This window comes from Halichoerus grypus, chromosome 10 (assembly GCF_964656455.1).
Source record: "Halichoerus grypus chromosome 10, mHalGry1.hap1.1, whole genome shotgun sequence".
NCBI classification, from domain to species: domain Eukaryota; kingdom Metazoa; phylum Chordata; class Mammalia; order Carnivora; family Phocidae; genus Halichoerus; species Halichoerus grypus.
Genome location: NC_135721.1, coordinates 123,717,648 through 124,002,781, shown reverse-complemented (window position 1 = coordinate 124,002,781; position 285,134 = coordinate 123,717,648). Strand labels below are relative to the sequence as shown.

General features: G+C 45.4%; 9 protein-coding genes and 3 long non-coding RNA genes across 27 annotated transcripts; 6 read left to right on the top strand and 6 right to left on the bottom strand.

Moving 5' to 3' along the window:
- Positions 1 to 21,364: 21,364 nt before the first annotated feature.
- Positions 21,365 to 23,693, top strand: LOC118549959 (antileukoproteinase). Its single transcript, XM_036114549.2, has 4 exons — positions 21,365 to 21,451; positions 22,126 to 22,287; positions 22,744 to 22,893; positions 23,477 to 23,693. Exons 1-3 carry the CDS (start codon positions 21,370 to 21,372, stop codon positions 22,890 to 22,892), a joined length of 393 nt encoding a protein of 130 aa, XP_035970442.1. The 5' UTR covers positions 21,365 to 21,369; the 3' UTR covers position 22,893; positions 23,477 to 23,693.
- A 20,723-nt stretch (positions 23,694 to 44,416) lies between these two features.
- LOC118549970 (antileukoproteinase-like) lies at positions 44,417 to 47,100 on the bottom strand. Its single transcript, XM_036114570.2, has 4 exons — positions 46,994 to 47,100; positions 45,962 to 46,123; positions 45,415 to 45,564; positions 44,417 to 44,662 (listed from the first exon to the last, which is right to left on the bottom strand). The coding sequence occupies exons 1-4, from the start codon at positions 47,076 to 47,078 to the stop codon at positions 44,634 to 44,636; spliced, it is 426 nt and encodes a 141-aa protein (XP_035970463.1). The 5' UTR covers positions 47,079 to 47,100; the 3' UTR covers positions 44,417 to 44,633.
- Positions 47,101 to 67,435: 20,335 nt separating this feature from the next.
- LOC118549977 (uncharacterized) lies at positions 67,436 to 68,621 on the bottom strand. The gene is made up of 4 exons (XR_004924328.2): positions 68,482 to 68,621; positions 68,207 to 68,365; positions 67,817 to 67,860; positions 67,436 to 67,612 (listed from the first exon to the last, which is right to left on the bottom strand). It is a non-coding gene; the product is annotated as an uncharacterized LOC118549977 (long non-coding RNA).
- Positions 68,622 to 85,737: 17,116 nt separating this feature from the next.
- Positions 85,738 to 87,540, bottom strand: PI3 (peptidase inhibitor 3). 2 transcript variants are annotated; one of them, XM_036114580.2, is made up of 3 exons: positions 87,431 to 87,540; positions 86,141 to 86,434; positions 85,738 to 85,908 (listed from the first exon to the last, which is right to left on the bottom strand). In XM_036114580.2, exons 1-2 carry the CDS (start codon positions 87,507 to 87,509, stop codon positions 86,142 to 86,144), a joined length of 372 nt encoding a protein of 123 aa, XP_035970473.1. In that variant the 5' UTR covers positions 87,510 to 87,540; the 3' UTR covers positions 85,738 to 85,908; position 86,141. The 2 variants fall into 2 exon arrangements, with proteins under 2 accessions (XP_035970473.1, XP_035970474.1); XM_036114581.2 differs by having other exon boundaries at positions 85,738 to 85,904.
- A 6,849-nt stretch (positions 87,541 to 94,389) lies between these two features.
- Positions 94,390 to 99,038, top strand: WFDC5 (WAP four-disulfide core domain 5). Its single transcript, XM_036114579.2, has 4 exons — positions 94,390 to 94,536; positions 97,792 to 97,932; positions 98,015 to 98,155; positions 98,533 to 99,038. The coding sequence occupies exons 1-4, from the start codon at positions 94,452 to 94,454 to the stop codon at positions 98,535 to 98,537; spliced, it is 372 nt and encodes a 123-aa protein (XP_035970472.1). The 5' UTR covers positions 94,390 to 94,451; the 3' UTR covers positions 98,538 to 99,038.
- A 2,954-nt stretch (positions 99,039 to 101,992) lies between these two features.
- On the top strand, positions 101,993 to 105,194 carry LOC144379171 (uncharacterized). Its single transcript, XR_013441531.1, has 3 exons — positions 101,993 to 102,371; positions 103,618 to 103,727; positions 103,954 to 105,194. It is a non-coding gene; the product is annotated as an uncharacterized LOC144379171 (long non-coding RNA).
- Positions 105,195 to 105,845: 651 nt separating this feature from the next.
- Positions 105,846 to 114,330, top strand: KCNS1 (potassium voltage-gated channel modifier subfamily S member 1). 3 transcript variants are annotated; one of them, XM_078057244.1, is made up of 4 exons: positions 105,846 to 106,136; positions 107,455 to 107,560; positions 108,812 to 109,840; positions 112,349 to 114,330. In XM_078057244.1, exons 3-4 carry the CDS (start codon positions 108,815 to 108,817, stop codon positions 112,817 to 112,819), a joined length of 1,497 nt encoding a protein of 498 aa, XP_077913370.1. In that variant the 5' UTR covers positions 105,846 to 106,136; positions 107,455 to 107,560; positions 108,812 to 108,814; the 3' UTR covers positions 112,820 to 114,330. The 3 variants fall into 3 exon arrangements, with proteins under 3 accessions (XP_077913370.1, XP_035970466.2, XP_035970469.2); XM_036114573.2 differs by lacking the exon at positions 105,846 to 106,136 and adding an exon at positions 106,295 to 106,566; XM_036114576.2 differs by lacking the exon at positions 105,846 to 106,136 and adding an exon at positions 106,295 to 106,566 and having other exon boundaries at positions 108,722 to 109,840.
- A 5,411-nt stretch (positions 114,331 to 119,741) lies between these two features.
- Positions 119,742 to 215,234, bottom strand: STK4 (serine/threonine kinase 4). 3 transcript variants are annotated; one of them, XR_013442067.1, is made up of 14 exons: positions 215,124 to 215,234; positions 209,295 to 209,375; positions 203,110 to 203,238; positions 199,974 to 200,088; positions 194,729 to 194,893; positions 190,757 to 190,924; positions 189,103 to 189,240; positions 186,323 to 186,451; positions 185,140 to 185,326; positions 163,365 to 163,522; positions 129,235 to 129,551; positions 125,147 to 125,280; positions 121,680 to 122,590; positions 119,742 to 121,224 (listed from the first exon to the last, which is right to left on the bottom strand). XR_013442067.1 is itself a non-coding variant. In XM_078057245.1 (11 exons), the coding sequence occupies exons 1-11, from the start codon at positions 215,156 to 215,158 to the stop codon at positions 129,393 to 129,395; spliced, it is 1,464 nt and encodes a 487-aa protein (XP_077913371.1). In that variant the 5' UTR covers positions 215,159 to 215,234; the 3' UTR covers positions 125,498 to 129,392. The 3 variants fall into 3 exon arrangements, 1 of the variants encoding a protein (XP_077913371.1); XR_013442068.1 differs by lacking the exons at positions 119,742 to 121,224; positions 121,680 to 122,590; positions 125,147 to 125,280 and adding an exon at positions 125,312 to 125,332; XM_078057245.1 differs by lacking the exons at positions 119,742 to 121,224; positions 121,680 to 122,590; positions 125,147 to 125,280 and having other exon boundaries at positions 125,498 to 129,551.
- LOC118549979 (uncharacterized) lies at positions 175,505 to 176,569 on the top strand. 2 transcript variants are annotated; one of them, XR_004924330.2, is made up of 3 exons: positions 175,505 to 175,653; positions 175,871 to 176,135; positions 176,350 to 176,569. It is a non-coding gene; the product is annotated as an uncharacterized LOC118549979 (long non-coding RNA). The 2 variants fall into 2 exon arrangements; XR_013442069.1 differs by having other exon boundaries at positions 175,871 to 176,173.
- Positions 215,235 to 224,030: 8,796 nt separating the features above from the next.
- On the top strand, positions 224,031 to 239,828 carry TOMM34 (translocase of outer mitochondrial membrane 34). 2 transcript variants are annotated; one of them, XM_078057243.1, is made up of 8 exons: positions 224,158 to 224,291; positions 224,957 to 225,238; positions 227,839 to 227,938; positions 229,039 to 229,191; positions 232,085 to 232,254; positions 234,953 to 235,100; positions 238,623 to 238,749; positions 238,935 to 239,828. In XM_078057243.1, the coding sequence occupies exons 2-8, from the start codon at positions 225,151 to 225,153 to the stop codon at positions 239,037 to 239,039; spliced, it is 891 nt and encodes a 296-aa protein (XP_077913369.1). In that variant the 5' UTR covers positions 224,158 to 224,291; positions 224,957 to 225,150; the 3' UTR covers positions 239,040 to 239,828. The 2 variants fall into 2 exon arrangements, with proteins under 2 accessions (XP_035927949.1, XP_077913369.1); XM_036072056.2 differs by lacking the exon at positions 224,957 to 225,238 and having other exon boundaries at positions 224,031 to 224,291.
- Positions 233,928 to 262,093, bottom strand: PABPC1L (poly(A) binding protein cytoplasmic 1 like). Of its 8 annotated transcripts, XM_036072050.2 has the most exons (15): positions 260,422 to 262,093; positions 258,507 to 258,700; positions 256,938 to 257,053; positions 255,631 to 255,770; positions 255,315 to 255,409; positions 251,557 to 251,694; positions 251,160 to 251,255; positions 246,720 to 246,986; positions 245,850 to 245,934; positions 245,114 to 245,242; positions 244,538 to 244,641; positions 243,629 to 243,722; positions 242,279 to 242,409; positions 241,769 to 241,843; positions 241,191 to 241,382 (listed from the first exon to the last, which is right to left on the bottom strand). In XM_036072050.2, exons 1-14 carry the CDS (start codon positions 260,612 to 260,614, stop codon positions 241,775 to 241,777), a joined length of 1,851 nt encoding a protein of 616 aa, XP_035927943.2. In that variant the 5' UTR covers positions 260,615 to 262,093; the 3' UTR covers positions 241,191 to 241,382; positions 241,769 to 241,774. The 8 variants fall into 8 exon arrangements, 6 of the variants coding, with proteins under 6 accessions (XP_035927945.1, XP_035927942.2, XP_035927944.2 ...); XM_036072049.2 differs by lacking the exon at positions 242,279 to 242,409 and having other exon boundaries at positions 239,871 to 241,382; XM_036072052.2 differs by lacking the exons at positions 241,191 to 241,382; positions 241,769 to 241,843; positions 242,279 to 242,409 and adding an exon at positions 233,928 to 235,459.
- Positions 262,094 to 262,212: 119 nt separating this feature from the next.
- On the bottom strand, positions 262,213 to 284,497 carry YWHAB (tyrosine 3-monooxygenase/tryptophan 5-monooxygenase activation protein beta). Of its 2 annotated transcripts, none has more exons than XM_036072058.2 (6): positions 283,360 to 284,497; positions 269,221 to 269,523; positions 266,931 to 267,054; positions 265,485 to 265,648; positions 264,456 to 264,551; positions 262,213 to 264,146 (listed from the first exon to the last, which is right to left on the bottom strand). In XM_036072058.2, exons 2-6 carry the CDS (start codon positions 269,512 to 269,514, stop codon positions 264,090 to 264,092), a joined length of 735 nt encoding a protein of 244 aa, XP_035927951.1. In that variant the 5' UTR covers positions 269,515 to 269,523; positions 283,360 to 284,497; the 3' UTR covers positions 262,213 to 264,089. The 2 variants fall into 2 exon arrangements, with proteins under 2 accessions (XP_035927951.1, XP_035927950.1); XM_036072057.2 differs by lacking the exon at positions 283,360 to 284,497 and adding an exon at positions 281,110 to 281,133.
- Positions 284,498 to 285,134: the final 637 nt, after the last annotated feature.

Genomic DNA, 285,134 nt, shown 5'->3' with positions numbered 1-285,134 from the left:
TACTAACAATAATGATAGAAATTAAGTGAAAGGGAAGTGAAATTTATAGTAAAATGATATGTGTTCCAATATTTAAATGCCCCACCAGGGCTACTCAGAGATGTGATGATGTTGTCAAGATCTTATGTTATATTGGGATATGATGTCCACAAATGCAGATGGTTATAGTTACAACTCAAAGATTATGGAAGTGTCTCTCTTGCGGATATCATGTTGTAAGTGGTCAACAGCTCTTGATAAAGTTCTGAACAAAAGATAAACTTCCCTGAACTTAGATGGTGGTTGCGTTCCTGAAAAAAAAAAAGTGGTTATTAAAACTGGACAAAGAGTATTTTGTGCTTGTACATAATGTGAGTTTAGCACCAGGCTCATATAAACAGATGTTTCACCTTCAAAATATTTGCAAGACATTAAAAAAAACTTTTATAATGAAAGTAAAATTCATATAAGATAAATTTACTGTTGACCATCCTCAAGTGCACAATTCAGTGACATTTCGGCAGTCACAGTGTTGTGCAACCATCACCTCTGTTTTGTCTGGAGACACCACCCCAAAAGGAAACCTGTCCCCCCATTAACCAGTTGCTACCCATTCCCCTCTCCCCCAAGCCCCTGGGAATGACTGGTCTGCTTTATGTCTCTATAGATTTACTTATTCTGGAAGTTCCATACAATAGATTCATAAAAGTGGGTGATCTTTTGTGTCTGGCTTTTCACTTAGTGTTTTCAAGGTTCGTCCACATTCTAGCATGGATCAAGACCTCATTCCTTTTTATGGCTTAATAATATTCCATTGTATGGATGTACCAACACTGTGGAAATCAGTTCAGTCCTTCCCCAAATAGGTAAACATAGAATTACCATATGACCTAGCAATATTGCCCTAGGTGTGTATATACCCAAAATAATTGAAAACAGTATTTAAACAAATACTTATACATGAATGTTCTAGCAGCATGACTCACAGCTATGGGACATTTTGAAAGTTATGCAAGATGTTGACACTTGCTAGGTGTGAAAGATTTTCTGTGCAACATATGATGTCTGCCATCTTCAGCCTTCATCCACTAGAGGTGAGTACGTCTCCACAATCATTTTGAAACCCAAAAACACCTTTACAGGTTTTCCAAAGTCCTCTGGAGCTTTGCCACTGCCACTGAGATCATGGATGGGATCTCAGTGTCCTGTGAATAGAGAGGCTGAGGCCCAGAGAAGGCTATTTGTTCACACAGGGGGTCAGGTGAAGCCAGGTTAGAACTTGCCTCTCTCCAACCCAAGCTAATGGTTTTTCTGTGCTGAGCTTCCATCCATCCCATTGAACCCTAAGTTTGGGAAGAAAACACAGCAGGTCCCCAGTGCTGAAGCATGGGCCTGATTGCATCCCCCAAACCTGATTCCCACCACCAGCGGGAGAGAGTGGAAGCTACTCTCAGTAGAACATAATCTCCTCATTTTCTACAAGGTTCAAGAGGACAGGGACTTAGAGTTTTCATTACTTCTGAATTCCCCACGCCTAGTAAAGTGCCTGGCACATAGTTGGTTTTAACATGTATTTGTTGAATGAATGAATGGATGTACAGTGTGCTGTCCTGTGGTCCAAAGACTCTCTTTCTCCTCCCTGGATGGAAAAGCAGAGGATTTGTCCCTAGTGTGAGCACATCCTTCAAGAATAACTTTGGACTCCATTCATCTGCATGCCCTGAGCACTCAACTTAGGGCCAGGTACGTAGTGGGTAATGCACACAGTGAATCAGTACATGCCTTCTGCACGTTCAGTTTCTGTCTGGGACAGAAGTCTGGCCAGGACATGTGGGATGATGGAAGGAGAGGGAAAGGTGGGAGAGGTAATGGGATTTGTGTTCTTCCTCTCTCAGCATGAGAAGTGGCAAGAACAGAGGGCTCTGAGTCAGACAGATCATAGCTTGAATCATAGTCGTGCATTATTAGCACTCACGTGCTGAGCCCATGACTTCACCTGTCTGAGCCTCCATTTCCAGGTATGTAAAATGGTCAATAATACTTGCTTTCTTCTATGGTGGTGGGCATTAAAGATGTTATGTTTCTGAGATGAGTACACAGTGATAGTAGACAATAATGGTACATATTTATTTTCCTTTAGGATGAGCTCCAGTTTCTCTACACCAGTGCACACCCCACCTCCGATTGAAAGTGTTACTAATTGCTATTGACGGTCAGGTTTAGGACATTCTATTGGGCTTTATTCAGAAATTAAGGTAGCATACACAGGGGTGTGATGCTCCTTGATTTCATTTTTCAGGAGTTGTAACAAGGGTCTGCACTGAACTGTTCTAGTGGGGACCAGATATGACCAGTCTTCCTCCCTCTTTGTCCTTTCTGGGTTCAGGAAGAAATTCAAAACCTGACTAAAGCCATAATCATTAAAGAATTTGAAGTGGTAATTAAATTTCTCCCTTCGTAAAATGAAATAGGTTAAAATATTTCAATTTGGTGATTAAATTTCTCTCTTCAAATATGGAAATGATAGGTGGCAGATTAATTTTTTACCAAACTTATAAGAAAGAGACAATTTCTATCCCAAGCTATTTCAGAGACTAGAACAAAGAAAGCATGGATAGAAACTTTGTGGCTTTTATTTTTTATATCATGTGTTTGATATTATAGTTAGAGTTTGAGAAGAAAATTATAGACTCGTTTTTTTCTTTTTTTTTTTAAAGATTTTATTTATTTATTTGACAGAGAGACAGCGAGAAAGGGAACACAAGCAGGGGGAGTGGGAGAGGGAGAAGCAGGCTTCCCGCGGAGCAGGGAGCCCGATGTGGGGCTCGATCCCAGGACCCTGGGATCATGACCCAAGCTGAAAGCAGATGTTTAACGACTGAGCCACCCAGGTGCTCCCTAGACTTGTTTTTTTCTTATGAAGATATGATGGGAAAACCCTAATTAAAATGTCAGGAAATTGTTGATGTTGAGTTCTCTCAAGTCAATGACTGCCCTAAGGTTATGTAGAAGAATGCCCTTATTCATGGAGAATACATCCTGAAGTACTCATGAATAAATCTGATTTATACAACTTACTCTCAAGGGACAATACAGAACATTATGTTCTCTCGCTCACACATGGAGGAAAGAGAATAATAAAACAAATGCGGCAAAACGTTAACATTTAGTGGATTTGTGTGAAAGGAATATGACAGTTCTTTGTTCTGTTCTTCCAGTTTTCTCTATGCATTTGAAATTATTTCAAAGTGACAAGTATAGTAAGTGTTAGGATATTGAGTGTGTTAAAAAGAAATCCCTCATAAATAAGTAGGGTACATCCCAGGAATGCAAGGGTAGTTCAAGAACAGAAAATCTCTCAGTGTGATCAAGCAAATTAAAAGTTTGAAAAAGAGAAGTCAAATGAGTCTTTACATCGATTTATAAAAATCATTCTATATTGTTCTATGTTCATTCATGATAAGAATACACACTATGCTAGAAACAAAAGCGAACATTTTTAACGTGGTAAAGCGTATTTACCAAATACCTACAGCAAATATTATACTCAGTGGTGAAACTAGAGAAGCAGCATCCTTAAAGACAGTACAAGGCCAAGATGCCCTCGATGGCCACTCTCATTCAAAATCATATTCGTGATCTTAGACCAATGCAATTAAACAAGACATAAAAATGAAGAGGCATATCTATGTGGTTGCCGGGGGAGGGGGGATGGGCAAGATGGGTGAAGAGGAGTGGAAAGTACAGGTTTCCAGTGATGGAAACGAGAAACCATTAAAGCTCGTGAGAAAATACACCGAGTGTGTAATGACACGTCAGTATACAAAAAAATTAATTGCACACTTACACACCAGAAACAACTAAATATGTGAAAAGAGGAAAAAATCCTATGTTCACAGTAATCTTAAAATTGGTAACTACCTAAAAATAAACCAAGGCAAAGTTTGCAAAAATTATATGAAGATAATAAAACGTTTTTTTTTTTTCAGATGATAAACTTTATCGAATGACTTGAAGAGGCCTTGAATAGACTGATGCTCATTGTTTTTTCATTTGGGAAGACTTACTGTGGTAAATATTTTGGCTGCCCCCAGTCATTTAGAGCTTTGATGTAACTATAATGAAAATCTCAACAGATTTTTTTAAGGACCTTGAAATATTGATTCTAGAGTTTATGTGGTAGAGTAAAAGCGCCAAGAGAGGCCAAAACAATTCTGAATAAGTGAAACAGGAAAAAAGTATGCCGCAAAGCACCAAGATATATAAAACATATGTGTTAATTAAAGGAGGACCAGGGCACCTGGGTGGCTCAATTGGTTAAGCAACTGCCCTCGGCTCAGGTCATGATCCTGGGGTCCCGGGATCGAGTCCCGCCGCATCGGGCTCCCTGCTCAGTGGGGAGTCCGCTTCTCCCTCTGACCTCTCCCCTCTCATGCTCCCTCTCACTCTCTCTCTCTCTCAAATAAATAAAATCTTTAAAAAAAATAAATAAAAAAATAAAAGAGGACTGGGGTGCCTGGGTGGCTCAGTCTGTTAAGTGGCTGCCTTCGGCTCAGGTCATGATCCTGGGGTCCTGGGATAGAGCCCCACGTCCGGCTCCCTGCTCGGCGGAGAGCCTGTTTCTCCCTCTCCCTCTGCCTGCCACTCTGCCTACTTGTGCTCTCTCTCTATCTCTCTGTCAAATAAATAAATAAAATCTTTAAAAAATAAAAAAAAAAAAATTAAAATAAAAGAGGACCAAAGAAGACTGGTTTGAGTGTGGACAGACTGAGAACACCTAACAGAGTGCAGAAACAGTCTGTCTATAAATGAAAACTTGGCACAAAACAGATGTGGTTTTATAAATTAACAGGAGATCAATGAGATGGGGAGGGGGGGACAACCGGCATTCCATACTGGAAGAAATTGAAACAAGATCCCTAGTTCAAACCTTTCACAAAAAATAAATTCCAGATAGATTCATGATGAAATGTGGAAAACAAAACTTTTAAAAAGGTTTAAAGAAAATATAGGGGATTGTTCTCAGGTGAGGATGGTCTGCTTAAAATTGCCATAAAAAGTACAATCCATAAAAGAAAGGGAGGATGAAATTGGCCACATCAAAATAAAAAAAATATATCCTTTTTAAAAGATGACACAAAGGACAAATTTATGCTACTCGATGCTTCTCTCTGGAGCTCATTCACCATTTGTACACGGGGCCCAGCATCAGCTGCACAAACTACAGAGGTGACCCTCCCAGGCATTCTCTCCTCTGACCCCCAGCTTTGGATGGGTAGCATCAGCCTGTAGGCAGCCCTCTGTCAACCTCATCCAGAGTGTTCCCTTCTCCCCTCACGTTACATGGGAGGCCAACTCTGAGCCTTATTTTTGCTGTTTGTAAAATCAGATGACTGTAGCACCTACTCAATACAATGTCATGAGGTTTGAAAGTGATCAGTCAGGCAAAGAACTCGATGCCGGGCCTGGCAGGTAACAGGTGCTCAGTAACTATTAGCTGTAACTATCTAAAGGAGCATATTTATTAAGGGGGGGGGTGTCAAGATTTAAAAGCAGGTCAGTCTAACTCCAAAGTCTGTGATCTTTTAACGGAAGTTCCTGGAATCAAGCAGGAGGAGTTGGAAGTTGGTCGTTTGGGGGATGTTTCCCTGGAGCCTGGGGTCCGCATCTCCTTGCTCTGGAGTTTCACGGCTCCTTTTCGCTCTAGTGTAGCTGACAATCGCCTCGTCTCCAATGCTTGCTTTTCTCCCCAGCATCTTACATTGTAAAATAAACACGCATTCGGAAAAACACACAAAATAAGAGGACAACGTAAGGGGTAATTACAAGGCAAACATAAGCGTCACCACCACCACCGCCAAGACCATATCGTTTTCAATCTGGTTTCTCAAGCCCCCAAACCACTTCTTTATGGACGGGTCACAAAGCTTCTTTTCTGCCAGTCACAGAGTAAACAGATGCCTTCCTTTTGGGAGATAGCCAGGCCCTGTGGGAGAAGTGGTAGAAACTCCTGGTCTGAAATCTGACATTGTCACAAATCATTTCTAGCGTGGTGAGGTCTCAGATGCTCTGGCCATGGACGCTCCCCGGCTTCTACTTCCGATTCAGACATTGCCTGCCCCTGCCCCCAGCCCCCCTCATTGTCCTCCCCCTTGGGGTCTCTAGCCCTCCTTTGTACTGATTTATTTTCTGAGGGGAACAACCCTCCTCAATCTCCCCAGCACTGCAGGGAAGGATCCAACCTGGATAAAGAGCAAAAACTCAAGACAAGGGAAAGCATTGAAGACCCAGCTTGCTCTGGATGCCTGGACATGGTGACTCTGCCATGTTCTCATCCCTCCTCAGCCTCTCTCTGTCCCACGTCTGCATGTTTTTTATTTTTCTTTCTGAACCTCCCACTCCCATACCTGCATCTAGCCAGTCCCCTGGGGCTTCCGGCCTTAGGGTTCTTCACTTCAGGGGGGAAAAGGAAAACTAGGGAGGACTGGAGATGAACGGATGGCCGCCGGTGGCCTCTTCCTGGGTTCGTTCACTCAGTCATTCATTTACTCAGTGGTTCATTCATTCATTCAGTTGTCCTTACATGTCAGGCTTTGGGCTAAGCGGTGGGTATACAACAAAGAACCATATAGACAGTTTGTAAACTCATGGAATTTACTACCTACATTTATTGAGACCTACTGACTATCAGTACTAATAAAAAGCAAAATGGACACAAGTTTTTTTCCCTCCAGGAGATCGTAGCCTCCAGGAGATCATAGTGGAGACATACAAATCAATAGGCAAAGAGGTAGATAAAATGAGGCACAGAGAGGGGCATCTAACACAGAAAGGGAGAGTCAGAGAACCCCTAGTACCCCAACACCAATGGATGGCAAGGCAGATGGTATCTGTGAGTGAAAGAGAGAAAGTTCATCAGACAGAGGCATGGGCTTGAGTCTCAGGGCCAAGAGGAACCAGAGATGAGGTACCACCACCTCCCTGAAGAAGAAACAGCCACAATCTTCTCCTGCATTCTGTTCCCACCCTAAACCTTAGGAGACCAGCCTGTGAACAGAGCCAAGAAGGCTCTTGAGAACAGGACAGGCCATTAGCAGTGGGGTGGGGCATCCGCAGCCTGTGTTGGGGGTCTTGAGCGACATAAGTTCTAGATGAGATTTTCATCTTCTCCTAGTTCAATTTTCTCACAAATATGTGGAGAAATTGAGGCTCCCAGAGCCACCATGTCCTGACCAAGGTCACACAGTGGGTCAGTGACAAAAGCTCTAGAATCTGGAAGTAAATTAGGTTGACAGTTAACTGGACTGAGTAAGATCTTCCAATATATAATAATCTCAGTTGGTGGAAGACCTGATATCTTTCTGTGAGCTCCAGTGTGTGTGTGTGTGTGTATGCGTGTGTGTGTGTGTGTGTGTGTGGTGCCAAGATTTGAATCCAGATTGGGTTAACTCTGATGTTCATGCATTTATCCACTACACTCTACTGCCTCTATGTTTCCTATAAATTATGCCCCAGGGCCTGGCATAGTGCCTTGCTCATAGTAGACACCCAACACATTTTTTTGAGTGAGTGGATGAATAAGTGTCCTTAAGACTCAATAATCTTACAGGATACAGGATATAGGAGGAGATGACAGGGGATGGATGGAGAAGTAAGAATCTGGACTCCGGATCAGGCCAGGAAGGGTGTGGCCAAATAGAACAGGCTCTGATGACTAAATTCAGAGAAACCACATCTCACATGTGTAACTAATTTACCTGTGACTATGGATGGGTCACCTCCCTATGGGATTCTGTTTTCTCCTCTATAGAGCAGATTGGCCTCAATCTATTCTGAAATACATTTCAGTGCAAACAGTCTATGATTTTAAGATCAGAACCAGTTGTAATCAGCTTACAGATGACAGATATCTGGTTTTGTCCCATCCTCTGTGCTCACTGATCACTAATCAAGCACAATGCTGTCTTATGAGTTCTTCTCAAAGTTCAAGAGCCATTACCAACCGCTCAGTGACAGACTCTTTTAAGTTTGTGTGCATCAACAGAGCTACTATTTAGAAGAAAATATTAGACAATTCCAAACTCCAAACCTCATGAAGGTGTGTGCATGAATTTATTAGAGGACAGGGAGAGGGAAAGGGTTGCAGGTCAGCAGGAAGAGTTAGTGCCTCTGACCCTCTCCTTCTGGGTGGTTATGGTGAGAACTAGAAATCAAGCCAAGGTCATGGCTACCCCAACAACCTATAAAAAATGGCAGAAACCAGAATAGAGATATCAATCTGCATTTCCTGTGTGAAAACTGTAAGGTACACACTAGGTTAGTAAATCATGCTGATCTCCTTCCTTTTCTACCTCCACCAATATATAACCCGTGTGTCTTCTTTTTGCAAGGAATGACTCTTTTTTTTTTTTAAAGATTTTATTTATTTATTTGAGAGAGAGAATGAGATAGAGAGAGCATGAGAGGGTTAGAGGGAGAAGCAGACTCCCTGCCGAGCAGGGAGCCCGATGTGGGACTCGATCCCGGGACTCCAGGATCATGACCTGAGCCGAAGGCAGTCGCTTAACCAACTGAGCCACCCAGGTGCCCGCAAGGAATGACTCTTGCTTAGCTGTCTGATTGGAGAGGATCCTAAAATTAAATTCACATGGAAGCACCACTGATCGATAATTGATTCTCATTCACAGGAGGAAAAATAATACCAAATAAGACAGTTATTGTTAGGTACCTGTTGACTGAAACTAGTTCTCTTTTGACTTCATTTAAAATAAACAATGATGCTGAATGTTCAGGACATGAATATACCTAATAATTGCTCAAAATGTTGTTCTGCTTAATTTACTAACAGGGTAGCAGAAAAATGCACATCATTTAGATTTCCCAGATGGAGATAGATCTCTCTCTCTCTTTCTCTCTGTGTTTATATACATATATAATACATATATACTTATTATTATATACATTCCAAATAGTAATTCTGGAAATAAAAAATGAATGGAGAATAAAAATAGAAGGTCTGACAATTAGCCGATGGAAGCTCCAGAAGGAGAATGAAGAAGATGGCAGAGAAGCAACATTCAAATAGATAAATGGAAGAAAAGTCTCAGAATTAAATAAAGACGTGCATCTTTAGATTAAAAGTGCACATTTAGGACTGAGCAGAACACATAAAAGGCAAACATGACTTGGTAAGACTTCTGACTATGGCTACTAACTTGTGCTCTTATTGAAGCAAATGGACCAGGAGTCAACTAAATAAACACAAACCTCACCAGCAACGGTCACTGATGGCTCATGCCAAAATGGATATCCTACTGTGCCCTTATTTTTTAAAAAATTTTATTTAAATTCAATTTAATTAACATATAGTGTAGTATTAGTTTCAGAGGTAGAGTTTAGTGATTCATCAGTTGCATATAACACCCAGTGCTCATTCCACCACGTGCCCTCCTTAATGCCCATCACCCACTTACCCCTTCCTCCCCACCCACACCCACCTCCCCTCCAGCAACCCGCAGTTTTTTCCCCTAGAGTTAAGAGTCTCTTATGGTTTGCCTTCCTCTCTGTTTTTGTCTTATTTTATCCTTCCCTTCCCCGCTGTTCATCTGCTTTGTTTCTTAAGTTCCACATAGGAGTGAAATCATCTGATATTTGTCTTTCTCTGACTATTTCTATTGCACCCTTATGAAGTGAATTCCTCAAAAAAGGTGCAGACCCTCCTCCCCCAAAATGGCACCCTCTGCAATGCTTCCCTTAGTTATGGCCATGGGAGGCATTGGGCAAGGGAGAGGCTCCCAGATTGCAGAGCTGGATCAGCCAGATTCACTGAACAAGAAAGTCACTCTGCCACCAGGTAGGAACTCCTAACACCTCTGTCTTCTGGGATACACAACATGCACTACGGGCCAGTGACCACCTGTATGTTGCTTCCTATTTGCTTTTGCAAATAGGAGTTTTCAGGACAGTTATTCTGTTCTCATCCTACCTTTTTATGTTGGGTACATTCAAAGTGGTTACACTTATTTAAAATTATTATATTTACTTCATCGGTAAAGCCTATGGAGAGCCTTCCCTGGACTTCACTGAGAGAACTGCTTTCATCCAGATTCCGGAGTTGGAGATGAATGGGGTGCTAGAAGAGACATTTTGTTGTCGTTCTTGGGAGAGAGATTGAGTGCACTTTATGTGAGTGTTGGTGATTTGGGGAGGGTTTGGATGTGAATTTACGATGACGTTGATTTCAGTAGCCATAAAGGATAGACCTTAGAGATCACTGTTGTCTTTACCACTGGGCACCCTTTCACCCTTCTGGTATCTATGCCCTAATTTCCCCTGAAGAATCACTCCCTCTCCCACTTCTGAAAATCGAATTGCATTCGGGGCTTCACCCAGTGAGGAGCACAGTGACTTTGGCATAAATCAATCTCTACATCCATGTCCCTGGCCCCAATCATTGGTTCAAGGGTTTGGTTCTAGTCAATTCTAGTCGGTTGGGTTACCCAGAAGAAGAGTTCAGGCTTTCTTCCTGGACCTGGATTTGAGAAGATGGAAGGAGTGCGACAGTCATCTGACAAATACCAGGAGGGAGCCTCCCAGTGAAGGGCAGTGGAGTGGAGAGAATCTTCTGGGAACTATCATTTGACCCCTTGATCACACTGCACCTGAAAATAACACCTGTTCTTGGTTTACTCAGTTTTTCCTGAGCCAGTAAATCCTACTTTTTCCTATGCCTGTGTGAATTAGATTTTCCTCTCAAGCGCAATGAGTTCTGACACAGTCTTCCATCACACTCAGAACTTGGCCATGCAAGCTGGCGGTCTCCTCATTCCAGCGAGATCCCCCATTCAAATGTTTTCCATTTCTCCCCCACCCCTTCCTGTTCTTTGAGGCCTCAGGGTCCTCCCTGGAGCAGATAAGCCATTATCATTGCTCTGAGCCAGAACTGTGGGTGTCTGGCTGAGCTTCCCAACTATGTAGCATCAGCTCAGAAAAGCCTAGCCAGTTCTGGAAGGGGAAGGAAGGAAAGCAGATGTCACAAGGCTGGGAATGGGCCATCACAACCACTGCATCTGCCCCCACTATGAAACCCTTTGTGGTGATTCCCAACCTTGAAATCCCGGTGCCCGAGGCTGTGGAAGTTGCCAATAATGGTTGCAAAGTCATGGAAGAGGCTCTGGCTAGAGGCAGGTGGCTCATTCTCCGTGCCCCACAGCCCCTGCAGGTTCAGCGGACTGCCTGCTTCTGCTGGTGGTGTTTCTGAGCATCCAGAAGTTTTCGTCTCCCACTCTGTGGCTCTTCTTCTCTGCCTATGTCTAACTGCTTTTAAATCCGTGTTTCTCTCTCTCTTGTTATCGCTTCACCCTGTCCCGATTCCAGATCTGTCCCCTTCCTTCTCAGTCTGGATCATTCACTGGTTTGCTCTGTCTTTTTCTTTCATGATCTTTGTCTGACTTATTGTCTTTGCCGCTAACTCTCGGTCTGTGTTATTCTGTTCTTGCACCAAAATGCTGTTCTCTGACTTTCTCCCATCTCTGGTACTCTCTGCTGCTCTCTGTTTCTCCAGCTCTGTGAGTCTCTGACCTTCCCTGGGTTGAACCCCTGGCTTTGAGCTCTGTACTTGTTCTCAGGCACTGTTTCTCCTTTAGCCAGATAACTGGCTGATTTCACTCCTCCTTCCCCAGAGTCCTGAGTGTCCCCTTGACTTTGAGGCTGGCCGTCATCTCCCTCTCATTCTGGGAAGTATGTCCTAATGTTCCGGGTTAAGAACAGTGATTTAGCCTCAATGATCCCCCGAATCTTTGATCTGCCTTTTCAGAATCTGGCTTCTTCTTCCCCAAATGCCACGCCCTCAACTACCAGAGTGACTAGAATTGCTGGAGAGACAGGAATATCAACATCATACTTGTGACTGCAAATATGAGGATCCCCTGACATTCTAGGCTTAGGTGATTCGATTCTGATTGAGCAAAGAGGGACTGGGAAGGCCCAAGGCTGAGGTCATAGAATCTCAGAGCACGGAAGGTGGACTGGGCGGTACGGAAGAAACTGCCCTTTCTCTCCTGGCTTTGCAAACCTCAGTCTGTCATCCCATGGTCAGCTGGTCAGTCAGCAAACCCACCACCCCGCTACCCAGTCCCTCAGTGTCCCAGGCAGCCTGCCAGCCAGATGTGCTCTAGTACTCACTGGTGGCCCATTCAGCTTCCAGGAGTGCATAGAGCCGGCCCTGAGACTAAGGTGGGTGGCAGGGATGATGTCCACCACCCCAGGCAGGAATTGGAGTAGCTTGGAGGGTGTTAGGACTTCTGGTTTCTAGCCTGTGGCTTTGTTCTTTCCAGATGAGGTGAAGCCTGGAGAGTTTTCAGTGGTGCCTTTCCAGGAAGGGAGCTCATCATCCCAAACTTCGAAGAAAGGGTGGTCAGGGCCAAGGATATTCAGGTGCCACAAGGAACATGCAGGAAAGCAATGTACTCCTCCCCTACGTCAGGAGGAATGCTGCAAGGAGGAGGTCTGGTTTAGGTCATCTAACTTCTTCTAATCGATGCCCCCGGTGGTCTCAGGGTCCTGGTACCCCAGGCCCACGGGCAGGGGGCTGCCCAACACCTCACCCCTCAGCAGGGCTTCTGCCTATTCTCTCTGCCTTTCTGCATCACTCTTGCTTGCCATTTTAGAGCCTCAAGGATCCTCTGGGCAGTGCTTCTATCTCGGGCATCTCCAGACTGGGGCTGGGAGTGAAGGCACCGGAATGAGGCAGCACGTCGCTGAATTCTGAAGACCCACTGTGCTGCTGACTTGCTACGGTATTATCTTAGGCAAGTGGGCTTACTTCTCTGAGGTTCCCTTTTCTTCTAAGATGGGCTGTGACAGTACTTGGTTCCCTGTGAGACTCTGTATGCATCGTGTCTATTTCTAGAATTCTTCTCCAGGAAGGTTGGTCTCTCTGGCTCCTGAGTGTGGTGCGGGTGGGGGTGGGGTGCTTCTAAGGCCAAATCCTGGCCGAAGTTCTAGATCTGCCGCCTCTAGAGATCATCTGTTCCAATGCTCTGATCTTACAAATGTGGAAATTTGAGGCCCAGGGCAAGCAGAGGTCCTGCATTGAGTGAAGGATTCCAGCTGCATCTCCTGAGGACCACAGGGCCTTGGGGGCCAGAAGTGATGCTGTCCAGTGGGGGTCCTCCATCATCTTCAGGCCCGCTGCTCTGTTTGGGCCACCGAGATGCTCTCTACGGACCTCAGGCCTGGACATGCAGAAGCCTCCAGCTGCAGTTCCCCCAATATCCTGCGTGGCAGGCTGCAGGGAGAACTTCCCGGAGACTCATCTGTAAAACAGGACGGCATTGGTACCTACTCAGTACCACGGGAAAATTAAATGTGATAAAGTATGCAAAGCACTTAACCCTGTGACTCCCTCCATAAATGCTTCCCAGTAAATGTTTGGGATGGTGACTGCAACTGCCTGAAGTAATATAGCTCTTAAGTGGGGAAGCCAGGATCAGTCCCCGTTGTGACTGATTTCGGAGTCTGTAACGTTTGCAGGAGACCATACTATACTCCATGTGCAGAGCTGGAGTCTAGTGATGCGGGGAAATGCTTTCCCAGGCTGCTTCTAGCTCTGCTCCAGAATTTAAAAATTCGGTTTTTCTTTCCCTCCATGCCTTCCACAGGTAGTCTTGCTCACGGTGACTTCATGTCCAACACCTGTTTCCTTTTTTGTCTTCCCAGGCCCATAAGCATTTCCTCATGGCAAACCACAACCTCTGATTCATCGGCCTCACAGAAAACGGTGTCTTCTCCTAGGGAGACATTCAGCCTTTGAAGGAATAAATTGTAGAGCCCTGACTTATACAGCAACCACCTCTTCAATGGGTAGGTAGGAAGACACACGAGATCTACCCTTGTTGGTTATTTCCATCCATCTTGGATGGATGGCTATTTTTCACGTTTGCCTGGATTCTGCTTAACTTGGGAGGTCCCCACCCATTCACATCTGAGCCTAAAAGAACGGTTCATTTCCCCCAGTTGTGTCAGGAATCCAACGAGTGGCTGGGGAAGGAAATTCAAACATTGTAAAACTTAAATGTTCTTGGGTGGAAGTGGCCAGGCCATCTTTTCTCTCTGAGGTGTGGGGAGATCTGGCTGCCACCTCTGTCACCTGTGGATCTCCTAAGGTGACCGAAATGACCCGCCCTGCCCTTGTTCTAATTCCTTCTCAGTCTGCTCCTTCTGTCCCAGCTCGGTGGTATTCTTCCCCGATATGCTCACCACCCCATCGGGCTGTTTCTCCAGCCCTCCTGGTTTCTGCCTCTCCATTCCCCTTCAGTCATTATTGCATATGGTGTGTGTTCTGTTCGAGGGAGTATTTCAAGTTAAGTTATAAAGACAACTGCAAAAGTCAGAACATGGGCTGAGACTCCTGGGGTGTGTTTATGACCTGGAAGGAAGCAGGGTGACATTGCTACTTACAGAGTCACAGTATCAGCTTGGGACAGATGGAGGAACTGAGTCACAGAGAGAGCCAGTGGCTGCCTTATCCATACAGGAATGAGCCACGAGAAACGGGTCTTCTGACTTCTGGATTCTGAAAGTGTTTTGGTTTTGGTTTTTGGTTTTGAGACTGAGAAAGATAATGAATTTTAGCGAAAGGCGAAGATGCTGTTTGGATCAGTATGGGGAGCTCGGGGTAGGGTTTTTGTTGTTTTTACCTCTGGTTGACCGGTGCTCTCCCGGGTCACACTTGAGCCATGCTGGGTGAGGAACAGACATTTCCTGTGCAAAAGGACTGCGCCTCTCACTTCCCCCATGAGCCCCTGCAGGGTTGGCTACCTAAGTTGTAGGGCCCAGGGCAACGTGAGCATGTGGGCCCTTTTTCAAAAGCAGGGAAAATGTGCCATTAAAGGCATTGAAATACCCCTAACGGACCAAAAACCCCACTTTCCCCTTTCTTCTGTGATTGGTCTTGGTAGTTTTTGTTTGTCATGTCATATTGTTGCCCCTCAGGGATTTGCATAGGAAGAGGGCAGAACCTCACAGGCGCCCTGGGTCCCTGCTGCACTAGCATGTCGGTGGGCAGGACCCACCAGCCACAAGGCCCCCTGCCCACTGGCTCCCCCGGTGCTAACAACAAAGAGCAAACTTCCAAGCACCAGTTGGAAGCCAGTAGCGAGGGGTGGCATATGGGATGATGTGATCTCAGGGCAGTGGTGCAACTGGAGTTGAAGAAATGATGTTGGGAATGCAGAGGGAAGGGGCTTGGATTGGCCAGGGTTCTGTGGAGAGACAGAAGCAATATAATATATGCATATATTAACATGTATAATATTGCATACTATACACATAATATACATGATACTATTATATGATAGATAGATGATAGATAGATAGATAGAGGGGGGAAGAGAGAAAGAGAGAGAGAGAAGGAGACATTTCATTTCAAGGAATTGGCTTATGTAATCCTGAGGCCTGGCAAGTATGAAACCCCCAAGGCAGGCTAGAAATTCAAGAGCTCAGGTTGCAGTCCCCTGAACTCTGCAGAGCAGCAGGCTGGAGAGTCAGGCAAGCTTTCTAGGTTTCAGTCTTAGGGAATACTTTCTTCGGGAAACCTGTTTTTGCTCTTAAGGCCTTCAACTGATTGGATGGGGCCCACCCACTCTATGGAGAGGAATCTGCTGCACTCAAAGACTACTGATTTAAAGGTTTAATCACATCTAAAAAACGCCTTCAGAGCGATACCTAGACTGGTGTTTGACCAAACAACAGGGCAAATTAATCACAATAAAGGTCTACATTGTTTTAATACAAACGTTATAAAGCCTTGGCGCTCCGAGTCACAACATGGCTGCCATCTTTCCTTCCCCTGGGAGATCTGAAACTAGTCACATCGGACCATAAGGAACATGAAGGGCTGGTTTCTGGACCCGTGGAGGAAGAAATGATGCCTGGACACAGAGGAAACTTCATGTGCTCTCACTGGACAACAAGCCAATACACCGGCACCCCCTCTCACTATTCCAAATTTTCCTGGATAAATCACTGTGCCTGTCATGGGCGTAGTGAATTTTGTAATATATATATTAATTATAATTATATATAACAAAATATAATTAAATATATAACTAAAATTAAAATTTAATTTATTATTAATTATATTAAAGTATAATTAAAATATATATTACAAATATATATTACAAATATATCTACTTAATTACTATTACACATTATAGATAATTAATTAATATTACAAATATATATATATATTTAAGTTTTTTTTTTAATTTTTAAGTAATCTCTACACCCAACGTGGGGCTTGAACTCATAACCCCGAGATCAAGAGTTGCATGCTCCACCGACTGAGCCAGCCAGGCTCCCCTATAATATATTTTTTAATCACATTGTTTATATAGATAGAGGGCCCTCAAGAAATATTTGCCCGGGCCCCCAGGTGTCCTAGAAGCAGCTCTGTCCTGAAGGCTCAGTCGGGCATTTAATGGGGCAGAGCAGGCAAGGTCCAGGCCCAAGGTCAGGGGCTGTCGTTCAAGCCCACCAGCATCCTGTGTGCCCAGTGTACTGACTACGATGAGAACCATGTCTGCCCTTCTGAGTGGACTAGACCTGTGCTGAGTTCTTGCCAAAACCCCCCCACAGCAGCCATGTGATGTAGGAGAAACCAATACTACCCTGAGGAAACAGGCTCAGAGAGGTTCAGCGACTTTCTTCCAGCCCAGGGAACTCTGACCCAACATGTTTAGGTTCTTAATGACAGTGGTATTGACTCCATGTGTCTTCTTCACTGCAGCCTCAGGGCCCAGCACAGCACCTGGCAGGAAGTAAGAATTCATGAACGGAATGAATGAATTCGTAGTATTTAGGAGACGCAACAGAGGTTGTGTGACGCAGGCTCCGTGAATCAGTCTCAGGTTGAGATCCGGGGTTAGGAGGGGAAGTGTTCGCCACCAAACAGGTTCTGAGGATCAGCATGGGAGTAACTGGCTTTCGTAAAATCGCGGTCTGGCGCTGTGTAACTAAGTCCTTATGCAACTCTGGGCTTGTACCTGCTCCTGAGGGCCTCAATCCCTTGCTGCAAGCTGGACGTTTGGTCTAGATCAGGAGTCAGCAAACGTTTTCAGGACCAGAGAGTAAATATTTTAGGCTTTGCGGTAAGTTTAAGTCTCTGCTGTAACTACTCTGCCATTTGTAGTGGGGAAGTAGCCGCAGAAATACATACATGAATGAATGTATGGCTGTGTTCCAATAAAACTTTATTTAGAAAAACAGGCAGCTGCCTGGATTTGCTCAGGGGGCTGTAGTTGGCTGACCCCTGGTCTAGATGACCTCTGAGATCCCTTTTAATTGTAACAGTCTGTGATTTAAAGACTTAGAACCTATGGTACAAAGGACAGAAATGATCACACAATGTCATTATCCTCCTATGGCGCCCATGGCAGACATTGCTAATTGATCACAGGACTCCTTTCTGAGCGGAAAGGAGTTGGCTTTTATAATCAATCACAGATGGAGAATTCCAGCTGGAGCATTCCCCCTTTCACCCTTTAAGACGCAAACATTTATAAGACTCCAGACACTCTCTTGAGTGTGGCATTGAGGAAGATAGGAAGCAGCAGAGAGTGAGAAATGTGACAGATTCTCCCACTCTCATATCCCCATGTGAAAGGAATCAAATTCACCCCGGGGGCGGAAGTGAAAGCCCAAATCCAGTGTGTCTGAGCTGATGATGCTATTACCCATGGGTGGAAGTCAGACCCTCCATCTCTCTCTTACTTGCCCTACTGAGCTCGAGCTAGGAGCGGACACCTGGCGCTTACTAGTTACCCAGTGCGCACTAATTTTCTTCCTTTTCTTTTCCCACCAGAATGTAAACGTTGAGGGACTTCTGCACAGCGGGATCTGCTGACAGTTGACTGTTGGAGAATACTTTATGAATTAGTTCCCGTGGAGCCGTTGTTGCATGATAATGCCCGGATCGTTCGCGTCTATTTGAATTTCCACAAACCTTCACCTTGAGGAATGAATGGGGAAGTCCCAAGCATCTAGAAGTCACACGATGTAAGGGCTTGGGCTGAGCAGTTAGACAAGTTTGGGTTGAATTTTAGACACGATGATCACTGTCTTGATAATTAGAAGCAATCTCCGCAGATGGGGTAACACATGGAGTAAGTTTAATATATGGCAGCCATATATATATTCTTATCTTGGGAGCTCTGTAGGGGATTTTGGGGTAGGAAGCATCCCTCTGGCATCTCCAATTACACACTAATAGCTACATGTTGATTCTGGCGGCCTGGAAGCCCTTTGCTCCTTTGTCTCAGATTCATTTCAATGTTCTTCAGTTGTAAGGGATAGAATTCATTTGTTCTTTGTCCAGCTCTTCCAGACCCTCAATCTCACAACTCTCTGAGAGGGGCTGATTTGTTAGTATCCCCCCATTGCACAGTTGGGAAAACTGAGCTCCAAAGAAAGCTCCAAATTTGCTGTGGGCAGAGTTCTTCTTCTGCACCTTTTAATTTGATAACTGTTTTTAAAATTTAATTTAATTTTTAATTTTTTTAAAGTAACCTCTACACCTACTGTGGGGCTTGAACTCACGACCCCAAGATCAGGAATTGCATGCTCCACTGACTGAGCCGGCCAGGCACCTCTATTTGACAATTGTTTAGTGAGCACTTTCCATGTATCAGGTATGGACTAGGCACTGGAGATAGAATGGTGTCAATATTTCAGGGAAATAAATATCTGTTAGTTGACTGATATGTCATCTGAACTTTTGAGAAGGAAATTGCATTGAGCAATCAGTAGAGAGTTTCACAGTTCCCGAGAGTCCAGGAATGTGAGAATTAGGGGGGCCTTGCACAAGGTCTTAGCTGAGAGTTCACGTTTGTGGTTTTAGCTCCACATCTACATAGCTTCTTTGCAGCTGGCCTCTTCTTTTCTTTTTTTTTTTAATTTTTTATTGTTATGTTAATCCCCATACATCACATCATTAGTTTTAGGTATAGTGTTCCATGATTCATTGTTTGTGCATAACACCCAGTGCTCCATGCAGAACGTGCCCTCCTCAATACCCATCACCAGGCTAACCCGTCCTCCCACCCCCCTCCCCTCTAGAACCCTCAGTTTGTTTTTCAGAGTCCATCGTCTCTCATGGTTCTTCTCCCCCTCCGATTTCCCCCTCTTCATTCTTCCCCTCCTGCTACATTCTTCTTCTTCTTTTTTTCTTTCTTAACATATATTGCATTATTTGTTTCAGAGGTACAGATCTGAGATTCAACAGTCTTGCACAATTCACAGTGCTTACCAGAACACATACCCTCACCAGTGTATCACCCAGTCACCCCATCCCTCCCACCCCACCCCCCACTCCAGCAACCCTCAGTTTGTTTCCTGAGATTAAGAATTCCTCATATCAGTGAGGTCATATGATACATGTCTTTCTCTGTTTGACTTATTTCGCTCAGCATAATACCCTCCAGTTCCATCCACGTCGTTGCAAACGGCAAGATCTCATTCCTTTTGATGGCTGCATAATATTCCATTGTATATATATACCACATCTTCTTTATCCATTCATCTGTTGATGGACATCTTGGCTCTTTCCACAGTTTGGCTATTGTGGACATTGCTGCTATAAACATCGGGGTGCACGTACCCTTTCGGGTCCCTACTTTTGTATCTTTGGGGTAAATACCCAGGAGTGCAATTGCTGGATCATATGGTAGCTCTATTTTCAACTTTTTGAGGAACTTCCATACTGTTTTCCAGAGTGGCTGCAGCAGCTGGCCTCTTCTTGCCCTCTCCTTACACCAAGCTAATGGGCTTGGGGCCTCCACGACATTCACGGTTCACATGGACACATGAGATAGCCTCCTTTTTTTTTTAATTTAAATTCAATTTAATTAACATATGCTGTATTAATAGTTCCAGAGGTAGAATTTAGTGGTTCATCTTTTGCCTATAACACCCAGTGCTCATTACATCAAGTGCCCTCCTTAATGCTCATCACCCAGTTACCCCATCTCGCCACCCACCTCTCCTCCAGCAAACCTCAGTTTGTTTCCTAGAGTTAAGAATCTTTTATGGTTTGTCTCCTTCTCTGTTTTCATCTTATTTTATTTTTACTTCCCTTCCCCTATGTTCATCTGTTTTGTTTCTTAAATTCCACATATGAGTGAGATCATCTGATATTTGTCTTTCTCTGACTGACTTATTTCACTTAGCATAATACCCTCTAGTTCCAGCCATGGTTGCAAAAGGCAAGATTTCATTCTTTTTGATGGCTGAGTAATATTCCATTATATATATAGATATAGATATAGAAATAGATAAAGAAGATGTGGTATGTGTGTACATATATGTATATGTATATACAAACACACGCACCCACACACCACATCTTCTTTATCTATTCATCTGTCGATGGACATCTGGACTCTTTCCATGGTTTGGCTATTGTGGACATTGCTTCTATAAACATTGGGGTGCATGTGCCCCTTCAAATCACTATGTATCCTTTGAATAAATACCTAGTAATACAATTGCTGGGTCGTAGGGTAATTCTATTTTTAACTTTTTAAGGAACTTCCATACTGTCCTCCACAGTGCCTGCACCAGCTTGCATTACCCCCAACAGTATAAAAGTGTTCCCCTTTCTCCGCATCCTCACCAACATCTGTTGTTTCCTGACTTGTTATTTTTAGCCATTCTGACTGGCGTGAGGTGGTATCTCATTGTGGTTTTGATTTGTATTTCCCTGATGCCTAGTGTATTGAGCATTTTTTCATGTGTCTATTGGCCATTTGTATGTCTTCTTTGGAGAAATGTCTGTTCATGTCTTCTGCCCATCTCTTGACTGGATTTTTTTGTTTTTTTGGGGTGCTAAGTTTGATAAATTCTTATTTATTTATTTATTTGACAGAGAGAGAGATAGTGAGAGCAGGAACACAAGCAGGGGGAGTGGGGGAGGGAGAAGCAGGCTTCCCACCGAGCAGGGAGCCCGATGCGGGGCTTGATCCCAGGACCCTGGGATCATGACCTGAGCCAAAGGCAGATTATGGCTGAGCCACCCAGGCACCCCTGATAAGTTCTTTATAGATTTTTGGATACTAGCCCTTTATTGAGATGACCTCCTTATCAGCCTGTGACATCTTCCAGGCCAGCCTCTTCCATTTCTTCCCTGGCGGTTACTGTTGGCTTCACAGTCTTGCCTGAGACAGGAAAGAGCTGCTATCTCTCTGGTATCAGCATTGCTGGTCTCACCTAGCTTCCTGTGCGTGCAATCACAGCTGGGAGGGGCCAAGGAAATTCTGTTGGGGCCACACCCATTAGCAAAAGTATAAATACCGAGATTTGCCGTCAACCTTCAGAGCTACACCTCCTATCATCATGCAGTCCAGCAGCCTCTTCCCTCTCATGCTTCTTGTCCTGGGAACCCTGGCACCTTGGACTGCAGAAGGTGTTGGAAATGGTCAGTTGAAGCCACCCTGGCACAATCTTGGCTGCAGAGTGGAGGTGGGGTCTCCTGGTGGAGTGAGGGTGTCTCCTTCTAGAGGCTCTGATCTCTCAGCTTAGTTTCAAGAGAACTCCCTCAGGGGGGGTTCATGTCCATCTGGGCTTCAAGGTCTCTGTGTGGGCTTCTGAGCATTGGGATGTGCCCTTTTACCAGAATCCAGTCAGCCCAGGCCCCACTCCCTCTGGTCTTAACTCTCTCTCTCCACCCTATCTGTGCATCTGCAGTCATCTGTCGCTGGCTCTCTCCTGTTCCCCATCTCTCTGTTTCTATCCTTCAGTCTCTGTGTCTCTGCCTCTGGCTCTAGCTCTCAACCTGTCCTGTTGTCTCTATTTACCTTTGTCTCTCTCCATCTCCCTTACCCCAGACTGCCTCTCTGCCTTTGTGGAGCCTTGTTTTCCCTGGGGTAGGAAACCTTAGCTGGGAGCCCTCTGCCCTTTTCCAGGATCTGCTCACGTGTGTCTTACTCAAGCCTGTCACTCTTGGTGGAGGTCAGATAAGCATTTCTTTCTGCACTTTGTGGACAGTCATCTGGGTGAGGGTCTCTGCTGGAGAGTGGTGCTTTGTCCAAGAGTCAGGATGGCTACTTAACACCCAGCTCCTTTCTTAACTCTTGACATTCTCTTCAACAGCGTTGAAAGCTGGAGCCTGCCCTTCTATACGGTCTTCTCGGTGCTTTTTTGGATATGAGCAACCTGAGTGCCAGAGTGACTGGCAGTGTCCAGAGAGGCAGATCTGTTGCTCTGATGTTTGCGGCATCAGATGCCTGGACCCTGTTAAAGTCTTCAACCGAAGTGAGGAGGTGGAAGGGCTGATGGGGAGGGAGTGAGCCTGAGAATGCAGCACCTAGGGGGACAGCCCTGGGTGCTGGCCCTGCCAGGTCTCCTCCGTTCCAGGAATTGTTGGGTCAAATTTGTCAGCTGGCCAGGGAGTCACACTGCTCCAGACAGGAATTTACTCAGCCAGTCTGTCTTGGGCAGTGGTCACCTGGCCATTCAGGTAAAAGCAGTCAAATGGCAGCCAGCCAGCCAGTCAGTACTGGACAACTGGTCACCTGCGTGGACAGGGAGATATGAGAGGAGACCCAGATCCTGCCTTGAGGGGATACAGAGGCCCTGGGAAGGAAGAGGTGGTCATGGGGATGGAGAAGAAATGATTCTCCCTGCGAGGGCTGAGCTGGGGCTGGGTCCAGGAAGCAAGGGTGGTGCAGAAGGCACAAAGCCTCTGACCTGTGACTCTACTCTCACCAGTTAAAGTGAAGCCTGGCAGGTGTCCCGTGGTCATTGGCCAGTGTCTGATGCTCAACCCCCCCAACTACTGTGAGACCGACAACCAGTGTGTGAGTGACTTCAAGTGCTGTAGGGGCATGTGCGGGAAAGTCTGCGTGGCCCCTGAATAAGGTAAGGAGGGGCCTGGGCCCACCCATCTCCCTCCCACCAGTCCTCTCTATCCCAAGCCCCTGGCAGCCATGGCATATGAGCAGGGGGACTCCTGATCCCTCCCCCAAAACAGCTTCTGCCTAGCCCCCTTGTCCTTCAAGGGCACTGCTCCCCAGGCCCCAGGGCCAGGATTTCTGTAGGATCACTCATGGCTTTGATTCTCTTCCAACCCCTCTGGATGAAGACCCTGGGCATATGGCTCTCTGAGTCTCAGTTTCCTTATCTTTAAAATGGGCATAATGAAATTGAAAGTGCTTTGTAAAACACTGTGTGCACACTAAGTATTTCTTATTAAGATCATCTCTAGCATGTTATCTAGGGTCAAAGCCCAAAGGATCAATGGATTTTGAGGATAATCTAGCTCAATGCTCTGAGTTTAGAGTCCTACAGTAAATTGAGATTTGAACTCAGTCTCCTGATACCAAGACTTTTTCGACAATGCTACCACCTTGCTATTTTCTCTGTCTTGGGGGGTTTCTTGGGGGAAGAATGGGGAGATAATTTGGTTCCTGTATTGAAGCCCTGATCTGATTTTCTCTCATAGCCTGATTCCTGCCATTTGGAAGGGGCTCTGGATTCCTACTCTGTGGTCTGAGAATTCTGCTTTCTGCTCCCGGACTTGGAACAATGAGGCGGCACTCTATGGTCAAGACTTGGTTCTACCACCAATATCTCCATTGGGGAAAAGCTTGACACACAGTAGTCTTTCAGGAAATACTTGTTGATTGGTGAATAAATAAATGAGCAAATTTCTTTCTGTCCATCTGCTTCCATGGTTTGCTGGTGCTGTGAATTGAGTGGGAGGTGATGAGGGAGTATGTGGCTATGAGGCCTCCCTCCTATAGATACAGAGTGGAAGGAAGAGGATTTGGGGCCGTGATGAATCTACGTCATGAGTCTGAAATACTGGCTCTGCAATTTTGGACAAATGACCTTATCTCATACATCTTAATTTCTTGACTTGCAAAGTGGCACCATGTTTGGAGCATTGGGGTGTATAATGTGTATGAAATGAATAGCAATGTTGCTGGGCCACAGCAGGCTCAAAAAATGGTGGGTACTTGCCTTCTCTGGTGATTTTGAGCTTCTTACATTTCTTCTCTCTCCCAAGACACTATTTGTTCTATCTTAAAATAAATGTTGAGCAGAACCACATGCACTGATTATCGGTCCTGAGAGAGGACTCCAAACACGTCTGCCCATGGCATCTTGGTATCCGAGTCTCCAAGGAAAGCACAGTGCGGTGAAGCACTGGGTAAAACAATGCTTTACTTACATAGAAAAGGAACAGCAAGATCAGCTTCCACCTTGGGCCTCCATTTCCCATGGCCCACAAATCTCTCCCAGGAGCTGATGCAGCGCAATTTACCCCCACACACCCTTCTCAAGCCCCAGTAGGAGGTCCCATTCCCTCCTCATGGAGGACAGACACTGCAGTGGGGTTGGTCAGATGCCATATGGCACATACACCTACACAGAACAGAGGGGCATACAGTGAAGCTTGAAACGGGGGAAGGTACTCCCCCACACAGCCACAAACCTGGCACAGGCCTGTGAGCTCTTTATCTCTTGGTAAGTGAGTATTCCAGGTCCAAGGCCGTTCTTATGCGGCTGAGTGGGGGATGCATGCATGAGACTGCCTCTCCCCACAGTGAGAGGGATTGTCAGGGTGGGTCGCATTATGACCTGCTACTGGTCAGTCACCACACGAGGATGATATTGTTCTTTAGTCCATGGAGCAAAAAGAGTAACAAGAGCTGGACTCCCAGAGCTCAGAGCAAGCAGGGAACCGGGCTCCCCATTACTCTGTGTTCTTTGGACTCCAAAGGAAGCCGAGAACTTGAGTGGATAGTGACACAGAAAAAGGACAAAACGCAACTGTAATTCAATCCTTTCCTGGAAAATCTCACTGATCTAAAAAAAACACTCCACACACTACATTCAACCAATGTTCCAGGAGCAGCAACAGGATATATTAAATTAACTGTTTGAGGGAAGGGGGAAAAGAGGGAGCGCCATTTTATTTATTTTGTGAGTGGGGTAGCCGCCCTCTGAGCTGCCTCCCAGTGATCCTCACTTCTTGGGATTCCTGCCCTTGTGTGGCCCCTCTGATGGTTTTGTGTGGTGGGTCTGTGTGACCAATAAACTATTGCAGAGTGAGAGGTAACTATGTCCTGATGAGTCAAGATGAGTAAAGGATGACACCTTCCATCTGGGGAGCATGTGCCCTCTCTCGATCACCTGCTCTGGCAGAACTCAGCTGCCGTGTCAGGAGGACACTCAGCCATCTGTGGAGTGTCCCATCGGGTGAGGAGACAATGGGTCCTGCCAACAGCCTGTGAGGAACTGCGCCCCACCAACAAACACGAGAGGGAACTTGGAGGCAGAGTTTCAGCCCCAGTCTAGGCTTGAAAGGACTGCAGTCCCAGCACACAGCTTGACTTTAATCTCGTGACAGACTGTGACCCAGAACCATCCCGTGAAGCTACTCCTGGCTTCCTGATCCTCGAACTGGGAGATGGTGTTTATGATTTTAAGGTGCTAAGTTTGGGGCCAATTTGTTATGCAGCAATAGACACCTATTACAACGAGGTCAGCAAAAATCTGCTACTGCAACCAAATATGGACAGTACAAGAAAAGATCATTGAAAGGCAAAGTCATTGTCTCTGAACAAAGATGGGAACATCCTAAATGAAATGTTAAAATTAGAATTCATGAAGGTTTAAAAAGCTTTCATAGAAGTTCAACATGATTTTTTTTTTAAGATTTTATTTATTTATTTGAGAGAAAGAGAGAGAGAGATTGAGAGAGAGAGAACACGAGCAGGGGAGGGGCAAAGGGAGAGGGAGAAGCAGGACCCCCGCTGAGCAGGGACCCCGATGTGGGGCTTGATCCCAGAACCCTGGGATCATGACCTGAGCTGAAACCAGATGCTTAACCAACTGAGCCACCCAGGTGCCCCCAACACTAATTCTTTATTAAAATTAAGAATAGAAATGAAAGGATAGAAATTAATTTTTTAAAAAATCAGAAAATCTACCTGAAACTGTAGCAAAACCTACATTAAGTTGAATTTTCAGAGATATCATCACTAAAGTCAGAAACAGAATAAGGATCACTGCTATTTTTCAAGGATATATGAGACAGGGAGATGAGATTAGGGGATAAGGTATGTAAGAGTGGAAAGAAAGATACCAAATTGTCATTATTTGCAGTTAGTATCATTTCCTACATAACAACTGAACACATTCAGTAAAGTTGATGAGGTAACTTTCATCAGAGTTGCTGGGTATACACAATTATACAACATTTCTACACATTATTCATAATGAATCAGAAATAATAGAAGGTAGAGATAATTAATCAAAGAAACAAATCCTACAATACACCCAGGAAGGAACCTAAAAATTATGCCAGACCTTTGTGGATTAAAGAAGAAACTTGTTGAAGGTCTAAAATAAGAACTGAATAAACAGAGAAATAATGTTTATGTTCGGAAAGACTCAGTAAGGTAAAGATTACAGCTCATTAAAAAATCATTTATAAATTCAATGAAACTGTAGTAAAAACCCCAACATGATTTTTTTTAAAACAACTTGACAAAGTGATCCTTTAGTTAATATATTAGTAGAAATGTTGCAAAAAAACCAAGAACATTTTTTTAAAAGTACAATAGGAGTTATCCAGACCAAGTATCAAAGTGTTGATTATATTAATTATTAATTATAATAATTAATGGAATATGATGTTGGTACAAGAATAAACAAATAGTCTAATGGAACAGCACAGAATGTCTGAAAGGAAATCTGTACGTTTGTGGAAATTTGTTATACAACAAGGAGGAGTTTTTTTTTTTAAGATTTTATTTGTTTATTTGAGAGAGAGAGAAAAAGCATGAGCTGGGGAGGGGTAGAGGGAGAGGGAGAAGCAGACTCCCCCGCCAGCAGGAAGCCTGACACAGGTGGGACTCGATCCCAGGACCCTCAGATCATGACCTGAGCCGAAGTCAGACGCTAAACCAACTGAGCCACCCAGGTGCCCCAGTAAGGAGGAATTTTTTATAATTGTTTAGGACAAAACTCAAACCAATAATGAAAGCAATTGGCTTTTTTTTTTTAAAGTTCACACTAACAACTTTTACTGAGTTTAATAGTAATTGTTAACATAAGGTTCTCCTGACATTCTTTTTCTTTCTTCTTTCTTTGTTTCTTTGTTTCTTCTTTCTTTCTCTCATTCATTCCTTTATGATGAGGAACTGGCTTGCGCAGTTATGGAGGCTAAGTCCCATAATCTGCTGTCTGTAAATTGGAGACTCAGAAAAGTCTGTGGCGCAATACAGTTCCCGTCTGAAGGTTTAAGAACCAGGGGAGCTGATGGTGTAAATTCCAATCCAAGGGCAGGAGAAAATGAGGTGAGATGTTCCATCTCAAACAATGAAGCAGGAAAAAGGGTGGGGATTCCTTCTTCCTCCCCTTTTGTTCTATTTAGGTCCCCAGGGCATTGGATGAGGACTACGCACCCTGGGGAGGGTATTCTATTTGACTGAGTCCACAGATTCAAGTGCTAATCTCATCTGGAAACATCCTCACAGACACACCCAGATATAAATGTTTAATCTGGGCATTTTGTGGCCTGTCCAGTTGACACAGAAATTATCCACCACAGGCCCAGCCCATGTTAACTTGGCACTGGTATGCATCTCCTTAAACCATACTTACCCTCCAAAGAAAGACAATAACAAGGTCATAATTCTGCCAAACATGGTAGTTATTCTTCGTACAACCAAAAACACACTAACTCTTCCCAAAAGAGGAGGTAAAGTCCTTGAGTAATGTTTGATCTCCTCCTTGATATCTAGTAACTTAAATACTATAATGTAAAATTAACAAATACTATGATATAAAGTCTACACAGCTTCTGGTGCATGATAAGGCAATAAGAGAGACAGAAGAAAGAACACACACAAATGTATTCAGAGCAACACAAGGAGGAAATGTCATAGCAATTACAGTCCTCATTTCTGTAACTGGTCATGTGGTTGTAGCTGGTTGTTTCTTTCTACCCTCTTCCACTATCCATTCTATATTCTTTTGCCTTCAGCAAGCACCTCAGCTGGTTGTAGTTCTCCATCACCTGATGGTGATGGAGAACTACATCTCCATCACCCAAACCTTCGTTCCTGAAGGGTCTGGGCCATTAGTAGCCTTGCTTGGATTGGGTTGTTGTACTTTTCTTTTTTTCTTTTAAATTATTTTAAAGATTTTTATTTATTTTTTAACACAGAGAGAGGGACAGTGAGAGAGGGAACACAAGCAGGGGGAGTGGGAGAGGGAGAAGCAGGCTTCCCTGCCGAGCAAGGAACCCGATGTGGGGCTCGATCCCAGGACCCTGGGATCATGACCTGAGCCGAAGGCAGACACTAAACGGCTGAGCCACCCAGGCGCTCCTGGTTGTTGTACTTTTCTAATGACCTTAGTTACACAACATGACAGTATTAGGAGGTGCCCTAAGGGAGCTCCTGTATTCCAGACATACTCTTCCTCACTTCCCTTGTGGTAGAGTTCTCCAATTTCCCCTTGGAAATCAAGATCAGTCACCCTGGCCAACACCATAACTCTCTTCTTTGCTGATTTAGAAGCACGAGGAGCCCAAAGTGGCCAGGTGGCAGTCTTAACTTCCAGTTCAATGGAATCATTGTTGTGTCTCCTAGTGGAAATGTTTCTCCCTCTGGAACTAACACCTCTAGGCCAACAGCACACAGAATCATGGGAACAGGAAGCAAAAATTTTGCTAATGGGTGACTAGGGGTGATCGTGAGTAGTACCACCTCCATTTCCACCTCTTGATTCCTGAGCCTCTGAGTCCTGGCTATGGGAGAAGCAGCATTATATATTAGAAACTGATTGAGAGCCTCATACAGCCTTCTGGCGAACCCAGCAAAGTGCTGCCACCTAGCTGGCACTATGGCGGAGTCTTCCAAAATTCCACTGTTCTGTGAAGCCAACAGCTACAGGGTGGGGAACATGGTAAGACCAGTGAATTCCATGAGCCCGTGTCCATTGCAACACTTCTTTGCTATTGCTTCCTTGATCAGAAGCAAGGAATACCTTGATGGTGGAGAAGGCAGTCTGTTAGTATGTGGGTGGTAGTTTGGGCAGAAGCATCACACGCAGGCAAGTCAAATCCATATCCAGAATAAGTGTCTATTCCAGTAAGAATAAAATGCTGCTCTTCCCATGATGAAAGTGGTCCAATGTCATCAACTTGCCACCAGGTAGCGGACTGATCACGCCGGGGAATGGCTCTGTATTAGGGATCAGTGTTGGTCTCTGCTGCCGGCCGACTGGGCGCTCAGCAGTGGCCATAGCCAGGTCAGCCTTGGTGAATGGAGTCCATGCTCCTGAGCCCATGCTTAACCTCCATCCCTGCCCCGCGGCCACTTTGTTCACGAGCCCACAGGGCAATGCCAGGGTAAGTGAGGAAAGAGGCTGATTAGTATCCACAAAGCAGATCATGCTATTCATTTGATTATTAAAATCTTCCTGCTGAGGTCACCCTTTGGTGAGCAGTCACATAGGACACAAATATCTTCACATTTTTTTTGCCCGTTCAGAGAGGTGTATCCATATATCTCTTCTCCAGATTTCTTTGTCACCGATTTTCTAATCATGTTCCTTCCAACTCCAAATTCCCCTTTCATGGTGAATTTTCTGAATTCCAAGTCACCCGTACTCAGAGACTCTAGCAGCTGTCGGCTAAGGTGGCTACCTGATCATCGATGTTTCTGTTCAGCCAGATGACCAGCTCTTTCAGGGCATCGGTAGCCAGAAGACAATGAAGTTCTCCCCTGCTGACCACCCTATGCCTCCATGGGGAACGTCTCCCACCTGGGATAATCCTACACTGGGATGGTGGTGGGAGTTCCATGGTGGATCTGTGGAGTAGTAAGTGAGGCAGACACCAAGAGGCCACATGGTGTGGACCCCAAGCAGGTGTTATCAAATGCCTAAAGGCAGAAGTAAAACAAACAAACAAAAATCCACAGCAAATGGTCAACAAGATGCATGAATCTTCCATCCTCTTACCATCCACTCGGACTGGTGGCAGCTGAATGCCACATGGGTCTGACCTCAGGAGAGGGACTTGTCAGCAAACATTAGAAAGCTACATCCTACCAAGGTTTGGTGAGAACGTGGGGAAATAGGAATGGTTATGCATGACTTGTGGGGACATAGATCATGCAGCCATTTTGGAAACAGTCTGGCTGTCCACAGTCAAACCGTATTTTATACAGTTACATCAGAGAATTTTGAGAATTGAAATCATTTGAAGTATGTTCTCTGATGGAAACACAACTGTGATAGAAATAAATAACAAAAAGACAGCCAAAGGCCCATATGTTTGGAAATTTTAAAAATGTACTCAACACAACCTGTGGGTCAAAGAAGAAATGAAAATGAAATTGAGAAAATATTTTGAACTAAATGATTATGACTAAACTATGTATCATAACTAACAGGATGTACCTAAAGCAGAACTTAAATGGAAATGTATATTTTACATGCAAATATTAGTAAAGAAGAAAAGGTAAAATTCAATAGCAAAGCAGCCATCTCAAGCATTTCCAAAAATAACAACAAAAGAAACCATAAAACATAAGGTAAGAAATGATAAAGAGCAGAAAACCATGAAATAAAAAACAAGGAAGATCCATGGAGAGATCATCTGGGCCAGAAGTTGGTTCTTTTTTTTTTTTTTTTTTAAGATTTTATTTATTTGAGAGAGAAAGAGAGAGAGCATGAGCAGGGGGCACAGGGCGGGGCAGAGAGAGAGGCAGCCGCCCCCATCAAGGGGCTCGCCATGGGGTTCGGAGCAGGGCTTGATCCCAGGACCCTGAGATCGTGACCTGAACCCAAGTCAGAGGCTTAACTGACTGAGCCACCCAGGAACCCCAGAAGTTGCTTCTTTAAAAAGGTTTTCATAATAAATTAACCTCTGGCAACACCGATCGAATAAATAATAGAAAAGGTAAAATAATCATTATCAGAAATAAAAAGTGGACGTTGATGGGGTTTTGGAATACAGGTGAGGTTCGGTGGGGTGAGGTCCGGAGCCGGCGACCAAGAAAGAATTCTTGAGGCGTCTTTGGTGCAAAATGGTTGTTTATTAAAGCGCGGGGACTGGACCCGTGGGCAGAAAGAGCTGCTGCCCTGGGAGCTTGAGGAGTGGTGATTATATAGTCGGGAGTTGGGGCCAGAAGGAAAAGGGAGGTTTCAAAAGAACTTTCATATGTTAAAGAGGACCTATCAGATACCAGAGGTCTTGTCATTGTCAAGTTAAGATTGTTTTCCCCTCTAGCAAGGTATTAACATTAAGATAGCTGGGACATCCCTGGAAGAATGTTACACATGTCCCACCCAGGAGTGGGGGTTGCGGGAAGGTTGTAGGGCGTCCACTTGTGCTTTGTATTCAGCCAGCCTGCTGGTCCCTCATCAAAATGGAAAAATTCCTACTACTTCACACAATCTGCCTGAGAGGAGAAAGAGCAAACTAGTACCCTCAAAAAGGCAGGTTCATTGTGATGAGGGGGCCACGCACCGAGGGACAACACGGCATCTCAACAAAGGAGAAGATGGAGCTATCGTAAGATTTGAGGGAAAGGTAGGGATTGGGCGAAATTCAAGCGAGAAAGGGATTTCTTAACACATTTCACATTTATCTTAATTTTGTAGTTTAAGGAAACAAGAAATCCCTTATCTGAAGCTCTATACCCAGATTGGAAATCAAGGCTGCCTCTCTAATGTCAAAGTAACTTAGATGCCTCGGTAAGAAAGGGATGTTTTATTCTTAAGATAAAATTTCAGGTATAGTTTCTGATAGTCTGTGATTTTAGAAAACATGTTTTCCAGGTGACAAAATGACTTTTGGGGGCACCTGGGTGGCTCAGTCATTAAGCGTCTGCCTTCGGCTCAGGTCATGATCCCAGGGTCCTGGGATCGAGCCCCGCATCGGGCTCCCTGCTCCGTGGGAAGCCTGCTTCTTCCTCTCCCGCTCCCCCTGCTTGTGTTCCCTCTCTCGTTGTGTTTCACTCTGTCAAATAAATAAATAAAATCTTTTTTTTTTAAAAAAAAGAGAAAATGACTTTTGTTCGAAGAGTGGGTCCTTCATGGCACTTGACAGCTACAGCATGTCATAGGGAGAAATAGCCTTTGTTAACTTTGCCGTGAGATTTAGCTCTTGTCCTTCCTCCAGCCTGATGAATGGCTGGGCAGATTTTTACTTCTGAGTTAATTTTACTTTCTCACTAGAAAAATGCAACTTACGCGAACGGACATAACACAAAATAGAAACATGACTATTACTATAGATATTAAAGACATTGAATTTGTGAAAAATTCTAACTCAGCTTTGCTGGCAAGTTTTACCCAAGTATCAAAGGATTTTTTTTGAAATAATGTTAATTCTTAAAAAAACTTCCAGGAGATTCAAAGGAAAAGTTGCTCTTCTCAACTCATTTAATGAGGCTCGCATGACCTTAGTACCCATGTGCAGCAAGAACACTATGAAAAGGAAAGTACAGGCCCACTTTTACTCATGAACATGGGGGAAAAAAAAATCTTAAAATATAAGCAAACAGAATGAAACAATCTACAAAAAGGATAATGATCAAGCTGTGTTTATCCAAGAGATAGAAGGTGGTTTTTGCATTAGAAAAGCAATCACTATAATTTTTCACTTTAACATAATAGAGGAGGAAATCATGTGATCATCTCAATAGTTGCAGAAAATGCACTTAATAAAAATTCAGTGGCCATTCAACTCAAAACTCTTAGCAAACCAGGGGTGCCTGGGTGGCTCAGTCAGTTAAATGTCCCATTCTTGGTTTCCGCTCAGGTCGTGACCTCATGGGTGGTAGGATCGAGTCCCAAATCGGCCTCAGAGCTCAGCGGGGAGTCGGCTTGAAGATTCTCTTTCCTTCTGCCCCTTCCCCCACTCATGCTCTCTCTCCCTCACTCTCTCTTAAAAGTAAATAAATCAATCTAAAAGAAAAAAGCAAAAAACAAAAACAGAACTCTTAGCAAACCAGGAACAGATGGAAACAAGCTGATAAAGGGTATCTGTTAAAAAACCCGACAGCAATCATACTTAAAGGCAAAATGTTGAAGACTTTTTTTTCTTTTGGAAAGCAAAAACACAACAAAGATGCCTGTTATCACCATTTCTTTCAACACTGTATCGGATGTTCAGCCAGTGCATTAAGACAAGTAAACAAAATTAAAGTTATAAGAATTGGAAAGGAAAAAGAAAACTGTCACTATCCAAAAGGATAATGAAAAAAACAAAAATACCTACAGATAAATTATTAAAATTAACCGAGAAGTTTATTAAGGTCTCTGAGTACAAAATCAATATTTAAAAAAATCAAGTATTGAAAAAATTCATTATATGTCTATATTCCAGCAAGAAAAAATTGAAGATGAAACTTCTTACAGTAGCACAAAAAAAATCAAATGAATAGAGAATAAAACTAAGAAAAGATGTGCATGATCTCTATGTAGAAAATGGTGAAACTTTATTGAGAGAAATTAAAGAAGATCTAAGTAAAATGAAAGCTATACCATATTCATAGATTGGAAACTCTAATACTATAAAGATGTACTTTCTCCCCACATTTATTTATAGAGTCAATGCAATCCCAATCAAAATCCCAACAGGTTGTTGTCTTGTTTGCTTATATGTGTATGTATCTTGCAGAAGCTATTTTAAAAATTCATTTGGAAAAGCCAAGGGACAAGAATAGCAAAGACATATCCTTGAAGAATGTAAGAATAAGGCATAAATACTTACTCTACAAGCTATTAAGATTTTTATAAAGTTAGAGTAAGTAAAATATTGTGATACTGGCCAAAGTTAGACTCAGACCAATGGTATATTAGCATCCAGTGAGAAGACAGAAAGAACACAGTGATGTGAACAGGACACATTGAATATGACTACTATTAATGTTTCAGGGAATTAACTAAAAGGGAATAAAAGAGTAGGCTAAAGAAAACCCTAGAGCTAAGGAAGAGTAGTCAAGGAAGGAACAAACTTTCAGAAGAGTGAATCTTCTCCAAGGTTAGGAATCGGACTCGCTGGAGAGGGTGTGGTGGCAGCCTGTTGGTTGGCAGACAGGTTCGCTGGGTTGTCCCAGACCAGAGCTGGTGCACAGCCTCTGGGCAGGGGATTGCTGGGTGCTGGAGAAAGGCTCTGCTGGTGGTGCTGTTAAACTAACTGGGAAGCGGTAACCAGCAAGTCACCGGGAAGCAAGCTCAGGCACCTGCAGGACTGGTGCTTAGGAAGTCGGCCGGTTATTTTAGGAAGTCTTTTAGGAGCTGCCTGTGTAGAGTTCCACTGAATGCACCTGCTGGGTGAGCTCCACCGGAGCACTCCAACCGGTCTGAAGGGTGAACTTGCTTCAAGCTTATGCACCTGCTGCTTCACCTAAGTCCCTTGGTCTGTAACAGAACTGACTCTCCTTGAGATTCACAGACCACTGGCCTTGAGGAGTGAAGGACCAGACTTTCCCAGAAGACAAGGCTGGACCACATTTGAAAGCAGCTGCCTCCAATGCCAGCAAGTCTGTACGGGGTCATGTCGACTTTCGACTAACCGCCAGGGCACCTGCTTTTCCTCCCCTTTCCACGCCTTCCCCTTTACAACCCTCCGGCTTCCCCTGGGCGGGGAAGATGGTCTTTGAGACGTTAGTCCACCATCTTCCCAGGTTGCCAGCAACCTTTCCTTTCTCACCATCACTCGTCTCTCGAGTACTGATTTTTGAGTGTCAGGCAGCCAAACCGGAGTTCGGAATTGGTTCTCTGTCTGGTAGCAGTACACACACTAGGGCAGCTGTGAGGGAGCAAGAAAAAGGAAAGCACATCTGGAGCAGGAGAGAAGCCCCTTCCGTCTCCAATGCCTGTCCCACCACTGATTAACCGTGTACCAGCCGGCAAGGGAGAGACGTTCCCGTATTTCAAGCCAGCAGTGAAGGATGGATTTGCAACTGAGAGTCAGTAAGTTGGAAAGCAACAAAAACAGTCTCTCCCTTGAGCCCCCAAACAGCCCTCTACATATATGCAGGAAGTTGATTTATGTCACAGGTTGTCCTGCAAACCAGTAGGGAAAAGAGAGTCTTTTCAATAAATGCCCCTGGGACAAATATCCATGTCTGTACTTTAATTTTTCAATTTTTATTTTTTTTAAAGTAGGCTCCACACCCAGTGTGGAGCCCAACTCAGGGCTTGAACTCACGACCCTGAGATCAAGACCTGAGCTGAGATCAAGAGTCAGATGCTTAACTGACTGAGCCACCCAGGCGCCCCATATCTGTATTTTTAAAAGAGAAAAGAAAGAGAAACCTGATCAGTACTTCTCATCACATGCAAAATTAATTCCAACTGGTTGTAGACTTAATATAAAAAAAGCAAAACCATAAAAATTTTAGAATGTAATACAGGATAATATTTTCATGACCTCAGTCTACAGATTTATTTTTTTATTTTAAGTTTTTATTTAAATTCTAGGTAGTTAACATATATGGTAAAATTAGTTTCAGGTGTAGAATTTAGTGATTCATCACTCCCAGTGCTCATCATATCAAGTGCCCTCCTCAATACCCATCGCCCATCCAGCCCATCCCCCACTCACCTCCCTACATTAACCCTCAGTTTGTTCTCTATCGTTGAGAGTCTCTTATGGTTTGCTTCCCTCTCTCTCTCTCTCTTTTTCCCCTTTCCCCTATGTTCCTCTGTTTTGTTTCTTAAATTCCACATATGAGTGAAATCATATGGTATTTGTCTTTCTCTGACTTATTTTGCTTAGCATAATACACTCTAGTTCCATCCACATTGTTGCAAATGAAAAGATTTCATTCTTTTTGATGGCTGAGTAACATTCCATTGTATATATACACCACACTTTCTTTATCCAGTCATCAGCTGAAGGACATTTGGGCTCTCTCCATAATTTGGCTACTCTTGATAATGCTGCCATAAACATCAGGGAGCATGTGCCCCTTCGAATCTGTATTTTTGTATCCTTTGGATAAATACCTAGTAGAGCAATTGCTGGGGGGTAGGGTAGTTCTATTTTTAACTTTTTTAGGAACGTCCATACTGTTTTCCAGAGTGGCTGCCTCAGTTTGCATTCCCACCAACAGTGTAAGAGAAAGGTTATTTAAAGAAGACACAAAAATACTAATTATAAAGAAGATTGGTAAGTTTAACTACAATAAAATTTCTATTTAACAATAGATACTGTTAAGAAAATGAAAAGGCAAATCACGGGTGGGGGAAGATATTTGCAAGCAGAATATATAGAAAGAATTCCTATAAATAAATGTCAAGAATAATCGGTCTAGGGACGCCTGGGTGGCTCAGCTGGTGGAGCATCTGCCTTCGGCTCGGGTTGTGATCCCAGGGTCCTGGGATCGAGTCCCACATCAGGCTCCCTGCTCAGTGGGAGGCCTGCTTCTCCCACTGCCCCTCCCCCTGCTTGTGCTCACGTGCGCTCTCTCTCTCTCTGTCTCTGACAAAAAAAAAAAAAAAAAAGGAATAATTGGTCTAGTAGAAAGATCTATCAAATAGACAAATAGCCTCCTCACACACAAAAATGAAATGCACATGTCCAATAAACATCCTAGGAGCGTGCAGCCTCATTACTCCTCAGGGAAATGCACATTAGAACCAAAAATGAGACACTACTATGTATCCACCAAATTGGCCAACACTAAATTGTTTGGCAAGCCTGAGTTGTTTTTTTACAAGGATGAGAAACAACTGGAACCCTCATCCACTGCTGGTAAGAGAGTGAGCTGGGGGCAATTCTTTGGAAAGCAATTGGTTGTGATCTCATAAATTTGAGAAAACACATTGTTTCTGATGCAACAAACCCCAACATAAATGCATTTGCATGTGTACAAGAGACAGGTACAGAAATGTTCGTAGCAGCATCATTCAAAATAGCCCAAATCTGGAAACAACCCAGTTGTCCATCAGCATGCATGAGAATGACAGAGAAAGTGTGGTATATTCATACTATTAGATATAAATGTAAATGGACAATACACAGCTACACTCAACAACTTGGATGAACTTAAAAGCATAATGGCAAGTGAAAGCATACAAATGACTTGAAAATATTTATATAAAGTTCAACGTATAACTAAAAGCAAGGAAATGATTATCCCAGAAATCAGCTTACTGGTTCCCTTTGCCTGAGGAAGGGGGTTACGGCTGGGAACAGGCATATAGGGGCTTCTAAGTCACTAGAAATATTTTTTTTCATCTTGATCTGAGTGGTGTTTACATGGGGCTTGCTTTATAACAATTCATTACATTTGCATGTTTTATGTTTTAGGCATTTTCTCCCTATACTGTATTGTACAACAGGTTAATTAAAATATACCTAAGTGTTATGAGTATATTGGCAAATTATATATCAAGTCTGTACATTGGAAGTATTGGAAATAAGAAGTTACTCAGAAAGTGAAAAAACTGACCAGAAAAATATGGAAAAATCTCAGAAGTAGGCATACACACCCCCTCAAAGAGAACGCAGACTTTCTCTCAAGCACCTGAAGGTATTCTGTCACATGAGAAGTTAAATCAGTGTCATAAAAAAGAGCTGGATCTGGAGCTGGCTTCTTCGTTAGACAGGCTCCCCTTAGGGGAATTCACCGGCTGGGGCTACAAGGTCAACTGAGAGGAGCCACGCAGGTTCCAAAAATGTGGACCAGCGCTTTCTCCTTTAAGGGCCTCAGTTTCCCTATGACTACACGGCGGAGACTGGATTACATGATCCCTGGAATATCAACTGAACGAAACACAAAGGTGCAGAGTGAGTTGGGGGTGGCAGGAAGGAAGTAAATGGGTAAGGGATGCTGATGGGTCTCATCCTGGTGCAGAGGTGGACAGACTGGGGCTCGGAAAAGGGCAAGGTCCTGCCCACAAGGTCACAGGACGTCAAGAGTGGGACAGAACCAGAGCCACAGTGCCAAGTGCCCCTCCTGACCCTGCCAGCCTTACTGACCCAGGGCAGCTGAGGAGCTTGCTGCCGTTTAAGCCATGGTACGGAGGAAGGGAAGGCTGCCAGGTTCTAGGAGGTCGGATCCGACATTTCAGGAGGAATCCAAGCCCCATTCGTGGGAGGAGCACTAACTTCAGGGAGAGAATGTCCTGATTGTCCTGTCCTTCTCTGTCCCACCCCACCCTGGCACTACTGAACACTGGCCATCGTTTTATCTGTTCCCTGCTCTATTGGCAAGGAAGGACCAGCAGGGGTTTCAATGCAGTCCTAACGAGCTCAGCATAGCTTTTCTTGGGTTCTAGGTAGGTGCTAACAGATGGTTTCCATCAAGCGTGGATCCCTGCCCTCGGAAGTCTGACTCCTGTTTCCTAGTGTGTTTCTGAGAAATTGTAAATTTGTGTCCATGTGGGGGTTTTTACTTGTGTCTACATGTGTGTTTCTATGTGCCTGTTGTTCTTTGTGGCATACCTGCTTGCCACCCAAGCGGTGGTCCCCAGGCCAGCAGCATCGGCATACCTGAGAGCTTAAGACATATGGCGGCTCGGGCCCCATCCAAGACCCACTGCCTCCAAATCTGCATTTTATGGTTCTTGTGCATGTTAGTATTTGACAAGTCCATCATGCCTGTTTGTAGAGGCTCAGGAGAACACATACTTTATGTGGGTGAGAAGGTTTGTACCAAGAGGATGGGTGCATTTGTATTACAGATCTGGATGTTTATAGGCACACTTGTGTGTCTCTGTATGTAAGTGTGATGTGTCTCTGTTCAAAGGTGGACAGCATTTCTTGAGGGCTGAGTCTCTGGCAGGCACCCCCCTAAGTTCCTAACACGATCATTTATATCCTCTGCCTCATTTGATTTTCATAAAGGCTTTGCAGGGAGCAGAGAGGGGGAATGATATGCGTTGACAGCCTGAAAAATATACAAACCCTTTGACCCAGTACATTGCACTTCTAGACATCGGTCCTAGCAGAAAAATCTGAAATAAAGAAAAAAATGATTCACGTGCAAAGATTTACATATGCATGTAATCTACAATAGAAACCAAGAACTGGGAACAATGGATTTGTCCTGTGGAGTTATAAAAATGATGACATAGACTTGAAATGAGCAACAGTGTGGCCATTAGCTGAGTTCAGCTAAACCATGCTTTTCCTGTCCATCCAAGTGCGTGCTGCGCAAAGGGTTCATAGAGCAGATCGACATGGCCTCTGCTGTTATGAAGATCAAGATATTTATAAAGTTTGTATAACACTGGGAAATTGTGTTATAATGTAAACCAAAAAAGAAGATCTAAAATTGTATATCAGGGGCAGTTGGGTGGCTCAATCCGTTAAGCATCTGATTCTTGATTTCGGCTCAGGTCATGATCTCAGAGTCATGAGATGGAGCCCCGCATCAGACTCACATGCTGGGTGCGGAGCCTGCTTGAGATTCTCTCTCTCTCTCTCCCCTCTGCCCCTCCCTCCTCTAAAAAAATTAAAGGAATATTTGAAATTGTGTATCAGGTGTAATTGCAATCAAGGAAATGCTTTGTGAAATAACGTGAATACTAACTCCTTTGTGGAGAGCATGGCTTTGCAAGTTATGGGAAAATTTTTAGGAAAATGTTTCTCTTTCTCTGTGTAGATTTAGACTGTGCATTATCTGTGAATTGTTTATGCTTCGGGGCGGGGGTGGTTGTCTTAAGTCTGTCTGTCTGTCATCGGGACTCTTGGAAAATAAAGATCACCTGCAAATTACAGCAGGTGGAGGGCTCAAAAGGACTAATCACGTTATGTCAGTGCTCACTCTGGATCTTTTGGGGAAACTTGGAATGCCAAAGACCTCCTAGACCATCTAGCAGGGGCGGTTCCAGACTGAGGAGCCCAGACGCAGGGAAATACGGTGCCGAGATATGCCCGTGCATCACCTTGTAGGAGGGGGAGGCTGAGCCCCGAAAGGAGAGAAAGTTCTGGGCTGCACACAGAACACGTGTGGTGCTTGGCTCTTCTCCTTGTCTTTCTACTTTTCTTCTCCAATTGTTTGGATAATGATTACTTTAAAAAAAAATGAAACTCTTACCAATGAATTAAAAAATATTGGAAGAGTTCAGAAATTATATTTGATTCCCTGATCCTTTTTTTTTAAAGACATGCTTTTTTGTTTTTATTTATTTTTTTTTTTTAGAGGAGTTTCAGATTCCCAGCAAAATTAAGAGACAGGTACAGAGATTTCCTGTATACTTTCTCCCCCCCCTCCAACATGCACAGCTTCCTTCACTATCACCATTTCCCACCGGAGTGGTACATTTGTTACAATCCATGGACCTGGGCTTGTGACACATCACAATCACCTGGAGTCCAGAGTTTACAGTAGGGCTCACTCTTGGTGTTTGTACATTCCATGGGTTTGGACAAATGTATAATGACATATATCGATCATTATGGTGGAGGGCTCAAAAGGAGGGCTCAAAAATCATTATGGTATTATACATAAAAATCCTCCACTTATTTATTTCCCCCTCCCCAATCCCTGGCAACCTCTGATCTTTTTACTGTCTCCATAGCCTTGCCTTTTCTGGAATGTCACACAGTTGGAATCATACAAGATGTAGCCTTTTCAGATCCGCTTCTTTCACTTGGTAATAAGCATTGAAGTTTCTTCCCTGTCTTTCCATGGCTTGATAGCTCATTTCTTCTGAAAAATACCTCATTGTCTGGATGTGCCACAATTTATTTATTTATTCACCTACTGAAGGGCATCTTGGCTGCTTGCAAATTTGGGCAGTTATGAACACCTCTGCTATAAACATCCTTGTGCAGTTCTTCTGTGTGGACATAAGTTTTCTGCTCTTTTGGGTAAATACCAAGGGGCATGACTGCTTAGTCATATGGTCAAAGTATGTTTAGTTTTGTAAGAAATTGCCAAATTGTCTTCCAAGGCAGCTGTACCATTTTCATTCCCATCAGCAACGTATGAGAGTTCCTATGACTCCACATCCTCCCCAGCATTGCTGTTGCCAGTGTCCCAGATTTCAGCCTCTCTAACAGGTGTCTAAAGCATCTCATTGTTTTTATTTGCATTTCCCTGACGACATAGGACGCGGAGCATCTTTTCTTGTGCTTATTTGCCGTCTGTATATGTTCTTTGGTGAGGTGTCTGTTCAGGTCTTTGGCCTATTTTCTAATTGAGTTGTTTTTTGGTGGTTGATTTTTAAACACTTCTTTGTATATTTTGGGTAAACGTCTTAATCGGATGTGTCTTTTTTATTATCTTCCTTAGGTCAGCTGCTCTGGGAAATGGGTCAGGGGCAGCAATTTATGTGCAAGAGGTTTCCTGGGGAGTATTTGGAGAGCAACAGAGAGGTACAAGAAGCGGACTGTGTAGAAGGACAAGTGGATGTGGGACGCGGTTACAACAAAGGCTCAGCCGATCCCACCGGGAGCTCGGGAGCTGCAGGGGCCCTTCAGAGGTGTCCCTAATCGAACTAGGGAGCTCGACCTCTGTGCCCCAACATCCACCAGTCAGCACAGTTCCCCAGGTTGCCCTGGGAATGGGGTGTACCCTCAGATGTAGCAGCTCACTTTGGCCGGGGAAATTCCCAGGAGGGACTCAGCTGGGAGTGTCAGCAGCCAGTCCTCTCAGGACCTGCAGATCTGGGTGCCCCATTCCTGTGGGAGGATCTGGACAACACACCACAGCAACCACTATATCATCTGGAAAACATAAACTCAAAAATAAAGAAAAAGAATGCAGGGCTTTGAGTCTCACCACTGACTTGCTGTGTGATCTTGGGCACATTGTCTCCTTGGGCCTCAGTTTCCCCATCTGTACCCTAAGAAGGTGCTACTAGACAGACGGTCTCTGACTTTGTAGTTGTGGCTACTGGGACACTCCTGAGTCACAATCAGCAGGCAAGCAGGTGCTCTGGAAGCTGGCCGGAGCCACCAGAGAAGATGAGGCTAAGGCGAGGCCAAGAGATTGAGAGAGTTCATGGAATTCAGGGAGTTCCTAAAACAAGATGAGGTAGCCTATCTTTCCAGGGCTTTCCTTCCAAAGTAATCTGTGAATCATTAGTTTGTAAAACAGCAGAACAAAGTGGGACATTGGAAGTTGGCTGAACCATCCCTTCATTACACAAATGAGAGGTCATGCCCAATGTCAACACTGAGCCAACAGCCGAGCTGGGGACAACCACTGTTCCTGAGACCTGGCCGGGTGATTTCTCAATGTCCCTGCTGCCTGTACCTCGAGAGACTGAGTCAAGGTTTACTGGCTGGAAGAAAGAGATACCCCCTCAAGCTAACTTCCACGAAGGGAGATCTCTTTGAAAAGGGTCAGGATGAGAGAAGATTTTCTCCATCCTCTTCTTAAGAATGGGAAAAACCAAGGGACAGGAAAGAAGTGACTTGAGTACAGAGCTGTCAGTCAGTGTAGGGCAATTTCAAAATGTATCCAGAATGGGGGAGGGCCAGACGCTCTCTTAGCACAATAAGGTCAGAATGAATAGACCCCACGTAATAAGATCAGATTCCTTCATATAAACCTTAGACTTTCAGGGAAAAATTAATCTTGTGGTCCAGATGTTTGAGTTTAGATAAGCTGGTCGAGAGTGAGCTTGAGCCAGGGTGGAAGACTGCCACCTTTTTACCTTACCCACCCCCCAAAAGATTGGTTTCTCCCTCCGCTCTTCCAGACCATCTCCGCTGCACCACACAGAATCAACAGACTCGGAAATTTGAGCCCTGCACTTCCCCACCAAACTTGAGAAAGTTGCTTGCTGTTTAATGGACTCAGGAGTGCGGATAAAGTATTGATACATGGCATTCCTGTAGTGAGGGTTGGCACATTCCAGGAAAAGGGGATGTAGAGGCACAGGGAAAAGAATTGTATAAGAAAGGAATAGGATTTGAAGAGAAGGGGGAGAGCTGGGAAGGAAGGAACATCTGGAGAATCCTCCAGAGTCCTGGGGATGATCCACAGAGATACCCCAAAAGGCCCAGAACCCAGAGCAGGGGGCAGGGACACCACTACAGTCTAAGAGAGCAAGGAGGTGAGCACATTCCTTCCTTTCATCAAGGAAGATGAAAATGCAGAGAAAACCTTGTGTATTTATTTGTTCACTAGCCAACCGTCATTTCCTCTTGTGTGCCAAGCCTCAGGCGGGATGCTGGGCATACACGGATAAAACAGGCCCAACCTTAGCCCCCTGGACGTGTTGGTCACGGAGCCACACCTTCATCAAGACACTTTTGCTCTTCTCTAGCAGCTCTGCCTGGCTGCAGATGGAAAAGCCTGCGTGAGAATGTCTAACCCTGGTCAGGGTCTATGGCGCATAAATTTGCATCAGGAAAGTTCTTCATCTGGCCAGAGAGAGCAAAACTGAGGTTTCAGATTCTTCTCACTTCATTTCCCACCCTCAACCCCTACCCAGAGATGGACTCGAAACATTTTCATAGGGGATCCATGATGAACTGAGGCATCACGAAGAACTCAAAGGCAGGAAATGGAGCAAGGCCATCCAGTGGGCTGACACTGGACTCCAAACAGTGGTCAGGAACTCTACCATTCATGTCCCGCACAAATTCCAAATCTCAGGTCCTTAACCCAGTACACATGTATTTCTTGCTCATGTCATAGTCCCAGGCAAGTGCGGAGGACTCGCTGGACCCACACAGGAATTCAGAACCCCGGGCTCCTTCCTCCAGGTCCTTGATGTCCTCTCTATGGTGTCAGCAGGTGCTGAAAGAGTTTGATGGGCCAGATCCAGAATTGAAACACATCACTCCCACTCCCATTTCACTGACCAGAGCGCACAACTAGCTACACTCAGTTGAAAAGGGAGGTGAACAACTCAGCCTAGCCGTGTGCCCAGGGAAGAGTGGACACCGTGGGTACTGGTGCTCGCTAAGATTAGTTATCTTTAGCGCCCCCTGTCTCCTGCTGCGGGATCTGTCCTCTGGATCAGTTCAGTTTTTCCAGATGAGGATCCCCTCATTCTCTGCCTGATGGCTTTACGCCTGACTGTGGGACCCCTGCAGCTAGGTTGGGAGTGAAGGCGAGGTGCGGGGGGATCTCACCATTCGTGAGCAGCTCTTCATCTCTTCCTGTCATCAGGTGACAGTCACTGGGCTCATCATTTCACACGTTATACCTCTCATCCTCAACTTCATGGAATTGGCACTGCGATTCTCCTCCCCATGGTACAGGTAACAAAACTGAGGCTCAGTGGGACAAAGTCCCATAAATTTGTCCCAAATTAGAGAGCCAGTGATCTACAGATGCAGGATTCAAAACCATACCTGCTTGGCCCTGAAATGTTCTCTTTTTCCACTTCCTAGCTTAGGTGAGAAACCCTACACATGCAGACATGTCATTCTTCACCTCACCCCTCATATCCTAGACCAGATGCAATGAGTCAAGGAAGTTGGAAATGCAGAGAAAACGTTGTGTATTTATTTATTCACTAGCCAACTGTCATTTCCTCTTGTGTGTCAAGCCTCAGGCGGGATGCTGGGCATACACGGATAAAACAGGCCCAACCTTAGCCCCCTGGAGGTGTTGGTCACAGAGCCACACCTTCATCAAGACACTTGCTTTTCTCGGGCTTGGGGAACAAAGGAATCCTCAGACCACATATACCGGGAAGTCCTAATCTCGTTGAACTGGCAAGAATACATCTGTGGAAAGAAAATAAAACAGACCCTCGGCACAGGAACAATCCCAGGGAGCCTTACATTCCTTCCAGTCAGATGGTCCCCCTGTCAGTGGGCCCTACATCCCTTGGGATAAGAAGAGAGAGAACATGGAGCTGGAATAGTCAAAACAGTGCTGGTCTTTGGTCTAGGACTCCAGAACAAATCCAGGTTGTTCTTGAACTGCTCCCATCTTCATTCTGGTAAAATCCAGGCATTGGGCTAGATCATCCTGGAATGGCCTCTCGATCTGGGCATCACCCTGGGGTTTCTTGTGGTTCCGGATAACCTAGCCAATCAAGGCCATCACCTCAGCAACACTCTCTCCATGCACACAGCACTTTGAGGTTTAACAGGAGCTTTTACATGTAGTATCCCAGTGGATATACTTGTGTCCATTTTACAGCTGGCGACACTGAGGCTAAGAAAGATTCAGTCAGTTGCTCATAGTCACACAGTGGGTCAGAGGCAGAGGTGATATGAAAAGATACAATTCTTGCCTCTTGTATCATGGCTTCTTTCTTCTGACTCATTCCAAGAAGCCTTTCCTCCCACGACCCAGCATTATTAGTCACAGGTGACCCTGGGAACTGTTTGCTTAGAAACTGGGGGTGAATGGTATTAAGGGGCAGTGGATCTACTTGTGGGGGGGCGAGTGGTGCATAGGGAGATGCTAAGCACCCTCCTTCTCATGGCAGGGCACCACACCGGGGATGTGGATCTGCGCCAGATCTTACCTTTCACTGGCTTGACACATGAATTCCCACACACCCCCTTGCAGCACTTGAGACGGTTCAGGCAGTGGCCGTCATTCAAGCAGCTGTCTGTGGGGTTGGGCCTCTTGCACTGGCCAGTGACCACTGGACACTTCCCAGGATTGACATTACCTGGTGAGAATGGGGCCACAACTCAGAGGCTTGCCCCCCTAGGCATCACCCCTACTCCTACCCTATCTCTAACCCGTGCGTGTAAATCACTTCCTCTCTACCTTGGCACCCAAACCGAGGCCAGTGCGTGTCCTGATGGAGCCCCCGTTCCACCAAGGGGGCCCCAACCAGTGTTGTAAGTGTCTGAGAGGCGGAGTGACTCATGAGCTGAATGAGCAGCTAACTGACTGACTGGTTTCCCAGCTGTTGGACTGACTCGCCGGGAATAGCAGTCAGTCAGCCGTGGCTCTGCCCCACCCTCCAGCCCAGTTCCGGGGAGCCCCCGCCACTTCTCCGACATGTGTGTCCTCAAGCTAAAGTCCCCCGGGTCCCCTCTTCCCGGGCTATGTTTCCTCACCTGGCTTTGATGGGTCTACAGGATCCACGCATTTGATGCCACAATAGTCGGGACAGCATTTCTGCTCCTTCGGACATTGCCAGTCGCTCTGGCATTGAGGGGGTTCAAATCTAAAGCACATCACCTGAGGCCTGAAGGGGCAGACACCATGCTTGGCTTTTCCTAAGGGTGAGAACAAAGGAGGAGGAGGGAGCTGATTCTGAGTCATGACTATAATCCCAGACAAAGAATCAGCTTCCCAGGAGGGGAGAGAAAACTAACTCAGGCAGCCGACCCCAAAGGAAGAGAGGGAGCTGTGAGGGTTCCAGGTTGAAGGCAGGTGTGGGGCGGTGCCAGGCTCAGCCAGCCACTCAACCAAGAGGGAGTCAATGGCACAGGAAAGAAGGTATAGATGGTGGTGTGCTGGTATTTGCCAATTGCCATGGTGTAAATACTGCTCCCGTGGCTGATTCCAAGCTACCAACGTGATGTCCACTAGCCCACAAAAGTCTTGAAAAGTGTACACCTCGGCTGTTGTGAGCCAGCCCCAGCACACGGCTGGAAAGAGCTCACGGTCAGGTGCTCCTGGCCCGCGGCTGACTGGGAGGGAGGCAGAGAGGGACCGCGGTAGTAGGAGAGGCAAGTCATCAGAGCCTGAAGGAAAGATTGCAGATCAACTGACAAGTCAATTGAGACAGAGTGACCATTCAAAAAGAAACAGTAAGAGAAAAAGAGAACATTTTGGAAAATTAAACAGAGACCCAAATAATGTGACAGAGCCAAAGACCAAATAGAGAACGAGCTGCAGAGAGAGAACAATAAGCAATACAGGGGCTGGGGTCACCAGGTCCATCTGGCAAAAGGTGGGTTTCTGGACGCTCAGAAGCTCTTAGCTGAAGTCCTCAGAGAGATGCTTGAAATTAGGGGCCATGGGCCAGACCACGGGAAAGGTGACTTCAAGGTCAGCCCCTGGACTAAGAGGAGGAGGCTACCGCCATGCTGAGCCATCATGGACCCTGGCACCTGGATATAGCCGGAGAGTCTCCAACTCACCTTTGCTGGCACCTTCCACAGTCCAGGATGTGAGGATTTGGAGGGCAAGGAGCACCGTGAAGGTGATGAGGCTGCCAGGTTTCATAGTGACGGCAGGTGGGGCGGTGGTGGCCAGTGCTGGCCTTTCCCTTTATAACCCTCCCAGGGTGTGGTCCCTGCAGAAGTGCTGGGGGCCCTCCCCGCTGCTCCCTGCTCAGCGGGAAATTCAGGGGAGGACAGTAACTCCGCCCCCCCGAGTATCGATGGCAGGAGCCTGAGGCCTGGGAAGGGACTTGTGGAACTTGGAGGTGTCAGCAGGCTGGTTGGGAGGCCATTCTGGAAGCACCTGCCGTGGGCCTTTGCGGGGGGAGCGGGGGAGGGGCCCGGAAGGGAGCCTACAACGCAGAACCAGAGGTCATTACAAATGAGCCTCTCTACTTGCCTCGACCTTCCCACACTCCTGGACTGGCTACCGATTACCCGGCGTCACTGCCTTTCCCAGATTTCAGGTGACGCCTTCGCCTGCTCACTCTGGACTTGTGTCCACGTAAAACCCACAGTCCTGGGCACTCTGCCAATCCCATGGCGGTTTCCCTAGGAGCCCGTGTGACATGACTGGTGAAGAACGGACAGCAACCCAAACCACTTCGGGCCTCGGCTTCCTGGCTGTGAGGTGGGGGTAGTCCTACCTGCCTGGGTCACTGAGCAGGATCAGAGATAAAGGGGGTGGAAGGGCATTGAACAGAGTGAACACGGGCCCCAGAGCGACGGGGTGGGGGGGCGGGTGGGGGGGGAGCGAAGTGGATGGGAAGCCACATTTGAGCCCCTTTCCCTGAGATGAACTGATAGGACACTTCCCAGCAGTCAGCTGGTCAACCAGGTAAGCAAAGCGCGCCCTTTGTCGTGCTCAAAAAGTTTTCCCACACCCCAAGTTACCCCCACTGTGCTTTCATAATTATAATGAAGGTTCTCATCAACTGAGCGTTGGCTAAGTGGCAAGAAGTTCATGTGGAACATTTCTAAATATCAAAAGGAAGCCTATTAAAGTGTAACCAAGGAAAAAATGCAGGAGATAGAGAAACCAGAATGTAGGGGAGAAAAGAAGGAAGCCTCCACGATGGGGTAACAGAAGGTCCCAGAGTGACAGCAGAGTGCCAGAAACACAGGGTGGCCAGTCCAAACTGGAAAGGGTCACGGGATTCCAAGAAATTCACCTTCTGGAAGGTGAAATTAATAGCACATTTGGTGCATATGAACACGGGGAGGAGGTTTTGGCAACCAATGAAGAGTTTGTGATTGAAAAGTGATATGTAAGTAGAAAACCAAGCAAACATAAAACCTGACAATTTTTCATGTCAAAGAAAAAGTTGTGCCAGAAAGGAAAAGTAGTTTGGTTTATTACCTAGTTCAGCCATGATGAGTGTCCACATAGTCATAGTGAGGTAAACAGCAGTGCTGATCTCATCAAATTGTCACATAACTCTCTCTCTCTCTAAAATAAATACAGCTTCTAAAAAAATGGGGTGCCTGGGTGGCTCAGTAGATTGTGTCCGACTCTTGATTTTGGCTCAGGTCACGGTCTCAGGGTCCTGGAATTGAGCCCTGCATTGGGCTCCAGGCTCAGTGGGGAGTCTGCTTCTCCCTCTCCCTCTGCCCCTCCCCCCCACTCACATTCTCTCTAAAATAAATAAATTAGTTAAAGAAAACCTGTCACATAACTAATGGGAGAGAGGAGATGGAAGGGTGAGTCTGTATACTAGAGGTGTGGGGAGGAAAGCAGTGGACAAAAATCTCATCTTCAGTAATGGGAAGTCAGTAGATTATATCTAAAACTGCAAAGTCAAGTGTAACATAACGTGAATATTACTTAGAGACAGGGAGATAAGTGACAATGTCTTATCTAGACTAAAAGTGGTTTCCTCTGGGGGTGGGTGTTAGTAAGCAAATGCTGTTTGTCACAATAAGCTTTGTGAGATTATATGACTCTTGAGTCTACTGGCATGTATAACTTTGATAAAAATAAAGTTATTTAAAAAGAAAGCCTATTATCTCACTTAGTTTACCATGAAGATGTATAATCATCCAGGTAAAGCACTAAACGTTATTCTTCTTTCAATAGGGTCCCTTTGGACATAAGACTCACTGAGTTGGGAGCCCCTCCTCTGTTCCCCATCTTGCCCTGCACTTAACACCCTCTTAATGATTATCACCGAGGATTGTCAGTGTCAGTTTATGAAGATGCTTCTCCATGAGAAGATAAGGTCCTAAATAGGAAAGACTGTGTGTATGTTGTCTGTAAAAGTCACCCAATTTAGTGTGTGGCTCTGAGTTGTCACAAAGGTGTGCAGCCCCATAACCACCACCCCAACCAAGAGAGAGAACAGCTCCATTCCCCTCTTGAAATTCTCGTCGCACCCTTTGGAGTTGATCCCGTGATCCACCTTCAGCTCCTGGCAACAACTGATGTGTTTTCTGTCCCTATAATTTTGCCTTTTTGAGGGTGTCATATGAGTGGAATTGAACAGGCCATAACCTGTTGAATCTGCCTTCTTATGCTTAGCAGAATGTCTGTATTCCCAGGAGTTTGTTCCTTTCTATGGCTAAGCAATATCGTGTTGGATGGAGATTGTGGTGTCTAAATGGGGTGTCTCGCGATCGGATGGGGCCCCCAAATGTGGGGTGATAATCAGGTGGAAGCCAATGGCATGGGTGGCAAAAGAATTCACCCACAGCTGAACAAAGGAGATAGAAGTTTATTGAATATACCACAAAGGAGCATTGGGTAAGACAAGCAGAGGAGAAGCCGTCTGCCACAGGGTAGTGGGTGGGGGCTGCTTTTAAAGGAGGGGAATATGAGGAGGTATGGCCATGTATGGAATCTTCCTTTATTGGTAACTGTGCCTAGTTGTAAGTAGCCCATTGGTCAGTTAGGGCCTATGGGTATTCTGAGGTGGGTCGCCTGATGGGTCTGTCTGGATTCCATTGCTCAAGCCTGTTTGCCTAAAGGGGCCTCTGCAGAGATGTCCCAGTTTGTTTATGCATTCCCTAGTTGAAGGATTTGGGGGTTGCTCCCAGTTTTTCGTGATTATGAATAAAACAGTTATAAGTATTCACGTACAGGTTTTTTGTGTGCATGTGGTTGACATTTCTCTTGGGTAGTAACACAAAGTAGGATCGATAGGTAGTGTGGTAACATATGTTAATTCTAATAAACTGCCAAATGATGTCCAGAGTGTCTGTACCATTTTGCATTTCCACCAGCAGGGGATTCTCACCAGAGTTCTCATTGCTTTGCATCAGTGATTGCACTTGGTAATGACGTGTGTGTGTGTGGTTTTGTTGTTTGCTTGCTTTTGGTCATCCTAATAGATACATAGTGTATTTCATTGAGCTTTTACCTTATATTTCCTTAAAGACTAATGATGAAATGATTATTTTCCTGTGCTTATTTGCCATCTGTATATATTCTTTGGTGAAGTGTCTGTTCAAATTTTTTGCCCATTTTTATTGGGTTGTTTGTTTTCTTGTTATTGAATTTTGAAGTTCTTTATATATTCTATATACAAATACTTTATCAGATATGCATTTGGCCGATAGTGTTTCCCAATTGGTGGCCTGTCCTTATTTTCTTAACAGTGGTTTTCAAAGAGCAGAAGTTTTTAATTTTGATGAGATCCCACTTATCATTTTTTTAGCATATTTTTGGTGTTGTATCTGAGAAATCTTTGCATAACCCAAAGTCACAAAGATTTTCTTCCTTACGTTTTTTTCTATAGTTCTAATTTTTGCAATTACGTCTGTGAACGATTTTGAGTTAGTTTTTGTAAACGATGTGAAATATGGATCAAGGTTCATATTTTTACGTTTGGATGTTCAACTGTTCTGGTATCATTTGCTGAAAAGACTGTTTTTTTCTCCAGTGAATTCTCTTTGTACTTTTGCCAACAGTCAATTGACTCTATGTGCATGAATCTCTTTTTGCACTCCCCACTGATCTACGTGTCTGTCCTTTGGCCAATACCACAATGCCTTCATTACTGTAGTGCTATGGCCCGAATGTTTGCGTTTCCTCAAAATCCATATGTTGAAGCCCTAATCCCAATTGTGGTGGTATTAGGAAGTGGGGCCTTTGAGAGATGTTTAGGTCAGGAGGGTGAAGCCCTCATGAATGGGATTAGTGCTGTTATAAGAAGAGATATGAAAAAGATGATCTCTCTCTCTTTCTCTCTCTGCCACGTGAGGACACAGTAAGGAGGTGTCCATCTGCAAACCAGGAAGAGGGCTCTCGCTGGATACCAAATCTGCCAGCGCGATGATTTTGGACTTACCAGGCTCCAGAACTGTAAGAAATAAATTTCTGTTGCCTAAGCCACCTGGTCTGTGATGTTTCCTTATAGCAGCCTGAGCAGATTAAAACACGGAGCTTTATAGTAAATCTTGATTCCAGCCCAAATTGTTTTGGCTATGGTTTACCATCAGGTTTTATAGCTGACCCTGGCTGTGCCCTGTCCTTAATCTCAGGGTGCTCACCATCCCAGTACCTGCCAGTGGCATTTAGTATAAGCACCTGGGCTACCCTGTCTGAGGATTTTCTCTCAGCCCAAGTGAGGGGAGCCAAAGACCTCAGGGAGCAGAAAACCCAGCCAGTGACAGATGGGAGCTGGAGGATAAATACCCCATTTTTTCACTCTGGATGGGAAATTCCAAGGCAGGTTCTATACTACCTTCCAGAGTTTTCCAACAGTATTGAGCCTCAATTGCCCATACCAGCAATATTCTCAGTACCGCGCCCTTTTCAATTTCCTTCTGCCCTGTCTCACAGACCTATTCTCTGAATGGTGTTCCTTCATCAACTCCCAAATAGATTACTTGTCCTCAAATTATTGCCCCAGGGTCTTGCTTCCAGGAAAGATATATCCCAGCACCTAGCTCAATGACTGCCACTTGTAGACTGCAACTGTTCTCGCCAGAGCAAAGACAATACAAAGCAAAGACAATATAAATACAAAATACAAAGACAATGTTTAGTTCAGGAACCTAACACGGTACATGTTGAATGAATGAAACAATGAATAATTCACTGAATGAACTAATGAAGGAAGCCAGGAAGAGCCATTAGCCAAGTTTCAATCCCGCCTTCCCAATTCATGGTAGTCCTTGGGGACACGCATTCATGTCCAGATTTGTAGTGTTTCTTTCTTATATTTGGAAAAGGTTCTCTGAAATATGCCAGCAATCTCCAAGGGGAATGGAGGATCCCTCGACCATCAGGCAGGCCATTTGAGATGGTGGGCTGGTGCCGACAAGTTGGTGGTGGACAGAAACCTACTGGATTGGGCCAGAAGATAGAGACTGAGAAATGGGGTAAAAATAAGGGAGGGTTACATCAACCACACCCCTCTCTACCAGTGATCTCATGGATGACAATAGCTGCCAGATCTCGTCCCACTGAAATGAGCTTCACAGTTGATTCCTTCCTCCTGGGGTTTTCCCTATGCGCCTCTTCCTAGATGGATCTTTTGAAACTTACAGAAGGTTTGAATGCCCTCTCAACCATCCCCACAAATCCACTGAGTCTGTGGAAGTAAACTCGCACAATGCTATGCCCTTTAGACTTTGCAGTTGCTTGCTAATGCAGCACTAAGTACATGGATATTAATTATATCATGATTATTTGAGTGCTCGAACATATATTTGGCCTCATAAATAATCATGTGTGCAAACTGAAAGAGAACATCAGTTTTCATACAGCAATTGATAAAAGATTTTAAAGTCTGGCCATATATTACCATTACTTTTTAAGGCAATAGATATTTTTTAAATTTCAATCTGAGATGGATATAGATACAAATATGGATAGAGGTATTTGAAGCCCTTAACAGCCTTTTTCAACCTGGTTCCTCTGTGAGAGAATGAAGCTGTGGTGTCTAATAGTCACGAGGGCTATCGGACAGAGGACTGGTTCTCAACTCAGGTTCGGCTGATCGCCACTTGAAAATTGATACTCGAGAGACAAATGATGGTGGGAAAGCAGAGGCTGCTTTATCTAGGAAGCTGGGAACCTGAGAAGGTGGTGGACTAACATCTCAAAGACCATCTTCCCAGTCCAGGACAGCTGGAGGGTTTTAAAGAGGAAGGCAGGGAAAAAAGGAAGGGGGCTACGTGCAGGAGAAGCAGGTTCCCTGTGCTGTTAGTCGTACGTCACCGTTACCCTGAACAGATTTGCTGGCATCAGCGAGGGCTGTTTTCAAATATAGTCAGGCCTTATCTTCTGGGAAAGTCTGGTCCTTCACTCCTCAAGGCCAGCGGTCTGCAAATCTCAAGGAAAGTAGGTTAGTTCTGCTATAGAGCTACAGAGGGACTTAAAGTCTGACCACATATTAATTGATTAAGTTACAGGCAAGCAGACTCAGATACCACTGGAAGAAGTATAAATTGCCCATTCGGTTGGCAGAGTTACTAGATGTTTTCTGTAAGAACAATCTAGCCTTGCCAAAAGGAAAAACCTAGAAGCAATTTGAATTCTAGGTATACAGCGTAGGGGGAAAACATGCCCAGGGGTATGAGGATTCTTGCTGTGGGAGGGAGTCTCTTTGCTCCCAGAGACTCCCAGCCTCCAGGCCAGACTCTGAATCACAGACACGGGGTATGCAGAGAGAAGCAAGTGCTTTTATTCATTCTCTAATCAAAACTCATTTTCTATGCCCAGCCCTTTTCTGGGTGCCAGGGGTACACGAAGGACCAGGCATGAAGAAGAATCTGTGGTAGAACCCAGGCTTCAGCTTGGAATGCCCAATATTCTGGGCTGGTGTGGGGAACGGACACCCTGGACCCCTCACAGTGGGAATCCTCAGTGTCACCACGCTGGCCACCATCTATCTACAGACAGAACGTTAGGTCTGAGCTTCCACACCATGGTGCAGCCACCTTACTCCCAGATCCTCCACTTCAAGGGGGACCTCTGGCCATCAAGTTCGATGGCTACTTGAGGTAGGAAAGAAAGAGCATGCGGTGGCAATCCTAGCGGCTTACTGACTCAGTATTCCCACTCGGAAGATCAGGACACTGGCTGAGTGATCCTTACAACTTCCCCAAGGTCTTGATGGGCTTTAATCTGGACATCCCCGAGGACCCAGAGGAACACTCTTTATGGATTACAAAGCCCTGTGTAGGATGTTTCCTGATCAAAGTGATTATGTCCACCTTACAGATAAGAAAACTGAGTCCAAAGAGATACAATCATCCTTCTTAGTCATACTGTAAGTCAGAAGCAGGTTTTTTTTTTATTTAAATTCAAGTTAGCTAACATATACTGTATAATTAGTTTCAGGGTAGAGTTTAGTGGTTCATCAGTTGCACGTAACACCCAGTCCTCATTCCATCACATGCCCTCCTTAATGCCCATCACCCAGTTACCCCATCCCCCCACCCACCTCCCCTCCAGCAACCCTCAGTTTGTTTCCCATGATTTTTTTTGTCCTCTATGTTGTAAGTATTTTAGAGAGAAGATGGCAGAAGGGGTTCACTTGCAATTCTGAGATCAGAAACTTATTTTATTTTATTTTATTTTATTTTTTTAAAGATTTATTTATTTGACAGAGAGAGACACAGCAAGAGAGGGAACACAAGCAGGGGGAGTGGGAGAGGGAGAAGCAGGCTTCCCGCAGAGCAGGGAGCCCAATGCGGGGCTCGATCCCAAGACCCTGGGATCATGACCTGAGCTGAAGGCAGACGCTTAACGACTGAGCCACCCAGGCGCCCCCAGAAACTTATTTTAAAAATAACAAACCACTAGAAGCAAAATAAAGGTCTCCTTGGACATGACCACAGTTATTTTCATCTTCCCCTCCTAGAGGCAATCACAAACTACAGAATACCAGCAGGGTTGAGGGATTCAAGAAATTCAAATATCTATAGAGAAGTGATCAATTTTCTATTAGTAACGCCTCCGGGTGAATTCCATAATCAGAGCACCTGCCTGGCTCTGTCTGTAGGGCCTGCAACTCTTGATCTCAGGATCGTGAGTTCAAGCCCCACATTGGGTGTAGAGCTTACTTTAAAAAAAAAAAAAAAAAAGAGGCAAACCAAGAAGAAACAGACTCTTAACTATAGAGAACAAACTGATGGTTTCCAGAGGGGAGGTGGCCGGGGGGATGGGTGAAATAGGGGGTGAGGATTAAGGAGTGCACTTGTGATGAGAACCGAGCAATGTATGGAAGTAGTGAATCACTCTAATGTACACCTAAAACGAATATTACACTGTACATTAACTAACTGGAATTTAAATAAAAACTTAAAAAAAAAGTTTCCATAATTGGCTAGCAGACTTTGGGCAGCTCCTCTGGGCATAAGGCATATACACCAGGTTCAGTCTGGAGAGAAGAAGGAAAACCCAGAAGCTAGTATTATTGAAGATGTCCCTGAGCCAGCTACATAATTTGTGAGGCTAACGCAACATGAAAATACAAGGCCCTTTTCAAAAACCATTAAGGATTTCAAGATAGTGGCAGCAGAACATGATTCCCGTATGACTATATAGGCTCCCACACCCATGAAGCTGACCCATTTCTGCAACCAACCATCTCTGTGATGCTGCAAAATCATTTAGCCTTCTGAGGCATAGTCTCCTCTTGTCTGAAAGGAGGGGTTTAACTTCCTCACTCAGTAGAGTTGTTCTGACATAGAAAGCTGTCAGTAAATAGTGGGTGTTATTTTTATTACCATAGGGGTCCTGCACATGTTACCCCAGCAGGTGTTGCTGGGCTGCACTCTGGGCCTCAGGCCACTGGGTCTGCACTGCAGGTGTTCTGGGCCATTCAGCCCCTACCCTGTCTCGGATCTGTTTCTCTCTGCTCTGACCAGCACATGCCCTCTTTGCCTTAGGTAAAAGTCCCTTCCTCACCCAGGCCCATCAACACTATGTCACCAACTTGTGGCTGTCCCCGGGGCCACCTGACCTTATCCAGGTATTGTCATTTTATATCATGCTATTTAAAAGGGCTATTTTTAAAAGGCATTTATGCCTACTCAGACATAGGACAAGTAGAGAATTCTTCCTTTGGGTCAAGATCTGAGCAGACGTGAAGTTTCCGGGAAAGAAACCTGAGACGATTGCCACAGAGAGATTTGGAAAGAGTGGAAAAAACAGGGGGTCTTATAGGTAAAATTCTTCCCATAACACTTTATGTTAACTACATTGGAATTTAAATTAAATTAAATTAAATTAAATTAAAAATAAATAAGTAAACAAAATTCTTCTCGATCATCGGAGGGAGACAGCTGGGACCCCAGGATCTCCTCCTGTCCTCACAGCCTAATGCCCATCCCCGCAAGGGTTCCTCAGCCATGTTCTTCCTGGGTTGAATGTTAGAGGTTTTGGCAATGCTGAATCCCCTCCTGGCCACTGCCACAATTCTCTGCCGAAATGAGAACTGAAGTCCATCCCCAGGGGAGTGGCCCTGGAATGTGGGGAGGGGAGCAGAAAGCATGAACATCTGGGGAAGAGGTGGGGGAGGACGTGGACCGACAGAGGGGGAGCTCAGCCAGCTCCCCAGCCCTATAACCCTCAGTGCGGATGCTCCGTGAAAGGTGCCAGCAACAACACTGCAGGTTGTTGAACAAACTTCCCAACTGTTTCATTACAAATAGACGTTCAACATTAATATTCTGTTTACCCCAGCTTTTGTCCTGTGTGTTGTTTTACAAAATGGGAACTATACTGTCTAGAGTACCTCAAATTAATTTTTCATTAACATAGCAATACATGTACACAGCTTGAAGATTAAAATAGTACTTTTTTCTTAAAAAAAAAAACAAACCACCAGTGGGGCACCTGGGTGGCTCAGTCGGTTAAGAGTCCAACTCTTGATCTAGCTCAGGTCTTGATCTCAGGGTTGCGAGTTCAAGCCCCATGTTGGGCTCCACACTGGGTGTAGAGCCTACATAAAAACAAAACAAAACAAAACAAAACAAAACAAAACCACCAGCAGGACATTTAGGCCTCCCTCTTGACTGTGCGAACCCCCAACTTCTACCCCACTGCCTTTCTGGTCCCCCACAATTAATGGCTGTCAATTCTTCTATTTTTTGTGACATTTACTTCCATACTTTATAATTGTATGTATATACTGCCAACTTTTACTTCTTCAGATGTAGACCTTATCTGCTTACTTCCTGTTACAGATTTTCACTCTTCTATAGATCTCTATACCCTCCCAAAATAAATACATCACAATTTTGGTAAAATCCATATTCAAGGAAAACACTATTACAACTCAGTGTAATTGTTACTGCTGAGTTGAGTTGAATGCCATGATCACATTTCATTCTTTTTTTTTTTAAAGATTTTATTTATTTATGAGAGAGAGAGAGCGAGTATGAAGAGGGGGAGGCACAGAGGGAGAAGCAGACTCCCTGCTGAGCAAGAAGCCCAATGCGGGGCTCGATCCCAGGACCCCGGGATCATGACCTGAGCCGAAGGCAGACGCTTAACTGACTGAGCCACCCAGGCGCCCCACATTTCATTCTTCATACAATTTTTGTTTTTTCCTGAGGTCAATTGCATTATTATTTCATTCTTTTTCCCCTTAAAGAAAAACAACTCTAGCTAAGTCTGTGACTCTGCAACAGCTCTGTAAAATGCCTCCCACCAAGACAGTGAAGATCTGGGAAGAGCTAAACAACATAATTACTACAGCACTCTTATGGACATACCATTGAATTTTGGATACTGGTAACAGAAACTATGATGTTTCTCAAGTAGTGGAACATTAATAAGTATTCATTATATACCAGATCACAAAGAAACCCCCAATATGTTCTTATAAAGTAGAAACAATACAAACGATATTCTCTAGTAGCCATGCAACGTGGTGAGAGATTAATACTAATTTTTTAAGTGTCTTTCTTCCCAGAAATTTAGAAACTCTCTGTAAAACAACTATTAGTCCAAAGAGGAAATAAAAACTAGAATCGCAGAATTTCTAAAAAATTACTGATAATGAAATGTTACATATGAGACTCTAAATGATTTGAGTTAAGCAGTAATCAGCAGAAAACCCATAGTTTTAAACACAAATAGAAAAAAAAAGTTGAAAGGGTGAAAAAAAATTAAATACACAGCTCAAAAAGCATAAAAGAAACACAAAAGTAAACCAAGGCAAAACAAATTAAAAAAACATTAATAAAAATAAAAGCAGAAAATAACAAGAATCCCAAAAGTAGAGTTGAACTAATAAATAAAATGGTGTCTTCAGAAAAAGATGCATAAAAATAAACAAATGGCTAGCTAATCTAATCAATAAAAGCCAGAAAGCACAAATACACAACATAGGAAGGACAGAGCAAAGGGAAACAGCTCTCCAACAGGGGAAATTTCTAAAATCACGAGACACTTATTTGTACAGAATTATGCAAATAGATATAAAATTTGGGGTGAAATAAGTAATTTCCTAGGAAAGTGCCATGTATCAATTTTTCCCCAATAGAGATAGAAGGTGAAAGTAGACCGATTTCTCAAGAAATAGAGACCATTGCAAAACTACCCCCTCTGTTTCCACAGGAGCTGCTCACAAGCCTTCAAAGACATGACACTTTAAATCCAATGTCACTTAAACTACCATTCCAAAGTATCAAAAAAATAATTTTCCCAGGTCTTTTATGAAGTAAGCATAAAATTGACCCACCCAAGCCTGGCAAAAGTTACATAAAAAGAGAAAGTTACACATCAATTTCACTAATTAATACCAATTCAGAAACCCAAAATAAAATATGAGTAAACAGAATACAATAGCATATTTAAAAAGGAAGGCATCATGAACAAATGAGAGTTTTTTTTTCCCCTGAGGAATCCAAGATGGCTAAACATTAGGAAATCCTTCATATAACGTATATATATTTAAAGAGGAAAAAAATGATAGGATTCATTCTCATAGATGCTGAAAAGACCTTCCAAAAAGTTAACTCACTCTCATTTATTATTTTCTTTTAATGTATTCACATTTGATAAACTAAAAAATTGACCAATACCTTTTTCACAGAGAAACACAAAACCTTTTTTCCATTAAGGTTAAGAAAAATGATATCCTCTAACTTCTCTACTACTTCATATTATATTGGAAGAGGTAGTCAGTGTTATTGTACAGGATTTTAAAAATTAGACACATAAAAATTAGAAATAAATAATTAAAATTATCATTGCAGATAACATGATAGTGTATCTATCAAAGCCAAAAGATTCCATGCTACACCTAACATAGAGAGAATTTTGTATTAATATTCAAAAGTCATTGTTCTTCTTACATGTAAAGAAGTTAGGAGATTTAACATGAGGGAACATTTTATTTACAAAACAACAAAAAAATTTAAACAGTAGAAATACACGCCATAAGGGATTACCAAAATTTAAAAACATTTCTGAAGTACTCAAAAGTATACTTAAATTGGAAGACATCCCTTGTCTTTGGATGGAATGGTTGCAACATAATAAAAATGTCAAATTTCTTCAAGTTTATTTAATATGACCGCAATAAAAGTACCAGTAAGGTTTTTTTCTCCCCCAGGGCTTAGAAGAGTTGATTCTAAACTTCATATGAAAAGCAAACGAGCAAGAATAGCTAGGAAATCCCTGAAAAAGCAAAGCATCCAAAAGGACTAGCCTTACCGTATGTTAAAAGATACTATCGTGCCTCTAGAGTTAAAGCAGTGTGGTACTGGTATATGAATAAGCAAATTAAAGGAACAAAATAGAAAGTTCAGAATAGCATCAGCTACAAATGGAAATATCATGTATGATAAATGTGGCATTTCCAGTCACTGGAGAAATATATACTTTGTAACACACGATATTAAGAAAGCCATAATAATTTTTTAATGCGTGGCAAAAAAAGAAAAGAAATTATAGTCAAAATCAAAAGACAGGAAAAATTGGGGAAAGTATTCTCAGCTAATATCATAGAAAAACAGCTGATCTCCCTCATATATAAAGAGCTTTTTAAAATAAAGAAGAAAACTATCAAAAACCCAAGAGGAATGTGATTGAAATGCAGGAATAGAAAATTCATAGGAAAAAATTAAAATGGCTCCTGAAATAAGGAAAAAATAAATATCAGCCTCTCATTTAAGAAAACTATACATTGGGGGCGCCTGGGTGGCTCAGTTGGTTAAGTGACTGCCTTCAGCTCAGGTCATGATCCTGGAGTCCCGGGATCGAGTCCCCACATCGGGCTCCCTGCTCAGTGGGGAGTCTGCTTCTCCCTCTGACACTCCCTCCTCTGATGTGCTCTCTCTCTCTCTCATTCTCTCTCTCTCAAATAAATAAATAAAAGGTTTAAAAAAAAAAGAAAACTATACATTGAAATTATACTCTGATACCATTTTCTACCAGACTGGCAAAAATCTAGAAGTTTAACAACAAACTCTATTGGCACAGCTGTGAAGAAACAGTCTTTCTCAGACATAGCTGGTAGGAACCCCAAATAGTGCTATCCCTGGGGATGGGAATTTAGCAGTGTTTAACTGAATTATGTGTCTATCCTGTCATCAATCACATTCTAGGAATCTACCCTGAGGACATATGTCAACAATCATGCTAACATAATTTGTGACATTTGTAATAACAAAAGCTTGCTTATTAATGCAAGACAAGGAAATGAGATAAATAAACTTATGACATATCCATACAATATAATATTATAACATCATTTTTTAAAAATCGAGTGAAGGTCACTATGAGCTGAGATGAAGTAATTGTCAGTTACACTGGTATGTATGTAGTAAGCTATCCCTCACATAAGAAACAAATGCAAATAAGAATATATATACATAATGAAAATGTAAGAAGGATAAATCAAAAGTAAATAAAATTGAAAAAAAAAAGAAGAAGATAGCAGGAGGGGAAGACGAACCATGAGAGACGATGGACTCTGAAAAACAAACTGAGGGTTCTAGAGGGGAGGGGGGTGGGAGGATGGGTTAGCCTGGTGATGGGTATTAAGGAGGGCACGTTCTGCATGGAGCACTGGGTATTATACACAAACAATGAATCATGGAACACTACATCAAAAACTAATGATGTAATGTATGGTGATTAACATAACAATAAAATCTAAATAAATAAATAAGTAAATAAAATTGTTACTTATAAGGGTTGGGTGGAAGTAGGATAAAGGGCATAGAGATGGGAAAAAAACTGCTATAACTATAACCTTTTATATAATTTTGATTTTTCACCCCCAGCTTTATTGAGATATGATTGACACGTAACGTTGTGTAAGTTTAAGGTGTACAATGTGATGATTGGACACATGTATATGTTGTTATATGTTTCCCACAATAGTGTTAGTTAACACATCCTTTATTTCAAATAGTTACCATTTTGTTGTCATTGTTATAGTGAGAAAAGTAAAGCTCTACTCTGGTAACAACTTTCACGTATATGATAGTTTTGTGAACTACAGTCACCATGCTATACAGTGATCCCTGGAAGTTAAGTCACCTTTTATCTCCAAACTTAGTTATCTTATGGCTGAAAGTTTGTACTCTTTGGCTAACTCCCATTTCCCCCACCCCTCAGCCCTGGCAACCACCATTCTAATCTCTGTTTCCATGAGTTTGGAGGTTTTCAGATTCCATACATAAGTGAGAGTGGACAGTATTTGTTTTTCTCTCTCTGGCTTATTCCAGTTAGCATGATGCCCTCAAGGTCCATCCATGTTATCACAAAGGGCAAGATTTCCTTCTCTTTTAATGGCTGAATAATATTCCATTGCATATATGTACCACATTTTCTTCATCCGTTCATCTTTCAGTGGACACTTGGGTTGTTTCCCTGTCTTGGCTGCAGTGAATAATGCTGTAGTGAATTTGGGAATGCTGATATCTTTTTGAGATAGTGATCCAATCTCCTTTGGATATATATCCAGACGTGAGATTGCTGGATCATGTTGTAGTTCTATTTTTAATTCTTTTAGGACTCCTCATACTGGGCTCTATAGTGGCTGCACCAATTTACATTCCCACCCACAGAGCACAAGGGATCCCTCTGCTCTGCATCTTGCCAGCATTTGTTATCTCTTGTTTTTTTGACGATAGCCATTCTATCAGGCGTGAGGTGGTTTCTGATTGTGTCTTTGATTTGCATTCCCATGATGATTAGTGATGTTGAGTACCTTTTCATGTACCTGTTGGCCATTTCTTTTCTTTTTTTAAAAATATTTTATTTATTTATTTGACAGAGAGAGAGAGAGAGCACAAGCAGAGGGAGAAGCAGGCAGAGGGAGAGGGAGAAACAGGCTCCCCATGGAGCAGGGAGCCCGATGCGGGGCTCGATCCCAGGACCCCGGGATCATGACCTGAGCCGAAGGCAGATGCTCAACTGACTGAGCCACCCAGGTGCCCCCCTGTTGGCCATTTCCATATCTTCTTTGGAAAAATGTCTATTCAAGTTGTCTGGATTTTTTTTTTCTGCTATTGACTTATAGGAATTCTTTATATATTTTGGATATTAATGCCCTTATCAGATATATGGTTTACAAATATTTTCTCCCATCCTGTAGGTTGCTTTTGTATTTTGTTGATTGTTGATTCTGCTGTGCAGAAGTGTTTTCGTTTGATGTAGTCCCACTTGTTGATTTTTGCTTTCGTGCTGTTGGTGTTGTATTCAAAAAATCATTGCTTGGGGTGACTGGGTGATGGACACTGGGGAGGGTATGTGTTCTGGTAAGCGCTGTGAATTGTGCAAGACTGTTGAATCTCAGATCTGTACCTCTGAAACAAATAATGCAATATATGTTAAGAAAGAAAAAAAGAAGAAGAAGAATGTAGCAGGAGGGGAAGAATGAAGGGGGAGAAATCGGAGGGGGAGAAGAACCATGAGAGACGATGGACTCTGAAAAACAAACTGAAGGTTCTAGAGGGGAGGGGGTTGGGAGGATGGGTTAGCCTGGTGATGGGTATTGAGGAGGGCACGTTCTGCATGGAGCACTGGGTGTTATGCACAAACAATGAATCATGGAACACTATATCTAAAACTAATGATGTAATGTATGGGATTAACATAACAATAAAAAAAATTAAAAAAAAAAATCATTGCTAAGACCAATGTTGAGAAACTTTTTCCCTGTATTTTGTTCCAGTATTTTTAGTTTCAGGTCTTATGTTTAAGGTCCATTGCAAGCTAATTTTTGTGAGTGGTGCAGATCAGGGTCCAATTTCATTCTTTTGCATCTGGATATTCAGTTTTCCCAACACCATTTATTGAAAAGATTACCCTCTCCCCACTGAGTATTCTTGGCTGCCCTGTTAAACATTAGTCAACCATATATGCAAACATCCATTTCTGGGCTGTCATTCCATTGGTTCATGTGTCCACCTTCATGCCAGTAATATGCTCTTTTTTTCTATGCTCAATGTGGGGCTCGAATTCATGGCCTTGAGATAAAGAGTTGCACATTCCACCGACTGAGCCAGCTAGGCGCCCTAGCAATATGCTCTTTTTATCCCTATGGCTTTGTAGAAGAGTCTGAAATCAGGAGGGGTGATGCTCCTAGCTTTGTTCTTTTTCAAGATTCTTTGATACTTTGGGATCTTTTGTGCTCCCATAGGAATCTTAGGATTGTTTGTTCCATCTCTGTGAAAAATGCCATTGGAATTTTGATAGACGTTGCATTGAATCTGTAAATGGCCTTGGGGAGTATGGACATTTTAATAGTATTAACTCTTCCAACCCATGAACGCAGGATATCTTAATATTTATTTGTGTCTTCTTCAATCTCTTCCATCAGTGTCTTGAAGTTTGCAGTGTAGGATCTTTCACCTCCTTGGTCACATTTATTTCAAGCCCTCTGCCCCTTATTCTTTACACTCCATATGCTTGTGCAGAGAGGCCACACATGTAGATGCCTTGTCACTCACTTCCTCCACCCAGCCAGACCAATAAAACTGGACATGAAGAAGAAGCACGTTCACTTATTCATTTTCTAATCAATAGGCATTTCCAGAGTGTCTACTGTATGCAAATCCTATCCTGGCTGCTAGGGATACACAGATCAATCAGGCCAAATCTGAACCCATAGAAGGTCCTGGTGATAAAACCATGCCTTCATCGGGGAGCTTTGGAAGTTTTCGGGCTTAGTGGGGAAAGAGAAGTCAGAGACCACATACACCAGGGCTTAGTCTGTGGAGAGAAAAGCAGGTCAGAGCTATAGCACTAGAACCAGCCAGATGGCCTCCAGGTCCACAGGCACCCCCCAGCCACCAGTCCCCAGCATCACCTTAGGCTAGGCAGAGAGGGAGAATGGTGGCAGCAGAGTCAAATGAGCACTGCTCAGAGGTCAGGACCCCAAGTTCAAATCCTGACTTTTTTACTGCATCAGGGCCTTAGTTTTCCCATCTGTAAAATGTGGCCATTGGACTAATCCAAGTTGTTCTTTGTATTCTGGTGGTCCTATTGGGTTTGACCCTTGGTATCAGGCTAGAATCCATTCAACCTGGGGAATAACTGTAGCAACAGCCCTCCATGTACAAGTGCTTTACAGCAGACCAATTCCCTGGCCTGCACCACTGGTGCCTTGAAGGACACGATTACGCCCATTTGAATAGTGAAGAAAGTGAGTGTCGCCGAGTCTCAAGCGGGTACTGCCACCGCCTGAGGCAATAAGCAAGGCCGAGGCAAAGCTGACATCCAAACTGAGGTCTCCTGAGCCTGGCAGCAGGGCTGCTCCTTGATGCTTCTCCCAGCTTCTCCCTCCCAGGGCGCAGCTCAGAGAGATCAGGCACAGAAGCCCTGGCACGGGAGACTCTAGGCCAAGGAGTGCAGAGGGTCAGTGGATTTAGGCCACAGTGGGGGAGGGGGATGTCCATCCAGGGGGTCCTATATCTGAGCCTTGTTCATCTTACCTTCCTCCGGGACCACGCACCGCTTCCTGCCCTTGCCCTTGTCCTGCTTTAGGCTGTGTCAGCCCAGAGTACCCTTTTTGCAAAAGTTTCGAGGGTTGAGCATCCTACACGTGCTTTTCACCACTGAAGACTTCCCAGGCTTCACCTGAACCGGAGAGAGCAGGTCCAGAGCTCAAGACCCTCCTGCTGTCCAGGACCCCAGCCCCGCCTGGCTGCCCAGTTCCATAGAAGCCCCCCCTCTCCCCTGTCCCCTACTCCCAGAGGCTGAAACGTCTCATAAAGGAAGGCCTGATTCCTTTAAGCCAGTGGGCCCCCTGGTGGACTGACTGGTAGCTGAACCTCAGTCACTAGCCACCAATAAGATTTACAAAGTTGGCAGTGGCAGGGGCCTAGTTAGGCCTGGTCCCCAACTAGATTCAGAGGGAGCCCTGTAGCACCCCAAGACTCTCTGTCCTCTGTCTCAGCCTTTGCCCCTTCCTTGTAGGTAGGACCTTCTCCCCCAGGTTCAGAACATTTGTAGGACTCCTGCGTCTTATTCAATAAGCATTGCTTCTTCACTGAGCATGACTGGTCATCCTGGCACAAACCTGAGGGCTGACCAACCTGGAGCCAGTTGGGGGGTTATAGGGGAGCAGGCTCTAGCTTTCTCTTCCTCTGAAGAGAGACAACATGGACAAGGAAGGAGTGCATGTGACAAATGCACAAAAGAGCATCTTCTCAGGAAGTGAAGGAAGTCCCCAGAAGCCAAAAGGAAGGTGGTGGGGGGTGGGGGGGGCAGTCATGACCCAGACACGGGCGAGGGGAGAGTGCCAGGGACAGCCTGATAGGTGGGCAATGAGAGTCACTGGCTCAGGAGGGTACGCATAGGGTTCACGTTCAGGCGTTCCTGGCCTGGGGAAAGATAGACATGCAGAACAAGGACCGACAGAAACAGAGAGAGGGAGAAAATAAAGACAAACATCTGGAAACATTATGATGAAAACTGAGTGTTAGAGACAGAAGGACAGGCAGACAGACAGACGGACAGACAGAGAGAGTAAGATACAGTAATAAAAAGTAAAATGAGTCAGAACTTCAAATAAATCCAAATAGCTATCGAGAGGGAACGAGGTGAGGAGTAAGGGCGCAAGGAGATGTAGAGCATGAGAGTGAGGTGAAGGACAACAGAGAGACAGAGGGAATATGGCGGACAGAGCTGTTTAGGCAAGGGCTGATTTCAGGTCATCCAGACACGCTCTCAGACGGAGTCCTCACAAAGAACCTGCCCAGTGTTTGTCTGAGTTCTCTTTCCCGCCATGCCCAATGGAAGGACTTGATTGAACTCCTGCCTTAGGAAAGGAAGAGGAGGTCACCCCCAAGCTAGACAGGAGCCCTGCCATCTCTGACTTATTATTCAGAGACACAGGGGACTCCCGTGGTAGGTGATGTTCATTCAGGTGCTACCTGTCAGCATGGCTGACACTTTTTATATTGCCCTGTCTTCTGAGACGTTCTGCATCCTGCCCCCCTCCTCCACAGGCAGCCTGCCTCGTGGCCTGATGGCTCTCCTTGTCTCCCAGACATTTCCCCCAATAAACCCTTGATCTAATCTCGTCTTGACATCTGCTTTTCAGAGGTTCCAAAGAACAGATGCATCTATTTGTTTGGGCTTGAATTATTCAGGCAGCGAAGGAAAAGAAAGTAAGGAGGCAGAAGAAGTTTTGGAAAAGAGAGAATATGTTTTTCTCTGATACATATCATTATCGAATGAAGATGGTAATTATATTCCATGAGAAACATTAAAAAGAGTGAGGTCCCCATTTTGTTTAAATGACTATATTCAGCGTATACCTAAAATTTCAGCCCTTACAGCCATGTAAACTATGATGAAAAATATTCGGTGTCAACTTAAAACCTTCTAGGCAATAGTAGCTTCACAGAAATTTGTTTCAGATGTATGTGTCGAGGAAAAATAAATTTTTTTGAAGACCACTCTCCCAGACCTGAAATCCTGTATGACCCCTATTCAAGACTGAGTCACATAGCAGAAGGTGAGAAAATGCAAGGCTAAATAACACTTCATTATTAGGTAGATCAGGGTCTAAACGCCCAAACTAAGATTCAAGGTAGCTAACCTGGGTCACAGCCTTTCCTTTTCCTGATTGATGATGGGCCTAAATTTTAGACCCTAAAGTAGCTTAGAACTAAGGCATGACCTGCTCCATGTCCAGCCCTAAATTCCAGACCTGGCTCTAGATCTTCTAATCCAACAAGTGGAAAGGCTGCGAGCAGCAGTACCAGAGACGATGTAGCGAAAATGCTTCTTCCTCCATCTCCAGGTAACGTGTGCACCTTTCATAGGATTCACACACACAAGATAGGACTCAAAAATGCCCCTGGAATCTGACCAACAGAAAATCTGAGGGTCAGGAGACATTGAAAGAGAGAAATAAATCAGAATAAGAGAAGTGCAACAACCAACCAAAATTAAATGTGAAACAGTAACCTCAAACTCTAAAGAATCCCCCCAAAAGGCTGAAGACAGAGAAATGGGGGTGGGTGGATATCCAACAATCTTAGATTTTCATGTAGTTTTAAATATATAACTTTATTTCTTTGTGTTGTTTTCATGTTAATAAGCATTAAACTCTTGATAAAAGAAAGTGTGGGCAGTGAGGAGAGAGCACGGAGGAACTGGGGATCAGTTATCCAAGTCTGAGCCTGTCCGATGGGTCTTCTCAGGTCTGGTTAAGAAGGGGTTTCTACCTGGGAAGAGAGGAGGGAATCAGAGATGTGGGAAGGTGCAAATGTGGGAGGGACATACACTGGGTCCCAAGACCCCCGTAGTCTGCATCCTGCTGGGTACTCTCCTCCCGGGAGCACTGAGATGCGCTGCCCAGGAATCAGGGACAGGGGACAGGGAATTCTAGGAAAGCCATCCTAAGGAATTAGAATCGTATCATCCCTTACCTCACAGTTTAAATGTGGAGAGGAAAGTGACTCATTATTACAAGCTGTAAGAAAAAAAACAATGGCAGTTGAAAATCGTCATAATAAAACTTCAGTAACGGTCGAGGGGCTTGCCGATAACCTTGTCGGAAGGGCCCGGTCACTCAGAAGAAAGGAGGGATGCCCATGACAGGAAATGGAACTGTGCCTTTTTGAGGAAGGGGTCTTGGGCCTCCCTCGCTACGGCCCGACCCGCGAACCAAATCTCAAGGCAGACCCCGGTGGTAAAGCTCTGATGTCACAGATTTCTAAGAGCACTGCCAGTTCTGGCCTGCCTCCGGGACACCCTGTTCTTCTGGAACGTTCCCGGGACACAGCCCAGGGCAGCGGAGCGGGGAGAGGGGCTCTCACCTCATTCCAAGCTGAGCCACGGCTCCATACACTGCTGCCTGCAGTTGTAGAAGCAACACTTCTTGTCCCCCTTGCAACCCCTGTCGCGCCAACACAGAGGTAAGAGGACGAAAGGGCAGCCAAGTGCAAACTCTGGGCAATATCCAGGTTTCTTTACAACTGAGGAGAAACGCCACAGGGTGAGCTGGGGGCGCCGGAGCGTCGTGGCCAGCAGGCCCCCGGGACCGCTCCGAGGAAGGTTCCCCCACCCCAGCCACGCGCCCGGGGACACGCACCCGTCCGCTGCCTCTGCCGCCCGGGCTGCGCCGTGTGGAGGCCGAGGAGGAGGCCGAGGAGGATCGCGGTGAGTGCGGAGGGGCCGAGCAGCTTCATGGCGCGGCCGAGCGTGTGCGCAGCGTGCCGGGTGATTCTTGGCTTATATCCCCTCTGGCGGGTGCCCGCCGGCAGGGGGCGCTGTGGTTCCCGGGGGGGGTCCAAGGTCACAGGTGCCTCCCTCGGACCTGGAAATAGCAGCCTTCCCGCCACCCCCCAGGAGAGGCCTGGCAGCAACCCCTCTTTTTCAGGGAGGGTCAGGGCTGGCCTGGCCCTTACTACTCGGTGCTTTACGGCGTGGATTTGGAGGCGGTAGGAGGGAACCGGCTTTCCGGGGCGCTCCTTAGGTCTGACACACTCCGCTCTTCTCACTGTGTCTCCAGAACAGTTTAAAGCAGCGGATTTCAGAAATGAGTACATTTGAAGAGCTTACTTTGAAACAGATACAGGCACAAAGACAAGGCAAGAAAACGAGCTATTAGCAAGATCGTATCTAGACTTAGGGAGAATATCAATGCGTTGGGCACCGGAGACAGAACTCGAAGTTGTATGAATGTTTTCTACCTTAACTCCTGTCTTTATGCCTCCACGACTTTGTGAACACTTCATTTGCTGATCAGGTCTAACTGGAGGTCACTTTGGAACGTGAAACCCAGGCCCCAAGACCCTGCTAGCTCACCCTGTCCCCCCCCCACACACACACAAGGGTGCGTTGTTCCTGCTTGCCTGGTGGCAAAGAACATATCCATCCAAACAGATGTATGGATGCTCACAGGAGAATGGGTACCAGCTGTGGGAGGCAGAGAGCTGCTGAAAAGAGTCAGTTCCTGGAGCAGCAACTCTGTCCTCCTGTTCCTTTCTTTCCAGCGCCGTGTTGTAGCTACCTCCGGGCGTTTTTCCACTGTGCATCTTCCTTTCTAGCTCTAGCTTGGCCTGTTCTCTGTGAAGTTCAGTCCAAATTTAGAAAAAAAAAAAAAAAGATCCTTTCCAATAGGTTTAACAGGGCAGTAACTTCAAGTGTCTGCACTTTTATTCTCAAGATTTTTGTTTGCAGTCCCACACGCCCACTCATGACCTTTCTATTTTCAAAGAACCTTGATATTCACTGCAGTTTTATGCTACTAAAATATGACAAAGATATGACATGCAAGGGAAGCTATATGCCAATCTTCCTATAAACGTAAGGCAAAAATCCTAAGCACAATATTAGCTAGTGAATTTTGTCATATATAAAAATGGTGATGCATCATGAACAAGTGGGGACTTATTTCAACCGTATATGGTTGGTTTAACATTCAAAAGTCAGCCAGTGGATTAGTCCTTACTAAGAAATAAGAGGAAAATCATATGATCATCTCCACATCAGCAGTAGAATATGTAAAAAATTATTTATCCATTAATGATAAAAGAATATAATGGTACAGGATTAGAAGTTCACTTAGTTACTTTGATAGCAAAGCCTCTATAAAATCCCTACTGCAGAAGTAAGCATTTTCAGAATGGTGGAATAAGAGCTGCTCCTCCATAAGCAGAATGTGTTAGAATATGAACAAATGTTGTCAAAATCAACCTTTTCAGAACTTTGCAACTTACCAAAGGCGTGCAACAATCCATGAAGTGTTTATTCAAGAAGAACAACTGCATCTGGGCAAGAAGAGAGAGCTTCGTGGCAATCTGACTTGCCCCACTCGCATCCCTTTCTTCCTGGCTGGGAGGTAGCCTGGAGGCCAGCAGGCTTGCATTGTGGGGGGTGTGAAAACCAGCAGCATGGCACTCATTGAAGTACAGAGTGCATTTGATGCTACTCGAAAGCTCCATCACCAAAAAAAGGGTCCCTATTTGACCTGTTGGGCAACTTCATAAAAAGAGCCTGTTTTATTTCACCCAACTCAGAGCTTGCTCTTTGTGGTCAGTCCTCTCCCTGGGTCAATTTTTTGACAGTATGGCATCTTCAGACAGTGAGACCAATTGGAGCTAGTGAGAGGCTGACCAAAAAAAAATAAAAAGAACAAGTGGGGAAGGCCACACACACATGTGGGGGTGTGTCTAGGCCTAGTGCTATGTACATGCTCTGCGGACAGGCCTGCTGTTCTATTTACATATTGGCCCCATCCTTCATCTTGATTAGGATTTTAGGGCTGATTACAATTGATGTCTTGTACTTGCTGTTTGGGTTGAATATAGTCGCTGTCTTGGGATCTATCTTGGTGTCTGCCTTGTTGTAGGTGAGGGAGTGGTTCTCTCCCTTGCTATTAGCCTGGCATGTCACTGCATATAGGCCACGTCCTTGATCTTGGTTAGGATAGGATGTGTCTGATTATGATCATTGTCATATACTTGCTTTAAAGTTAGGATATTATAACTGCCTTTGGAGCCAGCCTGGTGTCTGCTTTTTTATCCAGAAGAGTGTGGACCTTGTTCTCTGTTTGGAAATCTGTATGATCCATCTGGTGACTGATAATAAGAGTGTTTGGGCTCAATAATCTCCAAAGTTCCCTTCCACCTCTCACCCCTCCCCATCTGCTCCCCACCAACTCATCATGTTCCACAAAGGGCTGTGACTTGGGTTGCAGAAGAATTAGTTCCCATCAGGAAGAAGAATATGTGCCTGAATAGCACCCAGAAAACCCTTAAAAGTCATTCTCCTTGGCAGCTTTTCCCCAAGCCCACCTCCTACACTCACCACTGAGGCCCATCATAGCTACTTGCTTCTCAAAAATGAGGAGCAGAGAAAGGACAAAGATATTGGACTTCATCTTGCCAGGAAATCCGTGGCTAGAGCTGAATTGAGTTTCTCACATATGCCTTCCTTGACTCTGTGTACCAGGGTTGGCTGAAGTCACAAAAGGCACTGTCCTTTCTTAGCTTATCGATAAGGGCCAACTTCCACAGTCCGGCTCAATAGGGACATTGTCAGAGTCCCCAGGAACTGCACAGAGACACAATGTCAGAGGCCTTTGTTTTCCCCTAAAGCTCCAGCAGATCTTTATCAATACTCATAGGTCATCACGCTAAGCCTTCGTTATTTACAGAAGCAATTCAGTACAGAGAGAAGAGACTTACTTCAGGTTATAAAACTAATTCTTCCGTGATGCCATCATTTAAATACTCCATCACAAATATAACTCTGTACTTCTTGTTTCAAAATGGGCTTGAGTTAACATTCTATTTTACCTGAGAAGGAATAGTCATAGAGGTAGAAAGACACTGAAGACAATGCAACTTCGTGGAAGCCAAGTAAAGAAGGTTTCAAGAAGCAAACAGTGTGCACCAATTACAAAACTGGCTGTGAGGTTCATCATGATAAAGACTGACATGTGGGGGCACCTGGGTGGCTCAGCCAGTTAAGTGTCTGCCTTCGGCTCAGGTCATGATCCCAGGATCCTGGGATCAAGCCTTGAGTCAGGCTCCCTAATCAGCAGGGAGCCTGCTTCTCCCTCTCCCTCTGCCTTTCCCCCCACTTCTCTCTCTCTCCCCCTCCCTCTCTCAAATAAATAAATAAAATCTTAAAAAAAAAAAAAGACTGACATGTGCCCAAAGCTTTACTGTCTTCAGCTGCTGCTACTAACTTTAATTACAGAAGATTAATTAATAGTTGCTATGTTCAGTTGTCAGTTGGAGAATAGAGAACAGAAGTAGTGTTTTCAAGAAGTCTGAATTTGCAATGGAGTGGGAGTCTGGGCCATACCTGTGGGCAAGGTGAGCCACACCTATTTTCAAAGGGTGGGAGGAATTTAACATGTTTTCATGGTGATGGGAATGAGTGTTGGATAAAGAAGTAAGAGTGTTGGTTTCCTTATTGGGGTCTTTTCAGTAAATCTACCTAAACAACAAAATTAATTTTTTAACAAAAAATTTCCTGTGTAAATAGTAAACAGCTACAGCCCAATAGTCTGTGAGGAATATTTGCCACCATCAATGAATTTATTAATATATTGACAGAAGATGCAAAGAGAATATTTCCAACTTATCTAGAGAAGTGCAGTTTCCTGCAAATGTGAGAACGTCCTGAATAGTCCAAAGAACATTCCTTTACTTTGACCCATGAAAATTGGCTTGTGGGCAGACCACAGGACCAGTGGAGCATCCCAGTAGTGACCTTATATGCATTCAGAACACCATGGAGGGTGGTTCTGGAGGAAGGATAGCTTGAAAACGGATTTCCAATCACTCTATACTAAAATCCTGATCTACCTGCAGGGAATGCCATATGTAAGAGAAAAGGGAAAGACCAACCAAGTTTTTATGTAAAGAACATAGATTAAAAATTACTAAGTTGTCAGACATAAGGCATGTGAGCTACACGGTTTCACTGAGCCATTCTGAGCTCCTACCAAGGTTATGTGTGTGCCCCAAGCATGGTAATATCAAAAGCTGAGGGGCAATATTTCCCTCGGGCAGAGACCTGAGCAGATTAAGTTGAAATGTTCCTGAACTATAATTGCTTACAGTGCCTACTGTGCCCTGATTACCTATGCACTCTTTCCCACCATTGCCTCAAGAAAATACCAGAAAACACTCTATTCCAAGCTGACTAGTAGAAGAAAAGATCTGACAGTATTAATCCTACTGGTGGATCAAAGAACAAAACCTTTGTCTGATCCTGTGTGCAGAAGGTACACATAAAACTAGGGGGTGAAGATTTGCAAAAACAACCAGACAATTGCAAGCCAAAAATAGCACAAGATAGTGATACTCATATTAGAATAGAATTCAGTGAAATTTGGGGGGAAAAGACATTTCAAAATTAAAAAGGAATGTATTGATAAAAATGGAAGAAGCAATCAGTGCTTTCAAAAGCAGAAAAATGGTATGATTGGTGAATAAATCCTTGGTATGATATCTTGATAGGGGAAGGAAAAGCTCCTCCTGGAAAAATCAAGAAAAGGTTTGGAAAATATTAACATGTATAAAATTTCATATGAGAATGGGAAAATAATATGCTCAAAGACTAAAAGAGGGGAATTTTACAGTGTTTTGCAATTCAAAGCAAAATTACCTGACAACATAGAAAATGTAACAGAATTAATTACCTTGTTGCTTTAAGAATAGAGAGAGAACCCAAACTATACAAATATCATGAAAGAAGTATAGAAAATTGTCTATCTCTCTCTTTTTTAAAAAAGATTCTATTTATTTATTTGACAGAGAGAGCACAAGCAGGGGGAGCGGCAGGCAGAGGGAGAGGGAGAAGCAGGCTCACAGAGCAGGGAGCCTGATGCGGGGCTCGATCCCAGGACCCTGGGATCATGACCTGAGTGGAAGGCAGAAGCTGAATGAGCCAACCGGGCGCCCCTAACTATCTCTTGCCTTAGCTCCACAAAGACTAGGCTCAGATGATTTAATACAGAGCAATAAGATGAGAAAAATCATGGTAGAAATTTCCTACAGAAACTTCCTTAAGACTGTGGAAGAAGAAATGATGGGGAGAAAGTACAAGCTCCACATTAACGCATACAGGAGCAGGATGGGTGACAGGGACATTCACCAGTGTGATAATTTGGATCAGCTAGTACAGCAAAGTCCACTCCTCTCTATCACTTGTATTTGGAGTAGTGTTCATCTCTAAGAGTCCTATACCCAGCAAAACTACCCAGCAAAAGTGAAGGAGAAATTAAGACACTCCCAGAAAAACAAAAACTGAAGGATTTTGTCATTACTAGACATGACCTACAAGAAATGCTAAATGGAGTCCTTGAGGAGAACTGAAAGAACACTACATAGTAATTCCAAACCATAAAAGGAAATAAAGAATAACAGTAAAGGTAAATATTTCATCCACGTTCCTTGTTACAGCTGCATAACACTTCACTGTACACATGTACCACCTTAATCCAATCACTCTCCTTCCCATGTGTGGGCATTTAGGTTTTTTCCAATATTTAGCTCTTACAAACAATGCTGCAATTGATGCATGTACTTTAATTCCACACTTTGGCTTATATTATTCTATTGGTCTGGAATTGCTACCAGAAATGTAGCAATTGCTACTGGAAAGTATAACCTATACTTTCATTCAGAGTCAGGCCAAGCCAGTGTGTCCATAGTCGTTTTTGAAAGACTCCTAAATCCTCTTGCCTTGGTCTACATCCTATGGAAAGAAAAATGACTTTAAATCAGAACAGATAATTCCCATTCTCAGCTCTGCTTCTGACTCCCAAACAGTTTTCCCATCTGTAAGATGGAGGCAGTTTTCTGAGTCTGTCAACAGGGATTTCAACTCCAAACTCAGTGTAAGGTTGTGGCTCAGGGCATTTGTTACAAGCTGCAAAGAACCTGACTCCTGGGGACAGACACACATGGATGGCTAGAACAGAGCTTGCAAGGTCCTGGAAAATGGCTCAAGCATGCCTAAGCTTATAGTGACATTTGTTGCTCTACCCCTGGGGTGTGCGAAGACCCTGGAGAGATGGTATCCAGTTCCTTGTCTCAGCAACAACTAGTGGGTACTGGGGAGCTCTGGGTGTCTGGTGGAGTGTGGTGTCAAACAATGACCTATTTTCTGGTTTCTTTACTCACAAGCCACACTGAACACTATCTCTAACACAGCTCCATAGAAGTAGCTCAGGGATTTTGTCCAGGGTAAGAGGCAGTCTGTAACAACAGAGACCTCTGAAGCTCTCCCCCTAAAAATGGACTTTATTTGGAACAGAGCATGGAAAAGTTCAAGCCTATAGGTGCTCTTTAAAACAATGGAGATTTTGGCGGTAATCAATTAAGAGGAAGCTGGCAGCTCCATGAGAGCAAAAAGCTCAGCTACAAGCCAACTAGTTTACTAATTTACAACTAGTAATTCCCAGAAAGATTCACTGAAAAAGACAACTAAGGAGAACCCTCCTAGGGTGGGAACGAACCTCAAGGACTACTGCAAAGGGGCTCAAATAATTAGATAAAACTGCAAAACAATTTCTGCCACAGGGAATGTTTGGAAAAAAAATAGAACAATCAACTGACAATTTCGTGGAGCCTACAAGCTGGGTGTGATGCTGACAGCCACACAGCTTAACAGACAGCCAGGGAGACTGATGATAATCTTCCTAAAGGAACACTGAGGCTGAGACATGGGAAAGGACTTAGGCTTCTTGGAAATTTCCAGTATTTGAGTGTTTTTAGTATTTGGAGGGATCCAGTGTTCTGTTTTTGCCCTCACCCTGAGGACACTGGGCGTGCCTAGAGACATTTAGTCTGGTAGAGGCCAGGAATGCTGCCAAACATCCTACAATGCATAGGAAAGCCCTGATCCCCACAAAAAAGAATGATCTGACCCAAAATGTTAATAGTGCCAAGACTGAGGAATCCTGGGTTGGGTATGATGGACTAGTACTTGTGTTCATCAAGGACAGTTAAGGAAAGGACATGACTGGGTCTTGGGTCCTCTCTGAAAGCTGCAGCATCAAGCAGATTTTGATCAGCTGTCCTTCTGCATCTTGATCTTCATGAGACATCAGTTCTTCCAGTGGCTCTTCTGATCATAACACCTAAAGGTCTCCTAATCTGTAGATTCCAGATTCTCAGCAGGAGAACTTCAGCTCTTGGTTTTATTTTGAAGGTCAATTTTTTAAAAATTAGGAGTGTGTTTTGATTTTTAGTTTGTTTACTTTTTAGAGCCCATTGAACATGTTCTGTAACATGCTTGAAATCTTGTAATTGGAATTTCCCTTTGCAGTTTATTTTTTGGTAACAAATGCCCTATTTCAAGTAGAAGCCTATTTATGAAGGGACAGGACAAGTCCCATTTTACTTCAGCTGTTAAGTCCGTCCACAAAATTGTTTGAAAGTTTTCAGTCTATTTCTAAAGGCTCTTTATCTTTATTTTATTACACTTTTGATTCTTTGTGTGCAATCCATCCTTGAGAGAAGGCTTCTGAAATGGCCCTAGTGTGTTTCTGGTTTTTCTAGTGCTCTCAAGACCATTTTAAATAATAAATTACTGTATACCATAGATCAAGTAACTTTTATACAATCAATAACCAGTGAGAAAGCATAGTGAAAGAAAAGATTCCATTCACAAAAACAGACACACTATTTCTTATGCTATAAATTTGATGCATTGTGATGAAATAACCAATAGTTGGGGTTTATAAATGATTTAAAATTGTTATAAATATCACCTGATAAAGTAAGCATTTGAGATTTGCCAGGAAAAAACTGATGATAAATTATCATGGGAGAAGGAGTTACCCAATGACACATACACCCCCCCCTTCCTAGGCACTGTCAGGAATTTTTATTTTATTTTATTTTTATTGAGGTATAATTGACATGTAACATTACATTAGCTTCAGGTGCACACTGTGAAATGATGACCACAGTAAGCCCACTGACACATTTTAATGCAACCAAGATTATCATAAATATATCAACATAATTAGGGGGAATGGTGGGGGAATACACACACATATCAATGGAAGAAAAGAGAAACTCAGTGCCTATAGGAATTTACAAATTATAAAGGCAGAATTCCACATCACCAGAGAAATGTCAGAAAACTCAGTACATGATATCGTAACAGATTGTCAGCAATTCAGGGGCGAAATACTGGATTTCTGTCCCATCCATTATCTCAAAATAAGTTTTAGATGATTAAGGATTTAAGCTCTAAAAATACTCAAAGAAAACATAACTGCATTTTAATATAATCCTGATATGGAGATGATCTTCTGAAAGCCACTCGATACAGCTAACCACCTACAAATGAAAAACTTTTGTAAGGCAAAAATCAATCATACGGTAGGAAAAACAATTAGAAATTGGAAAAATGTAAGTAAACACATATGATGGGAATATATATTCTATAATGTGTTGAAAGACTGTTTACAACATAATAAAGAAAACAGATGCCCTAATAGAAAAATGAGCATGGACCATGAATATATGGCCTACAGAAAAAATAATACAAGTGGATAATTCATCTATGAAAATAAATAAAACCTCACTGATAATTAAAGAAGTACAAGTTAAAACAAAACATGATTCCTATTTTATGGGGGCCTATGAGACCGCTTTCCCACCGCTGATTTTGGGCAATTCCATCTGCCACTGGTCTCTGTCTCAGGTACTGTGAAATGAGTGACTTGGTCTCTTAGGACTTTTCTCACTTGCAAAAGACTCCAAGCATCTAAGCAAAGGTCTCTGCCTGGTGAGGAGTAAATTGACAAGAGAAGAGCAGAAAGATCATTGGGAGGACACTAAAATGATACAAAATACCTGGTGATAATGGTTGACTTGGCATTTTGTGGAGTTGACTTCTTCTCTTCTCCCCAAACCAACATTATCTTTGATTCTACACTTTGGCTTGAGTCATCCCATCACCATGGAATGCCTGCTATGAACCCGATTTCTGGTTCAGGTAAAACCAATAGACCAACAAGTCTTTTTTGAAAGGTTACCCGTCTTCCAGGGTTAATGAGCATCCTATGGAAAGAGAAAAAATGTAGTACCAGGATAGGTAGTTCTGGGCCCAGCTGTGCCCTTGACTCCTAGCGTGAACTTTGATGTCTCGGCTAGACTTCAGTTTTCCCATCTGCAGGGTGAGGGTGCTTATCTGGATTATGTCAAAGGGGACTTCCAACTCCACATGCCATGGAAGGTTGTGGCTTAGGGCATCTGTGACAAGCTAAGAAGCACGTGGTGTCTGTGCATGACCCTTGTCATGCTGAACTCCTCCGGGCAGACACACATGGCTGGCTAGAACAGAGTCTCCTCCTCTGAGGAGCTTTCTGGACAAGGAGAGCCTAGGAAGTGGCCAAAGGGTGTGCAAAAATTACCAGGGAACCTGGTTACTCAATCCCCAAAGCTCACACAGAGCCTGCAGATATGACATCAGGATTTGATCTCAGCCCAAACCTCCTCAGCTTCAGAATGCTGTGTCTCGGGGAGAAGCATGGTAGCCATTGAGCTGCTCCCAATTAACCACATGCCTTCTGACTGTGCCCGCCCATCCTGGGCATGTCCGCCAGCCTCTCTGGGTAATTTCACTAATATCACACAGCCTCCCACATTATGCTCGCTCCCTTTCCTCGCCACTACATGCAGAGTTGAAAGTGTCTTTATGGGGCAGTGGTTTGGAGAATGCCAGCCAAGAGGCTTCGGAGGCCCTACTGCTCCAAACCCCTTCTTTCTACATTTGGTTAAACTCCAGGCCGGAAGCTGGGGCCAGAAATGGAACAGAGGGGAGGGTGCTCACAGTGGGAACGGGGGTGGTTTAGACAATGTTCATTTCTTGACAGCTGAGCATACAAACACCATTCCTATAATTAGGGAATCTCCCGTCGGGCTGGTGTTGGCAGTAGGAGGCCGAGCCCGGGTACCCCACAGATGATGGAAAGTCCCCTGCCTGCTCTCTCTGCCTTCTCGGCGGCCACCACGAGTGCACAGGTACTGGCTCAAACAACGCATGCGCGGACTGTCGTGGCTGCGAGGGCGAGCGGTCCTAAGCAGACACCGAGATAGGGAGGAGAGAGGATTTATTCCGGCAGCCCCGCTGCAGCATCTCACCGCCAGGGAGGGAGGGAAGGAGATGGCTGAGTCTTTGGCAGTGTGGGCGGACAAGAGGTGACATCAGCTTGCCTGGAGGCAGCAGGGCTGTGCTTTATTGTGATTCTGCAGTAAAAGACCTTGGGTGTTTTAAAAAGTAAAAGACAGGTGTTATTGAAGAATTCGTGTCCGCATAAAAACACTAGGCTGCAGACTAAGGAGGACCAAGCATCATGTAGGGTGGAAAAGTTGAGAATGTAAACCGGAATTAGAAGAGGGGCAGAAAAGTGATCTGGGTTTATTAAAAGTGAAATAAATTACTGCTGAGGGAGAAACTGGTTAACAGAGCTGTCTGCTGTGGAGCTCAGTATGAGAGGGCACTTTCCCAGGACATTCCCAGGGGGACTAGGGAGTGTGGTCTCTGTTGCAGAGGCTGTAACATTTATCCCAGTGGAGTTTGATGGGGGATTTGGAACCTTATGGAAATCCACAGAGGAGAGGCTACTTAATGCTTGTTCACTGCCCACTATGTGGAATTCTCTTCTCACAGGTTTAGCACCTTCCTTTTTGAGTCTGATGAGAGACAGAGACGGCCTCCCACCATAGAAACTGAACAACCAGGCTCACTTTCATTCACCCCTGACACCTAGGGCTGCTCAGCAAATCCAACATTCCCCCTGGCACTTTCGATCTCCCCGAGTGACTCCGAGCAGCAAGGATGCAAGGGTATTCTTTCCCAGGGCCACACAGTAGCTTTGTCCACAGCAGCACCCAAGTCAGGGCCATTGGTGGCCATGGCGAGTGTGCAGCAGTCCACTGCCCACATCACACAGTTGTAGGGCTGTGCTTCTGGCTGTGGTCACGGTGCCTGGAGGCTCTCTTTCTTACAATACCCCCTGAGCTGGAATTTTCATCATCCCCAGAGCCAGATTTTGCAGATTGGGTTCTTAGGGGAGCAGGAGCTGAGACAGAGTGAGGGGTGCAAGTTCCGTTGCAAAGGGCCACCGGTGAAAGTACTGGAGAGAAGCAGGACTGGGCACGGACAGGGAGCCATCACTATGCAGACCTGACGGCATCTCTGCCAGCCTTGCCGGGAGCTCTGGAGCAAGCATCTTCCATTAGAGGAGTCCTCCCTCCGGCAGAAAGCACCACAGCCTTAGCCTGTCCCTGGCTGGGGGTCCCCAGCTCGAGCACCATGGTAGTGCCTGAGAAGCCCTCAGCTGGGGCTCCTTGAAGGGGGTCTGAGCTGTACCTGTCCCAGTCAGACCCTAGTGCCGCCCTGTGCTGCGGGCTGCGTGTCTCCGCACACATTGGGGGTACAGCTCCTCCGGGGGGTGCTCTTCCTGCTGGAGACCACAGAAGGTGGGGGTAAGTGGGGCAAACTTCGGCACCAGCCCCTGCAGCTGTCGCTCCTCCTCCTCACCCTGCTGGTCACTCCATTCTATAGCCTCCTTGTCCTCGGCTGCCATCAGGGCTATGCTCTGGTGGTGAGACCCAGACCCTCCTTCTGAGGGGTCACCACACCCTGCTTGGGCCCTGAGCAGACAGGGCAGCTGCACCTGTCCATTCACGGCTGCACGGGAAAGATGCCGAGAAACTCTGTGCCTCTCCTCTGGTCATCTTCCCTGCTGTCCCTTGGCTCTGCCAGGCCTGTCCTCGCTGAGATCCTAAGTTTAGGAAAAATCTTCTCGGATTGGTTTTGCAGATCGGGTCCTTAAGAACCTGCCCTGGAATTCTCCTGATGTTTGTCCCCAGGCTGGCTCTGTAAAGCTGAAACATCATTTCCCACCAGCCTTGAAAACAACAACCCTGCCGTGCATCAGTGCATCGGGGAAGAGAGTCGCTGGTCCCCTCTGTCCTCCCGCTAACAACAACCAGGCACACCACACCCAGCAGCGTCCTCCCTCCCTCCCTCCCTCCGCCTCCTCACCCTCAGGACAGCAGCCTGAAGGGGTGAGGAGAGAAGCTGGTCTGAGTGGCCTCAGGATGATTGTCTCTCTCAGTACTTGTTTCCACTGTGGTGCTTCATTTTATTTATTTCTGCTTCCTTTCTTTTTATCTAGGTTAAGAAGGTAGAGGTTTGCCTATTCGGTAAATATTTTTTAAAATAAGATTTTGATTTATTAATTACAGCTACTGTTTTCCCATCCTCAACCTCATAAATTTATTATTTTACCTTTACTATTATTACTTTTTTAGATGTCCCTTGGTTTACTCTATCCTTTTTTTTTCCCTGGCTTTTTTGATGTAAATTTTGATGTACTTATTTTTATTATTTTGTTTTTATTGACGTAAGTATTTCAGGGTACTCTCCTCTGATCTTCTGTATCCTTGTTTTTTGTTGTTCACGTGAACCATCTTACAATGATAGTGTGTTAAATTCTATCGTTGGTGAGCTGCAATCTATGTCTCCTTGCATATCCTGTAGTTACTTTTTTTTTTTAATTGAAGTGAACTAATATGATATTAGTTTCAGGTGCGCAGCATAGTGAATGGACAATTCTGTACATTATGCAATGCTCACCATGATAAGCATAGTCACCACCTGTCATACAGTGTTACTAAAATGTTATTGATGATATTCCCTATGCTATCCTTTTCATCCCCATGATTTATTTATTTCATATCTGGAAGTTTGCACTTCTTAATCTCCTTCCTCTGTTTTGCCCATCCTCCACTCCCCTCCCCTCTGGCAACACCAGTTTGTTCTCTGTATTTATGAGTCTGTTTCCATTTTTTGTTTGTTTGTCCATTTGTTTTGCTGTAGTTACTTCTTTATGAAGGAGAATGTTATATGTGTTATGTGGTGCTTACAACGCACATCTTACGGTGAATTTTGGTTAATAACGTTAAACGTGTCCTTCTGACAACTTGAGCAACAAAATAAAATGCAACCCAAAGTATAAAATGTCTGTAAGTCCACACTGATATAGTTAAATGAAAAAACAAGGAGGATAGACAAATCTCCCATACAGATTAATTCCAAATAATTGAGCTTCCTCCCCCTCAAGGAGTATCTTTTTTAAAATTTATTTATTTTTATTTAAATTCAATTAACATATAATGTATTCTTGGTTTCAGAGGTAGAGGTCAATGATTCACCAGTCTTATATAATACCCTGTGCTCATTACATCACATGCCCCCCTTAATGTCCATCACCCAATTGCCCCATCCCTCCAGCCCCCTCCCCTCCAGCAACCCTCAGTTTGTTTCCTGTGATTAAGAGTCTCTTATGGTTTGTCTCTCTCTTTGATTTTGTCTTGTTTTATTTTTCCTTCCCTTCCCCTATGATCCTCTGTTTTGTTTCTTAAATTCCTCAGCATCAAGGAGTATCTTAAGTGTGGGATATGCACAGTGACTTTCTCCCTGAGAGAATAATATGGAAAGAGGGAGGGAAAAAAGGAACTTTACAGTGTAGAAGCCTGATAAACCCAACAGCCTAATGATCAGGTCAGCATCACCAATGATAAGTCAGCATCACCAATGATAGTACGTACCCTTGACATGATGTGATGAGAAGGACACTCCCCCTTGGTGGTCTTCCTCCAAAAAACCCATAACCCCAGTCTAACCATGAGAAAAAACATCAGACCTACCCAACTGCCTAATCAGTGCGCCTCTAAACTGTCAAAGGTCATCAAAATGGGGAAGGTCAGAGAAACTGTCACAGCCAAGAGGAGCCTAAAGACACCCAACGGCTAAATGTAACCTGGTATCCTGGGTGGGATTCCAAAAAAGAAAAAGAACATAAGGCAATATGAATGAAGTTTGGACTTTAGTTTACACTAATGCATCAATATTGCTTCATTAATCATGACACCTGTACCAGAAGAACGTAGGGTGTTTGTTAATACTGGGAGGAGTGGTGTGCTAATCCACAGACTGCTGTGCTCTACTCAGTCTCCTTTCTGGGATTTTCACACTTAATGGAGACATCCTCTCTGGGAATGATTTTAGGTCAGTTCTAGGCTCTCCACTCATCTCTTCTTGACACAGATATTTCTGGACCTCACTTTGCTCTCTGAAAAAGGTAGAGGCAAGAGTTCAAAAGATACCTCCTTGAAAATCAAGAGTCTTTTCAGTAAAGGTAATTTGAAGTTTTTGCTGTTCCCTGACTTCTGACTATATTGATGTCAGGGGGTTTATGTGGTTTTCTTCTTGTTGTTGTTGAATTCTATAGTTGTGAAAGAATGTACTTGAAGATTTAAATTGATAAGGACACCAGCTACCCTGGAAGTCTGGTGAATTTTTTCTCCAGCTTTAGTGAGATGTGAGCATCCATTGACAGATGAATGGATGAAGAAAACGTGGTGTATTCAACCATATAAAGACAGGAGTTCCTGTATTTTTGACAGCATGGATGGACCTTGAGGGCATTAAGCTAAATGAAATCAGCCAGACAGAGAAAGGCAAATACTGTATGATTTCACTTAGGTGGAATCTAAAAATATCAACTCATAGAAACACAGAGTAAAATGGTGGTAGCCGGGGTGGTAACGGGAGGGTGGAGGAAATGGGCTGGTCAAAGGGCACAAACTCTCAGTTACAAGACCAACACATTCTGGGCATCTAACGTGGAGCGTGGTGAATACAGTCAACAATGTTGTATTGTATCCTTGAAAGTTGCTATCAGAGAAGAGCCTTTATGTTCTCACCATAACAACAAAATGGTAATTATGTGAGGTGAAGGATTTGCTAACTACCCTTATCATGATAAACATTTTACAATATATATGTGAATCACATGATTATATGTACACCTTAAATTACACCGTATGTCAATTTTATCACAATAAAGCTGGGGAAAAAAGTAAATTGAAGAGGTAAATGTTGATATCTTCCCCATGGGGCATTTTCCCTTTCAGAAGCACAGCATTTATTCAATCTTCGTGAACAGTTGTGTAGGTTTCTTTTTTAAAGTTCTGCCTACCTCTTGTTAACGTTTATTTAAAGGAATGGTATGATTTTGTTGATATTATAAGTAGGATTTTATTCTATTTTATTTTATTTTTTATGTAAATTTTAGTTAGTTAACATACAGTGCAATATTGGTTTCTGGAGTAGAATTCAGTGATTCATCACTTACATACAACACCCAGTGCTCATCACAACAAGTGCCCTCCTTAATGCCCATTCCCCATCCAGCCCATCCCCTACCCACTGCCCTCCATCAACCCTCAGTTTGTTCTCTATTGTTAAGAGTCTCTTTACGGTTTGTTTCCCTCTCTCCTTTCTCCCCCCTTCCCATATAGTCATCTGTTTTCTTTCTTAAATTCCACATGTGAGTGAGATCATATGGTATTTGTCTTTCTCTGACTGATATAAGTAGGATTTAAAAATTTTTATTCTGATTATTGCTCGTTCTAATAAAAATGGGATTTATCATGTACTAACTATGTGACTGTGGATGGTTACTGAACCTCTCATGGCTTCAATCTTTTAACAAAATTAAAGATATGAGAGAATACCCATTTGAGAAGGTTCTTACGAGAAATAAATAAGACAGTACATATAACACAGTTAGTATAGGATCTGGAACAGAGAAGTAGTCAATACATAAACTAATCTTACTACCAGTGGTGTATCTTGTACTTGTCGGGCCAGAAGTTTGGGCATGGCTCTTGCCTACTTTCCAGGATGTCCTGCTATCACGGGTCCACTGCAGTGCAACCAGTCCCCTGGAGAATGAGAGGGAGCCCTGGCTTGCATGCCTCTCGAAGGGGCAAAGGACACAGTGGTCCCTGTTCTCTCACCCCGAGGCTCTGCTCCCCACTTCTGCTCACAGCGGGAACCCAACACAAAAAGGAGAGTTGTCTCAGGGCCAGAATGTCACCGCTAGACTGTACTTCCCGAATAATTACATCCAACCCCCTCAAATTGAGTAGACAACTGAGGCTCAGGGAGGGAAAGACGTTCGTCTGAGGTCATCCAGCAAGTGGGGAGGCTCTGCACTAGAACACAGGTCCCCTGACTCCTAAGCCTGTGCAATTTCAACCCCATCCCAAATTCTCTTTCTGGGAGAGCTTCCTTGTTCAAGGGCAGTGAAGCAGGTGGGTCCACAGCAGAGCCCTGAGGTCGTCCGAGTTTGCCTAACACACCCTCCACGGTCTGCACCATCCGAATCTGCCTGCCTGCCCCCACCCTGTGCATCTCCAGAGGACACGATTCACCACCCACACTGAAGGATCAAGGGCTTGGTGTGTCCTGGCTCCTCATTCACATCTTAAAATAGAAAGCCGGGGAAGGGTATGGCTTAACCCAAAGGAATTAATTGTTAATGGAGGCATCTCAGGCAGGAACAGGTGAAATGCTTCAAGAGCGCGGATTTCCCTGCTTCTTTCTGTGGCCTCTTGGGAGGATGTGGAGCCCTGGGGAACATGAAAAGGAAAGGCGAGAGGGAGCTAGAGGGTTAGCCACTAGGGTTGGTTGGTCCCGCCGGCAGGGCTGGCGATAGCCAGGTCAGGTCGCGGGGTTGATGGGAGAGGAAAGAAACAGCCTGCAGTTTGTGTCCTGCTTAGTTTCTTATTTCCCCGGGCTTAGGCCAAAGGCAGAATTCCCTAGTGAAATGCAGACTCCGGGTCTGGGGTCGATTAGTGGATTTCTAGTATTAAGCCCCAGGAATGGGCCCCTTGTTTCGGGCCCTGCTGTCCTTCACACCCACCGGGGAGAGGGAGTCCCAGCCCCCCACCCATCTCCCTGGGGCGCCCGGGAGCACAGGAGTCAGGAGAGCCAGAAGCAAACGAAGCAGAAAGTCGTCTTTTATTACAAAGTCAAGAAGGGAGGCAGCCAAGCCCAGACTTGGGCATCCTGAGCGGGAGGCGGAACGCCCAGGGAGGGAGAGGGCCGTGCGACAGGGGCCGGGACCAGCTGCCCTGGGGACTTCCCAGGTGCATCAAGGACAGGCTCCACCTGGCTGGGAGAGAAGAGAACCGGAGAGGTGACTCAGCCGCTCAAAGCACTCAGGGGCAGTGGGGGGCAGGGTCACATCCAGGTGGCAGCCCTCTCAGGACTCGGTCACGGGCTCTGAGACCCTTGGTCTCTCAGCCACCTCCCCGCAGCCTCTCTCTCACCCAGCCGGGGTCATTCCCCATTGCTCAGCCTTCTCTGTGCCCTCAGGGTCCCCTCTTCCTCCACCTGGTTCTCACCTCACTGGGGATCCAAGCAGGCCAGCCCACAAGGGCCCTTACAGCACTTCTTGGCCCCCGGGCACTCGGTGTCGCTCAGACAGCGGTTCGGGGGGTTCAACATGGCGCACTGGATCAGAATGTGGGGGCAGAAGCCAGGCTTAGTGGACACGGGACCTTTGGCTTTGACTGGATCTTGACCTCTAACCGGATCTTGTCCTTTGACCGGAACACGACCTTTGGCTTTGACTGGATCTTGACCTCTAACCGGATCTTGTCCTTTGACCGGAACACGACCTTTGTCAGTGCCTTGCCCTTTAGGAGGAATTGTTGAAAGAACAAATGTGGCCACATGTAGTCCCTGTGTGCCTGCTTCGCTATCTAGTCCTTCCTCCACGTGCAGCCCCTGCGCACTGCTGTGTTGTCCAAACCGCGGCCTGAGGTGGGGCAGGGTCTTCTGGGCAACTGCTGTCTGTACCACGGGAAGGCTGTGCCCCGGGCTCTGGGGAGAGGATCTACAGAACCACGGTTCCCTTGGGTGTCCATTTATCCCCCCACCCTCCATGCCAAGTCCTTTCAGAAGGAGAGGCCAGACTGGGGTGACTCGCAGAGGTGAGAAGGACACATGGTGCTCTTGGGGGAGGGGTGAGTGCCTGAGACACACACCAGGAGATGCGAGCTCCTTCCCCGCTCTGGAGATTGTCTGGACAGTCTCCTCCCTCATAAAATGGGGGTCTTCAAACTACATGGCTTCTGAGGTCTCGTTGGTGTGTAACCTCCTTTTAGAGGCTGATTACCCAGATGCCTTCAGGGGGCAGACAGGCAGGGGCCAGACCCCATACCCAGGCCCAGATTCCTGGGGCTCCTCGCTTCACTGCACATTCTGCCCAGGTATCCACACCTGAGGCCACGACCACGTAACAACACTCCTTCCAGCAATAGTCCTGATATCTCAGTCCTGATGTGGAAAGCATGTTGATTCTACTGGACAACTTCCTGCTCTCTCTGGATGCAGTGGAAGCAGCCACAGACCATCCATGGGCGCCTGGGTGGCTCAGTTGGTTAGTGTCTGCCTTCGGCTCAGGTCATGACCCCAGAGTCCCAGGATGGAGTCCCGCATCAGGCTCTCCACTCAGCGGGGAGTCTGCGCCTCCCTCTGCCCCTCCCCCATCATGTGCTCACTCGCTCTCTCACTCTCTCAAATAAATAAAAATTTTTAAAAGAAAGTGTGAGATCCAGCCCTGCCCACTGCCCCAGAGTGCTCCTTGGCAGGGCACAAGCCAGCCTCACCCAGGGCACTTGTCTACTCACCCCCAGTGACAACGGCCTGTGCCGCCAGAATCCCCAGGATAAGGAACACCACCAGGACCAAGAAGCTGCTGGGCCTCATGTTGTCTCAGCTGTGTGGCTATGAGCTGAAGCTGATCCATTTTATGCAGCCCAGCGTGGCCTGGAGCCAGGAGGGTGGGTCTGTGGTTTTCCATGAGACAAGACCTACATTTCCTAATTCTGCCAGGAAGGATCCACCCCTATCTTGGAAGGGACCTTGGGGCTTTCCCCAAGGATTTTTCACAGAGATGAATGGCAGACACTGTGTTACATCACCTCTGATAGCCCCGAGAGCTGTCTCACTTTCTGACAGAGAAGCAGGGCTGGCTGTGGGCCCGGTGTTCTGATTTCAAAGCCATTGCTCCCTGTTCCTGCAGGCCCACCCAGACCTACCCTAACCATTCACCCCTCCCAGCACCAAGTTGGGCTTTGCTTTCATGCCCTCCTGGCCCTGCGGAAAACTCTCGAAGGCAAATTTGCCTTGAAAATCTAATGACACATCGCTACACGGGTCATCTCTGAGATGCACCACATAAGTAATCGGGAAGGTGGGATTCTAGATCTCACATAACAATGCTAATAAAAATAATGCTGGGTGAAAAATTCAAGTCTCAAGAGAAAATATTTTGAATTATAGGCTTGTGTATAAGGTTCAAAACTAAGAAACACTAGATTGTCTAGACATACTTATGTATGTGGTACGACTCATTTACGCAGGGGTGGATGAAAATGAGGAAGCTATTCACACAAAATCTAGGATAGTGATTAACTCTGGAAAGGAGGCAAGAAACATTCTGGATGGGTGGGAAGGACTCAGGTTGATTTAAGTTTTTGGTTCTTGGTAACGTTCTAGTACTTGGGTTGATTGGTGATTTCCTTGGTATGTGTGTGTGTGTGTGTGTGTGTGTGTGTGTGTGTATTTCCAAGGCTGTGGGGTAAATCATTTATGGATTACCTTCGCTTTCCATAAACCTGCAGTGCTGCTCTCTTGGGTGGTTTTCAGTCTTTCACTATTACAAACTATACCCCACATGGCTTTTTGCATTAACTTGTAAGCTAGAGTCCCAGAAGTAGGTTTGCTGGTACAAAGATTAAATGCATTTGAAAATTTTTTCCAGTTTATTACAGTATATTGACAAATGGATTATATATATATTTAATGTGTACAATATGACATTTTACTATACATGCACATTATGAAAAGATGGCCACAATCAAGCTAATGAACATATCCATCAACTCATATAGTTACCATCTTTCAGATGCTTTTGAAATTTTTATACTCTTGTCTTATGTCCTTTGATGGGGGTTGTACCATTTTGTACCCATACCAGTAGTAGATGAAATCACCTGTGTGCATCCAGGCTTTGGCACAGACAGTGTGTTTAATTTTTTTTTTTTTTTTTTACCAACCTGATAGGTGAGAAATCATGCCTTGCTGATGTTTTTAGTTAGCATTTCTCTCATTTTTATTTTTGCATATTTCAGAAGCCACTTACATTTCTTTTTCTGAAAGCTTCTTTTCCTTTGCTCACTTTTTAATAGATTCGCCAGCCTTTTTTCTTCTTAATTTTTAAGCACTCTTTATATCTTATGGAGAAAGGTCCTTTGTGGTATGGTTTGCAAATAAAAAAATTTAATGTCATTCTAAGATCTGTTCAGAACAGCTCGGGGTGGTCTCCTTTCCTCATCTTATCTGACGTTACCTCCTAGTGTTTGGCTACAGTGCACAGAGTGAGAGCATGTTTTTAATATGGTTATATTAAACAAATCTGGCTATATTGTATTAAGAAGACTGCACATCATATTAATACAGGTTCACTGAAGAGTTGATGGGGGGATAGAGGTTAAGAAGGTAGAAGGAGAAAAAAAGCAAATAAAAAGAAACAAAAAAGTATTGCTTCACCAAAAAAACTTATCATGTCTGGTGTGATCCTATTATATTTATAAATATATTAGAAAAAGAATGAATGTCGCTAGATCTCTGTGCACTGAATCCTAGAAATACTAATGAAATCTTACCAGCAGGAAAACAAGTTAGGGGATAATATATGTGTTTGATAATACTTCAGTAGAAACACATAAAAGTGCTATAAATGCCTTTATTCATGTACAAAAGAGGAGAAAGATGTGAAGGAATACATACTACGCTGTTAATATTGCTTACATCATGGTGATGAGAATGGGAAAAAAACCAGATGAGTAGGTTTTCCTTCACACGTACTAGTTTCTAATTTTTTTACTTGTCACAACAAAAAGTCACTGTTGTGATCTGAAATATCAAAGAAAATTATAATCGGTAATTAGAAAAAATAACTCAAGGAATCTTGTGAATGAAGAAAACAGCATAATTGACAGTTATATCTAAATAAACAATGAGATACATGTAACCAGTAGTACCAATGTTGAGAAGGTGTGCTTAAAATAGAAGTGTCATAATGTAAAAATGTAATAGTGTGTGTCGGGTATGATTCAGATGCCGTCCAAATAAATCATTCTGGGTAGTTCAAGCAGAAAAAGAATCCAGCTATTGTATGAGTGCGTGTGATTGTAGGAACTTGAATCCCCTCTGCAGTTCTGGATGCGGAAAAGTCTGGGACAGATAGTCACTGGATTGTCAACCGCTGTAGGGAGACATGCTGGGAGCAATTGAAATTCACCTTGATGAAGACACTGCACAGAGCATGCCACCATCCTGCCCCTGTTCACGCCCCTGATCCATCCCCTACTTACGCTTCCAAACATCAGCAAATATTCACCTCCCAGAAGGAAAAGTGCCCACCTTGAGCAGGTCTGAGAACAAGAAAGGTAGAGCACAAGTACTGGAAAGTGTAGAGAGAAAAGAAATAAGAAAATGCACCCAGGAGAAGGAGGAGGCATATTTAGGAGAGAGGTTATCATCTTGCAATGGCTGCAGCAATATCTCTTTGGCCATGGCTGATGGTAGGAGCCCTCCTGTCTCAGACGAGTTACTTAAGACTCAGGAAAAGTCCACGTATTTAGGAACTGCCCATTATTGTAGCAACGGAGGAGGGAGCCCTTGAGCTAAGAAACTAAGAAACCCATTCTAACTTCCCACCCCTCCTACTCAGGTAAGATACTCTTTTCACTAGCTGATCCGTGAAAATCTACTGATTTTAAAATAAGAAAGAAATGTGGAAATCACATAAGCCATACAAAAATACTATTTTTTAAAAGCGGAAATGAGTAGCAAAGCTTAAAAACATTTAAAACAGGATTTTTAAAATCTTCAGTAAAATGTCACCACAAAACTGAAAAAAATGGATATTCCAAAATGAATGTCTAAAATTACTGAAGCAAACTGAAACTATGAAGAACCACCATAAAGCAGAAATATAGAAATTCAAAGAAGAAATAGTAAGGTAACAGGAAGATGTGGAGTGAAATCTGACAGACCTCAGGGGAGAGATTGAAGACAAGGACAAAAACATTGCAGAAATAAAGACCAAGTAAGGACAAAAGGAAAGAAAATAAGAAAAGCAAAGAACCACAAACTAAAAATGAAAAATAGCTTTAAAATGATTTCACAGAAAGTCTTCAGTATAAAAAGTCACTAGAGATGCAACAGACATCTAAATCAAGTTGCACAAAGAAGAAAACCAAAATACACACACACACACACACACACACACACACACACAAGAAGAAAACCAAAACAACAAAATAAAAGAATTATTTAAAACCCTAATCGAGGGGCGCCTGGATGGCTCAGTTGGTAAAGCGTCTGCCTTCGGCTCAACTGAGTGGGGAGCCCGCTTCTCCCTCTCCCTCTGCCTGCGGCTCTGCCTACTTGTGCTCTCTCTCTCTCTCTGTCAAATACATAAATATAATCTTTAAAAAAAATAAAACCCCAATCAAGGAAAATATTTCTGAAATTAAAGCAAGCTCGAGTCTATGTATTGGAAGTTCACACCGTGGTAAACACAAGACGCATGCGAGTAAAACGCTTGGGCTGTAAAGATAGACACAGAAACCTCCAGGAAAGCAACTCCCCTCAAAAAACAAAAACAAAAACAAAATTGGAAAAAAAAATCAGATGGAATGATGGCCAGAAAACAGCAGAGCAAAACTTAAAGGCACTGAAGGAAAGAGTACACACTGAGGATTTTTTTTGCACAACTACAAGAATATATTTCTGGACATGCAAGAACTCAAGGGATCTTGTTTCCAAGAGCTTTCCTGAGCAGTTTCTAAGGGACAAGATACACCCAACCCGGAAGATTTGTGGAAGTTACTAAAATGACAATTGTTGAACACTGGGCATTTTAACTGTGGAACAAAGACTAAGACAAAGTAGTAGCGAATAGTATGTAAATATGCCTTGCTGTGAAAATGTAGAAATAGTAAAATTTCCATCAAATAGAAGGACAATAGGGAAGGAAGTTGGATAAAAGAGTAAGCTCGCTGATTGCTATATATGTAATAGTTTCAAGTCAAAGGATATTTAAAACACAGTAAGCTTCAACAGAATTAACCACTTTTGTGCATCAAAGGACACTACCAGGATAGTGAGAAGACCAGCTGCAGAATGGGAGAAAAGATTTGCAAATCAGATATCTGATAAGGGCCTAGTATCCAGAATATATAAAGGACGTGTACAATTCAACAATAAAAAGATAAAACAGCCCAATTTTAAAATGGGCAAAGCACTTGAATAGACCTTTCTCTAAAGAAGATACACCAAAAAACGGTGAGCACACGAAAAGATACTCAACATCATTAGCCACTAGGAAAATGAAAACCCAAGTCACAAGATACCACTTTACACCCCTTAGTGTGACTATAAAATTTTTTATCTTAATGGAAATGGACAAGCTTTGGCGAGGAAATGGAGAAGTTGGAACCCTTGTACGTTGCTGGTGAGAATGTAAGATGGTGCAGCATGAACAATCCCAGAGGTTTGAGAGATAACCAAGAGCTTGGGCCTGTTGACCAATGGGTTCATCTGCTACGTGAGACCCCCTCCATGAGGACTGGGGGAGGTGGCTGTTTTCTCTAAGGCACAGAAACTAATACAAGGAGCCAGGGAAACTGAAGGCTCCACGCTGGCCTTTGGACATCTAGAAATCCATCTTCCACATCTGCAGGCAGCTCCCCGCTGGGCACACCCACTTTTACCCCAGCCTCCAGCTCTGCCTGTCCTGCAGCCTCACCAGACACATGCCGAGTCCCACTCTGCAGTCCCCTTCCCTCCTTTCTCTAGGGACTCCCAACCCCGGGGGAGCCCCCGAAATAGCTGCACCCGCCACTTGGGAGGTCCCTGTTCTCCCCTGTTAGAGCCTGAGATTCGATCTCCACCGGCACTCCATCCCCCTGATTACACAGGAACCTCTTAGGGTGGTCTCTTTTGAGAAATAAATGATGAGGTGACCCCTGTCTCTGACACCTTAGAGTCATTTAATGGAGTGAGCAGTAACTTGAGGGCAGGACAGACTTGGGGGTGAGGGCAGCCTAAAGCAGGGAAGAGGGTTCCTAGACAGATTTGGATGACCTCATGTCTCCGCTGTCTATGCACCAGTCACATGCCCTGCTCCACGGAAGCTCCAAGGAAGGCCAAAGCCCCAGGAGGAGCCACTTTGAGTGTGGTGGGAAACTATGTTTTAGCATATCAGTCCTACAAAATACCATGTATTCATTAAAAATGATGATATTGGAGAATACTTTAAGACACAGGAAAATGTCTACAGAATCATCTTAATTGAAAAAGCATTTATCAATATACGTGTGTAGTTTGTAATCAGGGAAAAAAAATAGCCCCATAAAATTCTCCTTCTACTCCAAAAGAAACATCAGATCATAGAATATAGGGCCCCTCTTTTCCTGAGAGCTTAGAAGACAGCATGAGGGATTCTAGGTAAACCCAGTGAAGAACTTCCTGGCTGTGAGGGTTGTCCTGGAATGGAATATCCTCTTCCTTTCTTAGGGTCAGACGAAGTAATGCCTTGCTTCCAAGGCCCAGTAACTGATGGGGATCACCGGGAGGCAATGACAGAAATCCCACCTTAGTTAGGAATCAACCGTGGGTCCTTGAGCCAGTTCTCTCCCATCTCCGGCCTACTGTTTCCCCATCTTTCAAGAAGGAGGGTGGTGAGGATGGTCTTGACCTCCCGCAGTTCTGGTCAGGTACTATGGTTCAGTGGAGGTCTCTGTTTGGGGCCCCTTCAGACCCTGAACCCCCAGGGCCTCTTCCACCAAATGCAGGAGCCAAAAGATGTGAAATCTAAGGTGAGTCCTTGGCTGTGATGATTTTTTGCTCAGGATCTCTTAGGGCCAGGGAAGGGGTCCCAGAAGCCTCCTACATCTGCTGTGACCAGTCACCTCAGCCAAACAACCACCCTGACCACTGAGCCAGTCCCAGGCAGAGGGCGGTTCTACCAGAAGTCACTGGAGGTGATTCACCAGAGGCAGGGAGGTCTCTCTCTCTCCTAACCACAGAAGCCCAGGAGGAGAGGCCACAGCCGGCCTCCCTCACCGTGCCTACCTGGGCCCACTTTCTCCAGCAGGGAGCTCTGACCTTAACCCGAATTCCTCCTAGGCATCCAGAACTCTGCCACCCCCTTCTTGCCATTCAAAGCTGACTTCTGTCCCCTGCCGAAGCTGTTGCTGGGGCTGCAAGACCCTAGAGAGCCAGGAGAGGGATCATCTGTCTCAACAACCCTCATTCTTTATACGGATGAGAACAACCAAGGCCCGAAGAGGGAGCAGACTTGCCCAAGATCATAGCCCGAGTCCAGCAGGCAGGACTAGATGCCAGCCCCCAACACCAGCACCTGCTCCCACCCACCCATCTTCAGTTCTTGCACAAGCACACCGGCCCTGAGGCTCGAGGGCAGGGGGCGGGACCGGGACAAGGCAAACAAGACCCACTCCGTCCAGCTCATCTCCTTCCTCCCCTGACTCAGTTGCTCTAGCCTCCCTGGAGCTGCAGGGATCAATTTAGGGGCCCCCGAGCCCTGCCTTAGTAAGTGCTGGTAGCAGAAACATGAGGGCCTGGAGCCTTCTCCTCCTGGTGGCCCTCCTGGCTTTGGGGAGCCAGCTGCCTGCTGTCTCGGCCAGGACGAAGGGAGGTGAGTGTGGATGGCTTCCTCTGCTCCAGGGACCAGGTAGTTCCTACCTCTCTGGGGAGAGTGAGGGTTGGGAGCGCAGGCAATGCAGTGTGACGTCTGCGTGTGTAGCTGCGGATGCCCGCTTCTGGGTGCTTCCAGCAGCTGGGGTTTGGTTTGCACCTCTCTGTGCCTGCCAGCCGGCCTTGTGGGCAGCTGTGGATGTCTTCGTGCCAGGGTCTCGGTGCTCGTCTTCCCGTGCGAGTGTGGGATTGTGTGTGCATGTGCGTACGTGTGCATCTTTGTGCCTGCTTGTCTGTACGAGTCTGTGTCTGCACGTGTGTGTTTAGGTACGGCTGCACGTGTGTGTGTCCGTGGGGTCGTGCCTGTGTGCACACGTGTCTCTGGGGGACGGGGGAGCAAACCTGTATGTACCTGCTCTTCCGTCGATGTCTCCGTGGATTATTAGGATCTGTGGGCCCGCCTGGCAGCGAGATGACCCTCTCTGTCATCTTCTGTTGCTACCAAGGCTGCGCCTGGTCTGGTCCCTGCCCATCTTGTTTCTGTCTTTCTCAGGTCCTTCTTGTGTCCCAGAGACCAACCTGTGCAAGGGACTCCCAAACTGGGTGGGGGGTGTGGTTTCTGGGATCTGTTGGGAAGAAGCTCCACCCCTACCCTCTTCCAAGCTTCCTGGAAAAGGCTGGGGCTGACCTGTCAACAGGCAGGGGAGGATGGGGCTGCTGCGAGGCTAGACAGGTGCCTCCCGACCTGGGCAAGGCCTCCACTTCCTGCCTTTCTGGGGCTGGGACACCGTGACCTACATACACCTGTGCATCCCTGGCCCTGCCTTGTGGGACGGGGACAGTAATGGGGACAGGTTCCCTCCCCTGCAGGTCCTGGGGAGCAGCTCCCTGCCTCCTCTCTGCCCCCTCTAGCCTAACTTATGCCTTCCTCCGAGGTGGGGCTCTCTCTCCCTGGGGCGCGAGCTGGTTTGGGGAAGAGAGTGCTCAGGCCCAGGCTGAGGAGGGAAGGATGCTGGCAAGTTCCAAGGCCAGACCCCTGCTGGCTCTGATTCATGTGGCTCGGCCGCATTCCTCCTCGCTGAGATGCAGAGAGATTGAGACTATTTTCATCCCCATTTTGCAGGTGAGAAAACTGAGCCACTTGAAATGCCAGTTCTGAGTCTCTCTTCCTTTCTGTCTATTCAAGGCTCAGCTCCCGGCCCCTCATCCCAGGAGCTCTCCTGGCTGTGACCACCCCAGCCCACAGGTAGATCCCTGTCAGACTTCAGGCACCTCCTCTCAGCTCAAGCCCTGAAGCCTGAGCACCTCTGGCCAGGGCTACCCGCCTGGACCTCAGAGCCTTCCCAGGGCCCCGCCTACCCCCAGCTGGGGGCAGGAGGGGCTCATCCCGTTAGGGGGCTCCCTCGAAGACTAGCTGCTCTTTCTCCAGCAGGGGGCAGCAATCCAGTTTAAGACAACCCAGTCGAACTAGCGAAGTGGGTTTTGAGCACTTCCTGTGTGAGCAAGGTGCCCCCTACGTGTGTGGCCAGCGTCCAGTTGGGAGCTGGAGGGGAAGGGAGATGCAAGGAACAGTCAGGGCGCTTGCTGCCGGCTGCTGGGGGCTCTTGAACCTTTTCTCAGACGCTAGACTAAAGTGACAGCCTAGGACCAGCCTTCATCCTCCCCAGGACTCAGTGGTGGCCGGAGCAGAGGGGTGGGAGGTCAGAGTCCTAGCTCAGGCCCCTGTGGGTCTGGGCAATCACTACCCTTCCAACCCTTGACTTCCTCCTCTAAATGGAAGAAGATACTGAGTCAAGCCTTCTGCATGGAATCTGGAAATGGCCCAAAATCCTAACAAGAAAAATGGCTAGATCAGCTCTGGGACAGAACATTCTAGAGCTGTCAGAGGACCACCTCAAAGGCGAGTTCATTCAGATCCCGGACACAAGGCCACGTGCAACAGGACACGCACACAGTACAGGCGTGGCTGACTGCGGCCGGCCGTGTGACAGTGCACCAGGCCGGCGACAGCTGACGATGCTGGGTCGCCCTTCAAAATCCTGTCTTTCAAAGAGTGGCTGAGCCGAGCCGCTGGTGGTTTTGCATCAAGGACTGTGCCTAATGGTGAGAGAAGCAGGCAAGGGGTCTATTCTCACAGTCTCCGGCCAAGGGAGAGAAGCAGACAAATAGATGCGGAGTCACAAACTCTGAAGGAACGAGTGTGGGGTGAGTGGGGGAGGCTGACCTAGTTAGTCCGGGCTCAGAGAGGGAGGGTGTCGCCAGGATGCGAGGATGCAGTGTTTCCACTGAGACCTGATGAATGCGGTGGAGGAGAGAGCACCGGGCAAAGCGCCCAGCAAAAGCAAGGCCCCACGAAGAGAAGCAGCTGGGGAGCAGAGCAGGAGCGCCGAATGGAAAAGGTGTTGAGGAAGAACACAGGGAGGTGGGCAGCCCCAGGCCAGGCACGGCCTGTTGGCCCAGGTGCAGATGTGGAACTTCATTTGTTGCCATCCTTCATGTCATCTGAGTCTCAAACCAGCCCCGGAGGGAGTCCAGCTTCCCATTCCACAGAGAGAAAACTGAGGCTTGCAGTTGAAACAAAAACAAAAAACTTGCCAGCCATTTGCAACAATGTGGATGGACCTTGAAGATGTTACACTGAGGGAGATAAATCAGCCAGGCAAAAACAAATACTGTATGATCTCAGGTTAGAATCAAGAAATCAAAACAAAACAAAAAACAAGCTCCTAGATACAGAGAAGAGATTAGTGTTCACCAGGGGTCATGGGTGGGAGGTAGGGGAAATGGGTGAAGGGAGTCAAAGGTACGAACTTCCAATTATAAGAGAAATAAGTCGTGGGGATGTAATGGGCACCATGGTGGCTATAGGTAATAATACTATATTGCATATTTGAAAGTTGCTAAGAGAGAAAATCTTAAAAGTTCTCATCATAAGAAAAAAATTTCTAATTATGCATGGGGACAGATATTAGCTAGACTTGTTGTGGTGATCATTTCATTATACATAAAAATATCAAATCATTTTGTTGTACACCTGAAACTAATATGTTATGTCAATTATACCTCAATAAAAAATTTAAATAAAAACAAATAAAAGCAAGTCCACCCCCCCCAAAAAAAACAAAAACAAAATAACTTGCCAAAGGACAGGCAAGAAATAAGGGGTAGAGAATTCGGATCTTGCAATTCCCAGATCGGTGCTCATTATATGACTTGGAACTGCCTCCAGCTGCAAAATTTGGGGGTTTTCTTACAGAGAAATTTGGGGGCTGCCCACCGGACGATGGGCCCTGCCTCCTCTCGGTGCCGGACCACTGCTTGGATGACAGCCAGTGTCCTGCAAGGATGAAGTGCTGCTACAAAGCTTGCTTCCGCCAGTGTGTCCCTTTGATCTCCGGTGAGTGTCCCTCTCCACCTTGCTGAGCGCCCAAGCCCCGGGGCTGGGCACAGGCAGGGCTCACCAGGCCCCTGTGTTGCAGTAAAGCGGGGCAGCTGCCCTGAGGACCACCTGCACTGCCTCAGCCCCGTGCAGCACCTGTGCAACAGAGACTCAGACTGCAGGGGCTCCAATCGGTGCTGCCTCGGGGCCTGTGGCCGAGACTGTCGCAACCCCATCGAAGGTATGGTTCCTGCGCGCCTGGGGCAGCTTCTTTCCCTCTCTTAGCCCCAGCGTTAGACGTCCTTCCAGGTCAATAAGCCGAACAGGACACCTACCTTCCCAGGAGCCTGGGGCTGCCCACGCCAGAGCTGGGGAAGGGGATGGGGCCGGAGGGCTCCTGTTGGGACCCGTTAGGACCAAGGAGGAACCGGAGATCCTCCATTCTCTTGCTGATCTTGCAACTGCTCTGAGCTTCAGTTGGCCCTTGTGAAGGAGGGTGGGCCATCCTGCCTGAGTGGCCACCAGGGCTGGGCTGATGGGGTGGATGGGGATCAAAGTTTCTAAAGACCCCAGAGTCCTGTGATGGGGGGGTGTAACCCTTTCCTTCTCTCTCCCCAGGCTAATTCTGGTTTCGGATCCTCAGCATGGGGTCCCTAGCAGGAAGGGATGATGATAGGGGGCCTGGGACCCTGCCACCCAGATACCGCTATCTCTGCCAGTGGCAGTTCCAACCTTCTGATGAACACTGAGCTGCTGTCACCTCCCTTGCCTCCCATCCACCCCTGGTTTCTCCTCCTGGGAGTCAAGGTGCATAGATAGACTCCTATCACCCTGCGCCACCTCCCCATCTCTTCCGGTGTTTCCCCACTTAAAATGCCCAACACAGGTAGGCCCCTCTTTGTGGGGTCCAAACCCCTCCCTCAGGCAGCCCAGCCACCTTGAACGTACGTTCTAGTAGAGTTTTCCAGACATTATCTGTTTGCATACCCCTTTCCACATTTGTGCCACACCTGCAAAACAGCATCTCGATAACTTGCATACGGCCTATACTATTTATCTAATGTCTTTCTTTAAATGGACTCCCTTTTGTATATAAATAAATTTATTTCAAAAGAAAACCTTGACATCATCACTATAAATGGAATACGCAGAATCACTTGCCACGAATAAAATGTGATTGTAAAAGCAAATGCAGTGAAAACAGCTAAGGTCCATTAAAGTAAATGTTGTCAGATGAAACAATATTAAACAATAGTATTAAATTCTCCCTAGATGCTGCCACCCGCCAACACTGTGAGCCTGAAGGCTGCTCTCTGTCTCTGGTAATAAAGGAAGATTAGCAAGGGTTAAAGACAAGTTAAAGACACAGATCTCAAAACTGTGACCTCTTTCCTGGAGTAATCAGAAGGACTGAGAAGAGAACTTTCTCAAGAGTCAGTGTTGTAAAATGCTGCACCCAGGTCCACCCTAAGATCATTTCAAATTGCTCCACATTTGGGGAATGTTGCTTGAACAGTTGGGATGTCATTATTTATGGGAGAGTCTGTCTCACATTGGACGATACCTCATTCACCTGGATTTCTCAAGGGTCAGTCAGTCTGCAGTCAGGGCCTAAGAGGGTGGGGAAGGAGGTCAAAGAGGGAACGACAGCCATCCCAAGGGACATTCCTGGACCCAGAGGGCTGGATTCCTGACTGTCCCAGTCACGCAGGACTTGCTTTGGGGAGAGGCAGGAGGCGGCAGACTCCTCCCTGCTTTATCTGCTGGGTTTCCTCTTGTATCCCAGTGGAATCTGGGGCTGGGCAGGTTGAGTTGGGAATCCTGGGTCTTCTTTCCTTGTTTTTTTGACCTGGCAGTGTGGTCACGGGTGAGTCACCACTCAGGGATTTTGTTTGCCCTGTTGGAAGATGAAAAAAAATCCTACTTCCTCACTCATAGTCCTTCTCATGGGGTTCAAGTGCTGAACTCAAAATCAGCAAATGCTAATTATAGGGATACATGCTGAAGCCCAAGAGAGGAGGAGGAGGAGAACAATCTGAGTCACTGACTCCCTGTGAGCTTGGGTATTTCCTTTCCTTCTGGGCCTCAATTTCCCCATCTATAAACTCAAGTGGTCGACACAGATAATAGGGTCCATTGTACTGTTTGCCCAAAGACACACCCCTTCCCTCCCCACCTTTACCATGGCTTCCCTGGGGGAGAGCACACATCCCCCGCCTAGGGATTTAGGGCTTTGCACTGGGACTGATGGGATGTGGCCCCAAGTGACAGTGTGCCAGTTTCAAGGCAAGGCACCTGCCTTCTTGGAGCTTCCTCCCTCTGCCATGAAAAGTGCTTGCCCAGAAGCCACTGGTCTTGGGATGAAGGATAGCTGAGGCAGGCCTGATGCTGAGCTGCCAATCCTTTAACTTGCAAGAGCAAAATAAATGTTTGTGATAGGAAGGCAGTGAGATGGGGGGTGGCATTTGTTATAGATTTATAGCAGTGAGAGCTTGTCGAATTCAGATAATGATTGTTACTCTTGAGTGAATGCCCATTCCATGCCTCACACTCTAAAACATCATTTCATTCTTCCATCCTATAACCCTGAGGGTGGTGGGCATTCTTTTTTTTTTTTTTTTTTTTTTAAAGATTTTATTTATTTATTTGAGAGAGAGAGAATGAGAGAGAGAGAACACCTGAGAGGGGATAGGGTCAGAGGACGAAGCAGACTCCCTGCCGAGCAGGAAGCCCGATGCGGGACTCGATCCAGGGACTCCAGGATCATGACCTGAGCCGAAGGCAGTCGCTTAACCAACTGAGCCACCCAGGCGCCCGGTGGTGGGCATTCTTATTCCCATTTGACAAGAAGAACTTTTGAGATAAGTGACTTGCCCAAGACTCCCAGTTAAGAGGTGAAGTAGCCAGGATTCAGCCATACCATATTCCTCCTTAGGTACTAATAAAATCAGCAACAGCAGAAATGAAAGAAACCACCCTGTGCCGGGTGTCACTTTAATTACTTTACCCATATAATCTCATTATGTCCTCACAGCCTCACTATGTAGGTTTCATCATTTTCCCCCATTGCACATATGAGGAACTGAGGCACAACGAGGTTGATTTGGCCAAGATTGTATAGCCGGTAAGTAGTGGAGCTGGGATTCAACGCCAAGCAGTGGGATGCCAAAGCTGACATCCTTACTGACTCCACTAATTACATCCCATCTTCGAGAATTCCCTCCTGCTCTAAAGACTCAGTTTGCACATCTGAGACATGGGGATCACAAAGAGCCAAGAAGGGTAAGTGACCAGCCTCACTTCCAGGCAGCTGGAACCCAGCACATTGCCCTGGGTTTCTTTCCTGAAAGGTGTCAGGAGGAAAATTAAGGGACCCCAGGACAAAGATCCCAGGTGAGTGGGTTAGAATGCAGCTGCTTCGGGCCCCAGGGCTGAACTGAGGCCCTGAGTCCCGAGCTAGGATCCTGGAGCAGTAGGAGGGGGCAAGTCACAGACCACGGCTTCTCTGGCTACAGGTGGCAGCATCTACACAGTCTCTTCTAGAGTCTCCTGTTCAGCTTCTTGGCTAACTAGCTACCTGCTCCCTCACGTCTGGGCATTGGGCTTGGACGTGCCAACTCTGTCCTCAGCCACCAAAGTCCCGCCCATCCAGCTCCATCTCCACTGCCCTTCTGGAAAGTGTTCTGGGAGGCTGGACACCTGTGTCGAGGAGCCTGGGTCTTCAGCCTCCAATCTTGTTTTCTTCCCTCACTCAAAGTTTGCTGAGCACTTAGTATAGGCTCTAGGCGGTATCATCACAAAGCGCATGCACTAGAGGATAAGACGAAGCCCCGCTACAGAGTCGCGGGACGTGCTTCCTAGGGAGAAAACCAGGAGACTGTGGGATGCCAGGGAGGACCTAGCTCAGCCTGAAGACCAGAGAAGATTTCCTGAAGGAGGTGATATTTGAATATTGAATATTTGATATTGAATTTAAGTCGGAGTTAGCCAAGCATGACACTGCGAGTCATCCATTCTCCCCTTCTTCTTTACCCACAGCAATGTCCCCACTTGGAAACGTCCAGCACCACCCCCCCCCACCCCAGGCTCCTGGGATGCTGGTGGCATTCTATATTTTGACTTGGGCGGCAGTCACGTGGATGCATAAATTTGTAAAAACTTAATTCATTTGTAACTTAAGACTTACTATAAAGCATTATACTCCAATTTTAAAAAGTAAAAATTAAGTTTTTAAAAATTTGTTTCCCTGACAGCTAGAGATGACCATGTGACCCAGGACTGGCCAATCAGAAGCTTGGGGAAGTCTACTGGGAGGGGCTTCCCAGAAAGCCCTTGTTGTCCTACCAGATGAGACAGATCCGTCTTTTGCCCATCATCCATTTGTACCTTGTCCAGAATTCTGGAACATGGATGCTGCAGCTAGAACAGCTATTTGGTGACCTTGAGGATCGTCTTAGGTGGGTTCCCTGGAAGCAAATCTTTAGATGAAGATTCACAGGATGGTGATGGTTTGGAAATGTTCCAGGAAGAATGGGTCTGGGAGTGGAGAGGTATACCAGAAAGGGGGAGAGGCCAGCAGGGATGTGACGACAAGCAAAGTCCCACAGGCGGGGGGTTCTAGAGACAAGAGTAGGTGATTCTTCAGAGTTGTCCCGTGGAGCAAGAGAGCTGGAGATTAATGTCTCTGTACTCCTGTCATCCGCTAATAACTCCGGGATGGAGGACACACATTCCCAGGCACTTCAGGCTCTCCCTGTGTGCAGGCAGAGCAAGCTGCTCGGCCTTCAGGAAGCCCTTTGACAAAGAGATGCAGATGCCAGCTGTCGAAGGGAAAGCGTGCCAGGAGCCTGTGCACACAAGGTGGCAAAGGGATCCGAGGGGATATGGGCAAAGCACCGGCCTCACCTGCTACAGGCATGAGAGCCACAGAAGAAGAGTGGAGGAGGAAAAGTCAAGGAGACTGGGTCTTCAGTGCCCTTCCTGGGCAGCTGCACCTGGACTGCGGAAAAAAGTCACCTCCTCTCCAGAGAGGCCACCGTGGCTCACTTCGTGTTTTTGTAACTACATTGATTCTTAACTGATATGCTGGGTAAAGAAAGGGCAGGAAGAGCTGTTCATGGAGAGTGAACAACATGTGCGCCTCCTTACCACACTCCTGAAAGGTAGGCATTGTTCCCATTTTACAGATGAGGAAGGTAAGAATTCAAGAGGAGACATCACTTGGCTCCTGATCCCACCGCCATTTAGTGGTAAAGGCAGAACGAAAATCCAGTGTATTTGTTATCTATTACTGTATAGCAAATTACCACGCATGTAGCCATGTAGCGGCTTAAAACAACACCCATTTGTTATTTTGTAGTTTCTGTGGGTCAAGAATCCAGGCACAGCTTAGCTGGGTCCTCAGCTTCAGGGACTCACAAAGCTGAAATAAAGGTGTTCAACCAGGGCCGGGGTCTTAACTGAGTCCCAACAGCAGAAGGATCCACTTTCGAGTTCATATGGTTGTTGGCAGAATTCCAGTTCTGTGAGGGCTGTAGGACTGAATTCCTCAGTTTCTAGTTCAGCGTTGGCCAGAGGTTAACCTCAGGTCCTTGCCTTACCAGAATGGCAACCTGCTTCATCAGAACCAGGAAAAGTCAATCTTATGTTACCTAATCCTGGAAGCAACATTCCCTTACCTTTGCTATATTCTGCTCATTACAGGCAAATCAGGAAATCCTGCCCATGCTCAAGGGGGAAGGATTACACAAGGGCATGAATACCAGGAGGCGGAGATCACTGGGACACATTCTAGAAGCTGCCTGCCACACATAGTCTACTTAATTACAAAAATTTCTTTTTTTTTTTTTTTTTTTTAAAGATTTTATTTATTTATTTGGGAGAGAGAATGAGACAGAGAGGGAGAGCATGAAAGGGGGGAGGATCAGAGGGAGAAGCAGACTCCCTGCCGAGCAGGGAGTCCGATGCGGGACTCGATCCTGGGACTCCAGGATCATGACCTGAGCCGAAGGCAGTCGCTTAACCAACTGAGCCACCCAGGCGCCCCAAATTACAAAAATTTCTATACTTTATGCAACATCAAGCTTACTCTTTAGGGTAAACCCTCATGGATTCAGATGGCCAGTTCTGGCTGAGGACTGAAGGAGAATTTGGGGCACAGCCCATTCGCGGCACATAATGGGTATGGATACCCCCCTTTAGCCTCAGAGGTCCGTAATGCCTCTCTTCCCATTCCTATCACTGGTGAATTAATCTAACACTCCATGTACTTCCCACGTGATCTGGGGATGAAACCAGATCCTAGTTTCCATCTCTTCTGCCCTTGGGAAATAGGTTCGTCTTTTCTCTTTTTGAAGCTACTGCTCTAACTCCAAGGCGGAGGTACCCCCTAAGTTTGGGGGGGGCAGTGAAGGCTACAGAGAGAGTATGAGGCCAGGAAATGGGAGATCTGCTTCTCCAAAGATCTGCTTCAGTTTCTTTGTGGCTAAAACGAGGGAGTTAGGCAAGATGATTGCAAACTTCCTGCTCTAGCTTCTTTGAGGGAAGGACTGAAGTGGCACAGCCTAGAGCTGCGTGTCCAACATGGGAGCCACTAGCCACGTGAGGCTACTAAGCATGTGCAATGTGATTAATCCAAATGAGATTCACTGTACGTGGATATAGGCAGAATTCTAAGAGGATTCCCAGGGACCCTCTCCCCCCCCCCCCCGTATCATCTTCTCCTCTTTGAGTGTAAATGGAACGTGTGAAATGTGTTCCATGAGGAAAGAGAGACTGTCCTGGGTGGGCCTGTCCTAAGCAGGTGAGTCCTTTAAGAGCAGAGCATTTTCTCTGGCTGGTTGCAGAAGAGGAACCCAACACTCCAGGTTGCCTGAAAGAAAGCAAACATCCATGTTGTGAACTGCCCGTGGGCCACGTGGCAAGGAACTGCAGGCAGCCTGTAGAAGCTGAGAGTGATCCCCAGCAGAGAGCCAGCAGGAAAAGGTGACCTCAGTCCTGCAACAACAAGGAAATGAATTCCACCAACAATCTGTGAGCTTAGAAGTGAAACTTCAGATGAGAACCCCAGCCCTGGCTGACACCTTGACTTCAACGTGGTGAGACTCTGGGTAGAGAATTCAGCCATGCTGTGCTCAGATTTCTGACCTATAGGAACGGTGAGGTAATAAATCTGTATTGTTTTAAGTTGCTAAGTTTGTGGTCATTTGAATATCCTGGATTTCCAAGACTTAGTACTAGATAAAAATGTAAAATACCTCCTTAGTAATGTCTTTATTGATCCCATGTTGAAATTATATTATTTTGAATATACTGGGTTAAATAAAATATATTATTTAAAAAATTAATTTCATCTGTTTCTTTTTATTTATTTTTGTTAATGTTATTGGAAAAATTTAAATCATATATGTGGCTCAAACTCTATCTAGTGGACAGTTCTGTTCTAGAGGTCTCAGATGTAAGCCATTCGACCTTTGAGTCGCCCTCAAAGCCTTGCATTTCTTATCTTTGAGATTGGAATAATAATAGTGCCTATCCACAGAATATTGGCAGCATGAATGAGATGAGGCCTGTAGGATACTAGGCCCAAGGCAAGGTCTCAATAAATGTTGGTTATTATTATTATTAATAATATCTATGAAGTAGGAATCCTTTCTTGTATCCAGGTCCTAGTCTCCAGCACCTTCTCTCCAGCCTGACACACAGAGGCACTCAATAAATGCTTGTGGATTACATACCTTTTTTTTTTTTTAAAGATTTTATTTTTAAGTAATCTCTACATCCAACATGGGGCTTGAACTCACAACCCTGAGATTGTATGCTTCCCCCCCCCCCATTGAGCCAGCCAGGCCCCCCTAGATTACATAACCTTGACAAAGCTCTTTGGTACAGTTCTCCCTTACCATCCCAACCCACTTGAGGCAGAAATCAGGGACCCATGGCCAGGTGGGGAGACAGAACTTCTAGGGGGCAAAATATCTGCTTCAAGCTGCACAGCCCAGGGGGCTCTGGGGGAATGAGGACACCTCCTCCAACTCCCTGATGCAGATCCCCACCTGCAGACCTGGAAGACACGAGTTCCAATCCCAAGGCCACAACACCAAGCTAAGTGACCTGTGCAGGTGACTGAGCCTCATCTGTCCCTGTCAAGCTTCTGTCAGGAATAACTTGGGTAAGTCACCTGAGCAGAGTACCGGTACATACGAAGGACGCAATTAAGGAAGGTATTATTACTGTCGTTGTTGTTTGTCAGCGATGCTCCGGGCTGAAATCCCTCTCTCGCGGGGGGGGGGGGGGGGGGGCCCTTCCCCTAAATGACCCCTCCTCCCCTGGTCCCTGACTAGGGAGGCTGTCCTGGCTCTTGCGCCCCGTCTTCAGACACCACCCCCACCCAATCGAGTCAGGAATAGAAATCACCGCCTCCAGGAGCCCGCGGTCTCCCTCCCTCCCCCGGCAGCGATCGATGTGGCCTCCGTTGCGGGGGAAAGAGGAAGACAGGGAAGTACGGGGCGGCGGGGCCTCCGGCAGCAGCGAGGCTCCGCGGGGCAGCAGGGGCAGAGACGAGCCCGGCCGGCCCGCGGCTCCCCGGCCTCAGCGGCTTCGACTTTGGGGACAGACGCGCCTGGCGGGTGCGCCCTGGAGGCGGCTTGGCAGGTAAGGAACCTCCCTCGGGGAGGGGCGTGGCCCGGGAAGGGGCGGAGGCTGCAGAGTGGGGAGGGGGGCTGCCGGGGTTCTGGTCCCGCGCCCCCTTCGTGAGACCACCCCTCCCACACCCAGGAGGGAGCACTGTGGGGTGGCCAAGCTCTGGGGTCTGTCCTGTTGGTTCATCCGTAAAATGGGATTAGAAAGCCTCCCCGGCAGGGTTGGTGTAGGCATTAAACCAAGTGAAGTGTATATGCAGCCCCGCGAAGTGACCAGCACATAGTAGGTGCTCAAAATAAGTGTGTGGAGAGAGCCTTGAATGGAAAAGCCTAGTTTCCAAACTTAACTGTGCCGTGGACTAGCTGGGTAATGTTGAGCAAGTCATTTAACCTTTCTTACTGATACTCAGATCCTTGTTGGGGAAGGTTTGCTGAATTAATTATCCCCATTAATAGAGCAGGAGGGTGAGTTCCAGAAAGAGAAAGGGATTTACCCACAGTCATGCAGCTAGTGGGTGATGCAACTGGGTCGGATGCTTCATCTCTTGACACCAAGTGCGGTGGAGGAGGTGGGAGTGGAGCTGCATCCGGCCGGAGTCCCAGGTGTTTACTGTGCACAGATTATGTACCAGAGCCACCATCCTGCCCATAAACATCTTGCCCTAGTTAATCCTCATAACCTCTCAAGGAAAGTGTGATGTCCCCCAGTTTACAGATGGGGAAACAAGCTCAGAATGGATCCCCTCAAGGGTCAACAGTAAGTGGCAGACAGAATTTGAACCCAGGTCTGACCAGAAGAAAGTGCAAAGGATTGACATTTATTGAGCATCTACTGTGTTCTAAGGGCTTTGCACACACACAGTAACCTTCCACCCAAAGTGCTGTTCTCCCTGTCCTATAGATAAAAGAGCCAAAGCCCAGAGTGGGAGGAGACTGGCCTGAGGACACAGAAGTGACAGAGCTAAGGACACGACCCTTATCCTGACCAGCTTAACTCCAAGCCCAGGGTAAGTGAAGGGCACCTCACCTGACTCCCTGCCAGGCACCGGACCAGCCGCTTGATGTACATCCAATCCCCCGTCTACCCTGGGAAGCAGGCATTACTGATGGGATGGTGCAGATGGGATTACCCAGGATCAGGAAGTGAGTCACTAGCCCTCAGCTCCAGCAGAGCTTGGAGACGTGGGCAGTGGAAGGATCTAACATTTTCTGGTATCAAAAAGGCGGAAAACTTTCCACAAGCTACTTTAGTCCTCCAGCCTGCCTTGAGGGTAGGTGCTTTTGTCTGCATTGCGCATTGTGTAGGAAACTAAGACCTGGAGAAAAGCATCTTCCTCAAAGCCCTAGGTGCATCAGGGGTGGAGATAAACCCCAGATTTGGCTGACTTGGGGAGACAGTGAAACAGGTGGATAATTTACTGAACCCCTTCAGGCCACATAAACACAATAATTCATTTAATCTTTTAACCACACTTGGAGGTGGCTATTTTTATCTCCACTTGACAGAAGTTCAGGGTGGTGACATGACTTGCCTTTGGTCACAGAAGAAATTCAGTGTTCCATCTGATTGACTCCGCAGATGCCTTAAAAAGTCTAAGCCAGTGGCTCTCAAACTTGACCATGCCTCAGAGTCACCCTCCACGCTTGTTAAAACACAGACTGCTGAACTCCATCCTGAGTTTCTGATCAAGTCTAGAGCAAGCTGAGAATTTGCATCTTTGACAAATTCCCAGGTGGCATGATGCTGCCAGTGCAGGGGACACACTTAAAGAATTACTGGTCTATACTGATGCTCCCAACACCCCTGGGTGGTCAGCATTACTATCCCCATTTTGCAGAGGAGGAAACTGAGGATCAGAGTGCTGGTGTGTCCAAGATCCCACAGTAGGCCCCTGACATACGAAAATCCAAGTTCGGGAAAGGGAGATACCCTATCTGAGCACCCCACCCCCGCCCGGGGGTGCCAGGATATCCTGCCATTCAGTCACTTTCATAATCCCCCCAAGGCAGATCTCAGCATTTGTTCCGTGCACATGAAATGGGAGTGGGAAGCCTCAGTGATCTGGCCAAAGACCCTCGGTCGGGGAGTGAAAGGCAGTCAAACCCAAGCCTGACTCGTGAGAGCAGAGGGTACTTGACACGTACTGAGCGCCCACTGCACCCCACAGCTGCTGGAGGGGACAGGGGGTTTAAACCCGGCCTTCTGGAAGGCAGGCCCGGGGAGCCCTCGCCCAATACCCCCGTCCCCGTGTCCGCAGGCCATGGTGAGCGAGTCCCCGGGGCCCGGCGGCCGCGCGCCCTGGCGGCGGAGCGACGAGGCGCTGCGCGTGAACGTGGGCGGCGTGCGGCGGCGGCTGAGCGCACGCGCACTGGCGCGCTTCCCGGGCACGCGGCTGGGCCGCCTGCAGGCCGCGGCGTCCGAGGAGCAGGCGCGGCGCTTGTGCGACGACTATGACGCGGCGGCGCGCGAGTTCTACTTCGACCGGCACCCGGGCTTCTTCCTGGGCCTGCTGCACTTCTACCGCACCGGCCGCCTGCACGTGCTCGACGAGCTGTGCGTCTTCGCCTTCGGTCAGGAGGCCGACTACTGGGGCCTGGGCGAGAGCGCGCTGGCCGCCTGCTGCCGCGCGCGCTACCTGGAGCGGCGCGTGGCGCGGCCGCGCGACTGGGACGAGGACAGCGACGCGCCGAGCAGCGTGGACCCGTGCCCCGACGAGATCTCCGACGTGCAGCGCGAGCTGGCGCGCTACGGGGCTGCGCGCTGCGGCCGCCTGCGCCGCCGCCTGTGGCTCACCATGGAGAACCCCGGCTACTCGCTGCCCAGCAAGCTCTTCAGCTGCGTCTCCATCGGCGTGGTGCTGGCCTCCATCGCCGCCATGTGCATCCACAGCCTGCCCGAGTACCAGGCCCGCGAGGCGGCGGCCGCCGTGGCCGCGGTGGCCGCGGGCCGTGGCCCGGACGGCGTGCGCGACGACCCGGTGCTGCGGCACCTCGAGTACTTCTGCATCGCCTGGTTCAGCTTCGAGGTGTCGTCGCGTCTCCTGCTGGCGCCCAGCACGCGCAACTTCTTCTGCCACCCTCTCAACCTCATTGACATCGTGTCGGTGCTGCCCTTCTATCTGACGCTGCTGGCCGGCATGGCGCTCGGCGACCGGGGCGGCGCGAGCGGCGAGGACCTCGGCGACCTGGGCAAGGTGGTGCAGGTGTTCCGCCTCATGCGCATCTTCCGCGTGCTCAAGCTGGCGCGCCACTCCACCGGGCTGCGCTCGCTCGGCGCCACGCTCAAGGTAGGGCCTCTGGGCCCGGAGAGGGGGGCCGCGGGGAGGGGGTGCGGGGGGAGGCGAGGCTGACCAAAGGGCGGGTCAGCAGGTGAACTTAGAGGCACGCGGTGTCCAGGGGCACAGTGAACCCAGGGGACATTCTGTGTGCCGGGCACAGGGCTGGAGACCAGGGGTCCATTTCCCATCCCGTCTGCCCTTCCCAACAGCCCCGGGAGGGCTCTTTCCCGGGGGGGGGGGGGGGGGAACTGAAAGCCAAGGCAGAGCTTTGCTTTTCTGTCTTTAAAAAAACAAAAACACAAGACAGAGGTCGTTTTTGGCCTCTCTGTCAAACATCAGATAATACATAGTGCAGAAATTTGCAAAGCAGGATGCTAACTGGCTTCTCCGCTGAGCCTTTCTTCTGGCATTATGGGGGGGCACAGATATCGGAGGTCACCCGTGACAGACCAAGTCCAGCGGCAGCCCCAGAACTAACACTGAGTGCTAATTCTGTGCCAGTTTTACATCCATTATCGATTTTGTTCTCAGGACAACTTCCTCAGGAAGATGTGATTATTTATTCCCTTCCCGTAGGTGAAGAACCTGAGGTTAGAAAGTTGGCTTTCTAAAGCCTGATTGCAATTTACTGAGTGCCCTTTTTGTGCCAGGCCCTGCCCTGGGGGTGCATCACTGCTCTGGCAAGCTTAACCTTGAAGGGGTGAATTTAGCCTGGTGTGGGGACAGAGGAAATGTGAGCAGCTGGGACAAAGGCCTGGAGAGCAAACAGGGTGAACACTGGGAGGGGACAAGGAAGGAGGGGTGCCAGTGGATGAGGTTGAAGAGGTGAGTGGGATGGGGTACTGAAGGGCCACGGACTCTTGGCCCAGGATTTTAAACTTTATCCCAAGGTAATAGGAGGGGTTCAGGCTGGGGCGAGGATTATTGTCACTACTTTGCAGATGTGGAAACTGAGGCTCCAGGAGGTGACAGGACTTGTCAGAGGTTCCTCAGTAAGTTGCAGAGCCCAGAGAAGAACCCAGCTGTGCATGACTCCAGCACCTCCTGCTCTTTCTCCTAAAGCCTGGGAAGCCCTCCTAAGGATCCCTAGGAGACCCCCTCCCACCCATGGCTTTGTAAAGCCTTTTTCATGCCCTCGTGGCAAGGCAGTCAGGATGCTGGGTACAGGCAGGGGGACGTGAGGAGAATCTTGGGGCAGTGGGCAGGAACAAGGAATTCCATTAACCACATCCCTGAACTCAGTATCTCTCCAGGGAAGATCCTTTCACCCCAGAACTCTGCCTTGCCTCCAGCCATGCAGGGAGCCAGGGCCTGGTGCCACCAGCTTTTTCTGCAAGGAGGGAGAAGAATGTTGATTGTGGCTGCCACGGTCCAAGACTCAGGTGTAAGACTCCTGGTTACTCAAAGCAAGGCCCCTGACCAGCAGCAGCTTTCTCATTACCTGGAAGCTTGCTAGAAATGCAGCATTTCTGGCCCTACCCTAGACCCACCCACTCAGTTGATTCTGCCTTTTAAACAAGATCCCAACATGATTCCTCCACACATTCAGTTTGGGACTAGGAAACTACAGCTCTAGACGAGGGGTCTCAGCCTCAGCACTGCTGACATTTGGGGGGAGATAATTCTTTGTTGTGTGTGTGGAGGCGGGGGTGGCTGTCTCGTGCGTTGTAGGATGTTTAGCAGCATCTCTGGCCTCTACCCAGTAGATGCCGGTAGCACACCTGTCCCGGTCGTGACAACCAAAAGTGTTTAAAGACATTGCCATATGTTGGGGCACCTGGGTGGCCCAGTTGGTTAAGCATCTGCCTTCGACTCAGGTCATGATCCTGGGGTCCTGGGATCAAGCCCCACGTTGGGCTCCCTGCTCCTTCTGCCCCTCCCCTGCACTTGTGCTCTCTTTCTCTCAAATAAATAAATAAAATCTTAAAAAAAAAAAAAAAAAAGGCATTGCCATATGTCCCCTGGAGGGCAGATTGCCCTGTTTGAGAACCACTGCTTGGCTTCAGGGGCAGAGCATATATAAACCCACAGGCAGGTGCTTTCAGTGGGTGGTCTAGGGAACATACACCTTATCAGCTTTCTTGAGAGGCAGACTGTATTTTTGTACTTGTCAGAAAGCAGGTAGACCAGCCAGAAGTACATGAAACCAACCCTTTGCGTTTGTGGAATACAAACTGTGGTTCTCCATTGGTTCTGTGACTGTGGAAAAATCACAAGCTTGTTATTAACTGGCTGGTGCCCCCAGTTCCCCCTGCATGAGAAGAAACCACTGTGGCTTAGCAGGCGTCCTGGGCAACAGAAGTTAGGCCCGTGTTCACGCCCAGGGAGGGGGCTGCCTCTTGTGGTTGAAAGATCTTAGTTTGGAGTCGAGGGACCTGGGTCTTGGCACCAGCTCTACTTTGCTCTATGACTGTGAACCTGCCCCTTCTACTCTCTGTGCCTCAGTTTCCCCATCTGTTCGATACCAGGTCTGTGGGCCCACCCAGCTCTGACTTGGCTTCCCACATTCTCTTCCAGCACAGCTACCGTGAGGTGGGCATCTTACTGCTGTATCTGGCCGTGGGGGTGTCCGTGTTCTCCGGTGTGGCCTACACAGCTGAGAAGGAGGAGGACGTGGGGTTTGACACCATCCCCGCCTGCTGGTGGTGGGGCACGGTGAGCATGACCACCGTGGGCTACGGGGACGTGGTACCCGTGACGGTGGCCGGCAAGCTGGCAGCCTCAGGCTGTATCCTCGGGGGCATCCTGGTGGTGGCGCTCCCCATCACCATCATCTTCAACAAGTTTTCTCACTTCTACCGCCGCCAGAAGGCTCTGGAGGCCGCCGTGCGCAACTGCGACCCCCGGGAGTTTGAGGATTTGCTGAGCAGTGTCGACGGGGTGTCGGAGGTGTCGCTGGAGACGTCCCGTGAGACCTCCCAGGAGGGGAGGTCTACAGACCTGGAGGCCCAGGCCCCCACTGGGCCTCCAGACTCTCAGGCTTACTAAAGCCAAGGCTCGGTGTCCCCCTTCCCACACCCCTAAGGCCAGCTGAAACTGCTTACAACGTTCACGGGGGCATGACTGCTCAGGATCACTCACCCAGGCCTGAGGAATGACACCCAGAGGCCAGGTCCGTTCCTCCCAAAGGTCCAGGCCAGGATAACATTGCCCTAGGTTCTGTGAGCCTTGTGAACACACCAGAGAACTTCATACACGGACCTCCAAGCTCCCCGTGAAGCAGGCATGCGCCAAAGAGAAAGTAGAAAGGTTGCTAACGGTTCCTGAGCACCTCCTGCCTGTCAGCTCTGTCACATTCATGTCGGAGGATGAGAAAACCGAGGCTCAGAGAGGCGCGAGGACTTGCCCAAATGTCACCCAACTGGATGCGGTGGAGCCAAGTTTGGAATCCAGGCTCGCTGGTCTGCCAGGACTGGTGTTCCTTGCATGCCGTCTTTATTCTGCCCTCGCAAAGTTTGCATGTGGTTTTAGGGGGTTCACGAATCTCCAGAGTTGATCCGTTGGGTTCAAACTCACTGTCAGGGCTAGAGAAAGGACCAGACAGGGGATTCAGATGGAGGAGTGCTGCACCTCAGCTGTGGTTCTCTTCCAGGAGCTTCCAACAAGAGTCAGCTCTCAAAGATGAGGTCTGGGAGGAAGGGACAGGAGCTGCCTCCTCAGCTGGCATGTAAGATTCGCCCAGCAATTGTCCTGCAGCTTCCTGCCAGGGCTGGCTTGAGATGCAGACTCTGAGGGGCCCTGGCCTGTCCCATCCTAGGATGTGATGTATGAAGTGCACACGCCCCTGCCCCATCTCCAGATCTCGGCCCATTGTCAGGTGGTCAGTCTGTGCCCCAGAGGGAAATGAAAGCCAAATGTAGCAGGAAGTCACTAATTTAAAGCCAGCTCAACTCTGAAGTGTTGGTGGCAAGGAACTGCTGTGCATGGACACCTGTGACCCCTGGGTCCCCCCAGGCTGACTTTGGCAGTTCACTTCTTCCCGCCACGCAGACCTCCAGCCCTACCTTGAGTTACCATCCAGGCAGATGCTTGAGACCTCCGCCCCTTTCAGCCAGCTCCAGCCCCCTCATCCTTGCTGGGGGCATCTTATGCTCACCCGCTGAATCCTCTCTACTTGCTGAGAAATTTGGGAGGGAAGGGTTCCCATAGCCCTGTTCACATACGGTTCCCAGAACACCCATTACCGTCCTGTCATCTCCTGGCTATGCTTCTGTCTGGCCCACCATGCAGAGCTTCAACATGGAAGACATTATCTGGTTGAGCCCAGGCTTGTGAGGAGAAGGTATTTAGTGAATACCTACTCATGGATCAGCTAATTCATACAGCATACTGTGTGCAGAGCACTGGGGAGGAAGAGGAAATGACCAGACAGAGGTCTTGCCCTTGAGAGAGTGTAGACAAGACTGAACAGAAGATTCTCCCAGTCCCGTCAACCCCTTCCTCCTTACTTTATTCATTCAACAAATATCTTTTGGAAGACTCACAAGCTGGGGCTTCACGTGTGGCCTGCAGACATGTTTTATTTAGCTGAACAGTCTCTCTCTCTCTCTCCATATATATATATATATATAATATATATATATATATTTTAAGATTTTATTTTTAAGTCATCTCTACACCCAACGTGGGTCTTGAACTCGCAACCCTGATATCAAGAGTCACATGCTCTACCGACTGAGCCAGCCAGGTGCCCCTTAGTATGTTTTTTTAATTTGAATGCCTTTGGGTGAGGCACATTCTCTCCAGTTCCCCATAGTGTGCCCCAGAGACACACACACACACACACACCCCGCCACTTCTCAGGTACACTTGACACACCTGGCCTCTGATTCATTGACTGCTCGCTAGGTTCACAAGATATAATGGGGAACAAAATATATATCTCTATGTTCGTGAAGTTTACAGACTAGGGAGGGAGATGGATTTAAATCCAGGGATCACAGAAATACGTAATAGCGAGCTGTACTAAGTACAGGGAGCTAGAAGCACGTCATGTAGCAGGGACCATTAACGGGGGTCGGAGAAGACTCTCTTGAGGGTGACCATTTCAGCTGCTGTCACATGGATGAAGAGTTAATTAGGCAATAGGGGCTCCAGGAAGTGTTTCCAAGCAGAGGGCACAGCATGTGTAGGCCCCCGTGTGCGGATGAATGTGAGTCTCCAGATTGAGCAGAGGCCGGAGCTGAGCTGAGGGGCCGCTCAGGTCTCCCCGCCCACACACCGGCCCTCCCACACGCTCCCCTATAGCGTCCAGGCCCCGCTCGGCCCAGGTCGGGGCACAGAGCCGGGAGGGCTGCCCGCACCACCCTCACAGAACTGCTGAACATACCAAGGAGCCAGATAGCTTCCGGACTTTCTGACCCCACAGACAAGTCCCTAAAGCTGGTGGAGGGAAAGCTCAGGGGAGAATCGTCTGGCCTGCATCCATCACCAGGTTATGTGTTGTCCTGGCAGGAAAGCGACAGTTCACTCCCAGTCCCCAGTGTGAAAGAAAACCGTGATGCAGATAAAGAGGCTGGGCCCAGGGACCTGTTTCTGGCTGTACCAGAGCTGGCCGCCTGGCATGCTTTCTGGGTGAACGGGGAGGGTGGGGGATACGTGGAGCGACGCAGAATCCACTTTCTCTGCTTCCAGTGGCGGGTTTGGCACAGGCTGCAAGTGACAGGAATCCAGCTGGAACTAACTTGGTCAAAAAGAGTAATTCATGACAAGTAACTGGAGTGGTGAACACTTACCATTAAGGTTCTTTGGTTATAAGCAATAGAAACTGACTATCTGGGACCCCTGGGTGGTGCAGCCAGTTGAATGTCCGACTCTTGGTTTCGGCTCAGGTCACGATCTCAGGGTCGTGAGATCGAGCCCCGTGTTGGGCTTCGAGCTCAGTGAGGAGTCTACTGAGGTTTCTCTCCCCCTCCCAGCACTTGCGCTCTCGCTTTCTCTAAGGTAAATAAATAAATCTTTTAAAAAATTTAAAAAAAAACTAACTTATGGAAAAAGAAAGAATTTACTGGAAGTTGTATTAGTTCCTGTGGCTGCCGTAATGAAGTCCCACAAAACTGATGGCTTAAAACAATAGAAGTTTATTCTCTGACAGTTCTGGTGTCAGCAGGGCCACACTCCCTCCGGAGGCTCCAGGGGTGAATCTTCTTGCCTCTTCTAGCTTCTGGTGGCTCCGGTGTTCTTGGTTCTATGGCTGTGTCCCTCCATTCTCTGCCTTGGTCATGATGTCACCTTGTCCTCTGTGTGCACCAGTCTCTCACGGCTTCTCTCTCAGAAGGACCCAAGTGATGGCATTGAGGGCCCACCCAGCTGATCCAAGCTGATCTCATCTCAAGACCCTTAACGTAATCACATCTGCAAAAACACCCTTTTTCTGAATAAGGTAACACTTAAGGTTCCAGAGATTAGGACATGGACATAGCTTTGGGACCACCATTCAGCCTGCCACAAGGGGATCGGTGAAGTTCACCCAGTCGAAGGAAAAGCTGACTGAGCAGGCCTTAGGACGTGTAGGAATGAGGGGAGCTCTGGGGACCTCAGTGGTAGGACTCATGAACCTTCTGTTGAGGACACTTGCCAGCTAAATGCTCAGTGTTCCGTCTCCTTCCTCCCCTGTGTCATTCTGCTCACCATTCCAATCCCAGCTGAGAGGTTGATTTGCCTAGCTTGGGTCACGTGCCTCTCCCTTGGTGGAGATGGGAGGGCAGAGCACCTGGGTTAACATCTACAGCAGACCACATGGGATGGAAGAATGGTAGTTGCCCAAAGAAAAGGTCATGTGACATCACCAAACTAAAGGGGAAGCTTGTTAGGCAAACTAGGAGATGTCCACTGCATTCCCACCCTTGGCTGCCCAGCACACTTTACGCTCACTCCTTCTTCCCAGACACACAGTTTAAAAAAATATTTCTAACATCAGGAACCTATCATATATATAACCCAAAGCATACTCTGTGCTCTCCAGGCCCTATTAATGTGATTTTTTTAAAAAAAATTTTTATTGTTATGTTAATCCCCATACATTACATCATTAGTTTTAGATGTAGTGTTCCATGATTCATTGCTTGTGCATAACACCCAGTGCTCCATGCAGAATGTGCCCTCCTCAATACCCATCACCAGGCTAACCCATCCTCCCACCGCCCTCCCCTCTAGAACCTTCAGTTTGTTTTTCAGAGTCCATCGTCTCTCATGGTTCATCTACCCCTCCGATTTCCCCCACTTCATTCTTCCCCTCCTGCTACCTTCTTTTTTTTTTTTTTCTTAACATATATCGCATTATTTGTTTCAGAGGTACAGATCTGACCCTGTTAATGTGACTTAATCAATGTAGTGGATCAGTCTGTTATCTTGTGGAATAGGACAATCAAAGCCTTTCTGGTGCAGATCTGATGAGCTAAGGTATCCCTCAGTTGACTAGTAAAGGAAAACTGTTATCCCTTCCAACTAAGAGCAGAATGCTTCCAGTGATTTCTGTTTCTTGGAATAGAAAATGAAACCAATAGATGCATATGAGCTCCAAGGACTGTACCGAGGAACGCGTATCTAACCCCGCAGCTGAAATTGGAATTGCCATTTGATTAAATTGTCCACTGCCATTTTCCAAGACCCATCTAATTTTGCACTGGCCAAACAGGGGAAACTAATGGTGTTTTGATGGAAGTCATCACCCTCCGGGGTCTTTGGTTGTCTCTGCAGCCTCCCCAAAGGCTTTGAGTTTTCTATTTCAGAACTGTTGTTCGGTTGGATCTGTTGGCCTTTTATATTATAATGGCCTCCGTGGGTCAGGGAGCCAATGTGGGGATCTTTTCCAACTATCACTCAGAAATTGGAGATCTAGCCCTCCGTGACATGGACAAAGGCCAAAATACTGTTTTTCACATGGTTGGTGGACCCATGGTGGTACTCTTAGGCCCAAGAAATTGGTATTAGCTTAAAGTTCTTCATCCAGTGCTCCCAAAGTTTGGGTGTTTCCCTTTCTTCGGTACCCAGGTACTCCGGTAAATGGCCACAGGCCCTTTTGGAGAAGGCAAGAGAAATGTTCGCATTACACCCGTGTGGTGGTATAGCAGAGACCTTCTCCAAGGGCAAGTAGTGTATCCTGCATTCCAGGGGTTTTAGATCAATAAAGGAACTCAAGCCTAGGTGTTAGGTGATGATCAGTTTTTGTTTCGTGCTTTGCTTTGTTTTGCTTTCTTATGTTTTATTGGTTATATAAATTAAGTTAGACTGGTGGTCAGCTTTACCTTTCCAGGGCCCTCCAGCAGAGATCCTGCCTCATTCAGAACCTGCTGAATATTATGATGAACATTTTCACTTAATTTCTGAGGCATCGGGGCGCCTGAGTGGCTCAGTCGTTAAGCGTCTGCCTTCGGCCTGGGTCATGGTCCCAGGGTCCTGGGATCGAGCCCCACATCGGGCTCTCTGCTTGGTGGGAAGCCTGCTTCTCCTTCTCCCACTCCCCCTGCTTGTGTTCCCTCTCTTGCTCTCTGTCAAATAAATAAATAAAATCTTTAAAAAAAAAAATTTCTGAGCCACCTAAATGCCAACACCTGGCCTCCCACACCTCTGCATTCTTCCTTCCTTCCCTTGGAGATCAGGGAACCCTTCACCAAGCACGCCTGATGTAGACTTTCCTCAAAGCAAAGGGTTCATTCAGTGAGGGCCGTAGAGATATTTATGGGAAGGAGGCACAAAATAAATCCAATCCATCATTCCTGTCTTCAGAAATCTTTGAATCCCTTCCTCTATATGATGCCAGGGTATTTGGGGCCTTTAAATTTCATTTCACATTTGGTCCAAGTTTGCTTTAGCCATCAATGGTTAGAACCCAGCCAGCTCCTGGAGCCAACACAGAGAATGCAGAATCCCTGATCCACACATCCATATCAAGGAGATCAGTCTCACATTTTCCCTTCCTTCATCAAGCACCACAAAATCCATTCCCACAAATACTCCCCGGGTTTGAGCTGGTATCAATGAAGTTTCTGTAGTTCTGTATGAGTCCTGGACTCTTTCCTACTCAGTCTATTTTTCACCCTCCAGGCCAAAACTCATCCCCATCATCCAGCTAAGCAGCCTTGAGGGCTGGCTGGAGCAGGCAGGAACTTGGGAGCCTTCTCCATCAGGAAGGCAGAGACTGCTTCCGGCCGGTGTTGGAGATTGCCTTGGGTTCCTCCCACATCCTCCTGTGTGGCCCTTCCACTGGTCGGAAGCGGCACAGCCATGTAGCAGGCCCGTCAGGTCAGCAGCCTGCATCCTCAGCTGCCAGCTTTGGTTTTTGGAGATCTCAGCCGTGCAGCAAGTCGTGAGGTTCTTTCACCGTGGTCATAGAAATGCTCTACACTTCATTCTGTGTCTCCCCCCAACACACACACACACACACACACACACACACACATACTGATATTTGGGCTTGCTTTGTTGATTTTCCCTTTACATTACTCTGTGCAGTTGAAACAAAACATTCTATCCCACAGCCTGGGCATTCTTTTATTTTTATTTATTTTTATTATTATGTTAATCCCCATACATTACATCATTAGTTTTTGATGTAGTGTTCCATGATTCATTGTTTGCGTATAACACCCAGTGCTCCGTGCAATACATACCCTCCTTAATACCCATCACCAGGCTAACCCATCCCCCCACCCCCCCCAGAACCCTCAGTTTGTTTCTCAGAGTCCATAGTCTCTCATGGTTCGTCTTCCCCTCCGATTTTCCCCCCTTCATTCTTCCCTTCCTGCTATCTTCTTCTCCTTTTTCTTTTCTTTTTTTTTTTAACATATAATGTATTGTTTCAGAGGTACAGGTCTGTGATTCAACAGTCTTACACAATTCACAGTGCTCACCATAGCACATACCCTCCCCAATGTCTATCACCCAGCCATCCCATCCCTCCCACCCCCCACCATTCCAGAGACCCTTGGTTTGTTTCCTGAGATTAAGAATTCCTCATATCAGTGAGATCATATGATACATGTCTTTCTCTGATCGACTTATTTCACTCAGCATAATACCCTCCAGTTCCATCCATGTCATTGCAAATGGCACAATTTCATTCCTTTTGATGGCTGTATAATATTCCATTGTATATATATACCACATCTTCTTTATCCATTCATCTGTCGATGGACATCTTGGCTCTTTCCATAGTTTCAGCCTGGGCATTCTTCATCTCCCCAAAACTGAACTGTGACAGAAACTGCCCTTTCTCTGAGAGCCACATTCTCGGTGGTCCAGATGATACCAAGTAATACAGGAAATAGCCCTCTGCTGCTGCATCCCATGGGCTGCTCTCCAGGGCTGGGGCACGACAGCAACCTCACTGTTTTGCCCCAGGAAAGTCCAATAATTTTTAATACCCCACACTTCCTGGAGGATGTGGAGTAGCACTCAATTCTACTTCCAATTTCTCTAGGAGTTAGGAGTCTTTGGTTACAAACCAGAGAATCCAACTCTGGAAAACTTAAGCAAAAAATGGCTGCATGGGATAGATACTAGATCAGGTCAAAGTCAAATTAAACAACCAGGCTTTGAGAAAGATAGGAATAAGGGCAACATGGGGATGGAGGTACTTAGAGCCCATGAATCACCTTGTTAGGGGTCCTGCAATTAAAACGCCTGAGTGACAACACTCTGCTCTAGCTAAAAATTCCCAGAGACCTGAGTCTAGCTGGACTAGTTTGGGTCATGTGCCCACTCCATTGCTGGGGCAAGGATGGAGGAACTCCTACAGATGGTCTCCCCAGGACACAGATGGTGGAGGCGTAGTTTCCTGAAGAAAAAGTGGGGTGCTTTCATTAAAATAAGGGAAAGGGATTCTGGGTGGGCAAAACCAACAAATATCTATTATAATACCACCAAGTGGGAATGGTAGTTGGTGGCTTGGCTCCGGCAACAACAGAAACTAGGAATGCGACAGATAGACAGACAGACATTGGCTGAATCTGTAGCACATGGCAGACAACATCTAGCTCCGTATCTTGTGGTGCCTCCACCAGAGAACTCCTTCCCAGTTCCAGGTTGAAAAATGCGTCAGGGGAGCTGACTGGCCCAATTCTAGATGAGGTTGCTGGATCACTCCACTGTGGCAAAGGGTGGGGTCTATGAGAACATGGCAGCCACCATGTGAACTCCTGGCTGGTGTGGGAATCGAGCAGTTTCTAGAAGAGGAAGGGGGTGCTGGACAGATCCCATAGTCATCCCCCTTGCTCTCTTGGGCCTCAGTTTCATCTTCTGTAAAATGGAGAGATGATGTCCAGAGGTGTTCAGGAGTAATTGGGGCACTGGGCCTGGAGGGTACATGGGACAGCTCAGGTCATTCACAGCTCTGGGATGTGATGTCTGTGGTGGTTTCTCCTGTTGGCAATGAACTTGGGGTGTGGACTTCCCTGGTAAGTGAGACATAATGTTCCTCAGGGAGGATCCAATTTAAGATCTTCTTCCTCCCCAGCCCCACATTATAGATCAAAAAAATGGAGGTCCAAGGTCATACCTGAGTCTCTATGAAGAGTTTTTAGCTTAAATAAGGGCCAAGTAGAGTGTTCATATTGGAGAATGGGGGTGAAGGGAATCTGGTTGCCTCCTGAGGTACTTCTTGAGGCTCCCAAGAGTGAAGATGACCTATCAACTAATAATAATAACCCCCCTTCACACGCCTGTGGCACTCTATACAGTTTACAGCGTGGTTTCACGCCCATTATCTCATATACTTCTCACAATAGCAACAGTGAAATAGAATTACCATTTTTGGACAGCTGAGGAAACTGTGGCCCACAGTGGGATGATCAGAAAGTGCTGCATCAGGGATTCAAGCTCACACCTCCTAATACGGGGCTGTACTCACCGGGCACTGCGTCCCGCTCTTCCCACTCTGTGGCAAACTGAACTCCCTGGGGGGCCATTGAAGGAAATGGCTTTGAAGTGGGGGGTCCTATTATGAATTTCTCCTCATGCTCTGGACACGGCTCTCAGGTGCTGGATCCATGGGATGGTCCTTGATGACTACCAGACCTCCTATTCCAGGCCAGCCAGGCCCTGAGCCTGAGAGTGGAAAGAATTCTCTAAGAAATTTAGTAAGTTGAGAAGCTAATCTTGTAAGGCAGGAGCTTTTGAGATGAAAGGGACAGTGCTTTCAGAATCTTTTCCGCTAGAAAAGAAGAGGAGGATAAGGGCAGATGTAGACTGGTGATTAACCTGTTCAAAAGGAGTGGGTTCAGAACCTTCAGGAAATTCAGGGGTTCAAGCGTGGGAACTACATGCACCTTGCTCCCGGACTCAGGCCTGGGTTCCGACATTGGCCCTGCCACTTACCAGGTGCCTGACCCTGGATTGGACCTTTGATCTCCAAGAAGCATGTCTCAGGGTCGACCTCCATCCTCCACTCAAGCTGGGATCCAAAGCCCTCCCCAGCCCCCATCTTGTCCTACCTTCTTGGATGGGTAAGAAATCCTTCAGTTACAAGCAACAGAAACCCAACACAGTGGGTCCAGAGGCTCAACTGAGGTCACCAGGTCTCCTGCCCCTGCTGCCCTCTCGGCTCTGCATTCCTGCGTTGCCTTCATTCTCAGGCAGGGAGTTCCTACAGACATTGGCTGAATCTGTAGCACATGGCAGACAACGTCTAGCTCCATATCTCGTGGTGCCTCCACCAGAGAACTCCTTCCCAGTTCCAGGTTGAAAAATGCGTCCGGGGAGCTGACTGGCCCAGTTCCAGATGAGGTTGCTGGATCACTCCACTGTGGCAAAGGGTTGGGTCTATGAGAACATGGATGGGAGAACATGAGTGATAGGACGTGGCGTAGAGGAAAGACTATGGGCCCTGAGGCCAGATGGACTTGTGCTTGAATCCCAGCTACTTACAAGCTGTGTGGTCTTGGTTGGGTTTCTTTGCCTCTCTCAGCCCGTTTCTTGTCTTGATATAATGACACCTACACTTCAGAGTGTTGATGCCAAGTTCAAGTGAGTAACATACGTGAAAATGCCTGGCGTAATAAATGCCAGAAAGAACACTGGAAAGGCATATGAAGGAAACAGAAATCCAGCACAGCTTTGGTTTTCTTTGGGAATGGTAAAGCAACCCTGAGCAGAGGAAAGCAAGTAGTCCGCATGTGTAGAGATCACAAACCAGGTTCACTCTTGTACTTGAGGCCACAGTTGGGGTCTCAGCACGAATAGTGGGTTCAAGAAATCTGGGTTTGAGTCCAGACTAGACACGGCCAGACCTTGGGTCTCAGCTACATTGTCTGTAAGGCAACATGCTGGCTGAGAGTGAGCACCCCTTACATGGCTCAGGTTGGGGTGGTTTCCCTCTGATGCTTCTGTCTCGTCAGGAATGCCACCTGGACCCCCTCCTGTAGGCCACAAGGCTCTACATGCTCATCTTCACTCACCCCTCCCGTCTCACTGCCTCCTACTCTCTCCTTTGTGCTCCGGGTTCCAGGCACGGAGGCCATCCTTCCGACAGATCACACTTCTGTCCTTGCCTCAGGGCCTTTGTTCTTGCTGCGCCTTCAGCTTGGAATGCAGACAGTCCACGTGTCCCGCCTGGCTGGCTCCTTCTGGTCATTCAGGTCTCCCCCCCAAAGCCGTCTCTTCAGAGACCTGCCTGGGTCACTGTATAAAGCTGCCTCTGCCTGCGCGCATGTGCACGCACATATGCACACGCACACACACATATGCACATTCACATGCACATACGCACACATGCACATGCACACATGCACATACATGCACACGCACATACACACGGGCACACGCACATACATGCACACACATACGCACATACACACACGCACGTGCACATACACACAAGCACACACACATACACATACCCACACATACATGCACACGCACATACACATATGCACACGCACGTGCACATATTGCTCACAATCTCATTCCTGTTTTATTTTCTTCGTGGCACTTCCTCCTTCTCTGAAATGATCATTTATTCATTACACGCGACAGACTCGCTGTGAGTGTGACAGCCACAAATCGAAACCGATCTCGGCGAGCTGTCTTGCACGAGCGACACAGATGTTGCTGGCGCTGCTGCCGCGCATGGTTGGCGACTCTTGGGAAAGCTCCCAACAAAGCAAACCTCAAGCGTCTCTTCATTCCACATAGTTTGTTCTTGGAAGATTGAGCGTAAAACCTTGTACAGAGTACGTGTGTTTAGATGTAAATGGGCTTTGGTTTAGCATCAGGTGTTAATAAACAAGTTTCTCACCAACATAAACGTCCAGCGGGATTTGAATGTGGGGCTGAGCAGGTGCAGAGCTGTCCCAGAACGCACTGCAGGACATCTAGCAGCCCTGCCTCTGCCCCTTAAATGCTGACCAGACCCTGAGATCATGGTCACCACAAAACCACCCTTACACATTTCCAGAATACTCCCCAGCGGGCCATACTGCGCACTATGAGAATCACGTATCTCCAGAAAGGCGCAGTCCTAGATACTTCAGAGTCTGTGCAAAAAAGATGAAACCATCTAAAAGACTCGGCCGTGCGTCTGACATGTAGTAGGTGCTTAGGAAATGGGAATTTACTTCATCTCTCCTCCCCTCCTTTTGGCCCCAGGTTCTCAGTCTGAGCGACAGGGAACATCTGTCATCAACGCTGGCCACAGGGAGGAAGACATGGTATTTCAGGGAGTGAGGTGAGTAAATTAGGCGACAAGAAACACACATCACCGCCACTCCCAGAAAGGCTGACAGAACAGCGTGACAGTTATGCAAATAGCCAGTGGGACTATTATATTAAACACTGAAGAGCAGTTTGACTCAAGAGACTCACACTTAAATTTAGGTGTAACTCTATTCCTTCCCTGCTCTGGAGTAAACTTTAAGAGAACCCAAGGTCAGGCGAGGGAAGTATTTCTGGACAAGGATGGGCCATACCAGGGCAGCTTCCCTCTGAATGCTGGGCTGCACATGGCCCAGCTTCCTGCAACAACACAGTGGGATGAAGGATGCCGAGATGACCCTGCGTCCAGACTCTCACACCAGACCCTCTGCAGAGGCTGGTCGCTCTCTCACTTCTTGCCCTTTCTTGACCTGGCCATCTCTTGCTCATTTTTTTTTTTTAAGATATTTTTTATTTATTTATTTGACATAGAGACAGAGAGCACAGGTAGGCAGAGGGGCAGGCAGAGGGAGAGGGAGAAGCAGGCTCCTGGCTGAGCAGGGAGCCCGATGGCGGGGCTCCATCCCAGGACCCCGGGATCATGACCTGAGCCGAAGGCAGACGCTTAACCGACTGAGCCACCCAGGTGCCCCTCTCTTGCTCATTTTAAAGTTCAGGATGTATTACCTCCTCCAGAAAAGCTTTGTGGTGGCCCCCAGCAGAACTGATGGTCGCTCCCTCCTCCTGTGCCCGCGCTCGGTGCACTCCGTCTACTGCGGTGTCTCCATGGGCGCGCGTGTGTGACCGACTCCCCGTCCGGTCTGCAAGAACTGCATCTGGTCATCTTTATACCCCTGCCAACCAGCTCAGGACCTGGCACACAGAGGCATCCAACAAAAGTCTTCTCCCTCCCCTGCCCCCTTCTCCCCCAGCTTTGGATCCTGGAATAAACACACCACAGAGACAGTATCACAGAGGTTCACACCACCACTATCCAGGCTACAGATGGAAGGTCTCATTTTTAAAAAGAAGAAAGTCTTGTGTTCCAAAGGGCAGTTTATTTAAAACAAAGGTGGCAATGTGTGGGAAGTAGGGAGAACAATAATTCTAACATAAAAGCACACAAGAAGCACCTCAAATTTAAAAAAGGGGGTGCAGGGAGGAAGCTATGTCTCATTCATATACAAACTGCTGACCTCGATTATTTACATCCAAACTTTATAAAATAGCATTTCAAGTCAGCACTTAAGCCAGTGTTATTAGTTTTTATTACAAAAAGTTAAAGCTACAAACTTCACATTTTTAAGTTGTACATCAGCAACAGCATTTAAGTTTTTTCCAAGTTGGTTCGAGTGCAAGCTGGTGGAAGAGATTTTTTTTCCCCCAAACACAAAAAAGAACATGGAGTCTAAATACAATGAATACAATCCTGATGAAAACACACTATGTGAGAAAGGATGGGGTGAGAGGCTGAGGAGCTGCAATCTTTAGAGGCAATGTGGTTTGCTAGAAAGGGCACTGGAATCAGAATCAGAAGACCTGCACTGGAATCTGAGCTCCGCCATATTTTAGCTGCATGACCTTGAGCAACAGACTTCACCTCTCTGAGCCTCAGTTTCCTTATCTGTAAAATGAGGACCATAACACCTAGATCTCCCAGAGCTATTAAGTTTTAATAGATATAGGGCTATTCAGATGATCTATGGAGTGAGCTTTGGTGTTTTGTATCTTTCAGGGAATTTGTCCATTTTATTTAAGTGGTTGAATTTATGAGCATAAAGTTGTTCATGACATTGTTCTTAGCCTTTTAATATCTGTAGGAGCTATAATGATGTCACTTCTCTCATTTCTGATATTGGTAAGAGCTACTGAAATTTAAATGGTATAGTAAGTCTCTGGCATCTGGCAGGTGCTAAATAATTGTTTCCTGGGTCAGAATATACAGTCTCAAGGATTCAAGGTCATAGCTCTTAAGTTGCTTCAGAGTATTGGTCCTATCGATCTATCTATCTATCTATCTATCTATCTATCTATCTATCTACCTACCTACCTACCTACCTAGCCAGCCAGCCAGCCAGCCAGCCAGCCCAACATGCATTCATCCATCTATCCATCCATCCAGCTGGTGGTTGGGAGAAGGGACAAAGGAAAAAGAAAAATAGAAATTTGCTTCAAAATTACTGATGAGGAAGCAATCAAGATATCCTTAGAGAATTTGAGATTTTTTTTAAAGATACAATTGGGTGTGGGTCATTGTTTCTTAAAAGGAGAGAAGAGGTGAGGGCCACAGAGTTCCCTGGGAGCTCGAGTCACAGACGCTGAAGCTCAGGGCTCAAGGAAAGCACGCTGACCTATCCTGAAGTTAGTGCTCACGGGGAAAACGAGGACCCACCCCTCTGCATTTCCATCACTAGGAAACAAATACACCGTGCCAGGAAACGGACCCGGTCCAAAGAAATTGACTCCTGGCCAGAGGCTCTGTCCAGCTAGACTGGGGAACAGTGTTCTGTGCTGGGCCAGCATGGGGGGGTGCACACATGTCTAGAACAGAATAAACTCCTGATCAAGATTCATGAGCCAAGAATATTTATGGGGAAAAACTGAAATCTTCTTTTACTTGGATCTAGCTTAGGAAGGAGGAAATGGGCACTTCCCCTCCTGTCTGGCCAAGTGCAAAGTCCTTTCTAAAATGGAAGAGGCTGAGGCCGGCCTGTTCGTGAGCACAGCATGGTGTGGGGGAATGTACGCTCCGTGCTAGGTTGGTGAGACTCACTTGGCGGTCAGACTTGACTAACTCAGCCATTTTCCAACCTAAAACTGCCAGTTGGAGTTATCTATTCTCTGCAAGAAAAGGTGGTCACTTCATTTTAAAGACTTGTGATTTTCCTTTTGCCTGTGAATACTGGTCCCACATGGTGATGCTATGAATCCTGATTCTGCCCCTTACTAGCCATGATGCCTTGGGAGATACATTGCCTTTTTCTCTCTGAACTTACTCCTTCACCTGTGAAGTGGAGATCAAGTACTTAACTTACGGGGTTATTGTGAAGTTCAGATCTGACATCTATAAAAAGCCCACCTAGCTCAGTGCCTGGCATATACTAAGTGGTCAACGAATGCTAGCTGCCATTGATTCTTCTAGTGGGATCCCCTAAGTGTCCTCTGTTCTCTGCCACGTAACTGCCTAACTGGCCAAACCCTGCAGACCAACCACTGCCTCTTACATTTTTAAAAACTGGCTTTAATTGCAAAGAACAGAATCTGGCCAGAGAAGAGGAACAGTCCCTGCCATTCCATCGATTCCCAGGTTTGGGAAGCAAAAGCAATTATGGAGTCAAATTACTCTATCTTTAGGTGCAGCCGAATCAGGACTCCCCCACCTGAGGGGAAGAGATATTAAAAAATAAGCAGACATTTGCCTTTCCTCATGGTCTCCTCTTTGCTGTGTGACCACACGTCATGCTGCAGAGGGACGGCTCAGTGCTGTGGTTTGGGAAGCCCTCTGATCTGCCTGACGCCCGAGGTCACCTGCATGGCGCTGTCCGCCAGAGGCCGCAGAGTCGCAGACTGGCCGAGCTGGAGCCACCTGGCTCCCCTGGGGGTCCCACCACAGTCAGTCATCCACGGAAGAGACCAAGGCCGAGCAAGCTTCCCTCAGTAGGGCTCCTTGGGACAACCTGACCCAAATGGACACAGGTCTCTCCCCTCGGGGAAGGGAATGCTTGGATCAGTGGCCCAGGAGCAAGGAGCTCTGGTCTCATCCCAGCTCTTACTTCAACTTGCTTTGTGATTTGGTCACCCTGTCACTTCCCCTCTCCGAGCCTCAGTCAGGCCAGACGATGCCTGGGGCCCCTTCCAGCTCTGGCATTCTGTGGGCCTGCACAGAGCCTCCTGGGGAACAGATCTCAGTCTGATATTCATGTATCCTTTCCAGACCCCTCAGCAGTAAAATAAAAAAGAAAAGAGTCACATATTGGAATGTGATCACACAAGCAATGCCCTCTACCCGTCTGTGAGGAAGGCGGAGCAAAATGCCCCTGTGCGATCTTCGCATGAACAATGAGAACCCTGGACACACCTTCCCTTCTGTGTTCTGCGGACTGCACACAGCCCCGTGTGTGTGGAGAGGTCCTGGCAGGCCTGTCCCCGCACTGGGTCACGTCTCCTCTTAAGGCACTGGGCAGGATCTGTGCTGTGACTCTAGGCGGTTGGGAGAGTGCAGATGGATGGAAGGCATTGAAGCCACGAGGGGCAGTTTGCAAAGAGGATGCCAGGCTCCTCCTGGGACTCGAGAAGTAAACACAAACTCTCAAGGCTTTCCCTTGGACGTGGTCCACAGCTCCAGAAGCCAGAGAGGACCCACACGAGGCTGAAACCATGGGGAAGAACTGGCCCAAACCTAATTTTTAAATGCAGCCCTGCAGAAGGGTGAGGTTGGGTCCTGGGAGCGGAGTGACCCCAAGAGCCCCCCGCCCCCCAGTACCATAATCTTACAGAGAAGAGGCCGACTGTTTACAACTGTACCTCTACAGAGATGCCCCCACACCCAGTGGGGAATCCCTTATAATTTATATATATGTGCATATTTATATATTTTAAAAAGTCTTCCAGAAAGAACAATCGAAAGCTATTGGGAGAAGAAAGACAAGACAACATGTAACACTCCCAGCTATCACTCATCCTGGAGTTTCTGTTCCTGGGGTTTAAAACTCTGAGTTTAAAAGCGCCGATACGAATCCTTTGAAATAATATAACTGACCAACTGAAATACATACACAAGGCGGCACGCTGATGGCAGGCAGCCCTTCCCACTGGCGCACTTCCTGAGCTCACGAAGGTGAAGGTGCTGTGGAGAAATGACGGGGCAGGGGTGTCGGCTACCAAGCCCGAGTTCACCCAAGGCTGGTGTGCGGGCGGGCGCTCCGGGCCTCCCTCAGAAGTTTTGTTGCCGCCGCTTCTTAGCCTCGATGGCGTCCAGGATCGGCTGCCTCTTGGATTGGTACTTCTGCCGGATCTCTTCAATCTCTTGCTCCATCATGGGGTCGAGGGCCAGGAGCCTCTTCTGAAGGTCCTCCACTGTCCAACTCTTAAGCTAGAAGAAGTGGAAAGTATGGTCATGACAAAGCCCAGGTCAGCGCAGAACAGCCGAGAAGCTCAGCCTGTCCGGGCACCCAGAAGGGAAGGGTCTTCCCAGAGTGTGGGGTGGCAGTGGTTGGAAAGTGACAATTCATTCACTAACGGCATGCCCCAAGCTCTATGCAGATAATTTATCCCTGGACAAGTTCTAAGCGCTGATCTCTTTGATTTACTCCGCCTTGACCAAGAACTTAACCAATAATACTTTCATCCCTATCTTTTCAATGAATTACATATCGATGCATTATTAGGGCATAAACAGCCACTTGGTGTACGCAAAATAATGCTTGCCCCTAATTCTTGTCCTGCCCATCAGAGGAGCCTCTGGATGGTGACTGTGTCTCTTTCTGGATCCCACACCAGGGAGAGTGGATGCTCACTGAGGATCAGATGCTGCCCCCCGAAATGTCTTAGGCACCACCATAGTGATCATCATTAACACTTATCGGGTGCTAATCATGCACCAGGCACCCCTCGAAGCACTTCATACACAAGAGTCTTACGAATAGAGACACAAGCCTTGGGCGGGGAGTGGGAGGCATAGTTGGAAACCTCTGAGATTAAGTTTCCATCATCCAGAGGGAACAACAAGACTTAATATATAAACGAATAATAAAAGCTAGCACTTATATAGTGCTTTCCATGTGCCAGACGCTCCGTGCTCTCCATACATCCATTCATTTAATCCTTGCAACAACCCTATGATTTGCATATATTATCATCCCCATGTTACAGACGAACAGGCCAAGGAAGAAGGCAGGGAAGTAACGTGCCCAGTGTCTCGTGGCAAGTAAGTGGCAGAATCAGTATTCAGACCCAGGCGGTGAGGCTCCAGACTCCATGCTCTGAACTGGTATCACAGAAGGGCAGACGCGCAAAGCCCAGGTTTGAGAACCGAGTCCATCTGCAGTTCAAACACGGCTCTGCCTCTTGCAAATGCTGACACTCTGGCAAGTCCCCTATCTCTCCAGGCGGTTCTCCCCTACGGAAATGGGACACCCACGCCTCGTCGGGCTTATCATAAGAATTAAATGCGACCATGGCCGTAAATGTGTTGCCGCAGCGCCTGGTGCACCGCGTGCTTCAAGAAGGCGGCGCGCGTCACAGCGCCCTCTCTGTACCGGAGCCCGGGAGTGTGCCCGTGTCCGCCCCGTGGCTGCCGCCGTGGGCTAAGAGGTTTCACTGCTGTGTGTACGGAGTGTCACCGAGTCCGAGCAAGGCCGGTCCTGGCTGGCAGGGGTGGGAATGAAAGCCCCCATTATCCACAGCAGGTGGTGATTAATTCTGTGCGTTTACAACCAGTCTCATAGGTGCAGTGTTCCAAGAACTCAAAGGCTCACTCAAGTCTTCGGAGAGATTTATGGAATCACCGTGTCCTCCAGCCCCTTCCTGAGGCCTCAACAGGGAAGCGGTGTAGGAAGGGGGTGAAGGAGCCTCTTTCTGTCCGCCCTTCCTTTCTAGGGTGGGGTGCGACCGAGAGGGAAGGACTACCGTGGCCTCCCCAGGAATAGTTTAGTGCCCTGTCGCCGCAGGAATTTGCCTTGGCCTGCTTCAGGGAGGTGGTCTGAGAAGCAAGAAAAGCCTAACAGTTCAAGATGAAAGGCTCTTTGTGAGGTGGGAATGCAGAGCCGAGAGGGGGGTGGATGCTGGAAAGCTGCGCTCGTAAAACCACATCTTGTTTCCAGCCTGTGGTTTCAGACCAGCTGGAGGGTGTTCTGGGCCTGGGGACTCTCCAGAGAGCAATGTCGCCTCATTTTTAGCCTTTTCAGTTCCTCCTCCGAAAAGAAACTGCCCCAAACCTAATACGGAGTGTTACTGGGAGCTGGGGTATTAATCTTTAGGATCCCAGGTGGTTCATCTCTAGTGGCTGTGTAACCCTGGACAAGTGACCTCACTTCTGGGCCTCAGTGCCTCCCCTGGAGAAGAGCCCCCGGTTCCGCCATTCTCGGGCTCTCATGAGGATCAGGTGGGTTAACAGGTATGACGTTCTCAGCGCAGAACTTCACACGGTATGCATCTCACAGACAGCAAACATTCCATAAACTGTAGTTATCACCACAGTTGTTAATAACTGCTATTGTTGCTATTAATACTATTGTTATTATTAATATTTTGAAAACTCTCTAATGAATCGTCCATAAACAAATTGTTCCTGTACCGCTGATCCAAGTCAGAATGAAACAAGTAAAAAAGAAAATATTCTACTCTATTTCAGGCTAACGATACCTAAGAGTCACCATTTTCCCGCATCTGTTAACTTATTTATAGTTTAACAAAATATTTTTCATCCATCCATCCATCAAATATGCACTGAACACCTACCATGGGCCAGACACTGGCCAAGGCACACAGGATAAAAAAAAAACCCAAAAACCAAAAATCACTGCCCTTGTGAAGCTTACATTTTAGTGAGGCGAGACAGACACCTGAGAATGAACTCAATAAATCCGAAGATTACTCTCATGCAAGAGAGTGAAAGGGGAAAGGAAAGAAAAACCTCAGCGAAGGAAGGGGAGCTGGGAATTAGGAGACTCACTCCTCATCATCCATCAGGACAAAGCGTCAACTATGAAGACATCAAGGTCAGGGAAGCGGCCCTGGCTTTCCGGCTTGTTCGGCAGCTTCAGACAAGCCCCTCCTGCCCCCCCCCCCAGGCCTCTGTTTCCCCCCATGTAAGAGAGGGCTGCCGAATGACCTCAGGTCTTGTTAGACTCAGTGTTTCTCTCTGTAGGACCCCTGGATCGTGAGCATCGGAATCATCAGTTAAAGAACTGTGAGCGACCCGATCACACTCACTCTCCAGGAGGTGAGGATTCTGCTCACTAAAGAAGCTATTCGAGTGTTTCTTGTAATTCCTCAAGTCTGATGAGCATGATTCTACACCCTCTTTCTTGTTTTCCTCATAGCAAAACTCTCACAAAGTTATTGCTGCCTGTCTTCGGTCAAGGCTTCTCGGTATCCAATTTCTGTGCAGCCCTTCTGCCCTTGATCTAATCTGGAAGCAACAAGCACCCTTGCTTTATCTCCACCACCTTCAGACTCATTTACTTGCCCTAAGGCTTTGGGCTTAAGTTACACCTGACCCGTTAGAACACAGCCAGCCAGTCACCGCTAATGCCTCGGTCACACTCCAGATATGGATTTTTCTGAAAACAAGCTCAGAGAATGGTTCCGTGGCGCCAAGAACAGCATCTCACCTTCCTGGTCCTTGGTGGCAAAAATACACTGCAAACGGCTATCTTGCAGTGGAGTACCTGTGGCTCTCCGGTTTTGCTAGCCAGCTTTCTGAAGGAGCAAACTCTGGCCCGGCCGTGCAGGGAGCCTGAGCTGTTCGTAGCAGGTGAAGGAAGTACCACCTTTCAGGACCTTATTTGTCCGCTGGCATTTACACATCCTCTCTGTCCTGTGACTCCCACACGTATGCCTCCAGAGCAGCATTCTCTCCTGAACGCCAGGCTCACACATCCAGGGGCAGATCCTACTTTACACGTCAGCCCCAGATCAGCTCATGGAAATCCAGCACCTTAATCCGACCAAAACAAAACTCTCGAGTCCCACCCTTCCCTCACCCCCAAACCTGTTCTCCTCACATCCCGGTCTTCCCCATCTCAGGACGGGTACCACCATCCTGCCAGGCATAGAATCATCCCATTTTTCCTTCCCCTCACCACCCCCTGCCCACATCCCATCCTTCGATCTCATCTCTAAAACGTGGGAGTAACTCAAATCCAACCCCTCAACCCAGGCCACCAGCATCTCACAGCGACAAGCATAATTAAAAATACAGAAATGAACCAGATCACATCCCCCTATGTTTCCTGCTGCACTTAGAATAAAATCCAACAACACACCAGGGCTACAAAGGCCTTCCATCTCTGGCCCCACCGGCCCCTCGAGCTTCATCACCTACCACTCTCCCCTTCGCTCAGGACCCTCTAGCCACCCTTTACTTCAAATCCTCAAACAAGCCACACTTTTTCCGGCCTCAAGGGCTACCCAGTGACTGATCCTTCTGCCCAGATGGTTCATCCCCAGTTCTTCCTTATCCTTTAGGCCTTAGCTCACAGGTCAACCCCTCAGAGAATTTGAGCAAGCCTTCCCTGAGCATCTTCTCTAGAAAGGTCACCTCCCCTCGTTCTCGATCTCAGTCCCTACTTTACTTCCTTCAGAATGATCGTGGCACCTTGTAATCAATCATTCTTATTTCTTTTATTTGTTGTGTCTCTTACTAGGACGAAAGTTCTATGAGAGCAGTGACTTTGTCTTGTTCACTACACTACGCATTATATTGGTTGAGGGAATGAATAATTTGCCCTTCATTTCCAGTCAAATAATAATGGAAGCCACTGAAACCAAGGAGCAAGCTTCCCCGAGCACCACCACGTGCAGGGATCTGGGTAAGGTGCTGAGGGGACCCAGGGAGTGAGTCCTGCCCTCAAAGAGCTTCTATTCCTCTCAACATTCTTTTGAAATTGAAGGAAGTCTGCTCCCTTGATTCCCATTTCTGTGTTTGATACTGACTGATAAGAAACAGGTCTCCAACCCTGGCTTAGTCACCTCTAAAAGGCATGTCCACTTTAATTTTTTATTCTGACAAAAAAGAACTACTACCTTGGAAAGAACGAGATGATCAGAAGACGATGACGTGATCCTTCTGGACAAGACAAAATGCCAAGCCCGGAGCCACAGGCTCCTTAATGAAGAAGGTGGGTTATGCTGAAGAGAACAGACCAAGCATAGGGATTTTCTGCTCTCTTCCTGACAGAGGTCACAGAAGGGAGGACAAACTAAACTAAGCCCTTAACCATGGTTACTTAGAATCCCCTGACCACTTGGATGCTAATCAACACATCAGCCTTGAACAGATGGACATGGATGGGCTCAATCTGACCATGCTGATGTCGTGCGGCTGGACACAGTCTCTAACGAACACCTCGACTCCACTCACCATTACCTTTCACCCCGCCTGCTGTCTGGCCGTGGATGTCTCAGCAAGCAAAGGCAACAACATACGTGCAGGTGAGAGTTCTCTTCAAGGATGCGCTCTCTGGAAATGTGCTGTATCCTCAAGGGGGCACTTTCTTAGTCTGAACTTCAGCCTCACCCTGTTTCAGCCGGATACAACGATGTCTTAGACTTCTATACTTAGACTTCTACGCTTAGACATGGAGGCAATACGTTCATTACTTGAGCATATGCCGTGCGTTCAGCACTGAGCTAAGCAGGTGTCTGCACAAATTAATCCATCTGATATTATTCTTGTCCTCCTTTTACAAATGAGGTCAACGAGGATAAGAGTGGGCAAGCAATTTCCTCAAAGTGATATAGCAAGGAACTGGAAAAGACTGTAACCACCCCCCCCCCCAGGGTTTCTGGAAACAGGCCCGTGTTAGTGAAAAACACGGGAAGACTGGAAGAACTACAAATTCGGCTGACGTTAAATACATCAGATGGCCCTCGATTTCAAAAATGCCACCGTGAGCTATGCTGGGTGACTTCAGGCAAGCCACCTGACCTCTCTGGGATCGGGTTTCCTCATCTGTAAAATGGGGATGACACTGTCTACTTCGCTGCCTTTCCTCAAGTAAAACTAGGCAAGGGCCTGCTATGTGCCAGGCACCGCTGCTGAGGGGCAGTGACCCGCCTCAAGGCTGCCAAACATGATTCAGATCGAATCAACCAACTCTCCCGGCAGCTCTCCTGGGCCAGGAACGCAGCTGGGCAACGTGAATGTAAAAGGCAGCATGTGCTGGAGAAGCAGCGAGGTTTCGGGGCAAGAACACTGGCTCTGGCTCATATGGACCTGGGTCCCGTGGGAGCTCTGCCCTCGGGCGAGTCACCTAATATGTGCCTCACTTTCCTCATTTTTCAATGGAGGACAGCAGTATTTATCCCGCAGGGAACTTGTGAGGTTTAGTGGTGTTGCTAAAGTATATCACATAGTGTCTGTTGGACACTAGAAAGAAAGTGGTTAAGTGGGAGCTACCACCTTAAATCCTTTTTTGGAAAAGGGAGAAAATGTGTAAGTAATATAAACGGTAGCTCTGTTGCTAGAAGAACTGAGCCTGATGAGCTCCCAAAATGGTGCAGGACACATACCCCACACACAGGGGGGCCTCCGCTGAACTCTGTGTGAGAAACCCCAAATCGGATGAATCTGGCTTGTTTCCTTGGGGCCAGACCACAGCAAAACCCTCAGATTCCCAGCATTATGAATACATGAATATATGAATATGTGGAAACTGGTTTCTTCTCAAACAGCCTTAGCAACTCTGAAACTCTGAATTACACTGCGTCAACCAGCCCAGAGAAGAGCTGAGATCCGATTAAAGTTTCATTACAAGTGATACCTCACGGGAATTAGAGTGACAATGAGCCTGTCTTGCATGAGCAGAGTCAAGCTGAACTAAACACATTAAAATGTATAGCAGAGTTTCATCCTACCCTGGCAACGAGGCCCACAGTGAACAAACGGGTCTGGCCCATACCCAAGGTACAGGGTTCAAAGTTCTGCTCCTCTGCGGCTAGAAACTCTCATCTCAGAAGTTTATTATAGAAATAGAGTTGTGCAATGTCCCCAGAAAACCATCCGAGAGACTTGCCAAAGTGTTTAAGGACAAGCTTCAATTCTGTACACATGACGCTTGAGCACTCCTAATTCTGCATCCGGTATTACAAGCAGGATTTCTCAAAGACATCACCCCTTCTGGACAGGTGCGTCAGGCTGATGCCCTGTCACAGGTGATGTTTTTATAGTGGCCCAGAATAAGGAAAGAACACACCTTTGGAATTTAGCAAGACAACAAGGAAGCTTGATAGAGTTGAATGATGCCACCGACATGCCGTTCCTTACCTTCAACACCAGCCACTAGAAGGTCAGCAAAAGTGCAATAGAGAAAATGCACCAAGGGCAGTCAAAAGCATCTACGGCACTGATTTAGTTCCATCAAAGATACTCATCCTTTCGTGATGTGACTCTGTCTCTATCCAAGAGTAGATTCGAGACTGGGGAGAGGTGACTCTAGTCAGATTCTCAGGGGATGCAGTAATCTCTCAGCAGATGAGTGAGAAGGTAGTCAAGCAAGCAAGCTGACAATCAAATAACAGCTTGTGTGGGTGAAGTCAGTATGAGGCCATTCAATTTCAACACATCTTGCTGCTTAAATGAATCCTGTGAGAATTCTAATGGGAAATTTCCTCTGATTCAAATTATGGTCATGCCAAATTATGCTTCCATCAGCCCCTTGTAAAACCTTCCTAATGCAAAACCTACTATTAATCCCACTTTGAGTTTATGATTCCTTCAAGTCAATCCATGGAACTGTTCTCAGAATTCCAACCGAAGAAGACAGGGCTGCATGTATTTCAGATATTTACCAAGAAGACTGGAATGAAACATAGACCTTAAGCTGGGGTAAAACAAAGCAGTTTGGCTCCAGGCAGGCTCCTGATGGAATGACACAAGCTCTGAGGAGGGCCAGGAGCCTGGCTTCGAACAACCTGCAGGCTGTCTCCAGGGAGCCTCCCGCCCAGAAGCCCAGTGCGCACCACACGTGCGTGTGTGTATGAAGGACGCGCTCTGATGCACCGTATACACAGGACGACAAAACGCGAAAGTGCTTTTTTTAATAATGGGGTTTCACTATAATACAAAGTTTATTACTTGTGTATTGTTAGTTTTTTGTGATTTATCAAAAATCATCCTTCGATTTACATGACAAAATTAATTTCTGAAGTAGTGCTTTTGCATGCTTAGAATTTACTCCAGCTCTGTTCGGGCATGAACTTCCACAGCTCACTCTTAAATCACAACACTCCTGATTTTGTTGCTGTTTTGTTTTTGTTCTGTGAGTTTTATAACAGTCTTTGGCCTAAGGTAAACAAGTTTTGACCAGACCCAGATTTTTTCCCTACCAGCGTGCCTCTGGCTTTCCACAGCAAGAACCCATAAGGAAACTTTCATACCCCAAATACCGAAGAATAATGGATCTTAAGAGGCACCGCAAGGCTGCTACCTAGCGTTGTATCTTTAATTATAAAGAGGTAGGGAGTACCTGCCACGTGTGCCAGGCCTGGCTGGGGCAGGAGGAGGGATGGTAGAGGTGGGGGTGAGTAAAGGTGCGTACGGGGCAGGAAGTAACAGCAGGATCCCTGTACACTAGACGTGGAGCTAAACGAGGCAGGTAAGTCATGAAAACAAGCTACAGTCTGCGGCCTTACTGGGTGACTCATGACTGCGAACTGTAATCAGAGCTACTTTTAACTGAGTGCTATGTGCTCAGCACTTCACATGTATTATTTCATGTAATCCTCAGAATGGTCCACGAAATAAGTAGTAGAATCCGCCTTTACCGAGGTGGAAACCGAGGCTTGGAGAAATACAGGAATTTGCTCATGGCCCCAAAGCCAGGAAGTGTAAGTGGTGGCCTTGGGCTATGAACCCTAGCACGCCTGACTGCAAAGCCCAAGCCCACCTTGTGTCACGGCAGCATGCACTACAGGAGTTCAGAGAAGGAAGAATCCTCGTGGCCAGTCGGCGAGAAAGACCTTGCCCTTTGTAAATATACATTTATAGTGCAAAGAAGGAGCGCTCACTCTAATTCAGGACAAAGTCTGAATTGTAGAATTTTTTTAAATTAAATGCAAATCTTGTTATTTCAAGTATCTATCGCACCTGAGATACGGGAGACTAATAAAATGAGGTTAGGTAAACAAGAGGACTTATGAGTTCATCTGTAAATATTACTAACAGCTACTCAAAATTCCTTCGGGCACCATATTTTTTCACACCTCCATGCGTCTGCTGAATATAATCCTGTCTTCAGTTTAGGGGATGCCCATTCAACCTTCCAGAACAACCCAAGCTCTAACTCTTCCCTCTTGCCAACCACCTCTTCCTTTCCCTGAAGTGGGAGCTATTTAAGAGCATGAACTACATCTAATATGTTTTCAGAGAGTCAGGCCAGCAGAAAAGAGTTCTCAATAAATATTTAATAAAGAAACATATCCCTAATCTTTACTTGAAAATGATACTGACTTTTTATTTGATTCCCTCAAGAAGCTTTGGAAATATGTAATCAATAAATAAACCTAAGAGTATAATATGTTTGTTAAATAAGATTATGTCAATCACTCCGAACTGACCCATGCATGCCAAAATCAAAATGAACAGCACAGCCAGTGTCATGATTGCAATAAAGATACAAGGAAAAATGGACATAAAAATTCACTCTAGTCTTGGTTGCTTATGATAGCTCTTTAAGAAAAATTCAGTTTTAAGAGCAGCTCTACACTGGTTTATAAATTTCACACTGAAGGAAGCTAAACTGTGAGAGGAAAACTTTCAGGAAGTTAGCGAACACCTAATCTGGGATAATGGTAAATGTCAAAGAAGGTGGGGTACAAGAATAGAGAAGAGTGTGATGCTCCTGAGAGCAGAAAGCACTAAAGGGAGACATCCAACCTATCATCATTCTTGTAAGGATATTAATCTTTCAGAAGATATGAAAACCTAAAACCCAAACTGCGCCAAGCTGTTGTTTTAATGTAGCTTAATAATTCAGGAAGAGAGCTAGCTGGTCACCTCAGAATCCCTGCAAGCTGCGCCTCTGCACACTTTCCTGGGCTGGAAATTTCCAAGATAACAAACAGGCCAGGCCTTTTTCTCTCATCTTGCCAAATGAAAGAAGCCCAAAGAATCCCAAGCAAAATGAAAGCTAAAATACAAATTGATCTCACTTCATTTAACAAAGGCAGTCTTAAAAGGTATCTCAGACTAAAGAAGGTCCAATTTAAATACACCGAAAGAACAAAATGTTTACAGAAAACTGGTCGAGAATGCATCAAAGCTCTCTGAGTAAGCTACTTTGCAGGCCTGAATTTTTACAATTTGGGCTTTCTGATGTGGGAAAACTTGTAAGTGAACAGTGCTTAATTTCTGGAAAGTATATAAAACCTCTGCAAACCCTACTGCTGGGTACTCTCATGTAATGAAATGTCTGAGATTTACAACCTAAATACCCAAAAAGAAATATTCTCTCAATATCCTTTGGAAAAAAAAAAGAATTCTCCAACAAAAGCAGACTTGTTCTACCTGCAAAGCATGCTGCAATCCTTCTGTAATGACCATCGAGTCTTGGGGACCTGAGCCCCCTGCAGTGTCAGAAACATAAGGTCAGAGCAGTAGGGGTGTGTGTTGTGTGTGTGTGCATAAGACTTTCAATTCTGCCAAACCACATAACTGCTAAATAGGAGTTTGTATTATTTTTGTTTTTTTTTTTCTGATTTAAGACTGTCTACAAAAGATGGCTTTATTCCTTAGTCTATAAAAGCATTAATATGTATATGTTCTTGGTATTTTGAGATGGCCCTTTATTCTTTTCAACAAATGTTTAATTGGGTATGGACAATCAAATGTGTTTTAATTTATGCCATGATAATATTTTTCACATGTGTAAAAATTCACAAACCAGAAAAATTTCTTTGTAAAGACCACGTGTCTTAGTTTCTTGGTTCAGAAAGGATGATCACCATATTCCTAGTATTAGCTCATCTAAGCTTGGCGTTAAAAACACTTAGCTTTTAAAAAAACAAAAAAACAACAGTTAAATTTCTGGTATGAAACTTTCTTTAAAATTTGTATCCTAGGGGTGCCTGGGTGGCTCAGTCGTTAAGCGTCTGCCTTCGGCTCAGGTCATGATCCCGGGGTCCCGGGATCAAGCCCCGCATCAGGCTCCCTGCTCCACGGGAAGTCTGCTTCTCCCTCTCCCACTCCCCCTGCTTGTGTTCCCTCTCTCACTGTCTCTCTCTCTCTCAAATAGATAAAATCTTAAAAAAAAAAAAAACTTGTATCCTAAATGTTTTCTGTAATGGGCAAGCATCATGAATAAAGAAACTGCCTCCAACCTGAGGTCTGACACAAAACTTTCCATCTGTAATGATTGGGAGGGGGGAGAACAGTGATAATACCATGATGTGTGTGGTAATATACCATGATGAATATGAGATTTATGTATGTCTATAAACCTATTCTTCGTAAGTTCTAATTTTCATAAATCCTTGTCCCCTCGTGAAGTGTCTATGAATAGCACAAACATGTGGGTAGTACTGCTTTTGACTTGATGGTATTTCTCTTAAAAAGAACAGGAAGAGTATATCAGTTACCGATTTATTACTTCTCAGCTCTGAATGCACCTTCTCTTATGATAAATGTTCTGAGGTGAACAATGGTACTTTAAGCACTTCTCCTTTGAAGTATGTGTGACATTAAGTTTTCTCAGCAGAGAGGCTGAAGGGACAGTGCAGGGAGGAAGAGGCTCTCCTGAGTCTCCGGCACAGGGGCTGGTAGTATGGATGCGAGGACAGTTGGTGAAGTATGGCCCAGTGACAGCCCAGAACCTGGTTTGTCTGAGACCCTGAAGCCTTGGCTTGGCCATAACCTTTCGGCAGCCATGTTGACACGGACACCAGAGTCCCAGCTTGGCTCTGAAGGCCTCCTGCCCTCCACCAGCACCCAGACCTCCTTTGCTCACCCGTGTTCCTGGCTGCTGATCAGCTCCTCGTCCCCTGTACTGCAGCGGGTAGTCTATGGCTGGCCCGGGACCCCTGGGCCAGCTCTGGTCTAGCCAAACCAGCCAAACCCCTCTGCTATGCCATGGGCTATCCTCTGCTTTCTCCCGAGGCCAGAATCTCTGGTAGTTTGTCCTCCCTTGGGCCACGCTCCCTCAGCCCTAGGGAAGCACACAGAGTTTCCCTAGACCTTACAGTGACTCTTTTATCGTAGGCAATAATTCCCTGTATTAAACTGCCCTTGTTTAACTTACTTCGTGGTTTCTGTCTCCCAACTGGCCCCAGACTGCTACAGGGAGGAAGGGCAGAAGTGAGTACACATGAGCACATGCTTGCCCACTAATGGAAAAACTTCTAAAATGCCAAACCCCAAATAAAAATTTAAATGTAAAAAATGCCCAGACAACCTCAAATCCAGAATAGTCTAGTGTATTTACAGCCCAAGTGCAGAATTAAAATACTCTGACTCACTCCCACTGAAAACTGTATTACTGGTGAATAGACAGACACATTGTGGTATCTCTACACAATGACAAGTCCGCTGCAATCAAAAGGAACCAGTCCCTAGACAGCAACAACATGGATGGACCTCAGAGCAGCGTGCTAAATGGAAGGGCCAGACACAGAAGGTGATATTCTGTATGATTCCATTCACATGGCATCGTAGGAAAGGAGACTATCGGGACAAAAACTGGGGCATGAGGGAACTTTTCAAGGTAACGGAAATGTTCTAGATCTTCATTACAGTGGTGTTTATACAACTGCATTCATCTGTCAAAACTCATCAAACTGTACACTTAAAAAGGAGCAAATTTTATGGTATGTAAGTGAAACCTCAATAAACCTGAATTTACAAAACAAAAAAACTACATATCAAAAACTGTGGAAGGTATTTAGAGCAATACCTAAAGGGAATTTTATAGCCTTATATGCAGATATTAGAAGAGAGAGATGACTGACAATTGGCAAACTTAGTTGTTCAACTAAGGAGGAAAAACACCCAGAATAAACCCACAGAAAGCGGATAAAGGTAAGAACATAAATTCATGAATTCTAAAGCCAATGCCCAATGGCAAGGATCAATAAAACCAAAAGGTGGTTCTTTCAAATGACTAAAAAAAAGAAAAACTCTGATGAGTCTGATTTTTAAAAAAGAAGAAGAAGCAAATATCGGGAATGGAGAGCAAGTTGGAATTACAGACACTGCAAATTTTAACATCCAAAACTTTATGCCAAAAAACTTTAAAACTTAGATGAAATCAAGATTTCTACGGGGAAAAAAATGACCAGATTTATCTGGAATAAAACCATAAAGACCACGGACTAAGAAATGTGGACCACAAGGACAAAGGAGGAGGAGCAGGACGCTCACCGCGTACACCGGAATGTCAGGGCCACAGAAGGTGAAACGATCTTTGCAAACAGATGCAACGCCGCCATCACTAGGCAAAGGTGCTTCCCTATGCGCGGGACAGACACGGCCGTTCCCAGAACTCGCAGTTTACTTCCCAGAACTTCTCCTAGGAAAGAGGGGGAGCCCTCCAGGGGCCAGAGATATCGTTTGGATGCCTACCTCCCTTCCTCAGAATGCTAACACTGCTCTTCCAGTGAGCCAAGAAAGCCGAAGGGCAGGTCGGACAGAGGGGCCAGCAGAGGCCCCGCCGGCGCCGCCTGGCGGACAGTGCGGGACCTGGGACCTCGCTGCATAATGGCGACAGTAATAATAACCGTAACAGTAATCTAAGCCAGCGTCTGAAAACGTATTTACTAAACATTATTAGCTGGTCACTACATTAAGCACTCTTCCCATATTATAATCTCATTTGATCTTAATTAAATCTACAGCTCTAGTTATTAATCCGTTCCAAAGACAGGAAATTTAAGGTTTGCAGAATTCCATAATCTTAAGTTACACAGTCAACAAGGGGCAGGGACCAAAACTGAATATGGTTCTGTCGGATGCTAGTCTGTACTTTTTTTTTTTTAAAGATTTTATTTATTTATTTGACAGAGAAAGAGACAGCGAGAGAGGGAACACAAGCAGAGGGAGTGGGAGAGGGAGAAGCAGGCTTTCCGCCGAGCAGGGAGCCCGATGCGGGGCTCGATCCCAGGATCCGGGGATCATGACCTGAGCCGAAGGCAGATGCTTAACAACTGAGCCACCCAGGCGCTCCGCTAGTCTGTACTCTTAATGGAGTATCACTCAGCATCTACTACCGGTCAGGTGCTTTTCCCCTCATAGTCTGGATTAGAGCGAGAATAAAGCACAAAGCTACCATCAAAGCAACACTGAATACAGAGAACACCCAAGATTTCCTTGCTTGCCTTGGTAACAATGAGTTAGCATAAGACTGGCAAGGTTTACTCAAGTCAAGTCACCATAATACTAAGTGGTTAAAAGCAAGAGACTTTCTTGCTTTCTCTACCTGTAAGATGGAATAGCTAGGTAATCCCAGCTAATTGCAAAAAAGTCCCTGTGAGAAACAATCTGAATAAACACATGGGTAGAAGTTCCCTGGGGACAAATCTTGGGCAAAATAAAAAGACACAGTATCTTCAGGCAGAGCTTTGGTGCAGTGGTCTGGACTACTTCCCGACTGTGGAATCCCCCTCCTCTCAGAAATGACCAGCCCTGGTCAAGAAGACACTGGACGGTGCCTCCTGCTGGAGAGACAGCGGGAGCTGACACACGTGCCCTGGCAGGACCCTCTGGCCTCAGACAACCCATCATCTCGGACGGAGGCCATGTCGGAACGGCTTACTGAGAGACTACAGCTCCGAGACGCAGACCACTTGTCACCTGTGCTTCGAGTGAAGCCACAGGGAAGCGAGATCAGGGCCAAGGGCGCCAAGAGACTATGTGCGAATCTTAGGACCCATTTCTGATCTTCCACCCTAAGCCACCTCCATCTCAATTCTTTCTCTTCACTGTCCATACTTCCACTACCAAAACTCACAAAATCCGCGGTCTGCACTCTGGGCTCACCATGTGGTTGAGATAAAAACCATCCTATATTTTAACAGTAGAGAATAAATGGCCAGGAAGGACGAGCTTTAAAGAAGCAAGCTGCCAAGTGGCCACAGATCAAGCAGCCTCCGAGCCAAACAAAGGAAATGAAAAACAGTGTCAAGCTCACACCGGCTGATATCGTTGAAGCAGCCTCCTGGGGTCACAAACCCCCAGCATTTAGGTCTCGTGCTCAGTGCCATTTCAATAACTGAGTTTAAAACTAAGCTCAAATCAGCTGGCGCTAGTCACCAGCAGAACCAAGCTGCCGTGACGAGACAAAGACGACATTCATTGGCCATGTGCTTTCTCAGAAAGCATATCTAAACAGCAGGTTTCCCTGGCAATGCTGGATGCATACTTCTTTTTCGGACTGCTGTTCTTGGCTGGTTTTCTGAAAGTAAAAAGTACAAGATCTCATTATATTCCCAAGTACAAATGAATTCAGCCTTAACAGATTTTAAACCCAGCTTTACAGGGAAAATGAGAAATCTGAAACAAAAATAGTATACCTTTGTCCAGAACGATTTAGGATAGTCTTCTTACCAGAAACTGCTCAGTATGATTACCCAGTAAAGATCCATTAACATGCAACTAGTGTTTATCCTGGCTAGCTCCAGGACATCCACACGGTACTGGAGAGATGGAGGCCACAATACTAATCATGATCTCCACTCATCTTTCCTCCAGCACAGGATTATGAAAAGAAATTCACCAAAAAAAAAAAAAAAAAAAGATTAAAAAGCAAACAAGTATGGAGATACTCCAGAACAGAAAGGCAAGAGTCTGAGGGCACCAGGTCTCATGTTTCAAATGCTGCCTGAATTCACACACCCAACAGACAAAACAACAAAAGCAAACACGAAGCCTCAACTCCTAAACCTGTCACTGACAGCAAGAAACCCAGGCTTCATAAGGCGGAATGACCTAAAAGCAACCTAATTCCAACCAAAAAAGTTCAAAGTTCCAAATACCAAATGCCAAATAAAAGGAGAACGATTAAGTCAACAAAATAATACGATGTGAGGGACTATCATGTAATCATCAAAAGTGATAATTTTATAAATGTTTTTAATGATAGGAGAAAGAGCTTAAGATATGTTAAGAGAAAAAAAAAATCAAGATACCATATTACACATATAGTATGTGCTCAGCTATGAAAAACAACATACAAGTATAAAAACCCGGAAGCAGCGAGGTTAAAACGTAAACTGATTCTCACTGGGGGCTGTGGAACCACAGAAGAAATTTTCTTCCCTAAGCTTTTCTTCAATTTCTAAACTTTCTGTAATAGGCATGTATTCTTTTTACACTACGAGCGGGAAAAAAAGAGCATTGCAACATCGCAAGAGGGCAAAGCAACACTAAAACGGATGATGAAAAATAACATTTATTGAGTGCTTCCTGTGGGCCTGGTACTGTCCTAAGTGCTTTGTATGCATTATCTCACAGGAGATTCACAACAGTCCCACAACAGAGACAGGTGTGATTTTATCCACTTTTGACAGGTACGGAAATTGAGTTAGTCGGGTGACATAACAGGTGCAAAGATGGGTTATGAAGCCTGAATGACGACTCTGGTGGGTTCAACCACTATGTATACTGCCTTGTCAACCACAACTGCAGAACCTGCCTCCCTGCCCGTAATCTGAACCTAAAAACAAGCACTGATGATAAAACCTTCTTTAAAAGAAATTATAATAATTTAGGAGAATACGACTACAAAAGAGGAATCTGCTCAGCTACTAAGATACTCAAGTAAATTTTTAAACTACTGAAAGCACCTCTAATGAAAGCTATAAAGAAAATCTATGTGATAGAGCGACCCATTACTGTAGGGGAAAATATACCAGTACAACAAATCTAACCCACAGCTAAACTCCACAGTACAAGAGAAAGCTAGGACTATCTGTCAAAGAAAGACTTCTGATATCTAGTCATCAAACTGCCAAGGAAAAAAAAGCATTTAAAAGATACAATTAGTAGGACTTGAACAAACAGGATCTGAATTTGCCCTTCCCTCCAAAAAACTCCTCAGCAACGAGGGGCATTGACCATTGGAGGCTAGAGAATAGAAAGAAACTTATGAGAAAAATAAGCATTGTACTTGATGCCAAATGAAATAAGCTGCAACCAGCTCAGGAGGACCCCTGACTCTTTTCTCAGTCCAACCCTGAAGGCCTTGTGGTTAGAAATAATCAATTTTGCTTGGCAAAAAAGCATCAAGACATAGAAGTACTCTGGATCAAATTCTGTAGAATCAGCCTATTTCAGATGCATTAAAGTGAATGCCAAAACCAATATGGTGTTCTGTTCACAGCTCCTTTCTAGAGGTTTTAACAGCAGAAAAATACTGAAACTCAGAGTTTTAAATGGAAAATTTCTATCTATAAAAACGACACTTTTAGATAGAAGCCATTAAGATTTGGTAATTCCAAATTCACCATGTATATTAAAAATTGTTGGTTGTTAGGAAAACTGGCTAGCTGATTAGAAAAACATGAAGGTGGATTGCTACCTTACCCTTTCCATCAACACAGACTACAAACAATAAATAGGGAAAAAGAAAAAAAGTATACATTCTAAAACAAAGTAAGGGTTACCATTTTTATAATCTTGGGATGTGAGAAACTTCTAAACATGGCATTAAATTCCAGAAGGCACAAAGGAAAAGCTGCTAAATCAAAGTATTTTGATTTACATATATGGTATATTAACATATATGGTATTTAAAAAATTTTTAAATACCTGAACACTTAGATACCATAAAGTTTTTAAAAACTGGGAAAATCCAGATATTTTACATGCACCCTAATGTTTATAACAGCATTATCAACAATAGCCAAGTTATGGAAAGAGGCCAAGTGTCCATTGACTGATGAATGAAGAGGTGGTATATGTATGTGTATTACACACACACACACACATACATATACACACATACATGCATGTACATGTATATACACACACATATATGTAACACATATATACACACACATACACAATGGAATATTACTCCGCCACACACACATACACAATGGAATATTACTCCGCCATCAAAAACCTGAAATGTTGCCATTTGCAGCCACGTGGATGGAGCTAGACTGTACTATGCTAAGCAAAATAAGTCAGTCAGAGAAGACAAATACCGTATGTTTCACTCCTATGTGGGATTTAAGAAACAAAATAAATGAACATGGCGGGGGGTGGGGTGGGGGAGAGGCAAACCAAGAAACAGATTCTTAACTACAGAGAACAAACTGAGGGTTACTGGAGGGGAGGTGGTGGGTGGGGGATAGGGGAAATAGGTGACCGGGATTAAGGAGTGCACTTGTGATGAGCATCGGATGATGTACGGAAGTGATGAATCCCTAAATTCTAGACCTGAAACTAATATTACACTGTATGTTAACTAACTGGAATTTAAATAAAAATTTGGAGGAAGGAAAAAAAGCTGGGAAAGTATTTTTACCATATACGTTAAAAGGCCTGTAACCTTACTTTGAAACTAATAAGGAAAACAAGAATTCCATTAATAATTACATAAATAACACAAACTGGCACTTCAGACACCAAAAACAACAGAGAAATCTGACAATATGTATCATAATTTCAAATTTATAAATGGTTTGGCCCAAGCATTCTACTTGCAGGAATTAATTCTAAGGCCATGCATATCATGCAAAGGTGTTTATTAAAGCAATGTTTCATATTAAAAAGCTGGAGGCCACCTAAATGATTTTGGGATTAGTTAAATCAGAGGTCACAAAAGCACATGTTTTCAGGGGATGGCACAGGAAATAAAAATAAGCTCAACAGGCCAGTTATGAAACAGCAAACAGGAAGTGGTATGCTCTGTGGTGAACTGGAGCGCTCCCGCCCATTTCACTAATTCAAATGGTGAACATGTACGTGCCCGGCCAAACTGGTTCTCCCTTGCCCAGGCCCCCCACTGGCCCAGGGCTAAGTGCTGCTGCCTGGGACGACTCTGAGAGCAGCCGGGGAGGCTCCCCTTCCTGGGAAGGAGACCTGTGGCACGGGAGCAGCTCCAAGAGGTCACTGGGACGCATCACCGCCCGACAGAAACCTGACAAGGCATCTGCTCGCACACTGAGCTTTCCTCGGGGCTACGAGGCATCCAGCCTTGTCCAACAGGCCTGGGCCCAGAGCGCAGAGAAGGGAAGGGGAAGGAGGGGGAAGGAAGGGGAGGCGGGGAGGGGGGCAGCAGTCAGGGAGGAAAGACTAGGCCTTCTGTGAGGTCTTCATTTTCCACAGGAACAAAAGTGAGGGCGGGGAGAGGGGGTGAGTGAACAGCGGCGAACACGCACAGCACGTTCCTTCTTATATAAGGTACATAAACCCCCACCTAGGGACCTCTCACCAGGAACTCAAGCACTGTTTCTGAAAACGCTCCCACAGAGTGCTGAGTTCAGAGGACCACTGTCAGACGCTCCTTCGGCAGTAAACCTCTGGGCAGCGGCTGCCTTCATCAGCCAAGCTGGCCCAGAGAAGAACCGCCACAGATCGTGTGACGGATGGCATATGGTATTTTATCACAAGATCTGGACTCAGGCCAGGAACCGGTTTAAATGAATCCTAGAACGGTTGGAGTTTATCATGACAGCCGCACTTCACAAGTGGAAAACATCCACGAGGATCTGGAATGGCACATCTCTTCAGCGTGTCAGGTGTGTGAGGTCCTTCACTTTGAGCTTGGTCCTGCCGTATCTGGGGACAAGAGCCCCCCGCGGGGTGGGTAGCGGGGAGACAGCAGATTCCCTGACTTCATTTGAAACGTCACTCCCTGAAGATTCTTTAAACTCCAAAAGAGACACATCAAATGGAGAAGAGATTAGCAGTTGCCAAGAGTTAGGAAATGTAGTGTGGACGGTGTGCCTATCAAAGCCAACGGGAGTGCTCCCTGTGGTGGTGGAAGGGTTCTTTATCTTGAGGTATTAATGTCAACATCCTGGCTGTGGTAGTGCCCTATAATTTTGTAAGACTTACCAGTGCGGAAACTGGGTAAAGAGTACTGAGGACCTGTATATATTATTTCTTATAACTGTATGTGAGCCTACAATTATCTCAAAATTTAAAAAGTTTAGTTTAAAAAAGGAATATAAGTAAGATTTTTTAAAAGATACATCCATGCCTGAAGGCTACAAAATCCTAGAATAGTATTTAATATTTAATAGGATTTTCCTAAATAAAGAGCAAATGGCAGGGACTGGTGGATGTGCAAAGGGGATGTGAGTTTGCCCGCAGCTGGCCACCTTCTGCTCCTGTATCATGGACAACGCAAACCAGCATTCAAACGGGAGCACCTGCTGGTGTGAGCTCCCAGGTACGGCTCTCTGTGTCTCTCTGCCGGTCTGTCTCTTTTTTTCTCTGGTCCTCTCACTTTCTCTCTCAGACGCACACACACTCTCGAGCTATTTTATGTTACCAGTGGCACCATCAGGATTAAAACTATTTTGAAAAAGAACATCAACGTGGGAACTTTCCAGGTCTTATAGCTTCCAGGCAGGCACAGAAGGGAAGTAATCTGATCAGAGAACACACAAAAGGTCTGTTTGAACCCAGTGCGTCTGATATTTAAATCCTGTGACTAGTAAAGTCACAACAGAATTAGGCTCATCTTAGGTATGAAATAAACACTTCAAAGCAGACAACATTTAACCAGGAAGTGGGAGCCGCTATAGCAGGGCCCTCAACAAAACCATGAAGCAGGTTGGAGGCCTGGCCCCCACCTCTCTGCTCTGGGCAGCCCACATCATTACCTTAAGCTCTTCCCCTGGTGGTTCATCTCTCCCACCTAAATATTACACGTGTAAGTAAGATTTACTGAGAGCCCGCTATGTGTCAGGTACTCCGCTAAGCACTTTAACAGCATTTTCTGATTTAATCTTCTCAATAACCCTGACATAAATATGATTAGTATCTTCCTTCTAGGTTAAGTGACTTGCCTAGGGTTACGTATCTCATGAACAGTGAAGCCCGCACTGAACCCAGGGCTACGTGGCTCTCGGTCAGTAGGTTATACTGCCTCCCAGGCTCATTTTGGTCTCCGGGGCATCCGAAGCACCTCCCTGCATTTTAAAAGGAAAACCCCCTGCGTATGCTGAGCATCTTCTATATGCTTTACATGGGCTTTCTCTTTCAGGCTCAAATAACCCCCATGACAGGTATGCATTATCTCCATTTTAAAGATTAACACACAAAGACTGAGAGAGTTTGAGGGCCCTTGAAGACTTTTAATCTCACCTTTATTTAGCAGATGAAGAAACAAGAGCCCCAGAAAGATTAGGTGGCTCGCTGAAGGACACAAAGCTATTTACTGTCTGAGATCAGATTCTCAATGCATGGCTCCCTTTAACTACATCTAAGTTGTTGCTCTGAAAGGAACCAACATATAAATAATAGAGTAGGACCGCCAGGCACTTTGCTAAATGCCTTTCATGCTCTATCCACCTCTGATCTAGGGGATTCCCAACACCGCAGCTCCTATTGATGTTTTCTACCAACACCTTACTGAAGAAGCGGCAAAAAATTTAAATTGCACATAAATCCAATTTATAAGCTAATTAACATGCTCCTATACACACAGATGAATGGCTATTGGAAAAAAAATATGAAAAGATTTGGAAAGCTTTTCAAATAACCCACCATGGTTTCAAACAACGTAATCAAAGAACACACTGAGAGCACCTGTGGGCCCCGGCTAGCGCTGGGCACGTCAGAGAAAGAAAATACGGAGCCTCTGAATTAGACAATGCTCACCACCAGTGCGTATACAACACTTCTCACGTAAGTTGTGTCATGCTGAGAAAAACAACGGTCTTGTCATCAGAAAATCTGGATTTAAAAAACCTAACACCATCACTTATTGACCTAGAGTCTCTGAACCTCACTGTCAAGTGCGTGGGAATAAAAACTGCACGAGGATTCTGTAAGATGCAAAGGGGGAAAATATTTACAGGGACTGACCACACAATACGCCATCAATAACTGCTACTTTCATCATTTTCTCCTCAAGTTCTACAACCTTAAGAGAACAAGTGTCCCTGCCAATAAAATTTAAAGTATGACAAGACAAAACAGAAGGTATTAGTCAAAGGGCACAAAGCTTCAGGCAGGGAAGATGACTATCCTAGAGATCTGCTCGACTGCATCATGCCTATAGTTAACAACTCTGTACGGGTCACCTCAACATTTGCCAAGAAGGTAGATCTTATGTTAAGTATTCTTATCACAACAGCAGTAATAATAAATAAAGAGGGTGGGAGGAAAAGAAAGACAAGATGATGAGCAACCAACATGAAGATGACTACAAATATTCAATATCTACCACTAAGGTAAGAAAAGTAAATTTACAGAAAAGCAAATACTGAATAGATGACAGAGTCTGAGAGAGAAGAAAGTGGGGACTAGGTGCCTGAATGAGACCGACAGGCACACTGCGACAGAGAGATGACTCTCAGAGAGAATATCGAATGTTTGCCAGGGCCAGCATGACTCCTCCACAATAGACACCTTTGTTTTCATAGAGGTTGTATTTGGTCAAAGGGAAAGTGTTCTGAAAATAATAATGCCTTTTTGGTTAGCATGACATTTCCTGAACAACAGCATAAATACTGAATAACCCATAGTCACAAAGTAAATAGTAACAGCAGAAGGTAAAAATTAAATTGTTCCAACAAGGAGAATTATTTACATAAATAATTAATGAAATGCAAAGCTTGTCAATCTGTAGTATGTTCTGAATAAGCATGAAAAAAACCATCCGAAGGGCGCCTGGGGGGCTCAGCCGTTGAGCGTCTGCCTTCAGCTCAGGTCATGATCCCAGGGTCCTGGGATCGAGCCCCGCATCGGGCTCCCTGCTCCGCGGGAAGCCTGCTTCTCCCTCTCCTACTCCCCCTGCTTGTGTTCCCTCTCTCGCTCTCTCTCTCTCTGTCAAATAAATAAAATCTTTAAAAAAAAAACCATCCAAGTCAATCGTAAATACTCCTCTAAATCACAAAATTCCCAGTGATACACACTAAAGTTGAAACCATTCTTCCTCATCACTACAGTCCCCATCACACATGATCTGAAAGATGATTCTTTCACTGCTTTGTAACTTTAACTATGTACCTAGTATGTGCCTGGAGCTCATAGTTTGTCTTGTTTTGTTTTTTTTCAGGTAAGAAAGCACCCAAGGATTAACAGAGACAGGAAGCAACCTGGGGACTTGGGTTCTCTGCCTCACTCTGGCATTAAGTAGCAAAGCTGCTTAATGTCTCTGGACTTCAGATCTCCAAACTATGAAAGGCAGAAGAAACCTCACCTTGCCCCCTTCACAGGAACACTGTTAAGCATCACCAAACTAACAGCACCAGACTGCGGCAGAGAGATACCTCTGAATAAATCTACTTGTTACTAATAAAACAGAAAACAAAAAACAACATTAACTACAAAAGAAGAAAAGAAAAAAGCTATAAACACTTGAAGTATGTACCTTGCTTCTCAAAACTGAAAGGCGAGAGCAAGAGCCTTACAAAAGTGACAATTAGAGAAAGCTTAATTCTCTGTTTACAAATAGGGTTATGAAGTGATCAACTTTAAAATCACTGCAAACAACTTAAATGTCTATCGACAGAGGACTGGCTGAATAAACTATGGTTCACCTGCACAAAGAATATAAGCATCAGAAAAAAAGGAATGAGGACTATCTCTCTACAATGCTATGGAGTAATTTCTAGGTCATATAGTTAATTGAAAACAGAAAGGTAGACGAAAGTGTGTAAACTGCTTATCTAAGAACGGGAGTACAAATATACACGTATTTGTAAATATATATAATCAGAATTCAACAACAAAAAAGGGAAGAAACAGTAGAGGGTTTATGAATAGAAGGCAAGTCAAAGTAACTCTGTTTTGTAGATTTACCTTTGGAACTGAATAGTTTATATAACTATAAACTGAAGCAATAAAAAGCAATATCTAAAGATAGAAAACAAAACAACAAATCTATCTGCACATTGTGTCTGTGGCATAACAACACAGAAATTACTGCAAGTGACTTTAACATATAGTGATTTTGACTGCATCTCAGCTGGGATATGGCCTAAGGACAAAGAGAACTGCAATACAAATACATATTAAATTGTTTTAAGTAATTATTGTTGGTGGAAGTGTTGGTATTGTGATTCTGAGAATGGCCTGTGTATTATGGGACATAAAGCAGATGAACAGTTATATTGTTGTTGCTGGGAAGTGAGACATTTAGCATGCGGGAATGAGTTAGAGATGTAGGATCAGTGTGGTTATAAGTACAAGCCCTGTGATACTGAACCTGTGCTAGAAATAGCGTAAGACTCACAAGTTTGTAATAAACATAGTTTCTGGTTTTATCCACTGAAAAGGCCTAGAAAAGAAATGACCTAACTGCAACGAGCACACCTTGTACCCAGGCTGTGATCTCTAAATACCATTTCCCACTAAAAGGAAGCAGAAAGTTCCCTCAAAAAATGGTTGTTTCCAAGAACCAAAAAAAAAGAAAGTAGAATGGTGGTTGCTAGGGGCTGTGGGGGGAGGGGAAAAGGAAAGATGTTGGTCAAAGGGTACCAACTTCCAAGAATAAGATGAGTAAGTTCTGGTGATCTAATGTACGGCACGGTGACTATAATTAACAGCACTGTAACACATACTGAAAGCTGTTAAGGGAAGAGATCTTAAAACTTTTAACACACACACACACACATACACAGGTAATTATGTGTGGGGAATAAAAGTATTAACTAACCTGATTGTGGCAATCATTTCACAATATATACATGTATTAAATCATCACGCTGTACACCTTCAACTTACATATGTTCTCTGCTAATAATATCTCAATAAAGCTTTAAAAATGTGGCTATTTCCATGTCTGGAGCAGGAAATGTACAACATGAGCCTGGGACATCTCGTCAGACTAGAAACAAAGGAAGCCATGAGAAAAACTACTGGGGAGTATATACATCGCTAAACCAGATTTTTTTTTAAAAAAAGAACAAACTACTGGGATCACATCGAGATGGAAGAATTTGAACATAAAAAAATAGTAACTTCAAGGATTGAAACACACCAAATATTTTAAATCCATATCATTATTTTTCCTATATAAATTATAGCTGAGATTACATAATTAATGAAGCACTTCACTGCAGAAATATTTCAGTTGGTAAATGGCAAAGGAATGATCAAATGTCACTACTTTGCAACCCTGGATGAAATCACGCATCCAGGCAATGGCCCTCAGTGGCTCATACAAGAGAAGAAGAGAGACGAGCATATATCCAGGTATTCTGAACCTCCTGATGGAAGTACACGTCCCATCCATGAACTATCCTTGCTGAAAGGAACGGATTTTAGTCTGAGCAAGCTTCTAGATCAGCAGTTCTCCAAGAGTAGCCTGCAGACCCCTGGGCAACTCCACACACCCTCTTAAGGAACCTGTGAGATCCAACTATTTTCATACTAATATCAAGACATTATTTGCCTTTTCTACTGTGTTGGCATTTGCCCTGACGGGACAAAAGCAGCGGTGAGGGAAACCGCCAGCCACTCTGTATGAATCAAGCGGCGCCAAGTGGCAACTAGCAGCTATTACATTCTTCAGGACCACAAGCTCCAGGTAAAAAACCAACAAGCAGCCAACTAACCAAAAAACAATTCCCTGAAGTATGTCCTTGATGAAGTAGTAAAAAGTTTTAATTTTATTTAAGTTCAACCTTTGAGTATATGTCTTTTTAATATTATCTGTGATGAAATGGGAAGTTTGCACACTGTGCACTGAAATAAGACGGTCGTCTTGAAGCAAAGTACTTGTGCAAATAAGCGATGCTCTAAACCAGCTGTTTTTATTGTGGAGCACCATGTTTACTTGAAAGAATGACAAATTGGTTCTTCGGATTTGGGCGCTTGGAAGCCATTTTCTCAAAAATGAGCAAAGTGAGGCTTGTCACTTCAGGGAAAACAACAGAGAGTGGTTGTTGCCAATGATAAAATTCAAACTTTTAGACATTAGGTTCCATCCTGCCAATGGAGGCTGGGAAATTTAAGGATGTGCGCTAATCTTTTAAAACTCATTTCAAAACAAATGGACAATAAATTCAAAGACAAAATGTTTGGGGAGTCCTTTTGTTTCTATAAAATGGCAGATAAAGTTTGAAGTTCCCAGAACACATCAAGATGCATGAATTTAAACATGAGTAAATAAAGCGTCTCTGCCACCATATCGATCATGGTTTTAAATTACAAATTAAGTAGTAATTCCCTTCCACCAAATGTCTAATTTCTGATGTGTGTAACCAAAAGCAAAAAGCGCAACTTCTTAAACAATGAGCAATCAACTATGTCCTGACAGCTTCATAAAGCTTCTTTATAAAAACCCACAGAAATCTCCACTTCACAATCATATTTGGAGCTCTGATCTAGGAAAGACGGGTTAAGATGAAGTTTCAGAAAATTATAGGCTGTTGTCACCCTCCCGGGGAAACCTCAGGACTAAAATTCATCCTTCCCTCCCACAAAGAGCCACCTGAATGGCTTTAACTACCCAGGGAATCCAAACAATCAATCTTGTTCAGGTTCTGTTACTTTTATCATATTAATTTTGAATTGACAGTTCAATGGTTTTATATCCTGATGGGCCCATTATCACACAACTTCAGAGAGGTATTAGCTTAGCTCTTTGGGCTGCATTAGGAATCTATTTTTAATTTCTCTGAGGAAATTAGGAAAAATCTAAAAGAGTACTAAATACTTCCCAAAAAAGAAGGGCACAGTGGGCACGATTTACTTCATCGAAGAGCTGGCCTTCAGTCCCATGCCTCTCTGCTCACATACCCACACCCTCTGGGCCTGAAATACAATCTCTCAGTGCTTCCTGGCATCCCACATTCCTCAAGGCCTCCATGCACCCGCCGCCCGGTCTCTGCCTAGAAGGCCCTTTCCCTCCTTTAGCTCAAGAATTCCTATTGTCTGGGGTACTTGGGTGGCTCAGTTGGTTAAAGTGACTGCCTTCAGCTCAGGTCATGATCCCCAGGTCCTGGGATCGAGCCCCACATCGGGCTCCCTGCTCAACCGGAAGCCTGCTTCTCCCTCTCCCTCTCCCCCTGCTTGTGTTCCCTCGCATGCTGTCTCTCTCTCTCTCTGTCAATTAAATAAATAAATAAAATCTTAAAAAAAAAAAAAGAATTCCTATGGTCTTTCAAAAACCACTTCAAATGAGACCTCCTGATGCCTTCCCTGGGGTTCCTGCTGGGGTTCTTGCTCTCTTCTGGGCTCCTACAGCAATTTTTATATGCACTTTATCAACAGAATTAACCACAAGGTGGTTAAGAGGATGGCCTATGGAACCAAACTGCTTTGGTTCAAATCCCTGCTGTGTCCATTACTTACTCCCTTTGAGCCTCAGTTTGCTTATCTGTAAGATGGCAACAATATTATCTGCCTCCTGGGATGGTTATAAGGACTGAGCTAATACAGATAAAGGACTTAGTCCAATGCCCGGTACATCATAAGTTCTCAATAAATGTAAGCTATTACTAGCACAATGTATCAAAGTAATTTGATTATCTGTCTTTTCTGCCACACTATGAACTCTCTCAGGGTAGTGACTATTTGTTGAATTAATTCAGAGACTGGGTCAGCATTTAATCAAAAATAGTGTGCTAACTTTAAGCCAAGCAACTGCTAGGTGTTAGGAATACAAAGATGAGTTAAATCAAGTCCTGGCTGTCAGGGATCTTGCAGTCTTGCCTATTCACACAAGGTATACATAGAGGACTTCAATGAATAGAGACTGAGTTCATGTGGGGGCCAGCTACTATCAATTCTGTTTACAGAATGAGTCATAAGAAGTCTGGAAATAGGGGCACCTGGGTGGCTCAGTCGTTAAGCGTCTGCCTTCGGCTCAGGTCATGATCCCAGGGTCCTGGGATCGAGTCCCATGTTGGGCTCCCTGCTCAGCGGGAGGCCTGCTTCTCCCTCTCCCGCTCCCCCTGCTTGTGTTCCCTCTCTCACTGTCTCTCTGTCAAAATAAATAAATAAAATCTTAAAAAAAAAAAAAAGAAATCTGGAAATAACTTCATTTGAATAAATAGGAAACGTACTCCGAAAGCTAATATACCAAGAGTTAATAATCAATAATACTTGCAAAGTTATTAAGATTGAAAAGTACTAGATCATCTAGCTCTGCAGAAGCTCTGGCTAACTCTATTTAGACTAAAACAAAGAAAATCTATGTAGAATTCTTAAAACACTTCATTGTTTGTTTTTTTAATCTTAAGCAAGCAATACTGAAGCTCTCCTCAAAGGTAATGACTCATCAAATAATTTCATATGCTGTGTTTTATCTCTGCAGTTGCACGTGTACACATATATGGAAATATGCAGCATGTTGTCATTATTAGAAAATTTACACAAATGGTATCACAGTTTGCATTACTTTGCATCTTATTATTACACGGATTCCTATATATACACAGGTATGTTTCTTGATTCTGTTCTCTATACCACTAATCTGTGTTCTATTCTTGTGCCAGTTGTCACGATGCTTTCATTGCTGTGGTTTTGTACGTTTTGACGGCTGGTGGTGTACGTCTAACCTCACTGTTCTTGTTCAAAAGCATCTTGGATACTTTACATTTCCATATAGGAAGTAACAACGGCGTCATGTTTCGACATCTATGTATCTAGGTTTTCAAGTATAGGGATGTAAAATCATAAATAATAATATTCTCTTACGGCTCTAACGTTCCTCTGTTTTTAGTAACACTCTCTCCCCTTTGCTCTCACGGTTTTTTGGGACCTTCTTTTCAACTTGGTCGACTCTGCCAAATGTCAGGTCCTTTCCAAGAACCAAAATTTAGTTTTACATTTAGTTTTACTAATTTAGTTTTACTAATTTGTTGTTTGCTTTCTAATTCACTGAGTTCTGTGTTTATCTTTATCCCATTGTGTCTAATTTACAATCTTTCTTGTATTCTAAAGAGAAAATACATTTAAGGCTATAAATCTCCCTCTGAGATTTTTGATCTCCCTCTACCATTTTTGCTGCAACCCCGTAGGTTTAATTTACAGAGATCTGAATTCTGTAAGGTACTTGTAATTAATTTTTAAACAGTTTACAATTTCTATTTTATCTTGAAAACAAATACTTGGGAGATATATTCTTACATTTCCAAGTGGAACAAAGTGGTTTTAACTATTTTATTGTTAATTTCTACTTCTCTTGTGTTACAGTCAGTGAACGTGGCTGTGTGATTTCTGTATGAGATTTCTTTCTGAGCACTTTAAAACATAGTCAGATTTTGTGAATATTCCGCATAGGTTTTAAAAGTGTCATAGATACTTGAAAAATGTTCCTATTTTCTGTTTTATCAATCTTGTTAATTGTGGTAACTCTTGTTTGTTTTTTTTTAATCTAACTGAAATGACCATTTTTGGGAGAACACTAAGCCTTCATCTATGATTGCCGTTTTCTCTTTGCTGGTGGTATCTCTAGCAATTTGGGAGAAGTCCACATGCTTACAGAAGTTCACGACTTAGGTCTTCCGGCCAATTACACCTTCCAGCAATATAAAATATCTTTCCCCATATAATAGTCCTTTGTCTTGGATTCAATTTTATCTGATATTAATATTGTTTCACCTACTTCCTTTTAGGGAGGATTTTACCCAGTGTGTCTTTTTCCATTCTTCCATTTTAAACTTTTCAGTGATATTTTATTTTAGTTATATCTCTTATCAACAAGATTTAGCTGGATTTTGATGGTTATTTTGATCTCAAGGTGATTTTTTAAAAAGATTTTATTTATTTATCTAAGAGAGAGAGAGAGCACACGCACATGGAGGGAGAGGGAGAAGCAGGCTCCCCGCTGAGGAGGGAGCCCAATGTGGGGCTCGATCCCAGGACGCTGGGATCACGACCTGAGCCGAAGGCAGATGCTTAACCGACTAAGCCACCCAGGAGCCCCTCAAGGGGATTTTACGCGCTCACACGTACTCTGATCACCGAAGTGTTTACATTTGGGTTGCTGTCCTCCTGGTCACTCTGCTCCAGCCACGAGGTCTCCAGGCTTCGGTCTCTCCTGACACGCGCCCACTACGTCCTGCTTTGGGGCCTTTGTAGATGCTGCCCCTCTTCATTCATGTACCCTCACACTGCAAGGCATACTATCTCATACTACTTCTTTACTGTGGCTTTTTTTTTTCTTTAAATAGCCATTATTAGCTGAGCAGACAGACTACCTGTAATGTCTGTTCCCCTCACCACCGTGAGCTCCTGGGCAGCACGGCCTCATCTGTCGCGTTCACCCCCCTGGCATTCCACCACCTTAGACTGAAACATTACAGTGTGTCTGGAGGATTCATGGGCCAAACTGGATTTAAGTTTACAGTCTTTTGTGGCTTTACGACTGGCAAAGTGGGAGGGTCTGAATTCTCCTAGAAGCAATTCACTGTGTGCAATCTGTTTATAGACTATCAAATACCAACTTCAGCAAATACTGCATTTTCCCGCATCTTTTATTTATGCTTTTATCACAATATATATTAAACATTAAAGGGAACCTTTGCTGCTTTTCCAATATGGCAAATAAAGTAATTTAATTTCAGAAATGCAAAAGTATTCAATTTCAAAAGAAAATATGAAGGTTTTTTCAGTATCGAATTCTACCACTCCTGATGAAATTACTTCCTATTTGCCATTCTGGGCAAAAAGTTCATTTCAAAATAGCAACTGCCTTCATAGGAAGAAAGAGAATATCTTTTTTCATAATTAAAACCTGTTAAATGTATTACATTTCGTAACTAAATACTGTTAAATGCCTATTGGGGAATCAGAGAGTGTCTAAGAGATTGCTGAGGAAGACTTGCTACCTAGTCTGACGCACAACCATCTACAAGCTCAGTGAAATTATTCAGAATACTTTTTTCACTCAACAGTTTGGCTCTTTCTTTGCCAAATGTCACTTACAAAAGGACATTTTCCTTATTTTATGTGTTTCTTTGATACCTCCAACTGGAGTACAGGAGATGCAAAAGGAGAGTAAAAAGGAAACTAAAAAATCATGCAATGCTAATAAGATGCAAATACGTCCTTCTCTCTGAATCTCTGTAGTACCTAATAGGAAAGAAAGAAGAAACTTATATAAAAATATACTACACTCTAAAAACCGCTTAGGGGCGCCTGGGTGGCTCAGTTGGTTAAGCGACTGCCTTCAGCTCAGGTTATGATCTTGGGGTCCTGGGATCGAGCCCTGCATCGGGCTCCCTGCTCGGCAGGAAGCCCGCTTCTCCCTCTCCCACTCCCCCTGCTTGTGTTCCCTCTCTCGCTGTCTCTCTCTGTCAAATAAATAAATAAAATCTTTAAAAAAGAAAAAAGAAAAAAAAGAAATACTCATCGAGTGAGGACACACTATCTTTCATCATTTATTTGGGATTGTGACTTTCTATTTAAGAGTTAGACCAGAGGGCAGTTCGTGCTGGTTTGTAGCGTCTTTGCCGTTTTGCTAATCATTATCCTAATTTTAGGCTCTCTGAGAGGACTACTCTGAATTTTGCTTGAGGATGAATATTAAATTGTTCCACAGTTTCTTATGAAAAACTGGGTGTGTTTTTCCTTTCTCTGCAGTGAACATTCTCCCTCAACCACAGACACTTGTTAATGTTCACAGAGATTTAATGAGTAGAGGCAATAAAAAATTGGGGGAAAAGTAAGCTGACTAGTCTGCATTCCTTTTCTGAATATTTTTGGAAAAAAATGTTCTCTTTAAGGATTTTTAACTTTTACACTCTTAAATTCTGTCATGGTTCTGTGGTTGTTTATCAAAGAACTCAGATTGGGTGTCATAACTGGATTCTGGGAGGCCTTTCTAGGCCTGGCTTTTCATTCTCCTACTCACTGGCCTCCAGGTAATGACGTCCTCCTTCCATAACCTGACGTCCACGTTGTCCAGCAGCAGGAAGGCCACAGTTGACACTGCTAGCGAAGGAGATCGCGTGAGGACCAGAACAACTCGCCTGAGGCTGGTCAGCTGATGGGCCACTGAAGCCGCAGGAGAGCCCAGCTTCATTTGCTTTATCACGTGTGCCCTCATTAACTTGTTCAGCATCACCTGTTACTATCAGCTATTCACTCAGTTATTAGTCGACTCGTGAGATTCGAATCATTTTCGTTATTCTCTGTTGCCCACATGGTTGTCTTTCGGCATATTTGTAAGGACTGATTTTCTCAGTGTAGTGAGTCTCTAGGCAAAGATGAAATAACTTCTGGATACCAGATATCATCATTGTGACAGAAAGCGTCAGAATCCTCAAATCTGTATTCCTAGGTGTAGTTTCCTTTTTTTTTTTTTTTTAAATGTTATAGTAGTTAGTGATCCTGAAAGTCCAGTCATTCTAATCATTATTTTCGGATCGGTAGTTCCCGTGTTAGAAGACTTCACTTCTCTCTGCCGTAGTTTTCCCAGACTAGCATCACTGGTGGAGAATTTGTTTCAGCGGGCAAGCTGCTTATGCAGAGGGGCTTTAATGGGTCTTTAGAGAGCATGCTTTCCATTCTGGAAGGAGGTGACTGCTGGAGGGAGTGGCCGCGAGCACCATGAGTGGGTGAGCACATTGCCCAGCCTGGATGATGCCTGGCCCGTGTGGGAGAAGGGCCTGAGACCGCCCCCTCTACACCAGAGCTCACAAACTGGCAGCATCCAGCCCACAGACCTTCTTGTGTGCCCTATACAGGGCTCACAAATCTTTCAGTAGCTGCCTGTATTTAAAACTTGAGAACTTTTAAAAGAAATATTGGCTCTCTGACTTATTTTGAAAACGTAGAAGAGCCAGCCATAATAAACCTACATGGTTGGAAGACAGTTCTCTGGAGCTGAGCAGCAGCTGCCCTCCTTAGGTCCAGGTCTTCTCAGTGTCTGGCCAACTTCATTCATTTGCATTAACTAACCTGTCTGGCACTTAGTGGCATTCAGCACTGGGATTCTTGCTGTAAATCCTCTGGATATGTATATGTCCACATTGGGCCTGAACCAACCCCATCCTGCCATATAAAATTTTATTCTATTTTTACTGTCAAAATTTCAACAGAATTAATTTATGATTTCTCTTTTAAGAGAATTGCAAACTAAGCAATGAAAGAAAGTTTAGCTGGGGTGTGTATGAGCTGCTATTACAAAAAATACCGAAGATCAAATGAAAATGATTTTTTTTAAATTTATTTATTTGAGACAGGAAGAGAGAGAGCACACGCACATGCACAAGCAGGGTGTGGGGAGGGGCAGAGGGAGTGGGAGAAGCAGACTCCCTGTGGGGCTCGATCTCAGGACCCTGGGATCATGACCTGAAGGCAGACACTTGAGCCACCCAGGAGCTCCTGAAAAGGACTTTTAGTGTCATGGTATTCTTGCTAGATAGCTCTTACATGAACCCCAAATCAAGCATTTGAAATAACAGCCTCAGACAGTTTCTTAAAGTGTCATCCCCAAGCCAGCAGTGTCAGCATCACCTGGAAACTTGGTAGAAATGCAGACTCTCAGGCCCCACCCCAGACTCACTGCATCAGAGTCTCTGAGGTCAGCACTGAGTAATCTGTGTTCTAACCTACCTTCCATGTGATTCTACCTTGCTAAATTCTGGTCTAAACGGCTTTTATTTATTTATTTTTTTAAAGATTCTATTTATTTATTTGACAGAGACACAGCAAGAGAGGGAACACAAGCAGGGGGAGTGGGAGAGGGAGAAGCAGGCTTCCGGCGGAGCAGGGAGCCCAACACGGGGCTCAATCCCAGGACCCTGGGATCATGACCCGAGCCGAAGGCAGATGCTTAACGACTGAGCCACCCAGGCGCCCCTCGATGAGTATTTCTTTTACCATTAACAATTCCAAGCTCGACAAAAAGAAAAATGGCAAGTGAATAAAGGATTTTTAAAGCAAAGAAGATGCCACTAATCAGGAGCCCCAGAACTGCTCAAATGTCAGTCAAAGTGTCATCTCAAACTCACGAGGCCCTCAGCCCGGCGGCTGCTGCCGGTATGGCCAGGGGCTTGCACTGCCTAGGAAAATGCTCTGGCACTTTCGGTGAAGTGCCAGAAGTGGGTGTGTGCTATGGCAAGTAACCCTCCCCAGCAGACACAACCGTCTACTTCCAGCACTACTTACAAACTCATAGTCTCCATCCTGCGGCACTTTCCAATCTGAGGAGCTCCTCAGGGGACCAGGTACACTCTGGCCGAAGCTGTTGATCTGATTTTCCTTTTCTTTTTGTTCAAAGTATTCAAGGAAAGATGGTTTGGCAGGCTGCATGGTTTCTTCCCTTCCTGAAAGCCAAGAACAATAAAAGGTGAAAAATGGTATCTTCGATTTCAGAGAAGTTTAATAAACACATCTATCTCCAGAAGGGCTTCAGCCTCTGTGTCAGTGGCTTTTTGTTAAATAAGGGCTCCTACGAGAATCTAGTGAAAACCACAGGAAAATGCACAAATGCTCACTCCAAATGCTTCTCGTAGAATTTCAGAGGATTTATGGGCCCCCTAAAATACATGCAAATATTTCCCCAGAGCCCCCTTTTTCTGGGTGGAGAGATTTGGGTGAGGTAACAACTCTGAGTAAGCTGCAGATAGTACTTTGTGGGTCTCCTATAGCAAAAAGTTCCCATGATATTTAGACTGAAAACAGAGAAGCGAGCAAAGATATTGACTTATCATCTATGTATACAACATTTTCTATAGCTAATGGAGTAGGGAAGGGGGATAATACAGTAGAGTGACTTCCCCTTGATATTCTCATGATCCAATCGGACTAATAAGAAAAATATGCATGAAAACGCAAATCATACTCCATCCACTCCAGGAAATATTATGTAACTTTTAAAACCCTATTTACAAATGGCTTACAATAAAGCTAGAAGTTGAAGATAGGATACAATATTATATAGAGAGTATGATCTCAACTCTGTAAAATCATATACATAGGAGAAAAAAAAGAGTGGAGGAAAATATACCAAAATGTTAACAGGATTTGTCTCTCATAGTAGATCTCAAGATCTCACTCTTGAGAGATCTTGCAAGCCAGGGTGGTCAGGGAAGACTGGTAGGGGGTGCTTAGGTTGGGCCCCAAAAATCCCTGAGGAAAGAATTAGCAGTTATTAGCAGCAGTTGGCAAATGGAGCAGAATACAGCAGTTACTATTTGGGAACTGGTGGTGAAAAGAATAATTTTACCTGGCATGCCTTAACACCCTAGCTAGCTGAATGTACCTACTTCACAGAAGTTCTGCTTCTGATTAGTATTATGATACTGAGAAGTATGGAAGTTTTTTCCAGGGCTTTCCATGAACATGTGGGTTTATACTGCCCTTTTCCCCAGTAACCAGGAAAAGAGACCAGCAGGTGCAGAGCCCTAAGAAGTGGATGGGGAGGGGTCTAGAAGATAAAGACCAGCATCCTTGTTCCATCCTGCAGACATCCTTGTTCCAGCATTCTTATCTCCTGATGTCTGCCTGGTCCAGCTTCAAGCCAGCACCCTGACTGCCTCTCAGACGTTTGTCATCTCACTTTAACCACTGCCAAGTTCAAGGGCAGCCAATCCCAGATTTGTCCACTTCCAGATGCTGCCAAAAGCCTACTTCACTGTTGCCTTCTCACTTATTAGTGATGAAAAACAGTGTTTACTAAGACCAGTCAATGATTATATGCTGAATGTGTGTTGTTTTGTTTGTTCTAGGTGCAATATTAAGTGCTTTTCACGCTTATTTTATTTAATTTTAAGTTAAGTTTAAGGTATTATTTCATATCTAGTTCTGAAGGAGCCACACCAAAATAAAACTTGTCCAAGTAGAGGTGTTTTGGGTTTGCTGACCAGTCCTTTTGTTCAGTCCCCTCCTCTGGGCCCACAACCAACCCTGCAGCAAGCCTACACACAGTCCTACACATACAGCGAGAGTGTTTAGCGAGCCTCCTGGAAGCACACAATGCTGGCAATGGTACCGACTGCCGCTGCAGACAGCAGACCATGCTCTTTCGTACGGAATCTCCCGCTAGACGGGCCAACCAGCTGAATGGAACAGAAAGTCCTGAAACAAAACAGAGAGCCCACATGGCTTTCCAAACAGCTAGTTACTTAGAAAAAGACTGAATTGGATCCGATCACACCTCACACCTTAAACCAGGAAAACTCCACATGGGTAAGAGCTCTGACTGTAAGAACAGGAACCATAAATACTACAAGAAAACTTGTGTGGATGCACTTGAAACCTGGGTGTGGTTTCTGACTATGACAGAAACCCAGATGCAATGAAAAATGGATAAATAAAAGCCTTTTGTGTGAAAAAAACACCATACATTTTTAAAAATTAGTAAGCACACATATAAGCCAAGACAAAAGACAAATGGTGAACTGGATGAAAATATTTGCAACAAGTACCTTAAATTTTTTTAAAGAAAATTCTTTAAAATTTCTCGAGAGTTCTTGGTTTTAGGCAGATAAGCTCCTACACACAAACACACGCACACACACACAATATTCCTAAATCTACCAAAAGATGACCAAAAAAAGGTAGAAAAATGGGCTGAAGACTTGAAAGGATAGTATAGTTGACCCTTGAACAAAGGCACCGACCCCCATGCAGTTGAAAATCACATAAAATTTCTGACTCCCCCAAAACTTAACTATTAGGAGCCTACTGTTGACTGAAGCCTTACTGATAATATACACAGTCGAACATACATTTTGTATGTTGGAAGTATTATATACTGTATTCTTTTTTTTTTTTTTAAGATTTTATTTATTTATTTGACAGAGACACAGCGAGAGAGGGAACACAAGCAGGGGGAGTGGGAGAGGGAGAAGCTGGCTTCCTGCTGAGCAGGGAGCCCGACGTGGGGCTCGATCCCAGGACCCTGGGACCATGACCCGAGCCGAAGGCAGACGCTTAACGACTAAGCCACCCAGGCGTCCCTACTGTATACTTATAATAAAGGAAGCTAGAGAAAAGAAAAAGAAAGTCCTAAGGAAAAGAAAATACATTTATAGTACTATGCTGTATTTACCGGAAAAATCTGCATATAAGTGGACCCACAGAGTTCAAACCCATGTTGTTCAACTGTATACACACAAAGATCTCCAATTAGTCCTTAAACATGAAAAAAAAATGCTTAGGTTCACACACAGTAAGAGAAACTCAAATCAAAACTATTTAGAGATGTGATTTCTTACATTTCAAAAGGGCAAAAATGCAAAAGCTGGACAACACGCTACCTGTTGGTAAGACCGTGGGGACACAGGCACACTCACCCGTTGCCGAATCGGTGGGCAAAACAGTACAAGCTCTACAAAGGGGACGTGGGCAATAGCTGAACATCAAAGTATGAAACGGGGAAGGTACGAAGAATCTGGGTGTGTTGTATTTGAACTGGAGGTATGAACATGAGCTCATAATTTAAAAAAAAAATTCCAAGCATCTTTCATTAAAGAGCCTTAAAGCAATACTACCCCATTATCAATGAGCACAGCTGGTACTCAGATCTTGGTTTGAAATACCATTTCCCACTCAAAGGAACTAAGGCTTCTTAAGGAAAATAGCTGACTCCAGGTCTAGGGCAGGAAAAGTACCCAGTGGGCCTGGAACATCTGTTGTGCCATAAAAAGCAAGCAATTTCTCAAAAACTAATGGGTACATATGAACAGGAAATAGGAGCCACCGTAGGGGCTCCCACTGGTAAATTCCGGGACACTTTCAGCAACAAAAAGATCTCACTGAATAAAAAGAACCTATGAGCTCAGAGTAACAAACAGTGAAGGGGTATGGGAGAGAAGGCTATTGTCAAGAGATTATACCACTTGACAACTGTATTATCGGAACAAAGGAGAACATCCTCTTAGAAAATACACAATGTTTGAGAGTAAGCTGCATATACCACACACCAACCTCTCATTACTTCTGTCATTTCATACTTGTTCACCCATTCATCTTTAAATATGCAGAGAAATGACTGAAACGAGTTCATCAATAAAAATGGCAACTCTGGATAAAATAACAGGTAATTTAAAATATGCTCTGTGGAATTGTTACAAAAACCACAAAGACTTTATTTTTTTAAAGCATCATATCCAACAATAAAAATTGTATAATTGGTACTCTATATTTCTGTGATGCTTCATTTGTTCCTTTCAGTTGCAATATAGGTGGATCTTGGAAATCCAAGTCTCTAAACCAGGGATGAAACATTAAAGATAACCTTTCTGTGGCTTAATTCTAAACCGTATCATAAAAATCAAAGGAATGTTTGTTAAACAAGAGTATAATCATTTGTCTAATTTCTATCACTGTTCAGATGAGAAAATGAAACACTTGCTTTCTTTATATTTGAGTTTTTTCTCTTATTTGATGATGACAGCCCTTCCCAGGTCAGTTGAAACTTTCTAATATTTTTGAAGGTAAATCACCATTATTTGTCTCTTTCAACAGCTAAGGGCCAGAAGTAAGAAACTATCTAAAACATCTTTGCTTTCATCTTTTGATATTAATACCAGGGACTTGATTATACCTGATACTTATTAGAGACCAAAGCTCCAAAAACTAGACAGAATTTTGTAATAAGAGAGTTTTGATCTAATCGCACATTCAGACATGAGCTGGAAGTAAAATTCACACATGTATACAAAATGTAATTATAGTCAAATGATTAAATGCTCACATGTATCAGATTACAAAAAAGCTAAAGTTGACTTTGGAGACAGCACTAAAAAAATCCCTATCCTGGGGTTCAAAGATCTAATTTTGGTCTGACTATAAGGTCCTGGGAAAACCATAGGTTCTGAGCTACAAAAAGAGGCCACTGGACCATTACTTCCTATGTCCCTTTGCAGCTCTGAAAATTTCGTAATTCTATGAATTGGCAGTAGTTTATGCTGAGTTACCAATAAGCACTGAAAAATAGTTCTTATCTCCATAGGGATCGTGACACTTGATGACCTCTAATCTAAAATATGCCACAGGGGCGCCTGGGTGGCTCAGTCAGTTGAGTGTCTCACTCTTTGTTTCAGCTCAGGTCATGATCTCAGGGTCCTGGGTTCAAGCCCCATGTCGAGCCCCATGTTGGGCTTCCGTGCTCAGCACAGAGTCTGCTTGTCCCTCTCCCTCTGCTCCTCCCCTTGCTCATACGTGCTCCTTATCGCTTTCGAATAAGTAAATAAAACCTTTAATAAATAAATAAAATATGGCACAACTGAGATGTGTGTGGGCATAAACCAAAGACCAGACCAAAGCACAAAACAGTTAGGACTTAACAAGATACTTGTGACAAGACTGTCTCTGACTCTGAGTTTTGTTGTTGTTGTTAGTGGGATTATTTTGGAGGGAAGGCAGGAGCAGAGAAGTCTTTCTTAAAACAGATGGAAGAGGTGACCAAATTTTTCTTGGCCCAAATTGTAATAAAGATATCACCTGGAGATGCTGGTTATAAAAATGTTTTATATAACTAAAGCTGAAGACATGAATGAATCAACTAGTAGGGGAAGCCAACTCAACTGGCAGGAATCAGAATGCATTCAAAAAAAAAAAAAATAGGTGTATTTGTGATTCCTGTATTTAGTGATTCCAGAAATTAACTGCCTGCATCACGATATTCTTTCTTTATGTGTTAAGAGTGCTTCTTGGATTAAGTTCATATGCAGCAGTCAGTGCTCCTGCTGTGACCAACATTTTCTTAATAACTCTGTAATTAAGTTATAGCACCTGTTCTCACTCTGGTTTTATAGACTGATAATTCTCAATAACCATATATGCATTACTGTAATAATTAATATCTCAGATAGAATGTTTGCAAAAAATGGCCATGACGGTTTCTGCCCAGTATCCTTGGTAACCTCGCCCATGATTAGTGCCCTCCCACAAAGGACTCTGGGCCTGGCCATGTGACTGACTTTGTTCACTGAAACAATAGCAAAAGCCTTACACGCAGGGACTTGAGAAGTGCTTGCCCATCCTACTACCATGTGAATAAATCTGAGTGTGCCTGCTGGATGGCAAAATAGCATGGGGCGTGAGGCCCTAGTCAACAGACTCTCTTAGTTGAGGTCTTCATGCGTCGGCCAGCCCCCGCCGCCATCCGGCAGCTGGCCCCAAGCTTGGGAAGGCAGCTGTGTTCATCACTCTAGCACCAATGCTGCACGGCAAGACCACTAGGTTTGAAGTGGTCTGTTATACAGCAGAAACTAACTGAGACGGTATCTCTCCCCCCCCCACCCCACACAACTTTGTATCTACAAAAAGATTTCTATTCTTTGAGAACGCAGGTTCAAATTCAACTAAGGTTTACTGAATACCTTCTAAGTTTCAGACTTTTTACTAGGTACTTTCACATGATGTTCCCATCCAAACTTCATGAACACCATGTAAATGAAGGAGGGAGGGTGCTCTTATTAGGCACCCAAGTACTAGGCGATGTAGCATTTCACTTAATCCTCAAACCTTTAGAGGTGTTATTATTTCCACCTAACAGATGAGAAATCTGCCTAAGATTATGCAGCCAGTTACCAACAAGGACAGGATGTGAACCCTGATCATCAGATTCTAAGTCTCGGGAGCTACACCTCATACTGCAAATTCTCTGAAATCAAAATGAAAACTTTTTTTAAGATTTTATTTATTTATTTGACAGAGACAGAGACAGCGAGAGCAGGAACACAAGCAGGGGGAGCGGGAGAGGAAGAAGCAGGCTTCCTGCCGAGCAGGGAGCCCGATGCGGGGCTTGATCCCAGGACTCTGGGATCATGACCTGAGCCGAAGGCAGCCGCTTAACGACTAAACCACCCAGATGCCCCTAAAATGAAAACTCTTGACATGTCAGAACTGCCACTAAGTTGAGTGTAGAAAGAGTGGGGGAATGGAATTTTCCCAGAAACCTTATCTTTGAACTTTTCTTTTAGCACTCCTGAGCTAGATGATCAAGTGTGCTGGACAACAGCTTGTCAGTACTGAAAAGCATAAAAGAATCAGTCCAAGCTGATTAAAGGCAATGCTGTCCCCAGGGCTTCAGCTGGCTGGTGGGCTTTTTGTTTCAGTGTGAGCTAGGGTATTTTTTCAGATGTATCCCAGGAAATGAAGACGTTCAGCTGAATGATAATGTCAGAAACCTGTAGCCATAGGGAGAATGGACTGAGCAGAAAAGTCAAACTTCCCAAACAGCCATCTCCTGCTCTGGTTCTTTTATCTGACACAGGAAATGCATGAATTCCTGTACTATGACTGACCCATTTTTCTTTGCAAGCAGCATACGGCAAACTCAATGGAAATCTGTCTAAGCTCACAGACCGGGGGTGAAGTCATGAGCAACTGTATCCCATACTCACTTTTCTTTGAAAAATGCTACATAAAAACAGAAGGACCGGGGCACCTGGGTGGCTCAGTCATTAAGCGTCTCCCTTCGGCTCGGGTCATGATCCCAGGGTCCTGGGATCGAGCCCCGCATCGGGCTCCCTGCTCGGCGGGAAGCCTGCTTCTCCCTCTCCCACTCCCCCTGCTTGTGTTCCCTCTCTCGCTGTGTCTCTCTCTGTCAAATAAATCAATAAAATCTTTAATAAATAAATAAATTAATTAATTAAATAAATAAATAAAAACAGAAGGACCAACAACCCAATGTCCATCAGCTGAAGAATGGATAAATAAAATATGGTATAGCCACACAATGGAATATTATTCCACAATGAAAAGGAATGAAGTACTCACATGTGCTACAACACAGATGAACCCTAAAAGTATTATGCTAAGTGAAAAGAGCCAGTCACGAAAAACCACATATCCTATGACTCTACATGAAATGTTCAGAACAGGCAAATCTGTAGAGACAGAAAGTAGATTAGAAGTCTCCTAGGCCTGTGGGGTGAGTGAGCGGGATGGCAAGTCACTGCTAATGGATATGGAGTTTCTTCTGGTGGCAACCAGAATTCTCTAAAATTAGTGTCAACAAAACAGGGTACTATCCATACAATGGAATTATTCAGCCAAAAAAGGAATAAAGTACTGACAGATGCCACAATATGGATAAACCTTGAAAACATTAAGTGCAAGAAGCCAAACACAAAGGCCACATTTTGTATGATTCCAGAAGGGGTAAATTCCATACCGAAAGCAGACAAATGGTTGCCTGGGGAGAGGGGCAGGGGGGGTAACAAGAAGTGACTGCTAACAGGACTATGGGTTTTTGGGGGGTATAAAGAAAATGTCTGGAATTCAACAGAGGCTATGGCTGCACAACCTTGTTAATACACTAAAACCCCACAGAATTGTATTACATTAAAATGGTGAATTTTATGATAGGTGAATCGTAGCTCTTTTTGTGAATTATATCTCAATTAAAAATTAGATTGTGGTGATTGTTGCACAACTCTGTAAACATACTAAAATCCATTGAATTGTATACTTTAAATGAGTCAATTACATGGTATGTGAGTTACAGATCAATAACTCAATTTTAAAAAAAGAAGGACTGCTTTCCTCTACAATCTACTTTGGTTTCTGGATTCATATGATCTATGACATAATGCCAGGGTAGTCGTAACTGAGAAAGAGCTTGACCAAAAACTGAAGCCCATCTTTTCCTTCAGAGTGACCACCTGCTGGATGTTCAACTTTATGCCCTTTCATGTTTACGTTCATTTTTATAAGACTGTCACTAAGTAAACCATAATGGTCACTACTCTGTCCTTAATTTCCACAATAAGAACTCTTTTCTACCTTAAAGAATAGACAGAGCCTGTATTTTCTTCTGTTTCATATATGAATATTTGCAAGAAAAAACTTGACGAATCCCTCAAATGTTTTCTTCTGTCTTGGAACAATATGCCTTATCAGAGGGTTGTTTGTTCTGATTTTTAATCTAACCTTTATTAGACTTTGTTTCTTGTGTGGTTTTTGTTTTTGTTTTTGTTGCTGGGCACCTAAGTGCTTTCCACATTGTAATTCATTTCATTACACAAGTTTGTATCCAAGTTTCTATGTCTGGTCATAAATATTCCTTTGAATGTTCTTTGAAGCCACTAAGAACTGCTGGGAATCATAAGTTATAGGATTCCCTGGAGGCCAACTAGAATAACTCTTCCAGTTAACCAATTTTGGCAACTGCCTCTATGTAAACTGACGTGACCTCTGGGTGGTGGTACTTACTTCTTTAACTCTGGTGAGCTGCCACGTATCTATTCAAAGATCTAAACCCAAATTTCAAAGGGTTACTAAGTAGAGCAATCGAGGTAGCACATCCAAAAAGATACAGAAGGCTGACAAGTGAAAATGATCCATACCTCGGTTATTGCAAACACTTCCGAACTGGTCTTCCCTTTTCCTGCCTTTTCAAACTCCACATCATCCCACTGGCTGTCCTAAAAAACCACCTTGTTCTATCACCTTTCTGATCAAAATGTCTTTATACTACCCTATGACCAACAGAATCAAGTTCAAACTTAGTGTGGCATTCAAGGTCCTGCAATATCCGGTCAAAACCCACTTCAGCCGAATTGAATATTCAATATATATGTTTACGTTTCTGACTTTGCACCTGCTAAAATAGCCTCCCCCAGCCTTTCTGCACATCTAAGTCCTTGCTTTCCTTCTCACAAAACCTTTAATATTTGTCTGTACCACTTACCCAGCATTTGGCCTAGTATTATTCTACCTTCATATATAGAGGTCCTATATTCCCAACTAAGTTATGTCATCATCAAATACCACTATCTGAAGTATCCACGGTAATGTCCCAGACATACAAGAAATTACAATGAACAGTTACGGTACAGCAGGTTCTCCATAAATACTAGATAATGATAATGACAAATGTCATCTTCCCCTTTAAACCTATAAATTCCTGGTCAGCAGCAAATGCCTCATTTGGTTTTTGTACACTACACAGTAATGACACAAGTGACTACCTAATAAATACTTTTTGTTTGGCATTAGATACTTATTGTTAACAAATACTGATTCCAACTTGATTTTTTTAAATTAATTTATTTATTTTATTTATTTGACAGAGAGACACAGCGAGAGAGGGAACACAAGCAGGGGGAGTGGGAGAGGGAGAAGCAGGCTTCCCGCAGAGCAGGGAGCCCGATGCGGGGCTCGATCCCAGGACCCTGGGATCATGACCTGAGCTGAAGGCAGATGCTTAATGACTGACCCACCTAGGCGCCCCTCCAAACTGGTATTTTTTACAGCATAAACACTTAAGAGAATCATCTACTTTTTCTATATAGAGCCATTTTAAGTTGATCAAAATGCATCTCCATTCCTTTGCTGAAAAGAATAGGCAGGTCAGAACAGCTTAGAGCACCAGAGAAATATATTCCCCTAACCAGTCACAACTGATTTATCTGCCTCTTTAGCAAAAGAGCCAAAGCATATCTTTTAGGACTCATTTTCCCTTGTTCTTCATTATTTTCATGGTACTGCTCTCTCTTGGAAAATACATTTCCCCCAAGCTGTTCTTGGCTCTCCTTTTACCAATTTACCTATAACGGAGCACCTTATCTTCCCAAAAATATAGGCCTTGAGCCCTTCACCCAAGTCACACTGAGATCTGGTACTTTCATATCCTAATATGTGGTCTGGCAGGGTGTTTCCAAATGAATTTTCAGGCACCACGTGTCTGTGCTTTTTGGCTCATCCCAAAAGAATCAAGAATGTTAATGGTTTCCAAAGATAAAATTGAGCCCAACATCTGGACACAATTAGAAAAACTGCACAAACAATTAGGATTTAGTCTCCACTCTAGCAGGATGACCTTGAATTATGTGTGCAATTGTGAGAAAAGTCTAAGGACCAAGAGCCTGCTCTTCTACTGTAAATCCCACCAAGCAGAAAGCTTCTGATAAATGCACAGTGAACCACAGCGATTATCTTTCGGGGAGAGAAAAAAATCCAGTCAGTAATAAATGCCACAGTATTAAGATAACAGTCTGAAACTTAACAAAGGCAGGCTCAGGTGGATCCAAAGCCAGGCCTTCTTTAAAATCTGTCATCTTGTATGCTGAGCTATTTAACAGATTCTCAAAACACCTATATCTTATTGCCAAGGAATGTGAAACACACACACACACACACACACACACACACACACACACACAGAGCCACTCTCTCTCATCATAGCACATTTTTAAAACATTACTGAAACTGACAGGTAACCTTCCTTTAGTTTGACCATTTTCTTTTTCTTTTATTTTTTTAAAGATTTTATTTATTTATTTGTCTAAGAGAGAGAGAGGGCACGCACAAACGGCCGGGGGCGGGGGGGGCGGCAGCCAGAGGGAGAAGCAGGCTCCCCGCTGAGCAAGAAGCCCAATGCAGGACTCGATCCCAGGACTCCATGATCATGCCCCAAGCCAAAGGCAGATGCTTAACCGACGGAGCTCCCCCAGCCGTCCCAGCTCGACCATTTTCATGCCAGTTGCAAAGGCAAAGCAGTGGCACTTACAAAACACAGTTAATACTAAGAATGAAAACATAAAAAAAATACCTAGCAGGAGAAAAGGAATTAGGATGAGAAAAGCAGCCTTGGTTGAAGGAATGTTTAGGTCCAATTAAAAAGCCACTGTGGTTCATTAAAAGACTCATGAACTTATGTTACTTACCACTTTTAAGCATTTACAGGCTCAGTATTTTACATATATTATCTCTTATCATCTTAACAGCACTACAAAGTGGGAACTTTTATGCCCCATTTTTTCAAACTAGCAAACTGAGGCTCAAAGAAAAGGAAGTAACTTGCCAAGGTGGAACGAAGTTTATTATAAGATGCTGAGCAAGTTTCAAAGCCAAGACTGACTCCAAAAATTAATGTTCTTTCCACGATCCCTTTTTCTCTCTCCTACCCTTACTAAGAGATACATTTCTAACAAAACAAAATGTTTTCAGCTTTAGCTTTGATATGTGTAACTATACCAATGCATGCAAAACTCTCAGACACTGCTATGAGTGGCAAAGACACACACGGACACTTAATATTCTCCGACAATAGTTTTAAACATCCTGAGCGGATCAGAAACTGGACAGTAAGGCTACTGTGGTAAAAGAAGTGCTAAAATACCTGCAGTACTTGATGTCCTATATACCATCCTTGCAAAATGCTATCACCGGAGTCAGGGAGAATGAGATAGGGAACACACAAGGGAGGCAATGCTTTAACAATCCCCTCCAAACAACTGCAGGTGTCAAGAAAATAGGCTTTGAGTCAAGAATTTCCATCTTCTGCAGCTCCAAAATTAGTATCTGATGGATGGTGTTGAAATAAAATCATTTCAACAAGAGCCTGGGCTTTGGTTTGGACATGAGGAAACTTACGGCAACAACAGAGGCCTTCATGAGACTTAGGAATTTCTGGCAAACTACAAATATGCCGCATTTTCACCGCATAACACTATCCCAGGAATATACCCAAACTGTGCTCCTGAGTTGTCCTAACGTAAGTATGCCACTCGCTTTAAAATTCTATTTCCAAGAGATTAATGTGGCCATTGCTCTAAAATAAAAATTGGAAATTTCTTAATGGTGTGCATGTTTTAAATAGAAATCACTCACTTACTCCCTTTCACAGAGTCTAATTTGAAAGGCTTAAGTCAGAACTTGGACCACTGGAAGATGGAAAGAATTTTTAAGATTTTATTCATTTATTTTGACAGAGAGAGCGCACGAGTGCGCACCTGCACAAGCAGGAGGAGGGGCAGAGAGGCAGAGGGAGAAGCAGGCTCCGCACTGAGCAGGGAGCCCGATGTGGTACTTGATCCCAGGACCCTGGGATCATGACCTGAGCCAAAGACAGACGCTTACCGACTGAGCCACCTGGGCGTCCCTAGAAGATGGAAGGATTGATGCGACGGACTCAAGCCTTCTAAATAAGAATGCCCACCACCACCTCTACTATTCAACGCTGTACTGGAGGTCTTGGTAAGAAAGAAAAATATATTAAGGATCAAAAGAAAGAAGTAAGATTGACTTCTGTGTAGTCAATGTAGAAACAAATTAGGTGAAAATTAGAGGCAACAAAACTATAAGCTGCCATTATTAATATTTACTTTGATACGTAAGTAACATTCCCCAAGTGAGCTCTGCACCAGAATTTTAAGTTTTATTTTAAAACTTTATTTAATTCCTTGGTTAGCCACTTTAGCTGATGATGGTTGCAAAACTACATCCACGGTACCGTGCTGCAGAAAAAAAGCGTCAGTTCTGGGGAAGGTCTACCAAGAAATCCGGGAAGAGAGAGGAAAAGTTTAAACTATTTTGAGACATTTTGGCAGACTTCAGTCTTATTTGGACTTCGCCAAGTATGAGGTATTCAATTTCCTACCTAAATAAAATAAAGACACTGTCCTAGTGTTGCTGTGCTTGCCTAAAATAGATTTTAAAATAAATAAACGATAGTCTTGATGGAGAATAAAGCCTAGAACAGAAAGGGGATTTGTGAATGCAGATTGGGGGTGGGGAGGGTAGGTAGACACAATTCTAACCATGCTCTGTTACACAGCTACCTCTGCTGGTCCAGAGAAAGCACAACAATCCTAACACTAACCTAGAACCTCTCCTGTCACTTCAGATCTTTGGGGCAAAGTGCTTCTAAAGCCCTTACCAAAAAAACACACCTACGTACACAAATAGAAGAAATCTTCCAAAATCCGCAAACTGATATTTTATCCAGACATAGGTTTTCAAAGCAGTACAGGCCATGGTTTTCCACGGTTCTTACAGATGTTCCTTAAGTCTCTTGTAAGACAGCCGGATCTCACCCCACTCGGATCCCCTCCCTCCAGCTGCAACTGGATTCTTCACTGTAGATTCAGATATACACAACCAAAATATATGCCCTCAGACAGAACACACCATTAAGCCCATCATCAGAGTTAGGCCCCCTTGGAGAGCCATCTGTCCTTCGCTTCTGGAACTCCTGGAGAAATTTCTAGAGCGGCTAGTTATTCAGACAACCAGCAAGGAGGGGTACATTCCTGTGGGCTGAGGCTCACCAACGTATGATCTGTAACACGAGCCTCGACCACTTAATAAAGAGGCTCTGCCGAAGTGGAGTATAACATAATAAGCTTTGAAATCAAACATATCTGGCTTCAAGCCTCAGCTCTTCTATTACTCATTATGTGATCACCAGCAAGTTACTTAATCTCTTTGCAATTTTGTTTCTGCTGCTATAAAATGGGAGGTGGCTATATTTACCACACAGCATGGTAGTAATGGTTAATATGTGAAATGCTTGCAAAGGATTAAGCACAATGCCTGATATATATTAAGGGCCTAATCATTAATTATTACTATTAACAGTTATAATACCTATCCTCCTGAGAATAAACAAATAATTTATATATAATATACAACTGGTTCTAGAAAAAAGAAAAAGATATCTCTGGAATCTCCTCAGAAGCCAACACCCATCTGAATCATGAATTTTGATGAGTTCTATATTAGATCTAATGCCCATTAATGTAAGGGTGGGCTTCCAAAACACACTGGAAGTTCAGTAGAATGAAAGGAGCATAGACTCTGGACTTCAGATTACCAGCACTGGCACTTACTAGCCATGTGACCTTGAGCAAATAATCTCTCTATCGAGTCTTCCCTGGTAGAGAAAGAATAGACATATCATCACTACAGACAGCTCAAGATGATTGAATGAGAGGAAGCACTAGAGGCCCCTCTCCTGCTCTCAACACACAAAAGTTCAAAGCTTAACAAAACAGAAACATTGTAGTGCTCAAAACTAGAACAGGAAACTCTGCAAATGGCAAAAGCAACAAAGGAACCCACAGCACTGAAGTGAATGGCCCACTGGGAAAACCAAACCATAGAGACTAGTTTTAAGCCTGATGTGGGAACAGGAACCAGGATAAAGACAGGAGCCGAGACACGTCTATAAAAAGGAAGCTAGAATTCAATTCCCAGCACAAAGATAGAAGCCAGGACAAACTCTACCCACAAGCTCAAGGACATGACTTAGGAATGGCTTCTGCCCCTGTGAGGGGTGGAAAGAGTCAACTTCTAGAAATGTAATTCCCTTGGCTGTTCCACAAGCACACTACAGAAATGAGAAATCATCTAAGAGTCCACTGGAATGAAATAGCCCTTAGAGCCCCACAGGGATACCTACGCAACTCAAGGAACATAAGAGACCTCCAAAGAAGATACTTCCCACTGAAGATAAGCCTACAAACAAAGTGTAAGAAGAATCTAATAGCATGAGATAGCAGACACAATAAACAGCAGAAATTAGACCCAAGAAACTCAAGATAATAGATTGATCTAAAAAATACCTTACTGGCACCTGGGCAGCTCAGTCGGTTAAGTGTCTGACTCTTGGTTTCAGCTTGGGTCATGATCTCGAGGTTGTGGAATCGAGCCCCACATCAGGATCTGCCCTGAGCTGAGCGTGGAGCCTGCTTGGGATTCTCTCTCTGCCCCACCACCCTGCTCAGGTGTGCATACACGTGCTCTCTCTCAAAAAAATTAATTTTTAAAAATACCTTAAAATAAAGACATTTATAATATTCAAAGAGATAAAGGAATAACATTTGTAAGACAATATTAGAACATTACAGAAGAAGAAAAACTGGATTTAAAAATAACTAATTAAAACTGCCAGGAAGCAGGGCACCTGGGTGGCTCAGTCAGCTAAGCGTCTGCCTTCAGCTTAACTGACTGCTCAGTGGGGAGTCTGCTTCTCCCTCTGCCTCTCCTCTGCTCATGCTTGCATGTGCGCTCGCTCGCTCTCTCTCGCAAACAATAAATAAAATCTTAAAAAACAAAACAAAACAACTAGGAAGCAAAAAATGTATCCACAGAAATAAATTCAGTGTCTGGGGCACCTGGGTGGCTTGGTCGTTAAGCATCTGCCTTCAGCTCAGGTCATGATCCCAGGGTCCTGGGATGGAGCCCCACGTCGGGTTCCTTGCTCAGCCGGGAGCCTGCTTCTCCCTCTTCTCTTGGCTTGTACTCTCTATCTTTCCTTCTCTCTCTCTCTCTCTCTCTTAAATAAATAAATAAATAAAATCTTAAAAAAAAAGAAAGAAACTCAGTGTCTGGGTCAAATCATTGATTTGATATGGCTAAAAAAGGAATGATAGAGTTAGAAGATAAATACAGAGAAAACACCTAGAAAGTGGCACAGAGATTTAAAACATGGGAAATAAAAAGGAGAAATGGATATAAAGGAAGAAATCAAGGGCTCTGATAGCTGCTATTACCCTCGTGGAATGTAAAGTGGTACAAACTTCGGAGGACAAGCACAATATGACAAATACACGTGAAACTATTCAAATACTTCTGAAAACTTTTCCTAAGAAATACTAAAAAGCAGCAACATTTATATGTAAGCTGTTCCCTGCAGAGTTATTTATACTAGTGAAAAATTAGGAACAACCAAAATGTCTAGCAACAGATAAATGATTAAAAAACACTGTTAAACCTCCTGGTATGTCTTTATGTTCATTCGAAGAGTCAGGGGCGAAGACAGGTGATGTAGCACTTCTGTTTTTAATAATTACAGCTTAAACTATCCAGTAATTTTTGGTCCTTAAAGGGACTTCAGGAAGCTACCCAGGATTACTGAAAAGTCCATCTAATGAGATAGTCTGGTAATGTACTAGTTTTGTATCTTTGGTTCAATAGATATATTTCAAAGTGGTATGTGACCACTTGATGCAGAGTCTGGGTTTCTCTCTAATAAATCCCTTTGCCAAATGCAGGAATTGCAGACTTGCTACTGGCAAGAGAAGCAAGTAAGTGAAGTAAAACTATCCTGGTGTGGGGGCCTTGATCTCCTACAGGAGTTCAGTCTTGATGAAAGTGTCAGTGCAGGAATCGGCTCCTGGGAGGTCACAGTATCTCCTGACAGGACCTGCCCACCACATCTGGGCCAGGATGTTGGAAGTGGCAGGCAGGGTGCCTACCTTCTGGTGTATTGGGGTGAGCAGCTGAGCCAGCCAAGGAGAGGTTGGACGATTAAGCAAGAAACGAGGGATTCTTGGTTAAACTGAAGACTTCATTTGGGAACCAAAAATCTTAACAAATAATCTCTTGGACCTTGAGCCACATATTTCCCCTGAAAAGTATGCATTTTTTTTCCAGCAAAATTGCTTTGGGGGTTATGTTACTGAGGAATGAACTGAGATGAATATGTGGAACTTTTATTTAATGGCATACTATACTAGAAATCTGAAGACCTGCAGGAGATTTAAAATTCCAACTCTTGGGGCGCCTGGGTGGCTCAGTCGTTAAGCGTCTGCCTTCGGCTCAGGTCATGATTCCAGGTCCTGGGATCGAGCCCCGCATCGGGCTCCCTGCTCCGCGGGAAGCCTGCTTCTCCCTCTCCCACTCCCCTGCTTGTGTTCCCTCTCTCGCTGTGTCTCTCTCTCTGTCAAATAAATAAATAAAATCTTTAAAAAAAAATAAAAAAATAAAAAATAAAAAATAAAATTCCAACTCTTGTTATAACTTCTTAAAAGATTGTGAAATTATAAAAATGCACATGAATCAAGTTTTAATATACTGTATGATGGGTGGGTGAGGCTGTCCATTGCACCATTTCTTTCTTTGAATTCTCAGGCATGGTTTGGCAGTGCAAGAACTCTGTAACATTAACAAATTCAATAAAAAGTAAATATATGGAAAAAAAACAAAACACTGTTAAGTGTGACAAATACAAAAATGGACTTTGCAGCAACATGGAAAATGCATACACTTATCAAGTGGAAAATAATCAGAAAACAGAATATCTAGGCAAATTATTACTGTATAGGAGCCGTACAGGCACATGGTCAAAAACAGGCATTCTTTATTGGAGTGAGAGGGTAAACTACTTCCTTTTTTAACAGTGCATTCATATTGCTATAATACTGTTGGTATAATAATTTTTAATACAGTAAAGGAGCAAATGAAATATATAACTTTTCAAAGACAAGGAATAAACTTTTAAAAAGATCTGTAAAATATAGTCAATCATCAAAAAGCATATCAAAAATTTCAGAAAAGTTTCTGACCCAGATGTCCTACACAAATTATGTATGTGAGTCAATATTCTTATTACAGTTTCTTTAAAATTAGAAACTAAAATTAGCTTCTCTGAAACTAAAATTAGCTTCTCTGAAACTAATGCAAACAACTATAGGGATGGGTCTTTTTTGTTGAGTTTATTGAGGGTAACAGTTATAATTTTAATTTTCGAGGATTAAACATTTCACAGAAGGTCAAAGAAGACACTAGATGAAAGCCTATTTATTTTCACAAATTTCAACTTCTAGAAACTTCAGTTCTCTATTAGTCATGAGTTATACAATCTTTATAGACGTGTGAATTATTTGAGCTGTAAGGGAAAAGGAAAGTACGTAATTTATTAAATTAAATTAAATTTAATAATTCTTTAATTTTACTGATTAAGGCACGGAGGCTTGTACAAGGAAAGTGACTTCCCCAAGACAACACAGAGAACTAGCATCTGAGCCAGTCTTGGTCAAATAGTCTCTTTTAAATGTTTAAAACTAATTCTGAAGAAATGGGGCACCTGGGTGGCTCAGTCGTTAAGCATCTGCCTTCGGCTCAGGTCATGATCCCAGGGTCCTGGGATCAAGCCCCGCATTGGGCTCCCTGCTCGGCGAGAAGCCTGCGTCTCCTTCTCCCACTCCCCCTGCTGTGTTCCCTCTCTTGCTGTTTCTCCCTGTCAAATAAATAAAATCTTTAAAAAAAAACAAAAAACAAACAAAAAAACTAATTCTGAAGAAATGGTATGATGTCTGAGATTTGCTTTAAATTAATTGAGTTTATTTTCTTTGGGGGAGGCTGAAATATGATGGGCAGTGAGTTAATCAGGTTTGAAACTGGGTGACAGGTCCACTGAGGTCACTCATGATATTATTCTGTGCAGTTATGTACGTTTTAATTTCCCATGATGAAAAATTTAAATAACATCTAAAATAGTAAGTGGTAAAGATCTCAAAATAAGTGGCAAATCTGTCAAACCTGTGGCCCAAAAACTGAATTACCAGACCTCTAGCAGATGATTGGTGAACTGAGTTTATTTAATGTCACTCAGCTGTGATTGCTGAGGTTTTTAAACAGTTTTTCATCATGACTATAATAAAAGATGCATGTTTCTCATTAGACACGCTAAACTATCCAAGCTCAGAAACTGAACAAACAACCCACTGAATTAATTAGCACTTTAAATACATTTGGAAAATTACATTTGGAACAAAATTAATTCTTTAAATAAAAAAGGGGCAGATTTTCCATAACATGAGCATGCACAACAGATGTTAATGGGCTGGCCTCGTTACACTACGCAGTGATTATAATCGTATGATTAAAGCCCTTAAAACTAGTAGAAGATAAAGCACTCAGAGTCAATGAAAAGACAGAGGTCAGCACCTCTCCTTACTGCAAAACAAACCTTCCTAACAAATCACACTGGCTACTTAAAAATTAAAAAAACAAAACTAAATTTAGTACATAGCATTCACTTGATAATTTACATAACACCCTAGGGTGCTCCGATCTGGAGTGTAGGGGATGAAACATACCTAAGAACAATGAATGAGATAAGAATTTAAAGGGACTAGCAGGGTGACAATGTTTTTGTAAACTTTTATAAATATCCATTTTTAGGGCCCCCCTCATACTTGCACCCTCTCTGTGAAGTTAATAAATAAAATCTTTAAAAAATAAAATAAAATATATATAACCCTACTACCAATAACTACTTTTAATAACTGATTTATTTACCTCCAGCCTTTTTGGGTTTTTTTTTCAGTCTTTTTTCTATGTACACATTAACGTATGTTAATTTATCTTCTTTTATAAAACCAGAGTCACGCTATAATTTTGCTTCCTTCTTTTGTCACTTAACAACATATCATAAATATTTCCCTAACTCACTAAGTATTCCCCCAAAACAGGATTTTTAATACTTTTATATGGTATAATAGTCCCTCTTATGGATGTATCATAATTTATTAGACCAACCATCTGCTACTAAACATTTAAGTTAATCCAGATTTATTTTTTTTTTTTACAATTATAAGTAACATGTTTGGAAAAATTCTGGAATATAATTTGTCTCGATCTTCGATTATTTTCTTGGACCTGATTCCTAGAAGTGGAATGTACCGGGTCAAAGGTCTGAACCTTTTAAACTCTTGATGCATAGTGCATTCCAGAAAAGTTATACCAATTTACACATCCATCAACAGTACTAATACTCTTCCACCACCTGTACCCTTCTGACCAGAATCCAAACACAGATGATGAGCCTTGGCCCCCAAAGAGAAAAAAAAGAAACCTTTTCTCTTCATAAACAAAGGATTGATTATAAATACACAGACGTGGAAGGTGAAAAGCAGAGGGGGCTGCCTGGGGCCCGCAGCCAGACCTGCTTGCTCCAGTCACGAGAAACCGGCTGCAGGCCCCCCGCACTGATCTACCCTTCCCTTGTCGCTGGGACTCTGGGTATGCTGCTCCCTCTGCTGAAGCACCTCTACCCGCCCTACTCACTGCCAACCCTCCTGCCTTTTTCTCCAGGAATTCTTCAGTAATCCCCAATCCGGACTGAATACTCTTCCACTCTGCTTTGGCAAGCCTCTAGATTAACCCTATTTTAGAACTTGTTTCATACACTGAAGTGTAATTAATGGTCTGTCCGCCACACAAGACAGTGGGCTGCTTTGCGGCAAGGACTGTTTCTTCAGCGCCTGGCAAAGTCCCTGGGATACAGCACTGAAGAAAAATTCATGGAATGAATTCATCACAAAGCAGAGGGTCTAGAGCAGGGGTTAGAGAACTTTTTCTGTCTGTAAAGAACCAAAGAACAAACCTTTCAGGCCTTGGGGGCCATACGGTCTCTGTCACAACTGCTCACTCTGCCGCTGTGGCACAAAAGCAGTCACAGACAATATGCAAATGAATGGACATGGCTATGTTCCGATAAAACTTTATTGCCAAAACCAGGTGGCGGGCCGGATTTGGCCCGTGAACCATAGTTTGCTGCTCCCTGCTTTTAAAGGAAGGACCTTTAGGGGCGCCTGGGTGGCTCAGTCGTTAAGCATCTGCCTTCGGCCCAGGTCATGATCCCAGGGTCCTGGGATCAAGCCCCGCGTTGGACTCCCTGCTCCGCAGGGAGCCTGCTTCTCCCTCTCCCACTCCCCCTGCTTGTGTTCCCTCTCTCACTGTGTATCTCTGTCAAATAAATAAATAAAATCTTTTAAAAAAATAAATAAATAAAGGAAGGACCTTTGAACTTTAAAAAGGGGGGGTGGTTAGATAGTGAAAAGATCATGAAGACTTAAGCCTATGCAAAGCTCAGGCTAAAATGTGCATCCAGAACTCAATTATTACCGTTTGTATCCCAAATTCCTTTCCTCTGTGAGTTGGTCTGTGATGCAGAGTAAGGGAAGGGAAACAACAGAAGATCAGAGGAGAGGACAGCAGCCTGAGATGGGAGCCGAGCCCCAGTGTCAGGCCGCAGCCACAGGCCAAAAAGGATGAGCAGGATTCAACTAGAAGGGACTTGATAGGACTTTCAAAGCTGTACAGTCATCCTGACTACTGACTATCAGAAAATAGACTTAAGATATCTACAGTAAATAGCTCAGAATCTCATCACACTCTGAATTATGCATCAAAACAATACACGTGCTTGCGTCCATGGATCAAATATAAGGACGAGAAAATGACAACATTCGATGAGAGGTGGCCGTTCTGGTTCAAAAGAAGGTCCTTCCTCACTGCTGACGCTTTCTTGCCTCTGCCACCTCAGGCCAGCTCTCCCCTCCCGCATCCCCAGTCCCCTGCGCAACCAGAAAATGACTCCAGCCTGAGCCCGTGTAGACCATAAGAGCCTGTTTTCTCTGGAATGTGTAGGGGTTGTCAGAGGAGGGAGTATATTTAAGCAGAGACTTACTTTTCATGGTCCCTTCCTCTTCCTCGTCCTCTGCGTTGATCACCATGGTGCCCAGCTGTGACGGCAATGTGTCCCCGTGCTCGATCATAGTGCTGGCTCCATCACTCACAGTGCTGGCTACCCGGACGGTGCCCATCTCATCACCTGCTGCTCGAACCATCGTGCCGGAGTCCATCTCATCCTCCTCCTGTGAGAGGACAAAACCTCAAATCGGGCCTGACTGGATCGAAAGGTTTGAGTCTTTAGAATTACTATTATTCATCTCGGTGCAAGCATTTCTGGATTTGACGCTGACTGGGGTTCTAGGCCCACACCCCTTAGAACTGAGAGCACTCTTACTTAACCAAAGAAGATCATAAAGTCAGCTGGGCAAGAGTAGTGTATCTAACCCGGGAGGACCCTCTCCCTCTTCCCTTCCTCTCTCCTTCATAAGAGTTTTACAACAGAGGGGCACCTGACTGGCTCAGTCAGAGGAGCCCGTGACTCTTGATCTCGGGGTCGTGAGTTTGAGCCCCACGTTGGGTGTAGAGATTACTTAAATAAATATATATTTTTTAAAGATTTTATTTATTTATCTGACAGAGAGAGACACAGCGAGAGAGGGAACACAAGCAGGGGGAGTGGGAGAGGGTGAAGCAGGCTTCCCGCAGAGCAGGGAGCCCAATGCGGGGCTTGATCTCAGGACCCCAAGATCATGACCTGAGCCGAAGGCAGACGCTTAATGAATGAGCCACCCAGGCGCCCCAAATAAATATTTTTTTAAAAAAGAGTTTTACAACATAGATCTAAGGAGCTGAGGTGCACACCCTTGGAATCTCAGGCTTGTGAGGGAGTCTGTGAGTGTAAAATCTACATTTTAGTATGGATCCTTGATTCCCCAAAAGGGCATGAAAAACCAAGTCTCAGACCTGAGCATTCACTTTTCCGAATAAAAAAATTGAGAAAAAAAGTTAATTTGAAGGGCCAAAGAGTAAAATTTGAAAGTGTCTTAGGAAGCACGGTGAAAAGAACAAGGACAGCCTCAGCAAGCCCTCAACAGTGTCCAGGACTGGCGCCCATAATCACTCAAGAAGCATCTCCAGCTCCAGGCCACTCTGTTATCCCCCACTCACGTCACCTGACCTGGCAATCACGACATAACACGCATGAACGCCTGAGGCCCACGGCAAGGCCTGCCACTCACAGAGTTCTCCTCGTCATCCTGGTCCACCTCCCGCTGCTGGGCTTCCTGGCGTTTCAGCTTCACATCCATGGCCTCGTTAATTAAGTCACGGAGTATGGACACTCCCTTGGCACTCTTGACAAATGGGTGCTTAAATGAGAAAGCAGACAACACTGGAGACGGTTTCGATGGCACCAGTGCCCACACAGGGCCTGGCACACCGGGGATACCCGATAACATCTGCTCAATCAACGACTCTCATCTTTCTCTCTCTGTTTTGGGTGAGAGTCGTGAAACCACACTCACTTTGTAACTCTGACCAGATGCACATTCAGGCTTTGCCCATCTTTTTCAGCCTGGCTGCAAAAGTCTCCTCTGTTCCTCTCTGCCAAATCTAGAGATTCTCAACAGGGTGGTACCACCCCCTAGAGGAAGTTTTCTAAACATGCTGGGAGCTTGTAGTTGTCACGGTGTTTGGAGAGCACGGACGGCATGTGAGGGGAAGCAGGGACACCAGCAAGCCTTCAAGGTGTGGAACGCTCCCACGCAACAATGAACTGTGGCACATTCTGCACATCTTTCAAATGTCGCAGAGTATATATACGCTTTAGGAAATAATACTCCAAATTTTTTTCAAGAGATAAGCAAAAAGTCCAGTAATTTAGGAGATGATTTTGGAGGGTAAGGCTTAAATGTCATAAAGACATTGTTTAAGTATCACTGAATAATTTACTCATCCTGCTTATTCTTCCTATACAGTGTGCTACCTAGCATTTCCACCTATAGATTTAGTTAAAAAAGGATTTTGGTGGGCGCCTGGGTGGCTCAGTTGGTTAAGCAACTGCCTTCGGCTCGGGTCATGATCCTGGAGTCCCGGGATCGAGTCCCACATCGGGCTCCCTGCTCGGCGGGGAGTCTGCTTCTCCCGCTGATCCTCCCCCTCTCACGCTGTCTCCCATTCTCTCTCTCAGATAAATAAATAAAATCTTTAAAAAAAAAAAAAAAAGGATTTTGGTGCAAAAGCCTATAGTTACTGCAGAAATACTAAAACTGGTCACAAATACATAAGAGATGTAGACCCAAATATCAATCAGCAAAGACACCTGAAACACAGGGATAGTGTGGAATTTCATTTACAAAAAAATGCTTGAATTTTTAATATGAATACCACTGTACATTTTTGTTATTTGTGTTGGTAGTACAATAAGAAATTCATGCTGTGGAAGTTACGTATCGAAATTCTTTTTGGGTCTCCCCAACTTATTCTGACATTGTCCCCCCAGTGTTTCTCTTTGCAACCTGTTCTCTATTCCCCAGCACCCACCACAGAATATAGTCTCTAAGGTCTTTGTAAGTACTCAAGAGATTGGAAGTATGCCTCAGCATGTAGTGGGATTGCAAAAGAGATTTCCTTTCCACAAAACTTCATCAATACCCCCTCCCAGCAAGAAAAGAATCTGTCAATACACTGAGAAATAAGACCCAACTCATTTGCAAGAATATCGTATTTCCTTGTTCTCTCTTCTCTCCACTTGGCAAATCTCTAAGATCATTTCCCTCTTCTTATCACATACAAATAAGCCTGGTCTGTTATTATTTAACATCACTTTTACTCTAGTGTCCACCCATTCATTGTCCTGTACTGCCTGAATGGAGTGGTTTCTGCTCTTATTGCTCTTACTCTAAACTCATTATGGTTCTTGGTACAGGTATATAACTATCTCATCATGTCTGCAAGTTGAGTCAAGCTGGAGCCTATCTCTATACTGACACGTATTTTTGATAAATCTTTATGCCTTCATTATATCATACACATTACACTCTTTTTAAATTATGGGCACAAACAGATTTTATTATCTAAGAATTTCAATCCAGAAGAGCAGTAAGAGTATTACAAATATACATATTGGTTAAAAAGGGGGGCACTGGGTCTGACACGGCTGAAAACCATTGGCTTAGCCTAGTAACAACCACAGATATTTGTCAAATCCACAACATACTACTTTTAATATGTGTGAAACATTATTTAAAGTCACACGTATTATATCACTTAATATTCACAACATATGAGGCAGATACTTGGTCTCCATTTTACAGATAAGAAAACTAAAGCAACAGAGAGATTATGTTACTTGCCCAAGGTCACAAAGCTAGTAAACAGGGAGCCAGGATTCGAACCTGGGCAGTGTGACTCCTGAATCCAACCTCCTAACCACTGAGCAGACTGCCCGCAAACCCCTCCCATCCTTCCAGGCCCACGCACCAAGGTTACCCGCTCCAGGAGAGTGGTCCTAGTACCGCCAGCCCAAAGAGGCCTCCTCCCATCATGAGCTACAAGATCACCTACCACTAATCTCAGTTCCTCATCAGAACTGGGTAGACTTGTGGGCACTCCTGCTTTGGACCCAAGAAGACCTTGGTTCTAGTCTCAGCTCTGCTGTTTCTCAGCTGAGTAACTCTAAATGAGTTAACCTTTCTAAGCTTCCATTTTTTCACCTATAAAACTGAAATAATACCCATCCCTCCCAGGGTGTCTGTGATGATTAAATGGCACCCAGCACACAGCAGGTGCTCACTAAATGTCAGTTCCCAGTCTCTGATCCCACAGAGCCCTCCATTTTCTTGCATTATTATCTTGTTCAATGATTTAACACTCTTTTCTACTCAGTTAGATTCAAAGCTCCCCAGAGGCAGGGAATGTCTTATACTTCTTTACTGTCTCCGTGGAGGTGGGTTGGCAGCATCTTTTGGCCAGTATGTGAATGAAACAGAGGGAAGCAGCACCTCAGGGAGAGTCATACCTGTAGGAGTTGAGTGGCTGTGGCTCTCTGCTCAGGGCTCTTTACAAGACACTGCTTCACAAAATCCATGAAGTTATCGGACCATAGTTCTGGCTTTCGAAATGTGGGGGGAGGGTTGGTGGGAATCATGAAGATCGCCTAGTTAAAAAAAATTGGGGAGGGTAAAATAAAAGTGATGCACTAATAAAAATATGATTAGAGATACCTTTGAAGTTTAAAAAAAAATATTTTCCTCTTATCCACTGATAAGCCCACCCAAATGCCAACAAAAGTCTAAATGTCTCAAAGTAGGAAGTATGACAATTAAAGAAGTTGATATAGTTCTCTCTCTCTCTCCCTCTTTCATATGTATTCTTGTCTCCTCAACCTCACAATAATCTAGCAAGTTTATTTTGGTTTTTGCTAACCACAGTATATTACCTTTCGAAGTGAAAAGGTAAGACCTGAGAGCATCGATAGTCTGAAGATCATCTCAGCCCCATAGTTGTCAAATTTCCCTCCCCCATAAAAGTCACCCTCACCACTAGATGTGAGCAGTAACTGCAAGAAGATCATAAACCTGAAAGTCCCTCAAATCACAAGAGATTCATTAATGTCCAGGCCAAGCCAATTTAATGTATTTGAAAAAAAACAAAAACAAAAACACCACACTGCAGTTAAATTCTATTTCAAAAAATTAAAACTATTATTTACTGTCCAATAAAAGAGGCAGAATTTAAAAAAAAAAAAAAACCTCTGTAATTAGCAGCTTAAATTATATTCTTTAAATCTACTAGTAAATCCTCCCACCCTTCCCCACTTCCGCCCTTACCTTTGAGCACATAAATACTTTTTAAAAAACTGTTAAGTCTTTTAATAGAAGAACTAATTAATCAAAGAGGAGGAGCTGGGTTGGGAGGTATGGAGGACTATGGAGCCACTGAGGAAGGCAGGGTCGAGGCCTTTTAACAGTGCTGTGATGAGGGGTCTGGGGTGGGTACAGCTTACAAACCCCTTAGGGTGTCACGCTAATAGCTTCGGTGGAGACTGGACCTACGGGCCCTTACTATTCTAGAAATCCATGGAGGCTGCAAAGTACAGAGCCTCCAGATGAACAGAGTCTGGGGATCTACAAAGCAGAACTTACCAATGTAAATACCTCTGAGGGCAAGGCAGGAAAAAGATAACAAACAAATCGGGCTGGGTGTTAGTGACATGAGTTCAGAAAAACAGTTTGCTTTCCTTTTAATACTACGATGAGAAAAACAGCAGAGCAAACACTGTGGTAAGTGACAACGGATACTTGGTGATTAGGGAATCTTAGAGACTGATGAAGTGGAAAGCCGGTGACCTATGTAAAGGAGGGGACCACCACTCAGCTCCAGTTAACGTTATGTTAAAATGTGAGCACCTAAACTATTAAAAAACACACACTGCACAAGCCAAAGCAAGCATTTCTGTGAACTATGTCCTGTCAGGTGGCTGTCAATACACAACCTCTGCAATGGAGGTGGTGGATCACACTTGAATTGATTAGTGACTACGACTAGTGGAGTCTAGACTGACACTTACCAATTATATACAGTTAATTCATTTACTGTTTGGTACCTAAATCAAGTAAGTCACCAACTTTCTAATGATGCCCAGGAGCTAACCACCCTACTGGTTTCCTTACCCTCATTGGGTGGATATCGGCATATGGCGGCTTTCCCTCAGCCATTTCTATGGCAGTTATTCCCAATGACCAAATGTCTGCCACACAGTTGTATCCAATTTCCTGAATCACTTCTGGAGCCATCCAAAATGGTGTTCCTATCACCGTGTTCCTTTTGGCCATGGTATCCTAAAACAGAGAAGAGTAGAGATCAACACTAAGCATTAAAACTACTGAGAAAAAAAGACTTTTCCAACAATAAGAAACATCTTGTACTTGGGATACATATAAAAACCATACTCAAGGCATGATTGAGCAGGTCACAAAAGAAATTCAAATGACCTAGAAACATAAAAGATTCTCAATTCTTAAAACGCACACATTAGAAAAACCCACAAAAAATAACAAACACTAAAATGAGGTTGACAAAAATTTAAAAGGTTAATAATAACTAGTGCTAGATGGGGCGCCTGGGTGGCTCAGTCGTTAAGCGTCTGCCTTTGGCTCAGGTCATGATCCCGGGGTCCTGGGATCAAGCCCCACATCAGGCTCCCTGCTCGGCAGGAAGCCTGCTTCTCCCTCTCTTCCTGCTTGTGTTCCCTCTCTTGCTGTGTCTCTCTCTGTCAAATAAATAAATAAAATCTTTAAAAAAAATAAATAACTAGTGCTAGAAAGTCAGGCACTGAAACAGCATTACTAGAGTATAAACTGGTACAAGATTTGTGGGCAATTTGGCAATATTTATAAACTTAAATGTCCACATCCTTTGATCCAAATCTTTTTCTAGAAATATATCCTATGTGCAGGTACCCTAAGATATATGCACAAGTATTGGAGAAATATTTGTAGGAGAGGCGGGAAAAAGAAAAAGGAAACAACTCAAATGACCATCAAAAGGGTGTAAATTAAATACAATAAATATCCACCATATTTTTTAAAGATTTATTTAGGGGCAGCTGGGTGGCTCAGTTGGTTAAGCATACAGCTCTTGATTTTGCCTCAGGTCATGATCTCAGGCTCCGGGGATCGAGCCCCGCATCTGGTTCCCCGCTTGGCAGGGAGTCTGCTTCTCTCCCTCTCCCCCTCCCCACCCCCCTCATCCCTGCTTGCACACACGCTCTCTCTCAAATATTTTTTTTAAAGATTTATTTATTTTAGAGAGAGACTGCACACGCAAGCCGGGGGGAGGGGGGAGGAGGACAGAGGCAGAGGGAGAGAGAGAGAGAGAGATTCTCAAGCAGACTCCCTGCTGAGCATGAGACACGATGTGGGGCTCGATCCCACAACTCTGATCCCATGACTTGAGCTGAAATCAAGAGTCAGACTGACTGAGCCACCCAGGTGCCCCATCCACCATATATTTTTTAAAAAGGAGATAGATACATTTTCCTGGCATGGAAAAATGTACAAGACATATTATAAAGAGAAAATTAGGTTGCAAAACTATATTGTTGTATATATATACAACAAAACAGCAACCAATAATAATAAATATTGTTGTCTTATGGATAGCAAAAGAAAAATCTCAATACACACTGAACTCTTAACAACAGTTACATCTAAAAGGTAGAATCACAAAGAGTCCTTTGGAAAGAGTCCTTTGGAAAGAGTCCTTTCCATCCCATATACTTCTGTAACACTCTGACGGTTTACATGAATATATAGTACCTGTGCTATCCGAAAATTAAAAAAGGAAAAATCATATGTGTGTGTGTCTATGTACACATATAATTTTTCTTTTATCATATACACATATTCTATAAAATAAAATGTATACATAGAGAAAGTCTTAGTTTGGGTCTTAAAGAAAAATATATGAATCTAGCACACGTCATTTGCCTACTTCCCCAGAACAGCGTGGCCTTAATGAAAGAGAACCTTTCTAGAGCTCCTGTATTTTAGGAAGAGAAGGATTTTAAACAGAACTAAATATGCAACAGGACTTGCCATCATCATCACTCCTGTTCCTTCTGAAATGCCTGTGGCTTCAGTTAGGCTGTGCCAGCCAGGAGCAAAGGACAGGTAATATTTTTAAATTGATCTCACTTTGTCGGTCCTATGTGAAAAACTAGCACAGGAACTAACTTACCGCTTAGTCATTTCCTTTGCTCCAAAACTTAAATTTGCAGTTTTCAAATGGGGCTACTCAAAGTCGTTTTCAAGAATTATATCCTTGAAATACTCATTATTTAGAAAGGAGTATTTGGATATCTAGAAATTTTTTGAAAACGGAGAGTAATGAGTGGATACTAACGCAGCTTGATCTGTATGACGAAGTTACATTAGCACAGTAGCATAACAAGAAAAAATACTAAATCCAGAAACAGACTATGGCTATGTATGTGTATTTACATGTGTGCATACACACACACACACACACACACACACAGCTCGAAGATACGATTAAAATGTCATTCCAAATTACCAAGCAAAGGACAAAAAAAAAGTGCTGGGCATCTGGCTAGTCATTTGTAAAATTCTATACTTAATTTCCTAACTTATACTTTCCACCAAAGGAAGTTCAAATAGGTTGAAAATTTAAATACAAAGAACGAAATCCAGAAAGTACTAAAAGGAAGTATAGATAAACAGTTATATACTGTTGGAGCAGAACAGGTCTTTTAAAGGTGACATCGAAGGCAGGAACCATAACATAAAAGGGAGGTGGATTTCCCTATATAAAATTTGGAACCTCTGGTATTTAAAGAAAAACCATAATCAAAGTAAAAAGATAACTAGCAAATTACAAAAAGATGTTTCAACATATATAACAAAGGATTAACAATTTGAACATGTAATTTTTTTTTTAAGTTTTGGTTTACCTTTTTCAGCAGATTTTTTTTTAAAAGGTCCAACACAATTAGGAAAATTAAGATGAACAGTTCAGTTAAGTTACAAAAGAATTGTAAATGGCCATAATCAACTGTAAAAATATTGTTTCAAAAATGATTTTAAAAATACAATTTATTGCTCACTCGGTATTGGCAAATATAAGGGAAAATGGGTACATTCTTTTTTTTAAATTATTTTATTTATTTATTTTTAAGTAGGCTGCACACCCAATGTGGGGCTTGAATTCATGACCCTGAGATCAAGGATCACACTCTCTACTGACTGAGCCAGTCAGGTTCCCCCAAATAGATTTATATACATTTATATACCACAGTTGGAAGCATAAATTGTTCCCTAGAAGCACTTTATGTGTTAACAACAAGATCTTTTGAAAGGCCCAGTAATCACAATATGGAATAAGTTTCTGATTTTCTTTTTTAAACATCAAAGCAATTTTTGTGCCATTGCAATACCTATTAAACTCCCTAACGTAATCCAGGCAGATTTACAAACAAAAACCAAAAAACTCTACCTAATACCAGCCCTAAACAAACAAAAAGTATTTTTTCTACCACCCCAGAAAACTGCTTGATATATAATGGTGTTGCAAATTTTAGTACATATCTGTCCAGAACTGTTTCTGTTTTTCTATATATACATATGTCATATATACTTAGGTATTCTTCAAAATCAGGTAATTCTGTATTTCCTGTTTTAAAAACATGGTTTTTGTCATTGCCATACCGTGGTGAGGTAGGAGGAGAATCAAAAGACTGTATCCTGGAACCAGACGAGGAGAGAGTTTTCAGTAAAGTAACTGCCAACTGCTACCTGGTTGAGATGGTGTTATGTCTTATTCAAGGAAAGCAGTTTGGATTGAATTTTTCTTCCTTTTGCAAATAAGATGAATAGAATTTAAACTTCCACTCTGTCATTTCTTGTTTAAGCTTTTATTTTTATCAAAGTTAAACCATGGGACCTAAACCCCGGGAAAGGATCTATAATAACCTACTAGCTCTTTCGTAACTTAGTGGCACCTTCTATAACCTTTTCACAAATAAAATGAAATTGAGTATTTTATTGAAAAAATAACTAAAATGAAAGGAATTCCTTCTCTGGACAGGGCTGAAAGTTACCAATAGAAGTAATATTTTTACTTACTGTAAGTTGACCTGCTACCCCAAAATCTGCAAGTTTTGCATGTCCTTCTGTATTTAGCAAAATATTTCCTGCCTTGATATCGCGGTGTATTTTCCTCATAAAATGAAGGTATTCCAGTCCCTTAAGCGTTGATTGTAATATTGTAGCTATCTCATCTTCTGTTAACTAAAAAAAGAATGACAGATTAAAATTCCAACACTTTATATCATTTTACATTCAAAAAAGGGGGAAAAAAAAATCAGATCCAAGCTCCCTTCCTAGAATAGAAGGTCTTATTCAACCTGTGACAGCATTTGACAGCTTATACCATCAGGCCACTAACCCCTTCTAAAGTTACATCTCCTGCCCCATCTCTCCCCAGATTCATGTTACCTGCCTACACAATATCTCCAAATGAATACCTAACAAGCATCATAAGCAGAACATATCAAAATCAAATTCTGTACTTCTACCGCCACCCCACCCCTCTCCTTACCACCCAGCCAACCTACTCTATTCTTCCCACAGTCTGCTCTCTCAGGGAAAGGCAGTTTCAGTTGCCCTGGCCAAAAACCTTGAGGTCATCCCTGGCTCTTCCCTATCTCCAAAATATATCCAAATATATCCTCTGTAATCACTAATCACCCTGGTCCAAGCCACCAGCATGTCCTGCCTGAACTATTCTAATAATTCTCTAACTGGTCTTGCTGCTTCTGCCCTTGACCCTGGACAATGTATATTCCACATGGCAGTGTGCCATAATCAATCTTTCAAAATGCAAGCCAGAGCTGCTCAAAACCCTCCAATGGCTTCCTAAGCCACTCAAAATTAAAGCCAGTCCACCCTAGTCTTACATGATCTGGTTCCCAGCTACCTTCGTCCTCTACTACTTTTTACCTTTCTTATTCTGTTTCAGCCTCGTAGCCTTCCTCTGCTGTTCCTCAAACACTCAAAGCACACTTCCACTTCTGGACCTTTTCATCTCATGTTCTCTCTGCCTACATTGCTCTTCAACCAGAAAGTCAGAGAGGGCTTCCCCAGTTCCCTCCATTCCTAGGTCATTCTCTACCCCTTTATCCTACCTTGTTGGTAAACACAGTATTATCGCCATCTGATGTATTACATGTTATTTGTATACCTATCATGTGTTATCTTCCCTATTAGGAACATAAGCCCCATTTTAAAATGTCTTTGGGGGCATCTGGGTGGCAAAGTTGGGTAAGGGCATCCAACTCTTGGTTTCAGCTTGGGTCATAATCTCAGAGCCGTGAGATCAAGCCCCACATCAGGCTCCGTGCTCAGCAGGGAGTCTGCTTGAAAAATCTCTCCCTCTGCCCCTCCCCCAATTCACGCACAAGAATGCGCATGTATGCTCTCCCTCTCTCTCTCTCGGATAAATACATAAATCTTCAAACTTATTAAAAATAAATAAATAAATAATAAAATGTCTTTGGTTTGTTTACTATTGTATCCCTAGCACCAAGAAAGCCACCTGGCACATAGCAGGTCCTAAAAAATATTTGTTGAATGATGATGAATAAACAAAAGCAAGAATGCTGACTGACACAGAATATCTGCTCAGTTCCATGCTGATTTTGTGCAGACCCAACTCCAGTGCTAAACAAACTCTCAGTCTCCCTTTTGACAAACAACTCACATTTAGAAGAGAGTACGCTGTGTTGCAAAAAACATGGTATTTGGGATTAGAAAGACCTAGTTCTTACCCTTCACTCTACATTCTAGCTGTGTGACCTAAGTGAGTTGTCGAACTTCTCTTGGTCTCAGTTTCTCAATCTATAAAACAGGACTACCACTCTCTTCAAGTATGTCATGAAAATCAAATGATATAAGGCATGTAAGAATACACACGGCTTAATAACTATTATGCTACCAATTAATCAACAAATAGTTAATAAGCATCAATAATGAGCCAGACACTCTGCTAATAAAATTAAGAATAGCTAATTATTAAGCATGTATTCTACGGTAGGCACTTTTTTGTAATCTCATTAAATCCTTATAAAAAATCACATTAAATAAGTACTATTAGCATCACCATTTTATAGAAAATGAAGCTGAAGCACAAACAAGTAATTTGTGCTAACAAATGATAGAGCTCTCACTGCGGTACAAGCAAACACTATTGGCAAGGTTGCAAGCTAGAGTCTGGGTACCTTCTGTGGCCTAAAAGAACGAAGTTCATGTGACTTACTGACGCCTTATTCTAACCAGTCAAGCTAATCAGTTAAGGGAGCACTGCCCAATAGAAATATAATGTGAGCCATAAGTACAACTTTTAATTTTCTAGTAGCCACATAAAAAAAAAGCAAAATTAATTTAAGTTTATTTATTTTTTTAGTAATCTCCATACCCAACGTGGGGCTAGAACTCATGACTCCAGGATCAAGAGTCGCATGCTCCTCCAACTGAGCCAGCCAGGCACCCCAAAATTTATTTTGATAATATATTTTAACCATATTTATCCAAAATATTATCATTTCAACATGTGATCAATATATAAAAATGTGAAGTTTTTTTAATGTTTTTCTTTTTGTAATAATTCTTCAAAATTTGGTATTTTATATTTATAGCACATCTCAGTTCAGACTAGCCACATTTAAAGTCCTCAATAGGGGCGCCTGGGTGGCTCAGTTGGTTAAGCGACTGCCTTCGGCTCAGGTCATGATCCTGGAGTCCCTGGATCGAGTCCCGCATCAGGCTCCCTGCTTGGCAGGGAGTCTGCTTCTCCCTCTGACCCCCCCCCCCATGTACTCGCTCTCTCTCATTCTCTCTCTCTCAAATAAATAAATAAAATCTTAAAAAAACAAAAATTAAAAAAATAAAAAAATAAAAAAATAAAGTCCTCAATAACCACACATAGCTAGTGACTATCATGCTGGACAAGACAGAATTAAAACGTTTTACAAATTCATGTGTAATAATTAAAGATCAACACTTAATAGCTAAAAATTACATAAATACAATAAACTAATATTAAAACATCAAATGCACTATCAAAATTAGTTTTGGATTGTTTCAAAATACCTGAAACAAAATAACTTAATGCTGCATATAAGAAGGCCTAGAACCCAATTTTTTTTTTTTAAAGTAGGCTCCTTGCCCAGCACAGAGCACAACACAGGGCTTGAACTCACAACCCTGAGATCAAGACCTGAGCTGAAATTAAGAGTTGGACGCTCAACCAACTGAGCCACCCAGATGCCCCTGGAGCCCAATTTTTAATTCAATAAATTATTCAAGCTTTGGGACTTCTTTAAATATATTTTATGGTAGGTTATAATTCCTAGCTAAAGAACTTGCTATTTTATTAGAAAAACATACTAACTCTGAATAATGTAAATTAAGAAAAGGATATAGTCATATAGATAATCCAAAAATTATAACTGTTTAATTTTTATTTTATTTTTAAATGATTGTTATTTTAATTCCAGTAATCCCAGTATAGTTAACATATAGTGTTATATCAGCTTCAGGTGTGTAATAATAGTGATTCAACAACTCCATTTATTACTCAGTGCACACTACAAGGGTACTCTTAATCCCCATCCCCTATTTCATCCATCCCCCAACCACCTCCCCTCTGGTAACCATCTGTTTATTCCCTATAGTTAAGAGTCTGTTTTTCTGGTTTGTCTCTTTTTTTTTTTCCCTTTATTCATTTGCTTTGTTTCTTAAATTCCACATATGAATGAAATCATATGATATTTATCTTTCTCTGACTGGCTTATTTTGCTTAGCATTATACTCTTTAGATCCATCCATGTTGTTGAAAATGACAAGATTTCATTAATTTTTATGGCTGAATAATATTTAAAATGTATATGTATATATACATTTACACCCCACATCTTTATCCACTCATCTACCAACTGACACTTGGGCTGCTTCCATGATTTGGCTACTGTAAATAATGCTGCAATAAACAAACGTGCTTATATCCCTTAGAATTAGCTTTTGTATTGTTTGGGAAAATACCCAGTAGTGTGATTACTGGATCCTAGGGTAGCTATATTTTTAATTTTTTGAGGATACAACTGAGTTTTTAAATATTCTCACCTTGTAATTTATAGAGTGTCTCATTAAGTACTCTCACATATTTAAATTAATTTTCACAATTCTGCAAATATTTAATATAGGTATTATTCCTGTTTTTCTCATTAAAACAAAACAAACAGAAAATCTAAAGGCTAAGGTGTCTCTAGCTTCTACTTTTATTCATTCACAGTCCACACAGAAGCCATAGTTTATCACAGAAGCCACAGTTTATCTTCTAAAATGTACATCATCAAATGGCTCCTCACTTGCTTGGAACACGGCAATGGCTTCCTATTGTAGTCGGAATAAAAGGCAAACTCATTACCGTGGCCAACAATACCAACAGAATCCAGGCCTGCTTACCTGTCTCACCTCATCTCCTGCAGGTCCTCTCACCTCTCCCTTCTACTTCTTTGTGCCAAATCCGTTCTAGCCTCAGGATCTTTGCACTGCTTATTGCCCTACCTAGAATGTTCTTTTAGAAATCATAGCTCCATCTTGTCATTCAAGTTTTACTTTAAATGCCACCTCCCTGAGTGGCCTTTCTCAGCTGTCTACTCTCAAGTAGCTCACTGAGCACTCTCCACCAGTCCGCTCCTTCAAAGAAATTATAACTATCTGGTATTTCTTTTCTAGTTACCATCAGTTGGCTTTTCGGTTGCCCTACTAGAAAATGTATGAGCACAAGAGCAGGGTTGTTGTCTTCTTTACTATTGTATCCCTAGGGCTTAGAACAGTATTCTAGAAATACTGAATGAGCAACTGAACCTGAATTAGAACCCTTGAGTCCTACTCTATAAATTCTAGAGTAGCTTTTAGAGAGAGACAGAGAGCTTTTATCCCAGTGATCACAGTAAGGGCAAATAATCTTTCACAGAGATTACTCTTCGATTAATAGAATGTAGAAGAAGTTAATCTGTGAACATGCTGAGTAGGAGGAGAAAACCAAATCTAAATTTAAACATTTGAAATTCATTGCTTCACCAAGATTTGATAGTCATTGTTTTCTTTCCCAAAACATGCTAAATATCACTGGATTAGGCTGGTGTCAAAAACATCACTTTTAGGAGGCATCAGAAAGCAGAGGGGGAAAGAACCATGGAAAAGGGGAAATCTGACAGTCATCTCTCTGGATATGGAAGGAGGAGAGTGCCCACAAATACAAGGCCAGAGGCTAGCCCAGCCGCATTGTTCTAGAAGGTAAACTTACCGTTTTATTTCGTAATCGAATGATATCAGACACAGAACCAGCCCCACAGTACTCCATAACAATCCACAAGTCTGTATTCTTAAAATAACTGCCATAATATTTGACTACGTGAGGGCTAAAGAGAAAGCAATAATACGAATTAGTGGAACAGCCTTCAATACATGAAAATTTTTCTGCTCAAAAGATCAACTATTCATATTTAAGGTTAAAATAGACACCCTCTTGATAAAAATGTAAATAATAAATAATAATAATACTTTCTAAATAATAAATAACCAAAGTGAGAAAATGTATGGGTCCTTTAACCTGCATTTCTAGGTCTATAGATCATCCCAGGAAAAGAACTACAGCTATTCAAAAAGAAATAGTTACCATCATAGCACGTTTTAACAATGAAAACTTAGATATGATCTAAGTGTCCCACATTAAGGAGTTTATTTAAGAAATAATGATCTAGACATATAATGGAATAACCATGAATCTATGGAAAATATTATAGAAAAATATTTGATAACATGGGAAGATATCCTGCTTACAAAAAAAAGAAAGAAAGAAAGAAAGAAAGAAAAAAAAGTACAGGTTACATAATTGTAAGCATGGTTAAACTCCAAAAAGAGATATGGAAGGATATGTATACGAAATAGCATTTAACAATGATTCTCTCTCCAAAGAGAAAAGTGATTTTATTTTCTTTCTATTTGCATTTTTCCAAGAAGTCACGTGTACTTTGTAATAAGAAAAAAAGAAATCACACTACAATCTACTATAAAGAAAAAATATTCAGGGGGCGCCTGGGTGGCTCAGTCAGTTAAGCGTCCAGCTCTTTTTGTAAAAGATTTTATTTATTTATTTGACAGAGAGAGAGACAGCGAGAGAGGGAACACAAGCAGGGGGAGTGGGAGAGGGAGAAGCAGGCTTCCTGCTGAGCAGGGAGCCCGTTGCGGGGCTCGATCCCAGGACCCTGGGATCATGACCTGAGCCGAAGGCAGATGCATAACCAACTGAGCCACCAAGGCGCCCCAAGCGTCCAGCTCTTGATTTTGGCTCAGGTCATGATCTCAGGGTCCTGGGATCAAGCCCTATGTCGGGCTCCCCGCTCAGCAGGGAATCTGCTTGTCTCCCTGTCCCTCTGTCCCTCCCCACTGCTCATGTGCACCTGTGCTCTCTCCCTCTTTCTCTGTCTCTCTCTAAAATAAATAATCTTTAAAAAAATTTTTAAAAGAAAAAATATTCAGTATCAGACCCAGAATTTTGGGTCTCAAGCTTGAAGAGAAATACCAAATGAGATTTCAGAGAAAAGTCAAACATCCTATTAAAATGAAATAATCTGCCCACTGAGAGCTACCAGCTTTAATTGGCTAGATTGTCATCAGGGCTAAATAACGTTGCATAATAACCAGAGATGCTAAAAACCTACTCTGCTTCATTAATGCTCAGAATTTCAAATGCCCCTTCACCCTTGGGAAACATGCCAATGACAAGGACAGCAGGAAACACACACACATACAATTAATGAAGACATGGATGAATAAGTCTCTGAAGGTACAGATTACACATCTGCTCTCCCTTCCTTAAATTCCTGCAGTATTTACTGCCTTTACAAGGCAAGTAATCTCAGCTACTTACTGCTGGAACATGTCCTATATAATCTTGTATCGTCAGCCAGATTTTCCTGTACATATATATGCCTGGCCTCTCCAATTTGTCTATAAACTCCCAGAGGACAAGAACTCTGCCCTGTATTTCTCTGTACTCCTTACCATGCTTAGCACAGACTAGGCTCTTGGAAATAACTCTTCTTTACTTAGAGATATTTGCATACTCTGTTTGAAACACAGCTCTTACGTAGCATATCAGAAGTGACAAAGTCCCTTGGGGCGCCTGGGCAGCTCAGTCAGTTAAGCATCTGACACTTGATTTCGGCTAGGGTCATGATCTTGGGGTTGTGAGATTGGGCCCTATGTTGGGCTCCATGCTCAGCGGGGATTCTGCTGGAGATTCTCTCTTCCTCTCCCTCTGCCCCTCCCCCCCATGCTCACTCACTCACTCTCTCTCTCTAAAATCAATCAATCTTTAAGAAAAAAAAAAAGAAGAAGAAGTGATTAAGTCCCAATGTGCTGACTAGAAGAGCTTCCATACTGTATCTTGTAGCAGAGGAAAAGGAAAATTTCTACTTAACTCTGGTCCATCTGGTCAAGAAATATGAGGGCTTTGTCTAGTAGAGAGTAACCACAAAAGTATAAAGAATAAAAGGAAGGGAGGGAGGGAGAAGAGAAATAACTGCATTCACAAGCCTGTGAGATCTAAGGTCTCCTGGGCAAATGTCCTCGTAGGCAGCCCCACCTGCCCCAATGCTGAAGCTTTACAAATAGGAGGTACTAAGCTGATCTGCTGAGCAGAAGAGCTTCAGGAGAATGGATGCAGCCTCCGGTGCAAGACGTTCTCATTCTCCTTTCAGCTCCCTAGAGCTGGCATTGCCCCTAAATTTGTGTTATCTCTCAAATTTAAACAGTAGTGGGGAAGCCTGCTCCATCACTGCGACCAACTCATGTTGTGACGGAATTTCAGAGCAAACCACGTGCTTTTCTGCGGTCGCCTAGTGGCCTGACTTCCTGCTTACAGCATTTGACAAATCTTAGTTCCTCAAAAATAAAATTAACTACCCTGAGCTTGAAGAATTCTTTTTTAAATGTAGGAAGGAACAGTAATACATAAAAAAGCATTCTCTTTTTAGATCTATCTGATATTCTAACGTTTCTAGAGCTAAACGTATTTGGATTATCTCTTCTTAGCTATCTCTGCAGAAATGTTTTCTCAATAGGAAGTAAAAGATCATTATCAGAAGGAAAAAAAAAAAGTCAGCACCACCACCTTCTGCCTCTCTGCCTCTTCTTCCTAGTTTTGAAAGGGGCTTACTGAAAAAAAAAAAATCTATGCAGAAATAGAAACTATAAAAGTCTAGCTACTAAAACACACATTTTTTCATCAGATTTTTTCTGAAAAGAACATGCGTAGTGATTCCACCTAAACTCTTTCGCAAAATCTCTAAATAAATGCATCTGTACATGTTAAACTCTAAATAATCACAGCTAATCTAAAACTATGTTCTCTCCAAAGTAACACTACATGCCTTTACCTGTCACATTGCTGCATTATAGAGATTTCTTTGATTATCTCCTGCAGGTCTGATTCCACAGGAACTTGCTTAATTGCGACAATCTGACCGGTCTCTTTGTGAATAGCTTTGTATACACTGCCATAGGACCTGTAATTGGGGGAAAGAGAACATTTATAAAGGCAAAGCAAGTCCAGAGATAAAAAGTGGTAGAACAAAAGCAACTCATGGTTCTAATTTATATCCCTAGATGCCTAATACACTTATCTACAACTGCAAAACTGAAATAGCTAAAGTACTTTGGGAAAAAACTGTTAACTTCATATTTAACCTTTACTGAATGTATTCATACAAAATAACCACTATTATAGTAGCTACCATGCACTATATGCCTGATCTCTGCTAGAAACTATGCATCATTCCAATTCATCCTTACAAAAAGTAAACAACAACAACAAAGAGGTCGTTATCCCTATTTTACAGGAAAACGTGTAAAGGCTCAGAGGTTACAGGACTTGCCCAATGTCACAGAGATGAAAAATAAGTGGTCAGGCCAGGATGTGAATCCAGGTGTGTCTGAACACAAAGCTTATGTTCTTCCCACATCTACCTGGGCTAGAATGCTGAAATGGAGGTCTATGTGCTCTTGTGTTCACTCCAGTACCATGAGGTTCTTCTGTCCCTGCTCCTCTTATTTGCAATAATACTTAAATTTAGAACCGAAGACCGAGGATTTGAGCCCTATCCTCATAACACAGTAGCCATCATTTACATACATATTAACCTTCTCGTGCCTCAATTTTCTCACCTGTAAAATGACAATACAAACTACGAGACAGTTGTGATGGTCAAATGAGACACCACCATCACCCCACACTGATTACATTTTCAGTGGAAACCTTGACAGCTGTCAGTGAAAACACAATGAGGAAGCCGTCTTTCCTATTTCCGAAACCCACCTATTTCTTCATACTGTCCTGGCGAAAAAAACATCCACAGAACAGCGCCACCTGATATGTCAAAGTAGCTGAGTGCCCTAGCTGCCAAAATGGTGCTCCAGACTGTTTCAATGTAAAAGTAACATAAAACTAAACAAAATTATGCAGAACACATAAAAAAAATTTCCAGCCCATCAGAATCCCTTATGTTGGCAAAACTAGTATAATGATCCTTGAAAGTTACATAATTTTTTCCCCCAGAGAAAGGCAACCGCTGACCATGTGTGGAAGGCCTGCCTGCTGCCCCTTCTTCCTTACGAAGTTAAACCTCTGATTCGTTGGGGTAGCGAAGGCTTGGTTCTAGGGGATAAAACATGGCAGTCCAGGCAGACAGCATTCCTATTCCTTCTGCCGGTGACCTGGTTCTAGCCAATGAAATTCGAGGGGAATTCTGCTGAAGGGATTCTGAGAGGGGCTTTCTTCCCTGATGAGAGAGAAACACACAAGAAGGCCCACTTTTACCTGCCACTTCCTTTCCTACTTTGGTTACTGTTACATAAAGCATGATGCGTGAAACTAATGCAGCCATCTTGAGATAGAGAATTACACAAATGCTAAACCATTATCAAGCCAATTAGCCATTCTGGAATCTTTCACCCCAGCTTTATTATTACATAGTTATTAAATGTCCTTATTAGGGGGCGCCTGGGTGGCTCAGTCATTAAGCGTCTGCCTTAGGCTTGGGTCATGATCCCAGGGTCCTGGGATCGAGCCCGGCGTCGGGCTCCCTGCTCTGCGGGAAGCCTGCCTCTCCCTCTCCCACTCCCCCTGCTGTGTTCCCCCTCTTGCTGTGCCTCTGTCAAATAAATAAATAAAATCTTAAAAAAACAAAAAACAGGGGTGCCTGGGTGGCTCAGTCATTAAGCGTCTGCCTTCAGCTCAGGTCATGATCCCAGGGTCCTGGGATCGAGCCCCGCATCGGGCTCCCTGCTCAGCAGGAAGCCGGCTTCTCCCTCTCCCACTCCCCCTGCTTGTGTTCCCTCTCTTGCTGTGTCTCTCTGTGTCAAATAAATAAAATCTTTAAAAAATAAAAAATTTAAAAAAATAAATGCCCTTATTGGTTAGCCATTGCTACTTGGGTATTCTGTTACTTTCCAAAGTTATTCTTGATACACTAGGTCCCATATGTGTGAAGATGTCTGTATTTCACGTTCTCGTTGGAATTGGTTGTGCTGGATACAGAGTTCTTCGACAATAGCACCTTTTCTGCAGTTTTCCAGCTTCTACTGTTGCTGAGAAGTCGGCTATCATCGGATTACCACCTTTCACAGGTAATCTCTCTTTCGGTAGCATTCAGGATTTCCTCTTTATCCTTAACATTCTACAATTTTATTGTAATGTAACTAGGAGTTGATTCATTTGGCATTTCGTAAGCTTCTTCCACCTGAAGGCATGTTTTTCTTCAAGTGTGGAAATTCTCAGCATTGTCTGTTTCCTATCTCTTCTACTATCTCTTTCTAGAATTCCTATTGGACCCATACTGCACCTCCTCAATCCATGCTGTCCTCCAGATCTCTAACACTGTACTTCTCTGTCCTGCATTTTGTGATCAGTCTGATTTCTATCTTTCAATTCACAAATTCTTTCAGCTTGTATAGTTCACTGTTTTTCCAACTTACTGGGCTTCCAAAACTTCAATGATTGTCAAGATTCCCAACTTTAATTCTTCCTGAAACCCATCTGTTCATGTTCATAAACTGGTGTTCTTCTTTTAAGGATGTTTATTCCCTCCTTTCTTTTTGAAAATCGTAAACAAACATGTTAAATCCCTTTTGAGATTGCTCCACTATTTGTTTCCTTGGATGTGAATTCTCCCATTTGTTCTGCTCATTATCCCACGGCAGTAGATTCCTTGTATGGGTTTCCTTTATCTTGAATGATTTTCCTCTACACAATGCTAACTGCCACGAGCATTTCATGATGTCATGATGGTTTCATGGTTCTCTCGGCCCGTCATCTAGACTGTACAACTTAAACTTGGTCTTGTGTTAGGAGCTGAGGGTTTCTGCCTCTCTGGATCCCATACCTCAATGCAGTCCAGGCCCAGTTCCTATTGTCAAACCAGTACCTCCATGTTTTCCCCAGGCCACGGGCAAATGATACTTTCTCGCGGTGATAAGATAAATTTATTTCAGCTTTAGTTAATAGATGGGGAGCCTTATCCATCCCACAACTTCATGTAGGAAGCTTACCTGCCATCTCCTGACAAGGACAGGGCAAGCCTTACTCTCCTCTAACTATTATGTATCTTTTCCATCCCTGGTCCATAGCTGGCCATGTGTCCTTTTATTTAAAAATTTAATTTCCAGGGCGCCTGGATGGCTCAGTCAGTTAAGTGTCTGCCTTCAGCTCAGATCATGATCCCAGGGTCCTGGGATCTGGAATCGAGTCCCACATCCGGCTCGCTGCTCAGTGAGGAGCCTGCTTCTCCCTCTCCCTCTCTCTCTCTGCCTGCCACTCCCCCTGCTTGTGTGCTCTGTCAAATAAATAAATAAAATCTTTAAAAAAATAAATAAATAAAAATAAAAATTTAATTTTCATTCATTAGTTTTATCTATTTGAAAAGGAAAGAGAGGTCTCTGCATACACTCACTCAGCAATCTTAACCAGAACACTATCCATGCCTCTCTATGCTATCTTGAGAGCAAGGAATGCTCCAATAGCTTGTATGAACAATTAAGATTCATGATTCTACATACTGCACTTACAGTAATCTGAAGAGAATTTAGAAGGCTTCAGCAACTGTGCTCACTTTTAGGCAAATCCCGTAAGACCTGATTCCCTACAACAAAAACTACAGTGACTTGATGAATTCTGACTGGCAGAGAATAAAAATGGTGGGGACCTAGGGGTTTCACACAAGACACAAGACAAGGATCAATTTGGAAAAACAGAAATAATACAGTATCTGGAGCCAAATTAACTAGATACAAGTCTTAACAATACCACTCACTAACTATGAAACCAGGGGCAAGATGTTTTTTAATTAACCTAGGACAAAAAATTTTAGTGAGTCAAGGTGTAAAACTTTATGTATAATAGAAGGAAAAAGGTGCTAGGCTCTCATGCAAAACACTTTCCAAGCATGGTCCACTCGTCCTGGTCTGGAGCGTTGGCTCTATTCTGCCACAGATCCACAGGATTTCCTCCATACACAGAACAACTGCGGCCTCCAGAGAATCCAACACAGTCCATCAGTCAGAGCTCATTTCCTAAGACACAAGTCAGTGAGTGTTCACAATCTACTCATTTTCCAGAACAATTTAAGGATGGCATGGCAGTTTGTGTTTAGACAGCTAAGTGGAGTTAAGGTCTTCCTTCGGGATTCTATTAGTTAAATGAAGCTTGTTCAGGTTCATTCAGAAATCCAAGCATCTGTGGTATCACTTAAAAGAGCACGACGGTGATAAAACAAGGAGAAATATCTGAAGCTTTATTTTGATTTTCTTGCTGGTTTTATCTTTGTAAGGAAATTTCCAAGTTCCTCAATGAAGACATGCATAGATCTAAAAAACAATTAAAAACAATCATAATTAGCTTAGTTTCCCCTTCCTACATTATCAGAATATATTCCTGATATATTTTGTCTGTAGTTTTCTTTTGGTGTTCACCAAACCCAATCAACCCAAACAGCGCTCCCTTCAGGAATGCCTAAATACACTGAAGATTTAAGATTTAACTTTGATTTGACATGACAAGGTCTGAAAAATGCTTCAGTTGGTAGGCTTAAAAATAAAAGAATCATAGTTGCCACTTACTGAGCACTCACTGTGTGACAGGCACTGTACTCAGTACTTTACCCCTACTGTCCTGGGTAATAGTTGACATAACCCAAATGAGGGTGATACGAATATCTGCACTTTATAGCTGAGGTTTCTGAAACTTCAAAATATTAAGTACTTTGCTCAAGTTCACTCGTTTATTGTGACTAATAAACAGGAGAGCAAGGACTTTAATGCAGGTCTAACATCAGAGTCTATGTCCATACTGTCATAACAGACTTTTATTAAAAATGAAAGAAACAAGTTAGTTACATATTCAGTTATGCCTAACATGCTTTATCTTGTTCCAAGGATGACCTGTGCGCACTGTTAGATTAAGGGCATTAGACTCACTGCCTTGAGGAAAATAGCCAGGAGACCAAGCTAAAGCTGAAAAGGACAGGAAAGAGATGTGGAGGGACTGTCGTTTTCCCATACCTTTAAGGATGCCAAGTCAACCTGCAGTCTTCAGAATGATCTTGTACTTGTCTTCTAACAGCACAGCTGGTGTCCTCTTTTATTCCCTTCTCAGCTTGATGTCTTGCTTGATTCCAAAGAGTATTGTTCCAACTTACAAAAAGATGACTAATGCTTTTTACAAGGAGGCAATCCATGAAAACCTATGCCATGTAACCCAGGATCGGGTTTAAGATTATTCCTGACCTATATTAGACATAAATAACACTAAACCCCAAAATAATTTAATGACATATAAGACTTGATTTCAAGGCGCACACGGCACTTAAACAACAGAAATTTTTAAAAGTTATATTTCAGGTCTTCTCTTGAACTAGAAGTACTACCCCCCACACACACCTGCTTATTAATGCGGTAACTATCACTGAATGATACACAAAAAACCACTATTATGAAATACCATTTCAGCAGTATTTTATATACACTCACATATCTGGATTTCAAGAAGTACACTGGTTCCCGACCTGGGATTTTCAATCTCTTGGAAGTTGTAAAGGTAGTGACGGTCCTTGATTTACTATATTTCACAATGCTGTACTAACTAAAATGCTGAATTCCATTTTATGGAAACAATAGCTATTGCATATTGATCAGAAACTATGAACAGCAAATAAAAATGTATGACTAATAAAAACTGTTAAATTAAGTACAGACTAGTTAGTGCTCTTCCATACATAAAATCATGTAAACTATAGATTCTACAAGAGAGAAAACAATAGATGCCTTTGGTGTTGAAGAGGCCAGGCATCATTAAATCTGTCTATAATGGTGATTGGAGGAAAGAGGGAAAGGGCATCTCAAGCTGTAAATTTCCCGCCCACCCCACTCAGGGCAGTGCCATATGCAATGTTCCTCTTCCTTCTCCTTAGGTTTGTGAATTATTGACATGAAAAAGGTTCAGCTCCTGCTGGTGTTGGGGGAAGAAAAAGATTGGGACCCACTGGTCTACCTGTATTTTCTGTACACTTACCCTTCTCCAAGTTTCTCTAAGACATCAAACACTTCCTCTGGTTGTTTAGTTAAACTATCTTCATCCAACTTTTTCAGCTGCCTGTGAATGAAGAAATAAAAACATAAAATACATTTTACTTGCTAGCAACTAGACCATAAAATACATTATTTATATTACAATTAGGATCTTAGGAATTGCTCTACAAAGTCTTTACTGGTAAACAACAACAAAGGCAAGCTAAGAGACATTTTTTTAATTATTATGTTATGTTAGTCACCATACAGTACATCATTAGTTTTTGAGGTAGTGTTCCATGATTCATCATTTGTGTATAACACCCAGTGCTCATTACAACATGTGCCCTCCTTAATACCCACCACCGGGCTACCCCATCCTCCCATCCCCCTCCCCTCTGAAACCCTCAGGTTGTTTCCCGGAGTCATGGTCTCTCATGGTTCGTAAAAGACTTTTTTTTAAGTTTTTTATTTATTTAAGTAATCTCTACACCCATTGTGGGGCTTGAACTCATGACCCCAAGATCAAGAGTCACACACACTTCCGACTGAGCCAGCCAGGTGCCCCAGCTGGGAGACTTAAGGGCTGTCTATGGCGGTATTACATGTGTCCTGCGGCCCTCTGGTGAGCATAATCAGGACCAGAGGGTAGAGAACTACCAAGAGTCAGACTTCAGTTCAACAGGTGTAAGAAATTTTCCAAGGTGCCTGGGTGGCTCAGTCAGTTAAGTGTCTGCCTTCGGCTCAGGTCATGATCTCAGGGTTCTGGGATCAAGCCCCACATCAGGCTCCCTGCTCAGTGGGGAGTCTGCTTCTCCCTCTCCCTCTGTCCCTCCCCCTGCTTGTGCTCTCGCCGCACTCTCTCTCTCTCTGAAATAAATAAAATTTTAAAAAGAAAGAAATTTCCTAACAACAAAAGTTGTTCTAAAATGGTTTAGACTGCCTTAAGAAGTCCCTAGCTCCCCATCACTGGAGAACTTAAACAGAAAATGAATCATCATTTGCCTGAAATGCTACAGAGTGGATTCAAGCTTTGACAGAACCTTTAAAATCCATTTATATCTTGAGATTCCATGAATTAAGATGGCATAACTATCTCTTCAGAAGAGATGTTTAATGTAAGGTTACCTATGAATTGAAACATGGTCTAGACTGGAGGCCAAGGAAGACACAGAGACTCTTGCTCTCCCTTAGCAAGATTTTGGTAATTCAGCTAAAACACAGGGATTCTATAGGTATCACAGAAACAGAAAGTGGAAGGTATATACTTAGACATGATCAAAAGTGAAAAATAACTATGCAGCTAGGAACTTCAAACAGACTCAGACTCTCCCATGAGTGGCTGTGTACATCCAACAAGCCCCCGAAGTCAAAGATACATGTCAGCTTATAATTCCCTGATAATTCAGATTTTTCTGACTATGCTAGACACAGTAAATAACAAACCTGGGAGGTTATAAATTAACAATATTTTTTTTAAACTAAGATGTCTGAAAATTATTAATGGGCTTAAGGAAGGAGCTTGCCAAGGAATATTTGTGTGTGTGTGTGTGTGTGTGTGTGTGTGTGCGTGCGTGCGCGCGCGCGCGCACGTGCATGTGTGTATATCTTCTACACAATGGTTTCCTGAAACTACAAAGGACAACAAAAAAAAGAGAGCTCAGGAAATGGTGAAATTATGGAAGTAGTAACACCGGAGACTTTTTTGTAGAGAAAAGGTTTAAACCAGCTGGATAATACCATTTTTTACAAGAGAGGACTTGAATTACATACATACATACACACACACACACACATACCTTCCTGGAGGAACTAGCAAAACCAGAAGACAGAAAGAAAACTGAACACATCGAGTGTATCCACCCATAAACACTGATCTCTAAAGGACAATCTCACATAATTCTGTAAATGTCAAAGACTACACACTAAAGAAATGGAGAAATGTTCCAAGTCAATAACTGCCACAACTTGAAAATTAACAAATGACCGTAGTGACCTTTGAAAATCAAAAGGTCCTAAACATTAAATTCCAGTGACGACATAAAAACTAACTTCAAAACAAAAAGGGCTGAAGTGAAACTCCTCTTAAACTTCAGAAGTGAAATGTCTATGAACTCAGATGTTAGAGAGAACATTGCATGAACCAGGAGGGTTTTTTGGTGAAGCGCTGAATTCATAACTGTATAAACAATGGACAATACCTCATTTCTCAAGTATAATTAAACAACTTATATAAAGGAAGATCGAATGTGTTCCTTTGAAGTACTGACTTTGTGGTTTACAAAAAGCAAAACTCACTATTTCAACTACTCTGAGACCACAACATAACAAAGGAAACTGTGCCTGGCATGCGAGAAACAGCTGCAAGCCCCTGATAATCCTCCAACAGACAAACTGTATATACCTGCTCAGAGACTTCTTTCAAACAATCTACTTGGGTTTTTTGTTTGTGGCTTTTGTTTTTTTAAGATTTTTTATTTATTTATTTGAGAGAGAGAGAGCAAGCAAGAGCACAAGAGCAGGGGGAAGAAGAAGCTGACTCCCTGGGGCTGGATCCCAGGATCCTGGGATCATGACCTGAGCCACAGGCAGATGCTTAACAGACTGAGCCACCCAGGTGCCCCAGTTTTTTGTTTGCTTTTGATCCAGGCTTAATAGATCTTTATCTCTCTGCTGCCTGATAACCCAGAGGTGGTCAATAAATATTTCCTATGTGGATTAATGAATGTAACGGTGGGAATCCTAAACTTTTATCAGCAATCCTTGTGAGTTTCCAGAACAGAATGCCACCCTAAAAAGGATTACCAGATTATCAACAAATAAGATTCCTTCGAAAATCTTTTGATAAGTGACTCTCAATGATACTTTATACCCTAAGTCTTCATGGAAGAAGCACAAAACAGCCCGACTGATGATTCAGCTCTCAGTTCGGACTTCCCCGGGTCCTAGGTAGTTTCACTGCTTGCTCATAAAAGAACAGGCCTGGCCAACACAGCCTCCGTGGACCAAACACCGGCAGATGCTCCTCTCCTAAGTCAGATGGCCACGTGGACAGCCAACCATCCCAGAAATGCCCTCTACATCCTCCACCACACTATTATTATCTAATGCCAGCTCATTTGAAAAAATCATAATCTCCTACGTAAGCCATCAACTTGAATCTCTCATCACTCAGTCACACACAAATGTCAAGCTCATGAATGCAAAGAGCATTTCCTGCATTGGGATTACTATCCCTTGCTGAAAACACATGCCAACTGAATCTCTGAAAAGACACCTGTATCTCTCAAACACAAACAAGGGTATTTATGAAGTAGTTACGCACAGATTTGGCTATTCTCAAGCCTCTTTCTCCTATCTTAGAACTCTTGTAAGGTTCATGTTATTTATGTATACCTATTCCTCTTTCCATTCAGAATTTGATATGGTTACAACAAATGTGTAAGACAAATTGATAACTTTTTTAATGATAGTAAAATTCATATGTTGCCCCTCCCCAAATTCCTATGTTGAAATACTAAGCCCCAGGACCTCAGAATGTAACTTTATTTGGAGACAGGGCCTTTAAAGAGGTAATTAAGGTAAAATAAGGTCATAGAGGTGGGCCCTAATTCAACTGGTGTCCTTATAGGAGATAAGGACACAGAGAGGTACAGAGGGAAAACCATGTGAAGACATAGGAAGGAGAGAGCCATCTACACAAGCCAAGGAGAGAAGCCTCAAAGAAACAACCCTGCTGACACCCTGATCTTAGACTTCTAGCCTCCAGAAAACTGGGAGAAAATACATTTCTGTTGTTTAAATCACCCAGTCTGTGAAACTGATATGGCAATCCTAATAAATGCAAGTAATAAAGTTAATCTAATGCAGATTAAGTACTTCACTAGTTATGATGAGCAGGAAAGCACCAGTCATTCAAGAATTCAGCCCTGCAATGCTCTTCTCTTGCACATTTAATAAATTTCTTAAAATCCAAAAGGTGCAGGAATAAGCTGGACCAAAAAGCAAAAAGGTTTATGCTTTTGCCCAAGATTATGTAACACAAGGCAAGGTAGAAACAAAACTCAGATTCCTAATCCTCTTTTCAATTAAACCAAGGCCTCGGAGAAACAATGAATATATTTCAGAAAGAAATATAACCAGTGTACATTTATAACTGGATCACTATGGTACTGTAGCAAATACTTGCTAACATACACAGGCCCTGTGAAACAGGGGTACTTCCAGAGTGGCATCAGAGGAAGCAGTTAAGAGCATGGACTTTGGACCAGACCACCTGGTTTAAAATCCTAGCTCTGCCACTTACTAACAGTGGAACCTCCCGCAATCACTTAAAACTCTTTGTGCCTCAGTTTTATCACCTGTAAAATAGAGATATAGAAGTAACCACCTCATAGGATTGTTGTGAGGATCGAAAGAGTCATAATAAGCTGAACCACACGAAATTACCATTTTTATAGGTCAATTACATGTGGTTCACCAGGAGACAGGGAAAGCACTGAGAACGGTCCCTGGCACCCAGTAAGTGCCGTACGTGTAAGAATCATTATCATTTCCGTCTCAGCACACTACAGTAGGGTGAATTATGAGTCCATCCCAACCAGCTATTTGCCTTCTGCAATGTTTGTGTACTTCAAACAAACCCCAAGTGTGCAGCCCAGGCTGCCAATCTCTTCCCTTCACCTCTCCTTTGCCCCACACTCCCACACACTGAACACTTCCTACTTTAGTGCTCATTCTGCTGCAGGAAGTCAGAGGTCTCTGTGAAATAGAAGCTAACTACACTGCACCTCAGAGAAGCATGATTCCCTTGATCTCTGCTCTCTATTTTTCTCCAGATGTGGCAGAGTGACACAAGACCCTGGTGTCCACAGAGCAAATCAATGATATAACTAAAACCAACGCAGGAGTTCAGACTTTCTAGGATCAGCCACCTCCCCGATCTTGACTTAAAACAATTCCAGGTAGCAGCAGGATCTGGAGCTGATGCAAAACAATAGAGCCCTGAAAAGGGCCCAGTCTGGTCAGGTCGTGACCCAGACCCTACAGCAAAGAAGGAAACACATAGGACTGTGTCTCAACTCTTCTGGGCCTCCATTTGCCCTTCTTGAAAATATCTTCTTATTTCCTTATCCACCCCCCAATGTCAGGTTTGAAAAGCTGAAGAGGATGTAAGGAAAACTAGGAAGGCAGGGGGGCATCAGGAATGAAAGATGTCATCCTCATGCTAGAGTGGGGACACTACCCGGAAAATCTTCCTAAATGCTTATCCTGCACGAAGCCCTCCCTTGCTGGACCTTCAACCTTTCTCGGCACGCCTCCAGCCTTAGGCGCAGAGCTTTTCCCCTCAACAGATCCTTCCCACTGCACCCCTCAAGTGGGACCCCCTCCCTTAGAAAGTCCACCCAGCCTTCCTCTGCTTGTTCCTGACCCATATCTTAGACCCCTCTAGGTTCTCATCCTGCTTCAGCATGCCCCCTACCTCAATGAATCGTTCCTAGCATGGCATCCCCCCAGGCGCCCCCGCCCTCAGCAGGTGCTCTCCCTAACTTGTCCCCACGTCCCTCAGCAGCTGCTCCCTTCAGCAGTGCCCCCTTCCACCAGGATGTCCCCCCGCAGCAAGTGCTCTCCCCAACCAGCCCCACGTTTATCCCCCTGGGCGCATGCTCCCCTCTGCCGGACCCCCTCCCGGCGGAGATTCCCCCACTCAGCAGGTGCCAGGATCGCCTCGCCCCGCAGGTCCATCCCTCCGGGGGCGCACCCGGTGCCTCTCCTCCGCCAGTTCCCGCCTTTCCCTCTCCCCACCCCTGCCCCTCAGCCAGCGGCCCCTCACCGGCGCGGCGGGTTCCTCAGCTGCACCGTCTCCATGGCGCTGCCGGCAGCCGCCCAGACCCGCTCACTGCTCCATCCTCCCCCGGGACCTCCCCGAGCCCGCCCCGCAGACCCTCCCACACTTCCGCTTTCCGCCCCCACCGGAAGCGGCGCGCAGCGCGCGAGCGGGGCGGGGCGGCGAGGACCGGGCCCGGACCACGTGGTGCGGAGCCTGAGTCACGTGGCGCGCGGGGCGCGGTCGCGGAGCTCGGAGCGTCCTCGTCCGGCTCCAGTCCGTCGGCGACGCCGTCTCGGTGTGGCCCGGTTCTTCCGGGACACTGGGACTCGGGCCGGGAACCCGTCTCCGCTTCGGCCTGGCCCTCATTCCTCGCGCTGAGATACTGAGGGTTCTTGCGAAGCGCCGTCGGTTCTTAACCGGCCAACCTCTACGCGATTTCTGGAAAGCGCTGCTCCAGGGACTCCTGGAGGTATTTGTGGGTTCCTACCGCTCCTAGCCGGTTGGATTCTTGTTCCAGACGGAGGCCGGACCGCCCTTGGATGTCACAGAGCATCAGGCTGCAAATTGCTCACCCTCTTTTCTTAAGGGCCTCTCACCTTTGAGTTAGTTTGCGGACATAAAGATAGCTAGCTAATCGTGATTAAGCTCTTGCCAGGTGCTTACTTACTTATATTATCTCATTTAATCCTCTTAGGAAATCTGTAACGTTATCCCCAATTTTATGTATTATTTGTCCTGCTTTTCCCAAAGGTATGCCATCCATGAAATTAACACCTGAGCAGCCACCTTTCAGGGCCACCCTGGTATGGCACCCCATGTGCTAAAATAGGGGTAACCGATCCGTTCCCCTTACACAGGAGAAACACATTTACAGAGAATCTATGTGCCAGGCACAATCCTAGGCTGTCTCTTAATCCTCAAACAACCCTATGAGGTAGAAGTTATTATCCCTATTTTACAGGTGAGGAAGCTGAGACTCACATAGACACAGCTAGTGAGAGGAAAGTTTTTAACCCAAGATGGGCTGGACTCCACAGAATGCATGTTTTGTTTTGTTTTGTTTTGTTTTTAAAGATTTTATTTATCTATTTGACAGAGTGAGAGACAGCGAGAGAAGGAACACAAGCAGTGGGGGAATGGGAGAGGGAGAAGCAGGCTTTCTGCCGGGCAGGGAGCCCGATGCGGGGCTCGATCCCAGGACCTTGGGATCATGACCTGAGACGAAGGCAGATGCTTAACGACTGAGCCACCCAGGCACCCCAGAATGCATGTTTTATTTGCCTCTTTGCCCTACTACAAATCTGTACAAATGGCAGTAGGAGCCCTGAGGTAGTAAAGATCAAAAGTTTGGCACAAAGTTCAGGAAGCCATCACAGGTCCCTATTACAAAAAGTCAGTCCTCTATCCTCTGAAATCCCCTGGTACTTTTCCTGTACTTCTCCTAAAGCACACTCTTCGTTTGACCTGATGTTCAGGCCCCGCTGCCCACACACACATCCCTATAAATGAGGTACTCGGAAAACATTTTTAAAAATAAATGTCAATTTACCAGTACACAATGTCAAACATCCCTCCTTTATCCCCTTCCTGGGATTTTTCCAAAAGATAGACTGACATTAGGATTGCCCCGTCTTTCAATAGAATATCCAGTCCAGCACTGCCCCACAGAAATTTCTGTGATGGTGGAAATGTTCTATGTATGTGCTGTCCAAAACCATTGCCAGTAGACAGACACATGTGGCTGCTGAGCACTCTAAATGTGACTAGTATGACTGACAAACTGAATTTTAAATTGTATTTAATATAACTAATTTAAGGGGCACCTGGGTGGCTCAGTTGGTTTAAGCGACTGCCTTCGGCTCAGGTCATGATCCCAGGGTTCTGAGATGGAGTCCCAGGTCTGGCTCCCTGCTCAGCGGGGAGCCTGCTTCTCCCCCTCCCTCTCCCCCCAACTCATTCTTGTTCTCTCTCTGTCTCTCAAATAAATAAATAAAAATCTTTAAAAATAAATAAGTAAATAACAAACCTTAGTAAACCATAATATGATAATAGCTTAAGAGAAAGAACCAATGGGGCACCTGGGTGGCTCAGTCGGTTGAGCATCCGACTTGTGATTTTGGTTCAGGTCATGATCTCAGGGTTGTGAGATTCTGCGTCTGGCTCCGTGCCCAGTGGGGAGTCTGCTTGAGATTCTTTCTTCCTTTCTCTCTGCCCCTCTCCCCACGTGTGCACACACTTTCTCTTTCTCTCACTCTAAAATAAATAAAATCTTTAAAAAAGAGAGAACCAGGGGCACTTGAATGGCTCAGTCGTTAAGCGTCTGCCTCCGGCTCAGGTCATGATCCCAGGGTCCTGGGATCGAGCCCCGCGTCGGGCTCCCTGCTCCTCGGGAAGCCTGCTTCTCCCTCTCCCACTCCCTCTGCTTGTGTTCCCTCTTTCGCTGTGTCTCTGTCTGTCAAATAAATAAATAAAATCTTTAAAAATAAAATAAAATAAAAAAGAACCAATGAGCAGGGTTACTCATATTTCATTCTGTGCTTACTGAGCTACATATGCCTGGCACTGTACTAGGCTCTGGCTATGTAACAGTACTCAGGACATAGATGAGTTCTAGCTTTTTTTTTTTGCAATTTACAGTGTAGAAGACATAGTTGCTAGAGAGGTAATGTAGTGATAAATTATATAAAACCGTAATATGAGAACCTAACCAAGGCTAGTAGGATCATGAAAACTCTGAGAAGGTCAGAACACTCATTCATTCATTCATTCAACAAATACATATCTAGTATCTGCTCTGGGCCAAGAACAGTACTAGGTGCAAAGCAGTGAGCAAAATAAAGTTTCTGCCCTCGTGGATCTTACATTCAAGTGGGAAAGGCAATAAGCAAAGCAACAAAAACCATATAGACAAAAAAAAAAAAAAATCAACATGTGACCAAAATGAGAGACTAAGTCACACTAATACTTTTAAAGAGTATTTAAGGCAGACGGAACAACAAGGGCAAAGGCTTGTGTTGGAAGAGCAGCTAGAAGTTGACATGTTTGGAGCAAAATGAATAAGGAAAAGTAGGAGATGAGGTAGGAACTGTGGCCAGAGTCACATTGAATAAGGGCAATGTAAAGATGCGAAAAATTACAAAGAGTTAGTTCAGTGTACCAGTTAACTATCACTATGTAAAAAACCACCCCAAAGCCCAATGGTTTCAAAGTAATTATTTTCCAGTTTTTGGTTATTACAAATAAAACTTACAGTCATTTATGTACACATGTTTATATGGACATACATATAGGCATACCTACATTTCATTTCTCTTGTAAACACGCAGGTGAGAAATAGCTGGGTCATATAGAAGATACTTGGTTAATGTATTAAGAAACTGTTTTTCAGGGTGATTATACTATTTCACATTTCCACCAACAGTGTATGGGAATTTCAATAGCTCTATGTCATCTACACTTGGTATGATCGGTCTTTGCAATTTTAACCGATCTAATAGCGTGTAGTGGTATCTCACTGTGTTGTCTTTTTTTTTGAAGATTTTATTTATTTATTTATTGGGGGGGGGCACAAGCAAGGAGGGAGGAGCAGAGGGAGAGGGAGAAGCAGACTCCCTGCTGAGCACGGAGCCAGATGTGAGGCTTGATCCCAGGACCCTGAGATCAGGACCTGAGCTGAAGGCAGACACTTAACCTACTGAGCCACCAGGCCCCTCTCTCACTGTGTTTCTCATTTTTATTTTTTCTACTGGCTAATGAGGTTGAGGTTGAGCATCTTTTCAAGTGCTTGCCATCTGTATATTTTCTGAACTACCTGTTCAAGTCTTTTGTCCTTCCTAAAATTGCAGTGTTTTCCTTATTACTGAGTTTTTAGTGTTTTTTAATATTCTGGATGCATGTCCTTTATCAGATATGTGATTTACAAACATTTTCTGGGGCTCGTATTTTCATTCTCTTAACAGTCTCATTTAAAGAACAGAAACTTTAATTTTTAAGTATAGTTTATCCACTTTTTTTCTTTTATGAGTCATACTTTTGATGTCATACCTGAGAAGTTTTAGGGGAAGAGACCAACCCTGCAAGCTCACGTCCCAGGTTCCCATGTCAGCTGACTTCTGGCCAGTTTCAGCCAGCACTGGCAGGAGATGGAGGGCAGAACTAAGAGAGAAGCCAGTCTTTCTCTCTCTTCTTTGCTTCTGATCAAGTATCCAACAGTAACTTTGTCTTCAGCTCCTCCTAGAGCATCCTTACTTGGCTCCAGCTTCTACTCTACTGCAGCTTCTGAACTCTGTAAATATCACCGATGAAGGAGCAGAGGCAAACTGAGGGCAAAGCACAAGCTAACACTCCACAACTCTCCCACCCCCCTTGTGGGATATGTGTGACATTTCTCAGGCACTTCTGGCTGCCCTAGAACAAAGGAGAGGGAAAAAAAAAGGTTAACCAGGGCGCCTGGGTGGCTCAGTTGTTAAGCGTCTCCCTTCGGCTCAGGTCACCATCCCAGGGTCCTGGGATCGAGCCCCGCATCGGGCTCCCTGCTCCGCGGGAAGCCTGCTTCTCCCTCTCCCACTCCCCCTGCTTGTGTTCCCTCTCTCGCTGTGTCTCTCTCTGTCAAATAAATAAATAAAACCTTAAAAAAAAAAAAATGGTTAACTGATGGCGATCACAGTCCTGCCAGATGCAGGACACAAGTCTCCTTCAGTTTGCAACTATCTTAATGATTTATAAGAAAAAAGCAATTTCCAGAAACCTATAGACTCAATTTCCTGGAGCCCTAACATCACCCTCCTCTCCATAGAATAGAAAATCTTTTTTTTTTTTTTTAAGATTTTATTTATTTGACAGAGAGAGACACAGCCAAAGAGGGAACACAAGCAGGTGGAGTGGGAGAGGGAGAAGCAGGCTTCCCGTGGAGCAGGGAGCCTGATGTGGGGCTCGATCCCAGGACCCTGGGATCATGACCTGAGCCGAAAGCAGATGCTTAACGACTGAGCCACTCAGGCGCCCCAGGATAGAAAATCTTTAATCAGTCTCTCCTCATAACCCCAGTGCAGCTCTTTCTACCCCTGGGTCCTGCCTCCGTGCTTTAATAAAACCCACCTTTTTGCCCCAAAGATGTCTCAAGAATTCTTTCTTGGCCATTGGCTCCAAACCCCAACACTCCAAGCCATATCATCCCCATTTCCTTTTTATATTCAAGTCCTGGGCATAGTAGTCATTTGCTGCTGCTGCTGGCCTTTGGGCTCCCTCACCATTCTCTGTTGGCTTCTTGACTCCTCTGTCACCTCTGACACCCAATTCCCTGAACTAACTTCTTATTTCAAATCCCTTCCATAAGCCATCTTACTCAGTGTTTTCAGATTAGATCATGATTGATACACCTGAATTGAAAAGCATCCAGAACTGTAAATTGACAAATTATGATGCTGTCTATACTTCTTTCCCCAAGACTAATTGGTTCATTATTTGGAATCAGCATATAAAAGTATTGGCTGTGCCTGGCTCAGTTAAATGAAATGTAAGATTGTCCTGATTCTTCTTTTTTTTTTTTTTAGATTTTATTTATTTATTTGCTAGAGAGAGCATAGGCGAGAGAGAGTGAGCGAGAGTACAAGCAGGGGGAGCTGCAGGCAGAGGGGGAAGCAGGCTCCCTGCTGAGCAAGGAGCCCGATGCGGGACTCGATCCCAGGACCTGAGCTGAAGGCAGCCGCTTAACCGACTGAGCCACCCAGGCGTCCCAGACTGTCCTGATTCTAACACATCTTTACTCACCAGTGTCTCTCAACCAATGAAGGCAGAGATATTATTTAAAGAAACTACCAATTAACCCTGAAAAGAAGTGATTAAACAACAAAAAGATTACTGTCCAATAATAATGTCTGTGCATATTATCTCATTCAGGAGACTACAGCTATAATATCTATTCCTTCCCCATTAAAGCTGAATACAAATTAAATATGGCTTTGATGAGATGGTTAACTCAGAGAGATGAAATCTTAATAAATATCAAAAAGTTATTTCCTGCCCCAAAAATAGAACCCAAATTTCTATCAGCTGATAAATGTATAAATGAAATGGACACCCAAAATGTATACAATGGAAAATTATTCAGCAATAAAAAGGAATGAAGTTCTGGTACATGCTACAACATGGATGACCCTGGAAAACAGTGTGCTATATGAAAGAAGCCAATCACAAAGAATCGTGTATCATATGATTCCATGTACATTAAAAGTCCAAAATAGGCAAATCTATCAGAAGGTAGATTAGTGGTTGCTTTGGGCTTGGGCTTGGGGATGGGAGAGATGGGGTAGGTGAATTGGGCCTGATGACTAAAAGATGTGGGGTTTCATTTTGGGGTAATGACAATATTCTAACATTGATTGTGGTGATGATTGTACAACGCTGACTATAATAAAAACCACTGAACTGTACACAACTTTAAATGGGTGAATTTTATGCTAGTGAATTATTTCTCAATAAAGTTATTTTTAAAAAGTCACCTCCTCCTAGAAGACTTCCTCTCTGCCCAGACTCCCCAATATCTCCCTCCCCTAAATTCTTTCAGTTCTGCTTTTATCAGCTCTGCATTTATGGGAAGCATTGTGGGAAGGGATTACCATTTATCAGTTGCTGTGTAAGAAACCATTCCCAAAACTTAGTGGCATAAAACATTTTTTTTCTCTCACTCATAAATCTACAGTTTGAGCATGGTTCCACAGGGAAGGCTCATCTCTTTTCCGTGGTGTCAGTCAGGGTCAGTCACCATTTGGATGAATTCTTACCCAAAATGCCTCACTCACATGGCTGACAAGTTGGTGCTGGCTGTTGGCTGGGAGCTCACTTGGCGCTGGGGGTAGAGAGGACTTCTCTGTTTTGGTTAAAATAAATATGGATAAAGGCTAGGTTCTGAAGGATATTTGTGAGGGGGAGCCAGGAGGAAGCTGCAGTGCCTTTTAATGGCATAGTCTTGGGAGGTAGATAATGTCCTTTCCACTGTTGAGGGGACCCCAAAGTCCTGTGCAGTTTCAAAGAGAGCTGAATAGACTCGACTCTGCATGGGGGAGTGGCCACGTTCTGGAAGAGGGCAGAGGGCAGAGGGCAGATTTTCTATCCTATGGAGAGGAGGGTGATGTTAGGGCTCCAGGAAATTGAGTCTATAGGTTTCTGGAAATTGCTTTTTTCTTATAAATCATTTCCAAGTTCTGGAAATTATTGTTTTGGTCATTTTTGGAAAATACAGCTTGACACTGCTGTACTTGTCTGGTGTACCATTTAGAATATATCCACCTCCAAGCAACAGAAAAAAAAAAAACAACTAAATGGTGGCTTAAGGCCCCATGACATTTGTTGTTTATTAATAAGTAGCCCAGAAGTCAGTCCTCCCAGGGTTGATTCAGGGGCTCACCAATGTCAATTTCATCTTTCCCCTCCCGCCCTCCTAGCACATTGGTTTTTCATACCTGTGCTTATTGCCTCACAATTGCAAAATGACTACCACATGTCCAGGTGGATATCCTTAACCCAACAGTACCCAAATCATAAAGAGAGCAAAAGAAAAAGTTATTTTGCAGTCCTGTACCTCTTATCTGGGAGGAAAAACTTTCCCATGAGGACCCAGCAGACATCCTGTAACTCATTGGGCAAATCACAGGCATGTCCACCCCTGACCGATCACTGGCAAAATAGAGTGAGATTATTGTGATTGGTTTAAAGAAATCCTGATTCATTCCCTGGACCAGGAGAATTCAGACTTCTGGAAGCAAAGATGGAAGCTGTTGAGTAGATAACCAGCAGTGTATGTGCCTGGACCGGTTTCCCCACCACACTAAGTGTTCATTCTTTCCTTGTGTAGGGCCTGTGCTGGACTGAGGGGATTCAGATGGAACAGCAACTCAGAAAGTTTATAGTCTGGTTGGGTTGGGTTTACACAAATAATTATAACTAAATTCCTGAGGGCAGAGACCAGGTGTTTGTCAACAGACCTTAGAACGGCATGTTCGGTGCCAGATCTGGTTAGGTCTTGTGGAGACAAAAACAAAGACCTATTTCCTGCCTTTAAAGACGTCACAGTCTTTGAGAAAAACTATAAACTGACAATCACAGAGTGTAAGTGCTAAATGAGGGATAAACCTTGGGAGCAATAGGAACGGAGGAGGGACAAGGTGAAAGACGTGAGGAGTCAAGAAAGGCTTTCAGAAAGGATGGTTGAGTTGATTATAGGTGGAGTCAGGATCAGGCAAGAGGAAGTGTTTGGAAAAGAACTGCAGGAGAGGGGCACATAAGCCAAGGTCAGGAAGCAAGAGAAACAGCTTCATGTGGGCAGGGGACAACAAGCAATTAAAAACACTGGCACATCAAGTGGGACACAGAGTTAAGTCAAAGGACGCTGAAGATAAGCTGAAGTTTCCCTCAGCGAAAGATCCTCATGAACCTATCAGTGCATTCATTTATTAAATCGACATCTACAGAGCACTAGGTACCAGTTAGTTTCCAGCCTCAGTGCCTTTGCACTTGCTATCTCTCGGTCTGGAATAGCACTCCCTAAATTTTCTCAGGCTTCTTCAGCTCAATTAGTCACCCAGAGACGCCTACCCCACCCCACCCCCCCTTATCTAAAATAGTCCCCATGTGGTCATTTTCCATTACATCACTGTTTTGTTTTTCTTCTAGCATTAATCACATTATGAGATTATCGTCTTCGTTTGCTCAAGAGTTAACAGCCTGTCGATTCCCACCAGAATGTAAGCCCCTCGCGAGCGGGGACCCGGCCTCTTTCATTGTTTCACCCAGAGTTTTAGCATCCCCAGGTTCTCAGCCTACCTCCAGGGACCCTAACGCGCTTCGCTAGGTAAGTCCCGACCCGAGCATGCGCAGAAGGCCCCTGGCGCGCGCAGCTCTGGCCCCGCCCCGTGCGTCCCGCCCCCTCCCGGGGCGGTTGGCCGTCGGACTCACGTCCTCGCCAGCCGGTGTTCCCGCTAGGACGCTGTTGCGCACGCCTCCGCGCGGTAACGGACGCGCCCCCCGGTGCGCCGACCCGGCCCGGGATGGGCCCCAAGCTCGCAGACTCCGTGGACGGGCTCCGCGCCGCCGGCAACCAGAGCTTCCGCAACGGCCAGTTCGCCGAGGCCGCGGTGCTCTACAGCCGCGCGCTGTGGATGCTGCAGGCGCAAGGTACGACCGTGGCCCCCGTTTCCCCGCCAGGCCGGCCACTCCCTCCGGCGTCCCCCGCCGCGGCCGCCCAGACCTCGCTCCTGCCCGGGGTGCCTGCGACTTGATTTCCCCGCGGCCAGCTGGCTCACCAGGCCCACCGGGCACCCTTCCCGCCCATTCCCCGCTTCGGCATCCTACGAGAAACTTCCTTGGCCCTCTCTGCCCCCCCCTTTTTTTTAAATTGTATACGGTTTTATTACTGGTTCTTTTTCACTTACTGGCATATCAAAAACATATTTCCATATTAATGGGTGTTTTATCACATTTTTTTATTTCGGTAAAAAAAAAAACAAAAAACCCCACAGCATTAAATTCACCGTCTTAACCATTTCTTAAGTGAAGTATTAAATACGTTCACGTTGTTGTGCAACAGATCGCTAGAACTTTTTCACCTGCAGCAGTGAAACTCTGTACCCACTAAACACTGATCTTCCTTCCCTCCCCTCAGCCCTTGGTTTCCACCTTTCTACTTTGTGTAGCTATGATTTTGACTAGTTTAGATAGTTCAGATCAGTGAAGTCATACGGTATTTGGCTTTTGTGACTGATTTCGCTTAGCGTAATGGTCCTGAGGACATTATAATCCATGTTGTAGCAATGTGACAGATGTTTTCCTTCTTTTTTAAGGCTGCATAATTTTCCATTGTATGGATATACCACGCTTTCTTTATCCAGATGTAAACAAGGCCTGTCTGATAAGGATCAGGGCTGCAAAGAAGACAAATACAGTGATGTGGTAAGAGAGGTGACTGGGGAGCTCCTTTGGAGTGGAAGGTCAAGGACAACTTTGAAGAAGAAGTGACCTTTGAAGTGACATCTGAATGATGAGAAGAAGCCAAGTGCACACAGTTTTGGGTGCTGAGCATTCCAGGTGGAGGGAACTGTTCATTCCACGGGCCCCCAGACAGAGTAAGCGTGGTGTGTTGCAGGAGCCAGACCATAGTGAGCCAGTGGGGAATTGTAAGTATTGAGGGCAGTTAGATAGGCAGAGCCCTATTGTGTAGGCATTTTACACGGTAGGCTGTGGTAGGGAGTTTGGATTTTATTCCCTGATGGGAAGCTACTGGGGAGTTTTGTTTTAAAAAGAGGAGCACCATGTCCTTTATCAGTTCTCCCAGCCTCCAGCTCCTGGGTAAGACACTTTGGAGAAGAGGTAAGCCTCATTCTAATCAGCCCGTTGCCCCAAACCTCTCCTCCAAAGTGTCTTACCCGTGAGCCCTCATTTTCTGTAGTACCTATTTCCCTTTGCCTTCTCTTCTTGGCTAGCATTTGTTGAGTGCTTTTCTGTGTGCTAGGCACTACAGACCTCATTCCTTTTTATCTTCTTACAAACCTACAGGTAAGACTCTTTATGGACGAGGAGTCCAGAAGAGTTCAATTTGTCTACAGTGGGTTATACAATGAAGACATATCAGAGGCAGGATTTGAATGCGGGTCTGACTGATTTGCAAGTCCAAGTTTTGAATCATTTTGCTAGGCTTCTCCCCAAATCCTCTCCAAATTCCAATCTGTCTTATTTGAACTTCTGCAATTTCAAGCCCCTCTTTTGCCCCCTCTTGTTTTTCTAGAACACTCCTCTTTAGGCCCGCCTCCTCATCTCAGCCTCACTTGATGAAGTCACTGATGAATCTGAGATATTGATATTACTGCCTTTTTCTTTCATCCTACCCCAGCTGGTCTGGAAGAGCATGTGCTTTTGTATGGATTTATTCTGGATCCTTAGAAGGGCTGGCCTGGGGTCTAGACTTAGTAGGGGAACAGCATTTGGTTCTGCTCTTGCTGTTGATTTTCCAGATGATTTCTGGGCAAATCCCTTGATTTCTCTGATCACTTTTGCTGATCTTGAAAGGACGGCAGGGAACAAGCTAACAAAATGAACCCTTCCAGCAAGTCTGTGAAGTGATATGTTCATGTGATAGGGGAGCACACGCGATCAGAGGGATTGAGTGACTCATGCGGGCTCACGGGCAGGATCCTCAGTTCCTCCCCTGCCCTTCCCACCGCACCTCTGCTACTTGAGACTTGATATGGACTACGAGTTTTGAGTACTTGTGCTTGTTCCTCAAGGGCAAGGATATATTTTACTTTTTTCCTGTACTTTGCTGTCTCACTCAGGGCCTGGCAAAATAAGGGGGAAAGTTCTTATTTTATTAGTTTGTTATTGTTGATATTGAATGAACGCCATCATGCCTCAATATGGTAACATACTTAGTGAAAAAAGAGTAAGTTGCGGAAGGATAGGGAGTAGGGTGCCACTTAGTTTCAGAAAGCTTTGAAAGATATAAAATGGTATATTCTCTTCCCTGTGAATGCATATGTAATAGAAGTGGGCAAACATGCATACGGGAGGATGTTACCTATCAACTTCAAGACTGTGCTGACATCTGGAGGTCTGGGCAGGAAGCAAAGGGATAAGGGTGAGGATGAGTGGAACTTTAGCCATCTCAAAAATGAAAAAGGTTGGAAACAAATATAATGTATGCCAAGTCCAATGATGGATGTCAAGCATCTGTTTTACTGTTTTCTAAATGTTTTGTAATTTTCAGAAGAGAGTTTGTTTTACTTCTTTGGGGTATATACCCAGGAGTGGAATTACGGAGTCAACACTTAATAATTTTCGGGGTGTTTTGTTTGTTTGCTTTCCGTTATGGCTTATGCTAGTGGGTATGAAGTGGTTGAAAAATTACTTTTTTAAAGATTTTATTTATCCATTTGAGAGAGTGAGAGGAGAGCACGGGAGGGGCGAGTGTCAGAGGGAGAAGCCGACTCCCTGCTGAGTGGCGAGCCTGACGAGGGCTCGATCCTGGGACTCCGGGATCATGACCTGAGCCGATGGCAGACACTTAACCAACTGAGCCACCCAGGTGCCCCGAAAAATTTTTTTTAAAATTGAAAGTCATTGTGGCTACACAGTAAAAGACATGGGCTTTTGCGATTCCTGAGGATAAGGATTGCCTTTAGAGAAGTGTCTGATAATTCTCCTCCACGCTGGGTCGCTTGAATCCTTCCCCTGATTAAGTTCTGCATAGCCCTGCCAGACCCAGAGGACTCTTCCCTGGCAAAATCCTTTCTGATTTGACCAGGTAGGATTAGTCTCTCTCTCAGAGTGAAGGAGACTTCAGTCTCCTTATCACATTTTTCTTTTCCTTTTTCAGGAACCCCTCTTAATTGGGTTTACATGCTTTTCGTAACAAAATTCACACACGTGCGCGCGTGCACACACACACATAGTTACAGCATGGATCTCCTTGAGCAGAAGCCAGCTGGTTCACGTTTTGTCTTTTGCCTGGTCCTAGCTTCAGTGCTGGAGTGAGTGGAGAAGGTGTTTGGTTCCCCGTGAGTGGCGGGAAGCTTGCTGCTCTCGCTCCCATGTGAGAATGACGAACCTGGCAGCCCAACGAGCCTGAGCGGGAAGCCCAGAGAGCTCCGGGTATGAAATACACCCGAGAGTCCCGGGGCATCCATTTCCCACCCTGTTAATCTCGTACTTTCTGCTTCCCCCTGGCCAGGCTGTTCGAACCCCGAAGAAGAAAGCATCCTCTTCTCTAACCGCGCAGCCTGCCACCTGAAGGACGGCAACTGCCGGGACTGCGTCAAAGACTGCACTTCGTAAGTGGGCGGGGCGGCCTCGGGGCCTCAGGGTCTCGGAGGGGAAGCTCTGTTCATCTGGCCTGTTCTCTTCTCGGGGTCGATCCCAGCAGTTAACAGCTGTGTCAGATAATGAGGACGTGTCCCTAAGTGTCACCAGCTCACGGAGGATAGGAGGCTCTACTTGGTGCTTACGGCCCCTGACTTGTGTCTTTGGAGTCTGCCAAAAGAGCAGGAGTCAGGTGGGGACTTAGAGGTGGGCCTTACGGTCCTTGTGAGATCGGGAACCTGAGGATGAGGGTGAGTTGCAGGCTAGTGACTGGCTCGCCCCGGTGTTTTCTGGGGTGGATGTGTGTGAGAGGGAAAGAAAGGGGGACAGAGGTTAGTGAATTGCCGCAAAACAAGCAAGGAGAAGAAGTTATCCCTCGATGACCTGTTGTAACAGGTGTTCAGCGGTTTGTCATCCTTCTTTCTTCTGCGAGCCAGTCTGACACCGCCTTCTCTCCTCCTCACTGAGCTGACACACGTCTGCAGCATCGCCTTAGGTTTGTGCCCTGGTGGTAGCTGAGGGAGGAGGAGAGGGGAGCGGGCTCGTGGGGCCTGTGCTCTGTGGCTCCGTACCAGGCCCGTGCTAGGTTTCCTCCCCGGAGGGCTCATGACCGCCCTGCGGGGTAAGTTTACCGTCCCGCCCAGGCTAGAAGTGGGTTGCAGCCAATTGAGGCCGTAAGGTGATCTGCCTGGGGTCCCGTGGCTGGTGGCAGAGGTAGAATTCAAACACCACTCCATCTGACTGCGGAGCCTGTTCCTCCCACCGGGTCGGACTCTGTAGAAACACATGGAAGAATGAAAGCTACAGGTGCTTGTTCTTGATCTGGGGGGATTGCGACTCGGAAAATTGGTGCACGAGCACACAGATTTCAGTCTTAGTGGTTTTCTGCTCATCGTACCTTCTCCCCTTTGGTCTAAGATAGAAAGTCCCTCTGCTAAGGCCTGACATTTTTAGCAGCGTCTCTGTGCCAGATAAGACCTCCTGTACACTGAATGCTGTGGATGACCCTTCCTAGAAGGGGGGGCGGGGGGGGTGACTCAGCAGCCGGTGACATTTCTTCCTCTGGCTCTAGAGCACTGGCCCTGATGCCCTTCAGCATGAAGCCCCTGCTGCGGCGGGCGTCGGCCTACGAGGCCCTGGAGAAGTACCCCCTGGCCTACGTGGACTACAGGACCGTGCTGCAGATAGATGACCGTGTGGTGTCGGCCCTGGACGGCATCAGCCGGTGAGCCTGACTCTGCAGACGGTCTCTCTGGCCTCACTCGGGACCATGGCTTTGGTCCGCTCTTGGGGGTCCCCCGAGGCCTACTGAGCACGTGGGGAAAGTGCAGGAGGACAGTCCGCTGTTGTGGTTAGCAGGGGCCTGAGGGGTCAGAGTGAGGGGACTGATGGATCGATGGCCCAGCTGCTCCGATTCCTTACCGGGGTAATAAGGTATTGAGCTCTGTGTAAGGGATTGTGCCAGGTGCCCTGGGGAAGACCCCACTTGCTTCACAGACCTAACTAGAGCGGGGAGAGTGGGACACAGGTGCAGGCAGCCGGGACACGAGGCTGTAGGCTGGTGTTTGCAGGGACGCGTCGGCCTGTGGTACTGTGACCCCTTCACGAGGCTCGTCAGGCGCCATTTTGTTCGGAGTTTCTGAGTGGTGCTTTGTTTCCGCCTCGTGGCTGCCCTCGTTTGTGTACTGATCGTGTTTCCCCTCTTTGCATGGGCTGCTAGAAAGCCAGACGCTACACTCGCAGCAAACCCTTCACAGGACTTCGTGGCGCGTGTTTAGTGTATCATTTTTAGCTTGACTGGTTTTCTCTCTGCCTCCTTTTACTTTCAGTCATTCAACAGAATCTGGCACTTCTGTGTGCCCGACTTTGCACTAGGGCCTGGGCTGATGCCCGACACGTAGCTCTTCCTGCCCTAACGGAACCCCCGGTCTCGTGGGGAGCCCCAGTCAGTCACAGCCACGCGCACCACAGTGTGGTGAGTGCTGCGGTAGGAGGCGGCCCGGGGGCTGCGGGGGCAGAAAGGGGCACCCCGGGGGGGAAGGAGGAAGCCAGTCGGGACTTCCCAGAGGAGGTGAGCTGAGGCTGAGAAACGAAGAGATCTGGGGCTAGCGCAGCAGGAAGGACACTGTGCAGGGTGAGCCGGGGTGATGTGTTCCAGGAATTGTGAGGCGTCCCATGTCGCTTGGCACTGCGGGCGAGGAGCTCAGCTCGGACGTGTGAGGTGAGGCCCGACCACACAGGGCCCGGACCTAATCCAGGCGCGGTGAGGCTTTGTGAAAGGGTCTTCAGCAGGGGGGCAGTGTGAGCAGATTTGAGAGGGAAGCTCACCGGCTGCCGTGTTGCAGGATGACGTGAAGGAGAGCAGAGTCGGAAGGGCTGGGCGGGAACTCAGATGGTGGAGATGCTGGAAAGAGGACAGTGGGACCAGTTCTGGGGACTGTTAGGTAGTAGTTCGATGAATCTGGGTGTTGGGGGTGGTGAGAAGGGAAAAATAGGAGAAACATCCTGGTGGCTGACATGTTGAGTTGGAGGGGACCATGAGACGAGAGACATGAGGACAGTGGTTGGTATTTACGTGGGTTTTGGAGCAAAAAGAGACAAATACAAGGCAGACCTATGGATTCGAAGGTCATCAGCATAGAGGTGGGTTGAGGTTGTGGGAGGAAAAAAAGACCCCCACAGCAAGTGAGCCAGGGGAAGAGGATGGTGCTTAGAAAATTGCAACATTTGAGGGACTTCGGGGGAACAGAGGCTGGAGGGGAGGAGGAAACTCGGAGCCTTTAGGGAAGAAGTATTTCCAGAAGGATGAAAACCTCACTCCCATCAGGTGTTGTGATGAGTTAGTGGACTTCTGAGTTTAAGAAAGAGAGTCAGTGGTGGTTGTGACGGAAGCATGCGGCGGGTCAGAAGCCCGGGTGGCAGGGGGTTCGAGAAGCCTGGCCGTGAAGAGGCAGAGGAGTCCAGCTGCGATGGCAGAGTGGGGTCCCCAAGGGGGTCTTACTAAGTGAGGAAACGGTTCAGTGCGGCCACTTGGAGTCGGTAGAGAGAAAGGCTGAAGCTAGAGGAGAGCTGCTGGTGGTGGTTCCTGACAGAGGCAGGACGAGGTGAGACCCAGAGCTGAGGCGGAGAGACTGGCCTCGTCACTTCTTCATCTGTGACAGGAGAGACCTAGGAAGGATTTGGTGCCCACGCAGGTGGGTTTGCATTTGTGGGACCTGGAAGTTTGCCCTGAAAAAGGAGGAGGGTAAGGGAGCCGGGCTGAGGAGGGTAGAGGTTTGAAATAGCTGTGCCAGTCAGAAAAACAGCTGTGAGGGCTTAGTCAGAGGCGGTGAGTTTGTAGTGATCGCCACCTGGGACGCCGTCCTTCTAGTCGCACGGAGCGCCGTGGTTGGGGCAGGAAAAGCATACAGTTGGCTTTATTCACTGATCGAGCACATGCTTACTGGGCCCGGGCGGGTAACAGGTGATGTGCTAGGTGCTGGAGATTTCTTAGCCAAATGGACGTGGTCCCTGAGCAACATTTGAAGCAAGTTAGCTGGGCCCAGAAGGGGGGGGATGGAGAGTGAAGACATCATTCCAGGTAGAAGGAAAAGCAAGGGCAAAGGCTGGAACATATGGATCAAGAGGGAATGCAGCTCCTGGTAAAAGTGGAGCGGGGGCAGTGGGGTGGGGGGGGCACACCAGATCTCGGGCACTGTCAGCCTAGGGAAGTGGGAACCGCTGGAGGAGTTCAAAATTTGAGAATGACACAGGATTTGTATTTTATAAAGATTTCTGAGCATTAATTAAAGGTCAGGTGCTTGCCTGGCCTTATAATAGATCCACTGAGAAAATATAAGACATGTGATCCTTTCTTGGGGGCATGTGTGGTCCTTTGGGGGTAAAGTTTAAGTACCCTTAACAAGCAGCCATCCCCACTTCGGACTTAACAGAGTGTGGCCAAGTGAGGGCCAGGCGGGGCACGAGTGTCATGGTGGCCGACATCTGTTCCTTTCCTGCTGCGTGTCGGAAGGCTGTAGAGGGATGGTGGCTCTCTCCACCCCCTCTGGATTTATGAGAGGGGGAGTATCTTCTTGACCCAGCCGGAAACCTCCCTGTAATTCTGTCTGCCTTTCCAGAATGACCAGAGCTCTCGTGGACTCGCTGGGGCCCGAGTGGCGCCTGAAGCTGCCCTCTATCCCCTTGGTGCCTGTCACAGCTCAGAGGAGGTGGGATTCCGTGCCTTTGGAGTACCACAAAGAGAAGGCTAAGAGAAAATTCAGAGAAACCACAACTTCCAAGGGCAGAGGTAAGCTGTGACTTCCTGCCCAGAGTGTTAACAGTCTCCCCGTGGCCACTTTCTTTAGAGTCATCCTGTAAAAATAGGCCTTGCTTAAGCTGAGCTCTAAAAATTATCTGTGAAACAAAAAGTCTTCACCTCTTAGAGTCTTCTCAATTCTATCCTGAGGGCGATGCGAAAGCCCTCCCACCACTGTCTGGATTCAGAGATAGAGAAGGCACGTTGGACGCTCAGTGTGGCTCATAGCTATACAGCTTTAGTTCCCTTCTCTTTTCTCTGGCAGCAGTGGGGATGGATGAGCTAGGATGGTTTAGAAAACTCAACACTTTGGTAAAAATAACAAAGAGAACGTATTGGCTCATGTAACTGAAAGTTACGAGTTCAGGTGCAAGCAAGGTTTGCTCCAGCAGCTCACTACATTATCAGACTCGGACTCCATTCCTCGGTACTCCTCTCAGCTCTCTTCTCTGGTGTGTCTGCTTTGTCTTGGGGCAGTCTTCCCTCCCAGTGGTAAAACAGCTATAAAGTAGTTCCTGGCCTCGTCCCCTTAGGCCATGCCTCATGGCCCAGAGGAAGAGAAAGAGGTGATTTTCTTCTGAGAGCTCCCTAAGAAAGGGTTTCTTTCCTTTAAATCCCTTTAAATACACTGTCTCGGTGTATTGTGGCCTGTTTGGTCACAGGCCATTCTCTGGGAACTGGTCACTGGGACCAGGGGCTGAAATTTTGTGATGACCTCTGCCCTAAGCCATCTGCCCCCACCTTCATAGCGAGAGGGTGACGCTTCCCCAGGAACACACACACCACCTGAGGCCCTGGAGGTGGAATAGGGAGGGGCGATCAAAGCCAGGTAGCCCCAAAACAGGAGACTGTTCACCTTGACCGTGTAAAATGGAGGGGCCGTTCTTCAGGCAGCGGTTCACCGGCGCCCCAGGGAATTAGCTGGGCCCAGTGAGCTAGGTGTTGAGGAGCGGAGGTGCGGCAGGTCTGAGGGCTGGAGCCTGCCGTGGGTGGTAGTGGAGGGCAGGGTCACCCCCCCTTCCTGGGAGGGAACGTGTCTGGCCGTGGGTCGCATTCACCCTGGTTTGTGGGAACCTGGCAAGTGTCCCCCGACTCTTCTCCAGAATGGAAATGTGGGGCGCTAACGAAAATGGCTTCAGGGCACCTACCAAGTATTTCATTCTTTCAGAGTCACCGAGCCATCTGTTTTCCAGCTCTGTGCCGAATGGCGTGACACAGGGCCTTTAGTGTTTGGGGAGTTCGAAACAGGCACCAACACGTGTGCACTTGGAGGAGCCAGGGAAAGGCTCCCGGAGGAGGTGACAGGTTGAGCTGGACATTGCGGGGGCTGAGGGGGGCGGTCTTCAGCTGGGCAAGGGGAGGGAAGGGCATCTGTGGCAGGGGCGGTGGAGAGAGCTAGAGAATGCAGTGCGTGGGTATCACTGGGGAGCAGTGGGAGTCCGTCCGCGCGCCTGCGGCCTGGTGTGTGGAGAGCCAGGGCAAAGCCGAAGGGGTGTGGACGCCGCAGCCCCCCCAGGAGACGCGCAGGAAGGGTCACAGCAGGGTGTTTGCAAGAGCAAACAACAGAACCGGAAACCGCGCAGGGCTCTCAGTAGAAGGGATGAACGAGCCTAATAGCACAGCAGTGCGAACGAACTACAGGGATCTGCATCAGTACGGCCGAATCTGAGGAATACTTGAATTATTTATTCTTTTATACGAGATTTAAAAACAAAATGAACAGCAAATGGTTTGTAGGAACTATCGTATATAGTTAAGCTACCAAGAAAAAAAAGGGGGAAGGAAGCACAGGATTGGGGATCATGGTGGATTGACTTGGGGAGGGGGGCCCCACAGGGCTTTAAAGGTCTTAGTAAATGTTCTATTTCTTAAGGTGAGGGATGAGTTCAAGGGTGTTAGTTTTGTTCCTAAAACCTTACCCATGTTGCAAATATTCAGGATTTTATAGAGATAGTTTTTTAAAAATTAAAGAAACCCGGTGATCTGGGAGCTGGGGCTGGAGCATTGAGTTGTGGCTGCGCAGTGAAGGGCCTGAGGGCCAGGCGAGCAGCCCGGATTTCAGCTCGTGTCTCTGTCCGTCAAGGCTGGGGCCACGCGGCGTGGGGTGGGCGAGGGAAGGTGCAGGCTCAGGCCAAGCAGAGACGGGGAACAGTGGGCTCTTCTGCCCTCTTCTGCAAGCCCGGGAGCTACACCCTTTCTTTCTGAGATGCTTTCTTATTTAAATACTTTTTTATTCTCCTGCTTTAAGTTTATAGGGTGTTCCTCACTTTGTGGTGTACTCTCAGGTTTTGTCCTGACGCCAGCCCTGAGTGGGGTAGCTAATGCCCCAGCGTACAGAGAAACTGAGGTCCCAGAGACTTAGGCAGGTCGCCCGAGGTCCCCGGCTACTAAGGGGCAGTGCTGGGGCTAGAACCCAGCTTGCTCTTTACCACGTATCTGTTCTTACGTGCATGTCTGTGTGTGTTTCCATCAGGACTCCCCGACCTCTTCTGACTGAAAACCTGTTGAATTTCCCAGAAGCCCTGTGAGGGGGCCTCCTTCCCCCCGGGAGGCTGCTTCCGAGCAGTGTAGGGAGTCTCGGGGCGGGGGGAGAAGGCCGCAGACGACGCGGGAGAGCCGATGCCGGCGAGGCCTCATGGATCTCGGGCACCCGCTCCATGGCTTTTTCCTCTTCTGAATTTGCATCTAGTGTCTTCTGCTGGGGATGTGGAGAGAGCCAGAGTTCTGAAGGAAGAAGGCAATGAGCTTGTAAAGAAGGGAAACCATAAGAAAGCTATTGAGAAGTACAGTGAAAGCCTCTCCTTTAGTGACATGGAGTCCGCCACATACAGCAACAGGTATCTGCCACCAGCCGCTGGCCTGGGGGATTTCAGGACGTCGGCTGCTGTCCGTAGTCTTCTCTCGGACTGGGGCGGGCTCGTCATTCCCAGCGCTTAGTCAGTGTGTCGCAGCTCGAGATAGGCATTCCCAGTTGTTTTGGTCCCCGTGAGGCAGGTGTGGCCAGTGGCATTCGCTCTCTTAAAGGAATAGACACTGAGCGATGCCGGGGCACCTGGGTGGCTCGGTTGGGCGACTGCCTTCGGCTCGGGTCGTGGTCCCAGGGTCCTGGGATCGAGCCCCGCATCGGGCTCCTTGCTCGGCGGGGAGTCTTCTCCCTCTCCCTCTGCTTGCTACACCACCTGCTTGTGCTCTCTCTCTGTTAAATAAATAAATAAAATTCTTAAAAAAAAAAGAAAAGGAAAGTGAGCGATGCCAACGTGGAGCCTGGGCTCTGTCAGCCTCCCTCCCCTCAGGTTTTCATGAACCATCCAGATGAGCACACTCCATAAGTAAGAGCGGTGTGCTTATACAAACACAGCCTCAACATGTGTCTCGTAGCCCTCCCCCTTGCCCCAGCCCCACGGGTTCCCCGGACCCTCCTATTAGAAGGGTTGGCACCGTCTCAGCACCAGGACAGAACCCGGGGTGTGGACTAACTATCGCCTGGCCTGGGAGCAAGAGAGATGGTCCCGTCTAGCCTGAAGGGTGTGACCTGTGGCGCAGTGGAACACCCCGCACCACGAGCTGCTGGACGTGAATGCCGGTTCTTTCCACCGACAGTGGGGTCACTATTCCTTTATTGGGTGGGAGCCACGGTTTTGCAACACACTCGGGCGTACTGGTGGTAGGTGGTCTTCCCCTTTTAAAGTCAAGAAATCAGAAGCTCAGAGCCAGAAGGGCTTTACCTCTGCTCACCCGGCCAGTAAATGGTGGAGACAGACTTGCAGCCTGGCTCCGATGAGATCTTTCTATTAGTTTTACTGTCAGAAGCTTGAAACATTCAGCAAGGGACCTTATCTGATCCAAATCTTGCTTATAAAAGATTTACTACAAAATATTATAAATTGTTTTTCCCGCCCTGCTAACATACACATAACTACTCTAGTTCAAAAATCTTGGATCTACTATAGTCTTGCCATTCCCTATCCAAAATTCTTGGGATAAAATGTGTTCCAGATCCGAGTAAGGTAATACGGTCTGTATATTGGATCACATGATACTCCCGCAGGGTCTGGGCAGTGGCTGAAGTTCATTGTTAACATTTCTGCCTGAAACACGGGGAAATTCCATGTAACCTCAGGCCTGTGCAGGTCAGGTTTTGCTGTCAAATAAGTTCAAAAGAGAACTTTTTGTTTTAAAGCGTGGATTTTGGAATTTGAGACCTGTGGTTTTACTGGCTGATTGGACCAGGGATGCCTCAGTCCGCCAGGCTCAGCGGAAGGAAGGGCTGTTGCCCGTTTGTTCTAGGTTTCTGCTGCAGCATTTTGACGCCCCCATCTCTGGGCCCTCTGGACTCACTTGCTTCATACTGAGAGAGACCTCTATTAGCCTGTTTTCCTGGATTTTTAATACATTCAAGACAATGCTTTGTTTTGTTTAAATACAATTTTTCATACAAGTATGTTTTTGCCACAGGTTTTTTTTTTTTTTTTTTTTTTAGCTTTTATTTATTTATTTGACAGACAAAGAGGGAACACAAGCAGGGGGAGTGGGAGAGGGAGAAGCAGTCTTCCCACGGAGCAGGGAGCCCGATGCGGGGCTCGGTCCCAGGACCCTGGGATCATGACCTGAGCTGAAGGCAGACGCTTAATGACTGAGCCACCCAGACGCCCCTGTGCCACACTGTTTTAATTATTAGTGCTTTATACTATCTTGTAGGGCTTGTCTTCTCCTTGTTCTTAATCAGAGCATCACTGGCTATTTTCCCAGGTTTGTTCTTCTAGCTAAACCTTCGGATCATTTTGACAGACTCCAAAAAGTATCTTGGTGGGCTTTTGGTTGTGGTTACGTTGAATTTATAAATTTAATTTTGAGGACTGATAACTTGACACAAAACTGAATTTTCCATCCATTGTGGCTGAAATTATACCACGTCCTGGATGCCATTTTAATGGTCCGTCTCGTGCCTGTGCAGCTCTGTGTACCAGCTCATCGTCTTTGGCTTCCTTCCCTTCTCTCTGTGCATTTGGTACCTGAGTGGGGATATCACTCGGGTGCCCAGCACCTACAGCTTGCCCTGAATGGACCTTCAGAAGAGTCTCATTTAAAATTAAAAATGAACCTGAATCCCTACCTCACTCTGTATTTTAAAGTAAATTCTAAGTGGATCACAGTTTCAAATGTAGAAAATAAAACCACCAAGTTGTAGAAGAATGCATGGGTTAATTATCTTGCAGTGGGGAAAGTATTAAAATAAAATTGTTGTGGGGTGGGGGATAGGGACCAGAGAGGTCGTTAAAGGAAAGGTAAATTTGATTTCATGAGGTTAAAAAGCCTTATGTAAAGATACTGAGCTTTGCCCATATTTAAAGCAACTACATTAAAATGGACCTTGTTTTCTTCCATTATTGACTGAAGTTAAAGATTGACCTCAGGGTTAGTACAGTTACAGGAAAATAGAAAGTTACTGATAGAGCCTCAGAGAGCAGCTCCTTTGCAGAGCATTTTGGCAATAATAGTCACGATTATAAATGCACGTATCTGCTGACCCATCCGTTCCTCCCAGTAGGCATCTTAGTTTTATGCACAAGGATGCTCATGGCAGCATCTTGTATTCGCAAACCGGAAGCAATGAAAAATACCTCCAGATAAGGAATTGGCAAAATAAGTTGTGGTTCCTCCAACTAAGTGAATAGTGCCCCCATCGGGAACGGTGAGGTGGAGTGGGTGGAGTCACAGAAGGAGCGCCAAGACACCTGTTCTTAGTGGCCGTCTCCGGAGAAAAGAATGGGGAAGATGTACACACTTTTTTCCCCGTCGATGCAGAACATTTTGTTGTATGGATGTATGCAGCTATTTTTTTCCCATGATTATGAAAGTTTTCACGGTGTAAGCTGAAAGAATTGTACGTTGGACACTCACACCTACCACCCAAATTCCCCGTTAACGTTTTGCTACATTTGCTCTATCGCACGGAGCCACTGACCGGTGCCGCTCGGTTTGGGCGCATTTCAGAGTGAGCCGCAGACCCTGCACCTGCCCGCTGACGTGTCCGCGTGCGCGTGCTCAGGGTCCAGTACTTACGGTAGAGGACTTCTCAATCCGTCGGGGGCGGGGGGGGGGGTTCAGGAGCAAAAGAGCGCAGGCTGGGAGCGGGAGGCAGCCCAAGGGACAGGCCACACGGCCAGGACGGCCGGGACGTGGAGCGTCCGCCCCGCGGCGGCCCCGGTGCTGGCGCCGGTCCCCTCGTCCCGCCGCACGGGTGAGGAAGCCGCACGGCCACCGGCCCCGAGCGGTGTCTGCCGCCTCCCAGGTCACCGCTCGGCTGGTGGGCGGCCGCTGAGCAGTGACCGGACCCTCCCGACGGCCTTTCCCGGCAGAGCGCTCTGCCATCTGGCCCTGAAGCAGTACAAGGAAGCGGTGAGGGACTGCACGGAGGCCCTCCGGTGGGATGGAAAGAACGTGAAGGCGTTGTACAGACGAGCGCAAGCCTACAAGGCACTCAAGGTAAAGAGCCTGACCGAAAGGCACCAGCTGAGACGCCTGTGCCTGTGGTGCCCCCCCCCCCCCGGGGCAGCCCCCGCGGTGGCTCAGGGCAGGCCCGCAGGCTGGGGTTCGAGACCCTGTGGGCCTTGGCAGCCCCGGCCCACCTCAGTCAGGTCTCGTCCTCAGCCCCTTCTCTCCCCTCTCAGGACTACAAATCCAGCTTGGCAGACATCAGCAGTCTCCTGCAGCTTGAGCCCAGGAACGGCCCTGCCCGGAGGCTGCAGCAGGAAGTTAAGCAGAGTTTAAACTGAAGACCCAGAAGGTTAGCGGGAAGCCTCTGCCCGAGCTCCCTCCTCTGTGCCTGCTCCTGGGACCCAGCATGCCCCCGAGCGAGCTCTGAGGCCACTCAGAAGTGCTGGCTTCCCACCCCTTAAGAGGCTTTGCTTTGTTCAAAATTAAGCTCAGAGTAGTAAAAAGAAAAAACAAAACAAAACCCCCCCAGATGTTGTTCTGCTGGAACGGTCCCCACTGCCGCCTGCCCCGGACAGCTAGCAGAGCACTTGGCTCCGACCCTGCCCCAAGCATGCTCCCCACGGCTGCCCTCCTAGCTTCCCCAGACCCATCTCACTGTGGTTCATCTGAGCAAACTGAGCGCGGGGGTCGGGAGGGGGGGAGGGGTAAACTAGAGCCCAAAGCAGCCTGTTGAGCTGGTTCTCCAGGGCTGCCATCCCCACCCTGTCCGTCCCAGGGCTCCCGGTGTTCTGAGCTCCAGTGCCTTTTGGCTGGGCCCTCCTCTGGTAGGGACACAGAATCCTGACCCGCGGGTGGCCTTGTCTGTAGCTCTGGGCTGCTACCCCCTCCTGCGGGGAGGTGCCTGAGCGGTTTTAAGAGTCCGGAGGTGTGGCCGCTCCTGAAGGTGGGATGGAGAGAAAGGCCTTGAAGTCTGTGTCCTTCCACTCTGGCCAGGGACCATCTTTTGACCTCAACAGTGGCCCCCTCCAAGCTTCTTGGTTCTTTGTCACGCGAAGTTAATTTGAACTAAATGGACTGATTTTGTTGAACTGTGTATCCAAGCTATTGCATTAAACATCTTTCTGGTACATAGATGTCTGCCGTACTTCCGTACACTTCGTGCTTGGAACTTTGCAGGAACAAAGAGCTGCAGCGTGTTGAGCACTTGCGCACTTGTCGACCAGACTTCCTGGACTGTGTGCGTGGGTCAGGTTGTGTGTACAGTGCGGGGGAAAGCACAGTAACCGACACGGTCCCCGCTCTCGGACAGCTGAGGCCGAGAACCCCAGCAACAGACTGCAGCCTGCGCGTCTTAGAGGAGCCATCATGCGGCGCTTCTTCCCGACTTGGGGGGCAAGGGGTCCCTGAGGAGGTAAAGCTTGCATTGAGTTCTAACGTGGGAGTTTAACTGGGGAAGAGGGCAGAAAGGCAGTCCCAGCAGACAAAACAGACATTTGTAAAGGCCCCAGCTGGGAGGAGAGGGTGAGGACCGGGACCAGAAAGTGCTTTCCTGGGCTGTGTCCCAGTTAAAAAAAAAGGGGGGGACAATTTAAGATTTTTATTTGAGGGAAATTGAGAGAACAAGTGGGAGGAAGGGCAGAGAGAAGCAGACTCCCTGCAGAGCAGGGAGCCCGATGAGGGACTCGATCCCCGGACCCCGGGATCATGACCTGAGCCAAAGGCAAATGCTTAACCGAAGGAGCCCCCTGGGCGCCCAAACTGTTTTCCCCCTTAATGGAGCAGCGAGCAGTTTGAGGACTCTAAGACACAGCAGAGGGATTTCATTGTCCCTCTGCTTCCTGTCACAGGAGTGCTGAGCACCATTCAGCTGGTAGCACAGCATCTGACCTCTGAAGGATGAGTCCACAGACCTCTGAGCTAAGCAGATTGTAGGGTTCACAGAGAGACCCATGTGCGTGGCCAAGGGACCAGAGTGGGGAGCTGTACCCCTTTTATTGTCACCTCTCAGGCAAGACTCTCTAACTGATGGGAGGCAGGCTTAGTTCCATTCACAATTGACGTTTTCTTCTCAAGGTCTGGAAGGCAAGCATCTTGATTTGCTAATGAACACATAGAAGGTAAAATCATGACTTGGGAAGGTACCCGAAAGCGATTCTATGTGGTTTCTTCTAGAATTACGTTACACAGCCCCTCAGTCAGCCAGAGCCCAGAAGCAGTTGGTGCTTCTGGGGTGTATACCTGCGCTGCAGGGCACTCAAGCCAGGCGTCCAGAAAGCTCCATGCGCGCCAGACACGGGCACCCGTAGCTTTAGTTCTTCTCTCAGTGCCGTGTGAGGAGCACTGCCGGGTGCGGATCTGCTCGCGTGCACACACCTACCGCGCACTCTGGCTTTCTGCTCCTTCCAGGCAATTCCCCAGCCCAGTCAAACCCCCACCCTTTGCTCTGCCCCACCTCCCTCAGACACAAGAAAGCCTCCTGGGAGCCAAGACAGAGTTTGCAGCACTTTTAATGCACAAAGCAAAAGGTGATAGGCTGGCGGCGTGACTAGCCTTCGTTCCACATCCAGAGCTCAAGTACAGATACGGCCCCGTGGGGAAATAAGTTACGGTTCCCAGGGACGGAGAGCCAAGAGCAGGAAACGCCATTCTCTTGTCAGCCAAGGGAGTGAGGATTCCGTTGTCTGGGGATGAAAGGGTAGGAATAAACGTTTCTGACATAGAGCAGACTCGCGGCCTTGAACTAAGAAGGTAGTGGGCCAAGGCAGGCCTCCCGGCAAGGAGCGTGAAGCCGGCCAACGCGCAGGGGAGCCCGGCCCGTCCCCAGTGAGGCCAGGCCGGGTAGCTGGTAAGAGGACACCGCACTCTGCACGGTGGTGGACGCTCCTTCTAATCCTACCGTCCGTCCTTTTCCTTTGATCCTTACAGCTTCCCCCAAACTCCTTGGTGCCTCAGAGAACGGCAGCCACACAGTTTCTGAGTCAGTCCCTGACTAGTTTTTCCCAGCTTCCCTTGGGCTCAGCGGCTTCCGTGTCCGTCTGTGCCCCCGGGCCCGCCCCGAGCCACCCACCTGGTTTCAGAGCACGTTCCCCGTCGTCCGCTCTGTGGCCTGGTGTGCTTGCAGCACTGCCAAAGCCTCTTCCACCTGTGGGACACGGGGGGGGGCGGGTTGGTGCCGCCCGGCGGGGCCCTAGGAGAAGAGTGCCTGAGCGTGCTGGGTGCTCGAGGTCCCCTCCCTCCGCGGCACTGCTGCCCCCAAGTGCCCCTGACGGAAACCCCGTCACCTGCTCCAGACAGGTGTCCACTGCTGGACAGCTGGGAGAATCTTAACCCTATACTCCGTCACAACACAGCTCCTTGTACCAAAACCTTGCACGGGGAGCTGCTGCAGAGAATAATCTGGAAGGGCTGGGATAGTACACCCCCCCCCCCGCTCCCCCCCGCCGCTCACAGATTCAGCAGGTGCTAGCTGGCATTAGGGAAAAGGGAAACCGTCCCAGCCACAGCCGGGGAGCCCTTCTGGGAGAGGTCTTTGTCATGAGCTCTCGCAGGGCACCCTGGCACCCAGACCCCAGACCACCTTGGCATTGAGGGACTCTGGGGACTCCAGCATGAGCAGCAGCTCCGAGTTGTCGATCTCCAGCAGCATGCCCGTGATCTTGCCCGCCAGCTGGGTGTGGGTATTGTAGATAAGGGGGTACAGACGCTCACCTGTATAGAACACCTGGCTGACACCCCAGCAGCCCAGGGGCGGGGGGCAGGGTGGTGGGCACCGTGGAATGGAGCAGTGAGGCATCTGGGGCTCGTCCCAGAACTGCTCCTTCCAGGCTGTGTCCCTGAGCTCCACTGGGGGCCTCTTTCCCAACCATAAAGTGCGCAGAGCAAACCCTGCTTCGGAGGCTAATTTGAAGAATCAAATTTGATATTCTAGGTGAAGTCACCTACACAGGGTCGGACACAGACTTGGGGTTTAAAGACTACTCTTGCTCATCTTAAAAGAAATAGTTCCCATATACACACTGGAATTCTAGACAAGATATGCTAATGCCGAACTGGACTTTTGAGGGGGCGGGGGGAGCCACATACACAAGATAAATTCACCTTCCACCATCAGGCACTTCTAGTGACAGGGCCTAGCACTGGTGGCCGGCCCCTCTCGGCCGTGTGTGGAGGGTCTGGCCAGGCTGGGGTGCTGGGGTGGGAGAGGTTTGCCCACGAGGAAAGTGAAGAGGTTTACAGGGAACGGTTAACAGCCTCCTGCCTCCATGAAGCCCATGTAGAATTTCCTTTGAGCAGTGGGAAGTGGCAAGACCCCAAGTGAGCTGAGGAAACAACAGGGTGGCGGCAAAGGGGGCCCTCAGAGCGGCTCTGGACATCTTGGTGGCCACGGACGGAAGAACCTGCCACCCAGTAGCAAGCCTGTCATTCATCCGACAGTGAGTGGCATCCTTCGGCAGGGCCTGCCGTAGGCACCGGACTGGGGACGAACTGCACGAGGAACTCACAGCCCAGCAGGGAACGTGTGTGTGCCCCATGCCCCGTGCACACTTATCTCCCGCCTCCCTGCAGTGGCCACTGGGAGCTGGATGACATGTGGGGACAGCCTCTTCCCCTTCAGGAGAGGTGAGGAGCTGCGACGCCCACCGGCAGAAACCCAAGACCATACCGTGGCTCCTGGCCCCCAATCTGCCCACAGCTGGGCTCTCTCCAGCCCGTCGGGGGCCTGGAACAGCAGAGCCGAAGAAATCTTGGGACCATCTGATCTGACCAGTGTTTTAAGAGAGGGAGGGAGGCCGAGAGAGCAGAGGCGACCCCAGCAGGTCGGTCCACAGCAATGCTGGACCTCGTCCACATGTCTGACCTCCACGCAAGGTTTCCCCCCACCAGGCTGGCCCCCTCTCAGCCCCCGCTTCCGGCTGCAGCCACTCACCGATCATCTGCTTTTGCTCGTGCAGCGGTGCCGCGGCCAGCATGGACGCCGTCAGGGGCCCCTGTCCCGGGATGCACACAGCGGGCTCCTGCACCTGTACACGGGACAGGAGGGGGACACGCCCCTTCACCACCACGGACAGGCAAGGCCTCGCCACACTTACCCTGTCAGCGGGAAGCTCTGGAGAGCGGGGCACGGGGGCAAAGTACGGACAGTGTCCCTAACAAGGGCACAGTGGGCTAGACACCCTAACTCAGATGCCTTCCACGGTGCCAGGAACCTAGAACGGCCCCCGCCTGAATGCTGCCGCAGGAAAGCGTTACTATTCACTTTGTGCCAAATAACGTACTTTTTATCACGTAGCTTTATGGCCACATGCCCAGCATACTCCTGACCCTTCCACATTACGGGAACTTCCAGCGCATTTTGCCGTTTAAAGATGACACCTGTTCTTTTTGCAAGAAAGAGTTTGAAGTATACGCATTGAAATTCTAGACAGGATAGGATAATGCCGAGTTTGGGACTTGGGCAGGGGGCAGGGAGATAAATACATAGCTTTTTTAATCACAACCTTTCAAATACTCAGCGTATTTCTAGAAGCTCTTTCCTTGCTGCTCAACGCTGAATACTAAAGAAATCCAGATTAATTTTTCTAATAACCCAGGCAGAGCAAATCATAATTAATAAACCAAATGTGATCTTGGCCCTTTCCCTCCTTCTGTTAGTAAGGGGGATTGTTTCTTGATTGTACACATTAGTAAATGAAACTTCACAATTCAAGAAAAGAAAAGAAAAAAAGACAAACAAAAAACAAGGCCCAGAGAGGGCCAATGCCTCCAATGCCTTAGCCGAGGTTCTGAGCCAAGCCTCCCAGAGCCCGGACTAAGAGGGCAGTCAGGCCAGCCTTACCCCAGGGTTGTGTGGTGCTGAGGGATATTTGTGCGTCAGGAGAGGCCCGCTTGGTGTAGAATATCCCACCCCACTGGCTCCTGTGGTCTGGGTGCCGATGTTGGCTGTAAGAAATAACGGGGCTGTTACGGCCTGACAGCGATCGAAAGCCACAAAGCCTAAAGATGAGCGTCCACGTAGCAGCCCAGCGCGAGCCAGGAGGCCGGCACATGGACGTGCACACGGCTCCTGCGTCCTCGCTAAGGTCCGATCTGAGGCTAAGCCCTGGCACGTGTGAGCTCGTTCACCCGCGGGACCAAACCGGAGTGCTATTTTCATCCCTCTTTTAAAGATGAGGTGATCAGATGGTTAGCAAGGCCACAGAGTGAGCTGGCCCCAGGAGCTGGGTCTGGGGGACTCCGGGGCCCACGAGAACTCCTATGCCACACAGCCTCCAGTGGGCGCTGCTCTCCAAGAGGGCCCAGGACAAGGTCACCGTGGAAGCCAGTCCTGACCCCCCACCTGTGCCGACCCAGCACCAAGCCCTTGCCCCGCCCTCCTCACACCCCCATTCGTCTCGGCCCTGCCCACACTCACCCACTCTCTGGGTGTGGGGCAGCGGGGGTGGCACCTGGGTAGAGGCCTGCCTGACACTGCTGACCTGGGCCGGGGGGCGCCGCAACATGGCTGGTGGCCGGACCACTGAGGCAGCTGGAGGGTAGGTGGCTTGTGGCACAGAGAACAGGGACAGAAAAGTTGGTGGGGCAGGACAATCCGAGTGGCCCACTGCACCCTGAAGGTTCCAGGGTGAGGAAGGGAATGGGAAGGGGGAACCAGAACGTTCTCAGCAAAAGAGATGAGTGAATTCACCGAGTCAGACCCGGACTCCGGGGAAGGGGAGTGTGTGGAAATCTACAATCACAAAGCCAACTTGTTTCTACCCAGAGCCCAGGAGGCACCAGCATCATGATCACACCCACGGGACCCCCAAGACACTGTCAAGTCAGCGTGAGCCACCCTCCTGGGGGGGGCCATCCATCAGCCGCACAGCCCCCGGAGTTCATTGTGACGGTCACAGACCAGTCTCGGCGCTAACTGAAGAGAATGGCTACACCCGCGAGTCTTCTACAAGTCGGGCACTGCGTGGTGCTTTGTGCACGCCTCGTTCAGAAGAGGAAACTAGAGGTGAAGTTACCCACCGAATGAACACCCAGGGGACTAGCAGAGCCAGGCTTGCCCCCAAAGCCGGTGTTCTTAGCCCCGGGTTCCACACTGCCCTGCGGGGCCCACCCCCGCCGGCCAGGCTGAGGGTACCAGGGGCTGAGTCACTCACAGGAGGGTCTCGGAGGCTGGGCCGTCCACCTGGGGGCGGGCTGCATGGGGGGGCCGGAGGCATAGTACGCAGCCTGGGCTGGAGGCTGTGAGGGAGAAGACTGGTAGTCAGGGGCCTGCAGCAGGTGAGAAACCGCATCCCCTCCCGGACACCCCTGAGGGAACGCCACTGCCCCCTCCAGGGACTGGTTAGTGAGGCCCCACGAGCTGGGATGAGGCCCCTGCTGCTCAGCTCAGGCTGTCCGTGAGCCCTGAGCCCTCCGGGGAAAGGTCTTAGGTTCAATCCTTGACCCTGATCAGAGCAGGGAGCCCAGAGAGCGGCACGAGATGGTCACACCTACTCGGACCTGTGCCGGCTGAAGCTACCGCTAAAAGGAGCCGGTATGCCCATCCCAGTAGCTGCTCATGGCCAACACCTTTCCGCTTCCTCTAAGGCCCGTGGGCTCCCTTCGGAACACGGGCCTCCAGCAGGGAGGCTGGCGGGCGGCCCACAGTCAGGACCGGCTAAGCCGGGGAAATGCTACACGCTCTCTGCTGGGGTGGGGAGGCGCAAATGCACACCAACACGTTAGGGGAGAGTAATGTGCATAGGCGAGTGGCGTGTAGCACAGAAAGCTAGGTCCCTTTTATTTAATGCATTGTTTCTCAAACTTATTTGACCAGACAGGGTCTCTTTGCGCAGAACACAAATCTCTCCCTGGGTGGGAAGGGCTGTTTGACAGCAGCACGCCTGCCCGCCTCTTACGGACGGGGTTAAAACGGCCTGCCTGCCGAGTTTCCAGCAGAAACACGCGGAGAGCCCACATCTACCTGGGAAGCTGGCATCCTGCTCTACCTGGCTGTCAGGGAAGGGGTGCGGGCGGGTCATCACCTGGGGCACGGCAGGCAGGAAGTAGCCGGCGGGCTGCTGGAAGGAGCCCAAGAGGGGGCCGCCCAGCGCCCGCACCGTGGACAGACGCTGCATGTACTGGTTGGTCAGGATGGCCTTCCGCTCCTCTTTGCGCTGGGCCAGTGCCACGTACAGTGGCTTGGTGCCCACGATGCGCCCGTTCATCTCAGTCACGGCCTTGGTCGCCTCTTCTGGAGAGGAAAAACACACAAAGCCAAACCCCTTGCTGTGGCCACCCTCTGTCATCACCTAAAAGCAAGACAAGACAAGGGCTGCTGGGGGTGGGGAAGGAAGACTCCTGGGGGCTGTGCTCCCCTCCTCCCCGCCCCCGCAGCCCCTCCGCCCCAGGACCCAGCCCGGCACTGAGCAGGCCCAGAGAAACCGTCCCCCCGACATTGACTGAGGCCCACTGCATGCCAGATACTGGATGTGCCTTCTCATGTCACGTGTACTGCCACCTGATGGGGGCACCACTCCCACTTCACAGGCGACGGAAGTGGGGCTCAAGAGTGACTTGGTGGAGATCAGGCCACTTGCTAACTGGGGGCTGCTTGCTGCTTAATAGGACACTCCGCAGAGTCCGTGGGAACCGCTGCATTTCAGGATTTTTATATTTTCTTTCTGAAATGATTTTCCTAAGCTGTGATGGAAAGCTGGTTTAAACAGAATCTACCTTCATCACATGGGCTATCATGAAGGAAAAGGATAGTTTAGGATTGCTTAAAATCTAAGAACAGGGCAGGGTTCTTTTCCTAGAGCCACAATCTTAAACACTCCATTTGAGGTCCCTGTGATGAAAATCTGCATTTCGACTACTCTTTGGTTTTTTTTAAACTACCCATACAATTCTTTTGGTTCATTTGGGAATTAGGGAAAGACTACAATGTTCTTAAGAGTAAGTTTCCTAGAGGCGCCTGGGTGGCTCAGATGGTTGGGCGTCTGCCTTCGGCTCAGGTCATGATCCCGGGGTCCTGGGATGGAGTCCCACATCGGGCTCCTGGCTCGGCGGGGAGCCTGCTTCTCCCTCTCCCTCTGCCTCTCTCCCTGCTCATGCTCTCTCTCTCTCTCTCCGTCTCAAATGAATAAATAAAATCTTTAAAAAAAAAAAAAAAAGAGTAAGTTTCCTAGAAAGTCCAATTAGATTTGCATGGAATATAAAATGATTTAAATTTATATTTTTGGTGACTTATTTTCTTTGTGGTAGAAATAACAGTCCTTACTACAATTAAAAAAAAAAAAAAAGAGCGACTTCTCTAGGGTCACCCAGCCTGTGGACACCCATCAGCCAGGATTCAAACCCAATGCAGTGTTCTGGTAAATGTCCATTGCCTCTCCAAGGCACTGAGCCAAGTTCGTTAGGAGTCTGGGAAGAGGTTCTTAGCTTTGTTAATAACTTTTAAATTTTGGAATAACTTTAGATATACAGAAAAGTTGCAAAAATAGTACAGAGTGGCTATCTTTCAGCCAGCTTGCTCCAATGTGAACAGGGTACATGTGTATATTAACATTGGGACGATACTATTAATTATCAGCCACAATGCTATTATTAACTGAACCGCAGGTCTCATTCAGCTTTCACTAGTTTTTCTAATATTTTTCTCTTCCAGGATCCAATCCACATTGCATGTATGGTTCGTAATCCTTTTTGGGATCGAGACACTGGCCTGGCTCACACATTTGGACTTGAACCGACATACTTTTTAAATCTGCTATTATTAGAGACCATGTTCTACATAATTGGTGTTCAAACTGCACTTTGCTACCCATTCACATGGGGGCCTGGGCCTGAGGGTTCACAGATCGCCCTCAGGGAGGCCAGTGGATAAAAGTCAGGGGGTCTATGAACTTGGATGGGGAAAAAAATGGCCTCTTTGTTTTCACATTAGCGTTCCCTTCTATTGTGAATATGGACAACAAAAATAGGGGAGTCTTGGCTGTGCTTGGGATTTTGTCAGGAAGAGAAAGAAAATATTTTCATATCATGTTAATCACTGCTGCCCTCAAAATATCATCTATGCTAATGCTTCCTCCCTAGATCTTATAGCTGGATACAATAAGGAAGCACCTACTGCTGTCACCTCCATATTTTGATAATTATGTTTCAATATAACTGTTTTTTTGTAATCCTCTGAATTTTTTTTTTAAAGATTTTATTTATTTATTTGACAGAGACAGAGAGAGCATAAGCAGGGGGAGCTGTAGGCAGAGGGAGAGGGAGAAGCAGGCTCCCCGCTAAGCAGGGAGCCCGATGTCGGGCTCTATCCCAGGACCCTGGGATCATGACCTGAGCCGAAGGCAGACGCTTAACCGACTGAGCCCTCTGGGTGCCCCTCCTCTGAACTTTCTTTTATGCATTGAAAAATATTCTCAGAAGGGATCCATAGGCTTTCATAACCCAGGTTTTCTTGGCACAAAAGTATTGTCTTAACAAGTAAATAAGAACTTCTGTTAGGTAGTAAATAATGACAAAATACATTTATGCAGCTTACTATAAACATGATAGTATTTTTAGCACTTTATATGCCTTAACTCATTTTCATTCTCACTGTATTTTATATACAATCGAAATCATAAATATAAACTTACATAAAATCCCCACTTTATAACCTAATTGGTCAATTAACAAGATAGTGCTGCAACTCTGAGCAACCCAGATTTTTACAATTCCCTTCCCTCAAGGAGTCCTCAAGGAGGTCGGTGAATCTCCAGAAATTAGACACCACGTGTGAATAATCAGATCATCATTTCACTACTTGTTGTGGGCAGGTGCTCTGCATGCAGGCTCCTTAGTGCTCAGGATACCTCGAGAGGTAGGTAATGTTGCTCCCATTTCACAGATGGGTAAACAGACTCCAAAAGGCAAAGTCACTTCCCTCAGATTCTACAGCTAGTTAATGTAGGACTGGGATTTACACCTAGTTCTAATTAACTTTAACATCCCAGTTTTTAACCACAATACTACACAAGGTATATATTTGCTGGGAAAGAGGGCCCATAGCTTTTTTATAACGTTTAAGCAAATTTACTGATGCTTATTTACATGTCCCATAGCTCTGTCATTTTTTCAAAGATCCTTAACTCAAAAATTGTTAGAACCTCTGCCCTAAACACCAGGCTTCCTGAAGGACATTTAAAATTGGATTCAACAGGGATGCCTGGGTGACTCAGTCAGTTAAGCGTCTGCCTTTGGCTCAGGTCGTGATCCCAGAGTCCTGGGATCGAGTCCTACATTGGGCTCCCTGCTCAGCGGGGAGCCTGCTTCTCCCTCTGCCTGCCGCTCCCCGTTTGTGTTCTCTCAGACAAATAAATAAAATCTTTAAAAAAGATTTAAAAATTTAAACAATGCAATTGGATTCAAAAGGCAAAAGAACTTCTAGACCACTTCCCAAGAACCCAACCATCACATCACATATTCTGGTCTCCAGCCTCATCACTCACACTGATATCTTTGGAAAGTTCTTCATTCCTCCCTGCAGCTCCCTACCTCCTCACAGTCAAGCCAAATGCTTCTGCCACCGCCACTTCTTGCAGGAAGCCCTCCTTCCTGTTCCCCTGAGCTACCACAGCTCTGCCTCCAATACCCCCAATCACCCCACAAACACCTTATAATGGATTTGAGTTAGTGATGCATCTGACCTCCTCACTTGATTATAAGCTAGTCAAGGGCAAGAACCACATCTAACTCGTTACTATAGACTTCCCAGAGGGCCTGGTAAGACAGGAGGTGCTTAAGTATGGAATGAATGAACACTGGTTATATGAAAATCATCTGAGGAGCTTTAAAATAAAATGCCAGGCCCTACTCTGAAATCTTCCATTTGTCTAACTCAGGTGTCTGTAAGAGCTCCCCGGGGGGAGGGGTTAATAAGCCAGGGCTGAGAAACATCCAATGAGCCCGACACTCTCATCGTATAGATGAAGTTCAGAAGACATGGGCTAAAAAGTAGAACACCCAGTCATCACGTGTCAGGTGCTAAGTGGGCTGGGCATGTGGCAAGTGCTCAGTAAATGGGGAAGAATGAATGACGAATGAAGCAGCCCAACCCTCTCATTTTCCAAATGGGGAAACGGAGGTCCAGAAGACAAGAGTCAGCGGAAATTCTGAGACATGAATTTCTAGAATCTGGCATACAGTAGGCACTCAATAAATGCTTTTTGAATGAACCAAGGTTATAGGGAGCCCCAGTAAGTCCAGCTGTGTGACTGGGACTGGACTTCCACCCTCTGTCCCTCCAGAGCAGACAAGGCTGCAGACGGACATCAAGCTCCAATGGGAGTCAAACATAGCCCCCCAAACCCTAAAAGGAGTAGCTCAGCACCAACCCCTTGGAAGCCACGAGGGAGGGAGGGAGGGAGGGGTGTGCAGGCAGCAGGACAGGACAGGCAGGCTCTCTATCCCCTGTAGGTTCTCCCAGTCCTCACCTTAGCACTGGTAATCACTCCATAGGGAGAGAACTCTTTTCTCAGCTTCTCATCATCAATGCAGTCATCTAGGTTCTTAACGTACAGGTTCACACCCTAGAAAGAAAGGTTATTGCTCAGTGTGTCCCTTCCCCTCCAAGCCCCAGGTAGCCTTGTGTCAGGGGCCAACGCAGGCCATGGGGGGGCCTGGAAGCCCTGGCCACCCAGCCTCCTGTTTCCAGTCTTGCATGGCACCCATGCCCCCCAATCACTCAGCGTGCCCATCCCCTGGAAGCTACAGCCACTCCCCCCCCCAAACCCTCTAAAGCCAAGTTCCCAGACGTGGGATTGCTGGAGGAAGGCTTCCCATTCAGGGCCCTCCACACACGGACACGCTCACTTAGCAGGGGGCTGTCACCTGGTAACGGGTCAGCCGGTCCTGCTTCATCTGCTCGAACCTGCGCTTCAGCTCATTCTGCCGTTCCACACGCTTCTGGGCCCGGCCCACGTACAGCAGCCGCCCGCTCACCTCCTTCCCATTCATGTCCAGCACAGCCTGGCCAGGGGAGGGGAGAGAGTCCTTGGTAACCACCTCCCCCCACCCCTCCCCTGGGGCCCTGGTCTCCAGTCCCAGTGTCCGGTCCTGAAGGGAGCCACCTGCAAGCTAGGCCAGCCTTGCTGGCTGAGAATAATTAGAACCAGGATAAAGGCCATTTAAAGTGAATCCACTTTTTGAAAACATGGGACAAAATTTCAGAGTAAACCACAGATATAAAAAATGTGGAGACGCCTGGGTGGCTCAGTCAGTTAAGCGTCTGCCTTTGGCTCAGGTCATGATCCCAGGGTCCTGTGATCCAGTCCCTCATCAGGCTCCTTGCTCAGTAGGGAGCCTGCTTCTCCCTCTGCCCGCTGTTCCCCCTGCTTGTCCCCTCTCTCTCTCGCATATAAAATCTTTAAAAAATAAAATAAAAATAAAAAATTTGATTGGAGCTGTACTTTAAAAAGTGAAATTGAAATAAGCAAATTTCCTATATTTAACATTTAGGTTCTTAACTGTATCTACACCTAAGACTGCCATGTCCTAAATTGTCAGTGGCTCTCTCTTCTTCAAGACATGCAACTTCTCTTAATGCATTTATCCTGAACTGAATTTACATGGACTCATCTGCAAAAAATCAGCAAAAGGTAGACTCGTGTGTGTACCAGCTCAATGGTTAGGATTAGACACTAGCATTAGTGAGGAGAAATGTTTGAAAGGGGACTTTTTTTTTTTTTTAAGATTTTATTTATTTATTTGAGAGAGAGAGTGAGAGAGAGAAAGAGCACAAGAGGGGGGAGCGGGAGAGGGAGAAGCAGACTCCCTGCTGAGCAGGTAGCCCGATGCGGGACTCGATCCCGGGACTCCAGGATCAGGACCTGAGCCGAAGGCAGTCGCTTAACCAACTGAGCCACCCAGGCGCCCTGAAAGGGGACCTTTTAAAGTAAGCTCTATGCCCAAAGTGGGGCCTGAACAAAAGGGAACTGACTTTTTAAGTGGTCAGCTAGTTAGTAAATATTTTCACATAGGGGCGCCTGGGTGGCTCAGTCGGTTAAGTGGTTAAGCATCTGCCTTCAGCTCAGGTCATGATCCCAGGACCTGGGGTCAAGCCCCACATCAGGCTCCCTGCTCAGCAGGGGGTTCTGCTTCTCCCTCTGCCCCTGCTCCCCACTTGTGCTCTCTCTCTCCCTCTCACTCACTTAAAAAAAAATATTTTCACGGGGAGCCTGGGTGTTAAGCATCTGCCTTCAGCTCAGTTCATGATTCTGGGGTCCTGGAATCGAGTCCCGCATGGGGCTCCCTGCTCCTAGGGGAGCCTGCTTCTCCCTCTACCTCTCTCTCTCTCTCATGAATAAATAAATAAAATCTTTAAAAAAATAAAAAAATATTTTCACATAATAGTGACTTTAGCATCCCCACCTAAACATGCAAATCCATGTAAACATACTCTCGGGCCCCAATAAAGTTAGTTCCACCTCAGTCTTAAAAGGTCGTTACCTGGGTTCTCTATTCTGTTCCATTGATCTGTGTGTCTATTTTTGTGCCAGTACCATACTGCTTTGATGACTACAGTTTTGGATTATTATTCAGCCATAAAAAAGAATGAAAGCTTGCCATTTCAAGGACATGGATGAAGCTAGAGAGTATGATGCTAAGCAAAATAGTCAGAAAAAGATAAATATCATATGATTTCACTCATGTGGAATTTAAGAAACAAAACAAATGAGCAAGGGAAAAAAAAAGAGGGAGGCAAACCAAGAAACAGACTCTTCACTATAAGAGAACTGATGGTTAGCAGAGGGGAGGAGGGTGAGGGATGGGTGAAATAGGTTCATTAACACAATATAATATTAGTTTCAGGTGTACAATATGGTGATTCAACACTTTCATACAGTAGCCGGTGCTCATTACAACAAATGCACTCCTCAATCTCCATCACCTATTTAACAAGAGTTCATTTTTTATAGGTAATATTCCACTGAGCGTGTGTGTATAAGTATACACACACACACACACACAGCCCACATCTTCTTGATCCATCTGTCAACTGATGGACACTTGGGCTGATTCCATAATTTGGCTATTGTAGATAATGTGGCTATAAACATCACGGTGTGTATGGAATTGTTTGGAATTGTATGGAATCACTATATTGTACACCTGAAACTAATATAACACTGTAAAAAAAAAAATGTACGCTTACAGAAAATAAATAAAAGTCATTGCCAAAGTCTCTAAGACCTTGGCATCTATGGATCCCTGAAGCTTCAGCCACCTATTCAACTTGTCATTTTACAGTTGAGAAAACCAAAGCCTAGAGAGAGGGTGGGATTTGTCCAAGGACACGCAAGAGGTCACCTTTGAAAGGGGCCATTTGCACTTAAGAACAAAGCTTCGATGTCAGAAAGAGCGGGTTCTAATCCCAGTGATGCCTCTTACCAGCTACACCCTTGGAGCACTTGGTGAAAACGGCCGAGCCCACGCTGGTGGAACAGAGAGGAGAGTGTATGCAGCCCTTAGCACAGTGCCTGGCCCCTGCTAAGTGCTCAGGGAGACGTGGCTGCCATCAAGGTGGCACCGGGTCAGATCTCTCTAGCCAGAATCCACAATGAGCTGAGATCCCCCATGTCCAATGGTCTTAATGGGGCAGCAGCTTGGGAAAGAGCTTTAGAGTGGGAAGCCAAATAGGAAAACATTACTCCAGCTCTGTCACGATGTGACCTCGTTCCATTCACTTGTTCAGCCAATAGGTATCTGGTATCTATTGGCAGGTGCAACACTAGAGATTTAGCTGTGAAATGAGACCCAGTCTCTACCCTCAGTTCTATACATGGAGATATGTGTTACTGATGGAGAGGGGCAGAAGGGGTACCTCGCCAGAAGCATGAGGTTAGAAGAGGCTTCTCGGAGGAGGGAAAGTATAAGCGGAAACCCACAGGGTAAGCGCTAAGTTGTCTAAAGCCACACTGTCCAATATGGTGGTCACTAGCCACGTGGAGCTACTGAGCACGGGAACTATGGCTAGTCTGCGTTCACGTGCTGGGAGTACCAGATTTCAAAGAATTAATACGAAAAAAGGGGAATGTAAAATATCTCAATTTTTTTATTGAATATACACTGGAGTGATAATTTCAATATGTTAAGTTGAATGAGACATTATTAAAATCAGTTTGTTGTTGTTGTTTTTTTTACCCTTTTTAATGTGGCTGCTGGAAAATAATGTGGCTGCCGTTATATTTCTATTGGACAGCACTAATCTAAGGAGCAAGAGAAGGGAAACATTTTGAGAAACAGCATTTGCAAAGACCTGGGAGCTAGGAATAGCACTTCCCCTCCCCAGCCTCAGTCCCACCATCAATTCAAGAAGAGGGCCGTGGCTGTCTCAGAGGCCCTTCCACCTCCCATGTGGGCAAGAATCTACGAAAAGCAGTCGGCCTTAGGGTTTGGAAGCACCCAAAGGAGGCTACAACCTTCTGCCTTTGCCACAGGCAGGAGGGGCCCTGACTGGTGTGGGCCCAGGCTGGGGAGGGACTTTCTTCTCCTCCGTGGCAGCTGGAGCCCCCTGAGCCTGATCTCCTTTCTTCCTAGTGCTGGCTTGGTGCCTCCTCCATGAAACAGAGCCATGGGGAGGCTCCTACCTTCTGGGCTTCCTCATGCTTCTCAAAGTTGACAAAGCCGAAGCCTCGGGAGTGGCCACTGTCGTCCCTCATCACCTTCACACTCAGCATCTTCCCTGGGAAGGGCCAACCTGGCTCAAAGGGGAGTTTGGGAAGCCCCAGGATGTTCCCCTCCCTTCCCCCCCCCACCTGCCCCCACCCCCTGGGGGCTTGAGACTACTTAGTGCTGCCCCCTGCTGACTCCTCAGGAAGCCCCCAGAAAGGCTGCCCCTCCTCCCAGCCCAACCTGGGGATAGAGGACAAAGTGATCCCCGATTCCCTTGGGGAACACACCCACCAAACTGGGAGAAGAGGTCCTGCAGGCCCTGCTCGTCCACGTCCACATGGAGGTTCTTCACATAAATGTTGGTAAACTCCATGGCCCGAGCTCCCAGCTCTGCTTCCCGCTCTCGTCGGGACTTGAAGTGGCCGACGAAGCTGTGGACACACTGATGGGGTAGGCAGCCGCCAGCCCTCCACCACCCCCATCCCACCCGGCAACCCTGGGTCAGTGGCGTCAATTGCTGCCAGCCCCCAAGGCCCCTGTATCCCGAATCGGGAGGCTGGGCAGGGCAATACTCTTTAGATGGACTACAGTCAAGGTCGGACCACTTCCAACAGCCAAGATTCTATGCTCTAGCATAAGGTTAAGAAGAGTTCGTTCCTGGGGCAAAGGCACAGGGAACTCCTACCATACACCAGGCAGCTGAGTGTGCAGGAGAGAAGAGCAAGCATGAACTTGAGAGTCATACAAACGAGGGCCTGAATCCTCACGCTGCAGTTGCCTAGCGGTGTGACCCTGCGCAAGTTACTTAACCTCTCTGAGCCTCAGCGTTCATTCCTATAAAACGGGATGAAGGGCGCCTGGCTGGCTCAGTCAGTGGAGCATGCGACTCTTGGTCTCAGGGCTATAAGTTCAAGCCCCACGTTGGGTGTAGAGATTACTTAAAAAAAAAAAAAAAAAAAAAAAAACTACAGGGGCACCTGGGTGGCTCAGTCGGTTAAGTGTCTGACTTCGGCTCAGGTCATGATCCCAGGGTCCTGCGATCGAGCCCCGCATCGGGCTCCCTGCTCAGTGGGGAGTCTGCTTCTCCCTCTGCCCCTCCCCCTGCTCATGCATGCTTGCGCTCTCTCTCTCTGAAACAAAATCTTTTTTAAAAATACAAAATAAAATAAAAACTGGGGATGAAACTCTGATCACAGGCATTTGCTTATTCATGTAATAGGTACTGGATGCACTAGGGAAGCAGTGGTGAGAGAACCAGACACGGCCCACGCGAGGGTTACCCCATGAAACAACACAAGAGGCTTAAGAAAAAAATTCAGTCATGCCGAGAAGGCTGGAAAACAGATGAAACCACTGAATCCAGCGGTGATCTGGCCATTAGCTGTTCCTGCTGGAATTTCAAAAGCCCCTCACTTACAACTCGGAGCAATCCTCTAAGGAATATCAGCAGCCCCGTTCTTCCCTGGGGAAAGGGAGCTCCCGAAGGACTGAACTGTTCCAAGGTCACACCGCCAGGAGAGTTCTGGCTGAGGCTCAGTGTCCGGTGCCCAAGAGGTGGTGACGGGCAGCCTCTGGCCCCCCCACGTCCCACCACTCACACTTTGCGGTCATTCAGCAGCATCCCGTTCATGGTGGCAATGGCCTGCTGTGCAGCCTCATGGGTCTCAAAGTGGACAAAGCCGAAGCCTCGGGAGCCGTGATCGTCACACACCACCTGGGCCACAGGGGAGAAGGACAGGGTTGGGGGGGCACCCCACAGAGGGTTCAGGTACAGAAGAATGGCAAAGGTAACAAATAACTACTATCTGAGTGCTTACTCTGTACCCCACACAGAGTCCCTCCACGTTCCACTCCAGCCCGAGCTCTTCCATCCAGATTTAATCATGTTGACTGGGGCCCCACTCTGGGCCAAGCACCTGCTAAGGGGATCACATGCTTATCTTGTCCTATTTGCTATAAGAGCCCCTCCAGGCAATTCTTAACCTCTGAGCCCCCACTGCCTGTTGGGGGAAAATGGAAATGAAGGACTAGTCCAAGGTCACTAGCCACCAAAGTTTCTGATTATGATAGCTACCACTTAGATGGTGAACAGGGTGCCGGGTGTCCTTTCAATGTCGTGAAGATTACCAGACTTAAAACACATGCACAACAAGCCTATGAGGTAGGTTCTACCACGGCCCCTAACTTTTAGAGGAAGCTGAGGTATGGAGAGGTTACTCAGCTGGTCCAAGGTCACAGTGCCAGGCAGTGGAAGAGGCGGAATTTGAACCCCAGACAGTCAGCACCAAAGTCCAAGATCCGACCGACTGTGTTGTGCTGACTTCTCAGCAGCTGGCCGGACTCCATGGGTTTAGTGCTCTTCCCACCTGCTACAGAAACCTTTCCAGGGCAGCCCCGTGGAACTGGTTTCTATCCTGAGCCTCTGACTACACGGCTCACTAGGCTTCTCCCGCAGAGCCCAATTTCCAGCTTTTCCTAAAAGTCTCACCATCTCCAACCAGCCTGAGAGCTCCCAGGGTAGGCCCCACACCGTGTGCCTTGCATCTAACCTAGCCCACCACCACAGTGGGTCCTCGTTAGGCCTCAGAGACTCGCCCGGGTCACATCCAGCTTTCTGACCAATCCTCAGTGGCCCAGAGGAAGCCTCGAGGCTTGACCGCCCTGATGGCCTTAATTAGCAGCCTTCTGGTATCCATGCCCTTTATCCTGTCGCGTCTAGTGTCTTCTCTCTCTCTGAATTTGGACTGGTCTTACGACTTGCTTTGGCCAACAGAATGCAGTGGAAGGAATGGCGGGCCAGTTCTGAGCTTACATCTCAAGAAGCCTGGTGAGCTTCCAGTCTCCTGGGACGCTGCCCTTGTCATGAGACCAGTCTGGGCTAGCCCACTGGAGGAGGAAAGACCATAGGGAAAGAGCCGAGGTGCTCCAGCTGACAGCCAGCCACCTCTAGAAGCAAAGCCAGGCAGCTTGCAGTGGGCATATGAAGGAGCCAGCTGAGAGCAGAAGTGCCCAGCCGAACACAGCCCAGATTGCCAACTGCAGAATTATGAGCTAAAGAAAGCGTTGTTGTTGACAGCTCAGCAAGGTGTGAAGCGGGGTGCTGCTTGGGAGCCTTCTGCCACATGGGTATTTAACACAGACCCTCCCCCGCAAGGACACACACCCACCTTGCAAGAGAGGATGTTCCCAAAGGTGGAGAAGGTGTCATATAAGGCCTTGTTGTCAATGGAGTCCTCCAGGTTCTTGATGAAGATGTTGCCCACACCCGACCTGCGGAGTCCTGGGTCTCGCTGGGACCACATGATGCGGACGGCCTGGCCTTTGATCACTTCAAAGTTCATTGTGTCCAGTGCCCGCTCCGCTGGACCAGGGTTGGGGGGGGGGAAGGAGAAAAAGGAGCAAGTAAGGGTATTTCTTTCCCTGAGCCCCGAGGTGCTTCAAAAAGAGGGAAAAAAAAAAGATCACTGTCTGGGTCTCACTTGAGAGAAGAACCTGGAGCCTCAGGGGAGATATGCAGAAAGAATTAATGTGCGGCGCGCTCCTCCCACCTTCCCATTGGGGTCTCATTCAGCTCCTCGCAAGAGCCGCGTGAGCATGGATTCCTCTCCCCACTTCGCAGAGGGAAAACAGAGGCTGGGAAAGGGGGAGGGTCAGTGGCGGAGCAAGGTCTACTGCGGTTTTCGAGAGCACACCAAGTAGATGAAAACATAAAGGAGAGCCCATAAGACGAAGAGTGGCAGCAGTTAGGGGAAATCAGAGCTCAGAGGTACCGAGGGGCAGAGTTGAGACTCAATCCCAAGTCGTAGGGCTCTGGGGGAGAACACCTCTCTGAGCTGCTTTCTTCACCTGTGAAGTGGGGATGAGGAGACAATTACCCCCTTTCCACATCCAACAAAGGGGGATAATACTATCTTCCTCCAGGGGGTCGGACAGGTTGAAAATTAAATAAGATACACAAGATGCCTCACACTTTGTGCCTGGCACAAAATAGGAGTTTGGTAAATGGTAATGTGTCTGAAAACAGCAGGCTACGCCCATCCTCCTGCCACTGCCAGGGCCTGTTCCCTCCCAGCTAAGAGGCAAAATCCTTTCTCTTCCCTGGAGCTCCATTTATCTCATCTGTGAAGTCTGGCAGAAAGGTCAGAGCGTGCAGGGCTTGGAGGAAGAGGTTAGAGGCGGTGGTGGGTAAAGCAGAGCAAAGGAGAAGGCTCTCTGGAATCCAGCTCAGTCACCTGCTGGGAAACAGGCAGAAGCACCCCAGCAAACCCTCGTTTGGGAAACCTTCCCACCCACCCAGGGTGTTTTACCATGCACCAGAGGATCCTGGAAATACTTCACTGACACAGCTCACTCCTTCTGTGCTATTGGGGAATAAGCCTTAGCCGCTTTTCACAGACGGAGAGGTGTGGAGTTCCGTGAACTCTTGCTCAGGTTCACACCCTGGCGACAGAGCTTTAGGAAAACCCGATGCTCTTACTCTTTATCCTCTCCACTGTCACAGAGAGTGTGGCCATAACCACCCGAGAAACTCTAATCAATCCTATCAGCTCTGAGAAACCGGTTTTGGGGCCTGGAGTGGAGACCAGATCTGGTGCAAACTCAGATCTCGCAGCTGGGAAAGGCGCCAGCCCAAGGCCCGGCTCTCCTGGCTTCCCCACGCATCACCTGCATCCTCACCAGGTGCTTTGACTTTCTCATCCTCCCAACCACTCTATAAAGGCAGGTACGCTCCCCATTTTTCAGACAGGCAACTGAAACTCAGAATGGCTGAGTTATTGCTCAAAGTCACACAGCTGCCGCCTTGCTAATCCGAGGGCGGCCCGACCCCAAAGCCCTTGGTTGGCTGTTTTCACTCAGCCTTAATATTTGTCCTCTGCAAGACGGAGCACCAGTAAAACACACAGTAGGCGCACACTAATTGCCCGTTCCCGTCTCAGGGCGAGGACCCCTTCCAACGCCCTCTGGGCCTCAGTTTCCCTGGCTGCAAAACGAGCCAGAGATGCCAGCGCAGGCCCCGAGCAGCTGTCGGTCGGCCCGGGCGTCCGGGTGTCCGTGCGTCCGTCCCCCCTCCCCCGGGCTCACCGTCGGCGGGCTGCTGGAAGTTGACGTAGGCGTAGCCCAGCGAGCGGCGGGTGGCCACGTCGCGGCACACGCGGATGGACAGGATGGGGCCGGCGGGCGAGAACTTCTCGTACAGCATGGCCTCGGTCACGTCGGGGTGCAGGTCGCCCACGTAGAGCGAGGCGAGCGGGTAGCCCGGGCCGCTGGCGTTCATGGTGCTCGCCGAGACGCTGCGGCGGGGCTCTCGTCCCGAGCGGCCGCCCCTCCCTTTAGCCCCCGCCCCGCCCCGCGCCCCACCTGGGACCCCTCAGCGCTCCAGGAGCCCCAGGTGGGGCCTCTGGGACCCCGCCTCCGGAGGCGGGGCGCGCCCTCAACCCCGCCGCGGCTCGGGCTGCGGGGACGCGGCTCAGGGACGGCCCGAGACTTGTTCCAGTCCCGAAGGTCATTGCCTTCTGGGCGTCTGGGTCCGTTTCCCTTCTCAGTAAAACCGCGACGGCGCAGAGGGGAGCCGCTGCATTCTGGGCGTCTCACAGACGAGGAGAGTCCTGAGCCCGACACCCAGTTTCAAAGCTTGTGCCCCTTGCCTCCTGAAAGGAGTCTTTTTCTCAAGATAGCCCAAATCCAGTACCCGCTCTGGAACCGGCCTTATGACCGGGACTGACTGCTCCACTTGAGAATTCGAGACCAAGGCCTTGACGCTGGCTCTCGTGTCACCAAAGGATATTCCTGGCCCACTTTTTTTTGAGAGAGAGAGGCGGGGAGGGGCAGAGGAGTGAGAGAGAATCCTAAGCAGGCTCCACGTTCAGTGTGGAGCCCAGCACAGGGCTCTGTCCCACAACCCTGAGATCATGACCTGAGAGGACATCAGAGTCGGATTCCCAACCCACTGAGCCACCCAGGCGACCCCCAGCCCACCCCAACTTTCTTTTGACTAAGCCATTCCACCTGCATTCCATCAGGAAGCTTCAGTTACTCTATGGGGACAGAAGGGACCTCACAGTACAAGGCTGTGGCAGTAGCCCCAAGGTGCGCTTGCAGCCTCAACCTACTGGTGGTGTGGAGGCACCTAGAAGAAAATTGCAATGCGCTGTGGGCCAGTCGTACTTCCCAGTATTTCCCCTTGCCCCTCACAGGGACTCTCCCGGTTCCCTACTGCAACGAAGCAGGCAGGCTCCCACTGACCTTGCTTTGAGTGTGGTTTCCACAGGCGGAAGAGCTCTGAACTAGTCTGGTTGCTCAGCTTCCATGCAGTAGCAAGCAAGCGCCACTTATTCTAATCTTGGGCTGAAAAATAACCCTCATTTCTTCCCTCTCCTTATGGGAGTGTGGAAGTTTTCAGAAAGGGGACAAATGCCATGAGGAAACAGTGCTGCGGGCTCCCAGAAAGTGTTAGGACAGAGGACAGTGTGGTAGAAGCCTGCGGATGACCAAGCCTTATGCAAGCATCTCTCACAGGCTTGGTTACACCTCAGGGTTAAAAAAGGGTGTGTGTGTGTGTGTGTGTGTGTGTGTGCATCTTGATGGGATGCAAAATTAACTGTTCGTAGCAAATCTTCGAAGCTACAAAAGAGGACCTAACGCCTGGATGGTCTGTTGTGGAGGGTGGAGAAGCGTCCCCTAGTAGGTGGAGAGTGGCTGCTTATTAATGGTAATTTCTTCCCCTTTACAACACCTTGGCTTCTGGTTCTAAATAGGATGAAATAAAGATGTTCCCTACTTTTAAAGAAAGAGGAGAGCCACGAGTGAGTGTGACCAGAAGAGGGAGCTGGTCCTGGCAGTGACAGAGATGGCGCCATACATCAGTTCACAGGCAACTGATAAAATTTTTTATTTCACTTTTGAATTTTTACACTTTTCCTGATTATTCCGTGTTAGGGTGGGAACTAGAACTGTTTAAAAGACATACACAAATCTAGTACATCAATAACTGGGGATTTTTCTTTTTCTTTTTTTTTGCTATACTATTTTCACAACCACAGGAGTGCTTGCTAGGCAATATGACCGTCACAGAAGCAAACGTGAGGCAGAATCCTGGTAAGGAAAAACGGAAGCAAGAAAGAGCTACCAGATATACAGACAGGCTCGTTCCACATTCACTACTGCATTTTCAAGCGCCAAGTATTAACTGCACATTTTTGTTCAGCTAGAAAGGGGGGAGGGATTTTTTTTCTTTTTTCTTTTTTTTTTGGTTTTAAATCAGTGCATGAATGTTTCTTTTCTCATTTCAGCAGATGGACAAACAGGTGGACACTACAGCTACGTGGAATGTTCAAGGGAGAGGGGGTACTGTGAGACTGGTAGGCCTGGCTATTCTGGACTCTCCCCACTGTGGTGTTCATGCAACTTCCCTGCATTATAGGGTCTTGTTCAAACAGGTCTGTGAACTTGGCTGGAGGAGCACACTTGGGAGATCTGGTGACAGGTACTAACAAGCGTGATCAGGGCTGGCTGCAACACAGGGAGAAATCATGGGTATTTAAAAACACTTCTTTGATTCAATCTCGGTCTGACTGAAGAGCAACAAGCGTGCCGAGAACCGGAGGAAGCCAGAGCTGTGTGCTGGAAGCTCTTCTCAACTCTCTGAAGCGAGGCCTGCTGACCAAAGTGCTCGCCATCTTTGCTCACCCCCTTCAGGCCCCCACCCTGCCCAAACAGTAGTAAACAAAGAACAGAAGACAACGACAGAATTCAAAAAGAAAAAATGTTAAGGAAACAGGACAGAAACTTAAAGAGGGAAAAGAAAAACCAAAGGCAACAGTCAAAAAGGACAGTGGGAAGAATGTTTGATTTCAAAATTTAAAAGCCCCAAGCTAGGAAGCACCCAAAGACTGAGTACTTCTTAAGTGAAAGGCAATCTCTGTAGAACATGACTCTTAAAGGTATTACCCAGGAAACAGATAAGGCCATTCATGAGATACACGGCTTTTTTCTTCTTCAGGTCCTGGTTACAAGGAAAACAGATTCCACTACTGGAGCGCAAGTTGCAAATCAGTCAGATGGCTGTGGGAAAGGGGTGTCAGTCACGTGTTCTAGGAACACTGGACCTTTGCATGGTGTCAAAACCCAATTATCTGCCACAAAGAGTTTCCATTTCAGGCTTCGAGTTTACTCAGAGGAAGACACTGTGGACATCTGCAGTCACGAACTTTCGAGTGGCAACAGCCCAAACTGGCCAAGTGTCTGTAATCCCCAAAAAACAGGCAGAACTACTGTGAGTTGCTGTCACACTTGAATGTCACAGGACAGGTGTCTCACTCCACGTCCCAATATAATCTCTATAACTTTCTGTACAACTTTACAATGGAACTGTTATTTCAGTGACTAGTTTGATATCAGATTAAACTTTCCAAAAAGTTACACATAATTCAGGTCTAGTTTTTCTACCAGTAAGAGTTCTGCTAAGTTACAAAACCCCATAATCACAGTGTTCAGTTTAAAAAAAATTCAACACACAGTAATCCTATCAATGTTAATCAAAATCAAAATTTCAGAATGCCGTGGCATTTATGTGACCAATCTGAGTTTTAGATACAAACACCAGCTGTTTATCCCATGGACCATTTTGCTAGGCTGAGGCTGTGAAAAACTGAAAGTCGACATACGACTCTTTTTTTTTTTTTTTATCGCACAAAGGGATATATGTGGAGGGTACAGAGTGACATTGAACAGATCACGAAGCACAACAGACATTAGTTCTCTCCCTCCCCAGCATCTCCTTCATCTCCCTGGTTTTCCGACGTCCACAGCTGCAAGAGAAAAACAGAGCTCTAATCAAAACAGGGCTCCTAAAATGCACTCAGGGAGGTAGGCCCAGTCTGGACCACCTTATCTCACTTAACTGCTTCAAATTCTTACTGTCTTACTGCAGGCCGCAAGAACTGCGAAGGCCAAAACTTCAGCAGTCATTTACAACCAATTTAACAATTTAGTACATTTAACTCTACTTACAGGGTACAAATCCCCTCAAGTCTTAGGCAATAGTGAATTCTTAGGTCGGTGATAGGAACAAGACTCTACACCCTCCAAAAGCAGTGTTGTAAACCAGCAGTACTTACTGTGAGATTGTCCCTAAGCAACTGCATGATCAGGGTGCTGTCTTTGTAAGACTCTTCATTCAGTGTATCCAATTCAGCAATTGCTTCATCAAAGGCCTACAACAAAGAGCCTTTAGCTGACTGTCACAGGTTCTCTGGAGCTAGTTTAGCCCAATTTTTTTCTGTTAACAAATGAATATACTTTCTTTTCCTGTACAGTACTTTGGGGGAACTGAGGCTATTATTAATGACCTTGTTTGCTAGTTGTTTCAACAAACAGATAATGCATGTTTATAAAGCACCAACCAACAATGACAAAAAATTCCAGTAAGAACCTCACTATATGTGATAAGACAGCAGGTATTACTGTCAACCCAGCACAAATCCACATCATTTTTTAATTGCCAAAGATACTACTGGTAATCCTTTTCTTTCTTTACTAAAACTCAAAAGGTCTGGATACAAGGAATAAAGGGAAAACGGAAGTTCACAGCACTAAATCTGATTCAATTAAGTGATAGACCTTAGAGAATTCATTTCATGTACTTTTTCCAAAAAAAAAAAAAAATTTAAGTAACACTGTGCATGTTGAAAGACTAAAAAATATGTAGAAAAGGCGACTGAATTACTAATAGAAGATAGGAGGTAACCCAGCACACACAATGAAAACCTGGTCTGAGTTCTTTCACACAGCTGTAACTTCAAATCTCGGTACAAGGACTACAATACGTAACAGAGGCCTACAGAGCCCAAAGCTTGACAAGAAACAACACACTACCTTCCCCCTGAATTTTCTACAACCACCCCCAAACCAGTAATTACACAACGAAAACAAAAATCAGCAGGAAGTGTTGAGAAGAAATCAAAAAGTGACAGGTCTGTATTTATGTCACAAAAGATCTACTCCTCTCTCCAGAACATCTTCAGAGAGGTCTAGGACAATCAGTTGTTAAATTCAGGCAATAAAAAGAAGTTATTAAAAAAAAAAACCACCACACACACACAAGCAGTGTTTTACTACAATCAGAAACCCCAGAGGGTCTTTCTCACCGTTTTTGCCAGGCTGCAAGCCTTTTCAGGAGAGTTTAGAATCTCATAGTAGAAGACTGAGAAATTCAGTGCCAGGCCAAGTCGAATTGGGTGTGTAGGCTGCATTTCTTTCTTACTAATTTCAAATGCTTCCTGGTAAGCCTGCTGGGAGTTCGACACAGTGGCTATAAGAAAGATAAGAACATTAAAGGGGAGGTTCTTTCCTAGGTCATCACATGCTGGATTACCATCCAGTTATTTTACCACAGCACGCAAGAATGAGGAGTGATCAAAAAAGGGGTCAGTGTCTCCACCATCTGATTAACAACCATTTCTTACATGTTTATTCTAAGCCAAGTACTACATTAAATGCTTTGGGGGAAAGCAGAAATAACCTTCAACAAAATAGAACATGGGAAACAATATGCTCCAGTGGAAGAATCATGGACTTTAGAGAGTCAACAGACTCAAACTTGAATTCCCAACACTCATTCACTAAATGTGAATCTTGGAATAAGTGAAAACCTCCATGAGCCTTGGTTTCCTCATCAGAAAAACGGGCAGATCCCTACCGGAACTCATAGAATTGTGTAAGGAATAAATGAGACTCTAAAATACTTGCACATAGTAGGCACTTAATAAAGCAGAGCTGTAGTTCTCACCATCACAAAACGCTTATGTGATAAGGGAAACAAATCACTATTTACTACGGTGGTTTTGTACTATCAGACATTTTGAAGTTTTACTTCTAAAAACACAGATATCGGGGTGCCTGGGTGGCTCAGTCGTTGAGCGTCTGCCTTTGGCTCAGGTCATGATCCCAGGGTCCTAGGATCGAACCCCACGTTGGACTCCCTGCTCGGCAGGAGGCCTGATTCTCCCTCTCCCATTCCCCCTGCTTGTGTTCCTTCTCTCGCTTTGTCTCTGTCAAATAAATAAAATCTTTAAAAATAAAATAAAATAAAAACAGAGATACCAAATAATCCTCAAGTTTTTTGTTTTTTTTTTTAAGAAAAAGACCTCTTTAGGGGCGCCTGGGTGGCTCAGCTGTTGAGCGTCTGCCTTCGGCTTGGGTCACGATCCCAGGATCTCGGGATCGAGCGCATGGGGCTCCCTGCTCAGTGGCAAGCCTGCTTCTCCCACTCCCCCTGCTTGTGTTCCCTCTCTCGCTGTCTGTCAAATAAACAAATAAAATCTTAAAAAAAAAAAGAAAAAGATCTCTTTAAATGCACTACTTCATCACACTTTTAATGTTCCCTGCACTTTCCCCTTAGATACATTAATTTGTCCACCCCCATTACGCTGACCTGCTAACCACAGGTCAGCATAATGCTAATGGTCTTTTAAATTCTCAGTACTGTGATGTTCATATCTATGGTAAACAAAGCAAAAACTGTTTAAAATTAGTAAGGAGAACTGGCTCCACTATTGATCAAATTTCTTAAAGAAAAAAAAAAAGTTACTTACTTTGTTTATTATCTCCAGATGCCACCTCAGAAAGATATCTAAAATAATCTCCTTTCATTTTCAAGTAGAACACCTTGCTTTCTGGTTGTGTAGCATTGGGAATAAGATATTTGTCCAACAGCTCCTAAAAAATGATTCACATTCTGTTAAGAATCTGGAAATATTATTTACAAGATGTTAAAAACTATGTTTGAGATTCAAGACACACTACCACTTCTAAATAATTTTGAAGATTAAAAAAAAATAATCATTTGCATCCAAAGCTTTTAAGTGGTTTTTAGCCCAGGTCCTAACAGCAGATGCCTGTATTCTTCAGTTAAAAATCACTCTGACCATCCACAAGGGGTTGATTAAAGTATAGCCATACAATGGAATGCCACGTAAGGCCTTAAAAATGATGATGCAGAACTACACCGGTAACATGGAAAGGTTCTCAAAAGAAGTCTGAGTGAAACAAAAAGATCATAAGTACCACATGAATCCTATTTTAATATTAAAATATGTATGTGTACACGCAAATACATAAGAGAAAACTCTTTAAGGATATTGATCAATATGTTAATAATGATTCTCTATGTGATAGGATTAGAAATGATTTTTACTTTCTGATTTATACTCTTCTGCCTGGTCACCCCCCACCCCCTTTTTTAAAACCATGAACCTGTATTACTTCTGTAATTTAAAAAAAGAAAAAAATCTTTCTTTGGGGAGGAAAAAGGTGATAATAGAGCAAAACTGCCAAAAACTAAGTCGAAAATCAATCAGACCTGGGTAGAAATCCCTCCTCTGTCGTTTACCATCTGTGCCCCTGGACAAAAGATTTAAGCACCCTGAGCCTCAGTTTTCCCGGCTCTACAATGGGGAAGCATAATAGCCACCTTCTAGAGTAGTTATGAGGATAAATGAGCTAGTGTACATAAAGCGCTTAACACGATGCCTGGCACGTAGTAAGCACTCAAAAAGTAGCTAATACTATTATTAATAATAAATTCCTTTAAACATTTATGCTTACAACAAAAGCAGTTCTGAAGGAGTCCAAGCTTCGTATACAGAGCAATATTTTCGAAGAGTTGTTTTAGAATGTGGCATCCTGAAAAACTGGTTAAGAGGCAGTAAGTACCATGCTTTTCTTCACATTCTTTCAGATGCTCTTAAAAGCTGGTCTACATTTCAGGAATTATGGAACTTTCTTGCCCTTGGAATGCATGCCATACTTCATCTGAATACCAGATGTACCTAACAGTCAGGAATTAGTGCACCATTAACAAACCCCCAAATTACCAGCAGGCAACAAATTTAGCCGTGACACTCTTACACCATGAGTCTAACAAGAGCAGCTCAATGCAAAAGCTTAGTTGTAAGGGGACTTAATCAATCAAAGTGAGAAGACGCAAGGGGCAGTAGTCATTTTAATACTCTTTGCAGACAGACAGGGTGTAACTCCTTATGGTTTAGGGAGGAGGAGTACTGCCTGATGGCTGACAAGCTTTGTACTGGTTTTCAAAAGAAAGGTGTCATGGGCAGTAATTCGGAGAGGCAGCCAGCAGGGGAGGAGGTAGATCCACAAGTGTGAATTCCTTTTCCCTTCAAAGCAGCCCTCACCGTTCATTTTTACCTGATTTCACCTGGAAGAAAAAGAAAGTTCCCAGTGGGCTCAGGATGTGAGGGAAAAACAGTATGATCATGATTTGCTCTAGGATACGCACCCCTCCCATCCAACCCCAGACCTTGGCCAGAGCGAAACAGTTACGAATCAATCATCTGACTAAGGCTTATATAAAACCCAGGAGAGGACAATCCCCAAACCATTTTTGATTTGGCTTTGGAACGCAGGCCGAACTGACAGACGTCGCTTACTTTCAGGACCTTACACTGTGCGGACATGACTGGGAGAGGGTGACCGGGAGCTCGGCTTCTTGCTCCCGCCTCCCCAGCTGGAGATGACATCGCGGCTCGGCCACAGAACAGCCTATCTGTGGCTGCACCTACCTGAGAGCCTGCCTATATGCACTCAATTTCTAAAGAAAAGATGGAGGGACGTGGATGCATTGCTCCTGTTTGTCACAGGTCTTTTTGAAGGGAGAGGAAAATACCCCATTCGTGATGAGCAACCTCTGATCAAACAGGAGGTGAGAAAAATCACATCATATGCTTAAAAATCAGTTCCGACTGCAGCTTTCCAGTATATTCAGACACGTTTCTCTCATGAGCAGTTTGAGAGTTTGCATTTGAACGTTACATTAATACTGTTTGGAAATCGCCGTTTGAAACTGAAACCCTGGCCTCTTACCAGAACATCATTGCAGATATCCTGCAGTTCGGCCTCTATCTTCTCCCGGTACTCTTTGCCCATCTGCTGCTTCTTCTCATTCCTCTCGGTTTTCTGCTCAATGCTGGAGATGACGCGCCAGGAAGAGCGGCGGGCGCCCACCACGTTCTTGTAGGCGACGGAGAGCAGATTTCTCTCCTCATTGGAGAGTTCGTGCCCCTGTTCCGTGACGGCCTTCATGGCTGCAGCCATGTCATCATAGCGCTCGGCCTGCTCGGCAAGTTTGGCTTTCTGTACCAGCTCACTTTTATCCATGGTCGTTCCCTAGAACAGGAGCGAGAGAGAGAGAAGGGAGAGAAAGCAAGTGTCAGGCTTCAGGGCCCTGGAAATGCATGTGTGAACCTCCTTCCAACCCGTCTGGCAAGAATCATGTGTAAATATGAAACGTGTAGTTGCAAATGCCCTCCGCCATACTGAACATGAGCACTTACAGGGCTAAGTACCTTGCTAATTGTTTTGCCAATTAATTTTCCCAACAGTCTAAAGGGTAGATATGTTCACAACAATCCCTTCCCCCTCTTTCGAGGTGAAGAAATGGAGGTTCAGAGAAGGCAAGGGTCGTGCCCGCAACACTGCTAAGAGACCGCAGACTCCAGTCTCTCTGTCCCCACGAGCCTGATCTGCGTCCCCAACACATGCAGGCTGCTGAAGAACTTATTTCTTTAGAAGCTTATGCTAAATACACTTCCTTAACTTCTTTCAGGAATTGTCTGGTTTTGGCCAAATCTGGTTTCCCCCCACAGTATCAGGAAAAACACCTTAAGTCTGAGGATTGCCTCAATCTTAAAGCAAAGACAGGACTTTAAATGTTACATCTGGCAGTGCCCATCAAGCAGTAGGAACCTAAAAAAATAGGAGCCATTTTTGTCTTATCTTCTGCAATTTGCTAACTTGGAGGACACACTGTAGACAAGAGCATAAACTAAAGGCAGGCAGATCTGGCTCTTTCTAGCACCAGCTCTGCTACTTGCAAGTGGAGTATGACCTTGGTCACATCACCTAACCTCTGAGAGCTTCAATTTCCTTACTGGAAAGTAAGAACATTACCTACTCTCCGTGGGGCTGCTGTGAGAACAAATGACCTAATCTACGTAAAGGTGCTTTGAGAAGTTTAGAGCATTATGTACAAATTATCAGGCACTAATTTTCTATATGGTATAGGCTGTAAGAGATCGGTGTATTCAAGACACAACTCCAAACCATAATTGAGTTCATTTAAAATTTTTTCTGAAGTAGACAAAAATTTTAGTGACTTCAGCTTACCAAATCCTCTACACACCGATCAGGAAATACCCCTCAAATTATTCACCTCACCTTAGTCAATTCCCCACTATAATAATAACTATTTAGAGAGAATGCAGTAATTTTTGGATAATATGTAGCTAAAAAATTTTGTTAACCAATAAGTTTTATGCACTGTTAATTTACATTTCGATGTCTCCATCTGTGCCACAGTGTAAAAATACACTACTCTCTTAAAGTATAATACGGTAAATACTACTTTAAATAGTAGCAGAAGTATCAGTATTTTTAGAACAAATTCTTACAGGGGCACCTAGCTGGTTCAGTCAGTAGCGCATGTAACTCTTGATCTTGGGGTCATGAGTTTGAGCCCCATGTTGGGTGTAGAGATTACTTAAAAATAAAATCTTAAAAAAAACCCCACAAAACCCCAAATTCTTTCATTACAGCATACACAGTATCACAATTTAAGACTGAAAACAATAATTTTAAAATAGCAAAAGAAGGGGCGCCTGGGTGGCTCAGTCAGTTAAGTGGCTGCCTTCGGCTCAGGTCATGATCCCAGGGGCCCTGGGATCGAGCCCCGCGTCCGGCTCTCTGCTCAGCGGGGAGCCTGCTTCTCCCTCGCCCTCTGCCAAATAAATATTTAAAAAAAAAAATAGCAAAAGAAGTATTACCCTCTCCTCACAAAATGGTTTTGCCTCAAGTCATTTCTGTATTTTCAAGTGAGAAATCCTACAGACAGGGCCCTACCACATGAAACTGTTTTATTAGATGGAGCACAATGGTAAGATCTCCCCCAAATCTAAACAACTGAGAAGGAGTTGGTTCTCTAAGTCCAGGACTCCTATTTTTCTTCCCATGGCTTATTATCTAAGTCATACTCGAGCTGTGTCCTCCATAAGGCTCGCCAATTCTAAGCTTCCACTCAAGTGAAGCAAGTCTCACCTGATCTGCCTGACATCTTCACCCACGTCACTGGAATGAGACTGTAACAGAGATAATAATCCTCACGAAACATTCCACTTGCTCTCCTACATTTCCTGGCAGCCCCCAGGCCCTCAGGATGGGTCACAGGGTGAGTTATGTCATGAAACAGCAGAAATGATGCCATTTCCAGGTGAAAACTGTGAAAAGCCTGTATGTCATTCGCCAGGCTCTCTTCTCTGACATCAGGCGCCTAGAAGGCCATGTGCTCTCGACGGTGGCTAGTGCCTGTAGCCTGAGTCCCTGAGTGACTCTGTTGTACAGAGACTCCTATAGGCTGGCACTGGCCATGGCAGTGTGAAAAAGAAATCTGTTGGGTGAAGTCACTGAGATGTTGGTGCTATTTGTTGTCACAACACAGCCTAGTCTACTCTGATAAAAGTACATCAAAAGCGACGCCTGGGGCGCCTGGGTGGCTCAGTTTATGATCCCAGGGTCCTGGGATCGAGCCCCGCATCGGGCTCCCTGCCCAGTGGGAAGCCTACTTCTCCCTCTCCCTTTCCCCCTGCTTGTGTTCCCTCTCTTGCTGTCTCTGTCAAATAAATAAATAAAATCTTTAAAAAAAAAAAAAAAGGGACGCCTCGGTGGCTCAGTTGGTTAAGTGCCTGCCTTCGGCTCAGGTCATGATCCCAGGGTCCTGGGATTGAGTCCTGCATCGGGCTCCTTGCTCAGCGGGGAGCCTACTGCTCCCCCTGCTTGTGCGCATTCTCTCTCTGACAAATAAATAAAATCTTAAAAAAAAAAAGTACATCAAAAGGACACCATTCTGCGGCTTCAAATTACATACTTTCTCAGTTTATGTCTAACTTTCTTGACCGCAAAGCCTTTCAATCAGGATACAACCTCCATCAGCAAATAATCCTACTTCTTTGTTCCTCAAAGTGAGAAGAAGACAGAAGTTAACTTTTAAACAACTTCAGAAATGTCCAGTCTGCAGACAAATTCAAAGTTAGCAGTCATTCAGTGGCCCACTCCAAAGTTCATCAAACAGCACCTGCACAACTATACCAGGAAAGATTCCAATTAATAAAGTACTGGCCAAAAGCCAATTCAGAGCTAAGCCATCCCATGCAGCATTATAAAAGAGTAATAGAGAAATACAAAAGATCAACACTGCTAAAGATGCCATGAAACTCTTTGGCCTCACCAGGCCCCCCAATAAGCTCCTCTCCCAAACATTGAAAGTTAAATCACACCTCTCTGGAGAATCCTGACTACTCCTTGGGAGCTCCCAAAGGTACATGCCCTATTTCTCTCAAAATCAAATGTGGCCTGTTTGGGGAGCCAACTATTTTAAGATTCTTCAGGATCACTGGAAGAGCCCTTGGACATTGAGAGCCATCATGATATGGTAAGACCAAATGCATGCTTAAAAAATGTATCCATCTGTTTAAAAAAATTTAATTCCACACACACACACACACACACACCCAACTACAACAAACAAAATCCACAGCTAAATGTCCTGATGCCTACTGCTTACATAACTTTTGACTTATATAACATGGATTTTGAAGCAGCTAGACCAATTTCAACAGGAAATGGGTTACACAACACCCAGCAGTTTGGAGGAAGGCAGGAGACAAGGGAGATCTGGAATTCTTCCTAGTTCTACATCTGCACTAAGCCTCCCATTCACCCTCTCCCTAGATCCACTACCTGCAGTCCCCTTCATGTCTTTATGATCAGACCCATTCTTAAAACCTTGATCGAGTCACTTCCTGCTCAAAATTCTTTAAAGTTCCCTCCTGCTGATATAGCCAGATTCCCTCCTGTCATTGAAGATTTTCCAACTTATCTTCCTCGACTTTTGCCAAAACATGCCTTCCACACAATTTGTGCTTCTGCCAAACTGGTTTTCTTACAGAGTCTGCTTTTGTGTCTCCTTGTCTTTGCTCACCAAGCCACTCCCTCTGTCTTTTCCCATTTACTCAGCATACAAAATTCTTCACAGCATGGCTCAAGTGCCATCCCCTTCATGAAGCCTTTCTTAAGCTGCTAAGCTGGAGATGTCTCATATGATAGCCACCAGCCACATGGAGCTAGTGTCACATGTGGAAATTGTGATATACTCTCAACAAAGTATTTCATCTATACCTCTCTTAATGTCCTATCACATTTCTCCAGTACTAAAATTATTTGTATATATCTTGAAGTCCCTCGCCACACCATCAACTCTTTCGGGCAGATCTCCCACAGTGCCTTGCACATAATTAGTATGAACAAGCATCTGCTGAATGAATGAACAGATCCCCAAATGAAAGAATAAAACTGCAAATTTGGCAGAGTTTTCTCTCTGCTCAAATAATTCAAAGCACCTATTCTTTACAAGCACATTAAATCCTCATGTGTTGTATTCCTGCACCCTACTTCAAAATTACTCAGTCAAAGATGCAGCACAGGGAATGTTGTCAGTGGTACTGTAACAGCGTTGTACAGTGACGGATGGTGGCTACATTTGGGTGAGCACAGAATTAACACATCGACTTGTCGAATCACTATCTCGTACACCCAAAACTAATGTGCCACTGCGTATCGACTATACTTCAATTAAAAAAAAAAGAAGAAAAACAAAGTGACTCTTAGTCCTGCCGTCACCCTCACTCAGTCACTTTGAATGACTCTCTTTTGGGCAGCTCCATCTAAACTCTGCCTGGCCTTCGAAGTCCTTCATGATTTTGGCTCTTCCGTACCTGTCAGGCTTTATCATTGGCCACACTCCAGAATGCTCTCCTATTTATTTCCTGCTATGCAAACTCTATCCATCCAACTGGCTAAAAAGTCTTCCATGGTTACCCCAGCCCCCAACTGAGGTACCAGCCTGTGAATCCAAGCACACCTGTAGCCTATCACACCGTCCAGGGCCTACACTACATACGTTTGCTGGTACAGATGAGGAGTAGTGTCCTTTTACAAGCAGTTCCACGTGTTTATGTCCTCAAAGGAAAGCTTCACATTTGTTTCTCATTTAAGGTCTCACACTGTGCCAAGCACAAAACTAATGCTCAAATAAATAGCTGTAATTTTTTTTTTTAAGATTATTTATTTGAGAGAGAGAGAGAGAGAAGGTGAGAGAGAGAGCACAAGCTGGAGGGAGTGGGAGAGGGAGAAGTAGACTCCCCGCCGAGCAGGGAGCCCAATGAGGGGCTCGATCCCAAGACCCTGGGATCATGACCTGAGCCAAAGGCAGACGCTTAACCGACTGAGCCACCCAGGCGCCCCTGTAAATTTTTTCAACAAGTCAGTACTGAGAGAGCAGAAAGAACCCAGGGCAGCTGTATGCGGGAGAGCAGAAAGGCAGCACGACTAGGTCTAAGAGAGGGATGTGTACTACAAAGCCATGTGCACTTGTTCAACGTCAGCCTTCCAATCTGTACACTGGAGATACAGCACCCTCCTCAGAAGACGTGCTGTGAAGAGGAGATGCAGGGAATTAAAGGAAATCTTTTCTAAAAATGCATCGTGCAAACCAAATCGAAGTACTGTTGTTCATCTCACAGGACCTACACATCACTGTTTCAGACCACAGTGTGAGCTTGGATTCTTATTTATTTATTTATTTATTTATTTTTAATATTTTTTATTTATTTATTCGACAGAGAGAGACACAGCGAGGGAGGGAACACAAGCAGGGGGAGTGGGAGAGGGAGAAGCAGGCTCCCCACAGAGCAGGGAGCCCGATGTGGGAGTCGATCCCAGGACCCTGGGATCATGACCTGAGCCTAAGGCAGTCGCTTAACCGACTGAGCCACCCAGGCACCCGGATTCTTATTTATTTAACATACAACCCATGAGAAGGAAAGCAAGTCTAGATTCATCTCCTACAGGAAGTGAATATGTTACAGTGTTAACGTTAACATTCCTAGATAAGACTCCACCCTTCAATAGCCTCAAAACGGACACAGGTGAACTGTAACACTTTTATCCAACAGTTCCTAATTGAATTTTCTTGAACTGAATGCTAAGAAGTGATGGTTTATAATCAGGACCTACTTTTCTTCTAAGACTTTCAATCAATGTCCTACACCAAGAAAAACCTCAGCAAGAGAGCCTTTATTTGCCTCCTAAAAAACCTTAAAAGACTGCAGTTTCACCATCAGGCCTGATACTAATAGCACAAAGACACCAGAGCAAACTTCTCCTTGTGCTGGGCACAGATCTGGGCAACAGAGAGATGCCTCCGAACAGTTCTCAAGCACAGCCACAGGATGATGATGGGTGTCTATCTGTTCTAAGCCACTGGATGCAGCACTTTAGAGGAATGGGAAGCATGTGCTGGTTAAAACAGCAATGCTTAGTGAAAAACTGGAAACAATCTAAATATCTAACAGGGGAGAGGTTAAGAAAAGGGACGGCTGGTCCAAGACTATGTGGTTGTCAAAAGAAGAGATTTAATGTCATAGATCTGGTTAAAGAGATACATATAATAGGAATAAGGAGAAAAAGATGTGCAAAAGTATTTTATTTTCGTAAAACACCCCTAAAAAGAATATTATGAAAAATAATTCTAAGGGTGCCCATGAAATAACAGGATTTCCTTCAAATACATGAAACCTCAAATCTGACAGTAAATGCTGAAACAAGAGTATCTATGAACCAATCAAGGTCCTCTGTTTCAAAATTCTTTGCCTAAGGGATTTCTCTTATCCAGGTTCAGGATACTCAGAGGCCATCTCCCAGGGGCCAGAAGCAGACATCCAAGTATAAGAGGGTAAAAATAAAAATACAAATGACTACCCACTGTTAAACCGTATTTTTTTTTAAAAAGCAGCCTTGCAAAGGAATAATAAATAAATAAATAAAAGCAGCCTTGCAAAGGAAGAGAATGACCTTGTGAAATGTGACCTTTAGAAGTACTGAACTTTCAGCTATGTTTTGTTTTCAAAAAAAGAGGCTCAATTTTTTTTTTTTTAAAGTAGGTTCCACACCCAATGTGGGGCTTGAACTCACAACCCTGAGATTAAAAGTTGCATGCTCTACTGACAGAGCCAGCCAGGTGCCCCATGCTCAATTCCGAAATACTGAGCTTTAATTGAATTTGATAATTTCCTAGAAATTTAAAATTATGGATTCCATTGTCTATCATGTGTGAGGATTACTAAACCTCTATTATGAAACACAGGAATGGAATTTGTTTCTAGGAAAGCCCTACATACTACAAATCTCAGCTTCTAAAGAGAAATCAGGCGATTTTTAGAGTAACTTCTCTGAACCTCAGTTTCCTTAAATGTTAAAAGGAAACATTAGCAGCTTTCAAGGATGTACAAAAAAATGGCTAGATGATGCTGGTCAGAGTAAAGGCTCAGTAGGTACATTCTTACTCTTTTTGTTTTGGTTTGGATTTTTTTGGGGGGGGAGGTGACAGAGGGAGAGAATCTCAAGCAGACTCCACGCTCAGTACGTGGAGCCCAACGCAGGGCTGGATCTCACGACCCTGAGATCATGACCTGAACCGAAATCAAGAGTAGGACACCCAAATGACTGAGCCATCTAGACACTCCAACACATTCTTACTCTTATGCTATTTCATAAAAATGTAATGCATATAATTTAATGTGTGTTGAAACCACTGTAATGAAAACACTACCAGTATGTCCAGGAACTTTTCTCAAAATTCACAAGAAATACAATTAGAACAGCATGGTGCTCGCCTCTGAGAGCTTACACTCCCCGGGTAGGAACAGAAGATGGCACATATTTAAGGGTTATAAAGCTTCTTGAAGAAGCAACCAGCTAGAATTAGAGGGAAGAGGTTTGGTTTAAAAGTGGCTGGGTCCTCACTGGTTTTCTGGGCTGGAGAGGTTCTGCCAGGAGAGAAAAAGGATACTCCAGGGCGCCTGGGTGGCTCAGTCGTTAAGCGTCTGCCTTCAGCTCAGGTCATGATCCCGGGGTCCCGGGATCGAGTCCCACATCGGGCTCCCTGCTCAGCGGGAAGCCTGCTTCTCCCTCTCCCACTCCCCTTGCTTGTGTTCCTGCTCTCGCTGTGTCTCTCTCTGTCAAATAAATAAAATCTTTAAAAAAAAAAAAAAAAAAAAGGATACTCCAGGTAGGTACAAAAAACACCAATGTATGAATAAAGAGCACATTATGTTTTTCTAGATGAAACTGAGGAAATCAAAGGCCAAAGCAGATAAAGAGATGAGCCGAGTTATGAATCTGGAGAGAAAACTGACAGGAGCATCTTAAAAATCTGGACTCACAAGCTTCCATGGGGTAAGGAACTGACAGTAAATTCTGACTAGCGTTCACAGTCGTACCATTCCAGACAGAGCACCCACAGCACCACAAGGCCAGAGTTACAGTTCCGGAGTCACTCTGCTAAGGGAAAAACAGATGCCAAGCTACAGCAGGGGGGACTTGAGAAAGTCAGTGGGGCCGGGTGGTTAGGGGGTGTTACCCAGAAAAAGTGAAGTACTCCTAGCTCTTATTCACTGAAAAACACCCACTCTAAAAATGTCTCTGTGCCATTCTACACACAAATTTCACAGTCCTGTCATAAACTGAACTCCATTCAAACATTTGCCAGCTCTCTGTTAGAAAATTAAACACAGCATGTCCTAAGTACAAAATCATTAGCACTGATGTCCAGCAAACACAGAATTGTGGAGGGAAACTTCACTTCCACTTCAAAATCTCTTCCCTCTTCCATATCAGTTGTTCAGTATCACTGTTAATTATGTCCAATTAGCCAAAATTAAACTTTAAAAAATGGAGGTATTGAATGACATGCCCAAGGTCACGCACTGTGAATCAACAGCAGACAGGACAATAAATTAACCTCTTGGCGTTAGGTGATCAATCCTAGACAATCTGCTAATTCTGATCCATAAACACAGCTCCATTGGTCAATTCTGTGAATAGGGTTCAAAAGCTTTGAGCCCACCAACATAATGGACTGACCCAGCCCAATTTACCAGTACCATACACCAACGCCATAGGTTACCTGACCTCTGTTTTCTCATGCATAAAATAGGCAAATCTATTTAATATGGCTCTTGGAAAGAGTAACTTAGTTCATGATGCAAAATACTTAAGTCTCTACACACTGTAAGCACTCAAATGGCAGCCACACAAAATTCTAACGAACGTGGTCAGCCAGGGAAGGGACACTACCTACAACACCTCATTTCTTTTAAATCCAGATGGATTTCTTTAAAGACTTTCACAAGAAAGGCACATGTTAACTTACCTATGCCTATTTCTAAAGTAGCACTTAGCATAGTTTACTGTAAATGTCTTTACTGACTCCCACACTGGACTGTGAGCTTAAGGGAGGAACCCAGACTTTTATCTCTGGGTACACAACGTGTGGCACAATGCGTGCCATGCTGAGTATGACTATTTGATCACTTGGTGCACTTTTTAAAAGAAGTGCACAAGGCTGTTATTTCCTATGTGGACAGAGGTAAGTAGACCACACCTGACCTATAAAGTACAGACTATATTTATCCTCTGCCTTAGTCTACTTTAGAATAGAGCCACCCCAGCTCCAATCAGGAAACAACACTATGCTTTTTGACTTATATTTCTTAGCTACCAATTTTTATATTTATAGATTCAAACTGAGTTTCAACAAGCCCTTGGAGTACTTTCTGTCCATCTCCTCTTTTCCCAAAAGTCCATACCAGCTAACTGATTCAGTAAACATAACAAAAATACCCATCATTTATAGTTTACCCAAATGTGTAAAGCACTAGGGCTTTATTATCAATTCATTTAATCCTAAACATTCTATGAGGTAGGTGCCACTGTCCCCTTTTATAGATGCCTAGAGTAACTTGCCCAGGGTCACACGGTAAAATGGGTACACGCCTTTCCTCTGTGTGGCACTAACGCCTAACAATCAACTATGATTCTCACTGCGTACTTTTGGAAAAGACAGAATGGACAATTTTTCAAAAAAACCATACAGAGTTATCACAGCGAGGTTTCAGGGATTGGCCTTAATTTATCTAGCTTTAAAAATCAAACTTAAGTTAAAAACAGCACATGCCAAAAGCTCAACAGACTATCAAACAAGCTTTAAGGTGAGGTTTGTGGGCAAACAGTAACAATGGCCAGGACTCGTATCTACTTTATTGTCACCTCTGTCCAGGTCAAGGCCATTCAGAAATAACTTTTTACTGCTGGGTCTCTTAGGGAAAACAATGAAATAAAACTAACAGGAAGAAACTTACATAAGTGAGGACTGGCCATATTAAAAAAAAAAAAGTCCTCTCTCTAACCTACAGTCTGCTGGGAATGACTTGTTCTCTTGAGGCCATCAATCAATCTCATCTCATTATAAGTACATATTAGAAACACATAACTATGCCTATATTAGAAGATCTTTTAGCCCAGAAAGCAGTAAGCTTTCTTACTTGGCTTTTAGCACATGTATCCCAAAATAGAAAGTACTTTAGTCTCTTTTTCCTCCCTAAGTATTCCCCTTAGAAAAATTCCCTTAGAATCCAGCTCCAACTGTTAAGTTTCTCCCCCATGACATACAGATGACTGCCAGAACCATACTCGTGTGGAGACCAAGATGGTTGTAATGCTTAAAAATTGCTTTTATCCAATGAATTTCTTGCCCTCTTGCTAGTGTGAATTGTCTGTCACCTCTCCCTAGAAAAATGTAGGAACCAAGGAACGAAAGTCCCTTTACAAGTCAATCTTAGTTCATTCTGGGGTATCCTTATTCCTTAAAGGAAAATTGCCCAGTTCGGTGCCTCCGAAAGAACAGGAAGCCAAATACGACATAATTCACTATTATAATTTACTATTTCCTCATCTCTTCCTCCCCGACAAAATATGGAAAATCTAAAAATCTATAGAAAAAGTAGTATGATAAACCAAAATTAGTGATGGGAGTCCTGACCAAATTCTGTTAGATGAAGAACCAAGTCTTAGATAAATCAGCATGGCACAAAGTAACTGATGAACTGTCTCCCTAGTATGAAGAAAAGGCTAGAAACACTGGGTTTTTCACAAGCTTGCTTCCTGATGCACACCAGCAGTATCATCCCCACAGGCCAGAAGGAATATAGTCCCTCCAATAAATCACACATGTATCTTCAAAAATAGCTAAAATTCCTGTCCAAACACATTCAATAGGATACATGTAAAGAAAAATTAAGGACTAAATGGTGTTCACATGAAACATGCTCCACCACTGGACACTTATCATTAAAGCCAGACTGCCTGGGGTTGATTCCTGGCTCCAGTACTTACTTACCTTGTGCTGTGTGGGTGTGTGTGTGTGTACCCCGGGGAAAATTATTTAACTCTTCTGTGCCTCAGTTGCCTCATCTGTAAAATGGGGCTAACAATACTTACCTACCATTGGTTGTTATGAAGGCTTCGTTAGCATGTGTAAAGGGCTTAGAACAAAGCCTGGCACATAGTAGGCAATGTGATACTATTATTATTATAGACTATTTGCCCTGATGCTACCTCATCAGTTGCTGAATAAATCACATACAGATAAGATTCTATGTGTCTATGCCATATAGCAATATCCTGTATCTAGTCTCTATGTATATTCACGGATATGGTCAAATAATATTTATTAAACACCTACTATATCCCAAATGCTTATTTTGATTATTGAGTTTATCACAAGAACACAACAAAGACTATTACCATTTGCATTGTACAGATGAGAAAACAGGCTCAGAAAGACTGGAGATGCTGTACACAAAATAAAGTTCTACAATAACATATCAATTTTTGAAAGCAACACGTATACAAAGCAGGGATGGGTCTCATCAGAATGCAGCTGGAGAAAAAAAGAAAGCCATTAATAGTGAATTCTGTGATTCAAAAAACAAAACCAAAAGCTTGTACTTAACAGTTTACAGTTTGTAAAAAGGCCCCAAGACAACTCTGGAGATAGAGAAACTAAGAACCAGAGATTAAGTAACGTACTGAATATCCCACAGTTAGAAAATGCTGCAGGCAAGACCTGAATCAAATTTATCTGACTCCAGGTCCAGTGCTCTTTGTTTCTGTATCCACAGCCAAATGAGCAAAAGGCACTTTTCGCAGTGGCTCAAATCTCTGGAGACTCTGCCTCCGGAACTAGCATCATGGGATTTGCTCAGCCTGGTTTTATGGAGGCTGCCTCCCTGATCTATAGAGCTCCAATTCTAAAATGGCTTCAACATAACACAAGCACTGCATGATGGGAAATGTACAGAAGATTATAGGGTAGGAGCCATACTCCAGGGGCTGACAGTCCAGAAATATTTGCTCCTGATGAATGAGGATATTCAATCTAAAAACTAGGCGTGTGGTCTAGGCCAAATTACCTCATTTCTCATAAAGACTTCATCTGTAATATGGGTGAATGGTTTCTTATCTCACTGAAAAGAGAGGCTAGGAAGATCATTCAGCAGTTGCTACTGGATTATTACTCTTCCATTTGGAAGACCACACCTAAAATTCTAAGTTGGGTCTAGTAAAACTAAGAGGTTTTACCCTCACCCTCCTGTATGCTTCTAAGGAAAGAGATCCAAGAAAAATGAGGGCTCAGACAACTCCTGAGAAATGGGGTACACTGGAAGCAGTCAAGAAGAAATCACTAAGAATCAAACATTATTTATACATACACATTTCCAAAGAGAAAATGCAAAAAGCTGAGTAGCCACGTGTCCAGTTCTATAAACTGCCTATATGTGTGGTTTCGTATGAACAATTGAGACACAGTGAGAAATGCAGAAAATTTTCATATTCTTGAAAGTGCTTCATCTTTCTTTTTGGATCCTGTGGCCACCTGATTTTGTATGTTCCTAACATCATCCTGCCAAATCCGGTCTCCCACATACAGCAAGTAAAATCAGAGTCTGATGCTTATCTAGCCTTACCAAAAAGAAAAGAAGTGAAGACAAGGACAAGAGACATGCATTTTTACGGAAAGGTTGGCAAACTGTCTTACCAATACTGCCACCTTTGAAAGCCCCATTACATGCATTCTCCATTTGCAATAGACAAAGATGTACTCAATCCTCTGAAGAAAAGGGGCCCAAATCAATCCTATCCCTTCCCTACCACCAGAGAGGCCACCAGGCAAATTTCAGTCCTAAAAACGTGGTAACACACAGTATGGGGGAATTTGGGGTGAGGACAAAAGACTCTGGCATTAAATGACGGTAAATACCGTGGGAAAACACTCCCGATTTTCAGTCTCCGATCTTTTTTTTCCTGGAGATCAGGCCTGACTCAGTAATCGGTTCCAACAAATGCCTTTTCTTGACTCAACCCTCAACCTTGTGCTTCTCAGGAAATCTCGGGTCCTGCTAGGCTCCCAAACCAGCGAACGATGATGAAATGGCTTTACTGCAAAGTGGGAGGGGGGGGGGTTTTCCCTCTGCTCTCTCCCAAGGTTAAACCCCTTACCCATCCAGAGGGGGTCAACAGAGGCCCTGGGGCTCGAAAACTCGCCCGTATTTGGTTAAATTTTAATTTTTGGAAACCAGAAAGCAAGGAGCAGGGGTGACAGGGCTTAAAGGGTCGGTTTTCGCCGCCCGAGGAGCAGGGAGGGGTCGCGCGGGCATCGAAGGTAGGTGGGGAGGGAGGGTCGGGGGTCCACGGCTCAAGGTCCCTTCCGACCCCGTACGGAGCCGCACCCCGCCTGCAGGGCAGGGCCGCAGGCGGCGAGGGCTGCCTGGGCCTTTCCGAGAGCTAAGGGGCCCGGCCCCGGAAACAGGGAGGGGCCGCGGCCAGGCCGGGCCCGCGCCACAGACGGCCGCGCGGGGCCGGGGAAGCTGCGCGCCACCACCTCCCGGGGCCCACCCGCGGGTCGCCCGCGTCGCCACGGCAGTCGCCGCCGGGGGGGGGGGGCTTCGCGCTTGGGCCCCCAGGGGCCCCGGGCGGACCCTGCGCCGCACTCACCGGGGGAGGGCAACAGGAGGCAAAGACGCTTGTGAGCGAAGCTCCGAGCGCGGTGACCGCTTCCTTCCCAAGCCCACTCCTCAGGCGGCAGCGGCGGCGGCTGCAGTAGCGACGGCGGTAGCAGCTACCCCGGCTCCGGAATCGGCGGCGGCGGTGGCGGCAGCTCCACTTCCGCTCCGGTCACCACTTCCGCTCCGGCCCGAGCCCCGCCCCGCCCCTGCGCCGGCTCCTCATTGGGCGAGCGGGGCACGGGGTTGCCCCGGCCGTCCGAGAGGGGCGCTGGCGGAGGGAGGAGGAAGCAGCGCGGAGACCCGGACGCCGCGGACCGGGAGCGAGGAGGGGGCGGACTGAGGGGGACGGAAATGGAGGCGGGGGGCGGAAAGAGGCAGTGGGAGAAGAGGGGGCGGAGCTGGGGGGGAATGTGTGGGAACCGGGGGTACTGGGCGAAGCGAGGGCTTGGGCGGGCCCGAGCCCCCGGTGCTGCGCTCCTTCCTTGGGCTCGAACCCGGCAGGGCCAGGCCCACAGACGCCGGGGTCATCGGTTCCCTCCCCACCCAAAAAGGAATCGCCACCGGTTCGGAAGCTGAGGTCAATCCCCTTTGGCTGTGTGGTTTGGGAATACTGGACCTAGGGAAGGACAGAAATTGCTCATGCCTCAATTTTCGCTTAATCTTCCGTCAGCCCTTCGAGGCACTCATCATTTTCTCCTTTTGTGGACAGGACAGGCCACGTGAAGTGCCAGGAATCGAACCGGCCAAGTCTTTTGTTTTGTTTTGTTTTTGAAGCCCGTGTCTCCGATCTCTTCGTTGAGACACGCCCTTCCCAAGGCTCCTAGGGGAAGCTTAAGGAGAAGAAACCGACCTTTACAGCCCCCCACTCAGTTCTCCAGAATGTCTCTCACCTCCTCTCCCTCCCTTTCATTCATTCTTGGAACAAATATTTATGGAGCAGGCTTTGTACTTAGTGCTGGAGACACAGCAAGCACAAGGCTGCTGGGCCCTGCTGTCCTGGAGTTGACAGTCTGGTAGGAGAAAGAACAAAGTAAATAGGCCTTTGTCATCTCTCCTTTACCCTTACTTAGCTGAATGATAGACTTCTAACTCATCACCCTACCCTCAGCCCTGCCCCCATCAACTCTTTAAAAAATGCCATTCTTATCTTCCCGTTCTTGCTTAAATCCTTTGGTGGTTACTCAGACCTGGAAGACAAGTGATAAGCTCCTTGAGTGTGACCGTGTCGAGGTTCCCCAGAAGCCGCCCTTAACCTTCCGCCTTTCCCTGCTCTTTCCCCTCCATCATAAAACCCCATTTCAATTGGATGATGCCTTATCCTCCCACTATGCCCGCTCCAGTATTTCTAAACCATTTGTGTTAGTTGCCAACATTTTTTAAAGACTGAGCGATTTCTGTGTGACCAGAAATCGGCTTCAGTGCCTTGTCTGGCAACACTGTGTCCACATTTCTGTGTGGCAACAATTGGCTGAAGCCAAGGAGTAACTGCCCACTCTAGGTCAGGCATAGACTTTTCAAAGTGCCAGGGTCCCCTCCTGACCCGAGTCTGCTTTTCTCATTTATGTTATCTGTCATATAGGCATTTGTGCCAGTGACCCCTACACTTTTAACTTGAGCAAGAGTGAAAGAGGATGTTGTGTAATGTAAACAGCATGGATTTGACATTAAAAACACAGGATTTGGGGCACCTGGGTGGCTCAGTCGTTGAGCGTCTGCCTTCGGCTCAGGTCATGATCCTGGGGTCCTGGGATCGAGCCCCGCATC

What these genes read in the sequence shown, in the direction of transcription:
- YWHAB (XM_036072057.2), bottom strand. An exon ending in ATATCTGCAATGATGTTCTG is followed by an intron (nt 267,055 to 269,220) that starts GTAAGAGGCCAG and finishes ATCATTTTTTAG; the next exon opens with GAGCTGTTGGACAAATATCT. An exon ending in TGCTTAGGGACAATCTCACA is followed by an intron (nt 264,147 to 264,455) that starts GTAAGTACTGCT and finishes TTTCTCTTGCAG; the next exon opens with CTGTGGACGTCGGAAAACCA.
- LOC118549959 (XM_036114549.2), top strand. Translation starts at nt 21,370, where the DNA reads ATGCAGTCCAGCAGCCTCTTCCCTCTCATGCTTCTTGTCCTGGGAACC. An exon ending in TGCAGAAGGTGTTGGAAATG is followed by an intron (nt 21,452 to 22,125) that starts GTCAGTTGAAGC and finishes TCTCTTCAACAG; the next exon opens with CGTTGAAAGCTGGAGCCTGC. An exon ending in TGTTAAAGTCTTCAACCGAA is followed by an intron (nt 22,288 to 22,743) that starts GTGAGGAGGTGG and finishes TACTCTCACCAG; the next exon opens with TTAAAGTGAAGCCTGGCAGG.
- PI3 (XM_036114580.2), bottom strand. Translation starts at nt 87,509, where the DNA reads ATGAGGCCCAGCAGCTTCTTGGTCCTGGTGGTGTTCCTTATCCTGGGG. An exon ending in ACAGGCCGTTGTCACTGGGG is followed by an intron (nt 86,435 to 87,430) that starts GTGAGTAGACAA and finishes TTCCTCCTAAAG; the next exon opens with GGCAAGGCACTGACAAAGGT.
- STK4 (XM_078057245.1), bottom strand. Translation starts at nt 215,158, where the DNA reads ATGGAGACGGTGCAGCTGAGGAACCCGCCGCGCCG. An exon ending in CTGAGGAACCCGCCGCGCCG is followed by an intron (nt 209,376 to 215,123) that starts GTGAGGGGCCGC and finishes CTTCATTCACAG; the next exon opens with GCAGCTGAAAAAGTTGGATG. An exon ending in AGGATGACGAGGAGAACTCT is followed by an intron (nt 185,327 to 186,322) that starts GTGAGTGGCAGG and finishes GTCCTCTCACAG; the next exon opens with GAGGAGGATGAGATGGACTC.
- WFDC5 (XM_036114579.2), top strand. Translation starts at nt 94,452, where the DNA reads ATGAGGGCCTGGAGCCTTCTCCTCCTGGTGGCCCTCCTGGCTTTGGGG. An exon ending in CTCGGCCAGGACGAAGGGAG is followed by an intron (nt 94,537 to 97,791) that starts GTGAGTGTGGAT and finishes GTTTTCTTACAG; the next exon opens with AGAAATTTGGGGGCTGCCCA. An exon ending in GTGTGTCCCTTTGATCTCCG is followed by an intron (nt 97,933 to 98,014) that starts GTGAGTGTCCCT and finishes CCTGTGTTGCAG; the next exon opens with TAAAGCGGGGCAGCTGCCCT.
- TOMM34 (XM_036072056.2), top strand. Translation starts at nt 224,165, where the DNA reads ATGGGCCCCAAGCTCGCAGACTCCGTGGACGGGCTCCGCGCCGCCGGC. An exon ending in TCCGCCACATACAGCAACAG is followed by an intron (nt 235,101 to 238,622) that starts GTATCTGCCACC and finishes CTTTCCCGGCAG; the next exon opens with AGCGCTCTGCCATCTGGCCC. An exon ending in AAGCCTACAAGGCACTCAAG is followed by an intron (nt 238,750 to 238,934) that starts GTAAAGAGCCTG and finishes CTCCCCTCTCAG; the next exon opens with GACTACAAATCCAGCTTGGC.
- KCNS1 (XM_078057244.1), top strand. Translation starts at nt 108,815, where the DNA reads ATGGTGAGCGAGTCCCCGGGGCCCGGCGGCCGCGCGCCCTGGCGGCGG. An exon ending in CGCTCGGCGCCACGCTCAAG is followed by an intron (nt 109,841 to 112,348) that starts GTAGGGCCTCTG and finishes ATTCTCTTCCAG; the next exon opens with CACAGCTACCGTGAGGTGGG.
- PABPC1L (XM_036072049.2), bottom strand. Translation starts at nt 260,614, where the DNA reads ATGAACGCCAGCGGCCCGGGCTACCCGCTCGCCTCGCTCTACGTGGGC. An exon ending in ACCGGCTGACCCGTTACCAG is followed by an intron (nt 251,256 to 251,556) that starts GTGACAGCCCCC and finishes CTTTCTTTCTAG; the next exon opens with GGTGTGAACCTGTACGTTAA. An exon ending in GAGTGATTACCAGTGCTAAG is followed by an intron (nt 246,987 to 251,159) that starts GTGAGGACTGGG and finishes TCTTGCTTTTAG; the next exon opens with GTGATGACAGAGGGTGGCCA.
- LOC118549970 (XM_036114570.2), bottom strand. Translation starts at nt 47,078, where the DNA reads ATGAAACCTGGCAGCCTCATCACCTTCACGGTGCTCCTTGCCCTCCAA. An exon ending in TGTAGACCCATCAAAGCCAG is followed by an intron (nt 45,565 to 45,961) that starts GTGAGGAAACAT and finishes CATTCTCACCAG; the next exon opens with GTAATGTCAATCCTGGGAAG. An exon ending in ATGTGTCAAGCCAGTGAAAG is followed by an intron (nt 44,663 to 45,414) that starts GTAAGATCTGGC and finishes TTCTTTCCACAG; the next exon opens with ATGTATTCTTGCCAGTTCAA.